Genomic DNA, 252,797 nt, shown 5'->3' on the forward strand with positions numbered 1-252,797 from the left:
AGGCACAACCCTTCACAAGAGACATTCTGTTGAAGAGACACTCCCATTGTAATGTACCCTCTCATCAAGGGTCACACCCTTCACAAGGGATACACACCTCTTCATGCACATACACTTTGGAGTGCACACCTTTTCATGTGTGACTCTTCACTCTCTATATAAGAGAGGCCCAACTGTATGGATGACACACTACAGACACTCAAGCAATACAAATGCTCCTTGTTCTCTACTATTTCAGTCTCCTTTCTGTTCCTTAGCACATTTCTAAATATAGTAAATCTAGGATTTCTTACAGTCTTCCTTTTGCTGTCCATTGTCTTCATAATTTTGGCTGTTTTTTTCATCATTGGATTTACCGAATGGCCTGTTGGACCCTAAAGTGTGTGCAGAAGATGTAAACAAGGGATAGGCTGTTTCTTCCATCAGCCTTGCATACAAATTGCCAACACAGAGGGGCCCTATTAGCTGGTCAAGATAGGAGTATCATCCTTGCTGATAAGAGACCTCCTAGCCCCTTTCCTGGATCCCCTGTAAATGGGGTCATCGTCCCTCGTATCCTTACCATCGCCATTGTTTAGGTGCATAGGAGAAAGCATGGGCTGCTTGCCCATCTCCTGCTTTGCATGGTGCTCAACCTCTCCAGTCTTCTCACAAATTTGTTGGCTGATTTGCTGGCCCATCTGCTTCAAATGCCTGGGTGTGATCCTGGCCCCTGGGTCATGCTTTGAAGCACCATTGACAAAGCTTCCATGAATTTAGCCCTTCCCCACAAAATCCTTTTGTATTTGCAGCTGTAATCGTCTGACAATAATCAGATTTTTGCCCTGCATCCAAAGGCATCATCAATGGTTTTGAAGCATGGTGTGGGTGCATGCTAGGGAGTGGCACAACATGGCCGGACTGCATTACAGCATTGGAAGAAATGCATTCTCCCTAGTAGTTTAATTGCTCTAGGCATCGTAGCTTCAACAATAGTTGTCTGCTCTTGGCGCCTGTATCTCCACTTTCAGCATAGAACGCATCGCATTTGCTTGCACCTCTGTCAACAACCTTGTCAAGAACCCTTTTGCATCTGTCTTCTAACCATGCTAGGCATTGACTGCATATATTTTTGCATATATTGACTCTCATACACAGGCTGTATAGGCCTTTGTTTTGCAGAGAATGACATTCCCACGGCTCTACAATTCACCAGGCCATCTCCCTGCAAGAAGGTCCCAATCTGACAGACTCGGCTGCTTTAAAATGTCGATGGAGAGGCTCAAGATAATGGATGATGAAGAGGCTGTTAAATGGGGCCCAAGTGGGCTCAATCAGGGTCGGCAAAGGCCTTGAAAACACAAAAGACACGAAGTCATCCAAGACAGGTAGGGCACCTAACCTATGACCACTAGGACAGTTAGGACAATTGAGTCGTCCCCAGTTAGTCAACCTAACCCAACCTACACTAACCCAACTATGGTGACCTCAGCTAGGTTAACCGGACTAACCTAACCGCTAAGTTGATTGAACCTAACCCAAACTAAACTAAATATACTAATACAACACAACTGTACCTAACCCAAGCTACTAACCTAATCAAAACGTTTGCAAGCAACGTGGCGGTGGCGGCATTAGCGGGTAGAAGCGACAGGGAGAGGCGGTAGCGGGATGGTCGACACCGTGAGTGGAGGATCTAATGATGGTTGTGGTGCTAGGGGCTTGATGGGCTTGCCTCACGATCTGCTGAATACTACAAGTGAGGCGCAAGGTTTGTGAAATGGTGAGCAGCTCTGATTTTGCCTTGAAGCACCCCTTGTTCGCATTCACCCTCCTCGTTAACCTGGATACTGAAGAGGGCTCAGTGATGTTCCCATAAGTGCTATTCTGCTGGTTTCAGACTTTGTCAGTGGAGATCTTGGAGTTTCATTCTGTGGGGGATCTTGGCTTCGCATGCTTTGCATGCTATCTGTGACCTTTGTCTGGCTTTGCATGTCTTAGCAATTCATGTATGACTACTGCTCAATATGCCTAGCACAGAAAAAAAGTTAACTACGACAGTGTAATCAGTCAGTTCACTAAGAGTATGATACTGCTTCTTCTGCTAGGTGTGGTGCCTCAAAACATACTGCTCCAGCATTCCATTATGCTATTTCTATCACAGTTCATGTCAAACTCAATAGTTAAGGCCTTCATTGACCATCTGCATATATCATTTACTCAGCATGAATGTCTTTTGTGTTGCTATTTTTAGCTCAATGGCCTTCCAACTTCTGGTCCCTTTGTAGCTTGATTCCCTAGATAGGATCTTCCTTACAACCTGCTAACCCCCCTCGCAACACCTCAACACTTTAAATCTGTGCCAAATCACATTCTGTCATTTCATATATGGATCAGAGATGGATGTAATTGTTTCTTATTCTTCAGTAGATGCTTTCGGTTGCTTGATGCGATCTCACACATTTCTCTGAGATTTTCTCACCTCCTTTGGTCTCACATGTCTGAGATGACTTTGTGCTTTGGAGACTTAGCCTTTGACTGTTCTGTTATTTTGTCACAATTGCGTGCTGCTGCTGCATTTAACTGTCTTTATCTCTGTACCTGTGGCTATAGTCTGTTCATCTAGCTTATTGGAGTAATTGAGCACGTCCAGGGTTTGCTATACCTTGCATAGGGGATTTGTAGAAATTTCAAGAGTCAGGTTAATCTGAAATGTTGCTTGGGAACTTTACAAAAGGACTGACTTGCTTGGGAATGAAGTCAAAGTAGTTAGTTAGTATTGCTGGATCTTTTGGAGAATAGGCTGAGAGTTTAGATATGCTTATGACTACCACATGTTAAGTGTAAACAGATTCGATGAGAGACTTCTTCCAATATCAACCATTTCAGATGCACACGGTGAATCAAATACACACTAATTTTTGGATATTTTGAAGCAGTAGATTTGGAAATAGTTCTTCCAACAATCAGCTGTTCTGATGCAATCCCAGGTAAGTAGATGGCTATCACAAGTTTTTGGATACTTTTAAGCAGTGCACTTGGAGATACAACACTCCCTCTTGCAGAAATTTAGCTTGGTGTATTGAAAGGAAAAGATGTGAGAACCATGTTTTTCGGATGTCACTCTGAAGGTATGGTTGAAGCACCATACTTGAAATATGGTATATTATTGGTGCCTTGCAATTTTTCCAAGAGTCTATATATGTAACAGGGATTTTTACTCTCTTAAATGCATCCACTCTAGGCCTATAAATTCTCTCAGAAAGCCTGAACTCCATATTGAGCCAGGAAGTGATGCTGAGAAAAATAGCCATACACAATAGCTTTAATGAATTGTGCACGTTTAATTGGAAGCTTGAGGTCTTTAATTATAACAGCAGAGGTCATCCTGTACTTGAATTTTATTTCAGCTCCTGTAATCTTAGAGAGTCGGATCTCCTTCAGCGTCTTTTGGTTTAGGTGTTCTGCCTCCTCTCATATGAGTTTCTTTTTCTACTTTCTTTTGCTGGGTGTGTAGGTGTGCTTGTTTTGCCCATCTGAGCCTCTTGATGCCTAGCATTTTGACTAGGAATAGTACTTTTTGTGTTAGATTGGTTTTCTTTTCATTGAGATTTTGTTCCTTCTTTAAAAATGGTGGTCATCCTATGCGGTGGGTATGATTCCAAGTGTGCTACTTGTATGGGGTTATCTAGTATGTCTCTCTTGAGGTACCTGTATGATTGGACTTATCGAAATTTGTATGATTGGACTTTTTCTAGTCTTACAAAGGTATATGTCTCTCTTTAGGTACCTGGGCTTTAACAATTTTGAATTGGGCACTTTTAACAGGCTTCTCTTATTTCAGAGTTAGCCAGTATATCTCTTAGCAAGGGTCCATTTCAAGACAATAAACACAAGCCATTCCTTTATCTTTATTACCTGATCTATTGATTATACTAGGCTAGCGGGTATGACATCTCGTATGAGGTCATCTAGTGTGTCTGTCTTGATGTGCTTCAAGATGGAGACTATCCCAAACTCTGGATGGTATTTTGAATTTGAATTGGGCATTTTGACAGGGTTCTCTTATTTCAAAGTTAACAAGTATTTCCCTTAAACAAGGGCACATCTTAAGACAGAAATGGCTTTCTTAATGGCTCTATGAGTTGTCTTGTCACATGGTGCATTGATACAAATAGATTTCAAATTCCGTCGTTAAATGCTTGTAATATGGGAACATTTCCTATCTGTTATTTCCTTCGATGCAGGTGAAGGTTCTGGAATCAGGAGATAAGTCTGCAAAGTTGCGGGATAAAGTTTCAGATGAGCCTGCTTCTGTGAAAGTGCTATCAAGGATTGAGCAGCTGAAGTTGTTGTCCAAGGCTGAGAAGGCAGGCCTCCTCTCAGCAGCAGAAAATGCAGGACTTTCTCTGTCTACAATAGAAAGATTGGGCCTTCTTTCGAAGGCTGAAGAACTGGGTGTCTTGTCTGCAGCTACTGACCCAAGCACTCCTGGATCTCTATTGGCAATTTCCGTAGCATTGTGGCTGGCTGGTCCAGCTTTCGTGTATTTTGTACCGGAGGAGTCTGCATGGAAGGTGATATTACAGCTCATTGTTGCCCTTGTTACAATACTTGGGGGTTCTGCCGCTTTTGGAGCTTCAAAACTCGTGTCTACATTACAAAAGTCTGAATAACTGGGATTATGAATTTGCACATGCTGTTAAAATGCGGGGTTCTTTCTTCCGCTTATCGAGGTGCTGATTCTTGAATGTGAAATAGTCCTGATGTATTCCTTACTAGATGCTAGAATGTTTACAAGGATGAAGTGTTATAAATCTTTTCAAAAGTCGAGATAGGAAGTGCACATTATATTTGCACTTGTTACAGCATCATATGTAATTTGGCCATCACTTGTATTAAAACACTTGTTTATATTAGATTATCATGGAATGAGCACGGAGGTATAAATGCCATTAAAACACTCGTTCATAAAAGATTATCACGTCATGGTGCATGGTGTAAACGCTATTGAAATGTAAAATGTTTCAAAATTGCAAGCTTCAGTTCAGGTCACCTTGGTAACTCTTTAAAAGCATCTCGTGGGTGCAAAAGTATATGTAGAGAATGGTTCTGAGAGTTGCTGCATGCTCCAACTCCTCTCTGTTAGCCTGTCACCCCATACCTGCCTCTATGCACCTCCCGCTTGTCTCTGTTCCTGCTCATTCGTTTTCCTTTTCTTTCCCCCTTCCCTCCCAGGCTGCTTTGGGCTTGTTCTCAGCCCGATTTTGGGCATGTGCCAGCTCCTTTTTTGGGCTGGTCTTCTTCCTACACCGCCCCTGTCTTCTCACAAGGGACCCTCACCCCCTTCCGGTCCATCTACCCTTGGCCTTGCTGCCGTCAGCTTTCTGGCAGGCATTCCACACCCTTTTTAGGGCTGCTGCCAGCCCCCTATTTTTGCCAATAGGGACCTCACCTCCAATTGTCGTCATTCCACTGTACCTGCTTGATGCACAAACAGTTTGCAAGCTGGTTACTTTTTTTGTGTCTTTATTTTTTGGGTATGGTCCCCCCTCCACCCCCATTTCCTGTTTCTTTTTCCTTTTTCCTTTTTTAGCACTGCCTTCTAGATGAACTTGCCCTTCTCCAATCGCACATGATCACTACCGGTCGGCCTATCATAGATATAAGGGGAAGTATGAGAATTTAAGGAATATCATGGAGACAATTGAAGAGGAGAAGCATGATGATCCACGATTGGGAGGATCTGCAGCTCCATGAGGCTCTCTTGGTGTGAGACTTGATCTCCCTTCTGATTGGAGAGCTCCCACTTTTGTATATAGCATTTTTTGGTTTACTGTTATCTTGGATCGGGCTCTCACTTTTTTACATAGCAGTTTTTGATTTACTGCTCTCTTGATCCAGCAAGCATTTGCTCCTATACGGATATGTATGAGGTGATACGAGGGTCTTTTTCTTGGTGATGTACATGGGCCTTACTACTACATGGCAGATGTGCATAGCATAGTGTCATCTTTCAATCTTGAGTTCTTTTCATCCACTGTAAGGCCATGAGTATACTCTGCGTACTTGGTGATGGAAGGGAAAGGAAGGAGTGGCCGAGAAGGTGTGAGGGGGATGCGCGTAGGAGAGGCTGAGAGGATGAGGGAGGGGGCTACGAGTAGTCGAGGGGGGCTGCCGATGGAGAGGCGAGAGAGGGGCGGGGCTGTCTGATAGAGAGTCGAGAGACGGGGGGTTCAGCACAATTGAAGGGCAACTCTTAGGAACCTTTTTGAGGACCATATGCAGAAAATCAATTCATGAACAGTGAGACGAAAATTACAGCTTATATCAACCACTGGGTACCAATCTCCCTTCTTGGTATCCCAGATGTGCGACCAATGAAACAATCCTTTCTTAAATATACTTCGAGCAAGGGGCATATTTATTAAGAAATTGACTGATTGAGCATCATGGTGAAGCAGGGTGACAAGAGTGAACATGGTGAAGTAGGGCGACAAGGTTGTCACTTCAATGATCCAATGACAGGAGTGAACATGGTGAAGCAGGGTGACAAGGTTGTCACTAGAATGACCCTGTGACAAGAGTGAACATGGTGAAGTAGGATGACAAGAGTGAACATGGTGAAGTAGGATGACAAGAGTGAACATGGTGAAGCAGGGTGACAAGGTTGTCACTGGAATGACCCAGTGATGAGTTCACAAGAGTGAACATGGTGAAGCAGGGTGACAAGGTTGTCACTGGAATGACCCAGTGACAAGAGTGGACATTGTGAAGTAGGGTGACAAGGTTGTCACATGGTGAAGGATAGAGGGTGGAGAATTAAGGAGTTTGTAAGAGAGGTGGGGGGTGACACACGGTGGAAAGAGAAGCTCCCATTAAGAGAGAAAAGGTGACGAGAAAAAAGGGTAATCCCCTCTAGAAAGAGAAAGTGATACCGGTGTGGAAAGTGAATCTGTCGTTAGAGAGAGAAAGTGACGCCGGGGTGGAAAGGGGAGTTCGAAGTTAGAGGGATAAGGTGACACAGGGTGGGGTGAATAGAGGAGTTCTCACTTAGAGAGAGAAAGTGACACCGAAGTGGAAAGGAGGGTCTTCAATGATAGAGAGAAGGTGATACGGGGTGAAAAGGAGAGCCTCACTTAGAGAGAGAAAGTGACATCGGAGTGGAAAGGAGGGTCCTCAGTGAGAGAGAGAAGGTGACACGGGGTTAAAAGGGGGGCCTCACCTAGAGAGAGAAAGTGACACCGGAGTGGAAAGGAGGGTCTTTAGTGAGAGAAAAAAGGTGACTCGGGGTGAAAAGGGGAAGCCTCACTTAGAGAGAGAAAGTGACACCATAATGGAAAGGGGGTCCCATTTAGAGAGAGAAAGGGACACTCCGTGTCAAGAGGAGACGGCATTTAGAGGAAGAGAGTGGCAACTGGGTGGAAAGGGGAGGTCCCATTTAGAGAGAGAAAGTGTCACCTGGGTGGAAAGAGGACCCAGTGAGAGAGAGAAAGTGGCATTGGGTGAAAATAGGACGCATGTAAAGAGAGAAATTGATAATCAGGTGTGAAGAGAAGGCAACAGTGTATATACAAGGGCGAGGAGGTTGTTTCCTCATTGAACATGGTACCTCCTAACTCACGACCCATTCACTGGTGCATGTAGGTGTCTGCCTTCCAAAGTGGCCAAGTAGACTCGTCCACTTGGGATAAGCCTAGAAATAAAAAATGGGCCTGTCCAACCACTTACAAACTTAGGTTTGTGTTTGAGAAACTTACTCGAATACAACAAGACCAAGTCCCAACTTTGAACTCCCTTTTTTTGAGGTTCCTGTCATGCCATGCTTTCTGCCTCCTCTGCCATACTTGCTGAGCAAGGATTGCTTCACGAGACGATGTTCATCCAAGGCTTCAAGATCCCATAATTGCTCAAGCGTGCATGCTTCCAAGTTATCATCCATTTCTTCCATAACCCTAGTAGTCTTCATGTGGAATTCATAGGGCATAACTGCCTCCAGGCCGTAAACTAGTTGAAATGGTGAGTACCCAGTGCTGGCCTTGTATGCTGTCCTGCAGGCAAAAAGAGCGGCTGGTAGTAGAACATCCCAATCCGCCAATGAAATGGAGACATAAACAACCCACAATATGAGACATGGTCTGATTGGAGCTCTCAACCAAGCCATTGGCTCGAGGGTAGTATGAACTAGATGTTTTGTGAATGATTTGTAGTTGGGTGATGAGGTCAACACCAATGACATCATTGAGAAAATGGGTACCTCTATCACTCATCAATTCCATAGGACATCCACACCTTGAGATGATTTGATCATACAAGAAAGACAAGCGGTACATGGTTTCACAATGGGTCCGCCCTCAGCCGAGACAATGTGGCCAAGGAGGACCCCTCGCAAGGCAAGAAAGAAGCACTTGTAGGATGTAAGCACAACCTGGCTTCTTCACTAATCAAAAACCCACCTCAACTTACTGATGTGATCAGTTTGAACAGCAGGGTTGAGGTGAGATGCATTCTTACTAGTGAACGCCGAGAAGTCATCCAAGAATACTTCAAGAAACTTTTCGATGTTCTCCTGGAAGAGTTTGGTGACAAGACATTGAAACGTTGCCGGTGCATTGCACAGACCAAAGGGCATCATTCGGTAAGCATATGTTTCCCATTGAGTGATGAAGGTGGGCTTCAAGTGATCTTGCTCTCGCACCCACATCCACTATATCCATCCATGAAGGAGTATAGAGCATGACCAGCTAGGGTTTCTAGCACCATGTCATTGAAGAGGAGAGGGAACCTATCTCGGTGTATGGCTGTATTCAAACTCCTATAGTCGACACAAACACGGAGTTTGCCAGTCTCTTTTTGGGCACCACTACAATGCCACTGACCCATTCAAAGTAGTCATCAGGGTAGATCAACCCCGCTTGCTTCATCTTTTGAATATCAGCATGGATAGCCTTGCCATAGTTAGGATGCATGCAATATGGTCCCCTGATCACCAGGTCTATGTTAGGAAATTACCCAACAGAGGGTATGCACAGCGGAAGACTTATAGTAATGCCCAAGAGCTCACGCAGTGTGGTGTGGGTGTGGAATCACAAACTTCTTTACTTAATGTGCATAAAATAGGTGTGCAGACTCATCAATAGACAATGAACCAGCCAGATATAGAAGACACAAAACTCATATATTTCCGTCCAAAACTATGGACACGATACAAAAGAGATAGACCCAGAGTCCCACCAATGGTGTGGTCCTCTGATCTAACCACAAGGTCCTTGTCCTATCTGCCGGCTATCTCTAGACTTGAGTCCGCGTGTGCCACCTCGAGCGTCTGTAGACTTTCTGTCCAGAACGATCCTCTCCACCTTGCTGTCTGGAAACCAGCCTAGGTGGGCTGCCAGTCAAGGTCAGTCTGCAGCTCCTTCAGGGTCACCTTCACCTCCTGTGTATAGGCCCAAGGCTTGCCTTCTTGCTGCTCCTGTCTGCTGTCAGAGGGCTGCTCCAGAGAATGTGATCACAACACCTTGCTGCCCTAGAAGACAGCCAAGGTCCAGCCTCTAGGAACTCAGTCTGCAGCTCACCTTCAACTCTCCTTCACCCCTAGTGTGAGGCCCAAGGGAGTGGCTCCTGGCTGCTCCTGTCTGCTCCTGCTTTTGCTGAACTGTTGGATGTTGAATGCCCTGCCAAAGGGCTCCTTTTATAGGTCCCAAAGGGGCCCAAAACTGACCGACTTGAAGGGGCTTCCTGGCCGACTTTGTCTGTCCATCAACCGACCCCACAGCTCCCCATTTATGGGGCTGTGGGCTGCCCTTTTGGGGCTGTGTGCTGGCCAACTTTGATTGGCCAGCCGACCAGCCTGCTAGCCCGATATAAAGGACAGGGTATTGCCTTATTTGCTTATGCAGGGGGCATTCCACTGGCCAGCCCATAACCAGGCCTGTCTGGCTGGCTATACCCAGTCCAATCAGCCTATCTACACAGGCCGACCCTGCTGCTGCACACCCGCCTTCATTGCGCCATATCCAGAGCATGTTGCAGGCCATGTGCCTGCCCACAAACCTCGCTCAATAGCTCTCTAGGTAGGCTTGTGTACCTTGGGATACCCTGCCAACCATGAATGCTCCAGATCTGTCCCAGATTCACACATCCAGGTATTCTCTCTTTGGGCACATCCTGCCCTAGGTCTCCCCCCCCCACGCTCTCCTCATTTGGGGGCTTACAGATGGGGAGGTGACCTTTCCAACAGTCTGCTTCTGGATACAGATTGATGCGATGCTTCATGAACTCAGTAGAGGTACTCCCTTTAAATCCTTATCTGACCAGGAAAAGACATCGACGTACTCTTGAAAGAAATTTGACAATGCAGCAAGGAGATAATCATGCTCCTAGACTCAACTGGCTACCTTGAGATGTCGCAATTGGTCCTCTGTACCAATGTTGAGATACCGCCAATCTTGGGCATGGTCAACCTCGGGTATGCTTGTTGATGTAGAGTTGTCCGGTTCCTTCACTCCCACTACTTGGTGCGCAGGAGTATCATCTAAAGGGAAATCCCCCGCTATTTCTTCCATCGAAGACCTCAGAAAGGACGGCTGGGTGTCCTCTTGAAATGGTTGAGATGTGGAGGCAGCACTTGGGGCCATTCTCTTTTTGCTTTTTTGTGGTTGCTTGAGCATTCCTCTGTATGGTAGTCCATCCACCTTATATATAGTTTCAGAAACCTCTTGTGTTGTTGGAAGGTCAGCTTCTGACAGGTATAAGTCGAGTAGGGCAAGCCCGTCACGTCTAAAGTTCCAGACTCCAGTGCGAAAGTGAACGGTTCCTCCAAGTTGTCCTGTCTCGTGGTCCCTCCTAGGTTGGATAGGATGTGCAATGGAGTCACTTATCCTTCCAAGAGTCATCTCCGGCACCAACAGCCTTCGGGCAACATCAGTCAGTATGTGGCCATCCTCTTCTTCGGTATAGGAGGGATTCCGTGGGTCTGCAGTTCCAGCCGCCTTCGGGTGACATCAGTTAGTATGTGGTCATCCTCTTCTTTGGTATAGGAGGGATCATGTGGCTCTTCAGTTCCATGAGTGTCTCCTGCAGTACTATCACTATCTGTGTGTCCTTCAGCACCATCACTATGCTCAACCAATTTATCATCTTCTTGTATAGCATTATTAGCCTCATCAGATTCCTCATCCTCTATTGTTACCCTATGGTCTTTTTTCTAGTACGAGTCATCCATGTCGTGTGTCTTCATTGCTGAGTCATGGACTTGGCTTTGAGTCACCCCGCGGACCTCTCCACCACCTTGTCTGGTACTTGTGGTCATCATCCATTGATACATGTGGGGATTATTACAAAGACCAAAAGGCATCCGTTCATACATTAGATCAGCCAAACCAGGTGCAGAGGCTTCCTGGCTTACCTCTTGCAGAAGTACTAAGATGGGCTTCAGGATCCTCTTCTAGGCATAACTCCACCATATTGATGGCTAAGGATCCTAGGGCCCCCATCCAATCCAAGATGACAACTTCTTCCTCATCTGGTCCAGCTTCTTCCTCGTCTAGTCCAGCATGTTCCAACAAGTACGTCAAGCTCTCACCATCATCTCGTGCTGCTGCTGCATAAGTTTCATCTTGGAAGGGTGAGTCCTCTACATAGGCCAACTCTTCTTTTCGTATGGGCCAATTCCCAAGTGCCCATTGCTCCTCCTCCACCCCTGCTTCTTCTTCCAAATCCTCTTCCCCAAGTTCCACAGGTCGGTGATGAGCCCTACCAGTCACCATGTCTATCTCCAAGGATGTCGATCACTAAGGCAACCAAACTTCATCACTTGACCAATCATCAATTGTTGTCAATTTTAAGCCCAGTTGTTGGACCATACCGTTGATTTCCACTGTGAGCTTGGGACTTTGTTCACACGTGAGGGAAGCATAGGCTGAGCAATTGCCTAGTGTCACCTCGTCTTGAACTAGTACTGTCTCTGGTATGGGCCTGCCGAACTAGTACTGTCTCTGGTATGGGCCTGCCTTGAACAGATCCCCTTTGGCGACCTCCTGGCATGCGATTCAAGGATACAGTAGTTTGATGCTTGATCTGTGGAGACAATAGACAGAGTTGTTGTAAGGTGATGTTGGGCCTAAAAGCCATCAAGTCTTCAATCAAAGAATATGACTAGACAGTAGACAGTAGCCTTTTGTGCCTTCATCCGTTGAGCTTTTGGCCGAGGGTCAAAGCTCACGCGAGGGAGAGAAGGCACCTCTGGATCAATGTTTCGTGTGGTGACTCTTCCATCACCCATTTCCCCTTTTCTTGGGCATGACTGGGCTTCACCCCCATCTCCTTCTCTTTGTTCAATGTGCTTCCTGAGCGGAAAGTAGATGGGCTTGCCTGTGACTCCTTCTCACGCTTTTGTTCACTTCAGTTGCAAACCTCACTGTTATGGACTTGCGGGAGGGAAACTAAGGTGTGATGCCTTCATCTCAGAACTAGATTGAAGATCTTTGGTGACACTCCCGACCACCTCCTAGTACCTTGAAGGCATAGATTGCTTAGTTGGAGTTGAGGTACTTTTAGAGGCTGTGACAGGTCTTAATGGCTGTGAAGCCCTTCGGGTTCTTTCTGGTCCACTAACAGGAGAAGACAAAGGTGATGCATTCTTGTGCCCATTGCCCACCTTGGAGGAAGGAGGTGGGGATGCTCCTCTAGTGACCAAGTTGGTACTAGCTAGTGATGAGGCCTCTGATATTGATGTTGAGTCATCCTTACTGCTACTGTCACCTTTCGTTTGTGACCTTGTCACAGCTCCCAACATTGCACCAATTAAATAGGATTTGTCACTCTCCCTCGCCACTACTACATCAACCATGTTGACTTGGGATGTTGAATCCCCTCTGCCATTGGGACAATCTTTGGTGTAGTGGTCATTTGTGTTGCTCTGTGTACAAGAGGGTCCCCAAACGGTTGTGTAAAATCATCTTGGTAGTGGTCATACTCGCCACATCTGTAGCACATGATTGGTCTGCCGAGGTTGGTACCTCGGTCTGCACCTCCACGTCCACCCAAGAACCCACCCCGTCGACTCCATTGATAAGGGGATCCATATCCACCCCCTGACAAAGGTGGTTGATACTGTGCATAGTAGGAAGGAAGATAGAAGTATGGAGCCCCAATCTGATTGGGAGCAGGAGCTTGGAGCAAAGGAGGATTAGGAAGTAGTGGAGGTGGAATGGTAAGAGGGGTAGGTGGTTCAAGTGCCTTCACAGGGGCTGAAACTAGGGGTACTGGTGCCGAAGTGGTCGGTTCGGCTCTATTGACTGTAGCCACCAGAGGTTCCCCAGTTGGATACTCCGGTAGAAGCTTCGTCAACCCCTTAAGATACCTACACTCGGAGACATCATGGCCATGAATTTCACAAAATGTGCAAAAGGAGGTTAGAGTGGGTACCTTACGCTTCGATGGACATTCCCAGTAGTAGCCATGGCCTGAACCCTTGCAGTCGGTGCACTAGAGACCACTTCTCATCTGAGCTTCAAAGGGTAGCAGTACGTCCACCCTTGTTCTTTCTTTCAGATCTTCTTTGATTTCTTCTAACTCTTGCTTGAGTTGCCGCCATGCTTATGAGCCCTCTTCTCTTGAAAGTTAGGCGGTGCGGTTTGAGTGTGTGTTGAGGCGAAACTTAACTGGGACCATTCCATCTTCACCGCTTCCCTCAAGCAGTCTTGTAGTGAGGCATGCTCGGGGAGTTTGTCAAACCACCCTTATAGCAATGGTGGAAGGTAACGCCTTCAAAAACCACCCCTTCATGACGGCATCATTGGGTGGCATAGATATCTTCGTGTCTAGGACCCTCTTCCTTGTGTACATCTCTGAGATACGTTCACCAGGCTTCATGGTATCAGTGGAAAACTCGTGGACAATCACATGTTCAAAATTTTCCAACTTGAAAGCGTAAGAATTCCTCCTTAGGTCTGTCCACATCTGGAATTGGTGAGGGGGAAATTGATTGTACCATACATCATCAGCATCCTCCAATGATGAGGGAAAGATGTGAAGGAAGGCATGCTCATTCTCAACAACTTTAGCTCTACATGATGTGAGTAGTTTCCTCACATGAGCTTACGCATCCTCATGGAGGTGGCCTTTGAACTTTTGAGTCTTCATGTGGACCTTGTTGAGTAGCTCAAGAAGTCTAGCTCTGTCTACTGTTGGAGGACTGAGAACAGCCATCCCCACCCCGCATACATTGAGGGCCTTGGTGTTGCAGAGGGAAAGGGTGAGAACATAGAAGATGTGGGGGTTAAAGAGGATGGGAGAGCAGTTGGGAAAGAGAGGGATGGAGTTGAAGTCATGGATGTAATAGGCAGTAGAGAAGGAAGGAGGTGGTGGAAAAGGCAGCAAAGGTGTGGATGGAAAGGGAGATGAAACCTTCATGGCAGGTAAAGGCATGGCTGGATCAAAAATACCCCCGAGTGGGATAGATGTGGCAATAAGATTTGCTAGGAACCCGGATCTATGCATAATGGATGATATAGTAGCCTGATTCATAATGCTTCTTGTACCATGTTTGGTCTTCCGGAAGTCTTTTCTCCAATCTCCTCCAGTACCTCCTAGTTCTCTCACTAGCCCCTTCAAATGTTTCAGAACTGCTTCGCATAAGACCTCTCCCTAGGAACTCTCCCTAGGACCCTAGAACATCAATTCACTTGTGCTACTCAACACCAAACTTGTGCTACTCAACACTAATAGTATCCCACCATGATCACCATAAACTGTCTGAGGGGGGGTAGTGGGGGTTCCTAACACTTCCGGAAGTGTTACCGGAGGCGTAGGGCCACTGGTGCGAGGAGCAAGTAACGGAGGGCCACTGGTGTCACCAATGGTGGTGCATGCAGAATGATGCTGTGGTGGATGACACAACACATGATGACAATAGTATCACCGAAGATGCAAGTGAGTGCATGCAAGCCTAGCAAAACAAAGTTACAAGAGCCATCCTTCAACATGAACACAAGAGAACTCAAGCCACATGACACAAGGACCGTTACACCAAGTGGAGGCAGATGAAGAGGGGAATACACGGGGTGAAGGAGAGCTACAATTGTTGCGAACAGAGATGGGGGTAAGCATAGTATTCAGAGTAGAAGAGTAGTACACCAGTAGGGCACCACAACGTTACACTAGGAGAGCTCCTCATCCCCAAAACCTCCTTGTCACTCTCCTATTCCCCTTACAATCATAGAATCCCCCTTTCCCTCCTTTCCTCATCCCCTCCACTCTCGAGGAGGATCCCTTTCTCTAGCTGAAAATCTTATCCCCTCCTTTCCATTGGTGGTGGCTCTCAGTCTCTTAGCCGTTCCACTCCTCAGACTCTTCATGGCTTCCACCACTTCTGACTCGCCAGCCTCCTCCCAGTTGGTGATATGATTACCCCATGTGCACCTCTGTGTGTGCCACTTAGCCCTTTGACTCCTCCGGTGTGCATTTATCTTCTCTATGTGAGCTCCTGGCTGGCCACCCCTCTGCACCACCATTGTCATAGTTCTAACAGGTGGACTCACGAGAGATCTCGCGGCAATAGGCTGCCCCTCTGCACCACCATTGACATAGTTTTGACAGGTGGACTCACCAGAGATCTTGCCATAGTACGCAAGTGACCACATCTATTTCTATCTCTTGTTGACAAAGTTGTCACCTATTTGACATTGCGACATAGTTGTCACCTTGTTTGCTCACCGACATCGTTGTCACCTTGTTCGCTCACCGACATCATTGTCACCCAATTCGCTCACCGACATAGTTGTCACCTGGTTCGCTCACCAATATAGTTGTCACCTAGTCAACTTGGTGACATAGTTGTCATTTGGCTAGCTCGCTGACATAGTTATTACTTGGTTAGCTTGGTGACATAGTTGTCATCTGGTCAACTCGGCTTGAAGTCGAATATCTGCAACAATCTCTTAGCCAAGGCTTGCCTAGACTTTATGATCTGTCCCTCCTCTCATACCTTAGGGCCTTGTGGACCATCATCAAGAGGACAGAGTAGACAAGACATGCCCCCCACCCAGTCAAGAGTCACCTTTGGGTCGCCTCTTCAGAGGGAGTTGGACTAGAATGGAGGGCAAAAGAGTCAAGAAGAAGTGTGTAGCAAAGAATTGAAGGAGATGAGCCTGCCAGTGGTGCAAGTGAGGATGGCACCTTAGCCAAAGGCCTCTCTACAAAGAGGGCAATGTAATGTGCCTCATCTCGAGTGATTGGTCTCTCCAAAGAGGGAGCAATTCTTTGATCTTCCACTGAGGTGTCACCCCAAGACAAAGGCAAGTTCCTCTCAACTAGATTTAGGCTAGTGTTGGAGATTCCTTCATCCTCTGACCTACCCTCAGATTCCTTTCCTCATCCGTCCTACTCTCCCAATCACGGCCATCGCTTGGGCATTTGTTTCCTTCCTCACCCCTCTGCCATTCCAGCCACTCTCCTGCCAATTACTACTTCTTTCCCCCTTCTCTACCGTGGCCTACCTCTCCACACTCTCATCCTTCTTCGTCACCTTCAGCTCCTCCTCTGTCGATTGTGGTTACCCTTATCACATGTCCTCCTTCTAGCACCCCCAACAACCACCCCCACCTCCCCCCACGTTGCAAGCATAGGCTCCTTTGCCTTCCCCTTGCCCTCCCCCCCTTCCCCCTAAAGTTGTGGCCCAGTTCTTCTTTGCTAGGTCTTGGCCCCATGTCCTTCCTAGACTTGGCAATGTTCTTTTAGTTTCTAGGGCATACGCCTTGCCCAAGCTAGCCACTTTCACATGCATCATGAGTTCCGTGCTTGGGCCCTTGGAAATACATGGAGATACGAGAGAGGGTACTCTTGCTCTGGAGATCTCAATTGTGATAAATGTTTGGTGTGGGAATGTAGAACGGGATTTTTTGGTAAGCGTTGTACTTTGGTTATCACACAAGAGAATGGTGGATTGACTGGGGGGAAGCAGAGAAAGACCCATAAGAAGACGTCGAGCATACGATTTCTCAAGAGGCAAGAAATGCAGCGGCAATGTATTCAGCTTCTATGGATGAGAGAGCCACGATCTTCTGGGGTTTCTAGAACCAACTAATGGTGGCTCCATTGATGAGGAAGCAAGCATCCAATAGTGGATCGACCAGTGAGTTGATCTGAGCCCCAATTAGCATCATAGAAGGCCTGAAGGTGAAACTCAACATTAGATTGGCATCAAAAGGTCAAGCCATAATCAAAAGTGCCTTAGAGATATCAAAGTATTCGCTAAAGCAATTGCCAATGAGTGGGATGAGGATGAGAGGTGTGCTGTGATAGGGTATGAAGGAGAAGGAAATATCAACAGGAGACCATGGTATAGAGTAGGCAAGGCTGCAATAAGGAAAATCAGACACATCTGATGGAGAGGACAACCCGCTAAGAATGGAGATAGCATTAGTATCCATTGGAGTGGCAACAGCATGGCAGTGGGACATATACACTTGGATATAATGTTGTGGATGTATTTTCTCTGATGTAAATGTAGAAGACGAACAGCTCAATCACGATACACTTCCATGCCAAGGCAGTAACACGAATCTCCAAGATCAACCATATCAAAGTTGGAACGAAGCTGCTCCTTAACATACTGAAGAGAATCAGGCTGATTGGAAAACAAAAGGATATCATCAAGATAGAGAGCAAGAAGTATGAATGCAGACTGTGGTTGGGGAATATAGAGGTTGGAATTGGCATGAGAGGGAATAAAACCTAGGTGTTGAAGATAAGAGTCAAACCAAGAGCGAGATGCCTGCTTAAGACCATATAATTATTTTTGTAAGCAACAAACTTGATAAGAGTGATTGGAATCAACATACCGAGGTGGCTAAGTCATGCATATTTCCTCATTGATCTCTCCATACAAAAAGGCAGTTTTCACATCCATCCGTTGAATGTCGAGGTCAGCATGGACTGCAAATGCAAGAACAACGTGAATTGTTGTGAGCTTAACCACCAAAGAAAATGTCTTGAAATAATCGAGTCCAGCCACCTGTGAATATCCCTTGGCCACAAGATGAGCCTTGTATTTGGAAAGAATCCCATTAGCATGATATTTTTGCTTAAAAACCCACTGGCAGGGAATTGAAGTACGACCTGAGGGAAGGTCTGTAAGAGTCCATATGGAATTATGAATAAGAGATGAATATTCTTCATCCATGGTGCATTTCCAGTGAGCACCATCTAGACTTTTGATAGCTTCATAATAGGAAGTGGGATCAGGATGCTCGTTGGTTAATGTGATACTATGCCTGTGCTTGAAACCATGCACACTTTGCAGCACAGTAAAGCTAGGTATTCTCAATAATTTTGGTAGAAGGTTTTCTAAAACGCGGTGGAAGAACCTATGTAGAAGATTTGAGAATGTTAGGAACATCCAGGTCTCGATATACATCAAAGAATTCAAAGCTGTCGATAGGAGGAGTGATTGTGCAGTTGGAAGGAACAAGGGGAGAGATATGAGGTGAGATTGGTCAGAAGGAGGAGAAGGAGGCATAGCATTGTCATCATGAGAAGAAGCTAGATGAGGAGTAGAGACAGGATTGTGTGGTGGTTCGTCTAAGGAGGGAGATGAACTATTGGAATAGGAGGTGTAGTAGAAGTAGAGGAAGGAATATCCACATCATCAGAGAAGGAAATGATAGGATAGTAGGAAAGGTCTTCAAGACAAATATCAGTAAGGGCATCCGTTGATGGAAGGGCTTGATATGGTGGCTCTTCATCAAGAAAGTCAAGAAAAGGATTTTCACTAGTACTTGGAAAGGTATCTTCAAAGAAAACTACATCAGTACTGCGAATCATGCGATTGTGGACATGATCCCAAAGTTTGTAGCCTAATTGATGAAGCAAATACACAATAAAGAGTCGTAGAGTTGTGAGGATCAAACTTAGAGCATTGTGATGAAGGAACCTTAGCAAATGCGAGACATCCAAAAATTGTGAGAGAAGAAACATCTGACTTATGACTATGCCACATTTGGTAGGGAGTGGTTCCAGGCAAGGCTGTAGTAGAAAGACAATAAATGGTGGTATGAATAGCTTCGTCCCAGAACCTATAATTCAACTTGCTATCAACCAACATGGACCATGAAAAATCGCTGGTAGTATGATCCTTTCTTTCTGCCATGCCATTGAGATGAGATGTGTATGGAATCATGAGCTCACAAATGATACCTTTCTCATGATAATAATCCTGAAATTGAGTACTGAGGTACTCACCACCATTGTCAAATCTAAGGACCTTCAATTTATGGCTGGTCTGAATCTCAGCCATATGTTGATAAACCACAAAATGTGGAAATGCTTGGTCCATTTGCTAAAATCATCATTAAATATCGTAGTAGAGACTACCTCCCTTCGAGGTGACATGCATGTACCCACAAATGTCAGTATGAACAAGCCCGAGAGAATGACCAGCACGAGGTACTTGACAATGAAAGGATCTCCTCAACTGTTCACCAAGAACACATGCCTCGCAATTTCCAAGACTAGGATTACTGAAAATCCAAGCCATGCACAAGAGCATTGTAGTGCATGTATTTGATCGCTTGGAAATTAACGTGTCCAAGCCTCTTGTGCCAACAGTCAGCTATGCTTTTACTTGTGGCCAGCAAAACTATATTCTTGATATCATTGGCAAGTATAAATACTATCAATAGACACCTCAAGAAACTACTTAGTGTGTAGCCTCAGGGTAGCCTCATTGTGAATGGTACATCCATCAGCAGCGGCAAATTTGACTGTCATGCCCATGTCAGTAAGCCAGGCAATAGAAACAAGATCACGCTTGAGGTCGGTAACATATAGCACACTTGAAAAATGAAAAACATCACCAGTGTTGAGATGAAATTCAATATTACCCACTCCTGCAATGGGAGGTTTTGGGTCATCTCCAGTGCATTTGACATTGCTTGGCTTCAACGTGATGAACAAATCTCGGTGGTATATATGCTTATTTTCTCCTGAATCCAATATGAGGCTCTCTACCATCTTGATTTCAGATGCCTCATGTACGGGATGCATGCGTGGCTTGTTGTGTCCTAGCTCCATGGAGGAAGAGCTTGATCTAAGCTCCTTAAGCTGCTTCTGAAGATCTACGAGTTTTCAACAACACTCAAATTCAAAATGCCCATCAATGTTGCAATATATACATTTACCTTCGATGATAGAGCAATGCTTGAAACTAGTGCATGATCACAGGTGGATTCTCCATCCCAAGGTTGACACGCATTGTTTCTTCCTCGCGGTCCTTGTCATCGGTGTATTGAAGATTCTCAAGATTATGAAATATGTGGAGGATCTCCACTTCTGAGAATTTGTCCAGTAGCTTAGATATTTTCTCTACAAAATATACAGAAAACTTGCATGACCAGAACATGCAAGTTGATTAAACAACTCCTTCATTGATCAAACATGAGTTCTGCGGTCCTTCCCATCGGTTTATTGAAGATTCTCAAGATTATGAAATATGTGGAGGATCTCCACTTCTGAGAATTTGTCCAGCTTAGATATTTTCTCTACAAAATATACAGAAAACTTACATGTTACATCATTTGTAAATGTCACAAAATACTTGCTAGCTATAAGGGAAGATGTGACCTTAGCTTGCTTCCATTTACTTATTTTCCATTTTGGCTTGATTTTTTGGAAATGTATCTCTATGCTGCTTCTCATCAAAGAATAGACTTTCACATAAATCCCATTTCTTGGTAGGTACATGGAACAAGTCTTGCTTCTCAAGCATCTACATAGCCCTAAAGTGAGACCAAAAGTAAAGTTGTCAGCCGTTGGTCACGTGCAATGTCCTATCATGCAGATATTTTTACCTATTGCAAGCTTGTAAAAAACTCCATCTCTACATCTATGTCCGACTGTTGCCCTCTTTGGTAAAGAATCACTTTCTTATCATTAAGAGTTACCTTTTCCAATATTGATAGAATATTCATGATTAGGCTGGGAACATATTACACATCACGTATCTCCTTGATTGCTTCACTAGGAAACTAAGTCAAAATATCATTGACTTCCTTAGTAGAGAATGGATTATTGTGTCTTAGACACACATTTGTATGACCTTTGATTGGATCAAATATATTTAGCCAACTTTTTATGGCAACATATATGTTCTGTAAGTGCCAAAACACACAATCCAGATGTCAAATCGCCAAAGTTAGAATTGGAAAACATTGCTATGCACAATTTGATAGACTCAATATATCCCAATCTTTGCATGGCTTTTTTGGTTCACTTCTACTCATTACATGACACATCTTATGATTGTGTTTCTTTTGTTTGAACCTTGTCATGCATATACAACATGCCCCGTGTGCGCGTAATTGTTTCTTGCCACACCCATTCCTAGAATTATTGCAACGATCTTCATTAATGTGGCTTAGCTTGCCCATGTTCTTGTAATTGTTACTTAACTATATTGCCATATCTTAGGCTTCTTCGAACAATATTGTCAATCTGGCAGCTTAGATTACGAGAATTATAGCATTTCACTTTCTTTCTTTTTCTTATACCTTTTGAGCATTTGATTATTGGTGTTGTTGGCCATGATTTGATTTGTTCTATCCATTCCTAGATGGAAAACCACTATGCTATGCATGCTTTGAGGATTCTTATCTTTCAATTGCATAGCATACATTTTGGCATCCCTAGATTCATCTTTTAAATCATCTTCTTGGATAAAGGTTGGTCACCAAGTTGATTTTATTGTGGCACCTCTAGCTAGCATTGTCGCTACATTAAGCTTGAGCCTACAAAGGATGGGGAAAGAGTTTGGAGTTACTCTTTCCACAAGATCCATGTCTTCCATGTCAAGGATATTATCAAACAGTTTATCCTTCAAAACTTTAATTCATATTTAGATGATCCAACACAGCATTAACATCTTGCATCTTTGAATTTCTAATTGCATCTTGTGGATTGAGGTGGGTCACTAGCCCCCAAAATGAATTTCTAAAATTTCCATACATTTTACACTTTTTTCAAGTGCATCAATTGGGCAAAAATATTGAGCAATGTCTTGCATCTCTGAATTTTTCAATTGCATCTTGTGGATTGAGGTGGGTCACTAGCCCCCAAAATAAATTTCTAAAATTTCCTTACATTTTACACTTTTTTCAAGTGCATTGATTGGGCAAAACTATTGAGCTCATCACAGTGCATTCTTGTTTGCTTGTGATGCATACTTCTCATTGGAAAGATGCCAAAATTAGTGCAAAAATCTTGAGATTTTTACACTAGTTTTGGCATCTTTCCAATAAGAAGTGACCGTAGCTAAGAAGGTTCTTGATATGACATTCTCGTATGAAAATTGATAGCATTAAACATTAGAGCATTTGGCACTCTAAAATCTAGCACAAATGTAATAACAATATCAATTGGATTATGCATTATCCTAAATAGTGTCCTCATGTTCTCACAATTACATTATGAATTCCACTTCCAACTTGTATGCTAAGATCCTCAATAAGAAATACACCATTATGTACTTTGATTTGGTTAAGATAAATCTCAGTTTAGATTTATGAGCAAAAGGATACTCCAAACTGTTGCTAGAATGCCATGATATGGCTTAAGTGAATTATTTTCTTTATGATAGAGACAATTTGCCTTTTAGCTAGAATCAAGTGGCCCCTTTGATTTCCAAGAAGATGCTATGAAACCCTTATGATATGTTGCAAGGAGAAGGATTTCCCCCTCCTTATTCAAACCCTTGTGTCACTTTTTTCTCTTTTGAGCTTTTGTTGTAGACCACCATGTGGTTCGTTGAAGCCCAACACTTTTGAGTGCAATTGTTCTTTCTCTCTTTTGGATTTTATGTTGTAGACCATCATGTGGGTCGTTGAAGCCCATCACTTTTGAGTGCAATCGACACCCTCTATGTTGGTTTGGTCTATCTCCTTTGTTGATCGTGATGGTAGGTCGAGGATGCAACACTTGAGCAATCATTTGGTCACCTCACATGAATCATGTCTCTTTTCAACTTTGTGTAGCTCTCAAGGCTCAATGCTACTCCCAAGCTTGCTCATAGGCTTTCACTAAATTTGGGCTTTCCCATGTTTGTGAATAGATCACGAGATGCTATGAGCTTTGTGTAGTGAGCATGGCTATCTAGGTGCCAGAGGTTGATTTCACTTGATCTTGAGCTAACTACGATCTTGAGATATAAGATGTACATGTGGAGGATTGAGGATTGAGGAAGAGGATGGAGTCTTATGGGCAAGCAAGATGTTGCTATAGCCAATAGAAGGCTTGTAGTTATAGACTAAAATATAGCAATTCCTATAGTCTCTATCATTTTCTTAATGTGGAGGATGTAAATTGCATTAGGGATAGTGTGTATACAAGAGTGGTAAAAATGGGGCCCAAGATGCTTCTCTTTTCTCCATCTTGGAATTCAAGTTGAGATGCTAAGAGAGGTTCATTAGAAGTAGGTCTAGATTTTTTGCCAAGACTAAATGATTTTGCAAATTAGCTAGAGGCGATTGATAGCATAAAAATCAACTTAAATGGATCAAGCAAAGAAAATGAACAATTTGTAACGGCCATGGTTACAAAGGAAATAGGCATTTACACAAAGTTCAAAACAAGGGTCAACAATTTCAAAGTTTAAATAATTAAATCAAATCATGGATCAAATCCTCAAGGGTATGGCCATCAGCACAAAGGTGAAAAAGGCAAATCTAATCAATAGTATGTTGAGAAACCATCTCAACATCATGTGTTCAATATGTGCATAGCACTAACCCAATAAAGTGCTATAAAGGAAAGGGTTAGAAACCCTAAGTTAACCCTAAAAGGGTTTGTATATATTTTACATTTTCAACTAAATCTAGTATATATTTAGTCATTTGTGGTGTTCTGTAACTGTGCCTCTCTCCTCATCACTACTCTTCTCCTCCCCTTTCTTCATATTTTGTCACGGTATCAAAGCATAGTTGTACCTTTCGCTGAGGCTCTATCCTTCTTGTGAGATTGAAATTCTTGAGTGTTCATTTCCTTCACTTCCATTGAGTGATAGAATTTCTGTTTATGTGAGAGCAATTTCCATCTTTTTATTTTCTTGAGTATTGTTTTGAGAGTTTTTTGTCCATTCTTTGTGTGAGAAAGGGAGAATTCTAGCATTGAGAGAGATGGAGATTATCCTTTTATAATGAGAGCTCTATTGCAAGATTTTCAAAATCCTAAGAGAACTGTTGTGAGAGATCTAAGAGAGAGAGAGTGTGTAATTCTGAGTGGTTGAGTGCGTAGTTAGTGTCTACAATCAAGAGCTCCACAACAACTAAAGCTAGCAAGCTCCAAAGCACATGTGCAATGACCAACAGTAAGCAACACGAGCGACTTTTATGACCTACTACAAGGCATAGTTCGTCTCCACGAGTCGGATGTAAGAACCACTAAACTGACAACAAAGACTCCCGCGACCCTGCAACATTGATTGATTTAGCTCCCATGACCTGCAGCACCAAGCCTCAAGCTTCTGCCACTAGCAAGACGTTAAATTGATCTTGTGATTCGAACAGTTAAACTCATGTCTCGGCTTGAATATCCTCTCCAATGTGGTAATCCCTTGTCAAGCACACTTACCTCTTGTCAAGCATTGCATGTGCACACAGGTGACACCTCATCAAGCTCCACTGTCACACCCCTTGGCAAGCACACACTCTGCATGTGAACACAGTGGCCACATCATCATCTTTCACCCTTTTTGCCCCTCCACCTAGATCAAGCCGTATCTCTTTATCTAGGAAGAATTTGAGGGTGCTCCAAAAAGGGAAAACACTCAATTTTTTGTGCTCTATGCTCTCGTCACATCACACACATTTTAGCACAAATATCACACACTTTTGAGCCATGGTGACAAATCTACTTCTTGCATGCACACTAGCCTCTACATTGACGCATCTGACCTAGCACCTAAACCAAACAAAGAAAAGGAATTCTTTGCTACTTTTTCATCGCTTGACGGTTGGTCTAGATCTAGATTAGAGTAAATTAGATCATTATTACATAAGATAATCCACAAAAGCCAATCGAAGCCATGCCCAAATTTCGTAAATAGTTCCTACTCGAAAGGTTTCACATCATTACATTTTGTGAAACTCGACGTTCCACAATTCAGTGAGCAGACTTTAGAGTGTTCAGAGGTATTGACCGACTTATCAAAGGACAGATTGCATATGATTTGATTTTACACACAAATGCCACCATGGCTCTTGGCTATTTCCGCCATCATTTGCCGCCAGCCTTGTAACAGATTGGATATATATTACAGTTCTGTCTTCACCTACACTTCAGATTACACTTGATATAGTCATTGTATTAGTTGATTGAGATAGTGATTTCACAATTACTTTGAGTACACTTTCTTGCACCATGTCCACCACTAGCAACCTCAATTTGGAGGCATCTGCTAAGCTAGACAATTCAAACTATGCCACATGAAAAATACCAAATGGAGACCATTCTTGTACTTTCAGAGAAATGGGATTTTGTCGATGGGTCTACACCTAGACCATTGGATGATCTAGCCAGCAGTAGCTCCACTACCCCTGTTGCCGCAGCACCATAGTAGTGAGATCTACAGCTGTACCACCAGTGTTTGCACCTATAGCAGATCCTGCCATTACTCGCGTGTACAAGAAAAATGGGACAAGAAATAAAAATATGCATATCACTTGATCAAGAAGAATGTGCAACATGTCATGCTAGGATAGTCCAACACAGTCAAAACATTAAAAGAAGCATGGAAAACACACTTCAAAATTTTTGGACTTTCTCTCCTAGTTTGGACTTTTTTTTGGAGCATATCCTCTCCACTCAACTTCACTTAGTGAGCAAAAAAATTGGGTTTTTTAGAGCATTAAATGGATCACTTATATACAAATATGGCCTTATTAAGCTAAAAAGTCAAGTGGTGACCTCTAATTTAAAAAAATATGGCTCAATGAAGCTATAATTCCCAAACTTGTGCATGGTGCTCCCATCCAATAAATATAATAATAATAATAGTAGTCTCCTAACTCTAGTTCAATTTTAACACTATGCTGATAAAGTGAAAATATGACACCATATGAAAAGAGTTTGTTGAATTCAACATATAAGTGGTGTATAGATACATCATTTTTTTGAAAAAAAAGAGATTGTTGAATTCAATATATAAGTGGTGTATAGATACACCCTTTTTTTCAAAAACAAAGCATACAATACATTATCTTATTGGTGGTGTATAGATACACCATTTGTATGGAAAAAACCATATAAAACATTATCTTATGCATTTGAGTCTCATTCGGAGTCATCAGATTCATGTAATGTATTTGCACTTGATGGGTTGCAACAAATAGACCCTCTTTAATCTCATTAGATGGTATAAACTTTGGTAAGGGTTTGTCTCCCTTCTTGCCACAATATTTTCGAGGTCAAAGGCATTCCTCTGCTTCCTCCATATCTACTAACATATTTATATCCAAAGGAAAACTTGGTGACCTAGCTTGTTCCGGCCAACAGGATTCACAGTATTGAATGCTCATTAAGTTTTCTTGTCTTTCTAAAGATTGGATAAGTGCTTCAGTTGATTTCATTGTCTCCAAATTCTTAGTTGATTGCTCAGGATATTTCTGCATCATACTTTGAAGATGTTTAATGAAGGCTTTCAAGCCTTTCATTTCATCTATGTCAAGTGATTTGCTTTTTGCAAGAATAAATCTAGTTTCCTCCAATGGAATTATTTGTCGTAATAAAGCATATGACTCACTCCATAAATGATCTCCATCTACCGATGAGTAGTGCTTTCATTGCATCACTGGAATATTGTTATGCATGTGAAACTGAAAGTAGTGTGGATTGGTGAGTCCTATTAGGGCATCATCTCCTGCTTGTAAATGTGGCTCTATGAATGCTCTCCAATCTACCATCCTCTCTAAGATAGCCACTTTTGATTCTTCCTTGTGAGACCCTCTAATTTTTTCCCCAATTTGAAATAGCATATCCTCCATTGTCAAAACATCCATTGACTTCAACTCACGAGAGATAACATTGAAGATTTGTCTTCATGTGTATGGCCAACAAGAAGAAAGCCAACTTCCACTTCTTCAAATATTTTCAAACCAACCAGCATAGAGCATAAAGCAAATATATATCTATTCTTGTTCTCTCTCCAACAATTATCAGCTTGTATTTGCAACATGTTAGGTAAACATCCTCGAGCATCTCTGACCTTTCTTATTGCTTTCATGATTGATGTAACAACTTGGTTACTATCATGGTCATGCAATCTATCAATCCATACATCACAAAAGATTCGGTATCCATGTACTGATACTCCACACAAGTGTGTTTTTAGTCCACGTTTGCCCTCTAATGCCAGTGGGATACATCTATATCGTGGCAAAGTTGTTGTATTTTGGTCCATGCCATCAATGTTGATGCACATGGACTTATCGACATGTGAAACAGCTTCCTCTCTCCAAGAAGCATACAAATTTCGAGCATCCTGCACATGACGTAAATGGATTGATCACCATTTAATATATCTTCCTCCTGCTGCTGCTCACATTTATTATGTTCAATGGCATTTTTTAATTCATCACATGTCTTACATTTTGACATCCTTTGCTTTGATGGTGTCTTAACATGGCAAAAATCTTTATGCCAAGTTTTGTACAAGGTTGACCATGAAATCATGCTCTCATCTCAGTCTTGTAAAGTTTTATTGACAGTTCCTAGGACGACCTTCTTTGTCATTCCCAAAGGAAGATGTTGTTGACATTCAACACATTTATCTAGCATTGTTTGTTGAAGATGAGGCTGTGGTAATGCATAGTCTTCGAGAACTTGCTCTAATGTTGCAGTTGCAATTATAGTGCTTCCATGGCATTTAAGCTTGTAGGTATTTCCATGAACTGTATGAACCACTTTTTCTTTCACCTCTCCATGTGATAGTCCAGTTAAACCTTCATGAGACCTTCAATGAGTCAGCTAAAATATGTTGATAGTCTCCTAAAGAAGTTTCATATGAGAAAGAGTGTTACTTGGTGACATCACACTGCAGCACTATGATAGCAAAGAAAATGTTGCAAACATATTTACCAAACCACTTGGCAAAGAGCTTTTGAGAAGCACCAACAAGATCTTGCATTGACGTAGAGGAAGGACATTCCCATTAAAGAGGTGTGATGGAATGTAATGCTCAATCCTTCTTCGATTCCCGAGAATCATCATCTTGAGGGAAGGACTACTTCATGATGTTGATCCTGAGGGAAGGTGTTGAGAAACCATCTCAACATCATGTGTTCGATATGTGCATAGCATGAACCAATAGAGTGCTATAAAGAAAAGGGTTAGAAACCCTAACCCAAGCCCTAAAAGGGTTTGCATATATTCTATATTTTCAACTAAATGTAGCACTGTATAGTTAGTCATTTGTGGTGTGCTCTCTAGCTATGCCCTCTCTCCTTATCTCCACTCTTCTCCTCTCCTCTCTTCATATCTTTTCATACTATTGCCAAAAGCATAATCAAAATCATCAATTGAGCCAAAGATGATTTGGTATAATTATGAAATGGAAGGTCATATTGTAAGACATTACAAAATGAATCCAAAAGGCAACCACCAACAAGCCTAGGCCAAAAGGATAAGTGTGTTCATTCAACAGGTAATGGACAATACTCCAACTAAGTAAGCTCAGAGAGCATGCATGGTAGTTCACTTATTTTAAACATTAATCATCCTACAGGGGAGTAAAAGGGGGACATAGGGGAACCTCTACCCACCCCCCCTCTGCATGGTCCAATTGCCTAAGTAATTACCCAAAAGAGAAACCGAGGATTCCTAAAACCTTAGAGAAATCATCCTCTTGCTAAGGATCTCAGATCCTGATAGTAAAGATAAATTACTCCCATGTGGCCCATTCGAGGAAGGCATGGAAGCAAAAGTGACCTCTTGAGTTGTCCTCCTCAGTTGAGAGTACTTGTTAGGATTTATGATGTATGGCATATGTTGCTTGGCTACAATCTGACATTCCTCAAAAGCATGACCAATTCTCTATTGGGCTTCATGTACATGATATCTTCATCTATTGCCAGTGGTACTAGTTGAGGCTTTGCAAGATGTTCATGTCCCAAGGGAACATGTTGTCACATTCACGCTGTTTTGTAGCCATGAGTATTCATGGGATGATTAGCATCAGCTATCTCTTACATCCTTAGTTTGTTGACATATGGCATCTATATAAATGCCATAATGCTAGAGAGGAAGAGAGAGCTATCGACATTCTTTTATGTAGGTGGATAGACTTATACAGAAGGACAACATTGTAGGATTAATAAATAGCTCTATAGGAGATATAGGACAAAGCGTATGTATAAAGAGAATTTGGAACATCAACCTAATTATATGTGGTCGTGTAGGTTGATACATGGTGATCACATATTTTAGCAATCTATCTATACAATACAGGAATCACTACTGTATTATTCATTTTACAGGAATCTATACAATACAGGAATCACTACTGTATTATTCATTTTACAGGATGACACCTACTCTGTAGAAGATGAGTCAAGGTTGTTGAAGTCTCCTCTAGCAAACCAAGAATCCATGTACGAAAGACTCTCGCGTGACTGCCTCCAAAATTCTTTGCTTTTAACAAGTAGGGGCATAGATGTTGAGTATACCAACTTACGTATCCCCCCATCCTTATTCCAATCCACACTGTGCATCTGATTATCAACTCACCCTAAATTCACCAATGAGGTTAGGGCTTGTCGCATTGAGATGCAAACCCTAACACTACATCCCGGACTAGATACCCGGGGCCCTTCCTAGAAGAAGACACCTCTATCTATGCCTAAGAATGCATGCTCCTAGAGCATGAGAATATTTAGTAACCACCCCACAAGGTCTCTCTATAGATCTATCATGAGATCAAGTGGCACAACTATTGACATGCCCAATCATGAAAACTATGCAACTCCATAGCAAACTCATTCTATGTGACCAGTTATGAATGAATAGACTTGGCTAGGGGCTTAGATGGGGAGTAGTCACATCTGTACAATACCATGCAAGGGCCATCACTAGCTCGAAGCCCATCTTAAGGGCCCAAGACATTAGGAAAGAGGTTGTAACTTCCAACCTATCTGCACACTAGTTTAGGGACCAATATGATACTTGGTTTATCTTCTCACTCCTCTCTAAAAGGATCACACGGCCATGTACGTCACTAGGAGGAGAAATGTGAAAGGTGGCACTATCACCATGTGTCACAAATCCCAACATGTTTTTCCCAGCCCCTCCTCCTTCATCTTGACCTTAAACATGAGGCCCAAGAGACCTGAAGAGACCTAGAGTCCACTACTAGTCTCTTGTGGACACAAAGTTGAACCCCGTAATGGGTGGGTGGAGCTACCCACTTCTCCAATAGTTTCCCCCTTCATGGGATACAAAATCACAACTAAGATCTCCAGAGCAAGAGTATCATCTTTTGTATCTCCATGTATTTCCAAGCCTTGGCTAAGAGACTATTGTAGATATTGGAGTTCAAGCATTCAAGTTCACCATTTGACAACTATGTCACCAAGCTGACCAAGTAACAACTATGTCAGCAAGGCCAGATGACAGCTATGTAACCGAGCTGACTAGGTGACAACTATGTCAGTGAGTGAACCAGGTGACAACTATGTGAGTGAGCGAACAGGAGACAACTATGTCGGTGAGCGAACCAGGCGACAACAATGTCGATGAACGAACAAGGTAACAACTATGTCGATGAGTGAACAAGGTGACAACTATGTCAACTAGAGATAGAAATAGCTGTGGTCACTTACGTACTGTGGCGAGATCTCTCGTGAGTCCACTTATCAAAACTATGTCAATGGTGGTGCAGAGGGGCAGCCTATTGCGGCAAGATCTCTCATGAGTCCACCTGTCAGAACTATGTCAATGGTGGTGCAGAGGGGCAACCAGCCACAGGAGCTCACATGGAGAAGATAAATGCACACCAAAGGAGTCAAAGGGCTAAGCAATGCACAGAGAGGTGCACATGGGGTAATCATATCACCAACTAGGAGGACGCTGGCGAGTTAGAAGTGGTTGAAGCCATGAAGAGTCCAAGGGGTGGAATGGCTAAGAGACTGAGAGCCACCACAAATGGAAAGGAGGAGATAAGATTTTCAGCTAGAGAAAGGGACCCTCCACAAGAGTGGAGGGGATGGAGTGGATGGGGAAAGGAGGGAAAGGGGGATTCTATGATTGTAAGGGGAACATGAGAGTGAGAAGGAGGTTTTGGGAGGGAGGAGCTCTCCTAGTGTAACGTTGTGGTGCCCTACTGGTGTACTACTCTTCTACTCTAAATACTATGCTTACCCCCATCTCTGTTCACAACTATAGCTCGCCTTCACCCCGTGCATTCCCCTCTTCATCCACCTTTAGTTGGTATAACGCACCTTCGGTGACACCATTGTCCTCATGTGTTCCATCATTGACAACATCATCCTTCATGCACCATCGGTGACACCAATGGCCCTCCCTTACTTGTTCCTTGCACCAATGGCCCTAGGCCGCTAGTAAGACTTCCGAAAGTGTTAGGAACCGCCCCTCAACCCCCTCAAATAGTTTATGGCAATCATGGTGGGGTCCTAGGGAGAGGTCTTATGCCGAGTAGTTGAGGAGATTGGAGAAAGACTTCTGGAAGACAAACACAATACAAGAAGCATTATGTGTGATGAAAGTTCACGAAGACCTCAAGGCAAGCACAAATAGGACAAGTCTTCTATACCAGTGAGCTTGTTCCACATAATGGAGAGCTAAGGGTGTTGAGAATGAGCATGCCTTCCTTCACATCTTCCCCTCATCATTGGAGGATGCCGCGGATGTATGGTACAATCAATTTCCCCCTTACCAATTCCAGAGGTGGACAGACCTAAGGGAAGAATTTTTACACACTTTCAAGTTGGAAAAACTTGAACATATGATTGTCCATGAGTTGATACCACGAAGCGTGGTGAAAGTATCTTGGAGATGTACACATACCATGAAGCGTGGTGAAAGTATCTTGGAGATGTACACAAAGATGAGGGTCCTGGCCCACGAAGATATTTGTGCCACCCAATGATGCCATCATGAAGGGGTAGTTTTTAAAGGCGTTACCTTCCACCATTGCTATAAGGCTGGTTGACAAAATCCTTGAGCATACCTCACTACAAGAATTCCTAACGGAAGTGGTGTAGATGGAACGGTCCCAGTTAAGTTTTGCCTCAACACACACTCAAACTGCCCAACTTCCAAGAGAAGAGGGCTCACAAGCATGGCAGCAACTCAAGAAGGAGTTAGAAGAAATCAAAGAAGGTTTAAAAGAATGAACAAGGGTCGATGGATTGTCACCCTTTAAAGCTCAGATGAGAAGTGGTCTTTGGTGCACCAACTGCAAGGGTTCAGGCCATGGCTACTACTGGGAATGTCCATTGAAGCGTAAGGTACCCACTCCGTCCTCCTTTTGCACATTTTGTGAAATTCATGGCCATGATGTCTCCGAGTGTAGATATTTTAAGGGGTTGATGAAGCTTCTACCAGAGTATCCAACTAGGGAACCTCTGGTGGCTACAGTCAATAGAGCCGCACGGACCACTTCGGTGCCAGTACCCCTAGTTTCAGCCACTATGAAGGCACCTAAACTACCTACCCCTCTTACCATTCCACCTCCACTACTTCCTAATCCTCCTTTGCTCTAAGCTCCAGCTCCCCATTAGATTGGGGCTCCATACTTCTATCCTTGACCTTACTATGCACAGTATCAAACACCGGTGGATATGGATCCCCTTATCAACACAGTCAATGGGCTAGGTTCCAGGATGGACGTGGAGGTGCAGACCGAGGTACCAACTGTGGTAAGACCAATCATGTGCTATAGATGTGGCGAGTATGGACACCACCAAGATGATTGTACACAACCATTGGGGGGACCCTTTTGTACATAGAGCAACACAAATGACCACTACACTAGAGATTGTCCCAATGTGGCAAAGGGGAATCAACATCCCAAGTCAACATAGTTGATGTAGTAGTGGCGAGGGAGGGTGACAAACCCTATTTAATTGGTGTAGTTTTGGGAGCTATGACAAGGTCACAAACGAAAGGTGACAGCAATAAGGATGACAACATCAATATCAGAGGCCTCATCACCAGCTAGTACCAACTTAGTCACTAGAGGAGCATTCCCACCTCCTTCCTCCAAGGTGGACAATGGGCACAGGAATGCATCACCTTTGTCTTCTCCTATTAGTGGACCTAAAAGAACCCAAAGGGCTTCACAGCCATCAATACCTGTCACTAGCTCTAAAAGTACCTCAACTCCAATTGAGCAGTCTATGCCTTCAAGGTACCAGGAGGTGGTTAGGAGTGTCACGAAAGATCTTCAATCTAGTTCTAAGATGAAGGCATCACACCTTAGTTTCCCTCCCGCAAGTCTATAACAATGAGGTTTGCAACAGAAGTGACAACTTTAGCACAAAAGTGTGAGAAGGAGTCACATACAAGCCCATGTACTTTTCACTCAGGAAGCACATTGAACAAAGAGAAGGAGACGGGGGTGAAGCCCAGTGGTGCCCAAGAAAAGGGGAGATGGGTGATAGAAGAGTCACCATAGGACACATTGATTGAGAATCCAAAGGTGCCTTCTCTCCCTAGCATGAGCTTTGACCCTCACCCAGAAGCTCGGTGGATGAGGGCACAAAAGGCTACTGCTACTATCTACCTATTCTTTGATTGAAGACTTGATGGATTTTAGGCCCAACATCACCCTATGGAAACTCTGTCTATTGTCTCCACACATCAAGCATCAGACTATTGTATCCTTGAATCACATGCTAGGAAGTTGCCAAAGGGGATCTATTCAAGAGCCGTTCAAGGCAGGCCCATACCAGAGATAGTACTAGCTCAAGATGAGGTGAGACTAGGAAATAACTCAACCTGCTGCCCTCACATGTGAACAAAGTCCCAAGCTCATGGTGAAAATCAGTGGGGTCGAGCTGAAAGATGTCTTCTTGGATGGTGGGTCAGCTATGAAAATCATGCCGAGAGGTATGCTCCAACAACTAGGCTTAAAATTGACAACAATTGAAGTTCATTTTCAAGTGCACATGGCGGATCAATGCAAAAGGGGGGCAGTCAAATGTGTTCACATGAAGATTGGGGGAGTTACATTCCTGTCCAATTTTATGGTACTTGATATGATGGAAGATGAGTAGACATATCCCCGATAGACCATGGTTGCGATCAGCAAGGGCCATTCAAGATTGGTCAAGTGATGAAGTTTGATTGCCTTCGCGATCCACATCCCTGGAGATAGACATGGTGACTGGTAGGACTCATCACCAACCTATGGAACTTGGGAAAGAGGATTTTGAAGAAGAAGTAGGGGTGGAGGAGGAGCGATGGGCGCTTGGGGATTGGCCCATAAAAAAAGAAGAGTTGGCCTATGTAGAGGACTCACCCTTCCAAGATGAAACTTATGAAATAGCAGCACAAGATGATGGTAAGAGCTTGACGTACTTGTTGGAACATGCTGGACCAAACAAGGAAGAAGTTGTCATCTTGGATTCGATGGGGGCCCTAGGATCCTTAGCCATTAATATGGTGGAGTTATGCCCAGAAGAGGATCCTAAAGCCTATCTTATACTTCATGGACACTGCAAGAGGTAACCCAAGAAGAATCTGCACCTGGTTTGGCTGATCTAGTGCATGAACGGATGCCTTTTGATCTTTGTAATAATCCCCACATATATCAACGAATGATGACCACAAGTACCATACTAGGTGCTGGAGAGGTTAGCGGGGTGACTCAAAGTCAAGTCCATGACTGAGCAATGGAGACACATGACATGGATGACTCATACCAAGAAAAAGACCATGGGGTAACAACAAAGGATGAGGAATCTGATGAGGCTAATAATGCTATACAGGAAGATGATGAACTGGTTGAGCATAGTGATGGTGCTGAAGGACACACGGATAGTGATAGTACTACAAGAGACACTCATGGAACTGCAGACCCACGGAATCTCTCCTATACCGAAGAAAAGGATGACCACATAGTGACTCATGTCACTTGAAGGCGGTTGGAAATGCAAACCCACAGGATCCCTCCTATACTGAAGAAGAGGATGACCACCAACTGTGATGACTAATGTTACCCGAAGGTGGTTGGTGCCAGAGATGACTCTTGGAAGGATAATTGACTCCATTGCACAACCTATCCAACCTAGGAGGGACTAAGAGACATGAAAACTTGGAGGAACCGTTCACTTTTGCACTAGAGTCTAGAACTTCAAACGTGACGGGCAAGCCCATAGCATACATGGAGAGGAAGATGTCTCAGACCTTTCCCTACTCGACTTAACCTGACCTTCCAACAACACAAGAGGTTTCCGAAACTATATATGAGGTGGATGGACTACAGAGGAATGCTAAACGAAGCACAAAGAAGCAAAAAGAGAATGGCCCCAAGTGCTGCCTCCACATCTCAACCATTTCAAGAGGACACCCAGCCATCCTTTTCAAGGTCTTGGATGGAAGAAATAGCGGACGATTTCCCTTTAGATGATACTCCTGTGCACTAAGAAGTGGGAGCAAAGGAACCAGACAAATCCACATCAACAAGCATACCCCAAGTTGACCATGCCTAGGATTGGCAGTATCTCAACATTGGTACAGAGGACCAAGCGTGACATCTCATGGTAGCCAGTTGGGTTTGGGAGCATGATTATCTCCTTGCTGCATTGTTTGATTTCTTTCAAGAGTATGTCGATGTCTTTTCTAGGTCATATAAGGATTTAAAGGGAGTACCTATTGAGTTCATGAAGCATCACATCGATCTGTATCTGAAAGTAGACCCAGTGATCAGGGGACCATATCGCATGAATCCTAACTATGGCAAGGCTATCCGTGCTGATATTCAAAAGATGGAGCAAGCGAGGTTGATCTACCCTCTTGACTACTCTGAATGGGTCAGTGGCATTGTAGTGTGTGGTGCCCAAAAGACAGACTCGAAAACTTTGTGTTTGTATCGACTATAGGAGTTTGAATACAGCCACATGCCAGGATAGGTTCTGTTTCCCCTTCACTGATAGGGTCCTAGAAACCATAGCTGGTCATGCTCTATACTCCTTCATGGATGGATACAGTTGGTGCGGGTACAAGAGCAAGATTAGTTGAAGACCACCTTCATCACTCAATGGGGAACATATGCTTACTGGATGATGCCCTTTGGTATGTGCAATGCACAGGCAACATTTCAATGTCTTGTCACCAAACTCTTCCAAGAGAACATCGAAAAGTTTCTTGAGGTATTCTTGGATGACTTCTCGGTGTTCACTGGTAAGAATGCATCTCACATCGACCCTGCTGTTCAAACGGATCACATCAGTAAATTGAGGTGGGTTTTTGATTAGTGAAGAAGCTTGGTTGTGCTTAAATCTTGACAAGTGCTTCTTTCTCGCCTTGCGAGGGGTCCTCCTGGGCCGCTGAGGGAATGACTACGGTGCTACAAAGATAATGCACTCAGGGTTGTGGTGGCCAAAGATGTTCCAAGACTGTTATGCTCATGTGCGTCATTGTGACTCATGTCAAAGAGGTAAACCAAAGCCTACCTGACGGGAGTACCTCCCCCTTCAACCTTCCAGCCATGTACCACCCTTCTATAAATGGGGATTTGATTTTGTTGGAACAATCTCTCCCACAACTTGAAGAGGGAACAAGTACAAACTACGGCACCAAGTGAGTGGAGGCTAAGGTTGTGAAGCCATGTATCGCTCGTCCTTCTTGTATGATCAAATCATCTCAAGATTTGGATGTCCTCTGGAATTGATGAGTGATAGAGGTACCCATTTTCTCAATGATGTCATTGGTATTAACCTCATCACCCAACTACAAATCATTCACAAAACATCTAGTTCATACTACCCTCGATCCAATGGCTTGGCTGAGAGCTCCAACTTAGACCATGTCTCATGTTGTGGGTCATTTTATGTCTCCATTCCTTGGTGGATTGGGATGTTCTACTACCAGCCGCTCTTTTTGCCTACAGGACAACATATAAGGCAAGCACTGGGTACTCACCATTTCAACTAGTTTACGGCCTAGAGGCAGTTATGCCCTATGAATTCCACATGAAAACTACTAGGGTTATGGCAGAAATGGATGATAACTTGGAAGCATGCATGCTTGAGTGATTATGGGATCTTGAAGCCTTGGACGAACATCGTCATGAAGCAATTCTTACACAGGAAGTATGGTAGAGGAGGCAAAAAGCATGGCATGACAGGAATCTCAAAAAGAGGGAGTTCAAAGTTGGTGACTTGGTCTTGTTGTATTTGAGTAAGTTTCTCAAACACAAACCCACATTTGTAAGTGGTTGGACATGCCCATTTTTCATTTCTAAGCTTATCCCAAGTGGAGGAGTCTACTTGGCCACTTTGGAAGGCAAACTCCTACCTGCAGAAGTGAATGGATCACGAGTCAAGAGGTTGTGGGGGTTAAAGGTCACTGTGCCTTTACCTCGGTTATGTACAATACTTAAACACATATATAAATGAATGAAAAAGAAGATTAGGGTGTTCTGCACCTACCAAAACTTGTGTGGCTCTCTGTTTCTCTCTCTCCCTCTTCCATTCTTGCTTCCGTTGAGAGCACTCTCAACTGGTATTAGAGCCCGGGTGATCTAGTTGAGCATGCGTGAATGCCTAGAAGCTCAGCAGCTCTGTGGGAGGAAGGAAAAGCTCTATCGGAAGCTTTGTGGGTGACTTTACTTGCATCCGAGTGTGTAGAGACCTTGGAGGAACCTTTGGAAAAGTCACTTTGGCTTTGCAAAGTGGTTTTGAGAGCCTGTTAAGTGTTTTTAAAGAAAAAGTCGTTTTTTGAGCTTTTCCATGTTCCATTCGATGATAGAGGCTCCGTATTGACTTGTAGAGGCAACTATTGCTTGCTTTTGGTGTCCACTTCACTTTAGGAGCTTGAAAACACCTTTATTCTTGAATCTGGGATCATTTCATTGGATTTTTGACTCACTGTGTCAGTTTCTGCGTTTTTCTACCCGGGTGTTGGAACTCAAGCTTAGAGCAACCATTTGTAGATCTGTCAGTTCCAGTGGACTCAGGAGGTTCTAAAACTTCTATGTTGCTCATCATTCGCACTCTGGTGGAGTTTACAAACAGTTCTGTTTCCAAAAACGTTTTTCAGTCCGTGTGTTGGACCCAGTGATTGAGACCACGGTTTCCAACCGTCTGTCCCATTGCGTTTCAGACGCCCAAAAACCCCTACCTGTCAGTTAGTGCATGATTCGGTGGAGTATTTTTGGAGTTATAGATCTCTATGTATTCGATTTCGTCTCTCTGTTATGCATTTTTCATTCTAAGGTTTTGAAACCTTAGATTTATGCCACATGGCAATGGATAAGTGTTGACTCCTATTTCTCACTCATCGGTTGGGATTTTGGAGTTCCGATAGAAGAGAGATATTTGCAGATTTTCTTGCTGAGTTCGATTATGCAATGGCACCCATGTTTTGAGGCATCTCAGGTTCTATTTTCAGTAGCGGTCTTTTTCGTGGGACCATGATTTCTTAAGCATACCTTATGCAAATCACTCTGGTTGCAGTTTGAGCCATGTGCGCTCATTCGTGGTGTGCATTGGGTTGCACTGGATGATTTATAGGCCATTTGGATGCATTGCGATCTTTATTGGATGCGCTGATAGGCCCAGATTGCCTTGTGGGATGCTATTTTTTATGGACGCTTTGCACATGGATGCTATATTATGCTGAGGGATAGCTTTGACACATTGTTGGTGATGCATTGATAGTGTTATGCTCTCTTAGATGAGATATTATTGATGCATATGCCCATGGACGATGTTTATGCTTGAGCCATTTGGCACTTATTAGCATTTTGGATTGCCATTGTAGTTGGGATTTTCTTTTGGGCCAGATTTGCTCATATGGATGCATAGTACATGCACATGAGTCAGTTGCATCTTTTGATGCTTTGAGCTTTGAGATTTGGTGATATTTACCATGGTCTATTTAGAAGTAGGGGATATATTTGCTCACCTTCTGTCACATTAAAAGTACGATAAAATTGGACAAGAATGTAACTCCCCCAATCTTCATGTGAACACATTTGATTGCCCCCCTTGGATTCACCTTGCGTTGATCCGCCATGTGCACTTGCTCGGTATAAGTTGATAATTTTTATATAACTTGTTATTGGACGTAAATGTACATTGTAATTTCTTTTGCTCAATAATTGTACTTTTGCCATCATTTATATATACTACAACAAGGACTAAAATACTAGGAAATAAGGACTGCAAATTCCTTGGTTTATAAACAAAATAGCGCTAAAATAACTCCAACGACCCTACCGTTGTGGTTGCATGGTGGCATACACATTTGGGTGCACCTGGTATTTGGTGTGATTCTCTCTTACATGCAATAGCATTGGGATTTTGCTTTATTTGCATCATGGCATCCTCTTCCATGTCTGAAAAGGAGTTTTTCAACATTAAAAATTTTGATGGGACAAACTTTTCTTTGTGGAAAGAACAGATAAGGGATGTGCTTATTCAAAAGAAGCAGATTAAACCCTTGGCAGAAATTGAAGCTAAGCCTATAAGTATGTCTGAGGATGATTGGAATGAGTTGAATGCATTAGCAAAGTCTACTATTAGACTTCATCTTGCAGAGTCAATTTATTTCACAGTAGTAAATGAGCAAACTACGGAAGATTTGTGGAAGAAACTATGTGCCACTTATGAGAAGGAAACTACCTCTAATAAAGTTTACCTCATGAAGAGGTTGTTTGAGCTGCAGATGAAGGAAGGGGTCTCCATTGCTTCTCACTTGAATGAATTCAATATTATTTTCAACCAGCTTCAGGCTCAGAAGATGAATTTTGATGCGGAGACTAAGGCAATATTTCTCTTATGTTCATTGCCATCCTCATGGGATACCTTCCGTACAGCTGTTAGTAACTCTACACCTGGTGGAGTACTAAAGTTTGATGATGTTGTGGGTAGCTTGTTGGCCGAGGTGATTAGACGGAAGTCTATGGACGGCAGCAAGTAGGATGCAGCCTTAAATGTGCAAAGGGGCAGATCACAGTTCAGGGGGAAGTCCCAAGAAAGAGGAAAGTCTCGTAGCAAATCCAGGGCACAGAACATTGATTGTTACCACTGTGGCAAGAAGGGCCATATGAAAAAGGATTGATACAAGCTAAAAAGAGAGCAAAAGGATAAGAAAAAGAATGCAAATGGGGGTGCAAATCAGAAGGAAGAGAGTCTAAGGGAGGAAAAAGGAAAAGTGAAGATCGAGGAGATTAATGCAGTCACACATGATAGTGACAATGACGTTCTCTTCATGTTTAGTTTATCTACAAATTTGCTTACCACTTCAGATGATGCATATTTCCAGGATTGGATTTTGGATTCTGGTGCTTCATTCCATGTTACTCCCTATAGGGAATGGTTCTCCACTTATGACAGTGGAAAGACAAGTTGTGTGCATCTTGGAAATGACTGGGAGTAGGTGACATAAAGTTTTCTTTTGCAAATGGGTCTGCATTTATTTTAAAACATGTGAGACATGTGCCTAAGTAGAGTCTTATTTTAGTGGGTCAGCTAGATGATGCTGGTTTTCACACCACTTTTGGCTTTCAGAGTTGGAAAATTCACAAGGGCTCTATGCTTTTGGCCAGGGGTGCCAAGTGTGGGACTTTGTATCCCTTACATGTATCAAGGGTATTTGATCATGTTGTTGCAATAACCGAGCAGCCAAGCACTTCTTTGTGGCATTGCAGGTTGGGGCACATGTGCCAAAATGGAATGAAACTCTTATGCCATTTGGGTTATGTACCGCATTTGAGTTTCTCTAATTTTGAATTTTGTGAGCAGTGTCTCTATGGGAAGCAGACTAAATCAGCCCATAAAAGAAGGGGAAAGAAAGAGTTTGAAAAGCTTGATTTGGTGCATTCAGACGTATGTGGTCCCATGCCTACACGATCATTAGGTGGGGCTGAATACTATGTGACATTCATTGATGATGCAACTAGGAAAGTGTGGGCTTATGCTATAGCTCGAAAGAGTGATGTGTTCTAGGTATTTTAGAAATGGTTGGCCTTGGTTGAGAATCAGACAGGTAGAACGCTTAAATGCCTACGGACTGACAATGGTGGAGAGTATCTCTCTCATGACTTTCGGCATTTCTGTGATACACGTGGGATTAAGAGGGAGTTCACATCCCCTCATACTCCAGAGCAAAATCTAGTTGCAGAAAAGATGAACCGTACCATTCAAGAAAGGTTGCAATGCATGCTCTCCAATGCAAGTATTTCTGGTGGTTTTTGTGCTGAGGCAATGAAGACTGCAGTGCATGTGATCAATAGATCACCACCTAGTAAGAGTTTGGATGGTGGTATTCCTGAAGAGGCATGGAGTGGCAAGAAGCCCTCTTACTCTCATTTGCATATATTTGGGTGTGAGGCATATGCACATGTGCCAAAAGAGCTTCGAAAGAAGCTAGATCCTAAGTCTAGGAAATGCATCTTTTTGGGTTATGGTGAAAGTGGAGAGATGGGCTATCGTCTCTGGAATCCAGAAGCAAAGAAGATCATATGTAGCCCTGATGTAGTCTTCAATGAGAAGAAGATGCATAAGGCACCCATGAGGGATGTTGAAATGAAGAGAATCACTTTCCAGGATGTGAATCCACATGCATATGTTGATAGACAGCAAGATGTCCATGCACCAAATGTGCAAGAAATGGTACCACCAAATACTCCCACAGGTATACAATCAAGGGTAGATGATGGATCATCTATTGGTGGAAATGATGAGCCAAATGTGGCTAATATGCAGGTGGGACAGCATGCTGAAATGCCCTTGAGAAGATCATCTAGAGTGTCTAGACCGCCTAATAGGTTTGTTCCAGGCTGATTGCGGGGAGCCTTCTTGCTATAGAGAGGCTATGATGCACGAGGATCAATGCAAGTGGGAGTATGCTATGCAATCAGAGACGAGTTCACTTATGAAGAATAAGACTTGGGACTTGGTTTCTTTGCCACATGGAAAGAAAGCATTGCCATGTAAATGGGTCTACAATATGAAGGTCACAGGTGATGATGTGCCTAGGTACAAAGCCCGTTTGGTTGCTAAAGGATTCAAGCAAGAGAAGGGTATGGACTTTGATGAGATATTCTCTCCGGTTGTGAAGATGACCACACTTAGATGCATGCTTGGACTAGTGGCAGCAAAGGATATGGAGCTTATGCAGATGGATGTCAAGACAACTTTTTTGCATGGGGATTTGCATGAGGAAATTTACATGGTGCAGCCAGAAGGCTTTGAAGAAAAGGGCAAAGAACATTTAGTTTGCAAGCTGAAGAAGAGTCTCTATGGTCTTAAGAAAGCGCCTAGAGAATGGTATCAGAAGTTTGATGCTTTCATTTGGTCCCAGGGTTTTAGAAGGAGTGAAATTGATCACTGCCTCTACACTAAAAGGACTAAGGATAATAGTTTGATAATCATGGCACTATATGTAGACGATATGCTATTGGCTAGCAAGAATACTTATGAGCTAGTTGCATGAGGCCTTTGATATGAAGGATTTGGGACTTGCAGGTCATATTCTTGGTATGCGCATCACGCGTGATCGAAGTAGGAAACTCCTTTGGCTTTCATAGGAGTATGTTACAAAAGTATTGCAGCATTTCAATATGGAGGGGGGGAAGGCAGTGAGTACTCCATTGCCTCCATATGTGAAACTGAGTCATACAGATAGTCCCAAATCAAATGAGGAAAGGGCCATGATGGCCAAGGTTCCTTATGCATCAGCAGTTGGAAGTCTTATGTATGCTATGATAGCTACTAGACCAGACATTGCATTTGCAGTGGGAGGTGTTAGCCAGTATATGGCTAATCCAGGAAAGAGGCATTGGGAGGGAGTTAAGTGCATCATGAGCTACATGAAGGGTACCAAGGAGATGTGCATCTACTTTGGTAAAGGAGACATGTATGTACTTGAGTACACAGATTCAGACTATGCAGGGCATGTAGATAGTAGGAGATCCACTTTTGGTTATGTGTTCACCTTTGCAGGTGGTGCAGTGTCGTGGATGTCTCGCTCACAGAAGTGCGTTGCTTTGTCTACCATAGAGGCTGAGTATGTTGGAACCACAGAGGGTTGCAAGGACGCTATATGGCTTGATCGGCTAGTGGGAGATTTGGGGATTCATACAGGTGTATCGATATTGCATAGTGATTCCATGAGTGCTATTCAGCTAGCACGGAATTCTGTCTTTCATGCAAAGACATAACACATTGAGGTCAGGTACAATTTCATCAGGGAGGTACTTGAGGACAAGTGCATAGAGCTTTTCAAGGTTCATACAGATGATAACCCTACAAATATGCTGATGAAGAGTCTACCTAGTCAGCTATTTGAGTATTGTCGTGTATTGATGGGCATTGGATAGTATGCTCACTGGTTGTTCTCCCTTAAAGGCACATTGTCCTTTAAGTGGGAGGTTGTGGGGGTTAAAGGTCACTATGCCTTTACCTCGGTTATGTACAATACTCAAACACATATATAAATGAATGAAAAAGAAAATTAGGGTGTTCTGCACCCACCAAAACTTGTGTGGCTCTCTGTTTCTCTCTCTCCCTCTTCCATTCTTGCTTCCGTTGAGAGCACTCTCAAAGGTACCATGTTCAATGAGGAAACAATCTCCTTACCCTTGCATATACACTGTTTCCTTCTCCTTCCCCGGTATCTCATTCTCTTCCCACATGATTACCAATTTCTCTCTTTACATGGATCCTGTTTTTACTCGGTGCCACTTTCTCTCTCTAATTGGGTCCTCTTTCCACCCATGTGTCACTTTCTCTTTCTAAATGGGACCTCCCCTTTCTACCTTGTTGCCACTTTCTCCCTCTAAATGCCACCTCCTCTTGACACCGAGTATCCCTTTCTCTCTCTAAATGGAACCCTCCTTTCCATTCTGGTGTCACTTTCTCTCTCTAAGTGAGGCTTCCCCTTTTCACTCATGTCACCTTTTCTCTCTCACTGAGGGCCCTCCTTTCCACTCCAGTGTCACTTTCTCTCTAGGCCCCCCTTTTCACCCCGTGTCACCTTCTCCCTCTCACTCAGGACTCTCTTTTCCACTCCGCTGTCACTTTCTCTCTCTAAGTGAGGCCCCCCTTTTCACCCGGTATCACCTTCTCTCTATCATTGAGGAACCTCCTTTCCACTCCGGTGTCACTTTCTCTCTCTAAGTGAAGACTCCCCTATTCACCCCACCCTGTCACCTTCTCCCTCTAACTTCGAACTCCCCTTTCCACCCTAGTGTCACTTTCTCTCTCTAACAACGGATTCACTTTCTCTTTCTAGAGGGCATTACCCTTTTTCCTGTCACCTTTTCTCTCTTAATGGGAGCTTCTCTTTCCACCATGTGTCACCCCCCACCTCTCTCTTACAAACTCCTTCACTCTCCACCCTCTTTCCTTCACCATGTGACAACCTTGTCACCCTGCTTCACCATGTCCTTACTCATCATTGGATCATTTTAGTGAGACAACCTTGTCACCCTACTTCACTATGTTCACTCTTATCACTCACTGGGTCATTCCAATGACAATGTCACCCTGCTTCACCATGTTCACTCTTATCACCCTGCTTCACCATGTTCACTCTTGTCACTCACTAGGTCATTGAAGTTACAACCTTGTCACCCTGCTTCACCATGTTCACTCCCATCACTGGGTCATTTAAGTGACAACCTTGTCGCTAGGTCATTCAAGTGACAACCTTGTCACCCTGCTTCACAGTCACCTTGCTTCACTCCAGGTTCACTCTTGTCACCCTGCTTCGCCATGTTCACTCTTGTCACTCTGTTTCACCATGTTCACTCATGTCAATGGGTCATTCAAGTGAAAACCTTGTCACCTTGCTTCACAGTCACCATGCTTCACTCTAGGTTCACTCTTGTCACCCTGCTTTACCATGTTCACTATTGTCACTGGTGACACCTTATCATCTCCGTGACAACCTCATCACCTTGTCATGCCAGTGACAACCTTGTTACCTCGTCATCCTAGTGACAACCTTGTCACCTCGTCATCTCAGTGACAACCTCGTCACCTTGTCATCCCAATGACAACCTTGTCACGTGGTCACCTTGTCATCCCAGTGACAACCTTGTCACGTGGTCACCTTGTCATCCCAATGACAACCTTGTCACCTCGTTGTCTCAATCACAACCTTGTCACCTTATCATCTCAGTGACAACCTCGTCACCTTGTCATCCCAGTGACAACCTTGTCACCTCGTCATCCTAGTGACAACCTCGTCGTCTTAGTGACAACCTCATCACCTCGTCATCCCAGTGACAACCTCGTCACCTCGTCGTCATGTCACCTTGTCATCCTTGTGACAACCTCATCACCTTGTCATCCCAGTGACCACAGATTGTCACTTCATCGTCTCAATGACAACCTTGTCATCCCCGTGACAACCTCGTCACCTTGTCATCCCAGTGACCACCTCGTCACCTTGTCCTCCCAGTGACAACCTCGTCACCTTGTCATCCCAGTGACAACCTTGCCACCTTGTCATCTCAGTGACAACCTTGTCACCTTGTCATCTTAATGACAACCTCATCTCAGCGACAACCTCGTCACCTTGTCATCTCAGTGACAACCTCATCATCTTGTCATCCCAGTGACAACCTTGTCACCTCGTCATCTCAGTGACCACCTTGTCACCTTGTCATCTCAGTGACAACCTTTTCACCTTGTCATCCCAATGACAAACCTTGTCACCTCGTCATCTCAGTGACAACCTTGTCACCCCCTTTCACCATGTTCAACTTAGTCACTTCCTTCTCAATGGATCCTCCTTTGACAATCTGGTCATTCCCATGACACCCTTGTCACCCGTCACATCTTAGAACAAATTTTTTGTAAAACTTGCTAAAATTGGTGAGCGCTCGCTATTTTTAGCAATCTCTGGCTGATTTGGGATAAAATTGGCTATTTTTATCATGCCTCGCTATTTTTAGCTCACCCCCTCTATTTTAACCACCACTCGAGCTTTGAATGCTTCTCTTGCACCATTTGGCAGCACATGTGTCCTCCCTATCATCATCGTCGTCTTCCACCCACCCCCTTACTCCACTCTCTTTCCTCCCCTTGCGCCACCTGCCCCTGCTCCACACTCTTCCCTCCTCTCTCCCACCTTTCCTACACATCCCCCCCCTCTCTCCCTATCGGTCGCCCCTCTCTCTATCTCTCCTACGCAGTCTACCCCCCCTCCCTCTCCTATGCACCCCTCTCCTTCTCCTATGCAATCTACCCCCCCCTCCCCTCCTACGTAGTCTAGCCCCCCTCCCTCTCCTACACAGTCTACCCCCCTTCCTCTCCTACGCACCCCTGTCCCTCTCCTACACAGTCTACCCCCCTACCTCTCCTAGGCAATCTTCTCCCCCCCTCCATCTCCTATGCAGCTCCCCTCCCCCTCCATCGACAACCTCTCCTCTCCCCTCCTCTCCCTCACCTCTCCATCGAACAACCCTCTCTCGCCTCTCCATCGCACCCCCCTCCCTCCCTCGCCTCTCCATCGCCCCCCCCTCCCTCCCTTGCCTCTCCGCACAACCCTCCCTCTCCATCGCAACCCCCCCTCCCTCCCTCACCTCTCCATCGACAACTCCCCCCGCTATCAAACAGCCCCCCCCTCTTGTCTCTCCATCAACAGCCCCCCCCCCCCTCTCTCACCTCTCCATCGGCAACCTCCCTCGACTACTCGTAGCCCCCTCCCTCATCCTCTCAGCATCTCCTACATGCATCCCCCTCACACCTTCTCGGCACTCCTTCCTTTCCCTTCCATCACCAAGTACGCAAAGTATACTCATGGCCTTACAATGGATGAAAAGAACTCAAGATTGAAAGATGACACTATGCTATGCACATGTGTCATGTAGTAGTAAGGCCGATGTACATCACTTAGAAAAAGACCCTTGTATCACCTCATACATATCCAAAGAAGAAAACATGTATAGGAGCAAGTGCTTATTGGATCAAGAGAGCAGTAAACCAAAAACTGCTATGTAAAAAATTGAGCCCAATCCAAGATAACAGTAAACCAAAAACTACTATATACAAAAGTGGGAGCTCTCCGATCAGAAGGGAGATCAAGTCTCACACCAAGAGAGCCTCATGGAGCTGCATATCCTCCCGATTGTGGATCATCTTGCTTCTCCTCCTCAATTGTGTCCATGATATTCCTTAAATTCTCATACTTCCCCTTATATCTATAATAGGCCGACCGGTAGTGATCATGGTGCGATTGGAGAAGCACAAGTTCATCTTGCAGAGAGGAAAGGTTTTGTTGCATGGATTGATGTGATGTCTCAAGAGAGGCATTGTGGGTTGTCATGTCTTCACGTCCTACAAAGCTGCAAGCTGATATGTGAGTGTGTGTTTCTCATTTTCCCATCCCTCTTGCTCCATGCGGTGTTGCTTGTGAAGCTCTTCATGGTCTTTGTGCCAAAGTGCCTCCTTTGCTGCAAGCTATGACTCCCATCCGTGCTGTTGTGTGCGCGTGAGACGCTCGTACTCCAATCGAAGAAGGTGTTGCATCTAGGATAGTATGCATTGAGTATGCCCTATGGAATTGAGAAGCGCTGCACCAAGCTGAGTTAACGTGTCATCGAGTATCCTCTGCACCATGTGGATGGATCGCTTCACCCAAGCATAGCGATCTGTGTAGCTCAACCTGTCTGCCTTTTCAAGGATCTGACCAAACTCCTCAAAAACCCCTACCATGGAGCGATCTTCCAATTTGTCCAAATCCTCCAAAGGGGCGAGGGCATCCATACTAAGAACGCACGCAAGGGCTATAGATCTAATAGAGCCCATGGTCAAGGCATTGCACAACGGAATGGTCACACCGTGGTCAATATCCTCCTCCATATCCATGGGAGAGCGTGTGCGCTTGAGCTCACAAAGGAGTTTTTCGTAATCTTGAGTCTGCGCCTCCCACTGTGCATCAATGGAGAATGACTGTCCTGAGGACGCTGTGATATAGTGTCCAGCATCATGTGGTTCGCCTCGAGAGGAGCACAGTCAACTTCAAAGGGGCAAGGAAGTAGCTACAAAAACAGTGGGCCCTGCAAGAGGTGCAGCTATGGCAGGTGGCCCCCTCCGATGTCGAGGGGGAATAACTATAGGAGCTATTGAATTGACCATAGGGAGAGAAGGAGCCTGCTGTCCTGATGAGGGACCTGTTTGATGTTGCCGAGGGGGAATAACTGTAGGAGCTGAGGAATTTCCCATGGGAAGAGAAGTAGCCTATTGTCCTGATGAGGGAGCAACCACCACTCTGAGAGGAGACTGGAGGCCCAATGCCAAAGAAAGATCAAAACCACAAGATGACTGAGACAATGGTGCACTGCAAAATCATCATGGATGGAGGAGGCGATGATGGAATCATTGTGTACATATAGGGGAAGGGATGCACAATGATAGTACAATCGCCTCTGATCCTAATCCTGTGCTCGCTGAGAGAACTGGTAGCACCTAACCCCCTTTGCCCACTAGAGGAGTATCTAGAACATCGACTACCTGCTGGGACACCCGAGTAGTGGAAGAACTGGGGGATGTCCAAGGGGAGGGATGGAGAGGAGGGGATGGAGGACTAGAGGTAGGAGATGAGGCAGAGGTAGGATGGAGAGTACAAAAGTAAGATGGAAAAGTGAGGGAAGCTGAAGAGGTGGAAGAAACAGCAAGGAAGGAAGATGGGGGAGTGGCAATAGCTACCGGAGATGTAGAGGTCGGAGGTAAAGAAAGAAGCCGTGTCGGAGGGAAGGAGCAAGCTGCACTCCACTGATGCAAAAAGTACATGAGATGAGGACCACATGTGCAAGTATGTGTACCCTGATGCTTGCAAACCGTACTTTGAAAGGACTAGAAGAATGCATCAAAGTCGTACGGTTGAGTGATGAAGAGGGCGTTGAGGGCTAGCCGAATACCCTTAGTGATGAAAAAATGCCCTAGTGCGAAATATATGCGCAAAAAGAAGTAACTAGTGATGATGGCCTCCTTGCTTGTCCCATCTATTGCTTTACAACACTCGTGTCCCCCCCGATTGAAATTTGCACTATGTAAGGAAGGAAGAAAGCAATTGTGACTCCCCAAAAGCGGGCAGTACAAGAAGGGTGGAAAGGTGCAAGTAAGCTGACACCAGAGCAAGTGTAAGAGTATGTCGTGAACCAAGGAACTCAAAAGTGTCGCTACCCGTGTCATAAAGACTGGATGAAGGTCGTGCACATCTTCCCATCCACAGAGGGAAAAACCACTTTGTCAAACTCTAAAAGGGATAATGCTTCAATCTCCGAGGAGGATATAGGGATTGAGCAAAAGTTTGTAGGCCACCTTCACCCTGGAATGAGTTAATGTGGGCAAGAAGGGGAGGTGTCATCGTTTGCATGAGATCCTACTAGAGGAGAGTAGTCCAAACCACCATGATCAAAACTAGACGCTAAAGCACTGCAAGAGGAGGTGGGTGAAGCCCACTGTGAGGGATGAACACGATCCTCATCCGAAATCACCGTGATGTATGATCGAGCATCTACTCGAGGGCTTTTGGGCGTGGAATGTCTCCATGGGAGCACCTGTGGAAGCCATGCCCTAGGAATCTTGCATGGGAAGAGGAGAAGACCCGCGGGCGGGATCCGGAGGAGCCTTGGAACTTATGGCGTAGAAGGGAGTGAAGAGAGTATCCTTCGATAGGCGAGGCTTGTACTTACAGGACATGATTGTGGCATGAACCTACCTGAGCGGAAGCGGCTCGGTGATGCACCAGAGGAATGATGCTATAGCCTGCCCCTTTCAGGAGCAGTGCTAAAAAAGAAAAAGTGTGTGAGTGAGTGTGTGTGTGAGAGAGAGAACCAAAATAGAAGGAGGCCACTTGGCACCAAAGTGTGTGGACACTTTTTAAAAGAAAATGCAAGTAGAGCGCTTCCTAGAAGGCAGTGCTAAAAAAGTAAAAAGGAAAAAGAAACAGGAAATGGGGCTCCACACCCAAAAAATAAAGACAATAAAAGTAACCAGCTTGCAAACTGTTTGCGCATCGAGCGGGTACGGTGGAATGACGACAATTGGAGGCGAGGTCCCTATTGGCAAAAATAGGAGCTGGCAGCAGCCTTGAAAAGGGTGTCAAATGCCTGCCAGAAAAAACTCAGAGCAGCTGAGGGCAGCAAGGCCAAGGGTAGATGGAGCAGAAGGGGGTACGGGTCCCTTGTGAGAAGGCAGGGGCAGAGTAGGAAGAAGACCAGCACAAAAAAGGACCTGGCACATGCCCAAAATCGGGCTGAGAACAAGCCTACAGCAGCCTGAGAGGGAAGGGGGAAAGAAAAGGAAAACGAATGAGCAGGAACACAGACAAGTGGGAGGGGCATAGAGGCAGGAAGGGGGCGACAGGCTAACAGAGAGGAGCTGGAGCATGCAGAAAGTCTCAGAACCATTCTCTACATATACTTTTGCACCCACGAGATAAAGCTTTTAAAGAGTTACCAAGGTGGCCTGAACTGAAGCTTGCAATTTTGAAACATTTACATTTGAATAGCATTTACACCTCCATGCACCATGACGTGATAATCTTTATGAACAAGTGTTTTAGTAGCATTTATACCTCCGTACTCAATGCCATGATAATCTTATATGAACGAGTGTTTTAATACAAGTGATGTCAAAATTACATATGATGCTGTAACAAGTGCAAATCTGATGTGTACTTCCTATCTCGACTTTTGAAAAGATTTATAATACTTCATCCTTTTAAACATTCTAGCCTCTATTAAGGAATACGTCAGGAGTATTTCACATTCAAGAATCAACACCTCGATAAGTGGAAGAAAGAACACCGCATTTTAAGACGTGCAAATTTATAATCCCAGTTATTCAGACTTTTGTAATGTAGACACGAGTTTTGAAGCTCCAAAAGCGGCAGAACCCCCAAGTATTGTAACGAGGGCAACAATGAGCTGTAATATCACCTGCCATGCAGACTCCTCCGGTACAAAATACACGAAAGCTGGACCAGCCAGCCACAATGCTACGGAAATTGCCAATAGAGATCCAGGAGTGCTTGGGTCAGTTGCTGCAGACAAGACACCCAGTTCTTCAGCCTTCGAAAGAAGGCCCAATCTTTCTATTGTAGACAGAGAAAGTCCTGCATTTTCTGCTGCTGAGAGGAGGCCTGCCTTCTCAGCCTTGGACAACAACTTCAGCTGCTCAATCCTTGATAGCAGTTTCACAGCAGCAGGCTCATCTGAAACTTTATCCCGCAACTTTGCAGACTTATCTCCTGATTCCAAAACCTTCACCTGCATCGAAGGAAATAACAGATAGGAAATGTTCCCACATTACAAGCATTTAACAACGGCATTTGAAACCTATTTGTATCAATGCACCATGTAACAAGACAACTCAGAGAACCATTAAGAAAGCCATTTCTGTCTTAAGATGTGCCCTTGTTTAAGGGAAATACTTGTTAACTTTGAAATAAGAGAACCCTGTTGAAATGCCCAATTCAAATTCAAAATACTATCCAGAGTTTGGGATAGTCTCCATCTTGAAGCACATCAAGACAGACACACTAGATGACCTCATACGAGATGATCATACCCGCTAGCCTAGGATAATCAATAGATCAGTTAAGAAAGATATTATTGTCTTGAAATGGACCCTTGCTAAGAGATATACTGGCTAACTCTGAAATAAGAGAAGCCTGTTAAAAGTGCCCAATTCAAATTTGTTAAAGCCCAGGTACCTCAAGAGAGACATACTAGATAACCCCATACAAGTAGCACACTTGGAATATTACCCACCGCATAGGATGACCACCATTTTCAAAGGAGGAACAAAATCTCAAAGAAAAGAAAACCAATCTAACACAAAAAGTACTATTCCTTAGTCAAAATGCTAGGCATCAAGGGGCTCAGATGGGCAAAACAAGCACACCTACACACCCAGCAAAACAAAATAGAAAAAGAAACTCGTATGAGAGTCAGAACACCTAAACCAAAAGATGCTGAAAGAGATCCGACTCTCTAAGATTACAGGAGCTGAAATAAAATTCAAGTACAGCATGACCTCTACTGTTATAATTAAGGACCTCAAGCTTCCAATTAAATGTGCACAATTCATAAAAGCTATTGCGTACAGCTATTTTTCTCAGCATCACTTCCTGACTCAATATGGAATTCAGGCTTTCTGAGAGAATTTATAGGCCTAGAGTGGATGCATTTTAGAGAGTAAAAATCCCTGTTACATAGATAGACTCTTGAAAAAATTGCAAGGCACCAATAATATACCATATTTGAAGTATGGTGGCTTCAACAATACCTTCAGAGTGACATCCGAAAAACATGGTTCTCACATCTTTAACTTTCAATACACCAAGCTAAATTTCTGCAAGAGGGAGTGTTGTATCTCCAAGTGCACCACTTAAAAGTATCCAAAAACGCAGTCTTATATATTTGTGGAGTTGCAGAGGCCATTGAGCCAGGGGCAAGCTGAATTTAAGCTGCATAATGGGCTGTTGTGGTGTAAGGACACAATTTATTTGGTGCCAGATTCAAAGTACCGACTGCTGGTCTTACAGGAAATGCACTCATCTCCTATGGCAGGACATGCGGGTATTACTAAGACATATGAAAAGGTCAAACGGAGTTTTCTCTGGGATGGCTTGTGGCGGGATGTAGTTAAATTTGTCAGTGAATGTTTGCCCTGCTAGTAGAATAAAGTGGACAGCCAGTTACCCATGGGTCTCTTGCAGCCATTACCTATTCCAGAAGGCAAATGGACTCACATTGCTATGGATTTCATCACAGGGTTGCCTTCCACAGAGCGGGGATGGGATAGCATTTTTGTGGTGGTTGACAGAATGACAAAGCAGGCCCATTTCATACCCACTAAGACCCGTTATTCAGCATCACAGGTTGCTTGGCAGTTCATTGAGCATGTTCTTAAGCATCATGGCTTCCCTCGGGTGATTGTCACCAACAAAGATGCAAAATTTATGGGTCACTTTTGGCAGGAGCTATTTACAGCAGTGGGTACTTCTCTTACACCTAGCACTGCTTACCACCCTAAGACGGATGGACAGTCAAAAAGGGTGAACAAATAGCTGGAGGAGTATTTGAGGCATTTTTGTCATGACACACAGAAGTCTTGGGATAAGTGGTTGGCACTTGCTGAATTTTGTTACACCAGTACCAAGCACATCTCTATTGGCATGAGCCCGTTCGAGGCTATGTATGGATGCACAGTGGGTATGCCATCTTTAGTTGCAGACATGGTTGTGAAAAATCAGCAAGCAAGAAATGACTTGGAGAGTATGGATGCCCTTCTGCAATTGGCTAAAAAGAATATGCAGGATGCCCAAGCCAAGCAGAAGAAGTATGCGGATGAACACAGGAGGTATCTGTCTTTTGAAGAAGGGGATTATGTGCACTTACGCCTCCATAAGAGCCATTATGCCTCACTGAAAGGTAACACCAACACGAAGCTTGCCCACAGGTATTACGGTCCCTACAGGATCATCCGCAAAGTTGGTGAGGTGGCGTATGAGTTGGAGGTACCCAGGACCTCTAGGATTCATAATGTTTTCCATGTGTCCTTGCTGAAGCCACATGTTGGACAGCATGTTCAAGTCCTTCCTGAGCAACCACCTATGAATGAGGAGGGCCACATACTCTATGTTCCGGAGTGCATCATGGGTTTCAAGGATCATGTACTCCGAAACAAAGTCTACATCGAGTATCTTATCAAGTGGCAGGGACTTCTTGAGGATGAGAACTCATGGCAGCCAGAGAGCATTGCCTAGGACAACCCCTATCTCCTACCGGGCTGATTATTATTTGCTGTTTGCTGCACCTATTTAACAGCCCGCATATAAAAATTTGAGGGCAAAATTCCTTGGGGAGGGATGGCTGTAATGAAGGTGGGAAATAGCAGGGAATTAGGTGGGAAATAGGTGGGGAAAAAGAAGGGAAATTAGTGGTAAGATAGGAGAAAGAAGGGGGACTATATAAGTCAGCCCCTTATGATTTGTATGGTACCTTTCTGATGTGACATCTAATCCTATCTACTCTCCCTCCTTCTTCCTGCTACCTGCTGCCTACGCTCACACTCTCTCTTTCCTCCCTCTCTCTATCTCTCTAACCCTCATCCTTCTCTCTCATCCTCTCTCTTTCCCCTTCTCCTCTCTTCTCCTGCCTTCCTTCTGCTATTCTCTCCCCATCTCCAAATCTGCCCTTCCCCCTTCTTGGTTACATCTTTTGCACACACTTTAGGGTCCAACAGGCCATTCGGTAAATCCAATGATGAAAACAACAGCCAAAATTATGAAGACAATGGACAGCAGAAGGAAGACGGCTATTGTGACAACTTTAGGGTAGAACCTGAAAATGACAGCCAAACTTATGAAGACAAATGACAGTGAAAGGAGGATGGCTGTTATGACACTTTTGAAAATGGGCATAGTAATACTGATGGCAAGCAACCCTTGCACAACCATATTGGTCTAAATAGTTGTTGTCCCCATCAGTACATTAGTACAAAGCAGCAAGATAATGCAATTATGCAAGATGATGAAAAAGATGAATATGAAAGTGCTATTGAAGGTGACCAAGGTAAGCTACAGTTTGGGATGAGGTACATTTGCCACAACAGAAGTTGAGGATCATGAAGGACAAAAGCAATCAGCTTCTTTCCAAGGAGGGTGATCTCATAGGCATGATAATGCTACAATATGGCCGGTAGAGCACAAAGGTACACTAATGCATGGGGATTTTACTGCAATTAGACACAAGATCAGGGTGGGCAGCAGGCAGAGTATTTATTACACAACCAGCCAGAGCCTTCCATCCTTCAGAAGCTTATTAGTACCTTGCCCATGGGGAACTTCAGCCAGAGACTCCCACTGTTGACACTTCCAATGAGTGATATCCTTGAAATGCGTGCAGCACTACCGCTTTGGAAAATCCCAACGTTGTGTGGATGATTTTGGTAGAGCATGTCCCTCTAGCACTTATTATTCATCTCTATTTCAGCACCATGCATATGAGATGATTTGGCCTCGATCTCAAACAGACAAGAGGCACTACAGTCTATACCACCTCAAATGGACAGATTTATGTGGAAGGATGCCATGTGCCCAAAACTGCACTTGGGTTTACGGGGTCAGTGGCACCATGCTTACATGGGCCTTACCATCTGATGTTAGAGCTAATTTGTCATTCTTACATTATGGCAGGGGCCTAGTCTATTTGAGCCTGAATCTAGCATCTATAATGAAGATAGTTTTCAGTTTATTGCATTTGGGCAGGACAGCATAGCTTGAGATGCATTGGATATCTGGAAAAGCAATGAAAGCTCCCAATGTAGGCAAAAGAGGACAACAAAGCATGAAGATGTGTGCAAAGCAGACTCCATGGAGATAGGCACTGGCCATCTGATTGTGGAGCTTCTTGATGATGAGCATTCTGGGTGGGATCAATGTTTACATGGCCTAGGAGGTGCCACAACATCTAGGGCTAAGAGCTATCCTACTTTTCCTTCTGACCCAGGTGGCGTGCATGTTGGAGTATGTTTATTTTACAGCACGGAATCCTGGAGTTTAACCATCCCTTGCAATTTTGAGGACAAAATATTAAGAGTGGGAATGGTTATAATGAAGGCCAAAAAGTGGTCAAGTTAGTAGGGGTTAGGATGATTAGCACTTGGGATTGTTTGCAAGATAGAAAGGTCAAACGGGATAAGGAGGTACTATATAAGTACCATTCCCTCATATCATTTGATGTGACTCCTAAATATATACTCAACTCTCCTGGTTCCTTCATCTCCATTGGGATACTCCCGACAGATCCACTTTCAAGACCAGCTTTGCGTGGCCTCTACTTAATGGAAATGCGGCAACACATATAGACTTAATTGCAGCAGATCAAGCAGCACGAGGTGGCAGTGCCACCCGAGGCTGACCGTGCATAGCAACATGTCACAAACTTTTTGCTTCCAAGTCAGCCCCAAGACATGGTGGAGTAGAGGAGGAGGAGATAGCGAACATGAGGACAGCACGGATCAGCAGGAGGAGATGGCATGGTGCGGTTGAGCTAGGGACATAGAGACCACACATGATGCAAAGGTTGACCAGAGCACGCACGATGCAAGTCCATCCCGACCCAACTCTACTCACAGGGGACCATCGGAACCAAGGCATCACTGTTGACATGGCCCACCAAATACAGAGATCACGAGACCATACCCCTTGCCATAGCAAGAGACGACCCAACAGACACAGATTTGGGACATCTTAGCAGCCCAAAGAGAGCCACCATGGCACCTGGTTATAGCTTTTGAGTAGCTAGTTTTTAGTACTAGTTTTTGAGTTTGAGATTTCGTAGTATAGCACTCAACAAGGGCCTTAACGAGCCCTTTGCTTCAGCCCATAGTGGCTTGTATGAGTTAGCATTGGATTGTACCTTTGTCTCATATACCTTTGTAAGACTAGAATAAGTCCAATCATACAAATTTAGAAATTTTGTTGTTCTAAAGATCAAAAATCTACAAAGAAAATAAAAGAGAAAATGAAAGAGAAGAAAAAGAGGTAAACAAAAACTTTTATGAAAAGCAAAAGGAAGACATACTTAGCAAGCAAAGCAACACTTATGTCGTCATCAGTGCCCAAGCATAAGCAGCTATACTGGGTTTCTAAAGACCCGCGGAGTCTCTTGGGCAAACCCAGTGCTTACTAAAATACGTCAAATAAAGTACTTTTGTCTCATAGGCCCGTGTGGCCTCCCGAAGATGGTAATACATCTCTCTCTCTCTCTCTCTCTCTCTCTCTCTATGTGTCCCTTCCTCTCTCCCTCCCTTTGGCTAATTTTGCTGAGTTAGTTTCATTTCTTGCTTGCAATTGTACTCCCCCATGATGCGGCGCGACACAGACAAAAGGACTACGCACGACAGAAAGGCGATGCGAGATGGACGGAAGGGCAGCGGCATCAAGCAAGTCTGCACATTTGCAAGACATCAAGGGCTGAGCAAGGCGACGGGCGATGGCAGGCTAAGTAAGGAAATTGGCGCGACGGTCGGCTCATGGCGAGGGCTGCACGTCTGCAAGGGTGTTACGTGTCCTAAGTAGGTCAGGAGCTATGTGGTTGGCCAAGCTACGTAGGTCTAAAGGTAGGCATCGTAGGTGCATCGGGATATCAGTCGGATGGGATTGCTGTGGTCGGATAGCTCCATGCTCCCATTGTGGTCGGATAGCGTTGCTTAGGCGTTTGTGAACTAGGCCCAAGAAAGGGCTCTGATACCAATGTAATGAAAGAGGCAAGGCAGATTGTAGAAGGGGATAGAATTCGAAAGGGGAAGAGAGAGGAAGAGGGAGAAGGAGAGAGAAGTGAGAAAAAGAGAGAGAGAGAGAGGTGAGGGGAAGAAAGAGATAAAGAGAGATTGGGAGAGGGAGTGAAGGCAACACGTAGGAGGAAGGAGATGGGAGATAGGATTACATGTCACATCAAAAATGTGTACAATAAGGGGTGGATGGGGACTTATATAGTCCCTTCACATTTCAAGGTCCTCTAAATTGGCCCTTCATTACAATCGCTATGCAAGGCATTCTAATATGTGAGTTGTCACTTTGCAGGGTCAACTATAAAGTCTCTAGTTCCCCGCACAGAGTTCGTGAAGCTATTCTCGATGAAGGCCAAGGGCATGCTTTATCCTCTCTTCAGTTGGCTGCCCTTATTCTCATTAAGCTTCCCCCCAAGTACAATATGGTTTACCATAGCACTGTGGTGCCAGGTCACAACAAATCAAGTACATTTCGATGACGTTTGTTTACTACTCCTAGAGGAGGAATCAGTCCTCGTATCAAAGAGCAAGCGTCAGGTAACTCCAAGTGGTGATCATGCACTTTTAACAATGCAAAAGAAAGGACAGAGCTCATGCTATGCTTGTGGGAAGAGAGGCCACCTGGCCAAAGACGGCATGCCGGTCGAAGGACAAGGGAAGATCAGAAGACTAGGATGAGATTGATAGCCAGAGAGTGCTTGTGGGCAGGAGAGCGGGCTGAGGCTCCACAAACTAGTATATGGCAGGCAAGAAAGGCTCAGGTCACACAACTATGATCAAAATGTGTTCACCAATTCATTACTTATCAGCTGCAAAGACTATGGATAGGATGTGTTCCGAGTTCATCGATCGGGGTTCCTGGACATGATGTGTTCCCCAAGGGATATTAGGTGTGGTCTGTTCCACAACTCATCATTCTACACTTGGACTTCACTACACACTAGCATGGGAAATCAAAGACATGCAAAACTCTTTACTGTTCGTGGTGCTTCGAGGATCTAGGCTATCAGGTGCTATCACAGAGGTGATTCCAGTATTCACGATGCTGGAGGGTCCATGGTTGCATCTTCATCAGATTTCTTCCTCGGCATATGTGCTCACTATGAGTTACAAAGAGGGAGTTAGAAATTAGGGCATCTCATGAGTGAGAGCTTCTATGTGGGTAGCCCGCAACTTGATAGGAGTAGATTGTCTCTAGGTTGGGGGACAGTTTGTAGGACTGTTTTCCCATTGCCTGGGAAGTTGGAAAAGGAATCAATGACGAAACATGCCGCCAGGGTTGGTAAACCCTGGTCGAGTAAATCTAGTCAAATAACCCTGGTCAAGTCACCCTAGTTGTTAAACTATCTACCTCCTATCTCTTCTCTCACCGCAGATATCACGGGAGTAGCACCTTACTATTCCTCCCAGCCAACTCTGCCAAGACTACCAAGCAAGAGAGATAGAGCTGCACAGAAATTCACGTGGACAATCACCAATCCTTATCTTCTCTCACTAGCCTTGACAGACCCCAAATCCCTAGATAGATCTAGATGCCACATGTCATCCATATAGGGCCTTCCTAATGCAACATTTCACCCCTCTCTTGGGATGCATTTAATTCCTTGCCCCTAGGCACAATCTTTGCACTAGGGCCTTGGTCTCAGATCTATCTAGTCTGGTGCTATCAGCCCTCACCTAGGACCTTGACATTAATCCCTCCCGATCATTTACATAAAGCGCAAACACATATATTACAAAGATAGATCCTATAAGGGAAATGTCGACTGATTCTTCCGAGGTCATGCTACCTCGGCTAGAGCGTAACATTCCTTCCCTCTTTAGACATCAGCGTCCTCGATGATAAAGTCTGGGAACACTCTCCGCAACTGATATACGGATTACCAGGTAGCTTCGGATAGAGGCTGACCATGCCATGCAACCAACACCGTGGGTATCTTCCGATTTCGTATTTGCATTGTTCCTCGGTCCAGGATTCTTGTTGGTTTGCGCCTTGCAATATCCTCTATCTCCTGAAACAAAACCACACCTTCGATTAGTGAGTCACCAGTATGTAAAAATTTCTTTAAACGTGAAACATGAAAAACCGGGTGCACCTTACACCCCTGTGGCAATTCTAATTTATAGGCTACACTGCCTATTCTCTTTAGAATTAACCACGGCCCACAGTATCGAGGCGATAACTTAGCACACTCTCCTGAAGTCAACGACTTCGAGTGCGAAGGAATTCTGAGAAAAACTTTTTCTCCTTCTTCAAATACTCTTATAGACCGATTTTCATCCACATACACCTTGGCTCTATCCATAGCCTGGCGGATGTTAGCTCTCGCAAGTGCTAGCATCTCCCGCATCTGAACTACAAAGTTCGCGGCACTAGGCACTTTCTGAGGTACTCCAACTATAGTTGGATTGGCTGGTCTATAACCATAGTTCAGTTCAAACGGACTGAACCCAGTAGATGAATGTTTTCGATCATTGTAGGCAAACTCCAACAATGGCAACCACTTGTCCCATGTATGTTGCCTCAATGACACATATGCCCTCAGCATATCCTCTAAAGTCTGGTTGACTCTCTCCGTCTGACCATCCGTCTCAGGATGATCCCCACTGCTCATTCCCAACTCAGTCCTTAGTGTCTCAAATACCGCTGTCCAAAAGTGACCGGTAAACCTGACATCTCTGTCTGACACTATGGATCTAGGCAATCCATGCAGACGAAATATATGTCTAATAAACAAATCCGCTACTTGCGGCACACGGGCTATCATGGCATTGTCGAATGACTCTCTGCCTGAGATCATTCTGACCAGGTACTACAACCTTGCCATTTCTAACTAGCATACCATCCCTTATGGTATATCTTGCATAAGTTTGGCCTTTTCTGGATGCCAGGTCATCTTTTTCATTTTCCCCGGGTTTTAACACATGAGCCTTAGGCCATAAGCTCTGGACAAACTCGTCCACCTTTTGAGTTTCTCTGATCTCGGTCATTAGAGCACTCTCTAATACCGTGAAACTCAGGTTGTGCATAATGCGAGACAACGCATCAGCTACCTTATTGTCTTTTCCTCTTCGGTACCGAATCGTTAGATTAAACTCCTGCATGAGCTCTGCCCACCTAGCTTGGCGGCCCCTCAAGTCAGGCTGTTTACAGAAATGTTTCAGAGTATCATGATCCACATCCACATAAAACTCTGAACCATATAGATAATGCCTCCATGTTTTCAAAGCATGGATAACAGCATACAACTCCAATTCATGAGTTGGCCAATTCCTTTGAGAGGGAGAAAGCTTCTTGCTTTCAAAGGCTACTGGCCTTCCCTCTTGAAGGAGGACTGCTCCTACCGCAATGCCACTTGCATCGGTTTCTAGGAACAACGGTTTCTGGGGATCAACTATTTTTAACACCGGTCCTGAGACCACAGCTTGTTTTATGGTGTTAAAACTTTCCTGTTGATTCTGTCCCCAAATAAAAGGTACTTTATCTGAGGTCAGATCAGTCAATGGCGATACTATTCCGGAATATCCTTTGATATGCCTTCTATAAAACTGGACAAATCCCAAGAATGATCGCAACGCGGTCAGGCTCTGAGGGATTGGCCAAGTTAGTATCGCAGCCACTTTCTTCGGATCCATTTCTACCCCCTGTGGAGTAATTATGAACCCTAAGTACTCAAGCTTAACCATACACAGTATAGTTTTCTTTTTATTCACGTAAAGACTGGCTTTCCTCAAAGTACTGAACACTATCCTTAAGTGTTCACAATGCTCAGTAACACTTTTACTGAATATCAAGATATCGTCAATGAAATGTACTACGAACTTTCCGATATACGGACGTAGTAAATCATTCATAAGCATGACGAAGGTCGCTGGAGCATTGGTAAGTCCGAAAGGCATTACCAAAAACTCATAATGACCAAACCTGCTTCTAAAAGCGGTTTTATGCACATCCTCGGCTCTAATCCGGATCTGATGATAGCCGCACTTAAGATCTATCTTGCTGAAAATCACGGCTCCATGTAATGCATCTAGCAAATCATCAATCCGAGCCATCGGATACCTGTGCTTAACAGTGATATTATTCAATGCTCTGTAATCTATACAGAGGCGAAACGTATCATCCTTTTTCCTCTTTAATATCACTGGTGAAGCAAAAGGTGAGAAACTTGGTTGAATCTGCCCCAACTTGAGGTATTCTTCCAGTTGCCTACGCACCTCCGCTTCTTCAATAAAACTCATTCTATAGGGAGGTCTATTTACAGGTTCTGCCCCCGGGATCAGTTCAATCTTATGCTGAACTTTCCGCTCTGGAGGTAACCCATAAGGTAGTTCATCCCTAAAACATTCAGAAAACTCCTCTGTTATAAGATTAGCCAGCTTGGCCATCTCATCACTTTGCGTAACATCAGTGCTAGCCGAAGACTCATCTACCGACTCTACCGATGCTGTACAAAGGTATAAAGACTCTACTTGAGCCTTTCTGATTTCCATCACGGAAACCAACGGTCCCTGAGGTATATCTCTTTCACCTCGCAAGACATAAAGCACATCATTCATCTTGAATTGATATACGTGCTTTTTCCAATCAATGGCTGGATTCTTTCTAGAATGCCACGCCATTCCCAGGGCTATATCCGCATGAGCAAGCTTGGTTATTTCAAAATCAAGCTTCTCAGTATAGTCCTGAATCCGAAGCTCCAACTGGGTAACCCTTTGGTCCCATACTTCAGTTGAACTTCCATCAGCCATCCTGACTGTATACGCATAGTCAGATGGACTTGTCTTTAATTTCAGCCTCTTTACGAGCTTGGAGTTAATCACATTGTGAGTTGACGCTGAGTCAAACAACACAATGACATCATGACTGGCCACTTGCCCTTTCATTTTGATTAACTCCGTATCATTGAAGGCTGTATACCCCGTTGCTGCGGGCTTAGATAGGATGTTATCAGGTGCACTCGTCACTAACTTAGTAACAGATACACAGAACAAACAAGGTACTAACCTCTGAGAAGATCCCGCTAGCTGAATCTGCATCTCTTCCGCTCTGGGACTTCCCTGCATCTCCACGTCGCACTCTGAGATCACCATCTCAGCCATCCGACGATCTTTATTACGTGGACAATCTCTCCACTGATGAGGTTGAAGGCAACCAAAGCATAAGCCTTCTCTCCTCGCTTTTTCCCTTTGTTCCGGGTTCAAGGGAGACTTAGACCAAGCCCGGGCTGCCATTGGAGTTACTTTTCTCTTCACTCCAATGGTGGTACTTGGTTTAGGAGTTTCAGCCGGTCTCGCCTGCTTGGCTTGACCACTCGGCTGCGAACCACTCCCTCTACTAGTCCACTTCTTCTTAAACCCAGATTTCTTCGGATACCCATACTGGGTTCCGATCTGTGCAAACCCACTTGGCTTGTTGCCCTTGGCATCCTCGTAGTTCAGGGCTATAGCTATTGCATCATCTAGCGTGTTCGCGTACTTAGCACGAACTTCCATTTTTATTCGATCATTCAATCCAAATATGAAATCTTTCACTTGGATTGATTGAGGCAGGGGTTCGTCAACCTTCATTACACTCTCTCGAAACTTATCAGTGTATTCTGCTACTGATAAATTTCTCTGACGCAGGTTCCTATATTGATCCCAAGCTCGGGATGCCTCGTCAGGAGGTAAGAAGTGTTTCCTGAACTCTCTTTTAAACCCCTCCCAGGTAGTGGATGCTATGCCATCTTTTTGTTGTTTAATCCACCACCGATCCGCAGCCTCACTAAACATATGGGTGGCCTCGCGGATCTTTTTGATGTCATTTCTGATCTCACAAATGGCGAACGCCTCGTCCCATTTGTGTAGCCAGGTCTCAATGACATCGGAGCTACGGTCGTTCATCCGACCAGAATACTTTTCCGGTCTGTAATTAGCAATATTTGGCACTTTAGCCTTCCTAGGCTCAACCGTATGAACACTAGACTCCAGTTCCATTGGAGCCTTTCCCTTCTCTTCTCGAGAAGGTCTGGCAGACATACTCTGTAGCACTCTCCTAAGCTCCGATTGCCCTGCGTTGGCTTGTAATTGCTGCGCTAACAACTGTTGCAAGGCATCTTCCAGCAATGCAATCCTGCCAGATAAAGTGTGAGCTACTGGGCGCGATCCCGGCTGGGTCGGCCGGACTCCTGATTCACCAGGGTCCCTCCTGGAAGCTCCTTCTTCTGCTTCCATTTAGTTCAGTAGGTGTTTTGTTTTGGGGCCTTTTTTTTTTTTTTTTTTTTTAATAAACACCCCTAGAACACTGTAATCACAAGCTGACACAATTCAGGGTACTGACACTCTGAACACAATTCCCTATACTAGGGAACTCCTGCAATCCCACATTCACACTGATCAAGCATTTAATACAGGCATATCTCACAGATGGCGCTTTTCCCTATACTAGGGAAAACCTGCAATCTGACGACAATACTGACCAAGTATTTGACACAAGCATATATCACAATATACCCCAAACCACTTTCCCTATACTAGGGAAATTCCTGCATCAAACTGACTTGAGCACACAGGCTCAATCTGAAGGACAGTCCACGAAAATCTTATTTTATTTTTTTTCGCTTTAGATTCCCTTCCGTTGTATAGAAATAAATGAACTGTGAATCGAAATTTTGCGCAGGAAGAAAAAGAGCTGCTCCCTGGTGGTTCGCTCCTGCCTAACAGCAACCGAAGCAATCCTTTGGAATCACTCTGGTGTCGTCTCACAACCAACGGAACGTAGGTGATACCAATTGTCGTTTCGCAATCAACGGAACGAAGGTTCGTTAGCCTTCCTACTAGCTAACCTCCACGCCACCAACCTGTACCTACCAACGGTCAACCCGTTACTGCACGTCGACCAGCCCACCATCAACCCGTCACTGCTCACGGGCCGCTGCGAGATCGCCACAGTCCTTGCTTGTGGGCATCGCCGAATCACCAACCTACGGGACCCAGGCTAAAACCTCAATTCCGAAAGCCTGCGTTCTCCAATTCGTAGGCCCCACGTTCCGGCGCTCCGTCGTTCTGCATAGCCCAATCGTGGGTCCACATGAGCGCCACGATTGCTCCGTCACCACCAATGATCGACGACTTGCCTTCCCACGGTTCCTGTTCCGTCAGGTGGACCCCACGCTATCAGCCCGTTCCTTCGTCGATCAGCCAGCCCGTCGACTTGCGCTGCCCACAGGTCTTACGCTCCACGCCTTACCCCTACACGACCCGGAGCTCTGATACCAACTGTTAAACTATCTACCTCCTATCTCTTCTCTCACCGCAGATATCACGGGAGTAGCACCTTACTATTCCTCCCAGCCAACTCTGCCAAGACTACCAAGCAAGAGAGATAGAGCTGCACAGAAATTCACGTGGACAATCACAAATCCTTATCTTCTCTCACTAGCCTTGACAGACCCCAAATCCCTAGATAGATCTAGATGCCACATGTCATCCATATAGGGCCTTCCTAATGCAACATTTCACCCCTCTCTTGGGATGCATTTAATTCCTTGCCCCTAGGCACAATCTTTGCACTAGGCCCTTGGTCTCAGATCTATCTAGTCTGGTGCTATCAGCCCTCACCTAGGACCTTGACATTAATCCCTCCCGATCATTTACATAAAGCGCAAACACATATATTACAAAGATAGATCCTATAAGGGAAATGTCGACTGATTCTTCCGAGGTCATGCTACCTCGGCTAGAGCGTAACACTAGTCTGGTCACCCATGTTGGCTGACCTAGGTCGGGTCAACCAACCTGACCTAGGTCGGTTGAATGGACCTGGGTCAGCTAGTACCACTCCCTAGGTTGACTACTTTGCTGCCTTAGATATAGGGCCCTCCTTCCCTATCGTCTGTATCCAGTTCCACTAACACACACACACACACACACTACTTGTGCACAGTTTATATGCATTATACCAAAGCACCTTGCCTCATCTCTAATTTGCACTCTCTCTTTCTTACTCTCATATTTCACGCTTTCGCATGTGCAACATTTGACAGACACGCATAGTTCTTACCAATATTCATCTTAAGATTTGGTCCAAAGCATTCCAAGCTCCTTCTTAGTCCCTGATGCCACAATTCTTCATTAAATGGCCTTACTTCTCCTTGAGAATATTGAATTTCTATGACTGTTTCATGCAACTGAGGCAAACAGAAAATCTCGATCCTCAACTTTAGAACTGACAAAAATAACTTTGTCACACACAAACCTTAGACATCACCAGGTGGGTTCAGATACTGTTACACCATGATACACGAAGTTCTTACCCGTATCATCTAAAGATTTGGTCCAAAGCATTCCAAGCTCCTTATGCTTGATGCCGCAGTTCTTCATTAAATGGCCTTACTTCTCCTTGAGAATATTGACTTTCTACTGCGAACTGCATGTGTTGCTGCTATGCTACATGAAAGGCCAAATTCCTTGCTATATTTAGTCACAGACTCTGATCTTTATGCTCTTTCATCTTAAGCACTTGGTGCTTGAAGTCTTAAATTTTTAGGAATGAAGAATCACCTTAAAAACGATCCATCACTCCCTAAGGATGGGCAACGCTGCTGAGCAAAGATGAGGGTATCACTTTAGACCCAGGTTAGGAACATGATTCAACTGAATGTCCTCCTAAATTAACACCTCTAAGAAGAAAATATTAAAGTGTTAGCAAAACCACGAGCCTAGCTGCCATAAACAACTCATTGGAATCATGCTCCCACTACAGCCCATGCACCGACTTCAACTTTGGTAAACTGTAAATGGCGCATTGCATTATCCTACGAAGAAGAGGGAAATCAACTACGTCCGCCATATGGATGGAAATCTTACGAAGCAACATTGGTCAACGAAGGTCAATGATTAAGTATCACATATCGTAAGTACATTGCCACAAGAGGGTAACAATCCTAAGCTTTCCAAGAAGTACATCAAGCTTCATAACCAAAATGGCCGAATCTGAGGAAATGTGCAAAACAGCAGAGAACGTGGCAAGGTTACGTATTGAGGAGTTTGCAATGCAGGAATGTGAGGAGTTCTGCCCCCTTCAGGTATTGAGCTCCCTCAATCTTTCTTCAAATCTTCCTACAAGAGTGCAGCTAAATCCCAATTTATAAAAGCGAAGAAGGAAATGGAAAATGGAAAAGGCTTAATGCTGAGGTTGATAAATTGGAATGAAGACGCATAAATTTTCCAAGCAGACGAAGAAGAAGAATGGTTCAAAGCAAACGAAGAAGAAAGGCACCCGTTTTCCACCAATGTAGCGTGTGCCACCGGATTCTTTTCCACCAGAGCGCGTGGCAGAGATGACGAGAAGCCGGTTGCTGCTGCGACGGCTAGCAGACTGGGCTACATCAAAGCTTTGAATTGCCACTGGTTGGCTCTGAAGGGAGCAAGGGGCAGAGGAAGATAATGCAGAGGGCGAGAGGGTGAGAACGCAGACACACTCTGCCATGATTTATCTGTACTACAACCTTGTTGAAGGCCCTTTTAACTAGATCGCATGGGCCAATCCTGCTCTGCCACGTGCCATCCACCACAGGGCATCACCGACCCTACCCCAGCTCTGAGGGTGGTTACACATCGTGCCGCGGATGCCCACTTCACTGAACAAAGACCAATCATCGAAAAAGATTGGCTTGCTGCGCACACCTCGCAATTCATGACATGCGATGGAGATGGGGGGTATGCGAGTTGAGGTCTCTAGGCCAGTGCCTCCGATGCAGACAAATGGGACACTTAGCTTGGGATTGCCTAAGAGGTTAAGACAGGGATCCTCCTCAACCTAGGCAAGAGCAAGGGGCTCCCCCTGAACCTAGGCAGGGGCACAGGGCTCCCCAGCATCGGGCCAAACAGTCAGATCGTCAGCCGCACTCGCAAACAAAAAAGGAGGAACACCCTAAGCAAGTCTTTTTTACTAAATTCAAGTTCATGGGGAAATCCCAAAATGGCATGAAACTAGACAATGTGTCCATTGTAACAAACTTGTGTCAAGGTAAATGTAAGTAACCAAAAAAAACTATGACTCTAGATATTAAGTTAGCATAGCTAATAATGGAGTATGCTTTGAGATAAAGGATTTTCAATAGTCCTCTTTGAAGACCCATGCTATATAAAATTTTCAAAAGTGAACTTAGTGCATATCTCTTTCTCTTGGCTACCTAGATTCCTATCACCCAACATTGCACTAATATTTGCTTTCTTAAATATATTTTGATTATGGTTCGATATGTAGTAGGTGCACATTCCTATGAGAGCATGTATGTGGACCAAAAACAAACATCTATTGAAATGTGCATGGAGACACTCTGTAGTCCCTAGATTTGGAGACCTCCACCGTTCTCCCCAAGTTAGCAAACTAGTCCAAGCATGGGTCATTTGTTGCCTTGCCAATGCTTGAATGCATAATACTTTTCCACCTCTCAAATTAGACTACAAAGACGGAAGACATGCTTTGCATTACTCCCAAGAGAGCCATATTTTGTGTCATCTTGCTCGCCTTAGCTAGGAATGAGCAATGGGAGAGAGAGATATTTAGGCAAGTTGAGAAGAGGTGAATAGGTGACTCTTTTTAAAATCAATCTTGCATCATGGGCGATTTGCCAAAGCCATTTCACCTACCATTTCCCCCTAGATTGTAGGTATGTGTTTTGACCCATTAGATGGTTAGGTTGAATATAGAGATGAGAGTACAACCCCAAATAGCTTTAGAATTCCTTAGCACTTCAAATAGTTGTGGGTATTTCCCCTTTTTATATTCTTTATTAGATGAATATGTGCTGTCTTGGAAAGTCTTTCTTTTTCATAAATTATGTGCTATGCCTTGATATTTAGAGAACACTAATCATGCGGGTCACATTTGATTTCAATCTGCTTTCTGTTTATGTGTTCACTTGAAATTTTATTTATTGAAATTAAAGTCGTTTTAAAATCTCACCTTGAGACCCATTGGAGCGAGTCTCGAGTTCGTCGTAGACAATTCATGCTACTCATTTACTACAAAGGATCACCCTAGCCAAGAACTGTGCCGCATCCATGGCCTCAACCTTTGTGTTCCATTCGTTCAAATTTGACTTGTTTAAACAAGGTGAATGATATTTAATAATTCATAAGGCTTGCCCAAGATTAAAACAAGGTGAATGATAATAAATCATTCATAAGGCCTGCTTGAGATCCAAATAATGAAAGAGGGTGGAGATGATGAATTGAAAGCGATGAGGAAGACAAAGAAAGAAAGAGAGAGAGAGAGAGAGAGAGAGAGAGAGAGAGAGGTTAAAAATGTGTAGGATTTCTAGAGGAAAAAATAGCATGTGGATCAATAAAGAATGGAGAACTTTTGAAAATAAAAAATGGCTATTTTTGCTTCTTGTTGAATCCCCTCCTGCCCATGATAAAACAAGTTGAACACATTCAAAAGGCCTGCCTGGAAGCTGAAAGAGAGAAGAAGAAGAAGAAGAAGAAGAAGAAGAAGAAGAAGAGAGAGAGACAGGGGGAGAAAACAAAAAGGAGGAGGTTGGGGATGGGGTGAATTGGAAGGGGAAGGAGAGGATGGGTGCATGGGGTTTGCAAATTTGCAGGTTATTACGGTGCAACTCCCACCTGCATCAAATGCATGCATTGAAAGCCCCGTACAACAGCCAATGAAATTGAAGAATTTTTTGAAATCCAAAAACCCCTATTTTACCTTTTGAAAGAACTCGAACCTTCACTAAGACCTTCCCTAAAGGGCAGGCCAAAAAGCAAACAAAAAGGAAATGGTGTGGAGGAAGACTACACAAGAGAGAGAGAGACAGAGAGAGAGAGAGGGGGGGGGGGGAGGAAAGGTGGAGATGGTGTGTAAGAAGAATTGAGGAGATAAAGAAGGGGAGAGAGAGAGAGAGAGATCGTCAACTACTTTAAAGTCTTCATTCAAGTCCAATGAAGAAGAGCCAACATATTGTCCAATAGGAAAAATGTAGTTCTAAAAATTTTTTAAATGCCTAATAAATGCTTTGCCAAATTTGAAGCGTTGCTAAGGCTACCCTGAGGGCAAGCCAAAAAACCTAATTGTCAAAGGTTTGGGTCAATGGAATGGAAATTTGGACCATTCGATTGAAGAATCTTCATAATGGTAATTGCCTCCTTTGAAGATGCCCTTATCAAAATATAACACATGTCATCATATAAAACCTCCCTTGATTGGCTGGGAAAGGTGGGGGAGGGCTCCTTTCCCACTTGGAAAGGACTCCTCACCCACTTTTCATGTTCCATAAAGGAAATTTCAAATGGTTTTGGGCCAGGAGGGAAGGGCTTAGTTATGATTTCTCCTCATTTCACTCCCATGCCTTGAGTGTGTGTATCTCTCTCTCTCTCTCTCTCTCTTCTTCTTATTCTCTCTCCCCTCTCCCCTTTCTCTTCTCCTTCTTCTTCTCCTTTCTCTTCTCCTTCTTCTCCCTCTCCCCTTTCTCTTCTACTTCTTCTCTCTCTCTCTCTTCTTCTTCTTCTCTCTAGGCAAGCCCCCTCCCCCCCCCCCCCCCCTCTCTCTCTCTCTCTCTCAGTAGGCCACATGAATGAAATTCATCTTGTTCATGCTATTGTGTGATCCCTTATGAATGAAGTAAGGTCTTGTTTCCACACACCACATTTGTGATGCGGGCGCCTGGGTGGCTCAATGGACCTTACCAACTTTGAGCGATCCAATCGCACACAGGAGCACTGCCATCGCACACTTGTGTGACTTGAGGCTCCGCACCTAGATGCTCACATTTGGGCTGCGCCTAAGTCATTCATTTCTTTCCCTTATTTTGTCCCTTAATAAATTTTGAAGTTTTTTTTTTCCCGCGGTAAAGTTTCATATATTAAAGAAAAGATAAAGGGAAATTACAACTCACCTTCCTGTGGAAAGGTAGAAAACTTCAAACCCAAAGCCTTGTCAAGGCATTACAAGCTTCGTCTGTTAAACCAAAAAGGGCAGTGAGTGCCCGAATCTCCTCAAAGAATTTATCTATTGGGATTCTAGATTTTGGTACTCTATAAAAGACTATATCATTTCTATGCTTCCATATGGATGTCAACACTAGGGCTCTAATCACTTGGATCATCTGGTAGATTAGATCATTGTGCTTTTTCTTGTCACCTAGTAAGGTAGTTTTCCACGTGATCTTGACCTGTACATTCATTTTTGCTAATCTAGTCTCAAGAAATAGGGCACTCCCACAGTAGATGCATGTGTGTCTCCTTGAAATTATTGCAGAATGGGCAAAGTGGTTGTATTCTCGGGTTCCACTTGGCAAGTCTTGCTCGAGTAGGGAGCTTGCCCATTAGAACCCTCCAGATCAAGAAGTTTAATTTGAAGGAAGGAGTCGATTTCCAGCTTCCCCTCGCTCTCATTTTCCAGGTGGATTCTCTGTCCATCGGTGCGTGAAACTTCCAGTGAGCCTTTGCTATCAGAGCAGCGTGTCTGTCATTGAAGTCCTGCAGGGTTAGTTTAGGAAATTCTTTTCCTGTCCACCATAAGAAGCCCTTGAAATCTCGAGTCTACTTGAAAACATAGCTCATTGGCCAATCCGGTTTCAAGTTGTTGATCAATCCTCGCATGAACATCCCTTATCCTCTGGAAAGCTGGTACCTTCTGGTTAGGTGCTCCACTTCCATCCACTTTGCTCCTCCTAGATCCCCTATTTGTGTGAAAGTAATTCACCCTTTCCCAAAAACACGTGTTGCCATTCTCGAAAAAGGTATTTGAATACGCTGGTGCATCTTTTAGCGCCCAATTAGTGAGGTAAAGGGATCTTCCCAGTGTGAAGTTTCCTGCTTCCACTCCCCAAATAATTGTCGAAGTTCGTAGAAATGAATGGCGCTACTAATTCCACGGAGGGAGAGAAATTTACCTTATTATGATGATCAGCGCAAGTATCTCCGATTGATGAGGGGCCGTGAAGCATAATAAATGGTTTTGAAATGGGCACGGGTTTCTCGAGATTCCTACGATTGTTGCGGGTCCAATGTGAGCTCTTTGGCATTTGCCGAGTTATAAGTATATAGCTTTGATTGCGTGCTCCTGTACAACTCTATTCTCGAGATTGGAGCGATTCTTGTGGTACAACTCTACTCTCGAGATGCGCCGTAGGATCAGTGATCACCAACATGGATGTAGGCTGCAATTGTTTTTAGCGCGCTGCGCCAAATATGTGGTTTCTTAAAATTAGTTGGGCGGCAGCCGAGTCGAAAATATCGTGTAAAGACGGAAAAAAAGTTAGGATTGTTGTGTCTGGTGGATCTGGTGAATGTATATGTATATACAAGTAAATGTATATACATATATACATTTATCAATGTAGGGGGGACATAGTTACACAAAATTAACACTCTTTCGGTACCCAAAATTAACAGGAACATCACAATAGCCTTATACATACTAGTGAACTTGCAAAAAAGGATTGATGAACTAACTTGAACAGAAAATCTGAGGTGAAAAAAAAAGCAGCAATGAAGAGAGAACGCAGAGAAGTGAAATCGATAAGTATCTTGAACACGTTTGTCATCTTAAATCAATTTCCACATTTTCACTATAAGTTCAACAATGTTGATCCATGAATCTCATCAACAATTTTGATCACAACATTTTAATCTCAACCGCAATGTTGATCTCAACATGTAATGCTGATGAGACAAAAGTTGGATGAAGAATCAAAACAGCGACCGACTAATTAAGAGCGAGAAAAAGCGAGTTTACTTTTTGGAGGGGGCCGACCTTACTTTCTAGCCATTCATTCATCAAATCTTTACTTCTTCTTCTTCTTCTTCTTCTTCTTCTACTTAATAAGCTCCATATCTTCCTGTTCTTCTCAATCTTCGCCATGGCTTCTTCTTCTTCTTCTTCCTCCTCCCTCCTCCTCGCCATCGCCCTCTCCCTCTGCTTTGCCTCCATCTCCCTCGCCTCCCTCCTCTCTTACTCCCCCCATCACCTCTCCTCCCCCCCCCGCCTCCTTAGCCTCTTCGACTCCTGGAACTCTAAGCATGGTAAACATTACGGCCCTCAACACCTCGCCGAAAAGCACCGCCGCTTCCTTATCTTCCGTGAGAACTTGATGTACATCGACCGCCACAACCGTGACTCCAGTAAATCCTTCCGCTTGGGCCTCAATCGCTTCGCCGACCTCACCAACGAAGAGTTCCAGACCAGCCGGCGCTTGGGTCTCAAGTCCGACGCGGCGAGGCAGCGCTCGAAACTCCGAGGACTGAAGAAGCCATCTTCGGAGTCGAAGCCGTCTAAGTCTTCCGACCTTCCTGAGGCTGTGGATTGGAGGGCGGAAGGAGCCGTAACGTCCGCTAAAGATCAGGGCATGTGTGGTATGTGAAGAATTCCGTCACGACCCTACGGATCTCGTGTTCTTGCGAGCGATTTTTGGGGTGTGCTGTTCTTGTGAGACGCAAAATTTCCGTTTGAGTGTTTTGCGATCGATTTCTGTCTGCAATGACGGTCGATCAGAGCTTTTCCTGCCTTTCGTACGACCAATTTTCCGATCTGGTGAATCTCTTCCATTGCAGGGAGTTGCTGGGCCTTCTCTGCGACTGGCGCAATGGAAGGAATCAACGCCATAACCACCGGAAACTTAATCAGCGTGTCCGAGCAAGAGCTGGTAACCTGCGATGTGGGAGGCTCTAGCGAAGGTTGCAACGGAGGTCTGATGGATGACGCGTTCGAGTGGGTGATTCAGAACGGCGGCATCGCATCCGAAGACAGTTACCCTTATGTTAGCTGGACAGGAGAGGCGGGTGCCTGCAACATCAAGCTGGTCGGTTCCTCCCCTTCCTTCTCGTGATTCTTACCTCGCTACGACACGAGGGACTGTCTGATAGTCTGCTCCTCGATCATCGCTGTGTTCTGCCTCTCTTTGTTCTGCGATTGGCCGCTGATGCTTGACTTTTGCTCGATTGGTTGATCTTCTGATTTCGATACACGCCGCAGTCCTTACAAGTGCCTGTTTTTCTCTCTGTTATTTTATCGCTATGCCATCATGGCTGTTACACGACTGTGTTCTTCCTCATCAGTTCCATCTCTGTGCTTTCAATGTTTGGGCTTCTCCCCCTCGCTATCTGTCATGAGGTTGAGGGCTGGAGAAAGTATGAATCCCTCTGTTACGTGATGGTATCTTGTCTTATGACAGCAAGGGGAGGAGAAAACTGTGACCATCGACGACTACGCAGACGTTGACTCTTACGATGAAGCAGCCCTCTTGGCCGCCGTGGCGAAGCAGCCCGTGAGTATAGCCATTGATGGCTCCGCCTGGGACTTCCAGCTCTACGCTGAGGTATGAAATGGAACCTCAACCGTGGTAGCCGTAGCAGCGGACCTTAAGCGTCGATGTTGAGTGCAGCGGCTAAGAAATTTTTATTTGTGATGCTGTGATGTGCGTTTGTTATGGCGATCTTGGGATTGCAGCAGCTAAGGAATTTTCGGTTCCATTCATTGATTGCAGGGTGTATATAACGGATCTTGCTCCAGCGATCCCTACGACACAAACCACGGTGTGCTGGCTGTCGGCTATGGAACCGAAAATGGAGTGGACTACTGGATTGTGAAGAACTCCTGGGGCGAATCTTGGGGCGATGCCGGTTTCATCAAAATGGTTCGCAATGGTAGTCCGTATGGAATTTGTGCGATTCACTCGATGTCGTCTTACCCCATCAAGGTAGCGCGTCTCATCTGATCTTTCATGAAGCATACCTGTCTTGGGTTTTCTTTCTGCTTGATGAGGAGAATTACTCCAGCATTCACACCCGGAATGTCTTGCACTGGTTTGATTTTTTTGTGGTTTCCTGCGCGCGTTGCATCAGATGCTTTGGGATGCTTGAATTGTCTGTAGCAATTGATTGTCTATTATGTTTCGACTGTGGAATTAGATCACTGGTATATGCTGCAGGCCATGCCCAAATTTTAACCTTGGACATTATTTGATGCGCAGACTGTGAAAGCCGATGAACCTTTAATAGTGGAATCGTGAATAGGCACTGAAAATCTGACTGCTTTTGATGGGCAGTCTTGGTGCTGAAAATGTGGCTGCTTTTGATGGGCAGTCGTTTTGTACAGCATGCTTTTTATTTGTACAGACTATAGGATTTCTCGACTTGATGTTCAGAGGATTCAAGGATCTTGATGATCTTCTCTGGATTGATTCAATTGTAATTACGAAACATTCGCCACTGGTCTGCTGCAAGACCATTGGGACTTTGGAACAGAAGTAGTAAAGGGGCCTAGAGCTCGGGGAATTCAACTGAACTTTTACTCTACATTGTTTTTAGCAAAAGCTATAGAAATGCGTCAGATGCTTGACTGACGCTCTTCAATTGTCGAAAGGACCTCAACGCTTTCTATAAACTGACGGTTAAGAGCACTCAGCATTGCTTCTTATAGATGACTGAAAGAATCTATGGATTGTTTTAACGTTGGGTGACTACGATTGCACGACTGCTTAAGGCCGCGAGTAGCCAGAATGCATTCCAATAGTGATGCTGGACGGTCTTACGTCAAATGTAGAAATTTTTGTATGGTGTGTTGATAGCTGCCTAGATCGTCTTTCTAATACTACCTGACGATGATGACTGCTGTAGATTAACGTCTCCAGTTTTGATGATTGGCTGTACTTGTAGCGTGTGTCGAAATATCGTAGCGGCAGTTCAAATCTTGAGATGCTGTTAATTCTTTCCAAGTTCATCCACATTGTGCAGGTTCTGTGCATAAGGAAAACATCGTTGCACCACCTCAAATCTTGAGATGCCTTCATTCAAATCTTGAGAGGCTTTGAATTCTTTCCAGCAGGATCTGTGTAGCATGGGTCTAATCGACGTCCAAAGCGCTCTTATCTTGATAGCTTACACCGACATTGATCTCGTGAATTGCACTAAACTAGGATTGTATCTTGAGAGGCTTTGAATTCTTCCCAGCAGGATCTGTGTAGCATGGGTCTAATCGACGTCCAAAGCGCTCTTATCTTGATAGCTTACACCGACATTGATCTCGTGAATTGCACTAAACTAGGCTTGTAATTTGTCAATTTGAACGACTTTCCTAATAAATTGTCTTACCTGCACTTGTAAGTAGATCCTTTGAGATAGAATTATTTGTAGCGGGTCTTTACCATTGAGTTTTTGTGGTTATTTGAATCTGATTAGTCTACATTTGAAATTAACTAGCATTTTTTCTCATAGTGATTCTTGCTTCTTGGTTGCATTGGCCAGTGGCCTCTTATATCGCGTTGAGGAAACTGAGTGTATAGTTCAGCTTGAGATAGAATTATTTGCACCTTGTCCTTGCCATGGAGTTCTTGTGGTTATGTGAATCACATGGGTACACATTTGATACTAACTTTCTTAGAGCGTTCTCTTTTTTTGTCTTAGTAATCTGACTTTTTACTTTCTTAGAGCGTTCTCTTTTTTTGTCGTAGTAATCTGACTTCTTAGTTGCATTGGCCAGTGGCCTCTTGTATCGCGTTGTCAGCTTGCCCTCTTTTGCCGATTGGTGCCAATATCCCTCTCATTTTGCCAATTGTTCAAATGGAGATATCCCTCTCATGTTGCCAATTGTTCAAATGGAGATGCGGAAACTTAAGTAGAGTACTGCGCTCGAAAGATTTTTCTGTGAACGTCTGGAATGCAAATGCACCGAAATGGTAGGGAGAGGATTTCAGAAGCTCTCGAATGCGTTGTGTTAGTTTATAGATAAGAGTCTCGAGATAGGAAGAAACAAATGTCATTCTATGTCTGCTCCCGATCGATGGTAAAAAGAAGTCCTTTTGTTTTAAACGGAATTAGTTTGAGTTTTTGGTTTAAACGGAATCAGATTGAGTTGTTGGAAAGATGTTTTCTGACATCCAGGTTTGCTGCAGCTCGTACCCAATTTTTTTATCTTGCTCAAAGGCAAGTTTTCTAACATCCAGATTTGCTGCAGCTCGTACCCAATTGTTTTGTCTTGCTCAAGAGCAAGTCACATCCGAGACTTTACTAAACCAGATCTTTAAGTCTTTACGGACAATGTGGACATTTATGTTGATACATGTCCCCTTCAATATCTTGACTACCTTAAATCGTCAAGCTTTTTGCAAGATCTTAGAACTAAAGTGGAAGTACTGGTTCCCTTCAATATCTCACTACTTCAAACCAGCAATCGTTTGGGAAGATTTTAGAACTAAGATGGAAGTCAGTTCTGTAGGATCTTTTTCTCTTAAGTGACTTTCAATATTTTGTCCTCCCCCCCCTCCTCCGCTGCCCCTCGATCAAGAAGGCACCTCTAGAGGTAGTCGCTATTGATTGCGGCTCCTAGCAGCACATTGTGATGCTGCCTTTATCCCACGTGGTAGTGGTCTTCTTGCCTGGTCACCAAACCATCACCCATCGATACTTGAGGAGCCTCTAGAAGTTGGTTCCTTGCAGCTAGGTATAGTGTGGAGCCTGGCTAACCTCTTTTCACAACCGGCCAGCCTGGTTCTTCGAAGCTGTAGTTCCCCCGAGGGACGCATTGCTCAGCTCCCAGCCTATAAGCTAGGATCTCAAGCTTGGTTTTTGGTTCGGCCTTGGGAGTCCTCAACTACCAAGGCACTTCACAGCTTAGTCTTCTCCGAGAAGCCCACAGCTTTTTTCTTTTGGAGGGTGGCTTCTTTTCCGAGAAGCCCATAGCTTTTTTCTATCGGAGGGTGGCTTCTTTGTTTGGAGTCCTTCCAAGGAAGAGCATGTCCTTGTTGGAAGAGCCTTTCATTTGGTGGCTCCATTCAAGCTCCTACTTAAGACTTTTCTGGCCCTCTCTTGTCTTTCTGCTGTCCTTTCCTTGGGAGCAGCCTTAGCCGCCTAGAGCTCTTCTAGGCTTAGAGCGGCTCTCTTTTAGCTCTAAATTATGGAGGGGAAGTCCTCCTTAGTTGAGAGCCTTTTTTCGTTTTTGTCCCCTCTTTTCACCCCCCACTCTCTTTTCTTGGAGGTTCTTTTCGGAAAAAAGATTCTTGGTGGCGACCTTTGTCCAACAAGAAGAGTTGAAATGGTACCTTACTCACCAAGCCATTGGTCAGCCATTAACTTTGGGGAGCCATTAGGGTTCTTTTCTCCAAAAGCTAAGTAACAATTTAGAAAGCAATTTAATCTCTCCAAGACAAAGGAGAGGTGGACATTCTTGGGGGTGATCCTTGGTCCAACAAGAAGGGATGAGACGGTACGTTACTCCCCAAGCCATAAAGGTCTCCTTTCTCCAAAAACTAAGTAATAATTTAGAAAGTAGTTCACTTTGTCTAGGACAAAGGAGAGGTGGGCAAGATAGTGGGTCTTGCTTGAGTGGGTCTTGCTTCACAAGAAGTCAAGTAGATTTAGCAAGCTTAGCATTAGAGCAACCATATTGAGGATGTTACCATGAATGGTAGAGGCATTTGTCTCATCTAGTTGAGCTCCTTGGACTCCACCTAGAATGTACTCCTAGGCCCGCAACTTTTGTGTTTCGCATTAGAGGAACCATATTGAGGATGTTACCATGAATGGTAGAGACATGTATCTCATCTAGTTGAGCTCCTCGAACTCCACCTAGAACTTACTCCTAGGCTCGCACTCTTTGTGTTTTATTACATGGTACCATGGATTCATAGTTAATGACATGGATTGGCCCATCGTGTCCCTAGGATCTTAGTGACTATTCACTTAAGTCTCTTGAAGGATTACTGGCCCATCCATCCCTCCCATGTGAAGAACTTTTGGCATGGTTCTTGAGAGGTGACCTCAAATAGCAAGATCAATTGTAGTAAATGATGATGTGGCCCACCTTAGGATTACATTTGGGCACAGGATTATATTTGAGTGCCTAGAGAATCTAGTAGAGATCTTCAAGTGACACTGAATGATCAAGAGTTCAATTAACGCATCAAGATCTCAAGGCTCCTCTCCTCTCCCCCTCTTCTCACCACCTTTGCAGCAAGCGACTGCTTGCTCCTCCTAATGCCCCTTTTTTATACTCGTCTCAAATTCCAAAAGCTCAAGCAAGGGTCGCACAACCCTCTTGAAGGTAGTCAATGCTTGTCATGCCCTTGCTACATTGCCGCTTGTCTGGGGTAGATTTCTTCTTCATGATATAGTGGTCCTTGAAGGTAGGCAAAGCTTGTCATGCCCTTGCTACATTGCCGCTCTAACACATCACAAAAATCCAAGGTTGTGGTGTCATGCCCTTGCTACATTGCCGCTTGTTTGGGGTAGATTTTTTCTTCATGATATAGTGGTCCTTGAAGGTAGGCAAAGCTTGTCATGCCCTTGCTACATTGCCGCTCTAACACATCACAAAAATCCAAGGTTGTGGTGTGGGCGCTTACTCAGACAAGCTCTCCTCTCTCTACTCCTTTCCACGAGAGCATAGTAAGTTGGAATGTGTGCAGGCTTCATGACGATCTACAGCAGTGACAAGCTTTCCTCTCTCTACTCCTTTCCACGAGAGCATAGTGAGTTGGAATGTGTGCGGGCTTCGTGACAATGTACAATAGCACAAACACATCTAATACTTTGCCATGAGTGGTAGAGGGGAGTGGTAAGATGATTAGTGGATTTCCTTTAGATTTAGGAACATATGTTTTTAGTAGTAGTTGTCAGAGGTAGACACCATCTACTCCGAGGGTGAGACACGAGGTATGGGCTCCAGTAGTAGACATGAGTGGAGGGGCTTGCATTTCAGTCTCACAGGCGGTGGATGTTTATGATCAGGGTGAGCTAGGATAGTATAGATGGGGTTATGGCTAGGTGATTCTAGGATTGGTATTTTGAATGTTTATGCCCTTGCTGGTGCCACACTTTTTGGAGGTAGCTAGTTGAAAATCTCCCAAATGTAGACTCTTGGATTGTTGGAACAGACTTCAACAATCTAGAGTTTAGGAAAAACAGCATGGGTGCACCTCTTTCTTGAAGATGCTTGCAATCGAGAGCACATGGGAGCAGTTTATATTCATGATTTGTGGTGGGAGCCTAAGTTCTCTAGACTCCCTAGTAGCCTCCACTTCTCCTTTGGCTAATGTCATCATGATGGACTTTTAGAGAGGGTAGATAGGTTCTATGTTGGAGACTAGGCCATGCACAGGGGGGAAACCGTTGGCATTTTTGTAGGCACCATGATGTTTGATTGCTCTCCAATTATTCTACACCTCGAGCAGCCCCATTGAGGACTCCCCCAAAAAGAGGTCGGCATCCTAGATGCCTTATTCTAGTAGCTTAGAGATTTGGTGGTGGCTTGAGACCCCACCGAAGGAGGGTTGGGCCCTATTGGTAGTAGACTTGATCTAGAGGAGCAGCAAGGAGCTTCAGTCTTAGGCTCTCTGTATATGTACCACCTCTTGCAGGCATGAGACATAGCATTGAGATGGGACTCGGCTTCCATTGAGTGCCTCAAGGAGCTGGATCTAAGCTTTGAAGTGTCTTGCGAATTGGCACGAGTGCACACCACTTGATATCTAGGACAAAGAGATTTGCTATGCAGAGTTAGGCTTATCACTCTTCTAGAGCCGGAAGGGTACAACTGGGTGATAGGATCAGTAGACAGTTTCTCCAAACGCCTCAACCAAGTGGGACATAGTTGTAAAGATTGAGAGATGGCAATGGATAGATGCGCTTAGATCCTCTAGAGATTCTAGAGCTGACCACAAGATTCTAGTGGAGCTTGCTTCAATTTGATGAGTCTAGCTCGGAAGGCGGTATGGACTCATCATAACCTGATAGTTGTCTTTTCGAGCATGACTAGATAAATTGAGGAACCTTTCATCAATGAGGATCTTTAGGAGGCCCTCAAGGCTCTTCCTTTGTAGAAGTGCCCAGGAGAGGATGGATTGACATCGTCATGTTTCCGGGAGCACATGCATTCTCCCCGTGTTTGGCCTTCCAAGATTTTCCACTCGTTCTCTTCTGTAGTTTTTACATCACAAGTGGATTTGTTTGATCTTGAAAGGGGGGATAGGGATGATCTTTGTTAGTGGAGACCCATTATGTTGCTAGAAACCACTACAAGATCTTAGCCAAAATCTTGATTTTGCAGTTACGGCCCCACCTAGTGAATGTCATTCACAAAACACAGAAGGGTTTTGTTTAGGAGCGCAACATCTTGGACATCTTTACCTTTTAGGAGGCAACATATTGGTCCTAGGAGGACTGTCACTTCTTGCTACCTTTTCTTGGATTTTGAGAAGGCCTACGATAGGGTGGAGTGGTCTTTTCTAGAAGGTTAGGCTTCTTAGGCAGGTGGATTAGAGGGGCCTCTTCCCTCTATGTAGGAAGTTCAGTTAAATGCTTATTAGGGGCCATAGGAGAGGCCTTTTCTCTTTCTTGCTCGATTTAGTAGGGCTATCTCCTCGCCCCCTTTCTTTTCCTCTTTGTAGTAAAGGTACTAGGCTACTTTTTACGTTCATAGGTAGCAGGCCTCACTGGGATGAGGCTCCAAATTTGATAGGAGGAGGAGCTATTGGATTTAAAGTTCGTAGATGACACTGCTCTGTATGTAGAGGGTTCAACAGCGAGCTTGGAGGTGACTAGGGGGGCCTTGGATCTAAATTGTGTGGTGTTTGATGCTAGAATCAATAGGAGCAAATCCATCGGCTTCCTTGTTGTGACAGAGGAGGTCCAAGAGCTCCATGATTAGGGGATAGCCTTGGGCTTTCAATGGATTCTCTGGGGGTAGAGTGAGAGATCTCAACTATGGAAGCAGAACGGAAGAGAGTGAGATTTAGAGTTCGTAGATTACACTACTTTGTATGTAGCCCTAGGGCTCAACAGCGAGCCTGGAGGCGACAAGGGGGGCTTGCATCTATATCATGTGGTGTCTGATGCTAGAATCAATCGGAGTAAATCCATCGGCTTCCTTTTTGTGATAGAGGAGGTCCAATAGCTCCATGATTAGGGGATAGCTTGGGTTTTTCGATGGATTTTGTGGGTGCAAAGAGTGTGAGGGATCTCAACGACAAAAGCGGAAGGGAAGAGAGAGAGAGAGAGAGAGAGAGAGAGAGAGAGAGAGAGAGAGAGACACACACACACACACACACACACACACACAAAAGTTTTGGTGGGTGCAGAACACCCTAATCTTCTATATCATCCATATATATGTGTGTGTTGGAGTATTGTAAATAACCGGGGTTAAGGCACAGTGGCCTTTAATCCGCACAACCTCCCACTTAAAGGCCAATGTGCCTTCAGGGGAGACAACCAATGGACATCTATCCAATGTCCATCAATACACAACAATACTCAAACCACTCGCTAGGTAGACACTACGTCAGCATATCTGCAGGGTTATCATCTGTATGGACCTTGATAAGCTCTATGCGCTTGTCCTAAAGTACCTCCCCGGTGAAATGGTACCTGGCCTCAATCTGTTTGGTCTTTTCATGAAATACTGGATGCCATGCTAATTGAATAGCACTCCTAGAATCATTATGCAATGTTGGTACATCTCTATGAATTCCCAAATCTCCCACTAGCCGATCAAGCCATATAGCCTCCTTGCAATCCTCTATGGCTACAACATACTCGGCCTTTGTGGTAGACAATGCAACACACTTCTGTGCATGATACATCCACGACATGGCGCCACTTGCAAAGTTGAACACATCCAGAAGTGGATCTCCTACTATCCACATGCCTTGCAGAGTTTGAATCTGTGTATCCAAGTACACACATATCTCCTCTTCCAAAGCAGATGCACATCTCCGTGGTACCCTTCATGTACCTCATGATGCACTTAACTACCTCCCAATGCCTCTTTTTTGGATTAGCCATTTACCAGCTAACAACTTCCACTGCAAATGCAATGTCCAGTCTAGTAGCTATCATAGCATACATAAGACTCCCAACCGTTGATGCATAAGGAACCTTGGTCATCATGGCCCTCTCATATGATTTGGGATTTTCTGCTTGACTCAGTTTCACATATGGAGTCAATGGAGTACTTACTTCCTTCCCTCCCTCCATATTGAAATGCTGTAATACTTTTGTGACATTTTCCTTCTGTGAATGCCAAAGGAATTTCCTACTCTGGTCACACGTGATGCACATACCAAGAATATGATCTGCAGGTCCCAAATCCTTCATGTCAAAGGCCTTATGCAACTTGCCATCAATGCATCCAACTCATAAGTGTTCATGCTAGCCTATATATAGCATATCATCCACATAAAGTACTAGGAGTATTAGGCTATTATCCTCAATCCTTTTTGTGTAGAGGTAGTGATCAATCTCACTTCTTCTAAAACCTTGGGATTGAATGAAAGCATCAAACATCTGATACCATTCTCTAGGCGCTTGCTTAAGTTCGTAGAGACTCTTTTTAAGCTTGCAAACCAAATGTTCTTTGCCCTTTTCTTCAAATCCTTTCGACTGTACCATGCAAATTTCCTCACGCAGATCCCCATGTAAGAAAGCTGTCTTGACATCCATCTCCATAAATTGCATATCCTCTATTGGCATAAGTCCAAGTACACATCTAAGTATGGTCATCTTCACAACCGAAGAGAAGATCTCATCAAATTCCACACCCTTCTTTTGCTTGAACCCTTTAGCAACCAAATGAGCCTTATAATTAGGCACATCATCACTTGTGACCATCTGTTAGGCACATCATCACTTGTGACCATCTTGTAGACCCATTTACATGGCAATGCTTTCTTTTCATGTGGCAAAGAAACTAAGTCCTAGGTCTTATTCTTCATGAATGAACTCATCTCTGATTGCATTCTCTGATTGCATAGCATACTTCTACTTGCATTGATCCTCATGCATCATAGCCTCTTTGTAGCAAGACAGCTCCCCGCAATCAGTAAGCATCACATAGTTTGCCCTTGGAACAAATCTCCCAGGCAATCTAGATACTCTAGCTGATCTTCTCAAGGGCATTGCAACTTGCTGTCGTGCCTGCATATCAGCCACATTTGGCTCATCATTTCCACCAATAGATGATTCATTATTTGTCCTTGATTGTGTACATGTGGGAGTACCTGGTGGCACCATTTCTTGCACATTCGGTGCATGGACAACTTGCGGTCTATCAACATATGCGGGTAGATTCACACCCTAGAAAGTGATTCTCCTCATTTCCACATCCCTCATGGGTGTCTTATGCATCTTTTTCTCATTGAATACCACATCATGGCTTCATATGATCTTCTTTGCTTCTAGATCCCAGAGATGATAGCCCATCTCTGGACTTTCATCATAATCCAGAAAGATGCATTTCCTTTACTTAGGATCTAGCTTCTTTCGAAGCTCTTTTGGCACATGTGCATATGCGTCTCGCCCAAATATATCCAAATAAGAGTAAGAGGGCTTCTTGCCACTCTATGCCACTTCAGGAATACCATCATTGAAGCTCTTACTAGGTGATCTATTGATCACATGCACTATAATCTTCATTGCCTCATCCCAAAAACCACCAGAAATACTTGCGTTGGAAAGCATACATTGTAAGTTTTTTTGAAGGGTATGGTTCACCTTTTTTGCAATTGGATTTTGCTACGAGGGAACGTGAGCTCCCTCTTGATCCCAAGTGTATCACAGAAATACTGAAAGCCATGAAAGAGATGCTCTTCACCATTGTCAGTCCGTAGGTATTTAAGTGTTCTACTTGACTGATTCTCAACCAAATAAAGCCATTTCTAAAACACGTAGAACACATCACTCTTTCGAGCTAAAGCATAAGCCCACACATTCCTAGTTGCATCTTCAATAAATGTCACATAGTTTTTAGCCCCATCTAATGACTGTGTAGGCATGGTATCATATATGTCTACTGCCCCAAATCAAGATTTTCAAGCTCTTTCTTTCTCCTTCTATGGACTGATTTAGTTTGCTTTCCATAGAGACAATTCTCACAAAATTCAAATTCAGAAAAACTCAAATGTGGCAATGCCATAAAGAAGTACTTGGTTGATTCGTTATTGCAACAACATGATCAGACACCCCTGATACATATAAGGGATACAAAGTCCCACACATGGCACACCTTGCCAAAACCATAGAGCCCTTTTAAATTTTCTAACTCTGAAAGTCAAAGATGGTATGAAAACCAGCATCATCTAGCTGACCCACTAAAATGAGACTCTTGGTCAGGTTCGGAACATGTCTCACATTAAAAGAAAAAAAGACCCATTTGTAAAAGAAAACTCTGTCACCTGCTCCCACTATGTCAAATGCATAGTTATTTCCAAGAAGATACATGTCTTTCCACAGTCATAAGTGGAGAATCATTCCTTATAAGGAGTAACATGGAATGAAGCACGAGAATCCAAAATCCAATGTTTGGAATATGCATCATCTTAAGTGGTAAGAAACTCTGTAGGTAGACTAGACATGAAGAGAATGTCATTGTCACTATTATCAATGACTGCATTGATCTCCTCGATCTTCACTTTTTCTTTGTTCTCTCTCGAACTCTCTTCCTTCTTTTTTTCACTCCAAGTTGCATTCTTTTTCTTATCCTTTTGCTCTGTTTTCGGCTTATAGCAATCCTTTTTCATGTGGACCTTCTTGCCATAATATTAACACTGAATGTTCCATGCCCTGGATTTGCTACGAGTCTTCCCTCTTTCTTGGGACTTCCTGAACTGTCATCTGCCCCTTTACACATTTAAGACTGCATCCTGCTTGTTGCCATCCATAGGCTTCCGTCTAATCTCCTCGGCCAACAAGCTACCCACAACATCATTAAACTTCAGTACTCCACCAGGTGTGGAAGGTATCCCATGAGAATGGCAATGAACATAAGAGGAATATTGCCTTAGTCTCCGCATCGAAATTTGAGCCTGAAGCTGGCTGAAAATAATATTGAATTCATTCAAGTGAGAAGCAGTGGAGACCCCTTCCTTCATTTGCAGCTCAAACAACCTCTTTATGAGGTAAACTTTATTAGAGGCACTTTCTTTCTTATGATTGGCACATAATTTCTTCCACAAAAAACTTTTGTAGTCTGCTTATGAAGTCTTATGAAGTCTAACAGTAGACTTTGCTAATGCATCCAACCCATTTTAATTATCCTTAGGCATATCTATAGGCTTAGCTTCAATCTTTACCAAGTGTTTACTTTGCTTCTTTTAAATAAGCTCATCCGTTATCTGTTGTTTCCACAAAGAAAAGTCTGTCCCATCAAACTTTTTAATGTTGAAAAACTGCTTTTTAGACATGGAAGAGGATGCCATGATACAAACAAAGAAAAATCCCAAATACTAGTACCTGCAAGAGAGAAATCACAGCAAATACCAGGAGCACCCAAATATGTCTGCCTTAATGGATGATAGTGTTGCCAAAACTCAAGGCTCAAAGAATCAAAATGCATCTGACTCATGTGGATGTACTATGCATCGATATGAGAAAACCTAGCCTAGAACAAAATGTCAACTTGCAATGACAAAACAATGGCAAACCCAATGCCAATAAGAGCTAGATGCCTCAAGCATAAATACCATCCATGGGCATAAGCATCATCAATGTCTCATCCAAGAAAGCATAGCACAATCAGTGCATCAACTGCATTGTGTCAAAGCTATTCCTTAACATAAAATAGCATCCATGTGCAAATCATCCACCACCATCAAAATAGCATCGCACAAGGCAATCTGGTCCTATGAATGCATCCAACAAGGACTACAATGCATCCAAATGGTCAATAAATCATGACAAAATATGAAGAGGGGAGAGGAGAAGAGTGGAGATGAGGAGAGAGGGCACAGCTAGAGAGCACACCACAAATGACTAACTATACACTAGATTTAGTTGAAAATGTAGAATATATACAAACCCATTTAGGGTTAGGGTTAGGGCATCTAACCCTTTTCTTTATAGAACTCTATATGTTCAGTGCTATGCACATGTAATCACATGATGTTGAGCATGGTCTCTCAACACCTTACCTCAAGATCAACATCATGAAGTAGGCCTTCCCTCAAGATGATGATTCTAGGGAATTGAAGAAGCACTGAGCATTGCATTCCATCACACCCCTTCAATGGGAATGTCCTTCTTCTACGTCAAACCAAGAGTTTGTTCGGTGTTTCTCAAAAAGCTCTTTACTGAGTGGTTTGGTAAAGATGTCTGCAACATTCTCTTTGTTATCACAATGCTGCAATGTGATGTCACCAAGTAACACTCTTTCTCTGATGAAGTGTTCTTTGACATCAAAGTGCTTTGTCCTGGAGTGATATACTAGATTCTTGGCCAATGCTTGAGCTGATTGATTATCACAATATATTGTTGTTGGCTTTGACTCATCAAAGTAGTTTGTTTCTGACAATAGTCTTCTGAGCCATATAGTCTCACATGCACTTGTAGTGAGTGCTCTATATTCTGCTTCAGTAGAAGACAAAGAAACAATTATATATTTGTTTGACAACCATGATATAGCACCTTGACCAAGGAAAATTGCATATCCTTGTGTGGATCTCTTGGTCTCATGATCTCTAACATAGTCACTATCATAGTATCCATGCAACCTTGGATGACTTCCTCTGTATTATATCCCAAACTGTCTTGTATCTCTTATGTATCTCAAGACTCTTTTGGCTGCATTCCAATGAGACTATTTTGGATTTGCCATAAAGTGTGCTAGTATTGAACTTACTACATAACAAATATCTAGCCGTGTGATAGTTAAATATATAAGAGATTCACTGAGATGCCTATAGTACCTATCATTGATTGTAGGCTTTTCTAAATCTTTTGTAAGTTTCAAACTCTATTCCATGAGAGTGACTGCAATCTTGCAATCTGCCATATGAAACTTCTTCAGGAGACTGCCATCATATTTCAACTGACTCATAAAGATGCTGTCTGAATCTCTTCAGAACTCAATACCAAGACAATAGTGCATAAGTCCAAGATCTTTCATGTCAAACTCTGCCAGATAGGTCTTGTTTCAATTTCTTGATGAAGCTATCCTTGCTTCCGGTCACAATCAGATCATCTATGTACAAGAGTGCAATAGTAATGTCTTCCCCTTGAACTTTGTAGTAGAAAGTATGATCTGCATTGGATTTCATGTATCCTAGATTAGCAAAATACTCGTCGATTCCATTGTACCAACTTCTGGGTGCTTGATTTAAGCCGTAGAGACTTTTGTTGAGATGGCAAACGTGATTCTCCTTTCCTGGTTCAACATAACCTATTGATTGTTGCATGTAGACTTTCTCGTCTAGGTAACCATTGAGAAATGGATTCTTAACATCAAGCTGGTACACATTCCATCTGCTGAGTGTCGCTAGTGATATCAAGAATTGTATGGAATCCATCTTTGCTATTTGAGCATAAGTCTCATCATAATCTTGACCATACTATTGTGCAAATCCTTTTGCAACTAGTTTGGCTTTGTATCTTTGAATGCTTCCATCTGGATCGTACTTCACTTTGTATACCCATTTGTTTGCTATGCTACGGGTCTAGGCATAACCCCATACATATGTATGTATGAAATCAAGAATAGCTCGTGCTCAAGAGGTGTTTTTGCCAAGGTTGGTTTGCTTTTGCAGCATGCTTCACAAACTTTTCCAAGAAACTGTAGCTTAGGGATCCAATTGCCATATTCTGGTTCCTGAGATCTATCAAGCTCTTGGAATTGACATGACCATATCTCTTGTGCCATTTTGCGGGATAGTGCTAATCCACTCCTTATGAGGTCATTTTTTAGTGCAAAATCCCCCTTATGTACTATCTATAATTCTAATGTTCATGTCTACCTCTTCTTCCCAATTCCTTAGTCTAACTAGCTTAAGCCTTGATGTTTTATTGTCTATTAAAAATGGCTACACAATTAGTGTCCTATATTAGGTGACTTGGCCTCATCAATGAAAAAGTGATTTTTAGGTAAAGATCCATGTGATTTGATGGCATTCATATGACATCGCATTCCCATTACGGGTCTACATTCTCCACACCCAAAACATTTCTGTCCCAACTTTAGAGTTTCTCGAAACTTAGCAAATATGCCAAGAAGATCCTCAATCCTCAAGGGAGGGTAAGGTTGAAGCAAAGGCCAAGGCTTGCAGCTATGTGGAGGGATAAAAGAATTGCAGGACAACATGCAAATTAACTCCCCCCTCGAAAGAAGCCCCTACAAATGCATGATGATTTGTCTAATCTCAACCCTATTTCATTGTTTGTTTGGAAATATTATAAGGGACATAAAACCTCTAGAACACATTTTTTAGGGACTTTGGTCATGTTGGCCCACTACTATTTGTTCACCTAAGTTTCACAAGTTATTAAAATGAAAGTCCACCTAGATGCAACAATCTTGTAGCTGGTTGGTTTAGCACTTGAACTTAATGAAGTTGGTGTTAAAAAAAAAGAGGTAGCTTTGCCCTTATCCTTATAACATTAAGGAGATTTTTAGGCTTTCAAATCTCCTTTGCTCTTTGCCTCATTCATGCCCCATTACCGTACGATTGTTCTTAAGTCAGCAGCATATCAAATAGATAAAGAACCTACATGCTTGTATCCATGAAAGCGTAACATCTAGAAAATATGGTCAGATCTCTAAAATCAGGATGCATAGAGAAATAATTGACAAAATGATAAATTCTTGAATTGAATGCAGAACACTCACTACCTTGCAACCATCAAACCCGAACTCTCCAAGATTACTTGCGATACTCCATAAATTTCAACATATGCACTACCCAAGATTCGGCCAGAGAAAGGCTCAACAAGAAAAAGCTACTATAAAGACCATAATGGAATATGAATGGGTGCCCAAGACATTCAGAAAAGGGGTATTTGAATTAGCGCCAAGGTGGGAGGTGCCAATTAACCTAAGCGTTTGTGTGCAAATTATTCTCAATTTTTGATTAACCAAAGTAGCTCTGCGGATGATTAAGGGAGCATTCTAGAAGATTTCGAGCGTATATATATAGAGGGAAGGGCCATCAGTAGCTTGCTCTCCTTCCTCCTCCTCCCTCTACCTCATCTTCCTCCATCTTGTGTGCCTCCATCATTTCATATTCTTGGGCTCCTCCTGCTCCCCTTCATAGATTTGCTTCATGGGCAAGTGCAAGGTCATAGCTGGTAGTTCTCAAGGCGAATGGGCCTCAACTTTAGCTCATGACTCCTGCCTCCAGTTTCCTTCAATGCTCTTAGGTATCCCATCCTTGTCCTCCTTATGGATCTAGATTGCCGATCAAGCACTTTCACTCAACGACTAGAAGTGGTATAGGAATTGGAACACGAGCTCAAACCCATCAGATGCTCTCGCAGATGATGGTGTAGTGGAGAATGACGAAGATGATAATCCGCTAGTTTTCATCACCATTCACTTGCAATGTGTGGTTTGACTTGCTGAAGGAGGCGTGAAGTGGAGATGCTTAACGTAATAGTTTTATGAGAGGGAGAGGGGGCAAGAACATAGTAAAAGAGAAGAGGAACAAATGCGGTGGGAGGGGGGGAGATAGAAGCACAAAAGGGTGACCGTGCAGAGATGCACAGAGAGGTGAGGGAGAGGGGGGGATGATTAGGTTAGATTAATTGCATTAATTTAAGTAATAGGGGAGATTAGATTAGGTGATTTTACGTATTGGGGGGTATTTAATTAAATAGGAGAGCTGAAATAAGAAAGGTGAAGCACAGGAGGGGGGCATAGGTTTAGTGAAAGGAAAATTTTCAATAAAATTAGGAAGCGATTGCAATTGATTTGGGATGGAGATAGTTAGTAGAATAGACGTTAGGAATTTTAGTAGTTGGAAGAGCCATTAGACACTAGTTGAACCAGATTGAACACCCGTTGGTTCTACAACAATCCCACATCTTGATGTCTATATATTAAACACTTCTTTTAAATTTGCTTCACCAAAGCATGAGCCTGAGCACATGACCCTCCCCGACTTAGCTCCTCGCATGATTAATACCCATGGTTTCTCCACATTGTGTGCCACTAACCATGATCTAAGATCCATGCATAGATTACTATTAGGGGGCATTTGTTGTTCTAGGAATTGGATGTGGCTTAGCAAGAAGCCACGTGTAATCTCTATGCTAGAGCATTGATATCATAGATGAATGTAAATTTGTATTTAGTAGATTAATCTTTAGGGGAGATGACCAAACCATGCCCTTTTCTTGCACCTTTGTTCATCTCTACAATGTCGATGAATTCTTGTTTGTCCTTCAAAACCCAGAGCTGATTTCCAGTTCCCAAGTCAATCATGATGTGTTTGTTTTGGAAGCAAAACATCACTATGAAATGGTCATAAAGTTCATACATGGTGTGGAAGTCGGCCACTTCTGTGATATCCACCACCAATTGGTTGATGAAATTCTTTGTAGTTTTTGCAACAAACTCGTCCATTTGGAAAGCAGGGCAAGCATTAGAAACTAAATAGAGAGAAATCCTGGTGTGAGTAAGTGTGCGAGTACCTCTAGGGGGGTCGTGTCAAGTGAGCATGCCACAATTGGTGGACAAGGGTTCCTCTTTGCTCCCATCCATTGCCTATGGCTCTCTTGGTTTGGAGAGACTCGGTATTCAACTATACCACCATCATATCAGAAAACAAGTCTTTCTCTAAATCTCCCTCTTGCTCTCTTGGCCAAAATGGCATGATCCACAGCCAATGCTATCCTCAAGAAAGCTGTAAACATTACATGCATTTGCCATTGTTTGAAAAAATTTGTTTATGCACAAAAATTCAAGATTGAAAAAATCATCAAAGGCACAAGCTTTGATCGGATGGCAAACTTTAAAGATCGGCTAAAATCACAAACTGAATGCAAGGTACCATTTGTCCCCTAGCAAATTCAATGACTTCAAAATGGTTATGGATTATTGTCAGATGTCTGATGACTACATGGACGAAGAAAGTTTGCTATTCACAGATCTTTTTATGGGGCTACCTCGATCATTACACTAGGATACCTTTCCTTTCTTACAAGGTTGTTTTTTCCAGTGTAAATCTCTAAATAAAGAAGACTAGCACTCTAGTTTTCCAAGAATCCCAGGCTGGTTGCACACTGCCCATCGCCCGTGCAAGTGAGAAAAGGGGATGGGCGGGGTGGTTTACACACCAAATGCAAAGAATAAGTGAAAGGATGAGCTCATTTATTGCATGCATGTGTGAATGGCTTACATAGTACATACGAATCATTTTGTGATTGGAGGTCATGGGTTGAAGCCCCACTCTTGGAGCTTGGGCACCCTTTGGGCGAGGGGTGGTGGCTGCCCAAGACCTTGGGTGCCCCCCTTTTTGCATGCCAAATCAATGGCTACCACATGGTAGACATGCCGACAAATGCCCCTTTCCAATGTTGGGTGGGAGATGGTGTGTAACTGCTCCCAATTTCAAGTAAAGAGGACTAGCACTCAGGTTTTTTAGTGTATTTGAACTAGCATACTTGGAAAATCCTAGGCCTAGTCCTCTTTATTTAAAGATTTACACAAACAAAAACCCCCAAGTATTATATTGCTTCCATTGGATTTTCCATAAAAAATCCAAGGGTAAGACTTAGTTACAAAATGATTTTTTTGAGAGAAATTTGGTGGCTTGTTTGTGAAATGTTTTGTGAGGATCTTTAGGCAAAATGAATAGGAGTTATGGCTATCGACATCAGCTTCTTACGCATCCCCTTCTCTACCACCTTGATCTTTGCTTTCTTTAGTCTCACCATCTAGGCAAGCCACAAGGTAACACTAAATGGGACTCACGACATTATATACACTTAATTTCCATGCAATGTTGTTGCTTGTTCCAAGGAACTTTTGAAAGAATTCCATGTTGTTGGAAACTTGCTAAAGGGGTTGTAAAATGTATGTCTCTTTCGTTAATTTGAACAAATCTATTATGTCGCTGACGGGGTCCTTCTCGGTCGATAGCATATCTGGGCTTGCATTTAGTAAAATTGTAGCCAACTACACCACCTGGGATTGAGAGACGATGGTAGTTATGACAACCGAAAATATTTGAACCTAAACCTTGCACTATTGAGCAATTGTTCCACCTAGTTTTGGTCTGCTTGAGTCACTTGCAGTGGCTTTCTCCTCCTTCCTAAAATACCAAAGCCAAAAAAACAGAAACCAATATGATGCGTACACTAGTTTGGGGAAAAGAGCACCTAGGAATGCATACTTGCATACACAATTGAATGTTGTGCCAATGATGATGGTTAAGATGTGCAAGAAAGGACTGTAGGTATTCTTTATTTCCCCTTCCCCCCTTGTACACTTTTTCACTTATATCATCATCGACATTTCTTTGGTTATAAACACACAATAAATGCAGTCAGAAGTACCTGCAAAATGGACCATGCCTAAGGTTAATGCAAACCTTAGGGAAACTTCAAAAGTGGTTAGAATTTGCAATTTTTCCCGATTGGCATCATTCCTACAAGTATTCTTGATTTTGCCTTCCCCTCGATGCATTTCTCACTATGAATGAATCTAACTAGAAAGAATTGCAAATTCTTTTCCTAGGGTCCCCGTCAACCTTAAGCATGGTCCATTTTATAGGTACTTCCATTGCATTTATTGTGTGTTTATAAAAACCAAACATAATGTCAGTGATGACATAAGTGAAAACATGTACAAATGCACAAGAAATGCTGGAAATACGTGCAAAATGGAACAACAGGGCTCATCAAGTAAGCTGAACATAGAGATGCAGAAAGAGAGATGATAGTGACAGATTTTTGGGCTGCTCCCATAGCCACTGAAGACCACAGTAGAAGAAGCAAGCAGCATATTAGGGAAACATGTTGGGCGGAAGGGGGAACCCAAAGACGGTGCAAACAAAATACCAGCAATCCTTTCCTGTATGTAACCGAACATAATGCCAATGATGAGGGTGAAGATGTGAAACTCACAAAAAATGTTAGAATTACCTGCAAAATGGAGGATCCTTGATGTAATGAGAGGAAGAAATTCAAAATGGGTAAGAATATGAATCGTGCAATTCTTTGTGGTTTGGTTTAGGGCCTCCATCAGGGTGTGTGGGGGAATGAAAATTCAAAATTAGTAAGAAATCTACAAACAATAAGAATCAATGCTTACAACTTTCTTTGAGCCTCCATCTGGGGGGTTAGGTGCTCTTTGCTCAATGGGACGGATCGTGTATGTTGATTGGCAAGAGGTTTGGTTCAAATGTTGAGCAAATCAAAAAGCAAAGGGGATGGAGGTGGCATAGGAGATTGGAAGTAGCTACGGAAAGAGGGGCTCCGAGCTCTCTTAGATGCCATGTCAAGTGGGGCGATGGAGACCGAAAGGATCTGCATAGAGAGGGGCTCCGAGCTCTTTTGGATGCCATGAGGAACAAAATGAAATTTTTCCTAAGTTCTAATTTCCCCTAATTACCTCTTATTTTTCACTAATTTACCTAATTTTTCTAATTTTCTTCTAATTGTTTCCTAAATTATTCCTATATTAATTCTATTTTTGTCTTAAATTCTTCCTAACCTTGTCCTTTACATTTTTAGCTATCCACTAATTCTCCCTAATTTTTCCTTATTCTTTCCTCTGTTTTTTCCCTATTTTTCTAATACATTTTCCCTATAATTTCCCTATTTTTTCAAAATTTTGCTAATGTTTTCCTAATATTTCCTTGTTTTTTCCTTTTTTTTATTTTTTTAATTTTCTTCTAATATCCCCCCTTTTCCCCCTTCAATTTTTCCCTTATTTTCTTCCAACCCCCCCTTCTATTACTTCCCCATTTTTTCTCTTTCTCCCTACCTATTTTCCCTAAAATTTCCTTAAAATTTTCCTATTTTTCTTTTTTTCCCTGTTTACCCTTACTATAACCCTACTTTATTCTTAACTAATTTCCCATTCTTTTAGTTTTTCTCTCTAATAATTTACTTTTTAATGCACCTTTTATCCTCTCTCTTTCTACCTATTACCCCTTATTTTCCCTGATTCCCCCCTAATTTTTCGTATTCGACTTCCCCCTAATTTCCCCCTATTCCTTCTATTACCCCCTATTTTTTCTAATCGCCTTTTTAACCTTATTTTCCCTTAATCTCACCCTATTTCCCCCTAATTTTTCTTTTTTACTCACCTCTCTCCCTAACTATTTCCCCATCTAGCCCTAGTTATCTGCCTAACTACTACCTTCCCCTCGATGGTTCTCGTTCTTTCTTGTTCTCTTCCCAAACTTCTCGCATGCCCACTCATGTTTTTCGTGCTCCACAACCGCGCGCTATAACTGACTAAATTACTCTCTACTTAATACCCCCCTCCCCCTCGCCCTTTCCACCATACCCCCCCCCCTCTTTCATTGCCACTTGCTTTGCTCTTGCAATACATACTCGTACAGATCCTGCTCCACTGCCCCCTCCTCACCTCTCCACTACACTGGTGCCATTGGCCGGTTTTAAGCTGCTAGAAACTCCTAGCATCTCTACTCACCATCTAACCTTCACTCAGTTCACTGTGCCTCCTGCCTTTGCATTGAGTTCCCCACCTAGTCTACATACGTGCCTACTCCACGAGCCGCCTCGCACATATCACCGCCCCTCGCGGCCACAGCAACAACACATGTATTCCCACTGCGTGTACTTGCACCCGCCAACTCGATTTTCGACCTTCATGCCCCATGCCCTTGGTTGATTGCATCGAGTTTACCTCCCCCTTTTGGATCCAATGTCAACACCGCCACCAGCACAATGAACTCTCAGGTTCTTCTCCCTTATTTCATTTATTAAACTCTAACCCAATCCCCCCTCTCTAGTGCTTTGGTTCCCCCTCTTTCCAGTTTATTGCTTATTTCATGTCACGATTATTTTCTCCACTTACCATATTTTAAAACCCTCTCTCCCTTAGCTATTCTCTACTTTCTTCCCCCTTTCTTTTCATACCTCACCTCCTCTAACCTCTCCCCCTCTAAACTAATATCTAATTTCATGTATGTTATTTTCCTCCTCTAAACCTCCCCCTTTAATCTATGGTCTTGTATATCTTTAAATTTCACTAATTTCCTCACACTTCTCAAACTCTCCATGTCTCCTTATTATTCTTATGAATCATTGCCCCTCCCTTCATCATTCCTTATTTAGTTCCTTCTTAAAACCTCACTACCTTACCCCATCCTCTTTATGAAGCCCTTGTAAGTTGGTTCTTTTTCCTCATTTATTTCTAAAACTAATTTTTTCTACCCCCTTCTCTTTATTCATCCTACTTCCTTAAAATTCTCCTATTTCCCTTATACCATTACTTATTTGTTCATCATTTTTAGCATTGCCTCTAGGCAGAGCTATCGTTTCACTTTCCTTAAAAAAGTGTCCCACACCATTTTTTGCCACATGGCCCGTTACTATTTTGGTTCTCTCTCTCTCTCTCTCTCTCTCTCATTCGAGTTTGCAAATCATTCGAACTTTCCTGTACACGGGCATCCATCATAGGTGTTGCAAATTAATCATTCATTCATCTTTAGATTGTTTTCCTTTGACAAAACCAATTGAAGGCAGTGCTCACGAGTACTTGTACTCACTTGTTTCATTATGCTTTCTACTAGGCTTTACTATCTTCTCCACTTCTTCTACTAGACCTTACCCTCCACTCCCCTCCTCTTTATGGTCTTAAAAAATTATTCTCTTATAATTTTTTCTTCCCTTCCCCCAATATTTATTTAATTTTGCTTCTACAAAACCTTCATGGGCACCCTCTATAAGCTCTGAAACACTATATTCACTCATTGTTACTCCAATCTACTCGACACTCATAAGACTAAAACAAGCTTGATGCTTTGTGGCAAAGTGTTAATTTTTATTGTGACCCCAATAACACGGGGGGGTGTTTATGACAGTTGTCTTCCCAACTAAGGTTTAAGCGGGTTCTCACCATGATTTTCTTGTTGGATGGTGGCAGGTAAGCAAACTCCCCTCTTAAATAAAAGTGGCGCTTGCTATGACTTATCAAAGCAAAACTTGCTTGTATTGTCAAGCATTCTATAACACACGAGCAGTAGGGAAGGGAAGCAGCCAGGGAGAGAGGAGAGACTGCAAGGGAGGGAGGAATAGTATTGGCACAAGTAACATTTCTTTCCAAGTCAAGTACCTACGGAGATAAAAAAGGGCAAATATTGTTTTCAACCTACATAATAACAATCGTTGGATCCAACGCCAACTAGGGAAGCCTCAACCAACATGCTATGAACAATCTCCAAATGTTGTTGAATACCGAGATGAATAGGAAAAACATGATTTGCGTTGTTTAGAATACTAAGTCTAGTACACTCCCAAATTGATGCCCTCCTTGGCCGTGACATCCCCCCAAAAATGAACAAATCCATTAGACGGAAGATTGGCTAGATCCTCCTCAGTCTTGAACAACTTCTTAGCAATTCTTTGGCCTTGTTCCTATTGATGTAAATTAAGGGCTATTATTCATGACTTTGGTGGACGGTAAGATTCTTTGCTTGGGAATACTTATTTTCATGGAATCAATGACCCACTATACAAGCTAGGAAGAATACTTCAATGAATATAGAATGTTAGAAAATACATGATAAGACTATATAAATACTCTCAAAGGGAGACTCTCTTGAGATGAGAAGCATTAGATGTTTCCAAGTTGACCTTCATTGAATTTATAATCACTTAAATCTCTTGTCGCTCTTATGAATTGAACTATATGGACCAAGGCAAGAGGTAGCTGAGTATATTACTTTATTTTAGCCTTTTCTAATTGCATATTTCAATTAAAGCATATCAAAAAAGTTATAATTAATAGAATAAGATAGTTTATCTATACTTTCATACCATCATTGTTTTATCATTTTTCAAAGATCAGTAGTTGCTTAACTAAGACGTTTCCTATTAAAAATGTATAACATGATTTGATCCTTTCAGTATAAAACTCATAGTTAAAAGATCCAATTGAATGGAGCATTCCAAATGTAAATTGTGTAAAGTATGTAGAATATGCCTCCTTTTGGATTTAGTCTTCCTTTCAACATGATGCTGTCATGGATTATCATATATACAATGTTTCTTTTTTGTTTATATCTCTATATATAATTTGTCCTTTCTTATGATACTTATAAGCAAAGCAAAGAGGTGGTAGTGTTATCAATGCAATCATATGACATTCAAATTAAAATAATAATAATTGATCTAGATTTGTGAAAAACTTAATTGCAATGACAAATGAACAATATGCATTAAAGGAAAGAGGAATCATATTCATTAAAGGTATGTAAGTTCATTAGGATACAACATCCCAAACACTAAAATCCTAGAAGCTACTCATCCTTAGCATACTTCTCGACATTCTATTGAGCTTCTTACCCTGTAGTAGCAGGGAACACTTCACATGTTGTTTCCTCAAATAATTTTGCTAGCTTAGATTCTTCATTCTCATATGTAGGTTGGGGCTCTATGAAAGGAATTTGCATTGTTGCACTCTCATGGCTGTACTTTGCTCCCACTTTCTACTCAACATCAAGTAGATCATTAATTGCACATACCCTTTGCAAGATGAATGTTGCTTTCGAAGGATCATTCTCCAGTACCACATAGTCTCTATGTAGTTAAGGGGCTCAAACTGTGGTCTTCCCTATCCAAGCAAAAAAATCACAAACCCAATCATTTTGAACCATAAAAAAGTCCAAAAGTGCATTGATTAGACCTTGTGGATTTTGGCATGGGATGATAATGGGATTTATTTCTCTTTGCATACCATAGCTCTTTGAGTCTGTAGGGAAACGAAAAAAATCATTTACATTTCTACAGACACTGCATAATTCTTTATGCTTCTTCACAAAGGAGAAGTAACGAATGGTTGTTATCTCACATGCATGTATCATCTCGTTGCTTGGTACATGCTGTATATTAATCTTTACCTTGCTAACCAAATCATTAAAAATAATGATTATAATAAATCTAAAGGTGCTTGCACAACATATAGCATACACTAAAAATGCTAGAATCATATTCTCTATTGAATGTGTACGGTCGATCAATGCTCTTGTAAGAGATAATGCTTGGGCCATGGAATGAAAAATAATGAAGCTCCAAATGGGAGTCTGGTTGCTTGAAAGAAGGCATCATGGCATCAATATATTTATATTATTTACAAATGTTGGCTACAATGTCTCTCATATCACAATGGTATATATTATAATAATTACTCCTTAAAGGTTCATAGAAAGTTGAATTTTTATGTTCTCACATTTTTGTACAAGCCAGAGACCCTCTCCTTCTCAAACCTGGTCCCTTCCATGTGAGCTAAAAATTTACTTGGACAAGGGAAGTCCAAGCTATTGGCTTGCTCTTGTTTTTTGTATAACAAACAAAATAAAGCTAGACAATGATTAATTTTAATTATACAATATTTTCAAATAATATATTTAATAATATCATTACAAGTGTTTAGAATGATATAAAGAATGTCCTCAAACATAGAATTATTCTTATAGCCTTATGCAATGATGTAAACACACACAATAACAAAATTATTAAGAGTTTAAGAGCTTAGTCTTCAAAAAATGTAACATTTCATCACAACCAAGCTCAATGTAGAAAGAATTACCTTCTCATCTTTTATCACTTGCATTGATCTTCAGACCACAATCTTCCTTTCTTTTGATAGAGTCTTAAATACAACATCAGCTCTGCTACTGTTGCCTTTCAAAAGGATGCTAGAATCATTTAGTTCTTTTCTATGGACCCCATTCAGATGTCGATGAAACAGTTTGATTTTTTTTGGAAGAGTTTGCTCATTTTGCCCCTTATGCTCATTAGCTTCCTTGTTCTATTTATGTCCAACCTACATCAAAGGCTTGCATGGCAGGGCAATACTTATTTCCTTCGAAGTGGAGCTGCACTAGTGGCCTTGTTTATGTCCGATTTTCTTCAAAGGCTTGCAAGGCAGGGCAGTATTTCTTTCGAATTGGAGGCTCCCTATTTTATGCCCAACCTCCTTCAGGATGCACTAAGGGATGCAAACGGCTCAAGGATGCACCTCAAGATGCAAACGGCCAATTGTACATATGCCCAAGGCTACAAAAAATTTGTGATTTAAAACAAATTTTGTAATAATACAAACACATTTCTCTTTTCTCATATTCTCGCAACACGAGCCAAATGGTGAATTTGCTTAGACTGTTATAATAGAAAATTTATAGTAGACTATCAGAGTATGCCACTATTGGGATGCTAAGGAATTTCTAATATATCCTTGAATGCACGTGATAGTCCAGTTTTTTATATTAAATATGAGTGTCTTTGTGCGATCATGTTTTTGGCTTTGTGAGTCTTTGTGCAAGCATGAGCATGCTCTTAAAGAGCTGAAAAGTGTTATAAAAGGTGCCTAGAAGCTAACTAAATAGTGCATTCTAGCCATCACCATGGTTGCAGTGCTACTTGGGCTGCTAGGTGACATATTTGCTAGCCCTCCCGCTGGTCAGTGAGAACTATTCCCATGATTATCAGCTATGTCGATTTGCAAGTTGGGGCTCCTCAAGGCAATATTCAACTTTAGAATTTTTTGTTTTATGCAATGAGAGACACAAATTCTTGCTAAATGATTGATTTACTTCTTTGCACCAAAATAGTAAGCTCCCCATACCACTGTTCCGGTATTAAATAGCCTTAATGCTAAAGTAGTTATCTTGTTGAACAAGCGCAATGGTCGTTGTAAGCTAGCGCGGTGGTGGCGCATAAGAACCAGTACAACGGTCCCACTATTTTGTGGACTACCACGTGTCATACATTGTATTGCTATCCTATAAAGGTGTATGTTCTTGTGTTCCTCTCCAAGAAAGGAAGTGGCATGTGTCGTGCTCTACAATGTGTTCAAAATGGTTGTATGCCCATGGAGTAAAGGGCCCTGTGGAATAAAGGTGTGGAGTGGCGCCTGTCAAGCTCTGCACCATGTTCAAAATGGTTGTATGCTTGTGGAGTAAAGGCTTAGAGTGTCACATGTCAATCTCTGCACGATGTTTAAAACGATTACGCTAGCAAGTTTTGATAGGTTGTGTCTCATCATGATTCCAACATGGCAATCAATATGCCAGGAAAAACCAGATGAGAGGGCCAACCTACCCTGAATTTGAAATGTTGCCCACTAGCGCTTCGTAGTGCGGCTCGAAAAATGCCCCATGATTGACTAAAACCGATCATGCAATGGCCCGAATATCTTCTATGTCCATGAAAAAAAGTGAATATGGACATGTGGATTTCACTGAAATTGATGCATGTATAGGCTATGACAATTGAAAAATAAGGAATAGCATTCTTGTGATGGTAGAAAAGAATACGAAGAAGCCTTGCTTTGGAATCAATTAGATGTGAATTTCACTACTTTGTCTTGTAACTTCTTATATTATATCTAGTACTAAGAGATGTTGTATCTCACTTGTGACCTCTCCTCAGGTACAAAACATCAACCTAGCAATTCTTTGTCTAGGGGCACGGAGCTATTATGCATGTCTCTATATTCATTGTCCTTACTATTGTTATTTGTGCTACCAAAGATTCCATTTCAGCTTGATGCACATCTTTTAACAGTTTTTATTAACTTCTCCACTCATGTTGCATTGTTACGAGAGATATAAGATTCTAACCTCAACACATAGAACCTTTCCCTCTAACACAAATTTCTCCCTATATAACTAAGTTTGCACACCTAGGAAAGGGTGGGACTTGGGAAAGCACGACTTTTCCTAATATATTCCATCAATGAAGAAAGAGTGTCACAGCCAAGAAGAAGATGGAACAATCTTAATCGACTTTGTATGACGTGGATCAACTGTACATGAATTTGGAATCTCTAACAGGTGGCCCAATCTTTATTTATGAAAGGCATGGTAGATTGTTAATAACGCGCATTGTTCCAGTGCTAAAATAGAAATTTAAAATTTTGCATTACTTACAGATAATTTATAAATAATCTTGCAAATCTAAGCATGGAACATCAATATTGGTATTTTAGGAAAAGCCCTTGGGAATCCTAAAAAATTTCTCACTCCGATCTTCCAAATTTATTTTTTATATTTTGAGGGTAGGAGACATGAAATTTTCATATTTTTTCCTTGCATATTTGAAAATTTTAAAAGAAATCCATGCATATTATATATGGACCTTGTCCCCCCATACCCTAGATTTTGGATGAGGGTAGTAACATATTACATATTGAGTTGGCACCCCAAGGTTTCAATATATAAGATTATGGTCCAACAGTTAGATCTTGTAGAATCTAGTTTGGCCTTTTATCTTAGGTCATTGAAGGATTAGTTAATAAAATCTTTAAAAAATGTGATAATTAGTAAACAACTCAAAACGTTACCAAATTCTTAGGGAGAATACTCCTTGACATGATGAACATATGACAAAAAATTATACTTCCCATGTGAAAAATACTCCATAAAAGTATAAAAGGCCACTTTTAAGCCTACATAAGTTTGATATTAAGCAAGTTTGGAAGTTCTAATCCTAATGGCAACCTCCTATGTCATACTACATTAGTAGTAGACCAGCTTGAGTGGCTTCATGCCACTTCACATTGCCACCTCAACATACAAGTCCACCTCGTTAACATTCCAAATCATGTTTGCACAGAGTACCATCTCCCCTTGCCAAGTATTATTGCCACATCATAAAGACAACAGGAATTATTATTTTGCCAAATATTATTGTCACATTATAAAGGTGACAAGTCATAGCACATCCTTTACCACATACATGATGCCACTTCGACAAGGACATATCATTTGTCATCCCAACTATGATGACACTTATTGCACCTCACTTTACCAACTGTTACTACCACCTCATTCATGCTATCACATCATCAAGAACATGTCATTCAACGCTCGCTACCACATCACCTCCAATATTGTCTTGGAGAATATTAATCTTTGAATTTTGTGATTCTATTTTCTACTAGGGTGCAAGGCAATGGAGCAAAAGTGCTAAAAAAGGCACCAACAAGGCTATTTTACACCTTTGCACATCAAGGTAGCAACAAGACATAACCTCTCAACTTTCGAGTGGCAAATTTAATTACCAAAGCTACCACTTAGATTGATCTAATGCCTGGATCAAGGCTACTTAGGCTAATCTATAACTTCAAGCATTGGTATATTTGTTACCACATAAGATTCCCCTTGATGCCTTGATTGAGATATGAGATTATACCTCCCTAGATACATCATGAAGCACGCTTCCATACCTTGACACCTCATGTGTCACCTCACACGCCAAGTACGTTATGGTAAAAGCCCTCAATTGAGACATACGATCCCAATTATACTGCCAACAAAGAGCACCCACCTCATGTGCAATGGGATTTAAATACCCCAATTGCCCCCCTCCATGTACACTAGGTGGCACAATAGTTGGTACCTTACTCAAGGTATCCATGTCCACCAAGGACACTAGAGCTTTGTCCTTTTGACATGTGTCACCTTCGTATTAGGCAAAAAATACCTTGATGCTCCCTAGTAGATCTTTCGATTCCTTGGTATTATGGGTGTCCCATCTTGTTGAAAGGGAACCAAAACCTAGCTTGCACCTCACAAGACTCCAAATGAGGTTGTAAATACCCATACTTCAAGAGAATGTGCTTTGCAACCATGGCAATAATTGAAAATCAATTGTTTGCAACTATGGTGCAAAATCGCAAGCTTCCTTGGGCAAAGTGAGGTAAGGAAAGAAAGAAAATCTTGTAGACTCTGAATGTACCTATAGAAAGGGGATAGATGCTTTGCCTTGATAGAACTGCGCTAATAAGCTTATGTTAACAAACATGTTTCTTGCTTTGTCTTTTTAGAAACACACAAGACTCTCTTTTGATTGATCTTTGATTTATTGCTCTATATGAAGTTCACTTCCAAATCTTACTTAGAATATTTGATACTAAAAAAGGATACATTCCTTCCAAACTTTTTGGGCTGTACATTGTTAAGACTCCCCGTGATACTCCCCCATCATGCACCAAAAATGCATCTAAATACATTGTGAGTATTACAATCACAGACTAGCCATTAAACTCCCCCAAATCAGATTATGGTGTTCTCTACTATCATACGAGCACATATGTCAGGCCCTGTAAGAATAACAAGAGGCCAGCACACTATCCAAAAGCTTTCATAAAGCAGAGGGTGCATATGGTGATACTCTTATTTTCAAAGGTCACTGTTCCACACAATCTTGCCAATCAAACTTTCAAAATTAGAGTCATGGTTACGCATAAGGTGTAGTACTTAACAGTATTAACCGTTTATGTGACTTGTTCGTTCCTCCACATATGTTCATTTCTTTGCTTAAAGTCAAGCTTCACGACACATTCAACCCTGGTGGGTGTGGGTGCTTAGACAAAGTTCTCGAGAGAACATGGTATCAACCTCATATGTCAATCTAAATCAACACATAGCAAGGGCAAGCCATGCACAGAAATACAAGTGTCACAGTTTTGGTGCATGTATTTCCATTTTCCATTGAGGTTAGTGTGCTGCCTTGGATGATATCAATGTCTTGCAAGTATCGTGTAAAATTGTCATGACGAGGACAAAACACATGCAAGAACTTGTGTTATAAACACCATCAGTGGATATAAGGGTTACCTACCCATAGCGAATACAAAGTCTCCTCTTCAACAATTCCTATGCAGATAATCACATGAATACCTGTAAACTGAAAGAGGTATTCCATACAAACATAAAAACTTGCACATCTTCACAAGCAAAGTAAATGCTTTCAAGGGAAACAATCACTCAATTTCACCTTAGGACCACCACAAACCCTGAACAACAAGAACTGGGCAAACGCGATACCTGTCAATCCTCTTCCAAATTGATGGAATCCTTGAATTTCCCATATAAAACTCTCTTCAGCTCACCCATTTGAGACAGAACACTGTCTTTCTCTTCCTCTAAGCGCTCAAGCTCTTTCTGTGTTTCTTCCTTCAGAGCTTCCAGTCGATTTTCAACGTCATCCATAGACATGTGACAAAAAACCTCACCCAGCTGATACCTTACTACTTCCTCATCAGTCAATATTAACTCATTGGTTGCATCCTCCAAATTCTCCATCATTTCCTGCTTAAAAAAAACCAAAAGGAACAAGTCATCTATGCTACCTGATGCGCAGACAGTGGAATTTGCCATTATTTGTTTCTACAACAGTCAAAGCTCTTCCAGGAAGTAGTTCAAAATACCTCATTAACTCTATGCAATTCATACCAGATTTTAATATAGAGAGCACAGTAGCCATTAAACACCAAACTTCAGGACTGTGAGCTTTATTCTACACAAAGGCTCATAGCTTCTTAGCCCATGTATGCCTACAAAGAAGCTATTCTGTCTAATACCAAACATAAGATTCAGTACAGTCGTAAGGCCAATAAGCATTCTCTGAGGCTGCCTGAAGCCACATGGAGTATTCATGAATCATGCTGCATCGTGTCAAGTGAGAGAGCTGTAGGATGGCTCCAAGCTAGTGTCAAGCTCATGCATGGAATGTGTGGGTTCTATGAAGGCATCCACTGCCTAGTGAAGGCAGCATGTGCGTATAGCTGACAAGTGCGTGCAAGGGCCACAAGTTGTCCCTTGCTACTCCATGCCCTCTTCGACCTCCAGTATGGTATCTTCCCTCTTTCCTTTCAAGGGTGAATGCTCTCATCTAAATAAATTTGGTTCAAAATCTCAATCAATCATCAATGTTAAGGTCATGTGCTGTAGTGTGTCACGCTCGAGTCTCCTAAATTACAAAACTGGGTTACGTCTAGTCTTTCAAAGTTCCTCATTGTTTGATTCCCTGTACCATGTCTAGGTACCAATTATGATTTCTCTGATGTATCCCCTAGTATCCATGATCACTTGCTTAAAGAAAGTTCAGGAACCACCATTGGATTTCTCTGATGTATCCCCTAGTATCCATGATCACTTGCTTAAAGAAAGTTCAGGAACCACCATTGGTTCTTCATATATTGCGTTCTCACACTACTGAGAGGCAACCTCAACATCATGTCACTATGTATACATGCACTAGCCACTAACACAAATTAGGTATTGTACAGAAGCGCCACATGGCACATGAGCTAGAGGGCCCTAGGTACCACAGCTAATTGATGTCAGTTTCTGAAACTTATCCCTAAATAGTAAGCTAGGATGCCCTAAATATGTTGAAGAATGAATACTCCAGCGTCTGGACAGCCACCTAGATGTAGATGCTCACATATAAAGCCCCCCATATGAGAAGTCAGGAGCCCTAAATAGAGGGAAGTTGCTTGCTAAATACAAACTACCACACAGCAGAAGAATTACCCGGAGAACACAAGACACATGTAAGGGACACAACTCAACTCTATGTGCATTACACAACAGTAATAGAGGATAGATGTACAGCCACCTAGATGTAGATGCTCACATATAAAGCCCCCCATATGAGAAGTCAGGACCACTAAACAGAGGGTGTGGTTGCATGTTTAATACCAACTCCCACACTGAAGAAGAATTACCCCAAGATCGCAAGACACATGTAAGGGACACAACTCAACTCAATGTGCATTACACAACAGTAATAGAGGACAACTCAGATCTGCAAGAGAACTTAGATGTACAGCCTTAAACAGAATATATATCATGGTGGATATCAAGTACCAACAAACTGTACAACCACCTTCAGCAAACAGTCGCCGAGGTAAGGTACCAAAAGGTGGCTCTGCTTGTTGCACCCTCTCGGTAAACTCTCCCTGTTCTGCCACACAGCCAAGCATTCCTGCAAAGTAATGTGCTCTGATGTGTACTGCAGATAAAGCTCCCTTTGCCTGCCCCACCTTATGCTCTCCTACAGTGTGTACGTCTGCACCTAGGTGTGCTGAAGAAGTCTCCACTTCTGCCCTGCAAGCAACTCAAATGATGTGGTACTCCCACTGCTCTTCACTCACGTGAGTGGATCTGCAGCCTGAATAAACTTCCTTGGTACTCTTCTGGCTGCTCTAGATGCAGGCCAGTCCAAGAAAATTAAAGAATTTTGCCCCCCCTGCCTGGGGCCCTTTATATAGCGCAAGTAAGTCCCCTGTTTCAGCCAACTGGTAAGGTTAGCCCTATTGGTCAGTCTAGCTTCACTTGAAGCATCTATTAACGTGGGCTTCTATTTCTTGCTTTGGTTCGCATTTAATTGCTTAATGCCTTGTTCAGTCAATACTCCTCTCACCATCAGGACTTTAGTCTACCTCTCACAATCGCAAAAGTAATTGCGTAGTCTCAAATATGACGTTGACGGAGACACAGGTTCAAGGTGGGAATGATGCACTACCCTCGTTGAGCTCATAACCTAATCACAGAAGATGATATAGTTACAGAAATCGGGGTCTATCTCTGCACTAGTGCAGACAAATGCAGCCATGGAAAAGGACAGGCGACTCAGTATAGTGTGGGATGCAAGCGCTGAGACCAAAACCAGTATCAGGGACTACAGCCATATATAGTCATCGTTATGCACAAGGATCCACATTATTCTACAACACACGTGAGTACTTGATTACCAGGCTGCAAATCGTGTGCAGCCAAAAGTCTTTTTTCGTCAGCAGAACAACCAGATTGAAAACATGAAGATGGTGTCCAAAAACAGTACCTGGACCTCCAAGAATCAATAACGACCACTGACCTTCTTTACTTTTATTTCATCTTCGACTTCATGAAATTTGTTATTCAAGCGGCCAAAAGTATTGATGTTCTGCTGATCCTCCCATGTGACCTCAGTCTCCGAGCCTTCACCCTGCAAAATCAAAGTCCCTGAGTGTTGGCTAGCAAAGAAGTTGGATCAAGAAAGCAGTGCACGACATTGTACATGGCTGTTGATCTTTCAGACAATAATTAATTCTATTCTTGAGAAGACGAGGGAAAAACCTAGACGAGGATACCACACCTGCTGCATGCTTGAAATGGAGCTGGTAGTAACCGGAATTTTTGCGAGCGCGTTTAATTTATGCGAGCTTTAAGTAAAAGCCCTTTTGCTTGGTGCTGCTAATCATGGTTACCACCAAGGGTAAATGTTCCCCTAGAAGATAATGAGTTTGCTCGGGAGAGCTTTCTTTAGAAAACACTCGGAGTTTGGAGAGCCTTCTTTAGAGGACCCTAGGGAGAGAAGCGTGTGGCCAAGGTTGCAATAGGGAGTTTGCTTGGGAGAGTTTTCCTAAAAGGAGAGGACACTCGGGAGATGAGCAAGATTCGAGTCAATCCTTGTCACCTTCATTCACAAGGAGCCAACCGTTAAATGTAGCCCATGAAAGTTCCAATCAAGCTTCAATTAGAAAATTCATGCAGGCCTTACAATCCTCTTGGTGAGGGCGAGCATTATATAGCTTAGAATGGGAGATGCAAGCACTACAAATAAAGAAATCTAAGGGTCGTTTGCTTAGTAACTCAAAAAAAGAGCTTTCCATGCCCTGAGAGCAACTACAATAGTCGTACCTTGAGAAATAAACTTTAGTGTAGAGACTCTTCACTCTACCATACAAGAAGCATCTCCATCTATGACGTGTCAAATTGAAGTGATTAGCACAAGTTGAATAGTTTCAGGCAACCCATAATTGTGGAGATCATCTAAATCCAAGATTTGGAGAATGCACGTCATAATCTTAGAAGATAATTTGCATTTTGGGTATCCAAATGAATATGGTGGATAATGAGGAAATGGGAGATGCATGGAATTGCATCATTCAACAACCATAGTATATTAAAATAGCTATACAATACTAAATGCACAATTATCTTGGATGGATGGCTAAGCATGAAGCAACACCCCTATTGAATGTGATGGTTGTATCACCTCATAAGGAGGCTTTCCACACATCAATTGATGCATCGCATGTAAAACAATGAAGGAACTATAAATCTTATAAAAAGCAAGATAGGCCCTCTTAAAGGTTATAAAAGAGATAGGCCCTGTCAAAGGTTGTATAGTAGGTGTAACATCCAAGATAGGCCATGAGAAAGTTGTGCAAGTTTTAATGGACAGTGCCAAGCGCTACAAGGAGGCTGGTAGAATACTACAGAGAGAATTCAAGAATCTATATGCATTATGTACATGTACCACACAAACATCAGCCATATATGCATCTACATGTAATACACAAACTTCAAATCTTATGTTGAAAGATAACACATTCTTCTCGTCTTCATCCATCTGCTAGCATAGATCTCAAAGAGTCTTTGTGCTTACTGGCCTGGTCTAATCAAGACCAAATATCACATGTAACATCTTGATTTGCAAGTGTTTCCATGGTATGTGTATTCTTCCTTCAAGGTGATCCCCTTGCCAGAGGACTGCAACAAGCTCTTGATATAATGTAGTGATGCCATGTAGCAAAAGATCTTGCGCTGACCCCTCTGCATCGTCATTGGCTTGACCTAGTGGTTGAAGTTTCAACTTGGAAATTACTGCCTTTTGATTTTGCCACTATATGCACCTACTTACCCAGTGTTGAGGTGTATGCAAGCTTTAGACTATTGAATTGTTAAGTCACTTTTAGATGCCCTAGTAATTGATCATTAAGCACTCAGAGTTGAAGTATCTCTTTCTCTTGAGCATCCAGTTCTGCTTTGCTATTCACAAGTGTCTCCCTTGATGCCATGCATTCCTTCTCTAGTGCTTGAATTTGATGTTTACCTTTTTTGAGGCTATTCTGCAACTCATTGCTTGTGTCTATTGTGGCATGGAGCTGATCCTCTTTAAGTAGCAATCTTTCATTTAAGTGCACCATTTCCTTATTGAGATCACCACAAGTGACTTGCATTTGGTAGACAGATAACTCAACCTCTTCCTTTATGTTCAAGGCATGAAATAGTTGTAGGTGTTTTTCTTGGAGAGAAATCGTGGCTTGTAGGGCATCCGATCTACTTTTTGCTAGAGCATTTTGTGCAAGGAGCTATTGCTGCATTTGCTATGCCATGCTTTACTTGAGCTTATGAATTTCAGTCTCGGCACTTTGTAGCTTTGTTTGGAGTGATGGGAGCATCTGCCTTCCCAAATCTCTTTTGTCATGGTAGCAAATCATTGTGACCATTGTTGTAATTGTTGGTTGTGATGCTGTATGATTTGGAATGTACTATGGCCTTTCTTATATTGGACATACAGTTGACTCCCATGTGCCCATGTGAAAATTTGATCTATTTCTTGAATAGCAATCTGTTGTATGGTGTCACTAGAGACATTTGGGGGTAGACTCTAGAGTCATGGAGTATTCAATGTTGGTGACTTGTGATCCTTGAGGAGGCATGCTATTTGGCTCACTTGCAAAGTCATTATGTGGCATGGTCTCCTCTTGGATTTCCACGCTCAAGTTCTTCTATTGTGGTAGCAATACTGAACTGAGTTGCAGGATTCTTTGGTAGAGTTCCACATTGTCATTCTCTGGAATCTGTTCGGACTTCCATCCATCCATGTTATCTGCATTGAGAAGAGGTGAAGGCTCTAATTCTCATTTTGGCGATAATGTCAATGTTTCAAAGTCCTCTATATCTATGTTGAGAGGGGTGTAGAGTCTTCCTCTTGCTGTATTGCAAACCCAAGTATAATGGCCAATAGATGGGCAATGTAGCTTTTGCCATTATGTGTAGTGGATACGTAATTGGTTAGCAGTAGTAAGGATATGTGTTGAGCCCAGTCTTGTAGTTTTTCTCTACAAAGGAGTGTAAGAGTTTTTACTGACATGTAATTTTTTCTCACTCTTGTATGATTGAAAATGTTAGCCAAAAACTTAACTGCCTCTTTGCATATGGAATCCAAAATCATATCATGGCGTATCCCCCCGCTTTGTGACTTTGTGTTAGGTGGGAATAAATCCTGAATCTCAGAGAATCTTGCATCCAAATGTTTCTTAGGATATTTTTCTTGTGCCTCTAGGAATGAGAAAGCTCCTACATAGTGGATCTATTGAGGTAGATCTATAAGGGCTTTTCATTATATGTCATTGTGCCGTACTTATCTTTCCCCAACTCTTTGCTTTTATATGATGTTATGAATTGAAAAATGTATTCTATCATAGCAGGTGTTGGTAAGAATATTGTAGCTTCTCAAAAAGGCTTCCTAGACCCTTTGGCTACAAGAAGTTGTATGCATCGAGTGACATGGTGAATGTTGAGACTCGTGGCCATACAAGATATATTGTTTCATCTATTGTTAGCTCTTTGTTAGTTTGGCCATCAAGCTGTTCTGCACCTGCATCCTGCATAGTCAATTGCTCTGACTCGGTTTCTCCTGACTCTAGGGTCCTTAGGCTCTGTGGCATATCTCCTTGGCATGTTTCAAGAGGTTTGCAAGACATTGGCAGATTTCACCTTTGCCAATCTCTTCCAAATGGTCCAGGTATATATCTGCCGTCATTGTACTTAGCAAACTCTGCACAAGAAACTCAAACGGATTGGTATTTCTTCCTCTATATGTGAGCAATTTGTAGAACACAAGCAATCCTATCCTCCATCTCAGTCATCCTCCAAGAGCTTTCTCATCAGTATCACTATCCAGAACCACTAGCCATGGTCATTTTGGTGCTGACCTCTGAGTTGGTGATTCTGGATCTTATCCTTCTTTAGGTTGGTGATTTGAGGATGGCTATTGAGGTTGAGGTTTGGGCTATTTGGTGAGGTGTTTCTTTGTTGATGGCATTGAAGGCCTTTTTCCCATCTTATTGGACTGTCTTCACCTTGGCATTTCACACATGAATCAGGTCCCAGTTTGATAGTGCCAATATAGAGCCATGTGCTAAGAGTGTATGTTTCTTTTGTGAGTGGCTAATGCATTTTACTCTTTTTGTGATGAGGGTGCCATGTATGTGGATCAAAGAAAGTATCTCTTGGGGCTTTTATTCGTGCAATTTATTCATGGTGCTCAAAACGTGTGGGTCCACTATGCATGACTAGTGAGCCGGGCATTCCTCCCTTAATTTGCTAAGGGAATCATAGGGCAGTCTGAGCCCTAGGTTGAAATCGATTGAAACTACCTGTATGTGCGAAGTCATACATATGCTAATGAGTGCTCGTGATACAATCTAGTCCTAACTATGGAAGACTTGGGCCCCCCAAATCTTCATTATAGTCATGGATGGCTTGCATGTTAATGTAGTAGCGCTTCAGTCTACTCTCGTTTATTATTGTTGTCAACTGGACTCCATCCAGTGTTTCTAGCAGCACAGCTCCGATGGGGTTCATTTTTTTGACTCTATAAGGTCCTTGACCTAGGAATTTGAGTTTGTGCTTGTGGACTTTGGTATTGTACAACAAAACTAGGTCACCTTCCTTGATGTCTTTGTTTTTAAGGTTTCCGTCAAACCATGCCTTCCTTCTTCATTTTTTGTTGTCATGGCATGGTAGGAAACTAATCTGGTCTCTGTATACTTTTGTAATTGGTAGAGTCTTTCTTTCAGGAATGCATGATCTCCCATACATTCTTGTATTGCTATGCGAAGGCTATATTGCTATTGCTAGCTTCAAGGCCATACACTGATTGAAAAGGTGTATTTCCAGTACTAACCTTGAGTGTGGTTCAGTATGCCCATAAGGATGCACTTAGTTTCTCTGCCCAATCAGAATGCTTTGGTTCTACTACCTTGGTGGGGACAATGCATAATATTTTGTTTGTGGATTCAGCTTGTCCATTCCCTTGGGGGTAGTAAGGTGTGCTCTTTCTATAGATCACCATAAAGCCAAACAAGAGTTCTTGGATGACCTCAACAAAATGTGTGCCTCTATCTGACACAATTTCAATGGGACATCTGAATTGGGTGATCACATTCTTGTACAAGAACCTTGCTATGCTTCTGGCATCTGCCTTTATGACTGCTTTAGCTTTAACCCATTTGGTAAAGTAATCATTGACCACAATGATGTAGCGTGCATGTGCTCCCTTTGCTGCTGGATGGATGAGACCCACAAAATCAATCCCCCATTTCTCAAATGGTTTTTGTGCAATGATTTTTATTAGGGGATTGATGTCCTTGTGTTGTGGTTTAGTAGTCTGTTGGCATACATCACAGCTTTTGACATATTCATAGGCATCTACCCAAAGTGTTGGCCACCAGTTTCTTGTGAGAAGGACTTTTCTTGCGGTTGCTTCCCCTTGGAAATGTCTACTCACAATGACTTCATGGGCTTCACTGAGGATTGGCATGATCTCATGTGGCATTACACATCTCCTTAAAAACTAGTCCTTGCCCATCTTCTATAATTGCTCTGCAACAATGAGTTTATAGGGTACTGCTTTTAGAATTAGTTTTTTGGCATCCACTGCTTTCATTTCAGGAGGTGGGCTCACTACCATTAAGTACCCAATGATGTCTACACACCAATCAAGCACAATGTCTATTTGAAATAATGTGGCATCTGGTAGGTCATCTTCTATTCCTTCTGGCTCTTCTCTTGTCCTCAATTGTGACATGTGATCGGCAATGAAATTTTGAGATCCTTTTCTCACCACAATTTTGAAATTGAATTCTTGTAGCAATAGAAGCCATCAAGTGATATGGCCTATGGTACATGGCCGATTCACAAGATATAATAAGGCTTGATGATCTGTGTAGAAGATAAAGTCAGTAGCCAATAGATAGTGTCAAAATCTCTTCATGCTATAGATCATTGCCAAGGTGAATCTTTCTGTTGTAGTGTAATTCACCTCTGCGTCATTAAGATTTTAGTCTTTCTCTCTCTAGATCTTGATTTTGCAAGTATGATTGGATCTTTTCTACAGAGGATTTGGCTATTCTCATACTTTAGGATTCATCATACCATCTTTCAGGCTTAAGATATTACAAGCGGAGCTTTGTCATCACTACTCTACACACACTCTACACACACAATGCTCTCATCATTATTGCCCTAGACTACACTTCTGGCCCTTGTTGCCACAGAGTTAACACCCCAAGACTAGCTACTCAACAAGGAGGATTTTTTCATGGCATTGTATCTCCCTCTGCATTCATTGCAAATGTGTCTTCCATTACCATTTGGATATTGTGTCATCGATTTCGATGGCCTTCAGTCTCCTCCTCGTACCTTGATCATATATATCAACTTTCCTATATCACATCCTCTGTCTAGTTCTCTTGTAACCCATGATAAACTATATTGCACCATGTGGTTCCTTTTAAATAAAAGCAAATGAAGAAACTAGAAATGATTTCTATTATTAGACGAGCTAGCTTGTAAAGAGAAACAAAGACTCATATGTAAGCTTCATGACAAATATAAAAAATTATGCATGTTCCAACTTCCAAGAGACCTTGAGGAGCACGGACAGCCATAGGGAAAATGCCCCTAAGGAGCACACAAATTTTTTTTAAAAAAAAAGCAGGGAGGGGAAGAAGTTGAGGATTCTGGGAGAATTCAGACTCTAGGAGAATGTTTAGGTGACATGGCAAGACACAGGTGACATGCAATGGGAGATATAAATTTAGAAACAAATCAATCTGGAGACATTGGCCGATGATCTAGGCATGAGTGTCCTGTTTCCTAGCCTTTTGTTCTAAGGATTCAAAATATGCTCTAGGCTTATTTATCATCCTAGCTCCCATTATTGCCCTATTTTTATGGCCTTCTTTAGTATTTTCTGAGTGTTTCAAACTGCCATAAGAAAAGCATCAAAAGCTAATGTCACAAAAGAAAAGGCAAGTGCCCAAGCTCTATTTTGATACCTTGTTGCACTACATGAAGTTGAAGCAAATGAGGATTTGCTTTAAAACAAGAAGGGATCTTTCTTCTTGAACCAAAATCAAAGTAGAGAGAACTAGTTTATGATCTAAAAGTGTTAAAGAAACCCATCACTTTAGATGAGAATAATATCCCTCTCACCACTCTAGATGAGAACATTATACCTCTTGTCGCTAAAACCAATGGGTGCAGTACTTGATGAAGGAGCTAGAGCTAGCCCTAATGTGATCTTGATCGAACTTGACAAGCTATTGGGATGCCCACCCTTGCAAAGACATATTTCATAATCAAGCTCATTGGCCATATCAAGGTACCTCATTGGGACATGCTAATGTAAATAGGGGCACCTAGCTTCACTATTACCTTTGTGATGATACATGTCCTTAATACTCTAAATGTAGTTGACGTTGTCCATGGATGAGGCAAGATCACCTAATTCACAACTAGGACAATAAAATATCAAGGCTTAACCTAGTTAGACTAACGGATTGGGAAGAAGAGGTAGACATGACCATTAGAACTATAGATAGTACATAAGGGGGATTTTGCACTCAAAAATGGCCTCATAAGGAGTGGATTAGCAATATGATTTAAGAACTAATGAACCCTATAGAGGGTCCCATCACCCCATATGAGTCCAAAAAAGTGTACCCAAAAAAGTGCACCTCCCTCTCCAAATTGGAGGGGGCCCGCACTTGCAAAAAGTTTCCCCTCTTTACATCCCAACGTGGTCTTCAAGGGGTCTCCATTCCCAAAAAGTATCGCACTCGTACCACTCTCCCAAAAATTTGAATTTTTTGAAAAGTTATAAAAATAACGAACTCTTCCAAACCTTCCCCCAAACCATGCCTATGCACCCAAATCAATTTGCAACCACTACTTCCTACTTCCTCTCATTATAATCACTTTACAATCCCTAAATCTTACTCCTTCACACTATAATCACTTTTCAACCCCTAAATGCATTTTCTTCTTACCATTTTGTTATGTTGTAATCTCAAACCTTTGTTGCTTCCATCGATACTCTTCTACCCTATTCTAATCTCAAATCTTTTGCCTTTGACTTTTGATTTAAATATCTATACTTGAAATCCTCTCATTGCTCCACTGCAAATCCACACTAACAAGCCACAAAAAAACACCTTAGACATCAAAGTTGCACACCTTGGACATCAAAGTTGCACTAGAGTACACTATGACTCATCTATGTAATGGCCACAAGATTGTCATTGCAATGGAGTACACTTTGACTCATCTATGCAATGGCCATAAGATTGCTAACAAAGAAACATTAGATCACCTACATTAGCAAGTAACAAGGCATGTTGACCTATGGACTATTGATGGAATCCATCCAGTGAATCCTTTAACATGTACTCCTCCTATGCTTAAAAATGTGACAAGTTTAATTCAATATATAAGAGATCGTATTCTAGGCTTAATTGGCTACAAACGCATTGGTCATACCAGTGATGAAACCCAATTTGCCAATGTTCACTTGTTTAGGATGGAAGTAGAAACTAAAAGACTTAAAGGTACCATGAACACTCTCCCTAAACAACTAACCCAAGAAAAAGTAGCAAATTTGACTTTTAACAAAAAATTGTAGATTTTGAAATTGAGATTAAAAAAATATTGATGCAAAAGAAAGGTCACAAGAGGCAATTAATAGATGAATTGATGACAAAACAAAATTATTGAAAGTGGCCTAGTACCTCTTGCAATAGCTTGCTATTTTTACCAAGAAAGTGGAAACCCCTCTCGATTACAAGCATAGGATCAAGGTTGTGCAACCAATGGAGAGTTTAGCATAAGATTGTGGAGCAAGGAAGTGTAGGGTGCAAGCTACACAGTATGTATCTTTGGCTACTTTGTAATTGTAAAGGAATTCATACAATCAAGTAATTGTGTATTTTTCTTATCTCATCCATGCTTTTTGCAGTAATTTTATGAAGGAGGTTGTTGGAAGAGAAGCATCCAACAAACTTTATGTGGTAAAGACTATAGTTAAGAATAGAGAATTATTCAATTCTTAGGTATCCATGCTAGCATGCATTGTGACATGCAATATTGCAAGAGGTTGTAGCTAATTTAGGGAACATTATAGACTCCATAGAAGTTTTCCGTGCATGTGATGTTGACATTAGTAAAAAAGGGCACTTAGCTATCTATATTGTCTTTGTAGATGCAATTCAATGTCAAAGTATGAAGAATTGCCAAGACCAGTACACATTAGAATGTAAGAAATAAAACGAAGTTTGCACTCCAAGATGTGTTAAGTGGATTTTTACACATATCGAAGAGCATGATCTTGGAAGGAACAAACCAGATGAGGCCAAGGCTCCAAAAATAAACTGGACAAGCTATGAAGTGAGCAATGTTAAGGACCAAGCACCTTTGATACACAAACCTTAGCAATGTTTTTTTGGATGTACACAAGGTCTAAGCTATTTTACAATATGAAAGCCCTATGAAAGCATGGATTAAGTAACATTTATCTAGTTTACTTGAGTTGCATTTCTTAAAGGTCTTCTTTAAAAATGTAAATTTATAATTTTTTCAGATTATCAAGGGAAGCTTCTCTTTACTATCCATAAGTTGGAGAGGGTGAGTATTACATTAAAGAAAAAAGCCCTTGACGATGCCAAAAACAATGGAAATGGTAAAGGTTTGATGAGTGATATGGTAGATGATGATGCTAACAAGTGGATGTAATGGAACAATGGAGTGATGAGCTACAGTCAGTATGTTGCACCCAAAAGAGATGAAATTAATGAAAGGTGGAATCCAATTTTTAGCCTCCCATTACAAAAAATGCATTTTGGTGTGTTGTGTTGAGGTACAACTCATTAATGAGCTACTTTACTTGCACATCATACATGTATGGAACATGAAGCTGAAGAGAGAATAGCATCACGTATTGTAATGATGGAAGCTCTTCTCTTAAGCATGGGACTACATGGAGGAAATGTGAAGCTATGCCAAGATACACAACTCTTAGGAAAATTAGGGAATTTTCCAAGTAAAGTGTGCATGGGGGGCTTAAAGGCAAGAAGTTTCTTATCCAATCATGGTAAAAACAACCAATTAAATATGCATTGGAATTATTGGAGAGAGTTATGTGAACTTGCACCACTAATTTGGAGGCTAACCATAATTTGAGGCATTCAAGCGTACATGTTTGGAGTAAATTAGATATCCTAGTAAAGATATAAGAAAATCGGATATCCTAGTAAAGATATTGAGAAAGCCTTCCATGGCTGATCTAGATGTGAAACTATATGAAATTGCAATGAAAGAGTCCATTGAAGCCATGATGGGTGGATGGGGTGAATCACACATTAATCATTACATGGCATATTTGGTCTCCAGATTCTTTTAATTTTAATTGCAATTCAATCTATTTCTTTGGTGTTTACCTCATGTACTTTTCCTATGGATGCAATACATTATTTATTCCCATGATGCATGGTGCCTTCAACAATATGGTTCATTCAATGTTTGGAGTGCCCAAGCGATTGAGAAGTTGCATTACAGAGCTTGAGAAACATACTTCAAAAATATGTGGCATGGAGCTAGGATTAATGGAAGTAACCCTCTTCATGAAATATTTGAGTGGATATATCGGCCTCATATAATTGGGTCTTCTAATGCAACAGAGAAGGTTTTGCAAATGGATTTAGCCCAAGTAGTCATCGTTACCCAAACGAGTAAAAGGAGGCATTCGTGGAAATTTTCAACATATTTCCAAAAGCACAAGGGTGTTGCGACATGAAGTTGGGGGTAATAAACTTCACCCACCTCTTCACTTCCTACTGCTTTTGAACTGAGTGACAAAGATGTTTATCACTAGGAAAGGGATATTAAAAAGAAGTTTTTATGCCAAGATACCACACCATCCTTTCCTCCCTTAGATGATAATGAAGATGGTAACATCCCAAGTGATGTTGTACTCAAGCATAGGGAGAAGGAAAGGATCAGCAGAGGCCATAATCTCAACAAGCTGGTCTGCACCAAAGAGGAGCGATACGTTGTTGAAAGAAGATCTTGCGGCTCAACATGACATGAACTGATATATATCAAGGAGTTTGAAGGGGCTGATTGAGTCGGATGGGTAGGTTCTGAGGAAACATTGCACCTCCTTCATGAATACCTTTACAATTAGCTCAAAACACTCGGCAAATTGTCATTAGACACATAGGCCTATAACTTTCAATAAAGACATGATATCAAATATTCAAACACATATAGAGATGCTCTTGGAGATGGGCTTCACTCTGATATACATTTCGTAAGAAACAAAGAAGCGGCTAGAAAGTTATGGGCCGTTTATTAGAAGGGGGTAAAAACTATCATGAAAACAAACTGTCAAACACAGAGACTCATAACCTTATGCTGTAGTATTTGATTCAAGGTCTAATCACATAGGAAAATGCATCTTGAAGAGAGCTTCGACTAATATAAGTCTCATCAAAATTGGACTACCGAGCAGAAAGTTACGAGCAAAACACTAATAGCGGTCAAATTGTCATAAAAACTACCCTCCACCATGCTAATTTTGCATGAGCAGGATGCTCCCTCAAGACTCCACCTTCATCAATGATCCACCACTCATAGATTTTGCCTAGAAGAGGATAAGTAACTCCCTTGGTGGCTCGGGAAATGGATGGACCATGTTTGTGCAATGAGCAGTCAAATAGAAAGAACTTTTAAGGCTTTGAAAGAAAGAAAAGGGAAGATAGACTCAAGAGAGGGAATACGAAGTGATCTTCATTGTCAATAGAGTGAGACTCTACTCCAATGCAACTCAAAATACTACAAACACAAGGGAGAAGAAGAGGTTTCATATGTACAAGAGGGAGCAAAAGCTCCAAGACTACTCATAGAGAGAGAATGAACTAGAGAGAGGTGGACTCAAGAGTCTACATAAGAGAATATCTACAAGAGGGAGAGAAGGCTCATGGAAGACGCTTGAGGAGACTAGAGCTACAACAACATGAGACCTAATGGTGGAAGAGATAATGAATAAGGGAGAGGAGGGCTCCTTTCATTGAGATTTGTCACCCTTCTTCACCTATTTACAATTGCTGCTTGTAGATTTCTTTCCCCATCAATCACATAAGCCCGTATGTCACCATCCATGTCCTTTTTGGATACTCTTGCCATGTGTCCCATCAAAAGATGCTCAAGACTCTTAAAATATTGAGCAAGTCAAGAGTCTCCCCACATGGAGCCCATAGGGACCCTCTCTTTTCCATATGTCCACATCCTCCTTATTCCACATAGGAATTCTAGAAGGATTCCTCTTAACTCCACACTCCTCCACATACCTTCCACATGCTTGGCATGTGGCCTCTCTTATATTATTGGAACACATGGACATGAGCCCACCTCTTTATATGACTCACTCTTCCTATTTTTTCAAAACCCCATAATATCCCATACACAAATAACTCTCACCCCATACCAAGGTATTTATCATTCATACACATGGTATTTACAATGATCCATTCCACTCATAATATCTTAGAAAATAGAAATAAGTGAGAGCTGCTAGGCTATCACTTGATACTCCAACTCTTATCAAACATAGAGAAAAACAATACCAATGCCAAATAAAAAATATCAATTTTTGGCGTCACATCTACCCTCCCCAGCAGATCCTCTCTAGTGATAGAGAGGGTCTACTGGCCCTTAAGGTGGTTGAGCATAGAAAAATTTAAGGCGATACTCATTGGTGCGTCCGGGTATCACCATGCCGTCAACATCCTGAAGCTGATAGGTTCCATTGGTGAACTTCTTCTTGACTGGATATGGTCCCTCCCGTCGGCCAATAAGCTTTTTGTCTAGTAGCTTGTCCAGATGGCTATCAAATCTCATAACCAAATCTCCTTTTGTAGTATCTTTCTTCTTGCATAATTTGGTCTCAAAATGGGCCTTGCGCCTTTTTTAAGAAGCTTCCAAGTTTTGCGAGGCATGTAATCTGCATTCATCCAAGGCTTCTAGCTGTACCAAGCATTGAGCATAGGCATCCTCCTATCCTTCTTTTCTTGCAACAGCAATGCGAAGACTATGTATCTCCAATTCAATGGGCAAAATGGCTTTTATTCCATACACTTGTTGGAATGGTGTAAACCCAATAGCTAGCTTGTATGTGGTTCTGTAAGCCCATAAAACTTCTGCCAAGTGCCTATCCCAATGCCTTTTCTTGGTGTCTACAAGCTTTCCCATTGAATTGCACAACAATCCATTTGTTTTCTCAGCCAAGCCATTACATTGGGGCTAGTATGGCATGGACATGCTATGATTTATCTTTTGCTTATGCACCACATCTTCAATTAGTTCATTTCTAAAAGAGGTTCCTCCATCAGTGAGAATTTCCAAAGGACAACCAAAGCGTGAACAAATTTGATCAAAGAGAAATTTTGTAGCTGTGCTTGCGTTGCTATTAACTATGGCCTTGGCCTTTGCCCACTGAGTCGCATAATCTGTCACCACCAATAAATAATGTTTGCCCTGAGATGAGCGAGGGAGTGGTCCCACAAAGTCCAACCCCCACCTCTCAAATGGTCCATATGCTGGAATAGGCTTCAAGGGCCTAGGAATCAACTGTCACCTTCCAAACTTTTGGCATAAAGGGCCTAGGAATCAACTGTCACCTTCCAAACTTTTGGCATACTTTACAACTTCGACACCATTCATATACATCCTTATGGAGGCATGGCCAAAAGTAACATGCATTAAGAATTCTCCTAGCTTTGCTTACTGAAGAAAAATGACCAGAGCATTCATGACACATTTATGGGATGGTGGACCACCCGATGGAGCACCTTATCTTTTCCCAATTTATAAAGAATGTCACCAACAATAGTATAGGGACAAGCCTTCCTTACCAATCTATGCTTCTGTTATGGAGTTAACCCTCGAGGAAACATGCCTCTTCCACATATTGCTGAAGATCTTGCAGTTCTGGCCATCCAGTGTCTAGTAAAGAAGCTATTAGTGGTGTATCCCTTTCATCTTTAATGTTCTCCTTACATTGCTTTTCTTCTCCCAGATCCTCCCGTCCAGTGAGCAAATCTGCCATAGTGGACCTAGCGGTATTTTCAGTGACAAAAGAGAAAGAAAACTCTTGAAGCTTTGACAACCATTTTGCAAATCTTCCCCTAGGATTAGGCTTGCTAACTAGATATGCTAATACAGACTGAGAGGTAAGGAAGAAAAATGATCGAGGTAATAAATAGGAGTGAAACTTTTTGACTAAAAACACCAAAGAGAGAGCTTGCTGCTCCATTTCTTCATACCTTGTTTCCACCTCTGTAAGTTGTTGGCTGGCATAATAGATGGGTTGCATTCTACTTGCCTCTCCTTTTTGTAGCAATACAGTACCAACTGAATGCAAAGATACACTTGGATTTACATAAAAGTCTTGAGACTAATCAGGGGGCTTCAATATTAGGCCCTTACTCATGGCCTCCTTAAGTTGCTAAAAAGACTCCTGTTGCTCCATGCCCCATTGGAAAGGAACTCCTTTTCTTGTCAACAAGTTCATGGGATGCACTATCTCTATCAAATAATCACAAAAGCATTGATAATACTTGCTCTTTCCTAGAATTCTGCAAGTAGTAGTGACACTCTCAGGACTTGGCAATGCCATGATTGCTTTAACCTTGTCAGGATCCATTTGCAGGCCTTCTTCAGACACAATATGCCCCAACAAGACTACTTTTGCTTGAGCCACATGATACTTGCCAGGATTTAGGCACCCTTTTGCTTCATCAATCCTAGCTAAGGCCATCTTTAACTTCTCCATGTGATCTCTACACCGAGAATAAATGTGAAAATCATCCAAAAACACTCTTGTGAACTTTCCCAAGTAAGGCTCAAGCACTTGACTCATGAACCTTTGAAATGTAGCTGGTGCATTGGTCAACCCAAAAGGCATCACTCTGTAAGCAAAAACCCCCCAAGGTGTGAGAAATGATGTTTTCTTTTGATCTTCCTCCCGAATACGAATTTGAAAGTACCCAAAATACCCATCACATATAGAATACATCTCATGCCCTACTACTTGGTCTAGTATTTCATCTTGGAATGGCAAAGGAAAATGATTCCTCTTAGTGCATGCATTCAAAGGACAAAAGTCCACACAAACCCGCCACTTATTTCCTTTCTTTGGTATGACAACTACATGAGATATCCATTCTGAATTATCAAGAAGAAAGATGAATCCCGCCTCAAGTAGTTGTGCTACCTCTTTCTTTAGTGCCTTAGCTTGGATCACCCCCAATCGCCTTAAGCGTTGCACAATTGGCTTGCTTTCTAGCTTCAACTCAATCTTGTGCTCCACAAGAGAGACTAGTCAAACTTGTGAATAGCTTGTTGCAAAGAGATATGGGAAATCATCTAGCATATCCAAGTACTGGAGCTTCTCACTACCTGACAGAGAGTCACCAAGAAGCTTTTCATTGCGTTGGCATCGTTTAGTGTGCTCCACATCCTCCCCATGAAGTGTCTCTATAGGATCTTCTTGCACCACCACCTTGTTCCTTCCTGACTCGTCCCGATCAGCACCAAGACAAAGACCAAAGGCCACTCCTTCCACCTTACCCTTTGAGCTGGAATCCTGAGAGCTATGCCCTGCCTCTTCTTCTTCATCAGTTAAGTCAGAGCTCGAACTCTTTGATGTTGAAGACTCCTCCTTGACAACTTCCTTTTTACGACTTCTGATGTTGTAGCACACCTTCTTATCATTTCCCTCTACAAAATCAATTCTCCATATCCCACTTTTGAACAGCCTTCACCTTGCATAGCCAAGGCCTTCCCAAAATCAAAGGATAGGCACGTGCATCTAGCTTGGTAGGGATCACCTAAAAAGTAGTCGGCACAGAAATTCCACATACATCCATGTCTAGATTCTTCACAACTCCCAAGGTCTTTACCCTAGTGTTGTCAGCCAATTTGATGCGATAAGGAGAGGTAGTACTAGAGTATTTTAAATCAGCATCTATCATGGTCTTCTCACTCATGACATTAATTGATGCACCTCCATCAATATAAACATTAGAAATCACTTAACCATCAATGATCACATCAATCACAAGTACATCATCACGAAGCTCTATATCTACCTTTTCAACAACATGAATGACACTTTTCTTCTTTTTCTTCTTTGACACTCTTGTGCTCGCTAGCTTTCCCCATTCCTTCCGTAGTTTTGGAGACAAAGCAAGTATTTGAGATATGAGCTTCCTTTTCTTTAAGGTCGGTCAACAAGTCATAGCTTCCAATGCCTTGTCCTAAAGGAAAGTCCGACTGGCTAATTCTCCTTTTAGATGCCTTCTTTTTCTTACTACGGCATTCCTCTTCTTGATGTTTCTCATCTACTTCTTCCTTGCTTTCTTCTTCTTCTTTTGCTTTACCATGCCCTTGTTTAGCCATCATTACCTCTCTTTCCTCATCCCCTGAAGAAGCTTCTAACAAGGATACTTGTTTTTCTTCTTTCTTTCTCAATCTAGGACACTCAGGGTGATAGTGACCTTTTTTATCACATTCATAGCAAGTGACCCCACTCTTATCTCGAGGCCTATCCTCACTCTTTGGTGCTCTAGGTTGTCGTATATTAACCAAATGCAATTTCAAATCAGCAAACTCTGCCATCAATTGGGAGATATTATGATCTAGCTTAGAGGACTTTGGTACTTGAGGAGTGCCCATTACCTCCACCTTAGAAGTTGAAGTTGTTAAAGACACAAAAGAGGATTTGATCTTTAGAGAGGCTTCTTTCTTGGTCGCAATACGAAGTGCCTCCATGTATGTTGTTGGATCTTTACTCATTACTTTTGAGCAAAGACGAGGCTCCAAAGCCATAACAAATTTGCTCATCTTTAAGTGCTCCATCCCTACGAGACTTTGAGGGGCCGATGATGCAGATGCCACAGCTCACAAAGCTGCCCTTTCATACTTTGTCCATAAAGTTTCATATCGGATTACCAACACAGAGACCATCTCACCCTCTCCTTGATAGAACCGGTCCAACTACAACATCAAAGCATTTGGCGACTCCACTGCCCCAAATCTCTGCTTCATTGCAGCCACCACTTGGTCCCAGTCCTCCTTGGTAGAGTCTAGTAAGGCCTCATGCCAACTCAAGGCTACACCTTCAAGAAAATCAAGCAAAATCTCTGCCCAATCCTTCATGGACCATCCAGAAAGCCAGCATCCTCGAACAAAATCCTGAAGATAAGACTCTGGGTCTTCCCCTTGGGTCCCTTGAAACATTGGAATCTTCACCATGATGAAACATAAAAAGGAAACAACAAGATCCAAATAGTATCCCAAACAAGAACCGAACAAGATCCCATAAAGCCTTAGTATACCAAGACCAACTTATTATGCATAATCACTTGTTGAAAACCCTCCACAATGTGATCCTCAACAAAATCTTCAGAAATAAGTGACCAACCGGCACCATGAAAACATTGTGTATACATGTATTCAAGAATCACCCTTGTCACAATTGGAAGTGCACATAATAGCTTCAAGATATTGTACTCTTCATCATTTGCATAGCAAAAGAAGTTGAAAGCATTGTGAATCACCACTCCATTGTTATAGTCAAAAACTACCCAAAGACTCAACTCTTCTTTACACCAAGTTGCCAGTGCATGAAACAATCCCCAATCTATCATTGTGCTTGCTGCCAGCATTCTCGATTCACCAACATATTCAAGAGTGCAAACATTAAGGATATGATCATGATGACTGTGCGAATAGCTTGAGCATCACCTTGATGATCTTCTAGTTCTCTTAAACGAGCTGCAATCTCTTCTAATGGAGTTCTTCCAGGCATCTTCTTTATCACATCAGAAAAAACATGCCTATACTAGGCATAACATGCAATCAAGTATACCCAAGACCGTTTAGTAAGGTGAGATGAATCCAATATCAAATGTACCCCGCGTCTCCACCAAAAGATCTGACATGAAGTTGGGGGTAATAAACTTCACGCACCTCTTCACTTCCTACTGCTTTTGAACTGAGTGACAAAGATATATATAATTGAGAAAGGGATATTAAAAAGAAGCTTTTATGCCAAGATACCACACCATACTTCCCTTAGATGAGAATGAAGATGGTAACATCCCTAGTGATGTTATACTTAAGCATAGGGAGAAGGAAAGGATCAGTAGAGGCCATAATCTCAGTAAGCCGGTCTGCACCAAAGAGAAGAGCAATACGTTGTTGAAAGAAGACCTTGCAGCTGAATATGACATGAACTGATATATATCAAGAAGTTTGAAGGGGCTGTTTGGGTCAGTTTCAAGGACACATTGCACTATTGGCCAATGGCCCAGTATATACCGCTTGTACCATACATACATAATAAGAGCTTACCTTGATCTGGATGAGTAAGCACCCACCATTTTTGGTGTTCTCCCTTTCTTTGTTGCTCTCTGATAAGACCTCCTCTCCATCAATTAGTATCAGAGCTTGGTTGAGCGAAGCCAACAAGGAGATTATAGCATTGCACTGTTGCTGTGCCAAGAGCCCTGAACTTGTTGCTTGGAGTATCCTACTTCCCGTGGACTGCCCCTGGGAGCTGTATTTTTGACATATACTAGCTCGTTTTTATTGTTTCAGCCTTATATATTAGGTTGCCTCGACTGTTCTAGCAGTCTATTGCCTTGTTTGAGCAGGGGAGAAGGAATATTATCCATCTACGTCAAAAACGACCTGCTACTTTGCAATTCCAGCTACTGGAAGTTGCTTTTTTGGGGCTTGAAAGCAAAAATGTCTTTTGCTTATGGCGTACTCTAGTTGATCAAAGGTGGCTAGTACATTCAGATGTCAGTTGGGTTTATGCCTTCAAGTTGATACATATTGTTGGCTAAAAGTGATTGCTTACAACAATTGATGCATTTTTGAGCTTTTGTTTAATTGAGAAAGTGAGCATAAGTGAGTAGTGTTTTTCTGAAGTTGTCTTGTATCCCAGGAAGGGATTATTTTTTGAGTGCAATACTCTTCTCACTAAGGGAATTTTTTGGACAACAATTTTCAGAATTGTTGGGCTATTTCATTGGAGTTTATGACTTAAATGCTTCAGGAAAAGTTGGTGATTGGTAGTTTGTAGTCTTGTGACAGAAGTAAAAAGTGAGCAGGTGACTATTTCTAGAAGTAAATATAAGAGAATCCATGAGGAATTGTCTTTTGAGTTGCACTAAGAAGTTCTAGTATTTTGGACACTCTACAATCTTGTTTTTGAAAGCGTTTCAAATCGAGATTTGGAGAAAAAGTTATGATGCTTGGTATGCCCATGATTTAAGTTTTGCCAGTTTATGATAGCAGCTAGAAAAAGTGAGCAGGGGGTTGCTTTCAGTAGTGATGAATATCAAAAAATCCATAATGAATTTGGACTTGTAGTAAACTAGAAGTTTGTAGATCTATTGGTTTTCTACAACTTTGGTGTTTATAGCAAAGCAATCGAGTTATGGTTGGGAAGATATTGATAGTTCAAAACAGGCCATAACTGTTGCAGACTGTTATTACAGTAGTAAAAGTTTGCAGGTAGTGGCTTCCAATAGCAGATATAAGGAAATCTGTAACAATTTTGGACTACTATAAACTAAGAAGTTGTAGAGTTTCCTACAAGCTACATTTCTTCTGTTTACACTTTTTACATCGGAGCTATCGTGCAAAAGCTATTGGCTAGTTTTGGGATGCCCTGAGGTCACTTACAACAAAACATGTATTTGTGATAGTGAGTGTGGCTGTTGTCATTGCACTTGATATTTTTTGGGCTTGAGTTTGGTACATTGGTGCAGTGTATCCTGGTTGTTCTGTCATCCATTGTGATGGCTTCGGCATCAAAGAATATTGTTTAACATTGAGAAGCTGGATGGCAGAAGCTTCTCCTATTGGAAGGAGCAAATCTACAATGTTCTGGTGCAGATGAAGCAAGTAAAGCCTATAAAATGCAAAGGCATAAAGCCAGAGGATTGGGAAGATAATGAAGAGTGGAAGGAATTGGATGAGCTTGCATGCTCCACGATCATGCTCACACTTTCAAAATCAGTTTATTTTAATGTGAAAGATACTGTAGGTGGTGCCTATGGTGTGTGGACAAAGTTGCATAATCTTTGTGAGAAGCAGAGTGTCGCTTGTCAAGTGTATTGGCTGAACTCATAGATCTTCACATGGAAGAAGGGACTTCAATGTCTAGCCATTTAAATGAGTTTAACACAATTTTCAGTCAACTTTCAGCTCAGAAAATTGCCTTTGATGACTCAGTTAAGGCAATGTTCTTATTGGTCACCCTTCATGAAAGTTGGGACACTTTTAGGACTGCTATAAGCAATTCAACCCATGCAGGGTGCCTAACAAGCAGTGATGTTAAGAGTAGCCTTCTCACTGAGGAGGTAAATAGAAAGAACAATGCTAGAACTAAAAGTTCAAGTGCTCTCAATGTGAAAGGGAGGTCATATTCCAAGGGAAGATACTAGGACGGAAATACAAGCAAGTCTAGAAGCAAATCTAGAGGAAAATCCCATGCCAAAAAGGATTTAGAAAGCTTCTATTATGGGAAGAAAGGCCATTTCAAAAAGGATTGCTACAAATGGAAGAACGATAAAGGCAAAGGCAAAGCAAGCTTCAGAAAAGTCTTTATGGGCTGAAGCAGGCTCCTAGGGAGTGGTACCATAAGTTTGATGCATTTATGCAATCCCAAGGGTACACATGGAGTGAGACAAATCATTGCCTCTACACAAAGAAGGCATTAGATGGCATCCTTGTTATTTTGATTTTATATGTTGATGGCATGCTTATTGCTGGGAAATCTACTTTAGATGTGGATGCCTACATGAAGGATTTGGTGATGCCAGTCACATACTTGGCGTGAGGATGTTCGGGATAGGAACAAGAAACTCCTTCATTTGTCATAGAAAGAGTACATTAGCAAGGTACTTGAGCATTTCAATATGGAGAGGGCGAAGTCCATAAGTACTCTGTTGCCTCCATATGTGAAACTTAGCCAAGCGGACATCCCTAAGTCAGCAGATGAGGAGTGGGCTGAAATGGCAAAGATATCTTATGCATCCGCAGTAGGAAGCTTGATTTATGCCATGGTTGCTACACATCTAGATATTGCTTTTGCAGTGGGAGCTGTTAGCAGGTATATGGCAAATCCTAGCAAGAAGCATTGGGAGGTAGTGAAAGGTATCATGAGATACTTGAATGGTACAAAGAACATGTGCATTTTCTTTGGGAGGAAGGACACATCTGTTGTTGGATATGCAAATGCTGATTTTGCAGGGAATGTAGACACCAGGAGGTCTACTATAGGATATGTTTTCTTATTCACTGAAGGTGCAGTTCCATGGGTCTCTTGGTTGCAGCCATGTATGGCTTTGTCTACCATTGAGGTAGAGTATGTTGTAGCTAAGGCATGCAAGGAAGCTATATGGATTATTCATCTAGTGGGAGACTTGGGCATTGCAGGAGAGGTTCCACTTTTGCACTGTGATAGTTAGAGTGCTGTCTAGTTGGCACAGAATCTTGTCTTCCATGCGAAGACAAAGCATATTGATGTGAAGTATCACTTCATCAGAGAGGTGATTGAGGACAAACGCATCTAGCTTGTCAAGGTTTACACATTGCAGAGTGTTGATGGGTGTTGGATGACATTAGGATGCCAATCTTCTCCCTTAAAGGTGCATTGGCCTTTAAGCTAGAGGTTGTTGGGGTAAAGGCCAATGGTCCAATATATACCTTTTCTATCATACATACATAATAAGAGCTTACCTTGATTTGGGTGAGTAAGCACCCACCATTTTGGGTGTTCTCCCTTTCTTTGTTGCTCTCTGGTAAGACCTCCTCTCCATCATGCACCTCCTTTATAGATGATACCTTTACAATTAACTCAAAATACTCTGCAAACTGTCATTAGACATAGAGGCCTACAACTTTCAATAGAGACATGATATCAAAGATTCAAACACATATAGAGATGCACCTAGAGATGGGCTTCGCGGTGAATACATTTTATAAGAAACAAAGAAGCGGCTAGAAAGTTATGGGCGGTTTACTAGACGTGGGTAAAAACTATCATGAAAACAAACTATCAAACATAGAGACTCATAACTTTTTGTTGTGGTATCTGATTCAAGGTCTAATCACACAGAGAAATGTGTCTTAAAGAGAGCTTCACACTGATATAAGTTTCATCAAAATCAGACTACCAAGCGGAAAGTTATGAGCGAAACACTAACAGGGGGTCAAACTGTCATAAAACTACTCTCCACCCATGCTAATTTCGGCTGAGCAGGATGCTCCCTTAAGACTCCACCTTCATCAACAATCCACCACTCATAGATTTTGCCTAGAAGAGGGTAAGTAACTCCCTTGGTGGCTCGGGAAATGGATGGACCATGTGTGTGCAATGAGCAGTCGAATAGAAAGAACTTTTAAGGCTTTGAAAGAAAGAAAAGGGAAGACAGACTCAAGAGAGGGAATACAAAGTGATCTTCATTGTCAATAGAGTGAGACTCCACTCCAGTGCAACTCAAAATACTATAAACACAAGCGAGAAGAAGAGGTTTCATAGGTACAAGAGGGAGCGGAAGCTCCAAGACTACTCATAGAGAGAGAATGAACTAGAGAGAGATGGACTCAAGAGTCTACATAAGAGAATATCTACAAGAGGGAGAGAAGGCTCACTTGAGGAGACTAGAGCTACAGCAACATGAGGCCTAATGATGGAAGAGATGATGAACAAGGGAGAGGAGGGCTCCTTTTATAGAGATTTTGTCACCCTCTACCCATTTACAATTGTTGCCTGTAGATTCCTTTCCCCATCAATCACATAAGCCCGTATGTCACCATCCATGTCTTTTTTGGCTACTCTTGCCATGTGTCCCATCAAAAGATGCTCAAGACTCTTAAAATATTGAGAAAATCAAGAGTCTCCCCATATGGAGCCCATAGGGACCCTCTCTTTTCCATATGTCCACATCCTCCTTATTCCACATAGGAATTCTAGAAGGATTCCTCTTGACTCCACACTCCACCACATACCTTCCACACGCTTGGCATGTGGCCTCTCTTATATTTTTGGAACACATGGACATGAGCCCACCTCTTTATATGACTCATTCTTCCTATTTTTTCAAAACCCCATAATATCCCATACACAAATAACTCTCACCCCATACCAAGGTATTTATCATTCAAACAATGGTATTTACAATAATCCATTCCACTCATCCTCTCAATCCCATACAATATCTTAGAAAATAGAAATAAGTGAGAGCCGCTAGGCTATCACTTGATACTCAAAGTCTTATCAAACATAGAGAAAAACAATACCAATGCCAAATAAAAAATATCAAATTTTGGCATCACAGTGTTTAGCAACAAGAAGCTATTTAGGAAAGCATTTGGTCACTAAATAAAATGTACATTGATGTCATTGATCTAACTATATTGGAAATTTCAATCTTTTTGGGGGTTACTATCTTCAAACACCTTTAGGAATGTGAGTCGATGTTTTTTTTTGTGAGAATGTGAACTGATGTTGTTGATCATTGGCAAGTATAATCTTTTGGGAGTATTGTATATGGGGCTATAATTATCAAAAGTTTTAACATGGCTATATAAAAATTTAACTATAAACATGACTATATAAAGTTATATTGTCACTAAAGCTCCTTCATTATCTCAGTGCCTTGTACCTTATCCTTTACTTAAACTTCCATCTCTCCTTCTATCCCTAGCTTCTCAAATCTCTCACCTCTCACACCTACATGGTGAGAACAAAGACTACTAGTAGAGAAATGGGACAAGAAGATGAGGAAAATGATCTCTAGAGAAGAGTACAAAACAGTCCTTGAAGAACATGAAAAATGAGAGAGGAAAATAGTGACACAGAGAGAGGGGAAAAAACTTGATCTTAAATGAGAGGAATGATGATGTAGAGCAAAACGGTAAGACAAAACAAGAGAAAGAAGCCTAAAGGCAACCACAGGCAAGAGGGGAAAGAGAAACCTTAAGTAGAAAAGAATTCTTGGAGGGATCTAATCTGGAGGCATGGAGGAAGCAGCAAGAAGACCAAAGGCACATGAGGATGCTTGTGACTCAAGTAGGAAATGGGATGCAACCATCAACATGGCACAACAATATTCATGATGTTCTAATAGCAAGAAGATTGACTAGAGGGAGAAGTTTACCAAGAATTTGACATACGTGGTAGAGGTGGAGGTGGAGGTGGACCTAGTGGTGGTGGAAGGAGACACTGTAAGAAATGTCTTTATGAGATAAGGAAGTACCTTAAGAGCATCATGTTAAAGCATTAATGATCATGTTTATGGGAATTCGAGCATGGATTCCAAGGGGTGGGAGTATTCACAATTGTGGATAGGCTTCATCACACCAATTGATAATTTAGGGTATATCTCACCCATTGTGATTGCGCCTAAGAAAAATAAGTTGCAGATCCACATGGATTAATGAAAATTGAATGCCACAACCATACCGGATCCATTCCCATTGCCATCCATGGATTCAATACTGGATGATGTGGAGGGCCATGTAGTTTATTCCTTTCTAGATGGGTATGGTGGATACAATCAAATCCACATGGCATCAGTAGACCAACCAAAAATGGTATTCATTACTGCATGGGGCACGTATGTCTATACAATCATGTGGTTTGGATTGTGAAATGCCCCTCTACATTCCAATAGGACATGCAGGAAAGCTTTGGGTCTTATTTGACATAATTTATGCACTATCTTGGTCGAGCGGGAAGATTTGGATATTGATCTATTCCGTGAAGAAGTTTGAGCACTATCTTTTGGGCTGCTTGTTCGTTGTTCGTTCCACACTGTTATACTTGGTGCAAGAATAGAATCTGACTAGTTGTTTAGCACATTGAATGCTATTGCTTCAAAAATTTGGTTTTAAAGTGGTGCATCGGCCTAGTTTGCAGCATACGGTGGTACACTACTTGTCTAGACTGGATTCAAGAGAACCCACAAATGGCATCGAGGATGATTTCTTGGATGCAAAGCTATGTGTGGTGTCCATGGAGGTTGAATGAAAAGAAGATAAGGAGGTATGATCTTAGATTCCTTGGTCATGGTATGACGAGATGCTTTCTTTTGTGACTACAAGTACCATGGTGAAGTACCTAACCTACAACCAGCATAAGAGATTGCCAGTGGCGGGTCAATTGTATTGGAAAAATCTTACAGATGTCTTGCTACATTGTGTCCTTCTACTTGGACAAGAAGCAGTCTTGACTAAGGCTCAATGAGGAGTTGCAGATGGACGTTTTGTGGGATCAGTCATGGCAAAGAAGGTGCTACAAGCAAGGTTGTGGTGGTCGATCTTACAAAAATATGAGAGACATATTGCACTAAGATGAGATGCGTGTTAATTGTTGGGTCAGTCATTGGAGCAAGATCAAATGCCAATATAGCCGATGGTAGATTTAGCCAATTACCTTGTTGACAAAGTACTTGCCCCGAGCACTGACTTATTAAGTCGAGCAGCCAAACCTCTAGAACAATTCAATCGAGAAACCAAACCTATAGAACACATCTTTGTACAAGCATTTGGCTATTGAATTGGTGGTATTGTCCCACAACGCCCATGCCTCCACCCATTTCATGCAGTTACCTATTGTGGCCAGGACATAGTGATTCTAGGAACGTGATGTTGCTAGCTAGTCAGATGGACAAGATACTAGGCAAGCTGAACATGCAGTGGTACAGGTTGTTCTATATCTTCGTTGACAAATGTTGGACTACTACTTTCTGACATATTTATAGGGACATATGTTACCCCTCCCAGTGAATGGATTTTGAATGCGTTGCTATTATCATGAAGGCCAAATTTGATGCCCATTCCTTGTTGAGAAAGAGGTCTTAATTTCATAATTTTCATTGGTCCAAACTAGGGTGGGTCCTTGTTTTCTAGGTTCAATGTGTATTCAAACGATGAGTGGAGTCTTGATGACAGGTACTCCTCTCATCGCCACCATGCAAGCACTCTCTATTGGTCTTTCATCTATTTCACGTTGAGCTATTTTTTGTCTTCACATTTAGTGACTCTCCTTTGATTAAACTTCCTTTGTCTTCCTTGTGATCTTGCCTTTTAGAATCCATCTTGTTTCTTTTATTGGCATGATGATGGCACATGCCCAATTTTCTACTTTTTCTCAGTTACCTTCTCTCTTGGATGCCGATGTTGACGCATGGCCCCGTTAGTTTTTGTGAATCAAAAGTTATACTAGCATAGATTGAAGCCGAGTGATCGTCATTCTCAATTGTTTCATCTTTGCCAACAGCTCACCAAAGAAGATAAAGTTACCTTCCTTGGAGGCTAGTGGTAGTGAGCTTATCTATGATTGATTGTTCTTGCCAATGAATGAGGAAGCCAAGACCCAATCGATGATCTCTATAGCTACCATGGAAGAGGAGTTTGGTAAGTGCATCATGAGTGAGTACAACCTTAGTAATTGTGTCAATCAAGGCATTAGGGAAGGCTATTGATGGGGTGCTAGACATCATCTTTCTCTAGCCAAAACGAATACAATTTTTGCTATCCATCACTTTAGCAAAGTAGAAACCTTTGGCTTGGGCTTGGGTGCTCAAGGATCAAGTACATGCAAAAGCCCATTGGGTGGCCTTACTGGTGCCAAGGAATTAGCTGCTAGTAATACTAAGAGTGGTCCAGGTACTGGTGCTCCTCTTTCCTCTTTCCATCCCCTTAGATGCCACTTTGAGGAGACAGACAAATCTTGTTGTTTTTGCCAAAGGGACCTTCAGAGGGTGCAGACATGGGGTTGTTAGGGGGATGTGGGAAGACCAAACGGAAGGATGAGGAACTGGTGCATAAATAATGCCACGAAGGTCTACATGCATAACTTCGATAGTTGTTTCCCAGAGTACTTTAGTATTAGCCATGACACCACCAACTTTTGAATCAACAATCGTGGTGACTTTCTATTCCTGTGTGTAGCATTGTTTATGTATGTTCTCTATTGCACTATTCTGCATTACAATGTGGTGTATGATATGTAGAGGTACTATACATTGAGCCCCCGATTTTGTGAGAGCTCCATTCACTTGCTTGGTGAAAGATTTCATGGAACAATACAAAGATGACCTACATATTCAATGCATTACACTTTTTGCTTTGCAAGATGCATGTGAAATCGCTCTTATTTCCCTTTTTTGAGGATACAAACTTATGTGCTCTCCATGCCAAGAGGGTTACCATCATGAGCAAAGACTTGCAACTTGCAGGAAGAATAATAGGAAATCCTATCGTTAATATGAAGTGTATCACAAGTTTTAATGCTTGTAAAAACTTTTGACAAATATGATAATATAAACTTTTGTTTATCTTGCCGAACTTTGTTATACTACATTTGATTTCATGTGGTGAAATCCTATTTAATATTGGGCTTTGGGTATAAATATTAATTGGAACATGTTTTTAATGTGTGTGTATGGTGTATGAGAGAGAGAGAGTTAATGAAAAAAAAAGGGATTTGAAGCTCATTCACGAGCTGGCATGCAAAATGTCAAGATAGTGATGCCATCTTGCCATTTTACATGCCAGCTTGTGCATGGGATCCAAATCGTTTTTTGTTACAAGTTTTTGTCGCAACCTTCATTTCATTTGTAATTTTAGTTGATAGATGCATATTCTCAATTTCTTGGAACATTAGCTTCCATGTTGGCTTATGGATGATGCCTCAGGTGGCTTGAGTATGAAGCCAAAGGAGTTTCCTATAGAAGAAGCTAGGAGGAAGTTACGAGCTCCATCTCCTAATTCCTTTTGCCTTTTTGGGTTAAGAACATATGGCCATGACCACGTTCCTAATCTTCCATATGAACTTGTCAATGTTCATAACCTTCATAATCTAACTTGAGAATTAATTGATATAAAACTCTATGAGCTACAAAATTAGATGTGAACGGCATATGCTTTCAAACAAATTAAAAAAAGGGGATTTGGAGCCCATCCATAGTGCTAGTACATTCCATGCATAGACATCCATGCTACTTAGTCCAAGCATAGTGGTTTCAAGAGGAAAAAAACAAAGGAAAAGGCTTTTGGAGCCCATATGCAAGTCGGCACATGAAATAACAAGATGGTGATGCCATCTTATTATTTTTCATGGCACCTTACAGATGGGATCCACAAGCCTTTTTTAAATATTTTTTTCTTAAACACACTATGATTGGTGTTAGAGAATATAAAACACAATAAAAAAGGCTTTTAGAGACCATGCATGAGTGAATAGAACCCATTTGAAGATGCCTCTCCTCCTCATTTGTTGCTTTCATGTAGTGTCTAGGATCACTAAACTCTACACAATCTATGCCTAAATGAGGAATCACTATTATGAGACTCTATGAGGAGACTATAAGGGGACCACTCTCATCTATCAAGGATAAATTGGACAAGGTATGTGTTGATGCAAGTATCCAAGTACTCTAGTACATCATTGAAAGTGTCCTTGTGCTTTCTTGTAGTCTTGATCACATCAATTTTGCGATAAAAGACCTTACAAAGCTCGTCCTCTCTACTCGCATAAAGTAGATGCTACAAAACCATGGTATGCATCATGAGGGGTGGCCATAGGAGGAGTGGTATGTGCTAGACAGAGGAGAGTGGTAGGCAAGTGACGAATGCAATAAAGGATACACTAAGCCCCAAGGCCTTTACATATGTTGTAGACTCTTTAAAGAACTATTAAAAAATCAAAGTTGAGTCTATGTTCAATAGTTTTTATTTTCAAAGTGGTCTCCCTTTTGGAACCCTCTGACATACTATGTTTGGTATAGGACATTATTAAGAAATTACTCTGCCATGTCTTGGCATACCCACATGGTCTTTGTTTTGTGGATGAAGATTGATATGCAGAAGTAAATAAATACAATGGAGGGCATGAACCAATCACACCCATGGATTTGGAACCGAAAGTAAAATTTATTGATGATTGAATATCAAACCTCATATTCATCCTAAATGCATCCCCTTCCCCCTAGACCATCACTTCCTCCTTTACAAATTGTTTTCTATAATCCATTCTACCAAGTTCATCAAAGATAAGGTGCATATGGAAGCATTGATGCTCTGCCTCTTCTTGACTTTGATAGTCTAGAATGGCCTCTTCCTAATCTATTCTCTGTATAGTGCTTCACCATTGTAGAAAGAATGGGAGAAAAGATGAAGAGGAGGAGAGGAGGAGGCTAAGAGGAGGTTGAGAGAAGGAAGTGGGTTGATAGGAGGAGGATGAGAGGAGGAGGTTGAGAAGAGGAGGAGGAGGATATTGAGAGGAGGTTGGAGAAGGAATGAATTGAGAGAAAGGTCATGAGTGAGTGGGGATAGTTTGTGGGGTTTCCTAGGAAGGTGGTGAGTGATTAGGGATACTTGAGAGGAAGGTCGTGAGTGACTGGGGATACTTTGGGGGAACTCCTGGGAGGTCTTTGGGGGGGTTGAGATATTTTTTCAAAAATTTGAAATTTTTGGATGAGAAAAAAATCTGCAAGATTTGAGGCCCACCAAGAGAGGGACGAGGGTAGGGGAGACTAGTCAAAAGTCAAGGGAGTGAGTAAATGCCCCAAGTGGTGGTGGCGGGCAAGAAGGAGGGCATGGGGACCAATCGAGGTCTCTACACCAATGAGAGGCCAATATGGAATCCTCTATTCTTTTAATGCCCAAGGCTTTCTATTGCTAGTTTGCTTATCTTGATTATGGAGTTGTCTTAAGAGACTAATGCAAGAGTCCCTTTTTGAGTCCAAAATTCCCCTAATGTGAAAAAACACTATGATAATAGAAATAGCTAATGATGGTGAAATCATGAATTGGATGCATGTAATGGTTATTGTTGGCTTAGTTAGACTAAGAATGATTACTACATGCCCAATGGAAGCTAAATAATGAGAACCATTACATAAATTTAACCCTTATGTTCGCAATGGTCCTATTGACACCAATTGATGAAACACCAGTTGCTTAACCAATCATCAAGAGATTTCAGGGGGGCTGATCCATAGGAAGTCAAGCTCTTATTACCCTGAAAAAATGATCAAATAGAGGGTACCAAAAAAACACTCTACAACATGGTGAAAGAAAACACAAGAAATGGGGAATACAAGATTTGTATCACCTCATGGTCATACAAAGAACAAGATTCAAAGTAATAATTTAGTATAGCCACCCTCCAATTTGATTTACTTATAGTTTGGGAGCAGTAGAAGCAAGCATAATAGATAAGGAAAACAAGCTTCATGTCACCTCATGAGCAAATAAAGACCAACATTCAAAGTAAGCATTTAGCATAAACCACCCTCCAATTTGATAGTACCATCCAAATGCACTCTTCCTAGTCTAAAATGGCAATCCAAAAGATGGGAAGCAATCACATGGCTAAATGGTTGCTGTAGCTAGAGACATTAGATGAGAATCAGCTATTGGAAACACATGCGATGACCCAAAAAATGATCATGAAGAATTGATTTGCTTAAAAGTTGAAGGCAAAAGACTATAAGGAAGGGTACATAGCTTTGCTACATAGTGCTAGGAAGAATTCAGGAAAATTCAATTGTAGAGTGTTTAGATCATTCCAAATCAAGAAAAATCACCCAAGGAAAGTTGAAGTAGAAACACTATACAAATTTTAATTCAATGGGTTCATCAATGGTACTCGCCTAAAAATATACTATCTACCATTGGCATGGGAAGAGAATTAAGCAGACCTCCTTAAGCATGAGATGCCTACCCCAAAAGCTATATTCACTTGCAATGGATCATCAATCCATGAATGACAAAGAAAATTTGGATGGGACTAGCTAGGCAAGATAAAGAAGTACGTATTGTACTAAAATAATGACATCTAACAAAGAAAAAACTATGTATGTAGACACATACCCTCCCCCTTGAGTCTTTGCATGATAAAAGGGCTTGGGAGCCAATATTGATTTGATGAACCATGCAAGGGACTTCATGATTCAAAGTATCCATTTCCCTCTAAATAACACCACTACAAAAGTTGATGGGAAGATGTGATATCTAAAATGGCAAACGTGGGCCCATTCCAACTTGGGGTACTTCCCCCTTCTAGATATAAGTTCTTTCTTTGGAGAATAATGTTTCAATACATATTTTTGAGAGCCCATTCTTGGAGTTTCGCTATTGGAATCAAGTATCAGGATGTGGTAGCTATGAATCTATAGTTGGCTTTTTATTTTATGGCTCGTGCTTGTAGGGATAATCAAAAAAGAGAAAAGGCTCGATAAAGCACACTCATGCTATTATTAATGCTTGATTGAAGTAAGTAAAAATTACTAATACATTTAAGTTTTTGCTATGTTAAGCATATTGATAGAAATGAAACATTAAGGTGTAAAATATACAAGGAAGCTTAAGCCCTTTCTTTTAGTTCTTCGCTTTGTTCTATTTTTGGAGTCATCTTCTCTTAGGTACTAGTTTATTTTTTCCCGCCCTCTTAGTTTATTATTTATTATCATTTTCATATTTAAAAATAATACTAACTAATTAAAAAATAATTTCGTGTTGTCTCCTTAAGTTTGTGTTGGTTGTTTTATTTGTTTAAACCTAATTTGATTCTCTCTCTCTCTCTCTCTCTCTCTCTCTCTCTCTCTCTCTCTCTCTCTCTGTCCCTCCCTCCCTCCCCACCTAGATTCTACCTATCTTCCCCACCTAGCTACCTCAACCAAGTCATTGCTCCATTAGCAGCACCAGGAGCTATACAAGATATTGCCACTCATGCACATTCTTGCTCCATTGAACTACAACATTCATGTTCCCTGCATCAACCAAGTAGCTACGTCATTTTTGACATCAGGGGCTACTCCAAGACAATGCCATTCACATGCATTCCCTGCTCCATAGACAACCACTCGGGCACCCATATTGCAAGACTCTAGCTTTGTTCACAACATTCCAACCAGGCCACCCTAGTAACCACCTTTAGCTAGCTTTGGTTGTTTTTCCCTTTTGATCATAGTATACCCACCAAGACCAAGGGCTTAGATGGCCCCAAATAAATAATTGCAAAGCTAGCTCTATTTGTAGCATTCCAACAAGGCCGTCCTAGCTGCGACCTCCATCCAACTCTAGTTGTATGGTCCTTCTAATCATAGTATACTGGTCAAGACCAAGGACACCCAAAGAAATCACAACACTAGCTACTCAAGAATTGTTTCAGAACAGTGCCATTTTCAAAGAGTTCTATTTCAAAGCATTTGATCAAGACATCAGGTTAGAGAACATCTTGAGTTCATTCTCTATTGAAAATTAGGACAAGTGCTCAGCCTTGAAGATCTTGAGTGCATTCTCTATTGAAAATTAGGACAAGTGCTAGCCTTGAAGGTTGGCTTTTGGACTACAACAAGATTAGGTTTAGCTCCAAGATCTCTACATTTTCGGATTACTCTGATAGGGTAAAGAGACGACTTGATTACAGTAATATTTTTCCCAACATTGCTTTGGAAATGGGGAAGGATAAAGAAGGATAAAGAATAGATGCCTCTTGATTATAGATAAAGGGGAAGGATGAAGAAGAGACAACAAATAACATGTCTAAAGGGAGGAAAGCCAAGAATAAAGAAGGGAATCTCAAGAAAGAAGCAATGGCAAATATAGCTTGGAATTGATGATATAAACAAGTGGAGCAACCACAACAAGTTCCAGGCTAGTAACAACAAGATAGTACAAGGGAGCCATCATAACATCTACCTCAACTTCAATGACCTCATGTCCAACCTTTGTAGATTTGACCTCAACCTCACCACCGATGTCACCATCTTTCGGGATGATAGCCCAAGCTTCCCCATAGTACACCTCTTTTGTGTCATCCCCACCTCTCACCTACCCACCATTCTCATCCACAATTGGATTCCCCTTGCTAGCCCTCTAGGTGTCCTGTCATCTTAGTACCCTACCTCATTCCACTGTGCCCACATCTCCCCTCACCCAATTCATTCTTGCACACCTCATCGCTTAGCCCCCATTGACACGAACTCCATTTGCATCTTTGTAGCAGGCACTTATGATTCGATCCAATGCTTAGGAGTTTCTTGTATTCGAGGCTCATCGCCTTTTTATACGTGAGATGGAGCTGGCTCATTTCGCACAATAGGCTCGTTTTCACACAGGAGCAAGCCTGTACCATACAAGAGCAACCCTGTGTCATACAAAGTCTAGGATAGGATATATCTTATCTCTATAAGGAGATGGCAACCTTGCAACATCGGGTTGAGAAGGATGATCAAGGGAGGAAGAAGGAGGAGGGGAAGCGTGGAGGAGAAAGGAGGAGGGGGAGGAGGAGGAGGGAGGTAAAGGGAGGAGGAGGGACGAGGTAAAGGGAGGTAAAGGGAGGAGGAGGGAGGAGGAGGGAGGAGGTAAAGGGAGGTAAAGGGAGGTAAAGGGAGGAGGAGGGAGGAGGAAGAGGAAGGAGAAGGAGGAGGAGATGGGAGGAGGGAGTGCAAAGGTAAGGAGTGCAAGGGTAAAGGGCATGTTGGAACATAGTAGTGTATGGAAGCATGGACACAATGGAGATCAATCACATAAACACATAAGTGAACTTGATTATTGAACCCTAAAGAGTCAGGGCTTCTTTCTATTGAGAGAGATTTATACATGTTGGTCTCTACACAATTCCTAGTAGGAGACTTCTCAGTGGGACCTCTTTTGTAGGAGACCACTTGGGTGCTTAGGTGTAATTAGGATCCTTCAAAGTCGAATCAAAGTCCAAATTTCTATTTTTAGTTCTTATGATTTTTTGGTCATTTGTTTTTAGTTTCTTAATTTTCTCCCATCCAAATAATCAAAGTCCAAATAATTAAATAAATAATTAAGAAGATCGTTCATAATTGTTTCCTTATTTTTGCATGGGTGTTTCATTTGTTCTCTTATATGTGAGTTGATTTATCTTTGTTTCCTTATGTTAGCAAATTAGTGTTTCTTCTATTTTGGATATTTGACCGAATTTGATTCTCTCTCTCTCTCTCTCTCTCTCACACACACACACACACAAATATATATATAATTTATTTTTTTCTTATTACTTGCTTGTTTGCTATTGAAGTTTTTATTGTTTAGGTTGGGATTTCTAAAGCTTAGTAAGCATTGCCTTTGCAGAGGCAATTCCAAAATATATTTGAAACCCATACAACAACCTATGCTTGGGTACTAATGAGAACATAAGCCTAGCTTTGCTTACTAAGTATTTTTGTAAATTTTTTTCTCATTGACTTATTATTTTGTTTAAAGTTACTTACACAATCCCTTCTTTACTTTGTTCTTTTGCTTGTTTTATATTTAAAAAGCACTCTAATTTGTAGGATTGGTCTTATGAAGGGGTTTGTGTGTGTGCTCTATAATATTCAATGAAACGTATTTGAAATGTTAGGATTTAATAAATGTTGAAGGTAGAGGAGGCATTATTATTTGTTTTTTATGCTTTCACTTAGAAGACCATATCCATAGTGCAGAAAGAGGTTACTGAATTCGGTGAAGATAAGACTCACATAAATACAAGGTGATGCATTCTGTTCTAGTTTAGATGAGGTATTTGACAAACGGCTGTGTAAATGTCACCAGTTGTACCCTGCTATGCATGGTTTTCTAAGCACTGGATATATCTGCTTATAGTTATGAGCAGTTGTACAGCTTAGCATATATAGTTTCAACTCGTTGCACTATCTTTCCTTCAATGGCTTTGTGTTTTCTAATAATCTGCTTTCAGGCCAAGAATTTCATTCTGTCGAGCTCCTTCCATCCAAATGCTTTGCCCGGATTTCTTCCATAATTGTCGACTTTAATCTCCTGCAATTAGAAAAGAGGCACACAGCCCCGATCAGGTGAAACAGTTGGCTGAAATTGGTGAGAGGCCGAGAACAGGAAAATGTTGATGAAACGATCGCCTAAAGAATATTGAACCAGATCATTCGAACTGCTGGTCCAGCATCACTACCTCGTTTGAGACGATCGCAGATTTCTCCAATTGTGCGCTTAGATCCTTCACAATACTGTCCAATATTGGATCCCTGCTTCACAAACGAATCCCGCGTCATTGAGTCTAGTTCTGGTATTGTTGTGCAAGCGATCCTAATCTCCATGAATTCGAAGACGACGAGAACGCTTCCCTGTGTTTTATGAGCGAAACATGAACCCTGTCTGTTTCACGAATCGAATGCTCCGAGAGAATATGCTAACCTGTGTGGAGTATCTGGGATTTTGTCACATGCCCTTTCCTCAGTAGGTGTTCCACTTCCATCGACGTTCGGAGGCAAACTGCAGAGCCACACCACACAAAACAGCCAGCCTTACCTTGGGATATTCGCGGAAAACAGCCTCTCCATTTAGAAAAGGAATGGGCAAACATAGAATTGATACCTGCTCGGCCGTTTCATCTTGGAAGCGTCTCTACGATACATTCCACGTTTTTGCCATTCTGTCCGAGGCCGTTCCTGCGGAATTAAAATAAACGTTGGTATAACACGAGACTCAGCGGTCGGAAAATCAAATAACAGTTTCTCATAAACTGCTCCGACATACATACACGAAATGATCTGCTGGGTGGTAAAGGCGCTGCGCTAAGTCCGTTAGAGGCTGCCGAGGTTCCCTCTGCGTACATCAATGGTACCGAGCTCCTGCAATTTCCTCGGTATCTCTCGCCCTGAACACCAGCCGCGTAATTATTGCGCAAGAAGAGGAACAAGAGCGGGAAGGGGAAGAACATTTGAACATCTGTGCATTTGTCACGACGCAACTCACTCGTCTCGCTGGGAGTCTGTTCTTTCTCTTGTTCAGCCTGATGGCGTCGTCTGCAAGACTCTTCGTTCAAGGCATGTTTGTGCACTCAATGGAGACAATATATAGAAAAAGATTCCAAGCTACACAACGTCTCGACAGAGTGTAGTTCAAGGATTCTGAACAATCGAGTTACACAATGTCTCGAATACGGACTTATCGAGCAAGCCAAGTGCAAAGAAGCGGGGTGGATTATGAACGTAATTGAAGCTTGGGATGAACATGAATATACAGGACGAGGCATGCAATGTTATTCTGCGAATTCGATGCATAAAACGGCTCTGTCCAATACTACCTTCCTTAACTCGGCTCAAGACTCTGCGACCGGGACTCTCAGATTTACGATGTTTTATTGAGAGATTACAAACGTTGCAAAACAAGCATAGCGATGTCTTTATGTTTTCAGATATTGCGAAACCATGGAAGGCAGGCATCAATCCATTTTATGCAGAAAGTGCGTGGAAAGCTGCGAGAGTAATGTAATCGATTTTATGCCGAGATCGCAAAGATCTTGCAAAGCAAGGGATGGAATCCATTTTATGGAGAAAATTGCGAAACCGTTGCAGCATCGGATTGCAAGAGCGATGCACTCCATTTTTAAAAGCAGAGGTTGCAAAACGTTTCGGAGCGGACAATCAGCGGCATCAGGGATGTGCAGCTCAAACATTATTCAAAGATAGCGAAACCGTGCAAAGAAAGAAGAAATCCGAGACAAGAGGAACAAAAACAGCAAACGCAACGATTAAAGCGACGGAGAAGAATCCGAAATAAAGATGAATGCAGAAACGAACGAAGCGACGATGGAAGGGAGGGGAATACGAACCGAGGGTGAAAGGGCCGGGAGGAGAAGAGAAGGGGGAGGGAGGGGGGGGAGAAGGAGGGGGGAGGTCGAGGTCCATGGGCTGGGGGAGAGGAGGACGGGAATGGCGAGGAGGACGGGAGGGAGGAGCTGCTGGGGGGAAAGGGAGGCAGTAAGTGAAAGCATGGAGGCAACCAGGGGGAGGGGGAGGGAGGTGGAGGAGCAAAAGCTTGAAGGGGGCTGGAGAGTGTGCGGACGCCATAGCCGATTTCTCTGTGCTCTGTTACGCCATCGCCATAGCCGATTGCTCTTCTTCTTCTTCTTCTTCTTCTTCTTCGAAAATGCATTTGAAAGAGGAAGACGAAGAAGATAACCCCGGTTTTCTTAACTCACCTTCGTTTCCTTTCAAATCACCCTAGGTTTCTTAACTCACCTTCGTTTCCCATTGCCAACCCCAGTCTCCCACCCCTGCTACATGATCCATCTCGTCCCTCCACTCCACTAGTCACTCTTCAGTAGTAGCTTGCTCACTGCCAACTAGTGTGACCCACCCACAACCCCCGGTACGGCCAACATCCAATTCTCCTTGGGCAAACGGATGCTCTGTGCCCACATTCAAATCTTGCAAGATGTCTCCCACGGCCTCCTGGCAGCATAGGCACTGGGCAGATATGCCCCTTGTATTTAGCCATTGGTGTGTGAGTAAAAGAAAGAAGAATACACATTCTCATTCCTCATTTACACCATCACTTCCTGCTTGGTTATGGCTTCAAAAGAGAGTAGCTACATCCTTGCTTCTCAGAGCCGCTCCCCACGCATAGTAATGATGCATGACCCCACCACGTGGCTACACCTTTCAGTTCACGTGAGTGTATCATAAGAGATAGAAAGCCACACTGAAGTCACAATGGTGTGTGCAGTGGCACCTCAAATTCCTGAGGTTTGAGTCAAGTAACTAGTACAAGTTCACCATGTTGACTAGCTTGCAAGAGGTGGTAATCACCACATGAACCGCCACATTACACTACACCACCCACCATTTAGATGGCTTGCATGGCATTCTAGCCATGCACCCTTCAATGTCCCACCCAACCTCCATGCTGTTTTCCATATCACTGCCTCATCAGTGTAGTCTTGCCCTAGATAGCCATGGAGAATACTATTACAACACTATTAGAGCACTATTACAAGGCTAACATATAGTTGAACTCTTGAGAAGTTCCAGTGTAGCTTTGACCAATGCTAAGTGCACTAACAAGCACTATTATAGCACTATTAGAGCACTTATAGAGTAGTACTAGGCAATTGGACTATATCAAGTTAAAGCATAGCCTTGGAGGACACTATTACAATACTATTAGAGCACTATTAGAGGACTAACATGTACTAGAACTCTTAAAAAGTTCTAGCATAGCTCTGACCAACACTAATAGTGCACTGACAAGCACTTTTAGAGCACTAATAGAGTAGGCACTTGGACTATATCAAGTTATAGCATAGCCTTGGAGGACACTATTACAACACTATTAGAGCACTATTAGAGGACTAACATGTACTTGAACTCTTAAGAAGATCCAGCATAGCTCTGACCAACACTAATAGTGCACTAACAAAGCATTATTATAGCACTATTAGAGCACTAGTAGAGTAGTACTAGGCATTTGGACTATATCAAGTTATAGCATAGCCTTGGAGGACACTATTACAACACTACTATAGCACTATTAGAGGACTAACAGGTACTGGAACTCTAGTAGGTTCTAGCATAGATCAGACCAATTATCAGTGCACTAAGAAGCACTATTAGATCACTAACAAGCACTATTTGACCACTATTAGAGGACTAACAGGTACTGGGACTCTAGTAAGTACTAATTGAGCACTGTTAGAGTACTAAAATGTAGAAAGCTCTATTAAAGCACTATTATAGCACTAATTGAATACTAACTTCTACTAATAAGCATAATTACAGCATGAAGTAGGACTAGTAGAGCACTATTAGAGCTCAAACAAGAGTTGCAAATAAGACAAGCACTATTAGAGACTATTTCATGCATTTAAGTCTTGTTAATGTTCAGTCACTTGACTATTGTTACTTGCAGGGCAGCAAATGTCTCAAGCAGGTTCGTCACAGAAGCGGTCTAAGTGTGACTGCTTGTCTCCGCTTGACTCCTTCATAGGGAAGGAGGATGTCAGTGAAATGCACAGTAGTGGAAAGGGGAATTCCCCTCCAGTAGAACAGAAAGAGAAAGAGAAATCCCCTGTAGGGGAGGATGAACCTTCAGGGCAAGATGTTTCTATAGAGGAGGATGACATGCTGCTGCAAAGTTTTGTTGGTAAAAGAGCAAAGAAACGAAAGACGGATGGATTGGAGAAAGGTGAGACAGTTTTGGCTTTTCAGTAATTTTAGAGTCGAAAGATGAACAGGTGCCTAAAACTTACAGTCTGTGCCTTCACATGTCTTAGGGTGCAGAAGAACCCCGGAGACCAGGAGCAGAGCCGCCAGTAGGGAGCAAAAGGAAAAAATGCACAGTAGTGGAAAGGGGAATTCCCCTCCAGTAGAACAAAAAGAGAAAGAGAAATCCCCTGTAGGGGAGGATGAACCTTCAGGGCAGGATGTTTCTATAGAGGAGGATCACATGTTGCTGCAAAGTTCTGCTGGTAAAAGAGCAAAGGAACGAAAGACGGATGGATTGGAGAAAGGTGAGACAATTTTGGCTTTTCAGTAATTTTAGAGTCGAAAGATGAATAGGTGTCTAAAACTTACAGTCTGTGCCTTCACATGTCTTAGGGTGCAGAAGAACCCCGAAGACCAGGAGCAGAGCCACCAGCAGGGAGCAAAAGGGAAAAAGTCATGTAGTTGCTGCAGGCTCGAGTGCCAAGCCTACAAATGTCCTGGTAGAAAAGCAGAGCACACCGATGCCTCCATGAGGTGGTGTTGCTAGTCCAAAAGCAAAAACAACATGATCCCTACTTAAAGCCTAGAGCCTACAAGAAGTTGTAGCCCCAGATGGCCCTATGGGCTCTCCATCAAGAAAGAAGAGCTGTAATCTTAGATTTGAACGACTAGTGAAGGTCGTTGAGTCGTATCATGGCGATGCATCCTATGCACGCTTGATAGAAAGATAAGGGGGGCGCACGGGCTGGACCATGTTTATTCATAAAGATGTTGCTGCCTTCTTGGAATTCTGTTTGTCATGGTTTGATGTTTTTATTTGGAGCACAGTTAGAAGAACAGAGTAACTAACATCCTAAGGACATGCTTTAACAAACTATTTCGAAAGATAACAGTCCTAGTGCAGGAAGACTGTCACAATGCTAGATTCATGATGGATTCTGAAGGAAAACTGTTGAGTCCAAAGCCCGTTCTATTCAAGGACTTGCCGACCATCTGGAACAACTTCACTCACTTGTCGGCAGCCAATACTATTATTTTGGAGGACTCCTTGTATAAGATTTTCAGAAACCTAGCTGGAACTTGGAGAGTGCTTCCAAAGTTTGACACGCAAAGTAATGAAGAAATGTGCTCCTATTTGATGGATGACATCGCGCCATGGTTGTTTGCGTGGCTGCAAATGGAGGATCGCCAGTCCTACATGGCACATTTTGAGCACGACCTCTTCCATGATGAGTCGTCCATTAACATTATGGAGTATATGATAAGACACAACTGTTGGAAAGAGTATTGAAGATGGAAGAAGATGCATGTAGAGGGATACCAACCTTTTTTGTACATCATTAATAACTTTAATAAAAATCATTCATTTTTGCCTGTACATTGCCTTTTTGGAGATGGAAGACTTATTGGATTCCTTTTCCAGTTGAAACAAAGACTCATTCATAGTGTTCTTATTTCAACTCCTGCTTTGTGTTTTTATAATGTAATGTGCTTAAAATTAATAGAATGTCCTTGGGAGGTACATAGCATTAAAATCCTTTTGTGATGGAAGACACTAACCATATTGAGCATTGACTACCACTACTAGCAGCACTTACTAGCACTGCAACAACACCAACCACTTGCAGCAGCACTAACAACTAGCAGCAATAGCACTATAGTAGCATCACTGGGCAGGACTAGCAGCACTATATACACCACTTTCTAGTAGCACTATGTAGTAGCTGCACCGACTATGAGCTCTAACCACTAATTTAAGCCAAGCACTGAGTACCACTACTAACAACACTTACTAGCACTGCAACAGCACCAACTACTTGCAGTAGCACTAACAACTAGTAGCTGCAGCACTAATTAGTGGTAGTAGCAGCACTAGTTAGTAGCATTACCAATTTGTAATAGCACTAGTAGCACTAATTAGTAGCAGCAACATTACTAATTAGTAGCATCACTGGGCAGGACTAGTAGCACTATATACACCACTTTTTAGTAGCACCAATTTGTAACAGCACTAGTAATAGCAATTTGTAGCATCACTAATTAGTAGAAGCAACATTACTAATTAGAAGTATCACTGGGCAGGACTAGCAGCACAATATACACCACTTTTTAGTAGCACAGTTATGTAGCACCAACTAGTAGCACTAGTAGCACCAACTACTAGTTCTAACCACTCATACAAGCCAATCACTATATACATGGAATGAAAGGGTGGTAGCCATTCAAAGTATAATAACGCACACTATTGCAGGGACAATAAAGTGATGTTCCCAATCATTTATGAAAGTATGAGAAAACGTTAGAACTATGATGTTTACATCTCAAATGGCATGCTATTATATGGCTTCATGCACCTTATCTGACATGAAGAACAACTTGTCACCATCCATAAGTTCCACCATGGGAAACTTTATAGCTTTGACAAGGTGAGAATACAAAAAAACCTCGGGTTCATTATCAAGAAGGTAGTAATAGTTATTTGCCTTCTTTCCATAGAACAACCCCTTCAGTACCTACAAAACCACCAGATGAAATGATATTTCCCCATCCATCCTTCAAATTTCAATTCGCAAGCTCCTTCTTGGCAATGCACCGTAGGACATAGAAATCTGCACCTTCATCATTTACTGCCTCTACATTGATTGCAAAATTGTCTCCAACATAGAGAGCATCACTCAGTGTATCATGATGTCCTTCATACTCAAGATCATCACAAGGGTTTTCTTTAGCTTCCATGTCCTCTCCAGGGACAATAAGTTGATATTCCCAACCTGTCACATATGCTTTATTGCAACATCTATTCCAAGAACCTGAAATGCAAGCACAACAATAGCATGACAACTTTCGCATTCTGAGCTTTGTGCATTTGTGGTAAGAGAATCCACAGACCGAGTGCAGTGATCACACTAGGCCAATAGGAGCACAGTCCCATGCTATTGATTTATCCACTTCTGCTAGCTTCACCTCCCAGAACAACCTTCTTATATTCCTTTCTTTTGATGGATAGGAGGCTTGAGCTCCATTTGAGAGATCTGAATGTAGAAAACTCACCACATCAGTAGCACATGTAAGCTTCTTTGAATTTTCCTTCAATTGCTCGTGTGTTAAGGCTCTTTTCACAATAGCTCCTACTCCATCATGCTCAACCTTTCCATGTCCAGAGCCAAAGAACTTCCATGTCATCTTCAAGTTAGTTAAGGAAGGATACCTTGCAACAAAGAAAGCACACTGTCTCGCTTTAAACTGGGAAGCTACACCATCTAACCAAACCCAATCCTGCTTTAATGCTAAATCTTGTCCTGCCAACCAATTGTGTTGTAGCATAAAACAACGTTGAACAAATAAAGTATCATGCACCTTGTCATCAGATATGTAGAAATGGATGGTCTTTTGAACCTCACCTCTTCTCCAAACATATGTTATTTGAACAAGAAAAGTAACTTGGTCTCAGTGCCAGTGCATAGATTGTATCTCATTTTGTTCCTTAAAGGTGTAATTTTCTGCAAAATCCACCACAGACACACAACATCTTTAGGAAACCCTTATAGACACTCTTTAAATTGTTTGGCTTGCCACTTGTATATGAAGTTGTGCTTAATGAACTTCTTCATGCAATCCCAAGACATTCGTAATAAGGAACTGCAGGTCATTTTCTTGAATATGAGCACCTTTCTTCTTTTGTTCTCCCCCTGTTTTCCAACAGTTACGTCTAGATCCTCAAAACCTTACTGGAAACATGGTGGGTAGAGTTAGCCTTCTCTTGTGAGTAGGCCAGATATGTTTTTGGCCCACAACTAGTACATTCTCCCATGAGACATCCCAAGTGATGGTACATGCCTCCTGAAGGCTTCTGACACAACACACTTTTCCAAAAGCATGTAACACCAGTGTATGTATGATTAGAAGCTTTACAAATAGCTCCAGTATTGTCCCTTGCACATATTTCACAATTGCAATAATAATGCGCTCCATACAGACTGGTGTTAGGACGACACATGATATTGATGGAGTCTTTCAAGAAGGCCATTTGGACATGTTGAATGTAGAAATTCATATATCTTTCCTTCAATTTACGGACAAAAAATGGTTTTAAATCGTTCAAATGAGCGTTGTTGCATTGTGATGTTTGGATAATTTTTCTTGAACTCTATAACTCAACCTGCACATGAAAACATCCAATGTGATAAAAAATTTTATCTACAAAAGTGACCAAATTAGGATTAGGCATCAACAAGTATTAACAGGCACTAATAGGTACTAATTAACAGGTTTCTAAACTAACAGACACTAGCAAGCACTAAGTGGGGCAATAACAAGCAACACTAGCAAGCAACACTAACAGGCAAAAACAAGCAACACTAGATAGCATTAAACTAACAAGCACGAAATAGTAGTACTAATTAGCAGGTTACTGAACTAATAGGCACTAACAAGCACTAAGTGGGGCAATAACAAGCAACACTAACATGCATTATCAGGCATTGACAGGAAAAAACAAGCAACACTAGATAGCATTAAACTAACAAGCACGAAATAGCATGTCATTAAGTAGTGCTAATTAGCAGGTTACTGAACAAACATGCACTAACAACTACTAATAGGTACTAAGGAGCAGTTTACTAAACTAACAAGGCACTAGCAAGTGTTAACAAGTACTAATTATCACCAACAAGTATTAACAGGTACTAATTAGCAGGTTACGAAACTAACAAGCACTAACAAGCATTAATTAGCACCAACAAGTATTAACAAGTACTAATTACAAGGTTACTGAACTAACAGGCACTAACAAGCACTAAGTGATAGTAAGTGGAAGTATCATGAAAATATGTAGCACAAACAAGTACTACCAAGAAGCAACAACTTATATGTGGCATTAGCAAGTACTAACAAGCACTAATAACCATTATTAAGCAATAATAGGAACTACAGTGTTGCAATAAACAAGCACTACTTAAAGCACTAATAACCATTATTAAGCAATAATAGGAACTACAATATTGCAATAAACAAGCAGTACTTGAAGCACTAATCAGCACTATCAAGCACTATGTCATAGTAACTAGACTAACTACAACAAGCAATTAGTAGCACTAACAAGCAATGTCTCCTACTAAGTAGTAGTAACAAGTATGAATATGCCATAACTAGCATACTTAGCAAGTACTCTATCACAATAAGTACCACTAACAAGAAAATGTGGCACTAACAAGTAGTATGTCATATGAAGAGAACAAACAAGCGATATGTAATCAATATATGGCATTGCCAAGCACTATTAGCCAGGTGGATTTGGATGATAAGGATCTTGCTACAACACTCACTTAGCGAATATCAAGAGGATGAATAGGGCGTTTTATATAAGAGATGTTTGGCGCTATGCATTGATCAGGTTTCCACTATTCCGATACCATGCATAAGCCATTACCACCTTATAGCACGCAATAGGATACTCAAGAAGAGCCATTGGCAGATCTTTCTCAATGATATTTCAGATTTCTTCTCGTAAGGGCCTTCCCATGGCCTTTCTTAGGTATGCAAAGGACACTTATCAACAACTAAGAAGCTTAGCTATGGACTTTTAATGCTTGCAAATAATGGAAATGGGCTTAGTGTAGCCTTTTGATCAAATAGTCTTAGTGTAGCCTTTTGATAAGATGAGTGAGTGCAAGGGGAAATTTGGATCATTGTATTAACACCATCCACCATAGATGTTTGGAACATTAGTAGATTGTGATGTCTTTGGTGTAGGTTATACTTTACGGAAGGAAAAGCCAAGGAGTCTGCCATTTTAGGGACGGGTGAATGAACGGAGCTTCTTCTTCCTCCCACAAAGCTACAGTAAACAGACTTTGGGCTCCAGGCACAACTCGAGCTTAGCCAACACCCGTGCTCTAATACCAGTTTAGAGATCTTAGAGACAACAAAAGTGGAATGGAAGAAGGTAAGAGAGAGAAGATCTAAAAGAGAGAGCCACACAAGTTTTGGTGGGTGTAGAACACCCTAATCTTCTATGTCATCCATATATATGTGTGTTTGAGTATTGTATATAACTGGGGTTAAGGTACAGTGGCCTTTAATTCCCACATGGAATATATTTCCTAAACTTCACAAAAACTAGCTACAACCAATCATGCATTGGCCCTTAGGTGTTCAGCACACACACACACACACAAACATACACATGTATACTTCCCCAACTATGAATTATTCTCTTATGTACCCCCCGTGAAATCTCCCCTTTACACTCTCTTTTAAACCACCCCACACACCAAGCACACTAATCCTCCCATACCTCATTTAATCCCTTCTCAACCCATGCACTCATTTGCTCCTTACTCCACTTGTGACTTAACTTTTTTTTTTAATTATCTAAGAATTCATATGGTTGTCTACATTCCTAGGTAAAGCGATGACAAGCTGAGGAAAACATGCATTACCTGTCTACCCAAACATAACTATGATGTTCTAACACCTAGTTTGTTTGGATGGTGGTAGGTAGGTGGGGACATTGACCTTGGAACATGGATTGCCTGAGGCTTGGACATATATTTTTTAACATTGTGTTTGTCAAACTCAATATTATTAAGAATTATTAATTTTTGTGGAAATTTTTGCAAACTCTAGCTATTGCATTTTCCAACTTAGATGTCTCAAACATTTTTTCCTTATATATTCTCCTTTTTTTACTTTTTATCCAATTGATGAATTAATTGTATGGCTCAACGTAACACTATCATGTGAGTTCAACAGATGGGTCTTTATTAATTACATTAATTACAGATTTATATATACATAAGGAAGTAAAGTAAGGCCTAAATGTCAAAATACAGAAGGGTAGTGTAAATTAAAAAAGTTTTAGAAGCTGTAGAGAAGCTGCAAGCATGCAACAGCGACATTTACAAACTCTTTAGGAAGAGTGGTTCATGTCTTGTGACATAAAATGAGCCTAAAACTTTGAAGAAGGCTTGAAATACCTACCTTGGATTGTTGTGGTGATGAGAATATGTCATAACATTCTTATCCCTTAAGATAACTACTTTCCATCATAATTGAAAGCAGACATGTACACGTTGCAACCACCTAACATTGCCATATATTGCAAGCAAAAACACACTCACAAAATAAATGAAAATGACTATCCAAACACACTCGGCAAAAGGTGCAAAAGGGAGATACATCCTTCTACTTCGTAATCCTATCCTTGGTTTGGAATTTTCCTGTTACTATAACCCATTGCCAAAGCATAAGATTCAATCGATCTGAATGGGTAAGTGACCACACCTTACATGTTTGAGATGCCCACACTTTCATAGGGTAATATGGAGCACGATGTTACCACACAACCTGCATACATCTAGGAATATGTGATCTTTTCCTTTGGAATTCACCCTGCCTCTAAGGTCCGCTGTCCAACTACTACAAACCATAGTGTTTGTTGGCCACTGAGTGGCCACTATGGCCGCAAGAAATATAGAACTCACAAAGCAAGCTTTTGTAGGTGACTAGTTATACCTTCTGATTAGCTCAAGCATAGCACAAAAGCAATGATGCTACTGGTCCCATACGGAAGCCCAAGAAGTCATGCTCTATCATAGAGACACATGTGAGGCCAGATTTAAATCAATGCAAAATTATTCTGAAATGGCCACTTGATAACCCAAATGTTCATAAGCAATGATCTATCCCCTAGTGCGCGATTAGAGCCCATCCAAGTGCACTAACCAACCCACTTCCTCCATATTGTGGCAAGCTTATTGGCTATCTCAAATTGTCATAGCTTACGTAAGAATTTAGACAATAGCACTTCTTGCCACCTGAGTGAGCCTTTTGAGAAGCCTAATACCCCGACCTCTTCGATTCAATACCGGATTAGAATAGCCCAAGGTTGATTTGCATGTAACTTAGACAACCACTTGCTGCATAATTTCTTGCCCTTATTCTTGAGAGATTCGAGCCCCAATCCTTTGCAAATCTTTAGTGTAGTGGCATATGCGCCAAACCATGTCCCTCGAACACTTATCCATAGTATTCGTGGCCCTGGAGTGCTTACTTTGTCTCGTTTACATATTAGTTGTAATGTGCGAGATCTTAATTTTCTAAAATTGGACAGTTAAATCTGGCATGATTATTAGTGTCGGGTAACCCTCCTGCCAAGAGTAATGCCGGCGGCCCTTTGGTTTATGGCTCTTCTTCCTCATCTAGCTCTCATTGGCTTCAACATGAGGGAGTGCTACCTAGAGCTCGAACAATTTGCTTCAACCACCTTGCCTTCTGCAGCATCCTGAAGCTTCTTCTTTTCCGCTATGTAGTTGGCGATCAAGTCACCGAATTCTAGTTGAGATATTCGTTAAACGCTTGTGTATTACAAAGGTCGGGCTCCCAACGGTGTGAAAACAAAATACGAGTACCGCCTCTCCTATCGATCAGACCCAAAAGAATATCTGTAGAGGTTATTGATTTGTCTGATGCAAACCTCCTTTCTTCTACGATGTCATGGTTTTAATGCTGTTTGCGGTGACTATCACATTGTTATGGCTCAAGGAAGCTTGCTCGATCCCTTCGTTGAGCGCCATGCTCACCGTTGCAATGCCAGGCCCAATGTTTTTGAAGCTCTCCATCTTCCCTCCCGACTCCAGAGTGATCGTAGCTACCGCTGTGAGCTTCCCTTTCACGTAGAGCTTGTCACCTATTTCCATTACTGTTTTCTTTCTGCGCGATGCTATAGAACTATTCTTTTTTCTGAGAGTGCTCTCAACGGAAGCAAGAATGGAAGAAGGAGAGAGAGAGACAGAGAGCCACACAAGTTTGGTGGGTGCAGAACCACCCTAATCTTCTTTTTCATTCATTTATATATGTGTTTGAGTATTGTACATAACTGGGGTTAAGGCACAGTGACCTTTACCCCCCACAACCTCCCACTTAAAGGACAATGTGCCTTTAAGGGAGAACAACCAGTGAGCATACTATCCAATGCCCATCAATACACGACAATACTCAAACCGCTGACTAGGTAGACTCTTCGTCAGCATATCTGCAGGGTTATCATCTGTATGAACCTTGACAAGCTCTATGCGCTTGTCCTCAAGTACCTCCCTGATGAAATGGTACCTGACCTCAATGTGTTTGGTCTTTGCATGAAAGACCGGATTCCGTGCTAGCTGAATAGCACTCATGGAATCACTATGCAATGTCGGTACACCTGTATGAATCCCCAAATCTCCCACTAGCCGATCAAGCCATATAGCCTCCTTGCAACCCTCTGTGGCTGCAACATACTCAGCCTCTGTGGTAGACAAAGCCACGCACTTCTGTGCACGAGACATCCACGACACTGCACCACCTTCAAAGGTGAACACATAACCAGAAGTGGATCTCCTACTATCCACATGCCCTGCATAGTCTGAATCTGTGTACCCAAGTACACGCATGTCTCCTTTACCAAAGCAAATGCACATCTCCTTGGTACCCTTCATGTACCTCATGATGCACTTAACTGCCTCCCAATGCCTCTTTCCTAGATTAGCCATATACCGGCTAACAACTCCCACTGCAAATGCAATGTCTGGTCTAGTAGCTATCATAGCATACATAAGACTCCCAACCGCTGATGCATAAGGAACCTTGGCCATCATGGCCCTCTCCTCTTCTGATTTGGGACTATCTGTATGACTCAGTTTCACATATGGAGGCAATGGAGTACTCACTGCCTTCCCCCCCTCCATATTGAAACGCTGTAATACTTTTGTAACATACTCTTTTTGTGAAAGCCAAAGGAGTTTCCTACTCCGATCACGCGTGATGCGCATACCAAGAATATGACCTGCAAATCCCAAATCCTTCATATCAAAGGCCTCATGCAACTTGGCCTTTAATGCATCTAGCTCATAAGTATTCTTGCTAGCCAATAGCATAGCATCCACATATAGTGCCAGGATTATCAGGCTACTATCCTTAGCCCTTTTAGTGTAGAGGCAGTGATCAATTTCACTCCTTCTAAAACCCTGGGACCGAATGAAAGCATCAAACTTCTGATACCATTCTCTAGGTGCTTGCTTAAGACCATAGAGACTCTTTTTCAGCTTGCAAACTAAATGCTCTTTGCCCTTTTCTTCAAAGCCTTCCGGCTGCACCATGTAGATGTCCTCATGCAAATCCCCATGCAAGAAAGCTGTCTTGACATCCATTTGCATAAGCTCCATATCCTCTACTGCCACTAGTCCAAGCATGCATCTAAGTGTGGTCATCTTCACAACCGGAGAGAATATCTCATCAAAGTCCACACCCTTCTCTTGCTTGAACCCTTTAGCAACCAAACGGGCCTTGTATCTAGGCACGTCATCACCTGTGACCTTCATTTTGTAGACCCATTTACATGGCAATGCTTTCTTTCCATGTGGCAAAGAAACCAAGTCCCAAGTCTTATTCTTCATAAGTGAACTCATCTCTGATTGCATAGCATACTCCCACTTGCATTGATCCTCACGCATCATAGCCTCTCTGTAGCAAGAAGGCTCCCCGCAATCAGTAAGCATCACATAGTCTACCCCTGGGACAAACCTATCAGGCGGTCTAGACACTCTAGATGATCTTCTCAAGGGCATTTCAGCTTGCTGTCCCACTTGCATATCAGCCACATTTGGCTCATCATTTCCACCAATAGATGATCCATCATCTACCCTTGATTGTATACCTGTGGGAGTACTTGGTTGTACCATTTCTTGCACATTTGGTGCATGGACAGCTTGCTGTCTATCAACATATGCAGGTGGATTCACATCCTGGAAAGTGATTCTCCTCATTTCCACATCCCTCATGGGTGCCTTATGCATCTTCTTCTCATTGAAGACCACATCATGGCTGCGTATGATCTTCTTTGCTTCTGGATCCCAGAGACGATAGCCCATCTCTCCACTTTCACCATAACCTAGAAAGATGCATTTCCTAGACTTAGGATCTAGCTTCTTTCGAAGCTCTTTTGGCACATGTGCATATGCCTCACACCCAAATATACGCAAATGAGAGTAAGAGGGCTTCTTGCCACTCCATGCCTCTTCAGGAATACCACCATCCAAACTCTTACTAGGTGATCTATTGATCACATGCACTGCAGTCTTCATTGCCTCAGCCCAAAAACCACCAGAAAGACTTGCATTGGAAAGCATGCATTGCAACCTTTCTTGAATGGTACGATTCATCTTTTCTGCAACTGGATTTTGCTCTGGAGTACGAGGGGATGTAAGCTCCCTCTTAATCCCACGAGTATCACAGAAATGCTGAAAGTCATGAGAGAGATACTCTCCACCATTGTCAGTCCGTAGGCATTTAAGCATTCTACCTGACTGATTCTCAACCAAGGCCAGCCATTTCTGAAATACCTGGAATACATCACTCTTCTGAGCTATAGCATAAGCCCACACTTTCCTAGTTGCATCATCAATGAATGTCACATAGTATTCGGCCCCGCCTAATGACCGTGTAGGCATGGGACCACATACGTCTGAATGCACCAAATCAAGCATTTCAAACTCTTTCTTTCCCCTTCTTTTATGGGCTGATTTAGTCTGCTTCCCATAGAGACAATGCTCACAAAATTCAAAATCAGAGAAACTCAAATGCGGTACATAACCCAAACGGCATAAGAGTTTCATTCCATTCTGGCTCATGTGCCCCAACCTGCAATGCCACAAAGAAGTGCTTGGCTGCTCGGTTATTGCAACAACATGATCAAATACCCCTGATACATGTAAGGGATACAAAGTCCCACACTTGGCACCCCTGGCCAAAAGCATAGAGCCCTTCCGAATTTTCCAACTCTGAAAGCCAAAAGTGGTGTGAAAACCAGCATCATCTAGCTGACCCACTGAAATAAGACTCTTGGTCAACTTAGGCACATGTCTCACATGTTTCAAAACAAATGCAGACCCATTTGCAAAAGAAAACTTTATGTCACCTGCTCCCACTATGTCACATGCATAGTCATTTCCAAGATGCACACAACCTGTCTTTCCACTATCATAAGTGGAGAACCATTCCCTATGGGGAGTAACATGGAATGAAGCACCAGAATCCAAAATCCAATCCTGGGAATATGCATCATCTGAAGTGGTAAGCAACTCTGCAGATAAACTAGACATGAAGAGAACATCATTGTCACTATCACGTGTGACTGCATTGATCTCCTCGATCTTCACTTTTCTTTTGTCCTCCCTTGGACTCTCTTCCTTTTGATTTGCACCCCAATTTGCATTCTTTTTCTTATTCTTTTGCTCTCTTTTCAACTTGTAGCAATCCTTTTTCATATGGCCCTTCTTGCCACAATGGTAACACTCAATGTTCCGTGCCCTGGATTTGCTACGAGACTTCCCTCTTTCTTGGGACTTCCCCCTGAACTGTGATCTGCCCCTTTGCACATTTAAGACTGCATCCTGCTTGTTGCCATCCATAGACTTCCGTCTAATCTCCTCGGCCAACAAGCTACCCACAACATCATCAAATTTCAGTACTCCACCAGGTGCAGAGTTACTGACAGCTGTACGGAAGGTATCCCATGAGGATGGCAATGAACATAAGAGAAATATTGCCTTAGTCTCCGCATCAAAATTCATTTTCTGAGCCTGAAGCTGGCTGAAAATAATATTGAATTCATTCAAGTGAGAAGCAATGGAGACCCCTTCCTTCATCTGCAGCTCAAACAACCTCTTCATGAGGTAAACTTTATTAGAGGCAGTTTCCTTTTCATAAGTGGCACACAGTTTCTTCCACAAATCTTCCGTAGTCTGCTCATTTACTACTGTGAAATAAACTGACTCTGCAAGATGAAGTCTAATAGTAGACTTTGCTAATGCATCCAACTCATTCCAATCATCCTCAGACATATCCGCAGGCTTAGCTTCAATACCTGCCAAGGGTTTAATCTACTTCTTTTGAATAAGCACATCCCTTATTTGTTCTTTCCACAAAGAAAAGTTTGTCCCATCAAACTTTTTAATGCTGAAAAACTCCTTTTCAGACATGGAAGAGGATGCCATGATGCAAATAAAGCAAAATCCCAAATACTAGTGCCTGCAAGAGAGAATCACACCAAATACCAGGTGCACCCAAATGTGTATGCCACAATAGAGTGAAATATCACCAAAATTCAAAGCTCAAAGCATCAAAAGATGCATCTGACTCATGTGCATATACTATGCATCCATATGAGCAAATCTGGCCCAAAAGAAAATGCCAATATGTGCCAAATGACTCAAGCATAAACACTGTCCACTGGCATATGCATCAATAATGTCTCATCCAAGAGAGCATAGCACTATCAGTGCATCACCTGCAATGTGTCAAAGCTGTCCCTCAGCTTAAAATAGCATCCATGTGCAAAGCGTCCATTAAAAAATAGCATCCCACAAGGCAATTTGGGCCTATCAGCGCATCCAACAAGGACCGCAATGCATCCAAATGGCCTATAAATCATCCATTGCAACCCAATGCATACCACGAATGAGCGCACACTGCTCAAACTACAACCAGAGTGATCTGCATAAGGTATGCTCAAGAAATCATAGTCCCACGGTAATGAGCGCTACTGAAAATAGAACCTAAGATGCTTCAAAACATGGGCGCCATTGCATAATCGGACTCAGCAAGAGAATCTGCAAATATCTCTCTTTTGTCGGAACTCCAAAATCCCAACCGATGAGTGAGAAATGGGAGTCAACACTTATCCACTGCCATGTGGCATAAATCTAAGGTTTCACAACCTTAGTATGAAAAATGCATAACAGAGAGACGAAATCGAATACACAGAGATCTATAACTCTGAAAATCCTCCACCGAATCGCGCAAGAACTGACAGGTAGGGGTTTTTGGGCGTCCGGAACGCAATGGGACAGACGGTTTTGGAAACCGTGGTCTCAATCACTGGGTCCAACACACGGACTGAAAAACGTTTTTGGAAACAGAGCTATCTGTAAACTCCACCGGAGTGCGAATGATGAGCAACATAGAAGTTTTAGGACCTCCTGAGTCCACCGGAACTGATAGATCTGCAAATGGTTACTCCAAACTTGAGTTCCAATACCCGGGCAAAAAACGCAGGAATTGACACAGTGACTCAGAAATCCAATGAAATGATCCCAAATTCAAGAATGAAGGTGTTTCCAAGCTCCTGAAGTAATGTGGACACCAAAAGCAAGCAATAGTTGCCTCTACAAGTCAATATGGAGTCTCTGTCATCGAACGGAACAGGGAAAAGCTCAAAAAACGACTTTTTCTTTGAAAGCTCTTAACAGGCTCTCAAAACCACTTCGCAAAGCCAAAGTGACTTTTCCAAAGGTTCCTCCAAGGTCTCTGCTCACTCGGATGCAAGTAAAGTCACTCACAAAGCTTCCCACAAAGCTTCTCCTTCCTCCCACAGAGCTGCTGAGCTTCCAGCATTCACGCACGCTCAGCTAGATCACTCGGGCTCTGATACCAGTTGAGAGTGCTCTCAACGGAAGCAAGAATGGAAGAAGGAGAGAGAGAGACAGAGAGCCACACAAGTTTTGGTGGGTGCAGAACCACCCTAATCTTCTTTTTCATTCATTTATATATGTGTTTGAGTATTGTACATAACTGGGGTTAAGGCACAGTGACCTTTACCCCCCACATTTTCTTTCTTCTCTTAGTGGGGCTTCAATCTTGTGAGGCATATATGCCCTGCACAAGCCTCTCTTGCCTTGGCTCCTCCATCTTCACCCGCTTCCTTCGTCAATTCTTCCGTTCAATCTCCCTCTACACGATCCATTTTGCATTCACTTTCAGCTTGCATAGCTCCTGCCATCCCTCCCCTAAAGTCATGATATCCCTTGCCTAACTCTGCTGCATATCGTCGAGACTATGCCGCACTTTTACTATTCACGCTTCAAGGCTGTATCACTACTTCTCTGTCCTAGAAGCTCAAATTGTTTGAATTTGGTTTCCTAGCCAGCGGTGCAATATTTATGCTTACTGCTCAAACTAAGCTATATTCAAGCGCGGCCGATACATTTTTGCTGAGCTTCACCTTGTCCTTGTTCGCTGCCTCCGCCCATTCAAGACCAGACTGAATAATTAACGACTAGGCCTAAATGAAAATATGAGCCCCAAAATTGATCCCGACCTATTTCAATTGTGCAACAGACGGCAAATATTAGCCCAGCAAACAACAGACAGTTCCAAGACCTTGCTTAGAGTAAGTGTAGACGCCCAGTATATGACACGCAACTGCCTTTTCTTGTAAACGGTCCACTTCATGCCAGAAAAACTTTGCGAAAGGCACCATCCTAGGTACTCTGTGTATTCATGTTCCGTTGTCAGGTCGAGATCAGATAGTGAGTTCGCAGCGGTGGCAATCTGCTCCATGTATTCTTGCATTGAGATGATGCTCTCAGTGAGCTCAAGGGGAATGCGCGCTTTTTGACCTTCAATTTTTCAAAACAACCGAGCTTTCTGAGAAGAAAACAAGGCGTGTGCTCACCGATCAGATGCTTTGTTGTTATGTACTAATGTGAAAACAAAGCCTTACATAACTCTTGTGCTTTTTGTTGTTATGTATTAACTGTTGTGCTTTTTGTTAGAGCCATCTTTCAAGGAGAGAGCTTATAGGTTGTCTGGAGACACCAACAACAAAAGCCATGGTTGGCGCAACTTCACTCCTTCAACGTTCCTGAATCCAGCTCAACATACCACGTTGGGTCTGCCCACACAAACTTCTGCATCTGTCACTCTCTCAAAAGTATCCCGGGACGTTAGCTCACGGTGCTGGAGTGCTCCTTTCGTTGCTCTGAAGATCGCGTTGTGGTCGGTAGCTAGATATTCTCTCCCGGCTCTTCACATCAGCTTCTCATCTACTGCTAAGGTAAGCCACTTCTATGCTGTGTGGTTTCCCCTTTCATGTGTATTAAGGCTTTGGTCTTTTTTAGCTCGACTTCTTTTCTAGATGCTTACTTTTATAAATGAGTGGATTGATGTGTGTATGTGTATGTGTGTGTTTGTGCGCATGTGTAGTGAGTGCGTGTGCTTTCTTGTAAATGTGTGTGTGTATGTGTGTTTCTTTTATACATATAATTACATATAGAGTTATACATAACTCTATCTCTTACTTATAAATGAGGGAAGTGATGTGTGTGTGTGTGGTGCATGTGTGTGCTTTCTTGTAAATGTGTGTGTGTTTCTTTTATACATATAATTACATATAGAGCTATACATAACTCTATCTCTTACTTATAAATGAGGGAAGTGATGTCTCTGTGTGTATGGTGTGTGCGTGTGCTTTCTTATAAATGTGTGTGTGTGTGTGTGTACTGTTTCTTTTATACATATAATTACATATAGAGCTATACATAACTCTCTCTCTCTCTCTCTCTATGTATTTTTAACTATGATGTATATATATATATATATATATATATATAATTGCATATAGATATTTCTTATTGAGAGCATTAGATCTTTTGTGGTTTAATTTCCACCACCTTTTAGCGCGATGTTTTATGTAGTGGTGTATTTAAAATAATATTTCAATGTTTTGTGATGTGTCCTTTTGTTTTTTATATTATATGACTATTTGGTATTGACGTAGTGTCGTATTTGGCCTTTCGACACAATGCATCGATCGCTTGATAGATCATGTTATATTTGAGTTATCTTTTGGGCCATGCATTTGTATGGTCCTTATCTCTTTGCACTAGGTCACATTACTCGGCTGTAGGTGTAGTTAGATAAGTAAGTATGCATTTCAACACTTAGTCATAATACTCGACTTTCGATGTCGTTATAAGGACTCCTTCATCTTGTTTTGAAACTAGCTCAACACTTGATCATACCATTCGATTGTCAGTGTTGTTCACAATCTTAGAAGGGTAATAGGATTCAACACTTGGTCGTTTAGTCGGTTTGTGGTGTTGTTTTTGTAGGTATATAATCTGCAAAATAACTAGTCTTTGACACTTGGTCATTCATTTGGATTTTGGTGCCGTTGTGCCTTACATCATAAATAATTGTTTACATTTGACATGTGGTCATCTATTTGGCTTGTGGTGTCATTGTCATTGTAGATTGTCACAAAATACAATAGTCTAATCTTCAACACTTGGTCATTTATTCGACTTCTCGTGTTAAACTTTAAATTATCAATTGCAATTATCTAGGTTTTGACACCTAGTGGTTTATTTGGCTTTCAGTGTCATTGTAGCTTGGATATGAAGTGGTTGCATATGGCTGCATGTGTCTCATGGCAGCAGTAGTGAAGCTAGATCTCTATCCCTTCTCTTAAGCCCCATTGAGTGTGCTTGGCCAAGGAATTGGTTTCTAGCCCCTACGCCCACAAGGCGATGGGACTAGATGAGACCACTTCTAAGGTCAAGTTCCTGAACTCTTTCAAAGAGAGAGGTAACAGGTCTTTTCTTTCCTACATAAGAAGCATGGCTGTTCGATTTAAGTCCACTCTATGCATGCACATAGTCACAACCATTGATAAAATTTTATTTAAACTCCACGATAAGGTGGATTTTTAACTCTCTTTTTTGCATGAATTTTGTAAGGTCCTGTGATATGATAAGAAGAGCCTAAGAAAAGTTAGATGGGACCACTTTTGAGGCTAGAATTATGTACTATGCACAATATGTTGTGAGCAAGTTGTATTAACATGTGGATTTTGTATATGCAGATATTATATTTGGATTTACATGGTGCAGCTACCCTTTAAGAAAGGGACATTCAAAAAGCAAGTGTTATGTTTGAAAGGAAATGGAGCAATGGGATGCCATTGGCAACTTATGGAATGAGAAACTGAAGCCCTCGCTTGGTCCAATTATTGGGTATGCATTTGATGGTGATAGTCGATGAAGGACATTAATGATGTCTGACTATGTAGACAAAAAAGATAGTAGATTTAGGATCAAATGGGATGGATGGCCACGCTCAAGAAAATGATGTTTGTGGGCTACATGATCAAGACTTTGTACATAATGGAAAAACATTAGTCAATGTTCTTGATAAGCCTAAGTGTTAGTTGGCTATTGGCAATGTTTCAATCACCTTAAATCATGTTATTATTGTGATGATGCTTTTTCCATCGACAAGCATATGCTAAGGTAGGAAGATATTAGACAAGATGACCACTAAAATTGGGCCGGAGCTCAAAGGATATGTAGTAGACAAGTGCAATGGTGTTTGGGGGAACTGGCAAATAATGGAATGCATAGAAAAGAGAGGAGCATGTTGGGAAACCAAGCTTACCTTGAAATTGCCGAAGACTACATTGACATCTTTTTGTCTCCACACTTAAGCCTTGTGGACCGAGTCCATCGTGCAGGCAAAGTTTCCTTTTTCTTCCAGATTTGGAGGTCTTGGATTGTTCATCATACACACTATCCTATGTGAATGAATGATTCACAATTCGAGTATATTCTTTCAATAGAATATGAATCTATGTCTCTCAATTTTCATTACTCATTCTTACACTTTCTTTTAAATGAATACTTTATATTCTTTCAAAATAATGTGAATAAATGAAATACAATTTGCATTTTCTCATTCTTGCACTTTTTTTTAAAACAATATTTTATATTTCTTTTAAAAGAATGTTAAAAAATAAAATACCATTATCCGGTAAGGATATAATCTTATGTGAATGAAACATAATTATTGATGAATGAAAATAATCTGATTGTTGTATAACGGTACGTGAATGAATGAAATTTAATATATTGTGTTCTTGAAAGTGCTTTCGACATAATATGTATTGCAGTAATTTCTTTTGCATATGCAAATTAATTTTTTTGGTTTATGTTTTTTCTTGCAGCTTCAAAAGCGTAGTCCACAACAAGATTTGGTCATATGTGATGGAGATACGGAAAGTGCATGCCTCAGTCTCTTTTGTGCAGTGTAAATATTGTGGACACAAGTTCACGGGTGGTTCTACTTGCATCAAGTAACATTTTCTCGGAATTTAGATAGAATTGTTTTATATCATGTATGTCGAATTAAACAATTAAAATCAACATGACACTTATCGCATAAATCCTTATACAAAACAATCTTTAAACAATATCTCATTAAATCGTGCCAACATGGCACATATAAGCTTAAATATTACCAACTTGAATTTTAAATATACAAATAGTATTTAAATAATACGCATTAAATCATGGACTAGAGACTCAATAATAGTATTTTTATAAGTAATCATGTTCAAAAATTCATATTACGAATTGTTCAGGAGAGACTCGGTCATTTGTTGCTGGTCTAAGTCCTTGGTGGGGATTGAGTTGTATGCCGCATCTGGCAACAATATCAAAAACAGCATAAAATTCAGCAGTGCTTGGACGACTGTTTGGTTGTGCAAACTTTCCCTGAACCACAAGTCATCGTAGCCACCTGATTAAAGATTTTGCAGGTCTAGTACTAGTAGATGGTCCGCAAATGTCCATGATCTTCAAAATGTGGTGGGACATTGCATACACATCTTGTGCAATGTCGAAAGGTGGTGCACAGGCACTCCGGAGCGACATGGCAAAATCTTTGAGGGGAAGTTTGCACAGTGTTGGGACTGTTACTAATGCTGGATTATGCTTGCTAGTGCTTGTTGGTGTCATCATTCCCCAATCACAAATGCCCAAATACACTTCCTTAGATGACTTGGAGAAATGTAGCATAATGTTTTGCATATGCAAATCATTGTGTAGGACATTATGTTGGTGCATGTACTGAATAGTGCATACAAGTGCACTTACAATATCAAAAACATGCTGACGGACCCATGGAGCTCTAGCAAGCATTCTCGCATCATCTTTGTGTCCCAGATATGGTCGCTTTTCGTCATGTCGGAGGTAGGTCAGCCATCTTTCTAAGTGATTCCAAAACAAAAATACTATCATTGGATTGTCGTCATGTACTAGACCTATCGCTCGGATGATGCCTGGATGTACGACATTGACCAGGCAAGTGGCTTTCTCCAAGGTTTTTTCCTTCAACACATCAGTAGACACAGAGTGCTTCAGCACCTTGTAGGCATAAATTGTATGGGGATCAAATGGTGTGATGAGAATATTGCACATGTTGATCGTTCCACGTGTGCCTATGCCCACAGCTGCATTGGGTGTAAATCTAACGTCATGTCGTTAAAGCAGTGTGGGTCGCATGGGTGTTGCCACTTGTGCATGTTCATGTAGACCATGTGATGTGGGTGCTGTTGGTGGTGCTTGTGCAGGCAAATATAAAGGCGATAATGATAAAGAGGGCACCCTATCAACACATGCAGATGGATTGTGCATTCCTGGTGTAGGAGAGTATGGAGAGGGAAACTGGTTAGCATGTACAGCAGGAGGCACAAACGGACGTGCAAAAGAAGTTGTAAAATTTGGACATGAATGTGATGGGAGACATGGAACAAGTGGAGGAATTGCTTGTGGGTATGGATATGACAGGGAAACCATGTACAGGAAGAAATTGGAGGACATGGATATGGAAGAAGATGGGTTATGGTGGATGCATTGGTGCATGTGGACGGCATGGCTTCAGTAATGCTTGTGGCTCTATGATGGATACAATGATGCTTGTGGCTATGGTGGTATTTGGGGGTGTGGGTGCATTGTTGGAAGGGAGGACGAGGTAGCTCCTTTGCCTTTGAAACCTCACCATGCATTCTTAATGCATGTGACCCTGGCTTCTACAGTGGGACCCTCCCACTTCGTGTCACAATAGGTGATGTCTCAATCTATTTAATCAAGTCATCGTCGACTATCCAAGGTGAAGTGGTGCATGAATTGATCTACAAATTTTGTTGGAAAAACATATGGAGCTCGTGCATGTAGGGTCCTCACTCCACGCTCTTCATGGTCCTAGCCAGATTTTGTACACCGCTTTCACCATTGTTGAAAGCCGTCTCAATGATGTCCTGCTAATCGACATTCATTAAGAAGTGCACATTCTCATTTGTCAGTACCTCCTTCTGAGCTCGATTGAGATCAAGATGCTACGACTTTCTCTCCTCACCTGTGTGAGCCATCTAGTATGCAACAAGCTGCAACACAAAATTCAAAAAAGAATTCAATGCCAAGTATGATAAAAAACTAAGCAAGCAATGACAATTAACAATGCAAGGAATTCCAAAAAGACCTAGGTATAACCTTTCAACTTAAACTCAACTCATGTTATAGACTACAATAAATCAAATCACCAAAGAATTAGTTATTATGTGACACTGAGTGTGTAACACTGACTAACCATGATCTTCACATCCAACACTAGGCTTCAATTGCAACACACAACTATCAAGGGACAGTTGAGTGCCAAACTAAGTGTCTATGAGCACATCTCATGATATCAAACTTAGAGTGCATCACACAACTCTCAAGAGAGAGGTGAGTGCCAGAATAAGTGTCTATGAAAATATCTCTAAACTTAGACTATATGACACAACTCTCAAGAGAGAGATGAGTGCCATAATAAGCATCTATGAAAACATCGCTAAGCTTAGACTGCATCACACATCTCTCTTAAGAGAGATGAGTGCTAGACCAAGAGATCCTACAAGCAAACATGTCTATCAAAATTGAGACTGCAACACACAACTCCCTCAAGAGAGATGAGTGCCATCCTCAGATAAAAAACAAATCTTTATATAGAAACTGAAACTACAACGCACAACTCTCGCATGAGAGATGAGTGCCAGTCTCAAACATAAATCAAAACAAACATTAATTTAAAAAAAAAGATTACAGCACACAACTCTCGCAAGAGAGATGAGTGCCAGTCTAAAACACACATCTCTCTTAAGAGAGATGAGTGCTAGACCAAGAGATCCTACAAGCAAACATGTCTATCAAAACTGAGATTGCAACACACAACTCCCTCAAGAGAGATGAGTGCCAGCCTCAGATAAAAAACAAATCTTTATATAGAAACTGAAACTACAACACACAACTCTCAGCTTAAACTGCATCACACATCTCTCTTAAGAGAGATGAGTGCTAGACCAAGAGATCCTACAAGCAAACATGTCTATCAAAACTGAGACTGCAACACACAACTCCCTCAAGAGAGATGAGTGCCAGCCTCAGATAAAAAACAAATCTTTATATAGAAACTGAAACTACAACACACAACTCTCAGCTTAGACTGCATCACACATCTCTCTTAAGAGAGATGAGTGCTAGACCAAGAGATCCTACAAGCAAACATGTCTATCAAAACTAAGACTACAACACACAACTCCCTCAAGAGAGATGAGTGCCAGCCTCAGATAAAAAACAAATCTTTATATAGAAACTGAAACTACAACACACAACTCTCGCATGAGAGATGAGTGCCAGTCTCAAACATAAATCAAAACAAACATTAATTTAAAAAAAAAGATTACAGCACACAACTCTCGCAAGAGAGATGAGTGCCAGTCTAAAACACAATACAAAACAAACATTGATTAATAAAAAGACTGTAGCACACAACTCTCGCAAGAGAGATGAGTGTCAATCTAAAACACAATACAAAACAAACATTAATTAATAAAAAAAGACTTTAACACAAAACTCTCACAAGAGAGATGAGTGCCAGTCTAAAACATAAAACAAATATTAATTAATAAAAAAATACTTAACACACAACTCTCACGAGAGAGATGAGTGCCAGTCCACACAAAAGAGAAGAAGTTACATATGAAAGGTGGGTGAGCTGGTAGGTAAGGTAATCTGGCACGTACTCTAAGCAAGTAGGAGGAAGGCAAGGTTAGCAAACAGGTAGCTCAGGTGGCAAGGAAGGCAGGTGGCGGTATTTATACGAATACAAAAAAGGAGAGTGGGTCTTCATATATATTGCATTTATTCATACGAATAAACAGTAGTTATTCGTACGAATAACTTATTCATATGAATAAAATGGGAAAAATGGTTTAAGCGTTTTAAATCGCAAAAAAGGTTAAATTTAGCGTTTTTTTTTTCTAATTAAAAAAAAGGGGCGAATTAATGCAACTTAGCGTACATGCACGCGCACACGCATACACTTACTTTCTTAACCAAGATTACACACACAATTGGGGATTAGAAGTAAGTGTTTAGCCTTATTATCCTCCATGTCCCACATTGATAGTTACCTAACTATATGATATTCCTCTATTACAAAATTAATAGTAGAAAATTCAGGCATGCTTTTCCTTGATAATTTATTTCACTTGGACTTATAAGTTGGCCCTCCCTAATGTTGCTTATGGCAGTGTAGATGGGGAGATAAGGACAAAATAAAGCCTAGTCCCAAGGCACATTATCTTAGTCAGAAAAGGAGGAGTATAATCTTCCTTACACCTTTAGTCCCAGCAAGTAGGTGACTAGTGTCCAAAAAGGCATTTAATGGCATGCCAATCTAAGATGTTGCATCTGCCTTGTGAATCCTTTTCACAATCCTTTGTTGAACTTTCCTTCCTCGGTTTCCCTTGCCTCATGGGCCTTGATCCTTCCCTTCCCTTTCTTTTTGGCCCCTCTCGAACAACCCTTCCTCCTCTCCTCGTGCTAGTTCTCCTAATATATCCAAAATTCCCCATCTTCTTTACACCCTTATAGTACTCTTGCAAGATTCCCTATAGTGCTATTAAATTTTGACCTCACCACAAGGTTTCAACTTATAGTTGGACTACTAAGTATATGGCATGTTGGGGCTTTTCATTATTGCATCCTATGTATGATCATTGCACAGCCACTACGTAAATTTTTTTTCATTTATGAACAAGAGAGTGTTGGAAAATACCTTACAAGAGTTAAGTGGTAGGCCTATGTGGGGAGATTGGTAAGATCAAACAAAGGGATGAGGGAATATGCATGTGCATGCACACACATATGTGTGCACATACATGCGTGCTCTAACACACACTCAAAGAGAGAGAGAGAGAGAGAGAGAGAGAGAGAGAGATTTAAATATCCATACTAAAAAGCAGATTTGATAGCAGACATTTTTAGGCAGAAAAAAGTGGGAATCATAGGGCAATCAAGTTAAGCTAGCTCTAGGTTTTTGCTAATGCACTACCCTCTAGTGAGGCAAGGATGATAAAGCTCCTCTCATTCTTTTCAAAGGGAGCAATGTAAGTGTAGCTTGCAATATTAGTATATGCTACTAAAACCATCTTTCCTATGGAATCTATATGTTTATAGTTAATTACAAAAAATTCACATTCCCACTTCAAAACAAGGCATGCTAGTAAAACCATGTTTCCCAAAGAAACTATATGTTTATAGTTAGTTTATCTATTATGACATTGACCAACACGCTAGCTAACTTTGGGGGAAGCCATTGATTATCATTGATGAAGACTCTGTTGAGAGACCCTGGAACTATGGGGGTGAGCACACATGACAAAAACAAATCCATAATACAACAATTTAGATATTATCTTTATTCAAAATTTGAGAATTGATAAGATGTTAACAAACAAGTTTAACCTCATAAATGCGCTTAAATGGTTCTTTCTCTTCAATTTGAGTGGTTGAATGACTATGTTTTGACACCAAGCTTGAAAGTTATGAGCTTTTGAAAAGTGCACTCCTCATCCCTGAGGTAACCCTAACCCTACAGGGTTCATGTTTATCTTCAAAACAACATAGTGCATAGTGCAGTGTACAATGTACAGCTAACTATCTTGTGCACCTCTCTCTCTCTCCCCAATCCTCCAACATATACATGCATGAGAAGAACTATGAATGTATTGCTTGCTTATCCTCTAGGGTGAGATCATCCGGGTCCCCCATTAAAGAATCAGCCAAGAGTTTGCTTGTATGCTTGCCAAACATGTGTGTGTAATGCAGTCTTCCTTGACACCACAAGCATGATCATACACAGATGCATATAGAGATGCAGTCTCATGAGCTTGAACATATACCTCATGACTGAAAATCTACCTCCTAATCAAGTGCAATATTGTGCATTACACAACATTTGTGTGCCACATACTTGAGCAGTGAGGATATTTTATTCATCAAACATTTCCACTTGAGCTTTAGCCACCCAAATGCATGCTCCACCATAATTTGGGATGAATAAAGTTAAAAGTTGAAGTTCTTCTCCTTGAGAGTAGATGGCACATCATTGGGCACAATGGGCCATGTCTTAAGCCCATATCCATAATTGTCAATGAGTTACTTTCACATCTAGTTTCCCATCCATGAAGTGCTCCCTCCAAGGTAAGCACCTCATCGCACAAAATGGAAGAGGGAAGAATGATGAAGCACCTAATTGTCATTATAGCTCTTGGGCCAACTTGTGAAGACATTAAGGAACCACATGTTGCTATCCACACCCACTTGCAAAGACAAGGTGATGGCCTTACCCTTGTCATACCAATCGCCACGGGTCATATCTATCGCGACTGCAATCATTCCTAGGAACCTTCATCTAAATGTGGGTTGTATCCAAGACTACATTTGAAAGACCCCATAGGTGAAAGAACCCATGCCTCGTGATTCAATCTCTAGGCCAATGTACGAGAGTTAGGAGAGACCCCACGAGCTTGTTAACAATCTCTGAGACACTGGGCTACCCTACCCCAAAGTGCTTGCTGATGTCGATGACCTGCACGCTAGTATTAATATGTAGGCTGAATGCCCACCTATATCTCTATAGCCAATATGTCGCCACTAACCATAGCAAGGGAGAGGGTAAAGGACCTTGTTGCAATTGTCTACCCAACTTTGGGCTTCCTACACAGCAGCAAGTAGTTCAAGGTTCAACAGAGCAAACACTGTTTTACGACAGGCTGTCAATGGGAGCAGCAGGAAGGTGTGTTTGTGGGGTACCATTGTAAAAGCCCGTAGACGCTCTAGGAGAGCAACACATAAACCAGAGTCCCATAGAAGCTCTAGGAGAGCAATACAGGCTGAAGTCTTTTGGAGGTGCCACGAGGAGGTAGGAGAGCAGATTTGGGAAGTCACAGGGGTCCACATCTAGGCAGCACCTTGCTGATAGATGGTGGCACAATTCTGCCCATAATTTGTATATGACTTGGTCCAACTTTGGACAAGAATATATTATTCTTTCTACTCTCTCAATCTCTCTCTCTCTCTCTCTCTCAGAGGCTGCCATGTGGGCAGCGTAGGCAGCATGACCAGGCTGCCACTGGTGGGCTGGATAAACTATGATCAGTGGGCAGAAGGTCCCACATCAAGGAAAAAGGCTTGGATCTGGACCAGTAGCAAGGGCTGCTCAGATATGGGCAGGATTGTAGATATGGGAGGCTGCAGACAATACATTCAGATTGCTCAGCACCCAAGGACCATCTGGAGCAGTGCAAGAGCTGGTCGGAGCAGGGGCCAAACGAGGTGCAGGTGTCAGGACTGCCACGAGGCAGTCAGGCACACAATCTGGGGCCATTTACAGGCTAGATGTAGGTTGGGAGTCTGATGAAAATCCTCAGACTTGGTCGGCCCAGTCTGTGGGAAAGTCCGGTGGTTCTGAAGGGCTAAAACCCTATAAAAGGGTCCGCAAAGGGAACGTTCTCTATTGCACATTGGCAAGCCTCTAGTGCCTCAACTTGGGCTGCCACCACTGCAGCAGGGAGGCCCAGAACAGCAGCAAAAGGCCTTGATCGTTGGCTGCCTACACAGCAGCAAGGAAGGATGGAATCACGTGAGTCCATTGGGCTTCCTACACAGCAGCAAGGAGTTCAAGGTTCAACAGAGCAAACACTGCCTTACGATAGACTGTCGAAGGGAGCAGCAGGAAGGTGTGTTTGCGGGGTACCATTACAAAGCCCATAGAAGCTCTAGGAGAGCAACACAGGCTTAAGTGTTTTGGAGGTGCCACGAGGAGGTAGGAGAACAGATTTGGGAAGCCACAGGGTCCACATCTAGGCAGCACCCTCCTGATACATGGTGGCATACTTGTGCCCATAATTTGTATATGCTTTGGTCCATCTTTGGACAAAAATATATTATTCTCTCTCTCTCTCTCTCTCTCTCTATACACACACACACACACACACACCACATTGTTCATTTACAGTCTGCACCTCTTCTCTCTCTCTACACTAGTACACACCACGGAAAGAAGTTGGACTTGGATTTAGCACAATGTGATTTCTGGAAATTCTCTCTTTGGTTAGATTCCGCTGAGGGGAGCATTGGCATTAGCAAGCAATGTCCACCTCTCTTTTCTAACACCAATCCAGTCTCTACAGTGACACGTCACATAACTTGACTAGGTAGACTGGCTGGTTAACTGCCAATTAAATCTTGCACACTTTCCATGGCTTGGACTGCTGCTCTGAGAATCACCACAGCTTCTCCAGACATCAGGGCCTGTTCCAGCTCACAGCCCATTCAGCATAAATGCTATACAGTAGTATTATTTTTAGAGGCCCACAAGGTTAAGAGGCCAGAATGTGGCAATCACCGCCCTGCGGGAGACGGGTCAAAAGCCTCTCCATGTGGGCATTTTGGGGCCCTGCTATTTCAGCCTCTTCCAGCCAAGCAGGTTCATTCTGATTTGGGCCTGTTGCAGGCTTTTTTTGCAGACTTGGGCAAGGAGAAGAGAGCCGGCATTTTGTGGGAACCATTGCTCACAAATGCCCACGAATGCTCAATAATGGGGCTTGAGCATTGAGGAGAGACGAGTGGGAACGGGATAACTAGCCACTACAGCTAATCACAAGAAGCTAACTATGACCTAGCCCTTGCAAGAATGACAAGCCATGCCCATGAGACCACGACCCCATTGTGTTAAGCTGTGCAGTGTGTAAGAATTCATATTTGCTTGACAATCAATGCCATGTGCAGAGAAACGCTAAGAGGATTCCGATGCTGGAATTTCTCTTCAATATCACATTGAAGTGCTTTGATGACCATTGACATACCTTTGTAAGACTAGGAAAAATCCAATCGTACAAATTCAGATTTTTGTTGTTCTAAAGTCCTAAATTCTACAAGGAAAATAAGAGAGAAAACAAAAGAGAGGAAAAAGAGCTAAACATAAAAAATTTCGAAAAACAAAAGGTAGACATACCTAGCAAGCAAAGAAATGGTTATGTCGTCATCAGTGCCCAAGCACAAGCAGCTATACTAGGCTTCTAAAGACCCACGAAGTCTCTTGGGTAAACCCAGTGCTTACTAAAATACGTCAAAAAACTAAAGGGAAAGAGAAAGAAAACAAGCAATTAAGAAGAAAGGAAGAAGGTGACTAAGCAAAAATAGACAATAAATCAAGAAGCAAAAGAGATCAAAAAAAGGAATAAAATCCCTCTCTCTCTCTCTCTCTTATATTCTCTCATGTATTAATGAAATATAGAGTGACAGAATGAATGAATTATTTACAACATTAAAAACTAACCACTTAGACTTATGTACCGCACTAACCACTTAGACTTATGTACCGCTTCCTACAATAATGCACAATTAAAATCCTCAGAAAGCACATGCATACTCAATTTAACTCTTTTTTTATACTCAAAATCCCCTTGTGTAGAGCACGTGGGAACTTACTTGAAAAGCCTATCACGTCGACCACACAGTTTTATGCTGCAATTTGTTTCAACACCAGTACGGAGTAAACTCCAGGGGTTTATCAGTTTCTGTTTCAGTTCCTTCACTCAAAAGCTTATCACATACAGTGCAACATGCGAATCCAGGGACGTAGAGTAAAAAATCTGTAAGACTTGATAAAAACCAGCGCCTGTGCAACGTCGGAAACGAAGCAACCAAGAAAGGAGACATAACCAGGAGTCAGAATAAAGAACACACTAATTTGTAGCTATAGATCCGCATAAATAAAAATGGAACAATACCGACGGAAAGCCTCTCACAAATAACCAGAATTCTCAAATTTGCTAGAGACTTGTCTGCACATGAAAATGAAATAAGCGTCTCTGATCACTAATTGCAACCCAAACACCTTTATTATAGCGTGATTGCCATTACTCGGCAGCATGATGTTCAAGTGGAGCTGCAGTAATTAGTTGCGAAAGCTTGAGTTAAATTAGTTCCTAGAGAAATACTTCAAATTGACCTGCGATTTTACACTTTGCAAAACACCTTAAGATTAGTTAAAAGGAACCGTTACATCTGCCATGTCATAATGTTTGCATCTATACAGAAGGTGCAAGCTTCCTTAGAAGAAAAGAACGGAAGGTGCAAGTTGCCGCAACGCCGCAGGGGACCCCAAACCCGCTGTATTATAATGGTCTCATCAATTTCTTATTAAGGGTAGTCGTTTCCGGTCTTTCATTTGCCGCTTCTTCATGAATAGTTCGCATTGTCGCCTCCTCTTCTAGTCCTTCTCGTCCGCGCGACGAAGATGAGATATAGTCTGAGAGGAGCATTCCTGCGGGATGGGTTGAGGGAGGGGTTTGGCGGAGGCAATATTATTGCCACGAGGGGGGAAGCGGGTGCAGATGCGTTGCAAAAAGTGGAGGTGTTTGCAGATAGAGGAAGTGCGGGGGCAGCGGGGGAACCATCCGATGGTTTGGATGGTGCAACTGGTGAGGGCGAATCTGGCAAAGGACAAGGCCATTTCTTGGAGCGCCATAGCCAAAGCTGTATTGCTTTTTTTCTCGATCTGTGGGAGAAGATTTGAGAAGACGACTGAAAGCAGAAGAAGGAATTCGACTCGAAACAGTTTGTAAAACACCTCTCTCTCTCTCTCTCTCTGTCTCTGTCTCTGTCTCTCTGCCCGTCTCGCCCCCTCTCTCTCTCTCTCGAAACACTTTGTAAACCCTCTATAAACCAACCCCCCCTTCTCTCTCTCTCTCTGCCTCTCTGCCCGTCTCGCCCCCCCCGCTCGCTTCCTTCTCTCTTTCTTTCTTTCTCTCTCTCTCTCTCTCTCTCTCTCTCTCTCTCTCTCTCCCCCTCTCACTCCCGTGCAAGATCTGAGACGATGTTATGCGACGAACGATTTGTGGCAGCAGATGAGCACATCTCTCTCTCTCTCTCTCTCTCTCCTCCTTGTCTCTCTCTCTCTCTCAACTCTCCTCTTCCTACATCTAATACCAGATAGCCTCCACGCCTGCCTTACAAAAACCTCAACCTCTCGCCTCCAAAAGACTCAACATTCGATATGAAGTTGGTTGAAATGCATTGGTTTCCATATGAGTGTGGGAATAGACTCAACCTTCTATACTATCTATACTTCTATATTATATTATCTATCTATATTTCTATATTTTATTTCTTAAGCCAATGTGGCAAGATTGTGGAGGCTTGGGAACAAAGGAGGGAGGTTCGGAGGAGGCTTGGAGCAAATGTGGAGCTTTGAAGAGTTCGGTGGAGGTTCAGAGCGCCACGTGGAGGTACACGACTCAGTGGAGCTCTACATAGCGAGGTGGCGAGCCGTGTAGCAGAGCAAAGCAGAAGTGGGGCGTAGAGCAAAGCAAAGTAGAAGTGGGTCAAAAACCAACAGGCAAACGACAGCGGGCAAAGGACTAGCGGCGAATGGATAAGAAACTGGCGTATTACTTGAATGTCAATAGTCGGAATCGTAGTCGAACATCGAGAGACAATAAATTTTAAAAAACTTGCCAATGTGACCGTGAGAGGATCTGTGTGTGTCCTTGAGCAAGATGATTCCAACATTCTCAAATCGTTAAGTAGACTCTGGAGAGCAAAAAAAGACAACTATCATTAGAGAAAGTCCGAAGTACAGCACGTAACATTCTCACTCGCCACTTAGCCAACATTCGTGCCTCTCCAACCTCGCGAAAATGGGAGTTTGATCAATGTAGTAAGTTGAGCTTTTAGGCTTGTGAGAGTAGAGCATAAGGTCACATGAGGCTTTCCAAAGTTTCACATGCCAATAAGCCCAAACTTGCAAATCAAGTAGACCATCTCTTCAAATAGAATAGGTTTGAAACGTTTATATCGTCTTCTTATTTTGAAAAGCACCTATACTCTTTTAGTGCTTTAGTCAAAAGCTTAGCTTTTACATCAAACCAAATCAAAGGAGATAAGGGCTTAGATTCATGACACGTGGCTCAAGGGGGTGTGAGAAAACCCAAATATCTCCCTAGGTTGCCTGCCATAAATAAGTATATTTATATTTATTTATTTTTTTAATATATATATTTTTATTTATTTATTTATATTTATGAGAGAGAGAGAGAATATATAATATAAAATATAGATATAATTGTGTGTGTGTGTGTGTGTGTGTGTACAGAGAGAGAGAGAGAGAGAGAGAGAGAGAGCTAGAATGAGAGAGAGAGAGATAGAGAGAGAGAGAGAGAGAACGGGGGGGCAAGCAAGCGAGACAGGAGCAAGAATGAGAGAGGGGGGAGAGAGAGAGAGAGAGAGAGAGAGAGACAGAAACAGAGAGAGGGGGGGAAGGGGGGAGAGATGAGAGAGAGAGAGAGAGAGATAATATATAATAGATAATATATTATCTATTATATTTTATATAATAGATAATATATGGTATATTATATTTAATATATGTATATATATATATATATTTATTTATATACATCTCTCTCTGTATATTTTTCATTATATATATATAGGAGAGAGAAAACAAAGAGAGAGAAAGAGAGGAGAGAGAGAAAAGAGAGAGAGAGAGAGACTCACAGAGAGAGAGAGGAGTGAGAATGAGAGAGAGAGAGAGAGGGGGGGCGGAGATGAGAGAGAGAGAGAGAGAAAGAGAGAGAGGAGGGGGAGAGAGCGAGAGATAAGAGAGAGAGTTAGAGAGATAGAGATGAGAGAGAGAGAGAGAGAGAGAGAAAGAGAAGAGCGAGAGAGGGAGTAGAGAGACGAGAGAGAGAGAGAGAGAGAGGCGGAGAGGGAGAGGGAGGGAGAAGGAGGGAGAGAGAGAGAGAGAGAGAGAGAAAGAAGAGCCAGAGAGTGAGAGTAGAGAGAGAGAGAGAGAGGGGGGGGGGGGGGAGAGGGAGGGAGAGAGGGAGATAGATAGATAGATAGATAGATATTAACGTCTCTAAAAGGCCAAACGGCCTATGAGACTAAAACAATTGATACATCTGCTAGTGTTGTCTCATCAAAGAGAACAACAAAATAAATAAGTTGAAAGCTGAGAGTTACTAAAGGTTCTGATAGTCAAAGGGACTGCAAGTGACCCAAAACTAATGAAATACCAAGCAAGTATTACTAAAAAGTACCAATTGGTCAGCATAGGCAGAAAACTAATCAATAGAAAGGTTGCACTCTTCTTATGTCAAAAATCCCTATCATGGGAAGCTCTAGGATCTCATAACTCGGTGCCACACGTTTTCGGTGTTTGGCAATGACGGCACGGATCCAATGAAGGTATGGATGCCAGGCGCAGGGTCTTGGGGGCCTGGGCCTCCGTGACCTGTATATGGCGATGGCTCGATCCAAAATCACACCACTAGAGTGTGGCAAGCTACCTATGTGTGATAAGGTGGTGGTGGCACCAGGGGTTTTTGATGGCAGGGAGGACATAAAACTAGCTGAGGTGCTGGCAATGAAGAAGTCTCTGAGTGTACTTTGTCTGGGTGGGGCTGGTCTCGGCTGTCTATCTCCCAACAAAGTCTCTCTGGGACCCTACGGAGCGAACCAAATCCCTCTCTGAATAGATAGTGATATCATCCTCGGATTTCATAATATACCATGCATCTACATACATAATGCTCCTCTGTCTCCTGAGGGCCTGTGTGGGTGTTTCTCCCTATCTCTATCCTCAATTGATGTGATGAGGTTCGAATCTGGCCAATAATACTACGTAGCCCATGAGATAGGTGTGTGTCCATGTATGCTGGCCTGGCTATAAGTTCATTTGGAGATAAATGCCCCACAGAGAGAGAGAGAGAGAGAGAGAGAGAGAGAGAATACGAGGGGAAAGAGAGAGAGAGAGAGAGAGAGAGAGAGAGAGAGAAGAGAGAGAGGAGCGATAATGCGAGAGAGAGAGAGAGAGAAGAGAGAGAGAGAGGAGTGAGAGAAGAGAGAGAGAGAGAGAGAGAGAGAGAGAGAGAAGCGAGAATGCGAGGGGGGAGAGAGAGAGAGAGACGGGGGGCGAGCGAGAGAGGAGCAAGAATGTGAGAGAGAGAGAGAGAGATATATATAAATATATTTATATTTATATTTATTTATCTATATCTATATTAAATATGTACTATGTATATATATAAGAATAATAAGTTAACCCCTTAAGGAGGGGGTCTTGAAACTTGGAATTTCAATTCTTTAAATTAAAGAATTTTTAAGATCCCACCTTGAGACCCTATGGAGCTGATCTCTAGCCTGTCGTAGATAGGTCAGGTTACTCGTAGATATGAAGTTGCTTAAGAAGAGTTCCTTTCTTTGAAATGCATTGGCTTCCACATGAGTGTGGGAAAAGACTCAACCTTACATTGAGTTTTCCCATGCTTGAATTTCATCTATTGGCTTCTAGCACATGAGTGTGGGAAAAGACCTCAACCTTCTATATGAATTTGCTTTAGTTTTTCCCATGCTTGAACTTCATCTTTATACTCTTGTGGGTGACATTGAACACTAAAGGAACTCATCTTCTTGCAAGAAGATGAGTTCCTTTCTTTGAAGTTGTTAGTGTTCAATGTCACCCACAACATGCACATTGGCTTCCACATGAGTGTGGGAAAAGACTCAACCTTCGATATGAAGTTGCTTCAAATTTTCTCATGCTTCAACTCATCTTTATGTCCCCATCATTGGTTTCATCAACTGAAATGAGGTCAAACACTCCCGCTAGCATTGCACAACTGGGCCAAGTCTTCATGTCTCTTCAAGTCACTTGTTTGGACTTACGATTCTTAGGAAAATGTTTCCCTCAATCAATCGTTGATTCATGTGGGGGACTTGCTCCTCGCTGCCACTTTGCAGCATATATGGAGGTATGCTAGGGCACTCTATAAAGGACCTTACCAAATGGTGAGCCGCAACATTACTGCCCATGAAATCAATCGTGGCATCGAGCTATATACACTCTAGCATCCTTGCCATCTCAAGAACAAGGTGCTTTTCTATCCCAAAAACTTGTTTGATGATGTTGCATGGACCAATGGTACACAAGCCCTTAGGTATGTAAGTTCAAGGCACATTAAGTGTGAGCTTTAAAGATGTTTTTTTGAAATTTTAAAGTGAGAACTTCTAAAAATTTATATATTTTTAAGTGGAACAAAAGGGGCAAGGGGAGAGAAAGTATTAATCCTCCCTCATGCAGTCCCTATTCTGCCTCTCTATGTAGCCCCCCCCCCTTTCACCACTCTTCTGCCTCTCGACGCAAGCCCCTTCCCCCCTTTGCCTCTCCAAGCATCCCCCTTCTTCACCCCTCTCGTGCCCATTGCCTCTTACCCCATGCGGCTTGTGTGTTAGGATCTTTTGTGAGCAGATGTGGCAAGCCCCGTAGGAATGAGCATCTGCTAGAGAGTGGTGTGAGTGTTTGCTATTTGTGAGCTTTCTTGATTGAATACATTTCGATTTTTGTGGTACAATTTTCTGTTTAACTTTCTCTACTAGCATCTTGTGTGGTCTACAAATTTTTGTTTACTTTCTTACTAGTATATGATCATTGCATGCAACTATATTCTCCATTTGCCAAGATTCATCCCTCTGCTTGCTTTTCCATTACTCTACCTCTCCTTCTCTCTCACCTACCTTCACCTTTGATCTCCACCTCTCTCATAAAGCTTGCTTTCCTATCCTTTTCTATTTTGCTTGGTGATGGATGGTTCCCTTTGGTTCTTGGGTGAGAGGCCATTGTTAAGACAAAGTCGCAAAAAGATCTTGATTTGGAGTTAAATTGCAAAAGTTATGATTGTTTTAGTGGTATCAAATATTTTTTGGCAGTTTTCCTCATTCTTTGCTTCCAACTATTCACATTCTTTTGCCTCTACTATCCAACACTCCCTCCATTTTACACCTTCCCTTATTTCTTTTGACTATATTTTCTTTCCTTCACTCTTCCATCCTTCAATCTTTCCTTCGCTCTTCCATCCTTTCTTCTCCACTCTCTTCCCTATCCTATTACCCTCTTCCTCTCTGAAAGTTGCATACGATAGTTTTGTCACCTATCCGCTATCCTACTAGAGATTTCAAATGACTTTAAGCTTTGAGAAGCTTTGGACTTACAAAAATTATGATAATTGTGACCACCCTCCTCTCATATGGTTAGTTTATAGTGTGCTATAGAACCTCTTTCATTTTTTCTCCTCCTCCTCCCTCTAGGAATCCATTTTGCTTCTAAAAATTTGAAACCTAGATGCTTCAAAAGACTTCCCTGATAGAGAGAATTACTTGAGTAGAGGCCATGCTGCTACCATAAATGCATCCATAGAAAGAATGATGAAGAGAAGAAAGAAAGGTACTAAGAGAAATTAGGAATAAAAGAAACGAGAGAGACAAACTATAGTACTTGGTGGATGTGAATTGGACTAACGGATCATTCCACATGCATGCATGGTCATTTTTCTATCTTATCTGATTATGAAAATTTCAAGATCTTGTGAGCTCTACCCATCATAAGAAAAGCATAGGTAGTATGTGCTCTTAATTATTTGTAACACATGTATGATAAGTTGATTCATGTTATGGATGTAGTACCACTTGAAGCTTTGGAGAGTTTTCAAGATACTCTTCCTAAAATTCCCTTGTTGTACACTTGATATTGCAATGATGGGTTTCCATTGAAGGGTACTTGTGTGAAAACCTAGTGGTCCATGTGGGGGCTAGTTAAGAGGAAAGCATGGCTACTTTTCATGTGTTCATAAGATAAGAACTACTTTGAACCTTCCAAAGATACCATATATCCCACAAGGATAGGGCGGAGTATAGTTGTTAGAGATACTTTTGGTATCCTTGGAGGGTCTAGTCTTGAAATAGTATGCCTCTATCATACCATCAATTTGCTAATTAAGAAGATGTAACTTTCCATTGAGACAATAGTGCGATTTGCTTTGATATATGCTTGTATACAAAAGGTTTCCAACATCATGACATAGTTGATTGAGCGCCTCATGAAAATGAATATCATTGGTGGTCAAGAAAGACGCTCAAGCACTTTTCAATGGTGGCAGTTTGTAGATGTCTAATGCTAGCTTTGTGATGGGTAATTTGTGAATGAGATCTAACCAAACCAAAGATAACTACCACTAATTGGATTGGTTCTAAACACTTGGTACTCTAGAGCTCAACTTGTCTATGATTGAGGAGCCATGTACACTCGTGGAAGTGCCCATTTTTTGGATTACGAACTCCAAGTTGTATAAATTCTTTTCCTATACTATAAAAATGTATTTGCATGGAGCTACACTAATTTGTAGGAAGTTCCTCCCAGACTTTGCTAGCATTGGATTCCATTAGTATCATACGCTAAGTTGGCTCATCAGCAAAGATACAGAATGATCCAAATTATGCCAGGCAATGCAAAGTCAATCTTGACTAATTATCCAAACATTTTTCATCTATGTAATTAATTGGGGTGATGGATTATTTCCAATCATGGTGGTGCCAAAAGAATGGGGAACTTTGAGTTTGTGTAGATGACAAGAAGCTTAATGCTCAAAAAGTGATGGATCCTTTTTTGGTCCTATTTACTAATGGAATACTTGACAAAGTCATAGGCCACAAGATGTACTTGTTCATGGATGATTATAGTGACTTAGGCCTTTCCCCCTCCTACAATAGAGGATACAGTGCCCATGTAGGAAGAGGAGGACATGGAGGTGGTAATACTATGAGAAGTGAAAGGGAACCCTAAAATGATAGAGAAGATCAAAGACACCGTGTCGACAAAGGCTAGCAACAGGTAGAGGCTGGAGAGGTGGGATGTTCTCCTTGCACTCCCTTCCCAAAAGAGAACTCTGATATCTCCTATTCGGGAAGAGAAGTTGGTGAAACAAGATCACTCACCCCTCATGGCGGAGAAGGCAGTCTATGAGAATTAAGCAACAATGCTGTCGACAAAACAAGGACCAATACTCTGGAAGAGAACACACTCTAATGCAAGAGAAAATCTTCAGAGAACAAATGAACGAGAGGTTGATGAAGCCACTAAAGTCCCGAAAGAAACAAACGGGACATAAGCCCCACAAACTCAATCCACAAGAACTGGAGTGAGAGGCGGCCACTAGAGAGGACCATGCACACTTTAGGAAGCGAACTCTTAACCTGGTCGAGCAAAGATGCCTCTTGACTCATGTACTCATGTCAGTGCTATGCTAGTTAATGAACTCCTTCTTGAGTTTATGGATTGACTTAGCACAAATGCGTTGGTCGATTTTCTATGGAATTAGACCTCCCTTAACTATGATAGAAACTTGGATTCTAACAAACTGTGTGATGAAGGGTCTAGTTGTCACAAACGTTAGATTCCTCAGAAAGGGCTATTTTGTCTTCTTGTTTGAATGAGCGATTATGGATGCAAGAGCCTTGCATCATGGTCTGCGGACTATCTGTGGGCAAATGTAGGCCGAACACACTTATAAACTCTTTATCTTCAGCAATAATATAGGAAATATAGAAAAGCTTAATAAGAGGTAGTTGTGCGACTACTAATGAGGCCCGTACGCAAGTTAGTAAGAAACTACCATATGTAGGAAGTTACATGTTCAGCTCATATGTGTGTAGTGCATTATTCCGAATGCGGATATGCTACTTCTTATTGGACTATGTTTTGTCTAGTCTTATGTCTATTCTCTATATGTTGTAGTGACAGACACATTTATAATACAAGGCATATGCAGTTGTTTGCCTTAATTGGCTATCTATGTTTTTGAGTTGATGTATTCTCTTTCAGAAGTTCTGAATGTATTCTTGATGATGCTATATTTCTACTAACAAGTAGATTTTGGGATTTAATCTCTACCTGTTACGCTGGCGATCCTACAAATAAATTGGGCATTTCGACCGAATGTGGCAAAGGAGTTAAAAGACAACGAAGGCAGTCACCATGTTGAAGCCGCATAATTTGCAAATGGTCTACCCGCCGCAAGGGGATAGATAATTAGAACATAAGAATCGAATCTTAAAACAGTTCTTAATCCAATCGGTTACGTCAAAACAATCCGTGCCTACAAGCGATCCGACCCTGCAAAGCAATTAAACACTTTTGATTGTGAACATGAAAAGAGAGAGTATATGGCTCCTTAGTGCAAATGCTGTGAAAACGGAGTGCATGTGGTAGAATGCGCACACACAACGTCCAGTCTATGGAATGAGCGTTCAATACTTGCAGGGAGAAATTAATATGCTCTATCGTGCTCTCTAGGCACTAAGGATCCTCCAACAGGCAACTTTGAATGGTGGGAATTGTGAAGCACTTCAAGTGATCATCAGGTATGTGTGGGAACTAATCTGAGATTTGCAGCAGAGGAGGCAAGAAATCATTGCAGGAGAAATCATGGATGGAAATGTCGGGGAGCATTGAGGCTTGCGCAAACAATTTAATTTGCAGACCGAAAGGAGGAGTCGAGCAATCTCATAGAATTTTCATGGAGGGATGTCAAACACAAAGGAAATGGAGTCATCTCCTCGACGTATCAGTCGTTTATACTTTACAAGGGCTCGAGCAAGGGGTCCTAAAGATACAAATGAAGAAGGTCTTGGCAAAATGTTTGGAATGCCAAAAGAGGTAGGAGAACCATCCGAAATCCAGCCAGAGGTGGATGAAACTGCCCCGAGTTCGAGGATGAAGACTAGGTCCCTGGTAACACAATGTTAGTTGAAGATCCTTCCACTAGTTTTGGAGGAAGTTTAGAATACCAAGATGTAGTCAATGCAGAAAATCTTACGTGATCTCCATTAGAAACCTTCATTCGGGCAACTTTTGGGTACCATGCAGCATTTGGGCTGTATGTAGGAGCACAAAGGCAATTGTTTCATCCACTCTCGAGCAAACCCCGCCAAAGGAGAGCAAAACCAATAGTTCCAATCAACCCAGCAATCAACATGCAGAACCCCAGAGTCCGCTCGGCTAAATTCAGTGGCAAGACAAAACAAGACCCTGATAGTCACATTGGGCAATTTCAGACCCAATGGGTAGCAAGTGGTTTCAAAGGTCAGCTTGGCAATGCGGTAAAGAAGGAACAATTGGTAGCAACTTTGGTGGGCAAGGCCATGAGTTGGTTCATTCAATATGGTATGAATCACTTTCCGGATTACGATGCTTCAAAACAAGCTTTTCTGTCAAGGTTCAGACAAGAGAAAACACCAAAAGCAATACTCAAGAAGCTTCGACAATTGAAACAGAAGAATTTGTTGGTAGAAGACTATGCCCAGAAGTTCCAAAATCTGAACCAAAGGCTAGCCACCGCTCATGGAGGAGCAATTGGGGGATTATTTCTACAAGGGGTTAAATAAGGAATTGAGAAGTGCTGTTGTGGAAAGGGATACATTAGTAGGAGACAATGACTTCGACAACATGGTAACACCTACACGTGTAGAACAAAGATTTGGCATGACCAAAAGCAAGTCAAAGAAGGGTTAAAGAAGGTTGCAGAGGAGTCAGATTCAGACATAGATTTAGACGAAGACTCTGACACCAATAGTGAGGGTGATAATGCAAAATCTGAGTCCGATGAGGACGATTCGGATGCTTTGGATGATGAGGACATGAAGTCCAAGAGAAAAAGAAAGAAGGAATCCAAGAAGGGAAAGTCCAAGAGGAGTTCCAAGTCAAAGAAGAAGGCAAAAGCTTCCTTAGGGGATGAGGTTAGAAAAAGATAAAAAAGCATTTGAAAAGTATGGGGCTATCAAAAGCCGGGTCATCTCAGAAAGCTCAATGTGAGTGCTATTTCAACCGAAATCATGACAGTGCCAATTGCTGGTACAATCCGAATTATAGGGGGCGATTGCCTCCTCACATGCAAGCTGCTATAGCAGCGACACAACCACCTACAGCTAATCAAGTAGGGGTGAATGAGAATGCTACCAGACAAGAAGACTAGCATATCAGAATTGGGGAAATAATCCTCGACAAGCCAATACAAGTAATGATGCACAGATTGTGGAAAAGATGGACACCGGCAAGGTCCAGGATGTGAACTCTCATGTAAACACCGCAATGAGGGGGGCATTCTGATTATATAGTACTAGACTCGATCACAAACACAGAATCTGCCTCGTCCACCACCAGCCCAAGCTAATGCTGTGATCATATAGATCGAGCATAATGGGGTAGAGGAAGGACTGGTGAAGGTGAAGCAGACGACGCTAGCAAAAGAGAAGAAGGATATGGAGCCGATACTAGCCGTTTTATGTGATTATTCAGGGTGCAAACAGGAGAGTGACATGTCAGACGGACAAAGTGATCATGCACCACTGGCTGTAACAAGGTCTAAAGGACCAATCCCGAAGGAAGAGAGTGTGCCAATGGCAGACAAATGCAAGCACCCAATTGATTGGGATGAGCAAAAGAAAGTTCAACATGAGGTTCTTAAAGCTTTGGATAAGGTAAATGCAGATAAAAAGGTTAGGTGGGCATTGATAGACACCACACAACCTAATCTACCACAGTAAAGATTGATGAAGTGGTACAACTAGCAGAGAAAAAAGTACAGCCTCAACGTGCAAAGTCAGCATTGATTGAGGAGGAACCAAAGGAAGATCAAGGTGACAACAAACGGAGCATAATGCAACCTGAGTAATCAGATAAGCAAGATGAAAGCCCGAAAATAAACATTCCAAAAAAGGAAGGGGCTTGCAAAGAGGCTCAGCCGAGGACTGATGTACTTAAAGAATCAAAAAATGAGGTTATATGGGAACAAGAAGAATTCTTTCACAGCTTTCTCAAGGCTAAGATCAATATCACATTGGACCACCTTCTTAATCTGGTACCAAAATTCAAAGCACAATTGTTGGCTAAGTTGTCACTTGACATGGGGAGCCTAATAAATAAGGCGAAAAAGGAAGAGGGGGAGTCTTTGGAAGTTGATCCAGTTGTTAATGTAGTGCAGATTGAGGATGTAGACTATACTGTACCACTTATTCAGGTGGAATATAAGTCGCAGATGATACCAGAAGTCCTGTTAGATGGACGGTCGGGTGTGAACATTTTGTTCGAATACCTTTATAGCAAATTCTATCTTAATGTATTAGAGCCAGCTCCTTTTCAGGTGAAGATGACGGACTCAAGGAGGGTCCAACCTTTGGGAATTCTGAAGAATCAGCAGATTGGAGTTTGTGGATTGACGTTTATGGTCAATTTTGTTGTCCTCAGATTGGAGGGAGATGAGCAATATTATTCTATGTTACTTGGCAGGCCATGGTTTTGGGTAGCCAAAGATCAAGTAGGATTGGGGGGCCGATAGGGTGACCATTAGAAAGGGAAAGAAGAAATTTAAAATGGCAATGGTTCCAACAAGGAGTGTACCGAAAAGGGTTCAGCCCTTGGCAACTGAAGGCATTAACATGGTGGCCGAAGTGGAAGATGATGAGGAGGAATGGTTCCTCAAAAGAAATCCATCTCTTGTGCCAATTTTTGAAGTGGATGTGCTGAGTATTCTTGATCAATAAAAGAGTCTTGCAATGGACAGTTTTCCAGCAATGGAGATGTCCGCAGTAGAGAAAACACCAAAAGCAATACTCAAGAAGCTTCGACAATTGAAACAGAAGAATTTGTTGGTAGAAGACTATGCCCAAAAGTTCCAAAATCTGAACCAAAGCTAGCCACCGCTCATAGAGGAGCAATTGGGGGATTATTTCTACAAGGGGTTAAATAAGGAATTGAGAAGTGCTGTTGCGGAAAGGGATACATTAGTAGGAGACAATGACTTCGACAACATGGTAGCACCTACACGTGTAGAACAAAGATTTGGCATGACCAAAAGCAAGTCAAAGAAGGGTTAAAGAAGGTTGCAGAGGAGTCCGATTCAGACATAGATTTAGACAAAGACTCTGACACCAATAGTGAGGATGATGATGCAGAATCTGAGTCCGATGAGGACGATTCGGATGCTTTGGATGATGAGGACATGAAGTCCAAGAGAAAAAGAAAGAAGGAATCCAAGAAGGGAAAGTCCAAGAGGAGTTCCAAGTCAAAGAAGAAGGCAAAAGCTTCCTTAGGGGATGAGGTTAGAAAAAGATAAAAAAGCATTTGAAAAGTATGGGGCTATCAAAAGCCGGGTCATCTGAGAAAGCTCAATGTGAGTGCTGTTTCAACCGAAATCATGACAGTGCCAATTGCTGGTACAATCCGAATTATAGGGGGCGATTGCCTCCTCACATGCAAGCTGCTATAGCAGCGACACAACCACCTACAGCTAATCAAGTAGGGGTGAATGAGAATGCTACCAGACAAGAAGACCAGCATATCAGAATTGGGGAAATAATCCTCGACAAGCCAATACAAGTAATGATGCACAGATTGTGGAAAAGATGGACACCGGCAAGGTCCAGGATGTGAACTCTCGTGTAAACACCGCAATGAGGGGGGCATTCTGATTATATAGTACTAGACTCGATCACAAACACAGAATCTGCCTCGTCCACCACCAGCCCAAGCTAATGCTGTGATCATATAGATCGAGCATAATGGGGTAGAGGAAGGACTGGTGAAGGTGAAGCAGACGACGCTAGCAAAAGAGAAGAAGGATATGGAGCCGATACTAGCCGTTTTATGTGATTATTCAGGGTGCAAACAGGAGAGTGACATGTCAGACGGACAAAGTGATCATGCACCACTGGCTGTAACAAGGTCTAAAGGACCAATCCCGAAGGAAGAGAGTGTGCCAATGGCAGACAAATGCAAGCACCCAATTGATTGGGATGAGCAAAAGAAAGTTCGACATGAGGTTCTTAAAGCTTTGGATAAGGTAAATGCAGATAAAGAGGTTAGGTGGGCATTGATAGACACCACACAACCTAATCTACCACAGTAAAGATTGATGAAGTGGTACAACCAGCAGAGAGAAAAGTACAGCCTCAACGTGCAAAGTCAGCATTGATTGCGGAGGAACCAAAGGAAGATCAGGGTGACAACAAACGGAGCATAATGCAACCTGAGTAATCAGATAAGCAAGATGAAAGCCCGAAAATAAACATTCCAAAAAAGAAAGGGGCTTGCAAAGAGGCTCTGATGATGTACTTAAAGAATCAAAAAATGAGGTTACATGGGAACAAGAAGAATTGTTGCACAGCTTTCTCAAGGCTAAGATCAATATCACATTGGACCAACTTCTTAATCTGGTACCAAAATTCAAAGCACAATTGTTGGCTAAGTTGTCACTTGACATGGGGAGCCTAATAAATAAGGCGAAAAAGGAAGAGGGGGAGTCTTTGGAAGTTGATCCAGTTGTTAATGTAGTGCAGATTGAGGATGTAGACTATACTGTACCACTTATTCAGGTGGAATATAAGTCGCAAATGATACCAGAAGTCCTGTTAGATGGACGGTCGGGTGTGAACATTTTGTCCGAAGACCTTTATAGCAAATTCTATCTTAATGTATTAGAGCCAGCTCCTTTTCAGGTGAAGATGACGGACTCAAGGAGGGTCTAACCTTTGGGAATTCTGAAGAATCAGCAGATTGGAGTTTGTGGATTGACGTTTATGGTCAATTTTGTTGTCCTCAGATTGGAGGGAGATGAGCAATATTATTCTATGTTACTTGGCAGGCCATGGTTTTGGGTAGCCAAGATCAAGTAGGATTGGGGGGGCGATAGGGTGACCATTAGAAAGGGAAAGAAGAAATTTAAAATGGCAATGGTTCCAACAAGGAGTGTACCGAAAAGGGTTCAGCCCTTGGCAACTGAAGGCATTAACATGGTGGCCGAAGTGGAAGATGATGAGGAGGAATGGTTCCTCAAAAGAAATCCATCTCTTGTGCCAATTTTTGAAGTGGATGTGCTGAGTATTCTTGATCAATAAAAGAGTCTTGCAATGGACAGTTTTCTAGCAATGGAGATGTCCGCAGTTCCAATTTCGGACAGTTCCAGTCCGAAGGAAGCCCAAGAAGAAGGCAAAGAAAAGAAGTCAGATGGAGTTTATGAAGACCAGTGGGATGTTGATGATGAGAAGGAGGAAGTTTACATTAAAACAGATATTCAAGCAATCATTAAAGCTAAAACAGCATTTGAGGATCACTTGAGGAAGTGTGCAAGAGTACAGGAGGATGATTTAACTGAGATGAACCTTGAAACAGAACAAGATCCAAAGTTGGTGCATGTTAGTGCTTTGTTAGATGCAACTTTTTCTGAAGCTTTACATAAATTGTTATTGGAATTCAAGGATGTGTTTGCTTGGCATTACACGGATATGAAAGGGGTTGATCCATCTTTTTGCCAACATATAATTAATTTGAAGAAAGATGCTGTCCCAGTGGTTCAGCAAAGATATAGAATGAATCCAAACTATGCTCAGAGGGTGAAGGAGGAAATTGATAAGTTACTCAAGGTGGGGTTCATTTACCTAGTGGATAAGGTAACTTGGCTTTCACCTATAGTCATAGTACCTAAGAACAATGGTAAGCTTAGAGTATGTGTTGATTACAGAAAATTAAATGCAGCAACAATATTAGACCCTTTTCCATTGCCTTTTTGTGACACAATGCTTGATGCTATGGCTGGTCATGAGATGTATAGTTTCCTTGATGTTTTCAGTGGCTACAATCAGATAAGGATGCCTCCAAAGGACAGAGATAAGACATCTTTCATAACGGAGTGGGGAGTTTTTGCTAGTAATGTTATGACTTTTGGTCTTAGGAATGCACTCCCCACATTTGAGAAATGGATCCAGGAAGTTTTTGCTCCTTACTTGACTACTTTTATCAGAGCTTTTCTTGATGATTTTTTGTGTTCGAAAAAAAGAATGAGCATTTGCAGCATCTGAGGTTACGCCTTGAAAGATGCAAAATTGCACAACTTAGCTTAAATCCAAAGAAGTGTGCTTTTGCTATAAAAAGGGGTGTCTTGTTGGGACATATAATTTCAAAAGAAGGTATGACCATAGCCCCATGAAAGGTGGAAGTCATTCAAAACGCCCCTACATTGAGAACTTTGAAGCAACTATCACGCTTTGTTGGGCAGATTAAATGGCACAACAGATTTTTACAGTATCTGTCTCATGTTTGTGTACCGTTGACAAAGATTACCAAGAAGGGAGAATTGTTTACATGGGAGGAACCACAATAGAGGGCTTTCATTTTATTAAACAAAATGTCATTTGTAGCACCTATCCTTAAACCACCTAATTGGAAGTTGCCATTTCACATTTTTGTGGATGCTTTAGATGTGGCTATTAGAGCAGTGTTGATGCAACAATTTGTTAAAGACTGGTTTCAACCCATATACTATGACTCGAAGAGAAGCATTGGGAATGGTGTATGCTCTCCAGAGATTTTGACATTATCTGTTGGGAAATAAAGTGGTACTATATGTGGATCATCAAGCTCTTATTTATTTGGTGAACAAACCACAATTGTCTGGCCAACTAGCTAGATGGATATTATTACTTCAAGAATATGATTATGACATTGTTCATACACCAGGTAAACAACATGTTGTTGCAGATTATTTAAGCTGATTGCTGAATGGTGAAGAACCTTTGGGGGTTCAAGATGATTTACCTTATGCTCATTTATTTTCTATCAGTACAGAGGAAGGGCAGGATTGGTATGATCGAATGTTGCTGTTTTTGATAGATGGGGTGGTACCTCAGTCATTGTCCCAAGATCAGAGAAATAAATTTACGCTACAGAGTAAACCATTTCTGCTAATAGCTGGAGTGTTGTATATGAGAGGCATTGATCAGGTGATCCAGAGGTGTGTCCCAGATTATGAAAGAAAAGCTATTTTGATGGAAGCACATGCTGGAAGTTCAGGAGGTCACTATTCGGGTGACATCACTGGGAAAAAGATACTCCAGGCCGATTTGTGGTGGGCCTATACTCTTGAAGGATGCTCATGAATTTGCCAAGACTTGTTTACCTTGTCAATGAGATGGAAGACCGATAGATGCAGATAGAATGCCACATCAATCTATACTACCTTTAGGTCCTTTCTAGAAATGGGGGCTTGATTTTATGGGTCCTATTAAACCTCCTACCATGTATACTAGAAACAAGTATATTCTGGTGGCTATGGATTACTGTACAAAGTGGGTGGAAGCAATTTCTTTGAGGGATAATACACCTGCAAGCATAGCTAAGTTTCTCTATTATAATATTATGACTAGATTTGGGTGTCCAATTGAGATAGTATCTGATCAGGGAGTTCATTTTTTGAATAAAGTGATGAAGAAGCTAACAAGCTTACATATAATTGTGCATAAGAAATCAACTACGTATTATCCACAAGCTAATGGTCAAGCTAAAAATTAAAATAAGACATTCAAGAAAATCCTTAGGAGAACAGTTTCAGAGAATAGAACCAATTGGGACCAGAAGTTACATTTGGTGTTGTGGGCATTTCGGACAGCATACAAGGTAACTACTGGAATGACACCGTTTCGTTTGGTGTATGTGTGTGAACCTGTAGTCCCAATGGAGTTCATTGTACCAAGTCTTTGAATAGCAGCTGAATGCATACTATCTCCAGAACACTCAGTTAATCATAGGATCTAGTAGTTGTTAAAGTTGGAAGAAAATCGGGTTGTTAGTTCATACATATCAGATGTGATCCAGAGGCGGAGGCAAGCATGAGTCAATAGGAATATCAAATTTAAGGTGTTTCGGAAGGGAAATCTGGTGTTAATGTTCAATTCTAAACTAGGCCCTCATCCCGATAAATTGAAGTTAAGATATGACGGTCCCTACAAGATTGTTGAGCAAAGGAATTAGGGGTCGCGATGATTGGATTCGCTCGTTCTACGTGCCAGAGCAATCTGGGAAGCTAATTTTTGACCAATTCCTCTGTGTGTGTGTGTGTGTGTGTGTGTGTGAATCTCTATTGCACAGATTATGGGGCTACCCATACTTTTACTCGTGGAGCCTTTTTAGCCTGCACGGCAAGCTGCCGAATCAACAAGCATATTTAGATCTTCAAGGTTGTGCCAATAGTTAGGTTCTCAGATTGCTCAACGAGAGCAGTCTTGAATTCCATATCGGTTGAAAGGTACATCTAGTAAGACCCTCATAGCCTGTTTCTAGCCCAGCTATTTCCATGATGGCATCTGGATCAGTCTGCATGACCTCGTGTCTGAGGGGGGGTTCCTATCACTTTCGAAAGTATTACTCGAGGCCTAGGTTACTAGTGCGAGGAGCAAGCAGGATAAGCCAATGGTGTCACAGATGGTGCATGGGGCAAGTGCTAGACGATGGTGTCAACGATGGAACGTGTAGGGATGATGGTGTCACCGATGTGCAAGCGATACAAGTGTCGATGCGCAAGTTAAGATAATCGAAATAGCTACTTGATGATCAGGGTGATGTACATTTCATTTTGTATAGTCTCTGCAAACCAACCGAACTCCACATCTCTCTTCTCCTGAATGAAATCATTGAACTTCTTCTCCCATACCTACAGCTTGATGACGTTCATCCCGATGAATATCTCATTGGCCACTCGCAATCACTCGTCTTGAGTTGCCATGGATTTTTACTAAGATTGTTGCATCGATTTCATGAGGGGGGTGAGGTAGAGAATGATTGCAACAATCAGCACCACAATAGGAATATGGATGCCGTCTATCAAGAGCCATGTCTCTCCAGCAATGCAAGGTGTGAGCATACTACAGGGAAAATTGTGAACTATGTATCAGCATGTCGATGGGGTTATGATGTACTATTATTGTTTTAGAGGAAATAAAAATGAAGAAATCGTGAATTTATCTCAGGGCCCAAAAATGAGCTCCCATTTTTCCTATTGTTGCTAGAGAGTGGTGTGAGTGTTTGCTATTTGTAAGCTTTCTTGATTGAATACATTTTGATTTGTGTGGTCTACAAGTTTTTGTTTACTTTCTTTGCTAGTATTCGATTATTGCAGGCAAGTATATTCTCCATTTCCTAGCAATTGGTATCAGAGTGGAGGCCGAGGGCTTGTGAGAAAGTTTGAGTGCTTGACAGTTTGTGAGCAATGAGAGGATCAATAGACAGAAGTAATTGACTTGGAGAAGGATAATGCATATGTTTTTTAAGTGTCACACATTTTTCAATTAGTAATAGTAGGAGTTGGTTATGGCATTGGAATTTCCTCATTTTTGTTTGCACAAGTGGCAAGTTTTGATTTGCAACCCCTTCTTGATTTATGGGGGGTTTGTTAGCCTTAGTATTTGTGAGATGTGTGTGATAAACCTCTAAGGGGTGGTGGAGAGTTCTAAGGTTCATGGAGGGGTAAAAAGACTAGTACCACATGGCACTTGCTCATGCACATGCCACAAATCAAACTATCTTTCTCTCGGCCCTCTCTTCTTCTTGTGGAGGAAAGAGAAACCTCAAACAAGCTCGACTTAATTCGTGCAAGATCGTTACTTTCCTCTCGATCACTCGTTCTTTTCCTCCAGATGATGCAAGATGGAGAAATCAACACCTATGATGATATGTTGATGTGGTAGGAAAAGCCTTTGAGCAGCTGGTATCAAGGCACCAAGCGATGTTTGAACTTAGGATTCAAATTTCCTGATGAACTCTTTTCTTGAATAGGATCATAAAAAACGTGGGCAAAGGCATTACAGATATCAATGAAGGAGACCATGTTATTTCCACTCATGTAACAAAATGCGAGGAGTGAAGCCTCTACAAATCGGATAAGACCATCTGTGCAACATTTTGGAAAGGCTTTCAATGCGCAATGCTTCACGATTTTAACAAGCCGATCTTCTCCAAGCATGGACAACCGATACACAATTTCATGACATTGACTTTCAGTGATTATACTGTTGTACCACGCTATTCCACCAACGCTTCATGTAGGTGCATAATTTTGAGTTGTGAGCACCATCAGCAATGCAATGAGCCACACACCTCTCACCGTGTTTGTAGGCCTTAGGAGCTGCTTGGAACATCGAGAAGGTAGAGGTAGGATCAACAATTGCCATCTTCAGCCTGGGCACAATAGGTTTAGTGGTGGGTTTACCAGCATCCATAAAGGATGGTGTTTGAGTCAACAAGCTGCATCAAAAAACTTGTAGCTTTCTTCTGGTGATCCAACAATCTATTTTGCAGCAGGTAGCAGACGGTGCAAAAATAGTTGGGCATCTCTAATTATCAGTGTGGACATCAATTATGCAAAGTCTATAGTCAGTGAGAATGCAAGGAGCTCATGTAAAAGACAGTGCAGAGGCCATTTGATGATATTAATTCATGCATGTATTCAAGGCAAATGATTTGGTATCATAGATCTTACCAATTCAAAGGAACATGAAAAGCAAGCCCCTTCAAGAGGTATCTTGTAAGACAAGCCTGAAAGATCGACTTACTACAGTGTTCAAACTCCCGTTTTCCCGAGGTTGGAGGCATGTAAAGCTGGCTAAGTAGAGAGTGAGAATGTTACATGCTCTACTTCGGACTTTTTCAAATGATAGTTGTCTTTTTGTACTGTCCACAATCTGCTAAGAACGATCTGAGAATGTGAGAATTATCCCGCTCAGGGACACACGTAGATCCACTCACGATCTCATTGGCATTATGATTATTGACATTCAGGTAATATGTCCATATCTTATCCATTCTCGAGACTTATCCTTAGCGTTTATATTCTTGGCGTTATCTCGACACCCATGGAAGGGCCCATTTCCTCCAATTATTAGTCTTTGGGAAAGGAAGCACACTGCTGCCCCACCCACACTATGTGTGGTTATAATAGTCATGTAAATATTTTCAATTGCTCGTCCATTCAAAATTGCTTTATTTAAATCTAAATTCTTAGAACATTCCTCTCTTTTGATGCATGAAATGCTAGGATTCAGATTCAGGTTCAATTTTGACTTAGTAGTTATGTGCTCCACGACGGAAAGGTTGCTTGCCACAACTCTGATTTGTACGATTGGTTTTATGGGCCTTTTTTAGCTTTTCAGGACCTCTGAGAGCCCGTTTTTGGCGTTTCAAAGGTCCTTCCATGGTTTTGACCTGCTCCAAAAATGCCATTGATGTTAAAAATACCAAATTCTTCACCATATATCAGACATAATAAAGTAGCTTAAGTATCCTCATTGAATGCAAACTCGATGGTATTTCTTTATTTTTTCCTTTTTTAAACTCGGCCCTCCTTTGATTGATGGAGTGTTATTTTCCTTCTGGGTCAAAAGGCCTCAAAATGAGATCCCTTTTTTCCTAATGATGCTCATCCCTACGGGGCTTGTTGCATTTACTTTCAAAAGATCCGAATGCACAAGCCTCAAAGGTTGATGACCATGAAATGTGTTCACTCCAAGCACTCGGAGCAAAGAATACAAAACACTCGATTTCATATGCACACACGAACTATTCAGAACAGATTTGAATATATAGACATCGTTGTGCAAAGGTACCCGAGAGTCGCTTGAGAATATGAGGGGATGAGCTTTCACCGCTAGTAGAAATGCTTGCTACCATGATCCAATCACTCACCCTGCTACTTCCTTCACACTTCATAGCTGCCTTCTCCACACTTCATAGCTTTCTTTACACTTCATAGCTGCCTTCTCCACAAATATTTGAGACTTCGAATTCCATGGAAGAGCCAACCTCAAGAACGTCTAGCCAAGACCATATTGGAGGATGCATGAGCAAGGTGAGAAAACATGAGCAATGATTGCGCTAAGCCTAGTGCAACAATGATCAATGTACAAGCTATGGTGGATGCAACCGCATAAGACAATATATTGCAGTGTGTAATTAATAATACAAGAAGGCTTCTTATATAGAGAAAGCCTTTAGAATAGTCAACACTTGTGGGCTTCTCTGATCCACATCTCTCCTTGTGGATATCCTTACTCCACATCTTTACATCATGTAGCCCACATCCTAGGGTGGTTACTTTAATACATTCCTATGTCATACCTTTGCCTCTAATTATGTGCTCATGGCACCATATTCCTCAATACCGCCCCTTGGTGCCATGATCCATTGGCTATCGCAAGGTGGCCAGATGTGAGTTACAAATCCATCACCTCCCCTTAGTGCATACCTTGCTACTTAAGGTGGTCAAGTGTGGTTTTTACATGTCAATACCTCCCCTGAGTGCTTGCATGGCTAGTTCCAGGTGGTCAGGTTTGATTAGAAGAATATAGGATAAAGGTGGAAAGGCTTTTGCTTCTCAATACATATTATTGTTGTCATTCTGCTCAAGGCTTGATGATGACTCCACATAGTTGACCTGTTAGTTCTTCAATACATAGTCTTCTTTGTGTCCCAACTTCTTGCAATGGTAACACTTTGGTTTGTTCTTCAGTCTGCAATTACTTTGATAGTGACCCATCCTTACGCAGTGGTAACACTTCATTAATGTTTTACTTGTTCTTCATTATTGTTGCTATTTGTTGATGTAGATATGGACGTCGACGCCTTCAACTCTCGTTCTTTCTCAAGAAGAGATGATACACATTCCTCAAACTTTGGATCTGGAAGATTCTTCAAGGTGGTTGTCAATGCATTGTACTTTTCAGACATGCTTTTAAGGAGGATTGCAAGTGCATTCTTTTCTCCTACTTTTGCATTTATGCCTTCTAGTTGGTTCATAATACTTTCGATCTTGTTGACAAATTCTGCCATGGATTCATTGAAGCTATTGTGTAAACCAAGAATTCAATCTTAAGATGAATTTCTTGGTTTTTGGCTTTTGCACCAAACACTATGTTCAACTCATCCCATGCATCTTTGGCATGATCCTTAGAGTTTATATGATGAAGCTTCTGATGCAACAAGAGATACCTCATTTGTGTACTTCCCCAATGAACTTCTCAACAATTGGGATACGTATTGCCATTGCACAACTTGTCGAAGTTGTTATGAATAGAGAGGGGGCATGATGATGTGGCACAGGGATTCACATGTTGCATGCAACACTGTGCTTAGAAAGGGACTGTGTGATTAGCTGGCACTATGCCACGTGAATATCTTTTAACCATATTAAGTTAACCCAACCTGAAGAACCTTAACCATGGTAATATTTAATCTAACCATAGACCTAACCCAAGCTCATGTTGACCTAGTCTGAGTGTGGCTTAACGAAAGTACATACTTAAGCATGGTCAAGTTTGCTACGTGTCAAACAATGAGAATCTTAGAGAGAGTGAAGGATAAGGTCGATCATCATTTCTGATGAAGTTTCATTTGTGACAATCAATTGTCGATGGCGCGCGTGGATGAGCGGGAGGTGTTGAGGTTGCCACACGCGAAATGGACTGGCTATCCAACTGGAGTTTCAACAGATGGGGTGATGGTTCGTCCTGCCCGGGTTAGCTCGTCCGCAAGGTTTTTTTTTCACCCACAGATAAGCCGAAGGCAACGAAACAGGGAGAGGGAGGGGAGGAAGAGGGGGGGATGAGCGCATGGGAGAGGGAGCAAAGGGAGAGGAAGGGAGGGAGGAGAGGGATGAGCAAAGGGGAGAGGGAGGGAGAGGGAGAGGGAGGGCTAAGTGCAGGGAGGGGTGCAAGAAGGGATTGGAGATGACAAGAGGGGAGGCGACGTGAGATTAGAGACAAAGCATAGGTTAATCGGAAGAGGAGACGACAAGAGATCAAAGACAAAGCATATGTGAACGAATAGGCTTAACATAGTAATTAATTAATGCAAAAGAGAGCGATATCTCTTATCAATAAACAACTCACACCCCATTTCATAAATAAGTATTTCCACTATTACATCACTTGAGGCCTCGCCTCACCACTACCAAACAATAATAACTACTAGTGCAAACTATAAACCATTTTGTGCATCCATGCACATGTCTATGCGCAAGTGCGCCCATTATAACCAACACATCCTATCTCATAAATCATTACTTCATCCCCTATTATATCACTTAAGGCCTTGGTGCAACTCATACCCTATCTAATAACTCATTACTTCACCCACTATTATATCACCTAAGGCCTTACCTTCGCACCAAAGATAACTAGCAATTGCAAATTATACGTTCCGCCTAATTTGGTGAGTTCACAATTACAATGACGTGTGTGCATTCATGCACGGCCCACATACGCATGCATGTGTGCGCATGTGCGCGCGCATGTGTAGGGGGTGGGGTGAGAGAGAGAGAGAGAGAGAGAGAGAGAGAGAGAGAGAGAGGGATCGCTTCATGTTATTAAGAGAGTTTCCTTTAGTAAATGTGTTGTGAACCATGATGATACCATGGAACATTACTTTGGTCTTATTCATCTTATTAACATCATGCTGAGAGAGACAGGGATCGCTTCATGTTACTAAGAGAGAGTTTCCGTTGTACATGTGCTGTGAACTATGATGATGCCATGGAATATTACTTTGGTCTTCCTCATCTTAGTAACATCAAGCTCTCTCTCTCTCTCTCTCTCTCACACACACATTAGACCGGAGGCCCGACCCACAAGAGTGAAGGTGGCACTTGTTCACTGCAAGGCTATAGCTAGGAGACCACAGCGGACCACACAAGTCGGCAATCACCAAAGACCTATAACAAATTACATGCAACCACATCAGCCTTGCACATCGATGCCCCCCTCCCAGAGTTGATGCGCATATACCAATTGCCACTTAAGGGCCCAAAGAGTTCTCTATATGTATAGATGCCATTATAATCATGACTTTTTTGTATTCATCATGGGTGTTGATGCCCACTTAGTGGCTCCACCCTCAGCTCATTGTATCATATTCATTTTAGTCTCATAGACCTTTTGGTCTTCTGAAGACTCTCTCTCTCTCTCTCTCTCTCTACTTTTATGAGTATGAGAGCAATGTTGAAGGAAACAAGGACATATCTAGATGATGATCTCATGCTTTTAAAGCAAGAACACCGTAGAGAAGGGATGATTCGAGTTATGGTTGCAAGGCACGAGGGGAAATGTGTTGTTTACATAAATGGCAAAGTCATCATAAGGGATAGGCCAACAAGGGAGAAAAGGAAGATAGGGGTACGAGACGCCCATTACGCTGTCCGACTAATATGAATGTGCCACAGAGCACAATAAAGATAGCTATATGGAACTGTAATGGCAATCTTTGGCCAACTCCGAGAGGCTTTTTAGAGACATACATTGATAGAGACACCATTTTCTATATGGAGACACGCGAGAGTCCCGGAGAGGGCTACCTGTGGTGACGGGGTACACATGGGAATCAGCTCATAGGAACACACTGAGGAGAGAGACTTAAGTCCGAGGCTCTGGGGGTGTAGCTATCCTCTTCAAATCAAATCTACAGCCACTCATATTTGTGATGCTTAGAGAGGAACATGCACGACACATGTGGGTCCGATTGCGGCCACAACATGCAAGGGCCAACTTCATTGTAGTCTGCTACTTTCCTCCAAATATAGCATCATATGCCCCTAAAGTTACCAAAGAGGGGCATGGCCCATATGAGACGATATATGATGATGACGTTACAGAGTTCTCTAAGCAAAGGGACATCCTATTACGTGACTTCAATGCACGAATGAGAATCAAACAAGTTAACATGCTTGACTTCGGAGACAACCCTATTAGACTGTTGGATATTGACCCAACAAAGCTCAGTATAATGAGACATTCAGAGGATGCACAAGTGACAGGGTATGGCTAACGCCCACAAGAGATGGGAGTAGTGCATGACCGGATCATTTATAATGGCCTTCTCAGATGGCCATCAACTGGAGGACCCACTTGCTTTCCACATGGAGGGGGGACGAGCACGAAGGCCTATCTGAAATGCTCCCCAACCTTTGAGACACTGGTACATGACCTCATGGTCCCTCCCCCCACTTTGTGCCGACCACTCCTACTTGGCATTTAGCATATAGACACCACGCCAGCAGCAATAGGATAGGACCAACCGGCTCCCACCCATATCCAAATACACTTTCACCATGCTCTGAATGCAGTGTATAGGGCCCACTAGTCATGTGAGCTACCAATCCACTTAGGAGATGACGCAAACCTTCACGTGCTTCAAACACTTTGATTTCGGTGGTCCAAGATACCACCACCAGGTCCTTTCAAACAACTTGCTCTGCAACCCACTCCCATCTTGGAAGATGTCGCTGAATCCATGGTTTGATGATGAGTGCCAAGAGATGAGATTTCACCTCGAGCAGCCTTTGGGGCATCTAACAAGGCTAGAGGCACGACGGATCTACCGGCTCGACACAACATAAAAGGAGCGCTTTCCTATCACATAGGATGGATGAGGTGATTCGATCTTTTCGAGGAGGTGACTCTACTTTTGCTTGGGAACTTTTGTGTGAGGGGAAGCCACCTATCCCCATCACAAATCCTGATGTTTGGCACACTTAAGTGCGACATCCCTCTATGACGCCCCGTCATAGACACCACCGGACATGTCTTCCCTCCCAAGACCCACTACATGCAAGTGGTTCACAACACAGAATGTGTGAGCTGTTTTATGCGAAACAGTCGGAAAGCCCAAGACCAAGAGGGGTTACGTACTGAGCATTTCGCACATCGACGGTCTGCTTCAACCGCCTGGGACTGATCTTGCTTCTTGTACAGCTGCTCTCCTCGCACAATTTCTTCCACATCTTCATGTGTTACGGGCTATTATAACTCTTTTCTGGAGCATCCAAAGTCTGCTGCGCAAGCTCTAGATGCTGATTTTCTGCTTGCAGTAAATTGCTAGCAGTCTTTAAAGTACTTGTGAAGAAACTCACCAACACCATTCATGCCTCGAGGTCTCTTCCAAAGTTGGAGATTGCAATCATGCCTCGAGATCTCTTCTAAAGTTGCAGATTGCAATTCACATAAGTGAGCTGGTTCAAGCGCTGAGTGGTTAGTCTGTAAATTGAGCAGTCGCCCAAAAAACATAAGCTTTAAACCCAATTTCTAAATTAAAAATCTCTACTCTTAGAACTTAACAATTTGACTAAAAACTTACAAGTTATGACATTGGAAACGTGTTAAATTCAAGTTTTAAACTCTAGAGACCTGTCACTAAGCTATTGGAAACACACCTGGGAAAAACTATGCAGATATAGTCAACTGTCTTGGATGGCTTTCTCATTCCCACTTGAAACGATATCTAAGCATTGCAAACATCCTAGGCTGGCCATACAATGAAGAGAAATCGCCAATGATAAGCTGTCCCATGTTCTTGCATGCTCATTGATTATATGTTGAGACTATAGTACACATATTCAAATCCCACCTCCTCTATTGCAGGTTGATAATGTGAATAAATAAAATCCCTGCGATGTACTTATGTTTTAAAAAATGCAGCATCAGGAGGCTAGAGCTGAAATTGCAGCATGTACATTGTAGACTCTGAGTCAAAATAAATTGCCTGTGAGTGAAAGGCCTGGTAAGTATAATTCGATACTCCTCAAAACCATGGTGCATGTGCAACATGAACCATGATTTTGATCATGTGTCGCTTGCACACCAACCCATCCATTTGACACAATGGCACAACCATATTTTCTCCAAATATCTTGCAAGCTTCCAAGCCAATCATGACGTACGGAGTGTCTTTGAAGAAACTTGCTCCAGAGCTACTATTGCCTTTGCAATCGCAACAACAAGTTTCTTATAGGCACCAGTTCAAGCAATACACCTAGATGAATCCAAGAACATGCCCAGACTCATCGTCTCAAAACACAACACAGTGCAGTTTCAATCTCATGATAGTCTCTCACAAGGTGGAAAACCATAAACTCCATCACGCATAGCAAGGACTAGCAACTATGACATCCCCACTAGCGTCATCAACGCCCAACAGTGGGTGTAGACAATAATATAAACATATGTTCTCACACATACAAATCCACACACCCACACATACTTGGGCATCCATAAACTCCATCACACATAGCAAGGACTAGCTACTATGGCATACTCACTAACCTCATCAGTGGCCGACAGTGGTGTAGACCATAGTATAAACATATGCTCTCACACATACAAATCCACACACTCGCACATACTTGGGCATCCATTTATACAAAGGTCTTCGTACTGAGTTTCTGTCGGCACTCTGGAGGTGAAGGGCAGACTCATCTGTGACAAGGGCTAGCACTAAAGGAGAAGGCTAATCAAAAAGTAGTCCACATTCTCTTGAAGACTATACGATTTGTTTTTTTTTTAAGTCTCTCCCAAACGAGAATGCTTAGACCATCTAGCTGATTGGGCGATGCACCACTTAAGATAAAGAAAATTTATCGCAATATCAGCAAGCCACAACATGGACAAAAACCTCAAAAGGTGAAATTTGCATGTCTGCTTATACCACAGAAGCATTTATCTAGATGAATCCAAGAACATATACCTTAATGAATCCAGGAACATTCCCAAACGGATCCTCTAAAAACACAACACATAGTGCAGTTCAATCTCATGATAGTCACTCATAAGGTTCAAAACTATAGACTCCATCATGCATAGCAAGGACTAGCTACTTTGACATTCCCACTGACGTCATCAGCACCCTACAGTGGATGTAGACCGTAGTAAGAAATATGCTCTCACATATACAAGTCCACACAACCACACATACTTCAGCATCCATTTATACAAAGGTCTTCGTACTAACCTTAGGCAGGCGGATATGTTCAATGGAAGAGGAGAGCGAGACAGAGCAGGGCTGCAGAGATGAAAGGGTGACCAAGGAAACTAGAATGCAAGGGAGGGCTAAAGAGGACACAAGGGCAAAGGCAAGGGAGAGCAAGAGCAAGACAAGACTGCAAGGAAGAGCAAAGGGCAGCAGAGACAGCAAAAGCAAGCAAGTGGCAGTGCAGGCAAAGAGAGCACTTTTTGCCAGATTTGTGGGCAATTTTTTTGTTTTTTGAAACTCGTGTGTTTCACACATTTCAATGAAATATTTCTTGCATGAAAAGTTTGAATGTTTTCAGCCTGGCTGAAACACGTTTCAATGTCACTTTTATCATACCAGTATGTGTCTATTGCAAGGGTGACACGCTTCTCCAAATCAAGTTCCAATTTATGGCAAACAATTTTTTTGCTGTGAATTATGAGGACATCAATCTTTCTTCAAGGAAGGAATAATGTTATGTCCCAATAGGTATACCTGTGTTCTAGCCAAAACAGGGTTAAGAACAAATGGATCCAAGATCTTCATTGGTCCAAGGATCCAAAAGATAGTCTGACTAGAGATTGGCGACAACCTTAGGTTGCAACTAGGGCTAGCACGGATGATGTTTAGATCCCTGTCAGATATCTTTTCATGGAAAAGCAACCCATATAAGCGATGGGCTCTTTGTACAGGATCTTTTGGAGCACTGCTCCCAAGAGTAGACTTGAAATCCATGGAGATGGGACAAACGGCCAGACCCCTAGGCAAACTTGCTCCTCCATGGTGCCAATGTGAAGGTGATGAGACTGCTAGATCAACTCTTCTAGGTTTGATTACACAACATAATATTTGTAGGTGGATTCCCCAATTCGAGTTGCCATGCACTGGATGAATACAGAATAATGCAACTCAAGATGGGTACCCAAAGTAGGAGAGACACATAGAGGGAGAAACAGAGATACAGGGCCACGAGGGAAGAGAATTATAGAGAGAGGGGACAGGGTGTCCTCTGCTGCTGCTGCTGCTGCTGCTGCAAGCATCAGCTTCTGTTTGGATTTGATTGCTTTAATCAACTCAACCATATACTTTCTTTTTGGTGAGTGTGCGTGTGTTAACATTTACATACATTCTGCAACTTCATGTTACTCAATGTTCCTGCTTTCAGTGAGCAAACACATTTGTTCCTGCTGTCAGTGAGCAAACATGCTTGTTGAATCACAATTTTATTACAACATATGTAGATACAAATCAGTACATGTGGAGGCGATATGGCTTCATACTTTTATCAGACACCCATAGGATGGTAAACTGCAAATGCCTTCCAAATTGCAGCGCACGAGAATGCCTCAAACCCCGAATTGATAGCAAACCAACCAGATATGCTGAAGAAAACTGAGTTTGATGTAAAAGGGACTTAGAAATACTCATTACATCCAAGACGAAATGCAATTCAGACAAAAATTAAAGAATGGTCCAACCTGAAGAAGTTGAGGAAACAAATTGCTCCATCTTACAACTGCACAAAATATAAACTGCAAACAACGTTTTCCAAAAAACAATGTTAAAACATTCCCATATGGATGAGCCAAAACAAAGGTGTGAAACAAGGATTAAACAAACTCTGTTGAAGCTCAGCTTACATACGACAATGCTAAAGACCTTGTGTAACTATTAACAATATTCACCATTGAAAAACAGCCACAAAAGCTTATTTGTCTGAGTCTAGTTATAAAAACAAATAATAGGCAGTATCAGGATGAGATGTGAAAGCTCACGACAGAGCCAGACAAAGCAGCTAGACTTAAATAAATGTTATTGCATATACGCATAAAACTCATGACTGCTAGAATGAAGTAGCTGGTGAACCATTAGTGAGTCCAGTTCTGCCAAGAAAAATAGCAAATCAATTTGATTGGATTGAGTCAGTCATATGTTGTGACGTAAACTATATTATTTTTAGATTTGAGATGCATACCTTTCACATGTGATAAGGAGCTTTGGTTGGCAATGTCTTTTTCAGGCACACGCGATATTACAGCCAAAAGCCTAACTGTGAGTGTGCAAAGTGACACATCAGGGTACATTTCTCATCATTTCCTCAAGCCAAACCTCCACCCTCGATGCCATTATAATTATGGTCAAGATTGCAGACCAGATGGTTGGAACATGCCACAACCCCGACCCTTTCTCTCAACCCTGCATAGGGAGCAATGTATCAGCATGAGAGAATTATCATCATTAAAGAGGGCTTTCTGGCTGTGAGATCTAACTAGAGCCTCTCATGCACACGAAATTTAGATATCCCAAGGAAGAAAGTGGTTTATTTCAGGCCGTTAAACAGTTTGACTAACTTTCTTCAGCCACATATACGTACGTGGGGGCAAGCTTCCCAAGACTTTTTAGATGTTGACCAGCATCATCAACAACTCGCCCTGTAATGTCAACCATGTAAGCCTTGCCTGGAGTGGTAGGGAGTCCTCTAGCCCCAAGGACTTCAAGATCTTTTTGATGAAGCTCCCGACCATTCACTAAAATCCCCGTCCTCCCACCAGTGCAGTCTCTGGATAGGGGGAAGTTCAGCTCCTCAATAAAAGGCTGTATACAAAAAGACAAGCATGTGATTCTTACTAGTCGCAAGACACCCCACCACGGTTGACATAAAAATGTAATTGCAATGGCTGCATATGGAGCTGCACGTTCATATTCTAATAAGACTGACAATATTAGTATCTGCTAAAACAAAACTTCGAAACAGCTAAAGTCAAGTCAACTCACAGGAATAATTCCTATGCAAGGGCCTCCCATTATACCCCAGAATCCTGCCTGATAATCATACCTGTTTCCAGAACGTCACAAAATGAGCATCTGAGGATGGTAGCTAGAAGAAGTGCCACATTTCTCAAATTCAGAATTGACTTAGAAAGCATTTCTTTGAAGACCAACCAGTAAGAGCCCGAATAAATTGCTCCAGCTCGTTCTTCAGCCTTCTTGACATCTGTGTCCGATATCAAATGGCCATTTACTATCACCTTCCGCCGATAGTTATTTCCTTGCCCTCCTTTGCCAAAGTCTTTAATGCTCCTCTTCAGCAGACCTGCAAAATACTTAGGTCCTCTACTCACATCCTGGGCTGATGATCCGTGAACCCTACCAGCATCTCGTTGTTTCTGATAAGACCTTTCATCAAAATCTGACGATGCATCCTGTGTTAAATGATCGTACAATGGGGAGCCTGCGGCAGGTGACCATGGGGCTGACCTAATGCCATTGCCAGAACCTCTGAGTGAACCTCTTTGCTGCAGGCCAGGACCAAAATCTGCAGATTCCCAAGCAAAGTGCTCAACAAGGGGAGAGCCAGGTGCAGCTGACCGATTCCCAAGCTGGAAAGTACCATTTGTTGAGCTACTTCTAGAATAATCAGATTCTGTCCGTTGCTGTTGCAAACCAGCAGCTGTCCAAGCTGGCCGGTATGGTCTTAGCAGCTCTTTATGAGATGCATCAGTACGATGTTCATGATGAGAAGCTTGCGTGGTCGCACTCGAAAGATCCATTCGTCTCTCAATAGAATCTTTTTGAAAGAAACCATCTGAAAAGCTAGGTGCCTCAAAAGCTGATCTATCTTGTTCATTCATGGTGGGGTTAGAGAATAAACCATTACTCATTTTCCGCCCTCCCAAAGATGCTCTGTCTCTCTCCAGTGCCTCAACATATTGGTTCTCATGTATGTGCTGAGCGGAACCATTCCTTGCTGGACTGGAACCAGATGCACTGGATGGTGATGATGAAAGGTAAGCTTCGCCATACATCCCAGCACTGTTGAGCAGACCCTCACCATTGCCGTATTTGAATTGGCTTCTAGAAAGACCCTGTTCTTGCACAACACTTGTGATATGTTGCGGATAGTGCATGCCATCAACCCTTTGTGAAGCAGAATTGCCAGTTGCACTCACTTTTGTCTGGGGTAGCTTGTAGTATTCTCCTCGCTCATATTGGGAGTGTAATCCAGAGCTGAAACTGGTTTTCCGACCCAAATCCTGGTCGCAAAAAGACTGCACACTCTGCGTCATTTTAGAAATAGGTAACCGTCCATACTGCTCATTATACAGGAATGTCGAAGCATAACCAGGGGAATGAACAGTTGCAGATTCTGGATGAAGCGATTGGAGAAGATGAGGCATATCTGTAGCCCTCATCATGGAATTTCCTGCTGAACTCACTCTTACGGACCGTGTACCCTTGATATCTGTGTGATTGCTTACCTGCTGATGAATGGAGAATTTGGATACCTTTCCACAAGAAGCACAGCGTAGTCTTTGAATTTTCCCAATAACAGGAGGAAGGTATGCAGGGACTCGTAGCAATTGATTACAGTCTTGACACAAAACATACGGGGCTGCACCCTCCTGTGGTAGTGGAGGGTAATGCTTCTGCGTCATTGCTAATGGAGCCTGGAAATTAGGTTGAAGATCATAACTATTACGCCTTTGAGCATGCATTGGATAGAAACCTGTTTGATTCCCTCCAACAGAAGGATTAGCATACAGGGAAGATCGTACATGACGAGTCCGAGAAGAATCCCATGCCTCATTATGTGCTGGTTGATGAGACATTGGTGTTGGCTGGGAACAACAAACCACACAATGGTGTGGCAGGCCCTTTTCTAGCATCTGTGGCTGCTGAAGATGAGATTGCTGCATGCAAAATGTGCAGACGGTTGACATAGAATGGTGTGGACAGTGGCTCAAAGCATATGGTGACGGCATCAAGGCATGAGAAGATGCCATATATGGGTAAACCATGCGGCTGGCACTTTGTGGAGATAAGGCGATGGGATCAGATATATAATCCTGATTGAGGTTGAGGTGGGTCGTGCTTTCTTGGGACCGTCCAGTAAAACGGCCTTGAAAATTACTTGCAGAGCCATGAAATGAACCATCTGAACCCTGATCCACAGCATTCCTGTCTGGATGAAATTTCTGGCGCCGAGAAGAAATGGCATGCTCCTGCCAATCTTCACGTACAGAATCAGGCTGTGCAAAAGACTGAGAGTTGAGAAACCTCTCGTGCTGTACAACAATCTGCTTCCTGTGTCTATTCAATCCTGCCATATGGTCTGCATAATCTACCTTTTCTGACCTTTGGGGTACAAAAAGTTCATGAAGTCTTTCACGGGAAACAACCGTGCTATCCGGATTAGGATGGCTTATAGACAGTTGACCTGGCCTGACACTACCTGCACTGATACCAGACGAACCGTGCTGTTCAGCAAAAGCAGTTCCTTGCAGAACCAATCGTTCCTCGTCTCCAATCTGGTCTACATTAAAACCTTTCCCATAATCTACTGCCTCCCTGGCATGCGAGTGCATGGCTGTTACCATCTTTTCACTCCAACTGAAAGCAGCGGACTTCCTCTCAAAGTCTTCCAGATGTGAAGCAGGCATGTTCAAAGCATTTGCCTGGTACTTATCAGAGACCCCCCTTCCAATGCTTGATTGGACTGGCCCATATATATGATTTGGACTAACACCATAAGAAGAAAGCTGTTTACTCCAAGCAGCCCTTTCCAGAACAGCTTCTTCACTATCCTCAACTTGGTCAATAGTATCATCTTTCCTGGAACATAAGCTTTCCATGCCATGGTGCACAGCTGCAACCGTCCTTTCACTCCACTTGAATGGAGGTGGTTTCTTGTCTGTGTCTTCTACATGGGCAGCTTGTGCAACATGGGCATTCAGAGCATTCACCAGGTGGTTATCAGAAACAGGGCTTTCCATGTTCGATTGATCAATATCGGCCAGAGTTGATGACAGGTCAGAACACTCATACTTTCCAACATAGGGGGCTTCATACATATTTGCTTCTGGCTCCATAATCGTATGATGGAGCTGCGTCTGAGCCGTACTTTCCACAGCAGTTCTCTGCAAAAACTTTTGCATTGCTGCAGTCCTATGAGGAATACTTGACTGTTGCGTATGGGCCCCATTTTGGGTGACAAGGCTGACACTGCGGGAGTTGCCTCCATTCATGCCAGCAAGACCTTGATTCGGCTTTACAAAGACATTCTTGTCTGTCTGAGAATTCGATTCAATATTACCATCCTCCTGTACCATCGGAAAGGCTACAACCCCACCATCCTTGGATGATGATAAGCCGACATGAACTCCAGTATCTGAGTCCAGCACTCTCTTATCATCTATAACACTTTCCGTCGAGCCCTCGTGGCCCTTACTGACCTCCATGGACTGCCAGTCACAAAATGAAATGTCTAAAGAATTAACAACCTCTGTATTGACAAGGTTTGGAGTCCAAACGTCAGCATACTGAGAGTCAGCCTCCGAATTGCTATGGCTGGTGTCGAGAGAGAAGGTGCTCACAAGCCCTGAACTGGCCTCTTTCCTGTATTCCCCTTTTCTGTCCCCGTCGAGGGAACCAAAGTCTCCAACATCAAGATCATGTGACTGTTGCATTATGTGATCGGAAGCTTCCAAGGTCTCTTCAGTGCTAGATTCTATATTTGTGCCATTACTGTCACTTTTAGCAGCAATAGCAATTCCTGATTCAGTCAGGCTGGTTTGAGATGTACGAAATTGAATAGTATCAGCTGATTCTGAAGGAAGCTGATCACCCAATGATTGCCCTGAATCGACGAAGGATTCATCCCTGGAGATTAATTCAGTCAAACTATGCTCAACACGTCTCGACAGCCCCAAATCAACAGAAGGTTCACGACTGAGGTCCGTTTTGGCTTCATCGTTATGACCTACATCCAAATTCAAATCTAACTTGTCTTTTACATCAGATGCCTCTTGGCCGGTGCCATCTTCTGGGAAGCGGGCCGGTCTCTCACTTCGATCACCCACTTCTCCTTCAGAGGCTTCACCATTAGGGGTCGGACAGAAATCCACACCTGTACAGTCAATTTGATGAGGAATTGTAGCATTACCATCCTCCTCAAGGTGACGTCCCTCAGTTTGTTCAACGAGACGAATGGCTTCTAGCAGCTCTGCCGTATGACTTTCCTCTGATACAGGTGGGGGAAAATCAAAATCAGGTTCAGAATCACTGTGCGAAGTTGACTCAAGGGCAAAAGAATGTCTGCCCGAGTCACTCTTATCTGAGCTGTCACTCCTCTCGGGGGAATGAGACGCCCTTCTGGGAGGGGGAGTGTAGAGAGGCTTTTCAAACGACAACGGATCAATTTTCGGCGTGAAAGCATCTCTTTGCGGCAGATAGTGTCTTCTTCTGTACAGGGGCTGGTCATCTGGTACTGAAGACTGAACAGCGTTGTCGGAAATTTCATCAGAAGAGCGTGACCGGAACATTCCATTGTTTTCCTCAAAGGAGTCCATTTCCTTTGCCACGCATCCCATCCCCTTCTGCGCTTGTGAGTCCATGGGCTCGTTAAGCTTTGAGTCTGACCCGCGAATTTGTTGATTACTTTCTTCATCTCTGCCATTTCCATCCGGCTTTTTCTCCGACGATTCACCCTCGGAATCGCCCTGGATTCCTTTAGCTGGAAGCAAATGAAGAAGATCATCGTCACGTACAGCAAAAAAGAGAAAAAAGTTAAAACCCAGAAACACAATCCATTCTCCTAGACAAGAACCGACCTAAAAGAAGAGTCGAACATATTGGACATTCGTAAATCGGCGTGGAAGGCTCCGTCAGAAGGGCAGTGCATTTGGGGCAGCGAACTTTCCTGCGCCCAGCCGTGTTCACTGTTGCAGGCATCCTGCTCTCAGTTCAGTACGCCTGCCATGGCAATACCAAGTCATCGACCATGATACGCAAAGCACTGTAGACACCTACCTTGCGTACATCTCAAATATGATACTTCAAACACAAGGCGGATAGTTGGATGGAAACAAACACCCGAATCCCGATACCCAGCGCTTCCCCTCAGAGACCGCATCATCCGAACCGCAAAGCGTGTCTACTGCCTGATAATTTACGCTAACTCGTCTGTACACTTTTATCCAGACACGCAAGGGTATGAAGACGATCAGGATTGATCAATACCCACAGGTATCTGGCCACGCTACCGGCGAAGCAGCTGTCAAGGTTCGGTCACATTAGGCGACGGTCGCGTTTGAAGTCGATCTTAAGGGTACGATGCGCCACGAGACGAGGGCCTGGAAAGGAAAGTTGGGAGGTGGAGTGGCGTTTGAAAGGATGGAGGGAGGGAGGAAGGATCATACTCAAGCAGGAAAGGGGAGTGTGGGAGGCAAACAAGAAGGGAAATGGAGAGCCCAAAATGGGCAAGAAAAGCTATGGGGGTGATGAAAGAAGGGAAGGAGAGAGCTCACGGGTGGCATGCAGACAGGGAGGAGCTGTAAAGACCAAAGGAGCTGGAAAGAGAAGAAGAAGATGCAGAGCGTAAAGGGCAAAAAGAAGGTGATGATGCCGAGGAAAAGAATACAGATATGGAAGATGAAGTGTGGCTTTGCTACTTCAAGACAAGATGAACATTGAGAACTCTGAGATTTACGACAACAATTGCTAGCAACAATCCAATTATGCTCTCTCAGGCTTCAAAGTTCAGCTCCAAGTTCCAACCGAGTCTTGAGAGTCTCCCTGAGACCTTGTGGTTTGATCTTCCATCATTAAAGCTCTCCTCTGCACTGTTCATCCACTTCAACAGCAAAGTTTTTTTTTAATCCTCAGTAAATTCTCTTCATACCGTGTCCGCTTTCCAGATGCTTCTTCCTGAATGCTTGCCCTCATCAATCTCATTTTCCAACTTCCAATCTGCTTCCCCCTTGATAGTACGTCCAACTTCCCAAGTAGAAAATTTGTTTCGGTGCCATCTGCTGGACCTCCCGAAGCTTGGGAAACTGCTCTGCAGCAGCCAGGGAAATTCTTATTAAAGTTAGGCTTGAACAGGCATATTCAGGCATCAGACTCCTTTTGACCTGGCATTGGAAGTCCGAAGGGGGTTCCCAATGACAAGACAAGGGTGGTTTTCTAGTCATGCACTTTTCAGTTACAATTGTATATGCGAGTTAATAAGGATCCGTTTGGCCTGTGTGGGTGATCAACGAGGCGCCATAGCTGAGCCGAGAGGGAACGGAAAGGACAGCTAAAAGCTCTCTGGAGTTTGGACACATGGGCAATGGGCATCACCCCAATTTCCAAAGGAGGCATGGGAAACAACTGCAGGGCAAAATGATGGAGATTGACAGGGTGAGAGTAATTGTGGATGGAGCTTGCCAGCAAGGAGATAATCTACAAAACGGAAGGGCAATAAAGGAGGAAGGTGAAGACGGTCAAAAGGACAGGTGATCCATGCAGATGGACCCATGTAGGATATCTTCTTCCATGTGGTACACTTTCTTCTTCTGCAAGAGTCTCCAAGTGTTCTCTGCAAGCAATTGTGAATGGTCTATAGCACTTGATACTATAATGAATTCTTACCAAATGCCCTTTGTCTGACCCGGTCCCTTGTCAGGCATTGGGCATGTGCAATTGCCCACACCACCTTTTCATCATATCTCATACCTCCAATGTTCACATGCATGATGGAATGTGATTAGTCCACATGTCAGTCAACGGTTTACTAGTATACTCCTTAAATTCTCCCAACTACCTGTTTAGCCTCCTATTGCGACCACCTTGCTTAAAGATTCCCCAAGAATCAAAACCCAAGGTTTACATTTGATGTTGCAAACTATTGCCATCAAAAAAACTTGGATATTGAGGGATAAATCATCCCCTTCATTGCATTGTTGAAATTCTTAAACCTTTTCCCTTCCCTCTTTAAAGCCTTCAACATTTTTGGCCTGCCCCTTGGGGTAGCCTTTAGCAACGAAAGCAGAAATTAGGCATTTTTGGCCTGCCCTCCAGGTAGCCTTAGCAACGATGCAATTTTTGCAAAGCAGAAATTAGGCACTTTTTGAATTTTTTGGAAGTGCATTTTTCCTATTGGCCCTTCTCTCTCTCTCTCTCTCTCTCTCTCTCTCTCTCTCTCTCTCTCTCTCCTTTATCTCCTCCAAGTCTTCATTCATTTCCTTTTAATAATTATTTATGGATTTTATTTTTATTTTTTACTTAGGACCTTTTCCCACCTACTATTATGTTATGTTAGTAAACTTGACAATACAATCCCATTTCCATTGATACCTATTATATTATGCACAAAGCGGTCCTAACAATAAAATTTGGATCTTTTTTTGCACAAAGTAGTACACCTTTCCACTGTGAGGTCCATTCTTTGAGCTTACAATCACAAAGGGCTTCCACTTTTCAAGATCTTTCAAGTAAGCACCCATGTTGTATAGCTCCGGTTTACGCTTGACCCTCAAACTTACTTAATAAAATCTTAATTAAAGTTCACTATTAAGTTAAACACTTATTTTCTATATTTCAACTTGTATCCCGTCACAAAAGGTCTTTAAATTAGCTATTTCTTGGGGCTTACATTTTCAAGCATCTTTAACATGCCACTAAGTCGTTTCGCCACCTTCTTAGTCCTCTATCATTCCCTCACACAAAAACTACTTTTCCTGACATGTATGGTTAGTCATGCCTTTAGCCCTCGATCACCCCTAACACAAAAGAGAGCTTTTTCCTACCCACTAAAATTCTATCTTTCATATGCACAGGCATGCACACACACATTCTCCTACTTGTGCATCCTAGACCAAATCTCTTGAAACCCAACCCTCCCATCATGTTACAACCTTACTTCCATCTTCCATGTTCCCTCTTCCTCACTTTGATAGAAAGAAGGAGGAGGCTACAAATGTTGTTACTAGTGTGTTATTTGATTGCACCCTCTATATCCATCCATGAAAGAATACACCTCATGCCTTGCTACCTTGTGTAGGATGGTGTATGCGAATGGTAGTGGGAATAGGTCTTTGATGCTCTAATCATTTATCTTTTTGTAGTCAACATAGACTCGCAACTTGCCATTCTTCTTTGGTAGGATAACGAGTGGAGACGTCCAATCTCTTTGGTTGACTTGGTAGATGTGTAGTCCTAGCTATGAATCACGTGTTGTGGGGAAGTTCACCAATATGCCAAGGGCACTCCCTTTGCCTCAACTCACATGGTGAAGAGCAATGCAAGGCTTGTCATCCACTTGTGTCGCGCAAGTAGCTTCCAAATTGTTGCATCTACGATGTGTTAGAGACCCGCTCCGTTGGGTCTCAAGATGGTAAAATGTAATTAATTTCGATAAAATGGTAAGATGGTAAAATGTAATTAATTTCAAATAAAGGCACCGTATGGCTTGGTTATGGGATGGTAAAGGTGAAGTATAGATGGTAAATCTCCAAATTAAAAAGATGGGCTTTCGACATATGTATGCAATTCATGTTTCAATTAATGGGAATTTTTAATGACATTAATTTTTTATATAGGCATCGAGGAAAAGGTGAACACACACACACACACACCCACTGACCCAAAGAGGGAGGAAGAGAGAGAGAGAGAGAGAGAGAGACCCATAGCCATTTATTATGCATGAGGGAAAGGGTTGTAATTAGACTACTAACATCACCAAATTTATTGAGTGTGTCATGGTGAGACTTAGCACTGTTGGCAAGGCTTGTATGCTGATCTCTTACACCACAACATAACAAAAGAACTTTTATAAACACAACAAACAAGCTAATATATAAATGCAAGTGACACACTTTAACAAAAAATGTATTCTATGAATAAGTGTACTTCAAATGATACATCCGAGAACAATGTATGAATATGCAAGGATATAATATGTACATAAGCTTTGAGAGAGAAAACCCCAAAGCCCACATAGTCCATATATCCCAAAAAGGACATAGAGGTGCTACGTAATCTAATGATCCTAGAAACTCTTTGGGGAACCACACCACAAAATCTACTGTATCTATCCCCAAAAAAGTAGGTCACAAATATGGACAAATAAATAAAGGAATAGAGCCATAAATGAGGTCCACCTGTAAAGAGGTAAAAAAATGATATGTCCTAATTAAAAAATCCTATGTTTATTGATTGCAATCCCACATGGGTGTCGTTCCCAGTTGTAGCATGGAGTCTTCAAAATCCATATCGTACCTACGCAAGGAAAACAAATCAAGTTAAGAATTACAATTGTAAATCCAAAAGACTTTTGCAACTCATTAGTTAGAATACTTAAGCGCATGAGAATGGATAAGATGCAAATTTTGATACATGAAATCTCCATTTTATCCACGAAAAAATGCATGCCATCCGACACGCTCTTCTTTTCCCAAGAAACACACAAAGATCCTTTGTGGTCTAGTGGCACCCGCAAACTCACCGAGGAACAATACAATAATATCCTTAGTGCATATATTTCCAAAAATATAGTCTCAAGCTTGCAATTCCAACAAAAAACTCGAATCAGAAATGAATATATAAGAAAAAATAATGCGACAAAAAAGATAGTTTATTCACCCAAGGTAAGATGCCATCTCCAGCAAGTTGACCAATAGATGTGGTGTCACTAGAGCTGACCAATACTTGGGACTTGTATATTCTAAATGTCAACAAATATATTATTAAAGAAATTATGTTAGAATTTAGTTATTAAAAATATATATTCCTGTGATATTGGGCACTGAGTTAGTGGTGAATGTGAATGATTCATCCATCCTACCATATTGCAATAAAGATACACCGTGTCAAAGCCAAACCATAATATTTAGAGAACATACTATGCACTTTATAATATGATAAAGATAATATGAATGGAATTTGGTCACCAAATAAAGTCTCAAGAGGGTTTGAAAGAAGAATAGCATACTCTAGCTTGTTATTATCGCCAATTGCAAAACTTCCTTGTATACAAATGTTGGTAGTAGAAGCCATCTCACCATCATCAGCATTGGCCTTGCATGCATCATCTTGAAGGTATACCTTAACAGAATTTGATGATTGGACATGTGGGAAAGCCATATACAACTGCCCATGACTAAACACTGGTGTTTCTATATAAGCCAAGAATAAACATTGTTTGGCCTTGCGATTTGTTTATTGTCATGGCAAATGCTAGTCGAAAAGTAAATTGCTTCCTCTTCATTTCAAATGAAAGTTTCAACCTACTGGGAAGGAATGTAATCCTGGGAATGAACACTCTATCTCTAGCGTTGGAACTAGTCTTAGTTTCAGCTTCTAACACCTTCGTGTGCAATTCTTTGCATATCAATTGGGTCCCATTGCACAGTCCTTGTCGAGGATTCTTTAACAAAATGATTGGAGCGTTCTTCTTCAAAACCATCAATAAGGTGGGTATCCACGTCCAAGATCATTGAGATACTCTGTTGCATAATAAAAAGGATATATACTAGAGTAAATAATTGAATCTACACTTAGATACTCTTTTTCATTCCCCGGCATTGCCCGCAATAATGCAACAATATTGATTGCATTAACCTCAAGGTTCTGAGGTGCTAGAATAGCACAATCTCGGAAATATGGTGCATAATCCATAACTCTTGCAAGTCCTCCATACACCCATTTAATCAAGCCTTCCATGGACTTTGTATCTAAAAGAATTTTTGATGGAATTACAAGAGCACCTTCTTTTGTGCATTTGCTTATCCCATTTCCAATGTCCAAAACCCACTATGTGAATTCATGCTCTGTTGAACTATTACCATTTTGAAGAACTCGCATATTTTTGGTTAGATTCAACACTTTAATGCATCTCCTAATTTTTGAGTGGTATAACATAGCATTAACAATCTCCTCTCGTCTTGCCTTTGGAACCGAAATTTTCTAGGCTGAAGGAAGCATCAAACTGCCTTATGAACTGCATTGCCTTTTCATCTTGGCCATACTGGCCATTGTAAGTGGCAAATCTCACAGACTTCCCACTAGCAATACCGACCTCGAATCTCCTCCTAACAATACCACCTTTCCACCAAAGAGCTTATTGTTTGACATGACATCTTGCAATGTTTAATCCAATGTTCAAATGCAAACCAATGTGTCATTGGCACTCACCCCATATTATCAACTTATTCAACTTCAAAACATTCACAAGTTGATTGTTGACCTTCACATTGCAAGTGCTAGTGGCATGGAGATCTAAAGGTATCTTGAATCGTGAGTGTGTTGTGTGTCCATTGGTCAGTAACAATGCTACAAATCCAAAATATGTGCATGCCAAAGCAATATGCCCCGCACCACACGATTGAGACAGCAAACAATTATAGAGGAAGGTCTTTCCAAATGTTGTTGGTGCTTGGAGGAGGGAGAACGATGTTGGAGGAGGAAGAAGGGGGCAGAAGAAGAGCGGGCGAGCAGAATTGGTTTGTTGTCTTGTAAACACACACACACACACACCAGCTTCCCATCTTTATGTACATTGAATCAAGAGCAATCAAGTCCTTGTGCCATGGAGAGGCCTGCTCAACAAAGCCAAGCATAACCATTAGTTATGGGATTTTTCTTACCTCTAGTGTGTTTTCATGTAATGTTTCACGGCTGGAGGTATGTCACCAACAAGCTCAGGATGCAACGACAAATAGTTTCTTTCGGTTCCTGTTGAAAAGAATACAATTCAAGAGGTTGGACACCTATGTGTCCAAAAGGCATTGAAGGGCAAGAGAAACAAAAGTAAGTTGGGCGGTAGCAAATCTTAAGTTCGAGAAGTAGAAATTTGGGTGAGTTGGGGTGCACTTATGCCTTCTAGACTAAAGCGATGAAGAGATCCAAAGCTAGGCACCACCCCCAGCAACAAACATTTTGAAAGGCTTTTTTATGAATCATCCAAACAACCAAAGCAAGTTGGTACCCTATTGGTTGAACTAGAGAAGCAACCTAAACAACTCAAGAATAATCCTAACCACCAAAGCCCGATGACAAGGGCCTTCAAAGGGCCAACCAAGCAAGAACAACCTAGGACGGGAGTAGAGGCAAGCATTCTCGATGGCACCAGAGAGTGAGACCAACGATAATCTTACCCATAGAAGAGTGGTTATCCTAAGAGGATAATGAAAGGTTGTTGGCAACATGTACATCCTGAATAGTGTCAAAAGCAAAACCACAAAGGCAATAGAGGTGGCACATAGCAAGTGCTGAAAGAACCAAGCCAAAGAATCCCAAGCACATAGCAACCAGGTAGATAAGGATAATATCGAGTTCAAAAGTTCAAGTCTCCCCCAAGGAGGAGCCCAACTTTATAATTCACGTAAACAGTATATCCTTCCTTGGCATTAATTTCAAACATGGCTCATGTATGAGAGAGACTAATTGACAAAGTGGATTGTAAGATTTTAAGACTAGTGGAGGCATTACATGCCATTATCTAAAGCTTGGAGTCTCGAGAGAGGTATTTCCATGATACAAGGAAGAAGGCTTTCAAGGAGTCTAAAGGAACAAGTCTTGTAGGAAGAAAGCTCAAATTGACATAATAAGCTTGAAAGGTTAAGGCACAAGGCTTGTAGGGTGTAAAATCAAAAGGCTAAGGTAAGACTTTGATTGCAAATTTGCATGAAAATTAAGAGGTTGAGGTAAGATGAATTTTGCATGATAGTCAATGGGCATTGTTGATGTCATTAATATTTAAGTACGGAAACTTTTTTTGACTAACCAAAGGTGATTGACTATAGCACTTAAACCATGATAAACATGAGCATTAAACATATTTGACATTCAAACACTAACTAAACATGAGATATGTTGTCATATCACAAAATTCATTTTATTTAGTGACAATAGTACACTGATCAATAACTTCTACATCAAAGTAAACCAACAAAATGGCATTGGGCAAGGTACGTTCAATCATGCAAAGATTGGGGTATACCTAGTAGTATTTCGTTGTAGAGTCAAAATACTTAACAAGACAAAACAAACGAATGTACACTAGATAAAACTCCGTTAAGTGTGAAATTTGTTATACTTAGTTGTGACATGGATAGCAACTAGGGAGATGCATTCTAAACCTTCCATCCCAGTGTAACATATATTGTTCTAAAACAATGTTATGTTAGATGGTGGTAGGTTAGTATCTCTCCTTCAATTAATATAAAAATTTTCACAAAGTTTGATGAGTATACTAGGGCATTTATACTAGTGGTAGGTTAATATCTCTCCTTCAATTAATATGAAAAATTTCACAAAGTTTGATGGGTATACTGGGGTATTTATACCATCAATTATGTTTCGATTGATATCTAGATTTTTAAAAATTTATGTAAAGACAATATTAGAAAAAGAAATTTACCATTCAATTTAAATACCGCATGACAATTTGCAGCATTATATTATTATACAAAGTGATGCTTAGAATTTGATTATATTGAATCAATAAGTTGAATTAATGTTCAACGATGCCGTCAAGAAAGAACACCTCACCAAAATTTGTATATATCATTGCCAAAATTGCAAACGTATAATGGCCATGAATTGCAGTACAAATGAGAAATTTTGAGTTATTGGATGTTAATTATAAGTATTTATGCACCAATTTTAAAAATTTTAGAGTTTTTATTAAAAACAAGTATTTTTAAAAATTAGGGTTTTGTGCCCTATATAAAAGAATGGGCCCTCATTTTCATCTCATTGTTTGAAGAGCTCTCCACTCTCACACCACCTCCCACTTGCCCTTGACATTTCCACCCTTTCTCTTGCACCCTCACCCTTTCTCCCGCACACTCTCTCAATCCTCCTTGGCCACAGAGGACCAAATCAAGAGCAGAGAATTAGCATCCATGCCCATGGGGGAGAGGATGCCCAACTCTAAGTCCATGGCAAAGAGGCCCTCCACATCCAAGAATAGGACCTCCACATCAAGGCCAAAGAGGCCCTCCTCTAGTGAGGAGATACAGGTTCAAGCCAAGAACTGTGGCACTTTGGGAAATCAGAAAGTTTCAAAAATATATTGATCTACTCATCTTGATGGTGGCAAGCTTGGCAAGGGTGGTACGTGAGGTCATGCAGGACCTCAACAATAGCCCCATGTCTTGGTATTATAGGCGTGGAGTTGTGGAGGCTCCATGGCGTATTTCTAGAGACACCTTGCTTGCCATGCAACATGCAGCTGAGGCCTACCTAATAGACCTCATGGATGACACCCAATTGGCTGCAATCCACGGGAAAAGCGTCACTGTGATTGCCAAAGACATGTAGTTTATTGTCCATCTTAGGAAGCCCAAGGGCACTTAGGGATTTTTTTAATACACCTTAGGCGATAGTTAGAGTTCATGTACTCTGCCTTTGGGCATCAGTCTTGATCATCCTCTTTTCAATATAACAAAGTGTCTTTTTTTGCATTGTCTTTGTATGTGCAATCTCAAATTTATTTTCATTGTATTTGCAATCTACAATTTACTTACATGCAATCTCAATTTACTTACATGCAAAATGAAATAATAAACATCAAATCTCATTGGAACATGCAAAAGGAAATAATACTCAATTTTGCTTAACATGCAAAAGGAAATAATGTTCCAAACAAGAAAATAATTTGAAAATTGTATTCATAGAGTGGTATTACAAAGGGCACCCACTTTAAGTCACAAGTTACTCTAGCCTACGCTTCTTCTTGTGTGGTTCAAATCTCTTTTTTGCTTGCTGAAGAAGAGAGGGTTGCACAATTTCATTCTCTATAGCTTGGGGATCTGTAACACCAGCTAGCCCTGCAATAGCTATGATGCTATGGAGAGGACCGGATCATGTGTCTAAGCACACAAATAAAGCTACACTATGCCTAACCAAAACAACACGATCCATAGTAGGATGGATGGTCCTCATCTTCACCATCCGACTAAGGACCCTGAACTTCATAATATTCAGCTTTCCATCCAGCGATAATTATCGATGGAAAACCAAAATGTGTTGAGTCACTCTATTGATGTAGTGGCTAATCAAAGCCATCCCCCACCAGAAGACTTTCTGTTACGACCCTTGCATCCAGCATATTCATCAAACCATAAGATATCATGCAACCAACAATCACATCAAAACCCTAACCATGATTCATGATTATATAAATTAAGAAAACATCATTTTTCAAGAATTAATAAGAATTAGGGTTTTCTCACATAGGAAAAATAATTTATTAAAACACTAATTTCTTGGAAGCCATTGAGACATAAGTTACCATGTGCATAACTTTTATGCAAAAAAATCCCCTACAAACCCTAAATCCGACATCAGGTGACTAGGACCTAGTTAAAAGACACAAGTTACCATGTGCATGACTTTTATGCAGATTTAGGGTTTGTAGAGGATTTTTTTGCATAAAAGTCATGCACATGGTAACTTATGTTAAAAACTGGGTCCTGGTCGCCCGATGTCGAATTTAGGGTTTGTAGGGGATTTTTTTGCTTAAAAGTCATGCACATGGTAACTTATGTTAAAAACTAGGTCCTGGTCGCCCGATGTCAAATTTAGGGTTTGTAGGGGATTTTTTTGCATAAAAGTCATGCACATGGTAACTTATGTCTCAATGGCCTCCCAAAAATGATTCTTTTAATATATTATTTCTCCTCTGTGAGAAAACCATAAACCTAATTATATCCCCTATGGGCTGAATAAAAACCATAAACCTGTTTTTTTCCCTATGTGAGAAAACCATAACCCTAATTTTTTCCACAAATAGAGTGTCAGGGGAAAGTGGGAGGGGGTTGTGGGAGTGGAGAGTCAAATTTATTCAACTTCAAGTGGTAGGAATAAAATATATAATTAAGGATACAAACTCCAACCAAATTTTCTTATTTTAAAGCCAGGCTATCCTACATGCATACTCGGCATGTGTATGCGTTTTCAACCCAAAACATGCCCTGGAAGCATGATATCCGACATCGTGCGACCAGGGCTTTGTTTTTGAACATGTAGGATAGTCTCAGTTTAAAATAAGAAAATTTGGTTGGGGTTTGAACACTAAATTCTAAACCCTATTTTTTATTCCCTACTAGCAGTTAAAGGCAAAGCATGTATTTTTGTTACTAAAATGGAACCTAGAATTATACTGATGATATTTGAATCACATGATGAAGCTAGCAAAGCTACATATCTTTTCTGCCTCATCATAGATTGTCAGCTATAGTGTCCAACTGGACTCCCTTTTGTGGTTGGTCTTAAACTTCATGCTGGCTTGAGGTACCAGCTTCTTTATCTCTCTCCTCGAACAATTCCCTCTGCAAATTCAGAACTCCTCATCGAACATGTCGTACTTTGGTGCAGCATCCTCGATTGCCTTCTATGTTTGTTGGATTGCCTCTAGATCATCGGTGAGGCCCAAGTCATCAAAGCGTGCAATCTCATTGATTGTTGCTAGATTGACTAGAGCATAAAAGTCAATGACATCATCAAAGGTATCATTTGAACATAGCAGCTCATCCTCTCGAAGACCGGTTTCTTCCATCACTTCCAATAGGGTAAGATATTCCTCACCCTTTATCTTGATTGGATCAACTGAAGCGAGGTGTGGCTTGGTTGCTGCCTCATTTGGATTATAGGTGGAGGATGGATATGCACAAGTCGAATATGATGATAAGATGACCTCACTTTCAACTTGCTCCTCAGCTAGGTTAATAGCATGCTCCTCAGGTTCTGTGTTTAGGCTCCACCACTTGTGGATGCAGAAGGACCCTCGAGCTACTCACCAACATCCTCATCAAACTTGCTAGTTGCAAGGAGAATGGTAAGGGTTGCATCTCTCTTGATCAAATGAATTGGGGAAGATGAACCATCCCTGATGGGAATAGCATACTCACGGAGAGAGATAGGGACATTATCCATGGCCCTAACTAGTGTCTTCTTGAAGTCAACACTCTGGTCAAAAGAGCTCAAAATATCCAATGAAACCCATTGGTGAGGGGAGTTAGCAATCACGACAGATTGCCCATGGATAAGTCTATCAAAAAATTGAAGAGAGGGATTATCAGCAGGAAGGAGAGTTCTCAAGTGAGACTCAAGATGGAATGCCTTGCAAAAGATAGTATAAACTTGATCTGCAAAGGCATGGGAATCAGTGGAGGAAATCCACTGGTCTTTTCATCCACTGGTCAAAAGCCTTTCTAGGGGAAGCCATGAGTGCAGGAGGATGCTCGGGAAGACGAAAGAGAAGGCTATGGAATCCAAGGTTACTCAAGATGCATGACCATCCTCAACCACTCCCCATCTGAAGGTGTATCTTTGATTCTAAAATTTTGGCTAAGTCTTAACCCATGGCTCTGAGACCTTCCATCTCCTCCTTTCATTCCATTAACCTTCCATCTCCTCCATTCCATTGACCTTCTATCTCCTCCTTGCCCCTAAAGCTGCCTCTTGTCCTTCTACCTCCTCACCAAAGCCTGCCTCTTGTCTTTCCACCTCCTCCCCCTCCAAGTCTCCATCCAAGAGCTCCTTCTTTGTGACAAGTGGTAGGATCTTCTTCTCCAAGTGTCCTCTCTTTTTTTTTTGGGTGTCCGTGGTTAATAGGTTAAAGATTTACAAGGTTTTGTGTGAACAATCAAGGAAAGCACATCCATTGACGTGGAATGCAAAAAAAACCAAGACCATGCATTTCTCTGTTTCCCGAAAAAACCATGCATTTCTATGTTTTCCAAGCAGGAGAGAGCTTGCAAACAATTTGTGTTTGATGAAATTGTTCTTCGCTTCATCAATTGAGCTCCCAGTGATGACCCAAAATCTTATTATCCCGATGCAGGAAGCAAGGACGAAGAACTCTTGAACATCAATTAGAAGCTTGTCAACCGTCGAGCTAAATCACAGAATTGGGCTCTTCGTCATTTCGATGCAGGAAGCAAGCACGAAGAACTCTTGAACATCAATTCGGAGCTGCCATGTTATCACAGAATTGCGCTCTTGATCATTAGGAAGCAAGGACGAAGAACTCTTGAATCATCAATTGACAGGGATAGGAAGCATTGCGCATGGAACTGTGGAGCTATTGACGTGCATCACTATGCCAGGCGTCCCGGAGCTCCATTTGTTGCCTCTCGTAGCCTCCGGCCATCTCTGCATAGTTGACTCTCTTTCCAAAGCCTCAATTTCTTCCTTCTTTGGAAGAAATGGCATTTCTCCTATCCCCTTGCAGATTCCAATTCCAATTTTGCGGCGGCCACGAATCTTGCTTCACCCCAGATCGTTTGCGCTTCAGAAAGTGTTTTCGAGCGCGCTATCCTCCTCCGAAAGTTCAATAAAGGAGACGGTTGAGGTCGCTCCTGTGTCAACATTGGGAGAGAGGACAGGTCGGGTTTATCCTGCTCAGAAGTTTTCATCCATGATACTAGCTCCTCCTCTCCTGTCTCCTTTGAAGCGATTTTCGCAGATTGCTCCAGCAGATCAAGCGTTTCTGCTTCTTGGGTTCATTGCGTTCATGGTACGCTTTTTCTGTGCCCTGCTGTCCTCTCACACTCTTCTGACCTGTCAATTTCATTTCTGAATTGTATGTAACCTTTAGCGGTACACACAACTGTCTCTGACGTCATTGGCAGAGGCGATAAATACGACCAGACTGCTGTGTGTGTGTGCAATGTTAGTCGTGCATTCCTACCTTCATTTTCTTTCCCATTGTCGCTTTTTTGCAGAACGGTTTTTCTGTAGTGTGTAGGAGGTAAGTGCCTGAAGCCTTGATGCTTTTACTTTCCATGGCTTCTTAAACAAAATGTGTAAACGGCGCTCTCCACCCGCTTTGATAACCTTGACACCTTCTATTTAAGTAGGATAGGCACTCGTCTGTGTCCGTGCTTTTATCGTGTGGTACATCTAGTTACCTCCTGAAGGGTTCGCAAGAAGAGGTTACTTGCACATGCAAGCTAGGCCAATTAAGTATTTCCATAGCCATTGTCTTTAGATATTATCAGTGAAAGATAGATGCTCTGTTTCCTTGCTATTGTAGGTGAATTGGTGATATGGAGCCAACCCGTTAAAGGAACTGGTTCCTTACGGTTATTCATGAGGCTCCTAGTACTGGGTTTTCAGCAGCTTACCTAGCTGCGGATCTTAGAATGCCGATACAAAATATATTGGCTAGCTGGTGATCTTAAAATGTGGTCATAATAATCACAGAATACAATTAGTAGCATGATTATAGTTGTAGACAGTTCAAGCAACAAAAAATGCACTACCAAAGATGGGGTGGGTTAAAAGCCAGGAAGGAGAAGATGAAGTCTATGATAAAAGAAGCCTGAACCAAATGGGAAAATGGTTGCAAGGACTAGATAGGTTTGGGTACAAAATTAGAGAGATAGATACTCATCTGATTTGTTCGAGTAAAGGTAACATTACGTCCATCATGGTTTTTTCTGTCTCTCTCCATTTGCCCCCCCCCTTCTCTGTGTGTGTGTGTGTGTGTGTGTGATCTCAGCAGATGTTGATTTTGTTTGGATCAGCATTGTAATCCTTTTACAATAATATATATACAAACAAATCTCTGCTCAAAAAAATGTTCGAACATAGCAATGGAACTGGAGATGCATATGTAATCAACTTGTGGCAATAGGATCTTGGGACTATGAAGTTTACAGAATTGATGACTCAAGCAATTCAAGCCAGGAAAGGATCATCAAGTAAGCAAGCATTTGTAGCCTCAAATAGAGGCAGAGATATAGGAAGATCATCCAATAGACGTGGTGGACGACATCATAAACAACATAATAAATCAACAACAACAAAATAGATTTCAAGGGAATCATACAGATGAAAATTGAAGTAGGGAAATGTAACAGGTAGAAAGACTCACTCACTCTCTCTCTCTGCTCACAATAACTGAATTGAGATAAAATGTGCACTCAAACACATGTGGAACTGTGGAGTGAGTGTGAGACTCTGACGGGGAGGAATATAAATGGCCTCTGAAGAGGGAAACAATAAATGAATATCTGTTTGCCCAATGGGGCTGAATACAACTGAAAGAATATGTACTGTATAGAGGGAAGAACCTCACTGCAAAAGACGAAAGAGAATACTATATAGAGGGAGACACCCTCACTGTAGAGCTGGAACTGAGGGCTGCCGAAGGCCAGATCCTATCTGCTGCTGTACCAGACTGAACCGGGCTGAGGACTAACTGAAGAAAGTCTGGAAGAGGCTGCTGGACTGCTGCAGACTCTCCTGCCCTGATCCTGACCCTTAGAACTGCTGCTGGCTGAAGGCTAGATCCCTGTAGGAGAGGATGAGAAATGCGGGCCAAGGAGCTGCCTTTTATAGGCCACCTTGGGCCCTAGAAATGGCCATTCAGGCTGATATGCCCACTGACCAGCTCCCTGCCTGAATCCAACTGGCCTGCCCTATGGGTTGGGTCTGCTGACTCACCCGACTGCTGTGTGACAGCCCCCGGACCCTGCTAATGTGGTACTGCTGTTCCCGCACCTGGTGTTGTGTCCATGGATGACGTGCAGCTTACGTGGCAGTCCATGGCTGCCTGCGCACTGCGGACGTGGCTGCCTGCATGGCAGCCTAGTATGCCAGGGGCTGAGGATGCCGGTGACATCCCCCTTCTGCTGAAACTCTCGTGTATGGAAAAGGCTTGCAAGGAGGTCAGGATAATCTGTGAAAACATCCTCTTCAACCCATGGTTGCTTGAATTTAACGGCATACAAGCATTGTCGATTGTCTGTCCCTTTCTTGAATCGATGAAGCCAGATCTGCTCAGGCTCAACTACCTCTGCCTCATCAACAATCTGGGGCTGCTCCACTTCTGTAATTGTTGCTGGTGCCGGACCACATACGGTTTGAGCCATGACACATGGAACATTGGATGCATGGTTCAGCTTGAAGGTAACTACAACTTCATGGCCACATCATTTACAACTTTGATTATCAGAAAGGGGCCAAAGCTTCGATGAGAGAGCTTCGGGCACTTCTTCCCAATCGCTTAAGGCGCTTCTCATGATCCAAAGATAGACCCACTACCCTTCCTTGTAACCCACATCACGTCGGCTTGCGTCTGGTAGGCCTCCTTTGCTTTGGCAATGAGGTCCTTCATTGACTCCATGAGCTGCACATAGGTCCCTGTGATGCGATCGGCCTCATATACCTTCTTGGATGTCCTGGTGAGAAGGGACTTGAATTTGTTGCCGAAAGCTGCTTCATATGGAGTCCTACCCACACTAGATGAATGGGTGTTCTTTGGGATCCCTTGAACTAGTGATAAGTACTGCTCCCAACAGGATTTGAGCATCCACAACATAGCATTTCAGAATGTTGAAAGAAAGCTAGTTGTAGACTTCTGACTGGCTATCTTACTGCAGATCGAAACTGCTGGAGAAGGTAAGCTTTGTACCAAAGTTGTCGAACATGGCTCTCCAAAACTTGGAATCCTTGTTTGATACAATGATACGGGGCACGCCACACGTGGGATACCACCATCTTGGAAAAAGACGAGCTGTGTCCTATGCATCGATGGTACCCTTGCATGGAATAAGCATGACAAATTTGCTAAACCTGTCCACAATGGTCAGGTACATAGTGTTCTTGGTACCAATGCTGGTAGAAGGTCCGTAACAATATCCTACTAATCTGCTCAAAAGGCTGATCTGGAATCATACCAGGGGCTGAACTAATCCTGGCAGCTTCCCTCGGGATACCTTCACTTGTTGGCAATATCTGGCAATGAGACAAATATTGATGGACATAATTCCGCAAATGCAGCTATAAAAATTGCGCTCAATCTTCTCGAGAGTGCCTGCAACCCCTCTGTGTCTGCCTATTGTGGAATTGTGCATATCATGGAGGATGGTGACATGGAATGGGGGTAACACACAAAGGCGTCCTTTGAAGAACAACCACCCGTCATGTATAAGAAGTCACCACAAGCATGACTTTGTACCAATACATGTGAAAGTTTGGATCTGTATGGTACTGGTTGTGCATATCTAATAGAGAGGACTCCTGTACTATGGAGATGAAAGTGACCATTCCCCGTCTACTGAAAGTATCTGCCACGATCTCTCAGCTGAATTACTGGTATCAAAGGTCGAGGAAGAGTATCCTTGAGCCAAGCAATAAACTTACCTGTGGTTTGGAATTATGAGCTATAAGCCCTGGTGCTGATAGTCAAGTTGAACTTTAAACTGGTGCCACCAATGGGCTCTTACGATGATGTCCGTTGCTTGAGTAGGTGCGACCCTGAATGTTCAGGTATTTGCCACCATGAGATTTTCAGAGTGGTTGCTACAGCCACCATGTTGCTCTCTACCTGGTGTCCCATAAACGCGCCATTCAAGGCGATGGTATCTATGGGGGTGAGAGTCAAATTGGCTTGCTCAGTGGCTTTGGTGGAGATGGTATCCTCGAAACTCCTTGAATCTGCGAGAATGAGGACCTTTTGCCAGCCGATCTAGCTGTAGAATTGAAACATAGTGGGGAACTTATGGGCTCCTCCTTTTGCTGATCTTCGATCTCCTCTACAACCACCACTGAGGTTGTCTTTGTTCAAATCTATTAAAGAACCACTTGACATGGATCCTTCTACTTGGATCTTTTTGAATTGCAGGCAATCCTGCTTCTTGTGGCCCTGTGACAATGGAAGCATCAATTCTCTTTGGCATAGGTTGCTTGGGTTGCTGCATCCAAGTAACCACCATAACCATTGCTGTCCTTCGCCATCCAATTCTTCTTCTGCTGCCCATTGCCAGACTTCTTCCCACCATCACTTGGCGGGGAGTCCCGGGACTTCTTATTGTTGACCTGCTTGGATCCTTGACGTTTATGCTTGAGCTCGAAAATCTGAGACAGCTCGTATGCACCTCACAATCCTATGGCCTGAAACTATGAACATACCATTGGATGTTTGTATGCAGACCATGGAGAAACTTGCACAGCTTCTGGTTTTCCTCCAGCCAACTGTATGAACCCTGAGTAAACTTGTTGGCGTAATGATTTACTGTATTGTTGGTGTAATGATTCACAGTCTCGGTGTCCCCTTGGCGCAGCTCATAGAACTGACTTTGAAGTCTATCTAGGTACTGAGGTGGCATGGAACTGTTTTTTGATATCTTTCACGAACTCTGTCCTCCCATAAAGAGGTGTCCCTTGTCTCATCATAGTGGTTCTTCTGCCACCAAGTGACCGCCTCGCTTGTGAGGTGCATCGATGCGAGAATGCACCTCTCTTTGTCGTTCGTAGGCACAACTGAAAAAGGTTTTTTGAACTGATTGAGCCATGAAGTCAACACTAAAGGTTCGGTCTTACCATCATACCAAATAAAGTTGAGCTTCCTAGGAAAAGAAGCTTTGACGGGCTGCTGGACTCTCTCCCTTCCTTCTTCTCCATGTGGGCGGAGTAGAGAAATGGGAAGTTGCCGGTCCTGTTCTTCCTTCTCCTCCTGAGTGGTACTCTCTCTAAGCTCCTTGGCTTCTTGGGCCTTGAGCAGTCGGAGCTCCTTGGCTTCCTGAGCCTCACGATCCCATTCTTCTTTTGCCTCCTGAGTTGCTCTCTTGTGCTCTCTGGCGGCCTGCTCATGTTTGTCCTGCATCTCCTGGAGTTGAACCATACGGTTGCGGACGGGTTCTGTTGTGGTGAGGCCCTGGAAGCAGATGCTGCCTTTCCACTAGTATTGGGCATGCCACTGGTACTCATGGTGTCCTTTCCGGACCTTGTCTGTACCATAAAACAATGGGGCTGTCCCTGAACTGCACCTCCCTATCTCAGGAAAGAAAATCTAAAGCTCTGATACCAATGTAATAGCAGGGAGAAAGCCTAACTCACTCTCTCTCTACTCACAATAATTGAACCGATATGAAATATGCACTCAAACACTTGTGGAATTGTGGAGGGAGTGTGAGACTTGGAGGGAGTAGTATAAATGGTGTCATGTGCACGGATTGGTATCTGACGTGTACTAGGTACACAGAACTAGCTCAGGTTAGCCTGGGGAGGCTTAGAGCTAGGCAGGCTTGAGTCTCGAGTCTCTACCTCGATTCCTGTGCCAGTCATCCAGTCTCGTCCGTACATCGCCTGCGCCAGCCTCATCCTGCCTCGAGCAGTCTCCCGCATCTGCCCTTGCTTGCGTTAGCCCTGCACAGTTTTCAAAGCATCTGCAACAGCCGTACAGCCTGTACGGACTGTTTCGCCAGCCCCTGTACCTGCTGCTGCACCGAATCGTGACTGCACCTTGTGCCTGCAGAACTGTACGGCCTCCGTCAGTCCTTGTACGGCCTGCGTCAGCAGCCGTACAGGCCACGTCAGCAGCCGTACCAGCCACGCCCGCAACAGTACGGCCTGTGTCAGCAGACCGTACAGCTACTACAGCAGCACGCGCATCCGGCTTGCGGGTTCAGGGAGGCTCCGGGACTCGCGGTCTTCTGTTTCGCCAGATTTCAGCATCTCCTTCCGTCAGCTACATTCGGGACGGTTTTCTTCTGCTCCATCTTTCTCCGTGCTTCGTTTCAGTCAGTTATTTCTCTCCGTTTGTAATCGAATAAGATTTCAGCCATGTCTGATGCTCAAAATCCCGAGTTCACCATGGGAGAGCAGGACTTGGATTACACTCCAGTGGGAGAGGACGATCAGGGTCTCTATGACGACCTGATAACTAAGAAAGCCTTCAGTGAGTTTACGACTGCACTTGATGGCAAATTCAAGCAGGTCAATGCTAATCAATCGGGGTCGACACAGCAACTCCAGGGGATACAAGCAACTCTCACTCTTCTGGCTAGCACTGTACAGGCACTCACGCATGTGGATGCCATGGCTTCAGTGCTAGGCCCGAATATAACTCCGGATCCTTTTCCAGGTGACCAAAAATCAAGAACAAAGGAGGTAGTTGACACTTGGTTGCACAAGTGGCAAGTACACTTCCAATTTCACCCCTATCCAGATGAGAAAAAGATCCAGCTTGCAGCAGGGTTTATGTCAGGTAAAGCCTTGCTATGGTGGAAAGAACTCCAGCCTAAGCCTGATACTTGGACAGATTTTGAGGGCATCTTCAGGAAGGAGTTCCTGAAGAAGAAAGATGACTACGATATCGTCGGCAAGCTCAAGGCCCTCGATATGTCAAAATTGAATTTGACCTTTGAAGTTTATCTTCAAAGATTTAGGGATCTGCAAACCAGAGCCACTAAAATGGATCCAGTAACCTTATTAGGTTTCTTCGTGGATGGTTTGCCAGACTCCTATAAGTTGCAGATCAAGAACAACAAGTGCACAACGTTGCAGGAGGCCATGACATATGCGCGCATATATGATGATACCATGGCCGGTACCAAGGCAACCACAGTTACCGAAACGAGTGGAAAGAACAAACGCAAGTTCTTTCAGCATGCGACTGGTATTGGGGAGACGAAGTCTACGGACAACGCCTCCAGGAAAAGCTTAACTCCAGCAAAGAATGGTAAGGCCCGATTCCTACGCACTCTCAGGCTCAAGAAAGAAGGCCGATGTTTTTATTGCGAGGAGCGGAGCCACACGAAGAATGAGTGTCCTAAGCGGAAGAACCAAAAATTGGTGCTGGGACCGAAGCTCCAGGCGGGTCCACGTACCGCAGCCAAGGGAGCAAACCAAGTCACGATGACAGGTATTTCAGTAAATGTCATTACCTGCCCCCTTTCTTGTAATTGTACTTTCAATACTTCGTTGTTTGGTTCCCATGATCTTTTCCGAGTTTATGGAGAAGTTAGGGACCAACAGGTTCACATTCTCTTTGATCCGGGCAGCTCTCACAATTTTGTTAATTACAAATTTGTGCAGAAGATGGGGCTGTCCACAGTACCTAGCGACCACACCTACGAGGTGTAGCTTCCAGCTGGGAAGCAGTTTTGGGATCGCAAGGTTGAAGCGCTTCCCATCCGGATTCAAGCCTACACGGGAGCTCTCACATGTTATGTTATGCATCTAGAGCATTTAGACTTGCTGATCGGGATAGAGTGGTTTAAAACCCACAATATTCAGATCGGATGGACGGAGCATACGCTTTCTTTTGTAGACAAGGACACCCAATTTTGTATTCAGTGTGATCAAATCCCCCCTTCTCAGGGGCCTATTGTATTTGCGATGCAGCTTCGGAATATATTAAACAATTCTCATTATGATGTCTATCAGTGTGTTTTGATTCCACTTTCTTCATTTGTTGTTTCGGTAATTAACAAGAATGAATTAAGTGTGTTTGAACACCGGGAATTGAGAATGTTATTAGATAATTTTAAGGACGTATTCCCAGCTCAACTGTCGGAAGATTTGCCTCCAGAACGGGCAGTAGATCATCGCATAGACTTAGTCCCAGGGGCTCAACCTATCAGTGTACCACCTTATAGGATGAGCCAGGTAGAGGAGGATGAGTTAGCTATCCAGCTTCAGGATTACCTGAATATGGGCTATATCCGTCCAAGTAAATCACCTTGGGGTGCACCTGTCCTCTTAAGAAAGAAGAAAGATTCTTCCTGGAGAATGTGTATAGATTATAAACGATTAAATAAAGTTACAATTAAGAACCGCTATCCTTTACCTCGTTCTGATGATTTGATAGACCGTTTGGCCAGAGCGAAGTATTTCACTAAGATTGATTTGCGTACGGGTTATCACCAAATCCGTATCTATGCAAAACACATAGATAGGACCGCATTCCGGACTAGGTATGGTCATTACGAGTTCCTCGTATTACCTTTTGGTTTGACCAATGCTCCTGCTACTTTTCAGCAGATGATGAACGATTTGTTCAGGGATTTTCTGAGCAAATTTGTTGTAGTGTTCTTAGATGACATCTTGGTATATAGTAAAACGCTTGAGGATCATATAGGACACCTCCGGGTTGTCTTAAATGTTCTAAGACAGCATAAGCTTTATGCCAAGATGAGTAAATGTGACTTCTTTATGAAGGAGATCATTTACTTAGGACACAAGATTTCTTCTGAAGGTATTAGCATTGATCTGGATCGTATCCAAAAGGTTTTAGAATGGCCTATCCCTCAGACTGTGAAACAACTTCGTTCTTTCCTAGGACTTACGGTATTTCTTCGGAAGTCAGTGCGTGATTATTCACATATCACGGCACCCTTGACCAACCTATTGAAAGGACGCGGACGCAGATCTACCCAGCCGATTTCTTGGAATGATGCAATGAACAAGGCTTTTGAAACCTTGAAGTTTTCTATCAAGGAAGCACCTGTTCTTGCATTACCCGATCCTACCCGGCCTTATGTTTTAGAGGCCGATGCGAGTGATTATGCGATTGGGACAGCTCTATTCCAAGAGGGTAGACCTGTAGCTTTCGAGAGTAAGAAGCTAGACGACACCCAGTATCGTTGGCCCACACTTGAGAAGGAACTTTATGCTGTAGTGTATGCTCTCAAGGTTTGGAGACAATACTTGTATGGTTCAAAGTTCCTTGTATTGACTGATCACCAGTCAATTAAGTATGTGTGTGATGGATCAGAATTGAGAGGAAGGAAAGCTAGATGGGCAGAGCTAATGCAGGATTTTGATTTCGAAATACGTTATCGTAAGGGTTCGTTGAATAGTGTGGCGGATGCCTTAAGTCGAGTTAAGTTTGTAAATGCTCTGTCATTTACGGAAATATCCTCAGACCTATTTCAATCCTTGAGAGGGCTATACGCAACTGATAGTCATTTCAGTTCTTATTGGCAGAGAGTCCAGGATGGGAGCTCCATGGTTGACCAGGACTCAGGGATTGTGCCACCTAGGATACAGGCGGCAGGAGGTCAGTGGATGATTAGGAACGGCTTGCTGTTCCGGAATGAAAAGATTTGTGTGCCTGATGTTCTGGACCTTAAATCCAAGATTCTCTGGGAGTGTCATGATGCTCCTAGTGCGGGACATCCAGGTATACATAGGACTCTGTCTCTTGTGAAGCATACCTTTTATTAGCCTAAGATGCGTGCATTTATAGAGAACTATGTAGTAGGTTGCCGGGTTTGTCAGGTTACTAAGGCTGAACGCCTTAGAAGCGCGGGCTTATTACAGCCATTACAGATTCCAGGTAATAAATGGGAAAGTATTTCCATGGATTTTATTACTGGTTTACCTCGAACGCGCAAGGGTCATGACTCTATTTGGGTCATAGTCGACCGTTTGACAAAAATGGCTAGATTCTTACCTACAAGAACAACTATTTCAGCTGTTCAGTTGGCTCACGAGTTTGTGGGCCACTTGTTCAAGCTTTATGGTTTGCCATCTGACATAGTCAGTGACAGGGACTCAAAGTTTACAAGTAACTTTTGGACACTTGTATTTGAGAAGTTAGAAACTACTCTAAGTATGAGTTCCTCGGATCATGCACAATCTGATGGCAGTACAGAAAAGGTCAACCAGTTGGTTGAAGACATGCTTCGGGCATATGTATCTAAGAGACAGTCTTCATGGGAAGATTATCTACCCATGATTGAATTTGCTTACAACAGTGCAAAGCATTCCAGTACAGGTTATAGTCCTTTTATGCTTATGTACGGGTTTCAACCTAAGTCACCAGTTATGGTAGGATTAAAAGGGATTCAAAATGATGCTGCTAAGAACTTCTTGCAAGACATGCAGGAAATGTTGCAGTTTGCCAAGGAGTCTATTAGAAGTGCCCAAGATCGGGATAGATTTTATGCTAATAGACATCGTTCACCCAGAGAATTCTCTGAAGGAACGATGGTATATTTGAGAATTCCTAAGGAATCCAAGAGCCTAAGTACTGGTTTGGTTCCGAAATTATCCCCCAGATACTGTGGCCCATTCAAGGTCATTAAAAGAATTGGACCAGTTGCATATCGACTAGAATTGCCTCCTGATGTTAAAGTGCATCCAGTCTTTCATGTCAGTAGACTGAAAGAAGTATTGGGTGCAGATGATCAACTTGTTTCTCCTCATGAGATTATAGAAGTTACAGATTTGACTTTTATTCCTCACGAACCTGAATCTATTCTTGAATTTCGTGAAAGACAGATTCGAAATCGTACTATCACGGAATACAAGATTAAGTGGAAGGATCGTGTTGAGGAGGATGCAACATGGGAGACATTACAAAACCTCCAAAGAACATTTCCGGATTTCTTAGCGAACTCAGGAGTGAGTTCTTAGAGGAGGCCCAGGAGTATGTCATGTGCACGGATTGGTATCTGACGTGTACTAGGTACATAGAACTAGCTCAGGTTAGCCTGGGGAGGCTTAGAGCTAGGCAGGCTTGATTCTCGGGTTGAGTGGCAAGGGTACGAACTATTTATAGGTCTTCGCTATTTTTGGCGCTCGGGGCCCGAGTCTATAAAAGGGGCCCAGGGGGTTCAGTTCTCAGTGTGCAGTTGGGAGCAAGTCTCGTTCCCAGGTGCCAGGTCTGATCCTGGATTGTGTCGCGGACGCGCGCCTGCATCTTAGCGTAGCCCAAGGCCGAGTGGCAGATCCAGGGCTTCACAGCGCCACCTGGTGGTATGGGACACCAGGCTGGTTAGGATCTGATTGGGAGTTCGTGCCAGTAGCTCAGCTCGTGGCTCGGAGGGGATATCTTTTGATTCGGGATCACATCCCGTAGATGTCACGGTTGGGTGGTGAGCAGCCTGCTCAGTTCTGATGTTGTGTGTGGTTGTTTTGCAGATCAGGGGTTTCAGGAGTGCTGGGACGTGTCAAATGGCCTCTGAAGAGGGAAACAATAAATGAATATATGTCTACGCTGAATACAACTAAAAGAATAAGTATTGTATGGAGGGAAGAACCCTCACTGCAAAAGAGGAAAGAGAGTACTGTGTAGAGGGAGATACCCTCATTGTAGAGCTGGAACTAAGGGCTGCTGACGGGCAGACCCTATCTGCTGTTGTACTGGACTGAACTAGGATGAGGACTAATTGAAGAAGGGCTCGAAGAGGCTGCTGAATTGCTGTAGAATCTTCTGCCCTATTCCTGACCCTTAGAATTGCTGCTGGCTAAAGGCTAGAGCCCTGTAGGAGAGGATGAGAAATGAGGGCCAAGGGGCTGCCTTTTATAGGCCCCCTTGGGCCCTAGAAATGGTCTGTGAGGTTGATGTGCCCACCGGCCAGCTCCTTGCCTGCATCCTGCTGGCCCCACTTGTGGGTCGGGTCTGCTGGTCTGCTGACTCACCGACCGCCACATGGCAGCCGCCGGACGCTGCTGATGCAGTGCTAAGTCGCTGACGTGGCACTGCAGTCCCTAGCACCTATTGTTGTAGGTGCCTGCATGGCAGTCCACATGGCTGCCTGCTCACTGCTGATGTGGCTACCTGCGTGGCAGCTTAGTATGCCATGGGCTGAGATGCCCATGATGAAATTTTTAAAATAAGGCAATTCATCTCATAGAGTAAATTTTCAAGGTAGAGGAAAAATTTCAAGAAATTCAAATATATCAAATTTCCAATGTGACTGCTCGCATAGTTTTTTCCATACTTTACCATACGCATACTGCATATGGGTATGGAAGTATGATTGGAGTATGGATCAGCCACTGGGGCTGAATCATACGTGACCCATATTTCATAGCAAAAAAAACCAGGAAAATATGCATTGTACATATTTAATTGACAGAGAGCTACAAAACTTTTAACTTCAAACTTAATGTCAAGAAATTGATAAAAAAGCATTTTGGAACCTCGTCCCCCGCTGCGCCCCCCCCCCCCCCGCCAAAAAAAAAAGAAGGCCAGTATGATTGGCTGTACCATACGCGTACGGAATAATTGTTTCATACGCATATGGTTCAGCCAACCATACGCGTACGGACCCAGCTATGACTGCTCCTACAAATTTTCGATATTATGAAAGAGATTGCAGCAAGAAACAATACGATCAATGTAATAACTACGATGACCACAACAAAGAAAATTACAAAGGTAAGAAGCAAGCTTTTTAAGTGAATGCAGTTATCATGTCAATAATGCAAAATTTGACAACCAATATGTGGATAGTGGTGCATCATTAGACACGACAAGACATAAAGAGTGGTTTGAAAGAATAATCCAAAAATGTGATTTACACGGTCGATAATACACCAAATCCAACTCAGGGAAAGGGTGCAATTCTAATAGATGGTTTTTCATGAAAAAAAGGCATGATAGATGATGTTCTATATGTTCTAGAGCTCAGCAAGGAGTTACTTTCAATGAGACAAATGACATAGAAGAACTATTGAGTCACCTTTGATGGATATGAATACATGATCAAAGGCAAATCCAAAGGATGTCAACTAATTTGTGAAGCAGTTAAAGAAGGCAATTTCTTCTCTAAATTTGCTTACAATATCAGCTGAAGACCAGTCTATGCCACTTTCATAGTTATTGCACAAAAGATATGGTCATGTGAACTTCAGAATTTTGATATAGATGAATTATAAGAATATGGCCATTGACATTCTAATACTCAAATTTCTTAGAAAGTTATGTGAAGCATGTTGCTTTGGCAAACATGCTAGAGCGAGTTTTGACAAAAGTACATCTAGAGGAAGATGAGCTCTTGATTTGATACTCTCTGATGTTTAGGATTATGCTCAAACTAGAAGTACCAATGCTCCACTCTTCTATATCAATGAATGAGAACCAAGCAAGAAGAGAAATCAAGGTAATGATAGAGGTGGCGAATATATGTCTATTGGCAGCAAAAAGTGCTAGTGATGAAAAAATAGATATCTAATGTATCATGTCATATGTCACATGTCTAATATATTTTTATTAGAGTCATGACTCAAAACTCATGAATCAAGACTCCATTGTCAGAGGAGTATGTGGAGTCAAAATCTCGATCAATGACAATATTACCATCAACTTCATACTTTGGCTCATCAGCTCATCCTCATGCTCTGAGAATGCATCCTCTAGAGTTAGAAGTGTCTCCTCAACCTCTAGTACAACCCCTATGGACGTAGTACGTTCATTGAATAGGTTGAACTAGAACACATACGTTCCCTTGTCCTTCATTTGTCCCTAACTAATGTAATTGTAGTGAACTGAGTGTGTGATGTCACACGGGCTTGGATCCTTATCACTGGTTTGTCCACTGTGATCAGCTCTCGACATAGGAAAGCAAGTAATGCCTCTTCATCAGTGGTAACATCATAGGCAGGTGCTTTGTTTGAGTCAACCGTTGAGATGCTCTTACAGAGCCCAAGAAAGATTTATCTCAATGAGTATTATTTAGCAGTTGTTCCCCGTACTGCTATTGCTTTCTTTCTTACTGGCAAATTACATGATTTCCACGTGTTTTCTTCTACAAACATTCATTTCTTCATTCATAGCTATTTACGATTTTGATTATTGAACTGGATCTTTAAAATAGGCTGGCTCTTCTGTCTGGATGATAGTTGCATGAGTGTAAAGCTAGTACTTTCCACTTGAATAGCCTTTTTTTAAAAACATATGTCTTCTCCTGTTGATCTTTTGAGTTCTTGTGATTGATTCTATAGGTTCTTTTGCATATTCTTCATGCTTCTCAATATCTAACTTTGTGTATTTTGGGCTTACCATCATAAATCATCTCTTATAAAGCTGATGTCTTCCAATTTGAATCTTCATTATATAGTACATCTCTTTAGATAATTATTTCTCTAATTGTTGCATCATAGAATTTGTAAGCTTTGCTATATTCATAGTATTCAATCATGATGCATTTCCTTGATTTTGTATCTAACTTCTCTTATGATTATCATGAATGTGTGTATATGCTATGCACCTAAAAATACTAAGATGTCTAATCTTTGGCTTATACTAGTGAATGCTTCATAAGATGTGACACCTTGTATTGGTTCTATTGGTAGTGTGTTCAACAAAAAGTTGGCAATGTTAATGGCTTTTGCATTCGGTAAATGTTTTTCATCGAACATGGCTCTGTTTGGATGGTATTTGACTTTATCTCAACTGAAGAAAGGAGTGAAAATGAGGACTGAAACGTGAAGTGTTGATGCATGTGACATATGTATTAGAGTACAGATATTGCTTATTATGATTATGAAGGCAAGATTCTGTATATTGCACAAATTTTTTTCTGAAGTGTAACATGTACGTATTGTTTGTGAATGCTGCAGATATCTGGGGCTTTCTTTGCACTGCTCGCAACAGCCATTCCAACATTAAATGTCAGTGTCGTTTAGGAGGGTCCCACTATTTAAGCCTTCCTATTATAAAAACTTTCAGTTAGTGCTGGTCCTTTTTTATGTCATAAATAACATATGTCAATTGAGGGAGGAACAGCTGATGGGCAAAACGAGGGGCAGTGTGGGGCAGAGGGCCACAGTCAAATGGATAGTTAAACGGAACACCAACCCTTGGCGACGGAAATGAAGAGTGCCAAGCAAATGGGAATAGGAAGGGGATGCCACATCTGCATACATGTCATTGAACATGTTAATAAGTCCCATTTACTAACTTTGAAGTTAAAACAATTCACATGGATGATTCCAAAAGTCCAATACAAAGAGTGATAGGATTGGCAAGGTTGGATCGTAATTTTGAAAGACATTAAAAATTCTCAAGAGGTTTAGGGTATAGGAGGCTAGAGAATATACCTAAGATGAAAACAATGGACTGCCAAAGGGACTGTCCAGGGAACGATATCCTGAGGAACAAGAACGTTGTTCTCTAGATGCTCCTCGTGTTCCCTGGCCGTCTACCTTCACAATAATGTTCGTCAAGCATGCCTTAAGGAAGCATCGTTCCCATGCAAGGGAGCGAGGCTCCCTGGTAACTATGCAGAGGGGTTAATTGGATTGGATACAGGACTGTTGATGTGGATGGATTATTTTTCATAACCTTTAGAATCAAGATGGATTGACTGGATTTGAAATGAATTGATTTCAGGCAATGAGACGAGCAGCTTTATCATTGGAAAGGCTAGCAGATGCTGCCCGTGAAGAGTTGCCTGGTACCATGGCTGCAGTCAGGCTTTCTGGAATGGAGATCAGTGACCTGACACTTGAACTGAGTGATTTGAGGTTAAGAACCATTCAATCCCTTTTTATGACTTCACGTCAATATTCTTTGTTTAAAGGATTGACAACATATTTTCTCAAGTATCTCATGTGAGTGTACCCTGGAGCACCAGTCAGGATATATGTGAAGGAGTACGCAGTTCAGCACGTGCTGTACAGGCTGCTGAAGTTGGGATACGCAGGATTGGTTCATTTGCTGCATCTCAGACATTCTGTATGCCCTTCAGTGCCTTGTGTAGAGAACATAGATGCTAGATATCATTTACATCCATCCATCTTCAAGATAGACAGAAGACTATTGCAATGCCGCTATGCATAGAAAATGCTAGATGTTTTCAGCACAAAATATCCTTTTTATTTTCAGTATAGAACTTGGCATGTTAATTTTTCCAAGAATCCCTTCCCTGTTTGAGCTTCTAAAATACATGAAGTGGTAGTCATTGAATAAGTTGCTTTCGGTAAAGTCAATGTGATTGGTGGAACTGACCTACATTATTGTGTAGCAATGCTGCAGGAACGTGCAAGCATGCCTGTGGAGGCAGTAAAGCCAGTGGTAGCCACTGCAGCTGAAACTACTCGGCAAGCAGTAACACAAGCACAGAGAGCTGTTTTGGGGCTCGCAGCTCTACCGGTTGTGTCAAAATGGATACAGAAGAAAAATATCGAAGAACAAAAGAAAATACAAGAAGATATGGGAGAATCGGTTGGTATAACCCTTGAAGATGAAGCAATGTCTGAGGTCTAACATTCAACTAGCTATCTGAAACGATGAACAGGTGCATAAGTTGGTGTGAGTCATATTTATTCAGTGAATTGAGGCAGATATTAGATGCTTTAAATAATATCTACTCATGGCCCCATCTTCTCCTTGTTGGCATGACAATCAGTGAGCAGTATCATAAAAGGTTTGACAAACTTGTGAACATGATGGAAGTTACTTTTGGTCACAAGGTAAGCTCACACATCTGGTTGATGTTTATCATCTTGACTGACTGCACAGCCACAGCGTGAAGTTTAATCTGTTGCTCACCTCATTCACTAGTTCGATTTCAGGCAGTGTATGAAGATAAATGAGAGTAGATTCGGATTGGCTATGTTTTCAACTCTTGTTTGCTATTTTTGAAAGCCGACCAAAATTCGGGTTTTCCATGTTTGTAGCAGAGCTGATATGTCTAGATGAAATGCTATCATGATGGCCCATGGTGGGAATGGATCCAAGTTTCTACAAAGGCATGCGAGAGGGAGTAAATTGGACGATTGATTTCTTGTTCTTAGAAACATTATTTCTGTGGAATTTGTTTGGCAGATTTTAATGGAATGCTGGACGTACGTAAAGTGAATACATATTGAGATACTGTTTTGAGGGCACCAATCAAATGCTTAGTTAATAACAAGCCTTTCTGATCTTGTGTGTGCATCTCTCTCTCTCTCTCTTCGCCCCCTCCCTGCTCCCTTCCCCCCCGTTTATGAGAACCAACCCATATCAAAGATAGCTAGTTGGTGATGGTCATGAATAAAACTGGAAAAGTATGTACTAGCAAATGGCTTCCACGCGTCACATGGAATACCAATTTCAATAGCTCTACTGTATAATGTAGTTTTTGGCCTGCCCTCAGGGTAGCCTTAGCAACGCTTCAAATTTGGCAAAGCAGAAATTAGGCATTTTTAGAAATTTTGGAAGTACATTTTTGCTATTGGACAATATATTGACTCTTCTTCATTGGACTTGAATGCAGACTTTAAAGTGGTTCACTCTCTCTCTCTCTCTCCTCCCCTTTCTTTATCTCCTCAAGTCTTCTTCTTACACACCATCTCCACCTTTCTCCCACGCCCCCCCCCCCCCCCCCCCTTCTCTCTCTCTCTCTCTCGCCACCCTATATCTCCTGTAGTCTTCCTCCACACCATTTCCTTTTTGTTTGCTTTTTTGGTCTTGGGCAGGCCTTATGAATGATTAAATGTCTGGTGTTGCTATTTACTAAGAGCTTTGTTTCACATCTATTCTAAGCAACCTTCTTCCCAAAGTCTCTTTTTTTCTTCCCATACAATCACACGCGCGCGCGCGCGCACACGCACACCCTTACAACACACATCTTTTTTTTGGGTGAAATCCATTTATGATGTTGTCAACATGATCTAGCTATGAAATAGAAAGAGTCCCAAAGAGAGGGACAACCAGTTACAAGCCTCATAATATCTCATTATATGACAAGAAGTCATGATAATCTAAATCCCGCACATGTAGACAATCATGGAATGATTGTTGTAGGGATGCTCAGAAGAATTGGTATTTAGCAAGCGAGGGATCACCAAAGACCCGATGATTGCCGTACTTCCATAGGGTCCAAAGAGTCCAATAATGAACCCAATAAAAAATAAGACCATATCCCTACTTGACTGGATGAAAACCAACCAACCAGATTAGTTTGCCAAGGAAGTTGTGGGGAAATGAGCCTCAAGCCATTGCTTTAATAAAAGTAGAAAATCACGGGACTCTGGGTAATGCCAGAACAAATGGGGCATAGACTCTCGCAAGGACATACATTATCGACAAGTGACAGGAGCAATATGACAACGTGTCCAAAAGGAAAAATCCTAATTAAAACTCACCATAGGAAGAACTTTTGTTAAAAAGGGAGTTTTAAAGCCCAAATGTGTCGCAAACCTTTGCGCCATCACCGAGAGATGCGTCTCGTAGACCAGATACGATTGACTTGAAGGGAAAAACCCAAGAAGGAGGCTATAAGACCTCATACAAAGATGTAATAGTGATGTTAGCTGTTAGCTGGCGGTTGTGCATGGCAAACATGATCATTCGATTGGAGAACCCAGTCTTTGAGACGATCAACAATCTCAAGACGTAATGGTTGAAAATCATGGAGCATCTATGATAATAAATGCCATAAAGGTCTATAATGCTGTCCCAAAGCATATTGTTTGGCCGCTGTTGGAAAAGAGACGATCATACCAGCAGCATCAAGCACAACATCCAATGTGAAATTCCTTTAGACCAAAGAAAATAAGAATGATGAGGTTTTTGCAAAGCCAATGGGGCAAGAACACCTTCGACCAATGAAGGCTCTCAGCACAGGGAGAGTTTTTGCAAGAGTATCCCTTACATTCCATTTAAGGTGGGAAAGTATGTGCTTCCAATCAGAAATCAAACACGTGACAAACGGGCATCCCTTTGCTTTGCCATCAATACCCATCATGTAGGTTGTAAATGACCAAAAGCAATGGAAGATAAGTGCATCATCAAGTATCATATCATATAAATCCGTGCTGATCTCCTTGCACAAAATTATAGCATCATTTTCCCTTGATATGCAAGAATATGCATGTGAATATTGAGGATATTCGGTCCCCCAAGCATTTTAGGTGAGCGGAGATGATCCATTGAAAGCAACCTAAGGGCTTTGTGGCGATAGTGAGACTGCCAAAAAATCTCCATGATATTAGACATAAAAGCAATATTGTGCTTGTTGGTAAAGATCATCAATGGAAAATAAAACTGGATATAGGCAACTAGTACGGATTGAACAATGCAATAACATACATGTAATGGCCAATTGCCAGTTTCCAGTATTCCAATATTCCAGCTTCTTTTTAAGCATGTCAAGAACCCGATCCATTTGCCGAAGACGAGTGACTGTCCATCCCAATGGGTAGCCAAGCTAACGTATTATAGCCAAGTTGACGTATTAGTTGTGTAGGTAAAACTATGTCCCTTGGCCACAAGTTGCGATGCCAGGGTTTCTCATGGAGAGGGAGAAGTTTTGACTTCTGAAGATTTACTTGTAGACTAGCAGCCAAGCCATATAAAGCACGCATTGTGAAGATAGTGGGAGAGAAGGAAGGAGTCTCACTTGCGGCTTTCTCACATACACAATGGGGGAATACACACAAAGGTGGAGGCTGAAAACAGTTTTCCTCTTCTTAGTTGTGAAAGCCAAAAGAACTCTAGTACAAAGAAATAGAAGAACCCTATATGTGGGTCTCAAACCAAACTCAGCTAACTAAGGTGGCATACTAACTGAGCCACGAACTAGAGTACATAAGGATAGTTGTCATCTAGCTATTATTCATGGGCGGTGTACCAACCACATCTGCAGCTAACAAGTTGGTGACATAAATGCACAATGGTCACCCTAGCATATCACGAGTGGAGCTCGATATCTCAACACTCCCCCTCGAGCTCAATCCCAATTCTTGCACACCAAGCAGGTTTCTAAACTTGCGCAGCTTCTCTACGCCCAATGCCTTCGTGAATATGTCAGCTACATGATCCTCTGTGCTGACATAAACTAGATCAATAAGACCTAGTTAAACCTTCTCCCGCACATAGTGATAATGCACCTCAATGTGCTTTGTTCTAGCATGATAGACTGGGTTATTTGCCAAGTGTATACTGCTCATGTTGTCACAATAAATAACAACTGGCCCATCTATAGACTGATGCATATCATAAAGTAGCTTATGCAACCAAGCTACCTCACATGCAGCCATTGTTGCAACCCTGTGCTTAGCCTCTCTGCTCGACAAGGCAAGTGTAGGCTGTTTCTTACTGCTCCAAGTGACTGTAGCACTCCCAAAAGAGAACACATAACCACTGGTAGATCGTCTATCAGAAATACTACCAGCCTAATTAGCATCAGTGTATCCATGCAACTGTATCTGAACCCCAGCCTCATAAAATAGTCCATACTGCAATGTGGACTTCACATACCTGAGTATGCGTCTAGCCACATCCAAATGCAGTTTCCTTGGAGCCTGCATTAACCGACTTACCAATCCAATAGCATAGCTCAAATCTGGCCTGGTAATAGTCATATAAATCAAACTTCCTACTATGCGTCTGTACATAGTAAGGTCTTCCAGAAGCTCACCTGCATCTGTGCTCAGCTTCACATTCTGCTCTAAAGGAATTGAAATAGGCTTATAGCCTATCATCCCATATTTGGATAGCATGTCCAATACATACTGCCTCTGCAAGAGCCATATCCCACTTGGTGATCTAATCACCTCAATGCCCAAGAATAATGCAGCTCTCCCAAATCCTTCATCTCAAACTTCTGCTTCAATAGCATTTTCACATGAAGGATATCTTCATCACTATCACCTGTGATGATCAAATCATCAACATAAAGGACAAGCAGCATAATACCTTTCTCTGTTTTTCTCACATAAAGTGAGAAATATGCCTTGGAAATGTGAAAGCCAATAATGACAAGATACTGTCCTATCTTGTCAGACCATGCTCTAGGTGCTTGCTTCAAGCCATACAAGGCTTTCTTCAACCTGCAAACAAACTCAGGATGAATAGCATGAACATAACTTGGTGGCTACTCCATAAAGACCTCTTCTTGCAAATCACCATGCAAGAAGGCATTCTTTACATCCATCTGATGTAAAGACCATCCCTTTAATGCAGCCATAGCAATGACTGCTCTTACGGTTGCCATCCTTGCAACCGGACTGAATGTTTCTTCATAATCAATGTCAGCTTTTGGATCCAACTTGGACCTCAACTCATCTGGCACATGAACATAGGCAATGCAACAAAAAATTTTCAACTGAGAAATATCTGGTTTCCTACCAGTATACATCTCCTCTGGCATCATGCCATGTATTGCTGCAGTGGGAATCCTGTTCATTATGTAAACTGCTGTAGCAACTGCTTCAGCCCAATAATAATATGGTAGGTCTTTTTCATTTAGCATGGCCCGAGATATCTCTCCAATATGCCTGTTTTTCCTTTTTGCAAGTCCATTTTGCTGTGGGGTATGACTGCATGAATATTACTGCTTTATGCCATGCTCCTGCAGGAACCTTGCAAACTCATTTGAGACATACTCTCCCCCTCCATCTGACCTTAGGCATTTTATTTGCAGGCCTGTTTCTTTTTCAACCATAGCTTTAAAAGCTTTGAAATGCCCAAATACTTCACTTTTCTTTTTCATAAAATGTACCCAAACTTTTCTGCAGTAGTCATCAATAAAAGTGACAAAATAATGACAGCCTCCAATAGATGCAGCTTTAGTAGTCCACACATCAGAATGGATTAATTCCAATGGCTTCTTTCTCTTTTGAACATGTCTAGGAAATGGTTTCCTTGCCTGTTTTCCAAATTGACAGGCTTCACATACCTTATGCATTTCTGCAACCTTGAATTTAGGCAATCCTGCAACAATGTTTTGGGCCTGCATTGATTTAAGTCGCTGTACATTAACATGACCAATGCGTTTATGCCAGATATCAATATCTGCAACTACACCGGTCCCATGTGCAAACATTGCTGCACTCAATTCAGGCATGTCCACATCGAACGTAAACATCTTGCCCTTCTTCTTTCCTTTTACTATCAAGCGACCGTTATTTTTCATATCCTCAACAAAGCATCCATGAGGATTAAATCTGACCTGCAAGCCCTGCTCAACCATTTGACCAACAGAAACCAGGTTCTTGGTGATATTCGGGACATGAAATACATCAGACAGGTATTTCTTTTTTCCATCCTGCATAGACAGAGGAATTTTACCAATCTGCGCAATAGGATGTGCAGTATCATCACCAGTCTCCACAAATCCTGGTCTATCCATTTTCCTTGCATCCTGCATCCATTCTGCATGATGTGTCATGTGGTTTGACGCACCTGAGTCAACATACCACACATCATTTCTTTCTTTTGCACTTGTCACAGAATTGGTCATGTGCTGCAGCATAAATAGATGCTCATTTTTATCATCACCGTGTCTACTAGAAGCTGCATAATTGCCTTGTTGCAATTTTCCATTCATAATGTCATTCTGCTTTTTGTAGCAGTCTTTAGCCATATGACCCATTTTACCACAGTAGTAGCATTCAACATTGCTATTTACATTTTGGCCTCTCTGCCATCCACCATGACCTCTTTGGCTCCCCCTGCCTCTAGAGTTACCACGTCCTCCTCCATAGGACTAGTTTTCTTGAGTTTGTTGCATATTCTGATTTCTACCATGGCCTCCAGATCGGCCTGCTCTACCTCTGCCTCTACCTCTTCCAGCATTTGAGTAGAAGACAGTTTCTTTTGAAGTTCCTCCTGAAGAAGATGCACCACCATTTCTCTGCTCTTCATAAATTAGAAGAGATGTCTGGAACTGTGCATAATCCTTTCCTAGACTATTCAAGGTCACAGAAACTAAATCATCATCTTCCACTGGCAACCCAATGGAAGCAAGTGCATCTGTAATTTTCTTCACCTTCATGTGGTAGACATTGATGCTCATATTTTCTCTCTGCACATTGTGCAACTCCTGCTTGAGCTGCATTTTCCTAGCTTGCGTATTTGTGCTGTACGTTTTTGCCAAAGTATCCCATGCCTCCTTTGGCGTACTTGCATCTTGAATATGCACAATCATAGAATCTGAAATACTGATAGACAGCCAGTACATAACTTTTCTGGCTCTCTCATGCCATCCTTTAAATGCCTGCATTTCCTGTTGCTTGGGAACATTAGGAAGAACTGGTTCTTCTTCATTTCCTGTAATGAACTCCCAATAGCCTTTTCCCATAAGGAAATTCGTCATTCTAAACTTCCATGCTTGGAAGTTGTTCTTGTCAAGCTTTTCACTGACAATCTGTGAAAGAGAATCAGACGCCATTACAGAACACTGCAAAATATTTTGTCACTGTAAAAAACACAGCTTCTGTCTCACAAGGGCAAATCTGCAAAACTGACGAAAGTGGTATTTGACCACACAGTCACTTCCTAGTGACAATTTTGCATCAACAGGCAGTAAGGATGATTCTATAACTCCCAATATCTTTGCGCACAGGCATACGATGCAATTTCTACGGTAACTTTTCACCGACCTACAGAGCAGTGGTCACACAGCAAAAACAGGCCCTTTTTCTCAGTGCTTGTGGAGAACTTCCGCCTCCAAAACGGGCCCCAAAATGGCCTCGAATCAGAAAATAAAGTCACCAAGGGATTTTTCCTGCAGCATATATTTCCCTCTCGCCACACCACGAAGGGCGTCTTAATCTGAGACAATGCACTCTTGCACTTTTCGGCTGTGCTACCTGCAGAGATTTGCTCCCAAACTCGAAAAGGAAAGCAACACTGGTGCTCTTACCAGGACACTGTGAACTTGGTTTGCTTTCTTGAGCTCCTTACCATGAACCAGGCTCTGATACCATGTGAAGATAGTGGGAGAGAAGGAAGGAGTCTCACTTGCAGCTTTCTCACATACACAATGGGGGAATACACACAAAGGTGGAGGCTGAAAACAGTTTTCCTCTTCTTAGTTGTGAAAGCCAAAAGAACTCTAGTACAAATTAATAGAAGAACCCTATATGTGGGTCTCAATCCAAACTCAGCTAACTAAGGTGGCATACTAATTGAGCCACGAACTAGAGTACATAAGGATAGTTGTCATCCAACTATTATTCATGGGCGGTGTACCAACCGCATCTGCAGCTAACAAGTCGATGACATAAATGCACAACGGTCACCCTGGCATATCACAAGTGGAGCTCGATATCTCAACACGCATGAGGCATGAAAGATCCCTCTCTATGTTTTGAGCTAGGAAAAAGGAATCATCAACATATGCCTTCACAATCAATGTCATGTTGTCATGTAGCTCCAACCAACCCATGCAAAGCACCTATAGATACTAAATGATCCATATATTGAAGCATAGGATGAGTAGCTGTGGCATAAAACAAAGCACTAAGATGATAGCCTTGACGTACTGAACAAAAAAGGGTCCATTGATCTATGATATCACAAATCGATATGCCAACTTTGCTATTTTGATATAACCAATAAATAAAATGGTGCAAAAATTTCCAGAATCCTAGAGATTTCGTGGTCTGTGAGATGAAATCCCATTGTATGGTATCAAAAGCTTTTGCAATATCATGTAATAGGAGAACATCCTGTTTGGTATATTTTGCATACTCAAATTGGTAATATTGTCTATAATATACCTACGGGGAATAAAGCCATACTGACTAGGGTGCAACTTGTCATGTAGATAGCTGTGGATACGGGCCAATATCATTTGGCAACCAACTTATAGATAACTTACATAGGAGTAATGGGTTGCCAACCAATAAATGACTCACAGATATTATTTTTTGGGAAAACCTTAACCAACCCTTTTTCCAACTTGCTGGCACTTGTTGTTCACATGGTTAACAATATATAGCAATACAGGTGAAATGTCATCCCAAAACTATAGAAAGAACTCTATTGTCAAACCATCCCAACTTGGAATTTCCCATTTCCTACATGCCGTGATGGCATCTTTTAATTCTCTCTCTTGGAAACGGGCTTCAAGGTGTATAGCTTGTTGTCGAGACAGAATTGGAGTGACATATTGAAGAAGCTCTTGTCTAGCAGACATAATTGCATGTGATGATGACACAGTTGGCTCAAATATTTAGCAAAACGAGTAACATATGCTTGAGCAAATTGTGCTCTAAAGTGGGTCCAAGTACCATTGAATTTTTATCCCTAATAGATATTTGTCATTTGCCTCTTTCAGTGCAAGCCCTTAAATAATTCTTTCGAGGAGCATCCCTTATCGGTAAAAGATTTTTGGCTTGCCTTACTTTCCCATTTCTCCACCTTCTAGCTATCATTGCATCTAAGAAAATGAGTAGCCTGACATAAACAAGCAGTCTCATCGTCATGCGATAATTCTCATAGATGCCTGATTTTTGTGAGTTGTTGACAAGTGCTTTTAGCTTTGGCAACATCCTCTTTGAGATTACACATAAAATTCTTACCATAGTCATGAATGACATGCACATACGGGTCACAAAAGCTACCGAGGCATAATCAAAATTGACATGACAATGTGCCCAAAGAGTAGCAATGGCAGCCCCGCACCATATTTTTACACAACTCATGCTGCAAATAACTATTATTTATCAGAAGCAGCCTTTTGTTTGGCAAACCTATTAGATATCATAAAAAGATAGCTGCAACCAAAGAGGAGCATGATTTGAGTGCGAGAAAGCATTATCAGCCCAATATTACAAGTGAAGGTACCATATTGATGCACATTGAACATATGCCAACAACGATCTCAATCGGCTCGATATGCGGACTATGCATTATGTTGAAAAGTATACCTCAGAAACAAAGGCCATGTCTCTTTCTAGAGGTCAACAAGGCCAAACTGAGAGTGTAGAGAAGTCGTTGTGCTCTCTTAGAGGCAAGCATATGTGCATGACCAGATGTGTTGTCATCTAGCTACGGTGCATTATTGAAGTTCCCACAAAGAAAGGCATTTTGCCTCCAAGGATATTGCAATCTATCCTACCAAATTAAAGCTCTGTAATGCTAGGATTGTGGAGCATGGAACGAAGCAAATTCAAATATTTCACCTTGTACTAGGCATTGCATAATAATCTAGCGACCATCATGATCATTGAAAGCCACAAGTGGTTGAAAAGCATGTTTCACAAGTAGAACTACCCTGAGAAGGAGCTCTCTCTCACACAGAAAATATCACACCATACAAAATACCCTGTTTGGCCCACATAACCATGCCGGTTATGCTCCTACAGGGCCACTATGTTAGGCTATATCCTCCTAATATAAGCCCATATAGTCTTCGATTTTCCCAAATCACATAGCCCCTGAAAATTATATGTTAGACAGAGTAGTTTAGCATCATATTTACAGATTTGAAAGTATGTACATGCTAAATCAAGACTACATATCTACCTCAGGATCTAAAGCAGGATCTTGAGGGTAAGGGAATAAGAGAGAAACTTCATCTTTTGGAAACAAACTATGGCTTGTAGTCATTGTAGCCTAGGTAATGCACATACCAAAGTTTTCAGCAAGGGCGTGCCCATTAAAGGAGGCACCCAGTCCACATACAGGGTAGAAGAGTCTTCCTAGTTGAGATAAATTTCCTAAAGATTGGCCAACCTTCATTTGAGGAATTTTTTTAAAGATTTTGTTGGAGTTATATGGTGTATTTGAGTATTGGCAATGGTAGCAAGACAAATTTGAACTTTCCTTTATCTTGGACCATTGAAGCTAGCTTATTGATTTTTTAAAGGTCCAGAGGTCTTAGGGGCATCTTTATTGTGGATAGGATCAGGCATCACTTTTGAAGGCATCTTAGGTAAAGCTAGGGGACATTGCGAAGCCATATGACTAAATTTCTTGCATTCAAAGTAGGCTCCTGCAAAAAGCCCCCATTTAAGCTTGTAAAAGGCACTTCCCGTTACACATTATTTACTGTAATAGCATGCGATTCTGGCGTGGGGACATCTATGTCCCCCAAGATGCAAAATCTATTTGAATTCCGATTCGGCTTGGGTGGACATAACACCTTGCCTAATGAAACTGCATTTCAAGGCTTTGAGGGAAACCCTTCACCTCAACCCAAACTAGGTAATGATGCTTGAGTAAAGAAGGATAGTCTCATGCAAGAGACCAAGGCAAACATGCACCATTTGCTATCCCTAAAAAAGTGGACAGTGCTCCAACAACATTTGTTTGTGATGCTCATCAGACATAATCACTACAAAAAAGCCCTGAATTGCATAGTGCACCTTTTGAACAAACCATCCAAAGTGCAAGTTAACTAGTTACCCACATCTATAGCATTGGCATGCAGCTCGAGAAAAACATAATCACAACATTTTGGGCATTTCCCTTACGGGGTCAATAATATCATCCACTTTTATTGTGATGCCAACCATGGGAGCTGGGTCATTCGAATCTCTGTGAATATCTTTGAACCCTTCATGCATGACTTCATAGACTAATTGAGCCTCTTGAGAAACCTAAAGTGGACCCATTGCTTTTGCTTTTTGTTTTGAGCTGGTATTTCCTTCCCATAAGTTTTATCAAAGTGATATGCTACCATCTTAACAATGCAAGTAAATCCTTTGAGTAAAATAACTTAAGACAGAAAACTATGGACAACAAGGCAAAAAGGCCTTCAAAGGGTAGGAAATGAAGAACTGAGAAGCCAGTAGATAGAAAGGGGAAATGGAAAATAAATAGAGAACTTAAGGATTGTAATGGAAGTAGGGAAAAGGGCGATTTTGTGATAGGGGAGGGAGGGTTATATGAACATGGAAAAGATAAGGAGCAAAGTAGGAGCCTTGACGATGAAAATACCACAGATGACTACTGCATAGAAAATAGTACATGCCCTTACACACTCACCCACACATTGCATGCAAGGACATGAATAATCATAAGGGCTAAAGGTGAAAAAAAGCATTGGAGCAGAGGTGCAACATGCATGAGATGCTACAAGGTTTGGCCATGAACAATTGGAGCCTCTTGTTGGATTGCTTCCAAGTAAGGCGAAACAAGGAGAGGTCTAATGCAGGTATTTCAATGAGTACACAAGGCTATCATGAACTAGATTACGATGCTAGACATGCAGAAAGAATATATAGGTGCTAACATGAGGGAGAGGCTG

General features: G+C 42.2%; 7 protein-coding genes and 1 pseudogene across 14 annotated transcripts in view; 3 read left to right on the forward strand and 5 right to left on the reverse strand.

Annotated features, from left to right (window-relative positions):
- LOC147880650 (uncharacterized) overlaps window positions 1-4,906 on the forward strand; it is a 10,569-nt gene extending 5,663 nt beyond the window's left edge. The window contains exon 2 of the mRNA XM_087371199.1: window positions 4,227-4,906. Coding sequence (XP_087227325.1) covers window positions 4,227-4,655 — 429 coding nt within the window. The 3' untranslated portion in view covers window positions 4,656-4,906. The remainder of the gene's footprint in view (window positions 1-4,226) is intronic.
- Window positions 4,907-50,886: 45,980 nt separating this feature from the next.
- LOC147880651 (uncharacterized) lies at window positions 50,887-66,974 on the reverse strand. Its single transcript, XM_087371146.1, has 2 exons — window positions 66,736-66,974; window positions 50,887-51,439 (listed from the first exon to the last, which is right to left on the reverse strand). The coding sequence occupies exons 1-2, from the start codon at window positions 66,943-66,945 to the stop codon at window positions 51,011-51,013; spliced, it is 639 nt and encodes a 212-aa protein (XP_087227272.1). The 5' UTR covers window positions 66,946-66,974; the 3' UTR covers window positions 50,887-51,010.
- Window positions 66,975-72,271: 5,297 nt separating this feature from the next.
- Window positions 72,272-74,916, forward strand: LOC147880652 (cysteine protease XCP1-like). Its single transcript, XM_087370582.1, has 5 exons — window positions 72,272-72,821; window positions 73,020-73,267; window positions 73,640-73,783; window positions 73,952-74,164; window positions 74,438-74,916. Exons 1-5 carry the CDS (start codon window positions 72,329-72,331, stop codon window positions 74,474-74,476), a joined length of 1,137 nt encoding a protein of 378 aa, XP_087226708.1. The 5' UTR covers window positions 72,272-72,328; the 3' UTR covers window positions 74,477-74,916.
- A 15,552-nt stretch (window positions 74,917-90,468) lies between these two features.
- LOC147880653 (thioredoxin-like protein YLS8 pseudogene) lies at window positions 90,469-90,786 on the reverse strand (annotated as a pseudogene).
- Window positions 90,787-104,194: 13,408 nt separating this feature from the next.
- Window positions 104,195-107,538, reverse strand: AIP3 (ABI3-interacting protein 3). The gene is made up of 3 exons (XM_087371341.1): window positions 107,292-107,538; window positions 107,031-107,141; window positions 104,195-104,458 (listed from the first exon to the last, which is right to left on the reverse strand). Exons 1-3 carry the CDS (start codon window positions 107,298-107,300, stop codon window positions 104,198-104,200), a joined length of 381 nt encoding a protein of 126 aa, XP_087227467.1. The 5' UTR covers window positions 107,301-107,538; the 3' UTR covers window positions 104,195-104,197.
- Window positions 107,539-113,717: 6,179 nt separating this feature from the next.
- LOC147880655 (uncharacterized) lies at window positions 113,718-212,389 on the reverse strand. 3 transcript variants are annotated; one of them, XM_087370478.1, is made up of 8 exons: window positions 211,609-212,389; window positions 211,200-211,341; window positions 206,533-211,102; window positions 206,365-206,425; window positions 205,964-206,184; window positions 205,565-205,785; window positions 205,068-205,121; window positions 113,718-113,733 (listed from the first exon to the last, which is right to left on the reverse strand). In XM_087370478.1, the coding sequence occupies exons 2-6, from the start codon at window positions 211,318-211,320 to the stop codon at window positions 205,728-205,730; spliced, it is 5,031 nt and encodes a 1,676-aa protein (XP_087226604.1). In that variant the 5' UTR covers window positions 211,321-211,341; window positions 211,609-212,389; the 3' UTR covers window positions 113,718-113,733; window positions 205,068-205,121; window positions 205,565-205,727. The 3 variants fall into 3 exon arrangements, with proteins under 3 accessions (XP_087226604.1, XP_087226603.1, XP_087226602.1); XM_087370477.1 differs by lacking the exon at window positions 113,718-113,733 and having other exon boundaries at window positions 204,724-205,121; window positions 211,613-212,389; XM_087370476.1 differs by lacking the exon at window positions 113,718-113,733 and having other exon boundaries at window positions 204,724-205,121.
- LOC147880656 (uncharacterized) lies at window positions 141,784-144,025 on the reverse strand. The gene is made up of 7 exons (XM_087371342.1): window positions 143,745-144,025; window positions 142,886-142,935; window positions 142,671-142,787; window positions 142,505-142,578; window positions 142,325-142,402; window positions 142,083-142,155; window positions 141,784-141,934 (listed from the first exon to the last, which is right to left on the reverse strand). The coding sequence occupies exons 1-7, from the start codon at window positions 143,980-143,982 to the stop codon at window positions 141,851-141,853; spliced, it is 714 nt and encodes a 237-aa protein (XP_087227468.1). The 5' UTR covers window positions 143,983-144,025; the 3' UTR covers window positions 141,784-141,850.
- An 11,738-nt stretch (window positions 212,390-224,127) lies between the features above and the next one.
- LOC147880657 (uncharacterized) lies at window positions 224,128-242,014 on the forward strand. 6 transcript variants are annotated; one of them, XR_015540608.1, is made up of 7 exons: window positions 224,128-224,878; window positions 239,449-239,499; window positions 240,221-240,354; window positions 240,465-240,565; window positions 240,855-241,127; window positions 241,239-241,302; window positions 241,510-242,014. XR_015540608.1 is itself a non-coding variant. In XM_087371314.1 (6 exons), the coding sequence occupies exons 1-5, from the start codon at window positions 224,462-224,464 to the stop codon at window positions 241,094-241,096; spliced, it is 945 nt and encodes a 314-aa protein (XP_087227440.1). In that variant the 5' UTR covers window positions 224,128-224,461; the 3' UTR covers window positions 241,097-241,127; window positions 241,239-241,374. The 6 variants fall into 6 exon arrangements, 2 of the variants coding, with proteins under 2 accessions (XP_087227440.1, XP_087227438.1); XR_015540609.1 differs by having other exon boundaries at window positions 241,513-242,014; XR_015540610.1 differs by having other exon boundaries at window positions 241,658-242,013.
- The last annotated feature ends 10,783 nt before the right edge of the window (window positions 242,015-252,797 follow it).

This window comes from Dipteris shenzhenensis, chromosome 32 (assembly GCF_047967505.1).
Source record: "Dipteris shenzhenensis isolate YYH24624 ecotype China chromosome 32, Dip_SZ_1.0, whole genome shotgun sequence".
Lineage (NCBI taxonomy): Eukaryota > Viridiplantae > Streptophyta > Polypodiopsida > Gleicheniales > Dipteridaceae > Dipteris > Dipteris shenzhenensis.

Excerpts from the sequence above, each read along its gene's own strand:
- LOC147880651 (XM_087371146.1), bottom strand. The coding sequence starts at position 66,945 with ATGGCAGAGTGTGTCTGCGTTCTCACCCTCTCGCCCTCTGCATTATCT. Across the intron at positions 51,440-66,735 it reads GCTACATTGGTGGAAAACGG|GTGAAGGTTTTGGAATCAGG; the intron begins GTGCCTTTCTTC and ends CCTTCGATGCAG.
- AIP3 (XM_087371341.1), bottom strand. Across the intron at positions 104,459-107,030 it reads ATGAAATAAAAGTAAAGAAG|GAAATGATGGAGAATTTGGA; the intron begins GTCAGTGGTCGT and ends TTTTTTAAGCAG.
- LOC147880652 (XM_087370582.1), top strand. The coding sequence starts at position 72,329 with ATGGCTTCTTCTTCTTCTTCTTCCTCCTCCCTCCTCCTCGCCATCGCC. Across the intron at positions 73,268-73,639 it reads GTGCCTGCAACATCAAGCTG|CAAGGGGAGGAGAAAACTGT; the intron begins GTCGGTTCCTCC and ends GTCTTATGACAG. Across the intron at positions 74,165-74,437 it reads TGTCGTCTTACCCCATCAAG|ACTGTGAAAGCCGATGAACC; the intron begins GTAGCGCGTCTC and ends TTTGATGCGCAG.
- LOC147880657 (XM_087371312.1), top strand. The coding sequence starts at position 224,462 with ATGCCAGGCGTCCCGGAGCTCCATTTGTTGCCTCTCGTAGCCTCCGGC. Across the intron at positions 224,879-239,448 it reads TTGGGTTCATTGCGTTCATG|ATATCTGGGGCTTTCTTTGC; the intron begins GTACGCTTTTTC and ends TGAATGCTGCAG. Across the intron at positions 240,355-240,464 it reads CTTGAACTGAGTGATTTGAG|TCAGGATATATGTGAAGGAG; the intron begins GTTAAGAACCAT and ends CTGGAGCACCAG.
- LOC147880656 (XM_087371342.1), bottom strand. The coding sequence starts at position 143,982 with ATGGCGTCCGCACACTCTCCAGCCCCCTTCAAGCTTTTGCTCCTCCAC. Across the intron at positions 142,579-142,670 it reads CACCCAGCAGATCATTTCGT|GAACGGCCTCGGACAGAATG; the intron begins GTATGTATGTCG and ends TTAATTCCGCAG. Across the intron at positions 142,156-142,324 it reads ATCCCAGATACTCCACACAG|GGATCCAATATTGGACAGTA; the intron begins GTTAGCATATTC and ends TTTGTGAAGCAG.
- LOC147880655 (XM_087370478.1), bottom strand. The coding sequence starts at position 211,320 with ATGCCTGCAACAGTGAACACGGCTGGGCGCAGGAAAGTTCGCTGCCCC. Across the intron at positions 206,426-206,532 it reads ATTTATTCGGGCTCTTACTG|GTATGATTATCAGGCAGGAT; the intron begins GTTGGTCTTCAA and ends TTCTGGAAACAG. Across the intron at positions 205,786-205,963 it reads CTTGGGAAGCTTGCCCCCAC|GGTTGAGAGAAAGGGTCGGG; the intron begins GTACGTATATGT and ends CTCCCTATGCAG.